The sequence below is a fragment of the Synchiropus splendidus genome, chromosome 10, assembly GCF_027744825.2.
Source record: "Synchiropus splendidus isolate RoL2022-P1 chromosome 10, RoL_Sspl_1.0, whole genome shotgun sequence".
NCBI classification, from domain to species: domain Eukaryota; kingdom Metazoa; phylum Chordata; class Actinopteri; order Syngnathiformes; family Callionymidae; genus Synchiropus; species Synchiropus splendidus.
The window spans coordinates 17,575,176-17,829,922 of record NC_071343.1 but is presented as its reverse complement, the minus strand read 5'-3'; the positions used below and the strand labels follow the sequence as shown (position 1 = coordinate 17,829,922).

Below are 254,747 nucleotides of genomic sequence, written 5' to 3'. Positions count from 1 at the left end.
CAACAGTAAAAACTGTTCATGAAAGCACCTGTTGAAGTTGTTTCAAGAATTTATTAGAAATTTTATGGTGATACTTTCATTTACATTTTACTTATATCTTCTTTGGCGTTTAAATAAAATATACTATTTTCATTTTATGATATTTAGACATGGTTTTATGATATTTATTTGATTCAGAACTGTATTCAGTGTTTCCAATTTTTTCAACAGTTGGCATCAAGTTTTTATTTTTTCTTCTTTTCTTCTGACTTGCACCTGGTTCTGCTGCTGGTTGGACTCTTCTATGACAAATATTTTTGCGATGCTCACATGGTTTCATGTCATTTCACAAGGTTTTGGTTGGTTTAAGTGTAAGTAGATTAAATATGGTTATTGATCACAAATGAAATCAAGAGTCATGTATCAGTTGTATTACTTGAATGGGCCCTGGGCCCATTTGTTCGGGATCAAACATATTGGATAACTATGGCGTTGGTGTTAGCAGCTTGCTAATGGTCATTATTTTGAATCCGGCCTTAGATGAAGCAGCTGTATCTTCCACGATGTACTGCAACAACAAACAAAGATGGCAGCCCACGTGCACATAGAAAGCTTGTGTGCTGTGTGAGCGTGTGGAAAGACACAGTGTCGACACGGGTTTCTCATGCACATTTTTTTTTAATAGAACAGTACCTAAAAATAAAAAGTTCAACAGCTGTTGCTGAATGGGTACTACTCCGTCTTCCACCATTAACATTACGAAGTCAAATGCAGTATTTTGGGAGAGAGCCAAGTCAGACGGGGTAGAGACGTCATAGCTTTCAAAAGGTTGTCAGTCAGCTGTCCACATGGAGACACGGATCCAGCGTTCTCAAATTCAACCCCTCTGGAACCCGGTTTCAAAAAGGGATATAGTGACTGAAAGATCCATGTGGATGGGTGTGAGAATAAAAAATGTGACTTGTGTAGAATAAAATGTTAGTGAGACACTTTCCGCTTACACTTGTCAAACGTAACCTTCCTTTGTCTGAATGTCTCTGACGTCTGTGACTCAATCTTTTTCATCCTCCACGTTACTTCTTCACCACTCTCCTCAGGCCGGTGCTGCTTGTTACACTGTTACTGTCTCCAACCTTTTCACTCAGGTTCACTCCGAACACACAAAAAAAAAATCCCCAATCGGCTTCCCTGAACTGTCCAGGGATCTAACGTCAAAGCTGTCTGCTCGCTTCTCCAGCCGCTTTGGGCGATGAAGTTTCAAAGTGAAAGTTATTTTGAACTCTTGTCCACCTCCAAAGATCACAGAGCCCAAATTGTAATTCGCAGCTGGACATGAAGTCAGAACACACACTGGTATTAGTCAGAACTCTTTGTTTCACTTCAATATTTAAGGCATCGAGGGTTCAGGAGTTCACCAAACTCATTGGTATGAGTGGCGTGATTCTGTGACAAGCATGAGGCAAGGTTTGAATCATTGTGATGACCCAACAATGTGTGGAGCGAGAATCAACTGTACATACAAACACGTTTTGTTCACTATTTTTGTGAAGACCTCTCACTGGCATCATGCTTTCCCCAGCCTCTCACCATTAACTTAGCCATCCAAAACAAGTGGCTAATCTTAACCAGGACTCGGATCCAAACTTACACCCAATTACAATGAACCACTTTTACTGAGGTTTTGACCCTCTAAACCTTGTGCGGACTGGCCAAAATGTCCTCACAAAACAAAATGTCCTCACAGGAAGGTGGCTTGTCAACCCACACAAACACATGTATGTTTTCATGTTAACCGTCCAAAACAAATGGCTAACCTTCACCAGGACCAGGACCTTTTCCAAACTTAAATTCAATTATAAAGACCCAGTTATTAAAAAAAAAAAAAAAAAAAGTTTTCAATCCTCACTTTGAGGCTTAAACTTGGCCCCCACAAAAACCAAAAGGTCCCCACAATGAGGTGTGTTTCCAAGAATTGGTGGCCACAAGTATATCTATACAAGGACACACACAAGATAAACAAATTTAAAATAAAAAATGTTGGTGTTTCCTAATATTGACAGATCACGAGGTGAGAACTTGTGAACCTGTTAACTAAAAGCTGTAATCCTGTTCCAAGTTGTTTGGTGCCAAATCTAAACTGCTGCTGAGCCATGTCCTCAGCTGGCAGTTGTGTGGGTTATTGAGATAGCTCACGCCAACTGGGGGAAATTTAAATGTCTCTCCCAAAGACGGACTGAGCTGTTAAAATGCACGTAAAAAGTCCAGTCCATGGTGGAGGTGGGCAATACTTTTTTTTCTTTCATCATCCGTGGTGTGTCAGAATCCTCTATTTCAAACTCAGATGACGTGTTTGGTGCACCCCATGGCCCTATCTTCAGACCACTTTGAATTCTTTGCATTACTGATGGTCAAGATGTCTTCCTTGTCTTTGGTCATTCCCCATCCGTGGTTGCTATTTGTGATGTGTCAATGAGGTTTCATGACACAGTGTCCTAGTTTTCAGAGGCCACAGTTGGCACTGTCTGCTGTATAATCCATGACTGTATAATCCATGACTATTTCAATGAAACCTCACATCACGTCTCAACCAAAAGCACCATCGAGTGGCCTCTGAAAATTTGGACCCTGTTTCATCAACCCTGCAATACTTTTTCCATCCTGCTTCATTTACCTAGTGGATGGGCTGGTGAGGCTTCATGAAACACTGCTGTCATTTTCAGAGTTCAGTAGGTGGAGCTGGCAGAGACTGCAATCCAGTGGACTCTACAACTAGACACTATTTCATGTCTCCTCCAGCTTTAACCCTTTGATCACTCATATCTTCCTTTATCACATCCTTGAACCTACACAGTTGTCTTACTCTTCATTTTTGTCATTACCAGTAACATCCGATTTACGACCGGGATCAGTTCCGACCAACCGGTCGTAAGTCAGATTGGACATAAGTTACCATTCAAAATAGCCGAGGCAAAGGTTGTAGGTGCTACTGTAGTGGTAGATCACTGTGTGAGAGTGAGATGCTGGGATACTGTGCTGCTGTAACTGTCGTACGAGATGCTGGGCTGCTACGTGCTGCGGTGCCAGACATTGGATAAAAAATAGAAATAAGCATCAGCATGCCGTGGTCGTAAGTACGGGTGGACGTAGGTCGAGCAGGTTGTAAAAGTCGGATGTAACTTGTATTTTAACTTCCAAAATCCTTGTCCACCTTGTTCCCTGTCTGTCCTCTCCACACATCCTCCATTTCGTCTCCCAGTTTCTCCACATGAGCTGCCTCCTGTATACTCATCCTAATCTGGTCCTACCCATTAACTCACTAGTGTCCACCTTTCACTCTAGCTTCTCAGTCACAGATCACCCCCGACAGATGTCTCCACCCATTCTAACCACCCATTCCATTTAAGCTGTCGTGAGGCGTCCCTCATTCAGATCAGGCGGCCACAATAGGCATTTGTGCCTGAATGGATCCCTTGGGATTTCAGAGGTTTGTGACCCAAGTTCACACTGAGCAGAGGAGGGGAAGAATGGCCACCTTTAGTGATCTGAGGTTGATAATATTAATGTTTAATACACCTATGTTTTTAGAGGTGTTTTCAACAGACAGAGATGAAAGCATCACGCACATTCTGGAGCGACGAGACAAGCTGCCGCAGTCATTAAGAAGCTGTGATGTTGGTCCAATACAAACAGTAAATAACAAACAAATCAGACTTAAAAAAAAAAAAAAACTCTGGGTGTAATAGCCTTTAATTACTGGCTCATTTGTTGCTGTAGAAACAGCCTGGCTCACATCCAAATATTGGAACAGCACTGATGTGCCATCCAGCAGTCGTTTACCACCATGATTTAAACAACATTCTTTCATTTTGTTTTCACTTCACACTCTGCAGCGTCGACTATAGACAGCTCTGCTGCTGTTATGTGGCTAAATGACGCCAGCTATTTGAATCCCACTGGATCAGCGTGCACTCATACAGTAAACCGTTCATAATAAACAGACCGTACGGCAGGATTTGTAGTGTAATGTAGGTGTGACCTGACTATAGCAGAGGGAGAACTGGCTGCAGAGTGGGAGGTTCTGTTTGGAACTCAATAGTACTTTCATTTAAGCCAATTGATCCCATCATGTCGTCTTTTATTTTGACTTTGCTCTGTCGTTTTTATACTGCTGTTTGATAGTTTATTATTGTTATTATAGTGTACATCTTGTGTTGCACACTTCTTTTTTATTGGATGCAGGGACACAAAGAATTTCACCATGTGTTGCAACGCATATAACTGTATGTGTGACAAATAAACCTCTTGAATCTTGACCTCCAGATTCAGACTTTCAACCGTGTGTGTGATGAAAATAGTTGTTTAAAGTCAGATATTACTGAGCAGATGTTACAATGTTGCTCTCATTCCAGCGGCGGAACACATCAATGCTGGGACTGGAGAGTCGGCAAAAGACCAAATAGAGTTCCCCGTCATTGTTTACCAACTGAGACACATAGCGGGGGTATAACAATCTAGGTGGCTGGGCAATTACAGTCACAACCACATGCACTGTAATAGTGCAACGATTCTACCCGTTTATTGGTCTCCCCGACTGTGGCGCCAGAGTTGCGTTATCGGACAAAATAAGTGTCCAATTTTCATGGTTTTCTTTTTCTTGCTTCCCCTTCTGCTTTACTTTACTCTACTCCACTTTTTAGATTTGTACTTTTCATTCACTGTGTAATTCACATAGTTGGTGAAGACATGACTGGATCTGGGGGCATGTTGGCGATTCACTGCAAATTACAATGTAATGTTAATGTTAATGTTCATGAAAAAAAAAAAAACAGACAACAATATGATTATTGTTGTCTGTTTTTATTTATTTATTTATTTCTATAATTGAATGTCTACAAAAACATTTTAGCAGAAGCAGCTTCCTATCCCAAATAGCAAAAAAAAAAAAAAAAAAAAAAAAAAAAAACTCATCAAAAGCTTGGGTCTAAAGAAGATGATAGAAAAGGAAAAGAGATATAAAAGGTAAAAATATATTTAGAATGCAATACAATTATAGAATAAATATATTTAAAATAGAGAAAAAAATATATTTAGAATATAATTGAATTATATATATATATATATATATATATATATATATATATATATATATATATATATATATATATATATATATATAGATTTGAGGAACCATGAGTAAGCAGCTGTGCATAGCTTTGAGGCAATGTTCACACGGCCAACCTCTCACCGGCGACAGGACCACTCGTCGCCTAACTATGGCTGGCTGTTGAGGGGCAGTGGATTTTTTTTAAGAAGTCAGCACAACGCTCCTCATATGCTCATATGAAAATAAACAACGACTGTGTCCTGCCTGGTCCCCTGTGGCAGCCGTCGTCTGAGCTCTCCCTCTGACTTATACATAACAAAAACAAGAAGCAATTCCTCCTTTATAGATGGAAGAAGCCAGAGTAGGAAATACCTCTTTGTTCGTTGGTGTCCTCACTGACAAGCCAATATATTGTAAACTAGTTTATGACTATATTTAAATAAGGTAGCGGCATTTAAATTGTCATTTTCACGTAGAAAACCAACATGTAATCCGCCAAAATAACACCGTCGAATCAACACAGAACAAATGTCGACTGAGTGGCTTGTGCGTGTGTGTCGTAACAGGCTGTTGAGGCTTCATGAAACAGTGTCCTCAGTTTCAGAGCGCAGCTGGTGGCTCAGTTAAAAAAAAGACACGCAGTTTCATTGCAATAGCTGTTGCAATTTTAGAGCAGAGAGTGCCATCTAGTGGGCTTTGAAAATGAGGACACTGTTTCACGAAGCCTCACCAGGCCAGCATTATAGCAAATGACAAGCGACCGACCAAACACACACATGCGCTGTGCAATTCAGTGACAGAACAAAGACCTTGATATTCCTGTTGGCTGCTTTGTATCTGAGTCGACAGGGACCATGCATGGAAGGAATAACTCAAAGCTGGTCCGACTCAGAGTGGCTCATTTAAGGCGACAAGCTTTTATTGTTGTTGTAGCTTTGTTAAGGACAGACTCTATTGTCGTTCACGCAGGACTTGCTCATTAAATCCCACACCATCCTCCACTGGATGAGAAGACAGTGGGCTGTAGATGGAGCTCTTTATAAGCAGCATCACAGGAGATAAAGAGTCAGTAGTTGTGGAGGAAGGAGCGGCTCCGGTGGCCCCGCTCCGGGTTTAAGAACTGACATTCAATCAAATCCGACGGTGAACTTTGAACGGCTTCCAGGATTAGACTCAATCCGATGGCATACAGTGTGTCTTTCCCCCCAACAGCATCTGGCTTGGAGAAGGTGGCAGTGACTGAGAGATGAAGCAGAGGGAGGCTCACTGATGCCGGGGTTCATTAATCAGTCAGAGGCAGCTGCTCGGCACCAGGGGGCCCCGGAGCCTCCGTCAGGAAAACACAACCACAGGAGAGATGTCACCGTAATCCTCAAGAATAATGCTTCAACACTTTAACACAACCGTCACATCCAATAGGGCCCGAGTTTAGTCACTGTTAAGGCGCAGCGCTGGAGTGACGGCGCTGCCTTGCAGGCTGCAGATGGCGCTGTTGCTTTCTGGAGAGGAAAGTGTCCAGCAGGGAGCTTGGCGGAGAAGCTGGAGGGGATCTTGTGATGTGGTAGGCAGGAAGGACCCCCGCTCGAGATGCCTTAGATATTACTGAGGTTTTGTTCTTCCGCATGTAAACACGCACGATAACAAGGGGAACACTAATGCAGCTGCCAATAAATCCATGCTCTGGAGGACGGTGGGATAAAAGAACAATTACACTTTCTCCCACTAAACATTGGGGGCAATGTCTTCTGTTGAAAACATAAATCATGTGAGCAGAATAACGTGTCACAACTTTGATCAGCATTTACAATGATTTTTTGAATATATATATATATATATATATATATATATATATATATATATATATATATATATATATATATATATATATATATATATATATAATTGCACATGTAATTACACACAAATTTACACCCACTAAACAAGCTGCTTTTATACGTGTGGGTGTCATTTAAATCCATGCGTTTCCCACCGCTTAGGCGAGGTCAGCCTGTGGGGGCAGCAGCTGAAGCAAAGCGGCTCTGTACGTATGTCCCTCTCCACAGAAACCTCCTCCAGCTCTTCTGGAGAAATACCGAGGGAGGCTGACAGAGAGATGGAGTGGTTCTGCCTCGGGAACCCCTTCCAGGTGGACATGACCGGATGATGTTCCCAGGGACAGTCAAGACAGTTGAACAGCTGTTTTAATGGAACCATTTGTTATTTTGATGCAGAGAGTGCCATCTATTGAGCGCTGACAAGACAATGCTTTGTGACGCTTCATGACAACAGGACATTAAAATACACTTGAAACTGAAATGAAGTCAAAACACCCACGTACATTTCAAGAAAGGTTGAAGCTATTTTTTTATGTTTCATTTTAGTTTTTTAAACACTTTTTTTGTTCCGGTTGACTTAAACCAGATGTGATGGCGACACAATGGGCGTCTGAATTGTGATAGGCTGGTGAGGTTTCGTGAAACTGTGCCCTCTTTTCCACAGCTAACTAGATGGCACTCTTCGAGTGCAACAAATATTAAAATATGTCACCTATACCTTCATTTGTACAAATGTCTGGATCGCTCAACCTTTTTTTGACATGTAATTTCAACTACCTTGAATTTGCTTCAGTCCATTCACACACTGGTATTTAAAAATGGCCCCTCTTTATGAGCATAAGGGTCACACTGCGGGTTCTGTCTCGGGTGGGTCTGAGTCCGATTCGCCCCCTGCTGTGCAGCCTCGCACCTCTGCGCCTGAGGAGATATCCCTTTTTTTCCTCCTCAGCTGGCGGCGCTCTGCACAAAATAGCTGGTTTGTGAGCCACGACGAAGCACGTCTCAAGGAAGTCGTCATCAGCCGCGCAAACTATTTACCACCGTCGGCTTGACCACCTTATTTCTCTATCAATTCTGTAACAGAATGTGGCGTTTCACAGCCAAAACAAACATGGAAGAGTGTTGACTTTTTTTTTTTTTTACGAGGAAATAGTGGACACAAGCTGCGTAATGCGTCTCACAACACGAGAGAGAGATGACTGACAATCGAGAAGATTTTAATCATTTAAGTACAGATCCAGACATCAGAAATGATCAATGAATTGTCTGGCGATCGTCAGTAGCTTGGGAAAAATCAGCTTCTTTCCTCTTAGCTGTCCTCATGCAGACAGCTGCGCTGCAGCGAGATCACAGCAGTGAAAACAGTTACTGTAGAGCTCAGCATTGTTCCTTTGAGCAAATCTGTCTTCTGTGTTCGGGGAGTTTGTTTTTTAACTGTGTTGTGTGGCCAGACAGCGATCAGACCATTTACTGCCCAGCATTTATCATGTTTGTGTGGAGTCGCACTGTACACAGTTTCGATCCAGCACCGAGTCGCCGGAGGCGAGAAGTTCACCACCCACTGAGAGCTTCCCGAGACAAGGTGTAGGTCTCCAGCCAGGATCAAGCCCGCGGCCAAAACCCAACTCGCTCGTGTTCGCATCTCGGACTTCTGAGCTGAAAGAGCTCTGTCTCGAAACAGAGCGCACAGTGTGAAACGTGCTCACCGACATCATTTTTTTAATTTTTTATTGGAAGTCAGTCAACATTATGTTGCACAAACAATGAAAAACAACAATGCAAAGAATCCACCCCACTGTGCAAGTTGTGCAGCAGCCTGGGACACGTGTACGATCTCTGGCACCGAGGACAAAGAGAAAAAGTAGATGACACCTGGACAGGCAGGTCTGGTCTCAAAGGAGTGTTGCGCCAGCGAGTGGGTTGCAATCTTAAAAGTCTGGATTTGAACAGCAGTGAGGGGCAGAGGGCTGTGTTGGAAGTGACTCTAAACTGAAGTAGAAGAATGATATAGGTAATGAAATAATATCATGATGGAATAAGACATTTGAACTTTCAAAATGCCTTTGTAGTGTACAACCTAAGCAACCCGCCTACACGCTTTGACAATTTGTAAATGTCATTTAATACAATATAAAACAGGATGTTTCCTGGGTGAGTAAAGCCAAGGAACCATCTGCTCTGTTCTCCTACGCAGTTGCTTGTCTCCACCACCAGCATATACTAAAGCACTCATGCACAGAGGTCTGTATTGTGGATTGATCTTGTTTACCCTGTTTATGATACAAGGCAGTGTTTTTCTAGCCGCGGCACACTTGGTTCATTGAAAAAGCCCAGGGGCTCACCACCAACGGCACCTCAGCCAAAGTGCAGTTGGGCTCAGTTGACAGTCCTGTAGCAAATCCCTTTTAATTTGTGAAAAATTGTAACTACTGACAGCGATTTTATTTAGTTTGGGGGATTTCCAGACAAATCTATCGTTCCTCAGTTTGCTTCATAACAACGATTCTTTCTCTCTTCACATTTTGGAGCGCGTTTATTTGGTTCTGCATTTAGCTCTTAGCTAACTTTTAAACCACAAAGCAAACTTAGAAGGGAGATGTCACATTAGCCGTTAGCTCTGTTAGCGTCAGCATAGATCTGCAGTGTATAGAAAGAACGTGACCGAATCCATGTCATCTCCTCACGTTGGTAGCTTGTCAAACAGGTTCCAATTGTTCATTCATCAATTTAATGTCATCATATCGTCCACCTCCATCTCCGGACAAATTGGGTGAAACTGGATCAATTCCCACGACCGGCTCACAGTCTCTCACGGCACAGCGGTTGAAAAACACTGATACAAGTCGCGCTTTCCTTTGAAATGTGATCCACCCAGTCAACCGAAGCAACTGCTTTATCGGCAGAGGGATGAAGGCCGGCAGTTTTAGATCGACTTACAGCAACCAGGGCGACAAGGGCTCCAACTTTGCTACTTTGAAAACAGCATGGCTATATGTTTCTACTTCTACCTCTCTCGACAAAGCGCCCTGCTGGGTGGCGGCCATTATAGTTTATAATAGCACATACAGCAGTAAAGCTAGAAACAAGAGGCAAATGAAACCAGTATTTTTTGGGTTTCAAAGATAAAAAGCAAACCTCAGGTAAAGTAGCGGGACGCCATAACAGTGATATAGTCCAGGTGTTGAACATCCGTCAGCTTTGTTAGGTTACCCTTCTGAGTCCTCCTCGTGGCATAACTCTGTCATTACTGCTGGTGCTGCAGGGTAGCCTCGAATGTGTCCCCTCCACTACGTCTTAGGGTGGTTTTTGCCTGTGCTACTGACGTGCCTGGTCTCCACTTCCGACACTCAAAAACAGCAAATAAAACAAAATAATGACACTGAATTAAAACCATTTTCACAATTCTGCCCGACACTTATCAATCGTTCTGATCGTACCGACAAGCACATGCATAAAGACCTGAGAAACAATGACTCACCAAGACAGAATAGAGCCAGGGGAGCCTCTGGAACTGGCCTTCAATGGGCCGGATCGAAATGTCGAACCAGCATACTTTCACTCAGGCCCTGCTGTGGAGAATGAAGTCATACATCATGGATATCTAACCCTTCAGATATGAATCATAGAATAAGAATTGGGAATTCTACACAAGAATGCGTGATGCATGGTGTGAATCATAATCTGAAACATTATTTGCAAGAAATCTTTGATGAGAGCTGAAGAACACACCAAAACAACAATAACAGCAACAAAATCCTAACATTTTACCCATCAAATGAAAAAGATCGGACTACAAACAAACAGGAAATTTAAGGTTAAATATCAACCAACGTGTCAAGAGCAAAAACCCAGAAAAAAACAACAACATAAGCCAACAACAAACTAACAAACAAACCGTGTCATCGACCATGTAGATTCACCACTGCTCCATCAGAGTGCGGCATTCCATCCGACATTGCAGGTAAAATGGCCAAAACTTTTCAACAATCTGAGAGTAGTAAAATCATGTAAAAGTATCACTGAGTAAACATTGCTATTAGTAACTGAGTACACATAGCTTGCACAGTGTAGCTAACTTTTGAGCTGACTTCATCTTTCTTGGGGCAGTTCATGCTTCCAAAATTCAGATGATACTGGCCATTGCACTTAAAATGTCACAGCGTCTACTCCATTAAACCTATCACTCAATATTCTGACCAGCATTTGACATCATCGGAGGTGAGTCAGTATCAGTTTGACCTACTGTTTCCATGAAACCCCCGTCTTTCTTTGTGTGAAATTTACTCAAACGCCAAAGTATGCACCAGAAAGTGCCAATGGAATCATTGGAACAAGAAACAAAACAACAAAAAAAACAGTGATATCAATGAAAGTGTAAGCACTGCACAAACCAGGAAGGACTGGACCTTTTTCAGTCTCTGCTTAGTGAGAAGTGCTACGCGAGATGGGCAGGAAACAGCAACTCAAAAGAGCTAAGTGTTGAAACATGAGGTGTCATACCTTCAACATCTTGGAGTGAAGTATCTGCTTGCAGGTGGATTGCTATTGAGTGGGTATGTCGAGTCTTGCTCTAATACAGCCAATACAGCCTGTGTCTTTGCTATTGTATAGGTAGACAGCAAATCTGGATGGTGGGAGACCGAGTTTTCACAGCGTCTTAGATGAGGTGTGTTCAGAGGCTGAGCATGGAAGCAAAAATACAACTTTGAGGAGAAGATCAAGGCTCTCGTCGGCAGGCACCGTTGTTGTTGTTGTTGTGATGAACCTGAAGCGTGCTCGGCAGGATACATCTCTAGTTGGCATGTGCAAGCCTATTGGACCCGGCGCCAGCGTTTACACAACAACGCTGGTTCCAAACCTTTCTGCCTCAGTTCCGATGGTGGTGCCATGTAAACAGGCACTGCATCCACAACAAAAAGTGCTGAGCTCCAGTTGGAGTCAGTGGCATGCTTTTCTTATGACTCTGCAGTAAGTCAGAGTATATAAGCATGACCTACTTGTGCCTCTACCATATATGCTGCCTGAAGTCTACGGCAACAAATGTGCTCATTCCAAATGCTATACAGTGAATTGGTGTTTGATATAGGACCACCAAGCGGCTGTTAACATCAGTGGTGGCTGTTCATGACACGACAATGTCACTCGCTTTTGCCTGAAGGTGATTCAGACTCATACCTGAATGAAGGTTGTAAATATATACATCTAGTGTTTTAAAGAAGGATGACACACACGCTAGTTCAAATGAGAGCGCCATCTATTGGACACTGAAAACAAAGTTTTCTGCTGCTTTAAATAGTGCATGGAACTGTCACATTTTTTCTTGCATTTCGGTCTTAATAATAGACTAATATACTATTTCTACTAAATCCCAATTTATATACCAATTTTTGAGTAAGCCCTGCCGTGGTTTAGGAACTTTACAGCATGATCGCGCCACCCACTCCAGCCCTGTGGTAACATTAGTCATTCTATGTGTCACGTTTCACGTGTTTGGAGGCTGCTTTGTCGAATGAAATCTGCCATCAATGTGTTATTTTGTTACTCACTGTCTTCTAAAAAGAAAGTGTGTTTTAGAAACGTCTCCATTTGTTTAGGTATAATTAAACCTGTTAAAATACATACAACTATTAAAATGAATAAATATACTAAAATAAAAAAGATTAGACCAAGCCAAGATGTAAATGGAGGATCGATTGAAGTTGGTAATAAATGTGACATGTTGCTAGCACTGAGTAGCTCATGGTTGGCCTTGGTTCTGTTGATAGTTTGTATGTCATGATCAGTGATGCCAATAACGCGTTACTCTTATATCACAACCTTTTTCAGTAACAAGTAATCGAACACGTTTCTATTTCAAACAAAGTAGTCACATTAAAGTTACTTATCTAAGTCACCGTGCGCTACTATCGTTGCCATTGTCGGGAAGCGAAACACTACCATTCGCTTTGTACCAATGCGTCTTTGGGCGTGACGGAGGCGTGAGGAGAGAGACGCATGTTTCTGGCTGAAAACGCAGCCATTACTTTGAGTTAGTGTCTGCTATAGACATAGGTATTAACCCTGCAGGGTCCACCAATGCGCAGAAGTCATTGGTTAAAGAGAGCAAAATAAAGTCGCCTCACATGTGTGGAAAGACTCAAAACTATGTTGCAGTTTTTTTCAACCCTCTTGATAGGTCCAGTTAAACGACACTTATGATATATTTTTAGACTTTTATAGATTATTGGTGCAGAAAGAAACGGTACTGATGTCATGTACTGATGTTGCATTTTCTCTTGAGTGTCAGAAATAAAATGATCCTCTGGCGTGACGGAGACTAGAGGCGAGAAACAGCAGCCACTTCAGAGCTGCAAGTACTGCCTCAGGTGGTCAACAGGAGACGTGACACACTGAGACTTAATAAACTTCTGCCTTGTAGTTAAAAAAAAAGCAAATAAGTAAAATGATAATAAAAAGAATAGGGCATTCCCTACATTTTATTATATAAATGACAATATATCACTTTGTTTTTCATTATTGTTACCTTTTGTGTGTGTGTTTTTCGCTCCAATGCGTCAGAGTGTGTCAAAGCAAAACATTTGTCTTGGGTCAAGATGTGGAGTGGGACCCAAGTGCAGTGGTGAAAGTCACAGGAGGCAGGAGCGAGTTAAATACAATAGTTTAATCTTTAACAACAATAAAACCACAACAGAAAGCGTCACCGAACCATCATGTTGAGGTCTTCCTTTCAGATTTGATTTTGCCACAGTCAAGTGTGAAGCAGATGAGATGATGATCCGCTCCTCCATGGTTCTTAGTTGGACAGGGTGAAACATGGTTGGAGTAGAGATCCTCCCGAGGAGTTCAAGCATCTTGTTCAATAAATCGTGAGGGAAGAAGGGAGTGTGCAGTATACAGAGAGACTGGTGCTGCCACATCTGTCTTTCTTGGTGACACATCTATTAAGTACTACTGATTCCTGATTCCTATCACCACTCTGTTGTGCTAGATTCCTCTCCAGAAGACCACAGTGGTTTCACATCCTCACACGGATTGTCTGACCATTGTGCAATTTTTTTTTTTGTTATACTGCACAGCCCTCTCTGAATTTTCAGTTTTCACCCACTGTCTACGGGACAGATTGTGTTTATATGCCTCGCACCAGCTGCTGAAGATCTCAGTGGTGTCCTGCATCACCAACCCACCTGAGTGGAAAAATAACACCTGGTCCAGTCCAGCATCTATTGTTTACACTCTGTAATACTCAGAGAGTACAGTCCAACTTTGAAGGTCAACATGGCACCTCTGCCGAGCTATGATCATATTGTTCCGTCCCTTCATGGAGCAATCCTTCATGATCTCAGGCAACACGTCTGTGTTTGCCGATATACTTTTCCTCCTCTTGCAGTGGAAGACGGTTGATTTCATGTCGTATTTGTTTCAAGTGCGGACAAAAAAAACATCATAGTGAAACAGGATTTAGCCGGGCGGTTGGTAGGCGGCAAGTGGCAGAACATCAGACACACGCAATCCATGTTGCATAATTGATTTAGGAACGCAGCTTTCCAAGTTTGCTGACACATGAGCGCCAAATGAACATGGGCTAAATGTTGAGAAAGAAGTGTGGAGGGGATTAAACATGTACAGGGCGGATTTACTGAGATCCCTGCTTGCGCATACTAATAGCACGAGAAATTTAGAAGTTTGTTCGCAGGGTGTAATAGTCTATACGTTATTTACAAAGACTGCGACTTGGTGACACGTCTATTTGAATCCCAGAATGTCTGTTTCCTGGTTTGCAGCAAGGTGAGTTTGGTGAAGACACAACAAGCACTTTCTCCCTGACTTACACCGGAAGTAGTCACAGCAGCTGTTGCACCTCACGGTGACTCACGCTTCTAGCGGATTTATGTGTGAAAGCGGGAGGCGGTGCGTCACCTGTTCACTGAAAAAAAGTGAGGTCGAAAAGGAATTCATGATGTATTTTGTACTCTGTGCACTTTTTAGAAGTTTACACATTTTCCACCTCTGTAAGTAAGTCAGCAAAAGAAAAAGTACTTTCGGCAATATTTCAAAACAAAGCACTTGCTTGGAGTCTTTTAAATCGAGTTTAACTTTGAAACATGAAACTCTGTGGCACTCGTGCCAATCCTTATCCCTGTGAAGAGAGTGTGGTGTCTCTTGTTTTGGTCTCTTTAAATGCGTTTTAAATCGCCAACATGTAGTTGCAAATCTCACTTGAACTGATGTCGCACACCGCCACTTGCTTCCACACATAAAACCGCTTCTTGTGTGAGTCACCGCATGGTGCGACGCCATGGTGAGCTGCCGCAAACTGCGACCATTTTTAGTCAGTCATCGGGGCTTAGGCCAGCACTAAAATGGTATTATTTAATGGTTGTTGAGTCAAATTCCACGCACAAAACCAGTGTATTTAAAAGCCCCTCAGATTCTAGACGTTGTACTCAAGACTTACATTATTTGACAGGGCAGGATTCAGGAAAAAATATATCCATTAAGATGATGGAACACTGAAGGTTATGAAACGTATAAAAGAAAACTGGCTTTCAGCTGCTTTAATTAATTATAAATGAACAAAATGCTCTTTATTCAATGGAAGCTGACAGTTTTTCTATTGAATATTTTGTCCTTGAATGATGCAGCAGCATCTCAGAACATTTCTGAACCACACAACTACAACAACACACAACGCTAATAATTTACCTTCAGAAAAGTACTCTCACAATTCACGCAGTAAACCAATAACAGCATGAAATCACTCCATCCATACACAGATCAAATCCGAGTTTATAAAACATATGGCGGTGATGTCATATTTCTCATAATGCGCACATTGTCACGGATATTTGGACTGACCTAAATAAGCATGTTCTCTCAGCTGTCTGTTTGAACTGTGTAGACGCTTGCGGAAAAGGAACATATTTTTATCTTCAGATGCATCCGGGGCAAACCCTCTCTCTTTTGATGCTATGCATGGTTTTGACATTTTCTCCATCTGTGCACATGGGACTCGCACTGAATGCTGAAAAAGACAGGTGCGAATGCAATATAAGGAATATCGAACCGAGCAACATGCGACACTGATGCACACATCTAACACTCAGCAAACACAGATTTTGTTCAATAGAGATTAACATGAAGACATTTTCAAGTTTGTCACACCTTGTGGGCTCTGCTTGACATAATGCTTTCCCCAGCTTCTCGCCCAAATCTAACCATCCAGAACAAATGAGTTAACTACTACTCTGAACCAAACGTAACGTTATGTTCCGTTTGTTTCTCATGCTTTTATTTTGTTGTTTCCGGTCTGGTTCCATGTTTCCTTTTGCTTCGTTTCCTCCAGTTTTCCGAGACACAAGGCTAGCAGTCATCAGATACTCAAGCTGTAATGGATTTCATCACCTCGTCGCCAGATGGTTCCTCCGTGTCCTCACAGTAAACTCCTTCAACTCTTGTTTCTTTTCGTTTTCTTTCGTGCTTCTGATTATCTAAATTCTGTGCAGGCTTAACGTCTCTTTTCAGCCGCCTCCTTAGTTACTGTTGCGTGTGTGAGTGTTTTTGTTAAGACTCATCTTATCTGTTTTCTCCGTGTTGTAGTTATTCCTCGTGTGTGTGTGAGTAGATCCACCACCGAGCGCTTTCTGTTACTTGGGCCTTGTGTTTTCCGTCGTCCCCCTTAGTCAGGCTTAATCTTATTCACCATATTTTTCTGTTTCAGGTTCTTCCCAGCCCCTGCTCGTGTTCCTCCCTCTGCGTTTTGGTGTTGACACCCTTGGTTCTACATTCCTGTTTGTCTTTTGTGTTTATATATTGTAAACAAATTGAGAAAACTACCCCCACTCTCCCGAGTCATCTGCAAACCTGCACCAATTCAGCTACTGGGTTCCATCTCCTTGACAAGCCATGAACCCCAGGAAGACACAGATATGCTTAAACACACACACACACACACGACTGAAATCATGCTCCTACAGTTAAGTGTCTAATTATTTATTTAACCATTGAGTTTTTGCATGCAAACACACTTTTGTATTCTGATACATTCATTATTAGGTTTTTCAGTAAAGTTGCATCAAATGTGCAAAAACACAACATTTATGCAAAAACTTGTCAGTATGATCTTTTACGTTTAAGAAAATAAAAGCATTATGTACTGAATCTTTTTTTTTTTTTTGAATATTCCAAAATACAGCAAAATTTCATAGATTCCAAATAAGTCAATGTGCTATGAAAAATATAGATTATGATATAATCATGAATCAAAAAATATTGAGACTGGACAGTCGCAAAAGCCAGAGCTGCAGAGTGATGACTGGGTATTGAGACAAAAACAAAGGACTGACAGCAAGAGCTGTTGGAAGGAGAAGGAAACAGTTGAGTCACTTGTGAGTCACCGTCATTATACCAAAAAACAAAACAAATAAATGCATAGTTAAATAAATAAACAACAGATGCAGATGTAAATATGGCGCATTGAGTGTTCAGTGGAGGAGTCAGTGATAACGGCAAAAACGGAAATCGTGTCAACCGAAATTCATCAGAGTTCTTCAGAAATGGAGGAAGAAATGCGAAAACAGAGAATATAGTGCTAAAGATGACGGCGCTGCCAAATCAACTTCAAAGCCAGCAAGTAGAAATAGCCAAGCTGGAAGATTCAGAGAAGAAACAAAGGTACGAAAGTGTCAAAATAAAAGTGCCTTTTCTGTGGAGATCACATCAGTGAAATACAAAGCAAAAGATGTGCAAAGGGAGAACATCCAACATTCTACACTTAAAGTGCTGGTGGCACCTTTCTGACATCTTTTACTACGATGATTTGCATAGCAAAAACCTACTCTCAATGATACATGTGACGTTTTTCAAGCAGGACTGAAAAATTATTGTTATTGATACACAGAAAACATACAAACAAAAAAAAAACCAGTGTGTCTGGAGTATCTGCGACGTAAATGACAGATGCTTTGCCGGTTTTGTCAACATGAATGCAGCATTTGTTCCGATTGTTTTCATATTTATTATTCATATTTATGTTTATTCCTTCACATTGTGTCACAAGTGTTTCTTTGACTAACGTTCCTAGTGGTGCACTTTACTAGCTACAATGCTAGCGGCGGTAGCAGCAGAGTTAGCGGCTGCAGCATTAGAGGGAGAAGTTTGGGAGAACAGAACTTTCTATAAGCTGCGCATTGGCGGTTGTTGGGATCTGCTCCACGCAAAATCACACTCCTACACATCTTTCAGGGAAAAATATACAGTGGTACATGGTTTTCGAACGTCCCGGACTTTGAACAAATCGGAGTTCGAACAAAAATGTAGAGATTTTTTTGCTTCGGATTTCCGACTGATCAGCTGACCCACGACGCGCTTTATTATTGTGTATAACACAGCCTCTGTATGCAGACGTGTCCCGTTAGCTACATTTACTGACTGTTGTTTCTTCATATTGAGGTGTAAAACCTTTCCTGTCTCTACACTGGACCGTGGTAGAGTGTCACAGGGGAGGTGCTCGCTCTCCACACCTCCGAGGCTGGAGCTCACACTCCAGGGTTTGATGTCCTGTTGTGGGCTGGAGCTGGGACAGGGATGAGGCGAGTCTGGGACAGAGCGTGACTTGGTTTATGACTTTGTCACAGCCAAACTGCACAGAAGCGCACATTCAGAGCTGGACACGCACCGGGCACCTCTTCACTTCTGGAGAGACGTCACTCACTCGGCAACCCCTCCCACATGCAGCGGCCACACACATAGAGGAACAGCGCACCTGCAGCAGACACTCTACATTCACTCCTACAAACGACTATTTTAAGGCTTGGAACGCATTATTTCTTTTTGCATTCATTGTAATGGGAAAAAACGACGGAACGAACGGATTGTGGTCGAGAACCGAGGTACCACTGTACTTGCAGTTGAGAAGTCTGTCCATGAAGTTCTTCACTAACATCATCTAGAGTTGCAAAAAGCAGTTGCGAACTAGTGTGGCACTGTCTGTAGTCGAAGGGGATTTGGAAAACAATGACTTCTCTTTAGAACTAACTTACTCATCATTCATTCCTTCTCCAATCTATGACGTTTGACGTTGCTCATACTGTAGCTGACCTTTATGGCTAATTGCATAATAGGTGCCTCACTCCGTCGTGATCATATTATCGGTCCTTTTCTTTGCGTAAGCGCTGCCCCAATAGAAGGAGGCTGAGCTAAAACCCCAGCGATGCTCTGTTCTCCCTCCACGGCGGTCATCATTGAATCCCTGCGTCGCTCTCTAATCCTCGAACCCCATTTCCTCCCAAAGTCACTGGCACTTGGAAGAGCATTGTTTTCAAAAGTTGTGTGGCTAAGAAGAGAGCAAATGTGATTAGCTGCGCCGCATGTATGTTTCTGACAAATGGCCACATGTCTCGCTCTGGCCTGCTAATCAATATGCGTGAAATAGACTCGCCGGGTACATTCGCGAACGGCAGCTGATAAGCACACGGAGCACAATGCCTACAGAAGCACTGGCCATTATCTGGGCCGTGATACAAATGGTCCTATAAGACACATAATCTCACTGCTAATTCCTTATCTTTTTTTTTCTTTTGGCGGGAGGACGAATGACATCACAAGATGAATGATAATGACTCCGGTGTTTCATCCAACAATTTTCTTTTTCGTTCTCTCTCCACGCACTTTTCAGTGACTGCGGTCAAATGGGATCAGAGTGCGACACGAGCGGCCGCTCCGGTTGCGTCAGCGGGGAGAACAAAGGGACTGAAGGGGTGAGCGCTGCTGTGATTGAAGGAGAGCGGCCTCTTTGTGGTGCTGTCAATCTCCCAGTTCGAAGTCCTGGAATTATCTTGCCAGACCTGCTGCTCTGTTGAACAATTACAAGAAGTCCAGTATTTGGATTCAGACATCAGAAGGACATGACTCTCTGGACTGCAGCCGGGAAAGTTGACTTCCCAGAAGTCCGGCTAAAGTGGAAATTTGTGAGCGCTTATGGCTCCATATGGCGACCTATTTTCAAAAGAGACCAGACAAGCAGATGGGACGAAACATCAGAGGCTTTTGATTTGATGTTGTTCGCAGGAAGCCACCAGAAGTCTGGCTTTTATTTTAAGACTTTGTCTAGAGCAGACCCAGCTTTGTACCGCACTATCACCAGCTCCAATACATATATAACCCATTCTTGCGTACAACATTTTACTCACTTGTGATTGTTTCTATTTTAATGTTAAATATTTTAGAATTTTATAAATCTGACCTGACTGCTGAACACATATATCCTCCACTGTTTCAAAGTCTCAAAACAAGTTCTGGTGGCTACCAGCACACATGGCCGCCGAACAAACACTTCCACTTCATATCGATGGCAGATCTTCAATACTGAAAAAGGCCTTCAGGGCTTTTTTTTTGAAGTGGTTATTGTTGGCGAAGAGTAGGAAGGAGAAGAGGAGAGTCTTGTGTTCGGAACATCAAAAGAAAAAGACTATTTTTTTCTCAGAAGCATCACAAGCTTTTCTACTGTATCACGTCCCTTGTTGAAACTCTTCGCATGACGTGAAGGCATTGAAACGTGAACCAGAACAAGTAGACATCAGTGGCTGGTGAGAATAAGTAAGAGATGGATGGTAGGTCATAATGCACAGTGTGCAGACGTCACCTTCACAAAGTAAACCTGGAGGGGCGGAAGGAAGGCAAGAAAGCGGAAGGTGAAACTGAAGCGTTGAGGTAGCGAAACCTTTTCAAAGCGTTAATGTAGCGTGACTAATTCAACTTTGATGGGGTGCAATTTATTGCATGTTTGTGAACAGCCCTGAACGCACCACTGTGATGTCAGCGCTATGTCTCTCTTAGTAAGTGAGCAATAGTGATGTGTAGGTCTTTAGATGGCGCTTTTGGTTCAGAAATGATGTGAGGTTTCATTGAAATAGTTCTTCAAATCCAAACATCGTACAGCAGACAGTGCCATCTGGTGGCCTCTGAAAATCAGGACACTGTTTCATGAAGCCTTAAACTCAACTCCCATCACTAGTGAACAACAACCAGTTCAACTGGTCAGATCCACAGCAAAGCACATTTATTAAAGATTTCTCAAAGAGCATCATCTAGCCCTTAAGCATCCTTAGCTAACGCAGTTGTCTGTCTGAGCCCCCAAATGTCAGGGTGCCGGAGACGCAGAGGTGACCCGGGGCACCTTCCCGCACCCCGAGGCAGGTGTCGTCGTCTCCAGCAGTAGAGGATTAGAAGCAAAGCTGCCATTGCTGCTATCCTCAACAGCTAAGCATCACAGCTGCACAGACTCCGCGGAGTAAACAATAGAATTAATTCCCCTTAGCTGTTTCACTGTCACGCTCTAGTGTCTGAGAAAACCGACGCAGTGTCAGCCTGCCATTGTTTGCTTGGATGGAGCACAGCCATTGTTGATGTTAGCACAAATGTTGAGGACGGCGCTTGGAACGCTCGCTCCTTGGGCGTCTGGACGGTGCTCTATAATAAGATCAAGCTTTGTGAGGGGCTAAGCCTTCCACCTGTTGGCTTTCATGCAAGCACACGTTCACACGATGAAGATCTGGTGGCTATAGTGAAACTGAAGCTTGGAAAAAGTGGTCCTCCATTTGCTCTATAAGTTATTAGTCAAGTCATATATGACAATGAATGATTTTGAAGCCCAAATCTGAGGAAAATCAGCCATGATCTCAAGCTGGCCAAGGAAAGCTTTTGTGAGGAACTAGACCTTTTCAGGTTCGGAGCAATGAAGGTGAACAATGGTGTGTACGACTCCCTTCAGAGAACACAAATACTGGGGGAGACGGAGGGTCTGGTGCACAGCTAGTACATACACAACTCAGTTTTCATTTTAAAGCGATGGTCTTCATTGGTGGTGGTGAAGTGTGAGCTGTGAACAAGAGGGACTGAAGCCTCCGGCTCCAATTTGCAAGGCCATACCCTCAGGACAGCAGCGATTCTCTTCCAACAAGCCAGATCACACCTCCTAACTATGCAGGACTCTTCAGGGAACAAGCTGTTGTTCTGGCTCATCCCTCCGGAGCTGTTGTGGGGGCATCTCCTATCAAGCCAATCCACCTGGTGCCACGGTCTTCTGGAAGTATGAGGCAAAGTTTCTGGAAATTCCGAAGCTGGAATCACTGTGGATGGAGAACTTATTGCTGTTACTTCAAGTAAAAATGATCGTTTCTAATCTCCTCAATGTCTTGACCATAACTTTCCTACATTTTGCAGCATATTAAAAAGCAGTATTTGATAGAAAGCATGACATATTAATCATATGATGTGCTCATAGTTCGCTGCTTGGTTGCAAATGTCTATGCGGAGGAATGGATTAAATAAATCACACATGAAGAATTAGTCGACTGCAAATGCACTTTATTGGATTTTTGTTTCTAAAAATGGCTGTGTATCTTCTGGGAAGTGAGTGAGTCAGCTCATCCATTACACGGTTTATATTTGATGCCCAATGTCCGTCCACACGGCCGCATGTTCATCCTCACCTTTCATCTGAAAAGGCTGCGCTGCTGTGTAGGCTCTCACAGCCCATTTCTGCTTTTAACCCACTCCAAGCCTCCACCGCAAATATTGATGATACTTGCTCAAAAAGATGTGAGGGACTCTTTAACCCCACTCTGTGTAGAGTTCCACTCACAAGGACTCTCATCTGTGATGAGATAAGAGTTACACAACTCTCGTACGGACGGCGAGTTTGAAGAGGTCGAAACAGACCTGTGCACAAAATACCTCTGATTCCTCATGTTCATCTGTTTGTAAGGCATGTAAGGAAATTTTAAAATTTTAACCTTGCGATGATGATTTTTTTTTTTTTTCAATCCAGGGCTGATGATGTAAACAAACAAACAAACATGGATTGGCCCAGATACAGGGAGATTTTTCAACCAGCTATTGGTGGGGAACACATTTGTCCTCATTACTGTGCAAATATTGGTTGTGTTGGTTCTGGAGATTCGGATCGATTGACGTCATCTGTGGCCTTTCAACATGCACTTCCTCCCATATACATGGCTCTATAGCAGTGCAGAATGCGAGGGGTTAAAAGCCTTCAGTTGCGATGAAAGGTTGATCCCTTTGATGCTTTGTTCGGAAAGACTGCCACAAGCTGAGTTTCCATTACCTTTCGAGCCACGCAACGTCTCGACAGCGCAATGAGAAGCTGCAAATGGAAACATCTGACGTCTGGAAAATTTCTCAAATATCACTAAAATGTATTTACACTTTCATAAGGAGATTTTTCCAGATGTGAAATCCGTTGTCGGCACATCATGTACCTTGTCACATTCCTCTCCCAAAATCCCTTGCTCCTTTCCCATACCTTGCTTCGGAACTATTGTACACCGTCTTTTGTTCAACATCTCAAGGGTGTCGAGCGTCCATCTTCCTGCAGGGGAGTCTTGTGGAATGAGATTACATGAGAGGCGTCTGCGCAAACATCTCGGTTTTCCTTAAACATGTACAAAAGAAGCTTATTTTAAGTGGTGCTCCATCAAACTTAGCCACAACACCAAACAAGAATACAGCCTTAATGTGATCCATTTTGCTTTGCCATCTTTTAAGAATTATCTACACTGTGAAAAGAAGTGTACAAGTTGTGCAGTATTTCAGTAGTGATTGTTGGGTGAGGTTCCATGACACAGTGTCCTGATTTTCTGAGTCCACCAGATGGCACCGTCTGCTATAAAATGTCATGAATTGAACAACTAATTCAATGAAGCCTCACATCATTTCTACACCAAGAGGGCCATAGAGTGGCCTCAGAAAAGTAGGACACTGTTTCATCAACCCTGCAGTACTGTTTCATGATGCCTCATCTACCCATCACTACTCTACAGTGATCAAATCTCACATCATAATGTAGTTTCACTTCAAAATACATGTTTACAATGAATGATGGCAAGGACTACAAAGAACTACAAAGATGGAGAATGAGTCGTAGCTGGGAGTCTCAAACATCAGTGACAGAAGCATTTAAAGCAGCTTATACTGCACATGTGTTGTTAAAAACAAAGCTGATTCACGTGTCATTTTGGGTAGAGGCGAGTTGCTGCATGTTGATGCCCAAGTTAGCATAAAATCCAAACAATGTGACGTCAGGCAAACTCCCAAATGGGGAACTGATTTGAGTTGTGCACTTATTACTGTTTATTACTGTTTATGTGTCAAGATTAGGGAGGCAACAAATGACTATTGACATGGTCGACGAGCCACTACCGTGACGCTTGGTTGACTAATCGGCATATGACACAAGTGGGCTGACAAACACGACTGTAGTGTTGTAAAGAGCAGTGTTGCCACAGTTACTTTGAAAAAGCACTCACTCAAAAAGTTCCCCTTTTACTCCCCTTAAAAGTAACTAAGTTAGATTACAAGTTACTTGTCAAGTTACATTTGGCAGCCGACTACAGCTCTGCCTAAACAATATCTTTGAGGTTGGAGTTCTTGGGGGTCTGGTGTTTTTCCATGTTTGGGGTCTTTTTTTTTGACACAATCTCAGTTATATGAATGTACAGTCAATATTTTACTTTGACACACTCTGACACATTGGAGTGAAAACCACACTCAAAAAGCAACAAGAATGAGAAACTAAACAAAGTAATATATTGTCATTTATATAATAAAATGGAGGGAAAGCCCCATTATTTTACGTTACTTTACTTAAGTGGCTGCTGTTTCTCGCCTCTACGCTTCGTCGCGGTGGAGGATCATTTTATTTCTGACTTTCGAGAGAAAATCGGCACTTTCTGTGCCGAAAAAACTATCTATAAAAGTCTAAAAATCTATCATAAGTGTTGTTTAACTTGACCTAGCAACAGGATTTAAAAAAACTGGTACATAGTTTTTGCATCTCTCTCCTCACTCGCAGCTTGACACGTGAGCTGCCCACATGTTGAGAATGTGACTGGCGTGTCCCGCACATGATGTCATGTCCAAAGACGCAGTTGTACAAAGCAATGGTAATATGTCACTTCACTAATGGCAATGATAGTAAGGCATGGTGACTTAGATAAGTCACTTTAATGTGACTACTTTGTTTGAAATAGAAACGCGTGACATTACTTGTTACTGGAAAAGGCTGTGATATAAGAGTAATGCGTTACTAAGTAACGCATTCCTGGCATCACTGGTAAAGAGTAAACCAAAAAGAAAAAAAAAAAGTGTGTGAATTGCTTTAAAAATCTGACTCAATGTTTTGAAATCTGGTGTCACACACTGTTTGTCAAATGTTCTGAACCTATGATGTGTTCATTGTTCCCATACGTTTGGGTACCGATGGTCAGAAAGCCACTTCTTCTCTCCGTGCAGATTGTGCTCAGCTGATAAGTGGCAGAAAAGAGAAACGGAGTCACAGCTAACTGACTCAGGGACCTGTAGGCGACTACCTTAATAGTCAATTATAGCTGCAGCAGGGTTAATGGAGATGTTTTCTTCCTCCCTCAGTCCACATGCTTGTCGACACGTTTACAGTTTTATCCAACCAAAATGACCTTAGTCCCTCAAAATCATGTCTTCAGTTTAGCGTCAGCAGCTCCACTGAAGACGGCGATAATTTAGATCAGTTAAATCCGCAACGGAGCCGCAGGCACTACAGCCATTTTTGTAGTCCTTTTGTAGTGTTCAGTGAGGTGACCTTTAACATTTTCAATTGATGTGAGGCAACTCTATGAGATATAAGATTCCGTTTCAGAAAACTCTTGTTTAGCGGTGACACACCAACACACTGCTTTTGGGCGTCTCAACCCCAGTTTTCATCTCCTGCTTCAACATTTCCCAGCCTCATCTAATTTCTGGTTTCCACCTTCCTCTGATGTTGCGTATTTGGGTCATACCCCGTCACAGCGGCGTAAGGAGCCGAGTCGCTCTCAAAGATCTGTTTAATCTTGACTTTCAAATGAATTCATTTGGCTGGGAAACCATATGCTTAATTCAGAGGGCGGAGACCATTAATGGATTTTACCACCACAGGGCATTGAGATGGCAGCGCTGAATTGGATCCATGCTCTTGATGTCCAATATATATTCAATCAATGGCCTGAAGGTGTTGGAGGATGTCAAGACCGTCCGCCGCTGCATTGACTGATTCCATATAACAAAGATGTTTACCAGTATTTGAATGGATAATGGCATAAATATCAATGAGCAGCAATGGAACGCCTGTCGGGAGACTGAAATACAAGTGTCATTCGGGACATGCAGCCATATTGACGATGTTTTTTTGTAAAGGAGCAAACTGCATGAGCAAAGGACCAACATCTCGCGATGGGTCCCGCAAAACCGATGCGCCGGTGTAGGTACCAAATGTGTCCTATCTGCTGCGGAGTGATGACGTCACATCCGGCATATACGATATCTTTTTGTTTTAATGTTTCAGTGAGCCAGAGGAAACTGAAATAAAGGATTTCAAGGCGCTTTCTACCACATGCGCAGCATTTATTTCCACAAAATACAATGTTTGTCATCTATACTGTCATCTTTACGAAGTTTATGTCCGTGCTTCTCCACAGTCTGCGGAACAACTCGTCGTGGTTGGCTGACATGTACGGAGCTTTGTTTTGCTTTGATGTTGCGCAAGGAATCACAATAGTCTCCACATATCCAGATACATTTTCATTCATTTACCAGGGAAAATATGCATCTATGAAGGAGTTTTCAGCCCTGCCAAATCGGTCCTACCACTTCCTCATTAGCTGAAAGACGCGTCGTGATTGGCCGACACATACGGGTTGTTGTTATTATTTTATATCTGACGAATAATCACAATAGACCACATAGTAGTTACTTATGTTACTTATGGGTGTATAAGTGACTACTATGGTGTCTATTGTGATTTTGTAATAATGAACTTAAATATATTGTACACAGTTGGTCAGCAAATCAGCGTCAGTTCAGTTTGTCAAGTAGTTTGCCTGCAGAGATTTTTAATGTCCAGCAGGTGTCAGTATTCAGTGACACAGTATCAGCACAGTGTGTCATTGTGTCCACGCGCTTTACGATGCTTCATTTACCCATCACTACCAACATCATCGTGACAAAACTGTAAGGGAATAACCAAGACCTGCACCCGTGCAAGTCCGGATCTTACTGAAGGATCCAAAAGAAAAATCCCTCCTCACTTGAAACCCGAACGACTCAAATTCCACTCACACGTCTGATCTCCTCACTCCATCTCTTAGAGAGTTGCTGTTGTCAAGCCTGAGGAAATCAATTTTGTCACTTTGTTTCGCAGACTTTTTTTTTTCCCCCAGACATGACCCAGATTCATGGCCAGAGATATGTGAAGTCACAGAAATAAACCAAGAGTGAGCTTTGCCTTCTGCAAATGAAGGGTGAGAGATGAATAGAATGCCATGCTATGAGCGGTGTTCGCAACGTCCCATTGTAACATCACTCGAAAGCCAGATTACTAGATGCTGGTGATGCAAAAATGGACATCTCCAAAGAACATCCGCCATCACCTCCAAATTCACCACACAGTTTCATAGTGCAGACCTTCTATGGAGATTCGGACTCCTGCTCCCTCTCGAGAAGAACCACACAGTGACAGCATTGCAGTTGTTACCCACTGCTTGTCTTTGCATCAAATGATCAGACAGTTTAGTCTGCAAACCCACTCAAGCAAATTATTGGGGCGCCAAGCTTATAGGAGCCTCTGCACAGCTCATTACCCCAAAACTTTTCAACACTCTTGAACTTTCCTTAAAGCTAAAAGCGACAGCTTTGCTCCCAGGAGGTGGCCTTCTGGTCACAATACCCTAGAATGAAGTTGAGTCAATACAACAGTATTATTATTATTTCATTCACCTCACACTGCTGTGTTTGGATTATGAGGTAGAAATTGCTTTGTGTGTGTCAGAAGATTTGAATATTTAAACACATGGAGAGCCATGAGTGCCATGTGGATCCATCTGGAGTGGTTTACAATAAGCACCATCTGTAGAGTTGTTGCCAGCATTGACTCATTATCTTTTCAGCGACTGACAGAGGCTCAGCGATCACAAGTTATACTGGCGCTGTATATTTCCTGCCCCATTTACTGAGATTGGTATGGATGATTATGCATAGTATCCTGTCTAAACACAGATGTTGGCACCTAATGCTGCCCCCCACATGTGCTCACAGAAGGGCTGACAAATGGTCCTGTGTCGTCTTCTGTCTGTATTCCTTCCATGGTGCTATCTTTCAGATGTAGGCCATCGTGATTCTTCTCTGCCACAGTGTCACAAAACAGAGAGCTGAAGGGACAAAGGACATTTTTTGCCCTCTGAGGAAGAGTCTGAGGGAGTGTGTATGCTCATGTTGGTCATATCTTGCCACCATCATGGATTGGGTAAGACCTCATTTCATTTTGCCGGAGCCACTTTAGAGAGCTGGAAAAGCGCCGTCATTTTCAGATACGGTGCAATATGGTAAATGGCTAACACTTTCTGTGCCACCCATTCAAGTCGCAGATTGAAAACACAGTCACACACCAATAGGCTCATCTCAACCATCCTCCATTATTGTCCCCTGAAGGCAAAGATATAAACAAGTCTGGCGGAAGTCTCTTGAGATCTGGGAGCAAACCGGCGACCTCTCAATCGCAGGCCAACCGCTGGTGATGGGTGGATGAGGTTTCATGAAACAGTGTGCTGATTTTTAGAGGCCGCCAGATGGCGCTGTCTGCTGTAAAATGTTCAGACTTGAACAACGAATTCAATAAAACCTCACATAATTTCGCCATCTAGTGTCCTCCGAAAACTAGGACATGGTTTCATCAACCCTGCAATACTGTTTCATGATACCTCATCTATCCGTCACTACAACCATCTGACTTGTGTTGTCCCAATAGCGGTATTGTTTTACAATAAGGTACCAAACATGCAGTATGCATCAGTGCATCCCTGTAGCTAGTGATGGACCAGTGAGGTTTCCTCAAACAAACACCAAAAACTCTCCTGGTTTCCCATTAAATTTCCCATCTTTGAATTTCTTTCCATTTTATTATGATTTTTTCATTTCTGGATCATTCCAGGTTAACTGTTGTATGCACTTATAATACCCTGCAAGAAAGGGAAATGGTTGGGCACTATAGTGTTTTTGTTGCCTATTTGTTGCGATCTAAATTCTTGTGGGCCACATGAAATGACTTGGACCAGATTTGGCCCCTGGGCCTTGTGTTTGCCACTTCAATAATATCATATCTGTTGACGTTTTTGCTCTTCTAATGTTGATGGGAAAAGACATTGACGTGATATTGGCGTCAGACCGACACCTCTTCTCACCCTGCGCCTGTTTGCCTGCCCGAGAGAGAATCCTGGTGAACAGACCCAAATGTGATCCTAACCTTTCATTGACAGCTTCAAAGTCATGGAGGCAAGATGATTTGTTCAGTGGCAGTCAGACACAACAAAGAAACCAGAGAACACCAGCTATAAATACAGGAATATCAAAGGGCCAGTTGGAGTCATTAGCCTGTAATAACCTTTTCTAAATGCAGAGTCAATGTTAATCTCTCAGATGTGGATCCCCATTTAGATGTCCTCAAATGTTCACAAATCCTCTTCGTGTCACTCTAGCATCTTTGGATCGGCTAACCGCCGACACAAAAGGAAGCGGATTCTCGGAATGTGATTTTACCCTCAAATATCAGTCAGATGTTCTTCTAAAAGGATCTTTGCTTCTCAGCTTGGGCCGTGACGCTCTGCGAAATGAAACACTCGTCTTAAGCCTGCGTGGTTTCTCCCACACCACTGAGCTCCACGCTGGAACAATAAAGGCATGGGAAAAATAGGTCTGGATGGAGAGGAATGGAGCTCGCTTTCATCAATATAAAGTATTAATGACATTTCTTCCATGCCGGTACCAGTACCTTCTCGTGAACTGACCTCGCCCGGCTGGAGGACTGAAGAGCATTCATCTGTGAAACAGTTGGTAGATATCCTGCAGCTCCGGTTTCAACCCGACATCAAGCTCCTCTCCCTATAGTGGTGTCATGTTGCCTCTGCTGTCTTCATTCGCGCTCTGGCTCTCTCCGGGGAGGACGCTGGTTCAAGTACGAAACGAAAAGGTTTCAAAATCACATTTCACACTCATGGAGGCCATTCTTCATGCAGGCTTGTCGATCATTACATATGATGTTAGGAAGTACTTTGGACAAACTCTGTTGGGCTTCCAAGTGATGTAGAACATTACACCTTTGGACACAACACCATTTCACTCTTGTCCATTAGAGCTGCAGGGATCATAGTCCAACCATCTATAGCCTAACAGTGTTTCACTCTCGCCTCTGGTAACTTAATAAAGTACGTTATTTGAAATCAGAGTGAAAGACAACTACATTTTTTGCTGAATGATCCCAGCATGAAGTGAGATTCAACCTGTCGTAATTTCTGGAGTATAAGCCCCTACTTTTTTCTCGCAGTCTCGCGGCTGATATATGGATTTTTACGGGCTAAAGAGTGTCATGCTGCTAAAATATTGAGCTTCGTCATATCAAACTGATGAAATCGCAGGCGTTTTGTTTACCTTAAAGCGCTGAAAATACCGCAGCTCCACCAACAGAGCCAATCTCCTGCCGGAGCGGGGATGATCACCAACTGTGGTGAGGTCTCGTGCTGGACCCCGTTTTTCAAAACTAGTTTAGAAGTGCATTCTTCTCACCTCACGCGTTTTTAAGCCGGGTGCACCACTGACCTTTCTATGGCGAACATTGAACAAGATCCATGTTCCTTCTTCATTTTAGTGGCTGCGGCTAATATTCCGCTGCGCTCTGCACTTGCATAGGTGTAAACAATAGTCATGGGCTTTTGAAGCTCCGCTGCTGATGCCCTCAGTCAGAAATTGAGGGTGAATTAGTTGCAGAAGTTTGCCAAAGATTTTATGGAAGAGAGCACCCTCTAAAAACGAAAACACAACGAGAAACTTCAATTGTACATTTCTATATTGCAGTTCAGAACCAAAGATGGTGGAAAAGTGCTTAAGACAGTCTTCTCACTTGCATCCCATAGATGCTCAGTAGAATTAGGATCTAGTTAATCCTTGAGTGAGCATGAAGTTTCATGCTCCCTGCACATTATACAGTATTGTAAGGTGGTTGACTTGGCAAGAAGAGCTGCCCTCATACGCCCTCTGAAATAAAATGGAAAAACAAAATGCGATCGTCATGTTACCAAGACAAAATCTTCGGCCCACCTTTTGCTAGCTGACGTGAAGCTAAAGAATTCCTGGACTACTCTGACACTGCTCACACCTGCTGGAACACGGAACCTGACACTGTCCTCTTTAAAATGGCCTGTATCATTGATTTATGAAGTAAAATAATTTCAGTTGTAATTGCTGTGATTTTGCAGAAATGTTGTGGGATTTTTTTGTCTTTGCTTGATCCAGAGGATAATTTGTCCTATTGACTTGCTCTCTTCAGGTGTGATCAGGAACATAATTCCCGGGAAACACAAATACAGTGGTACCTCGGTTTTCGAATGTCCCGGACTTCGAACAAATCAGTGTTCAGTGTGAAATTTTTTTTTGCTTCGGATTTCGAACGAAAATCCAGAACTCGAACGCCCCGGAAAAAACCTTTCCTGTCTCCACACTGGACCGTGGTAGAGTGTCACAGGGGAGGTGCTCGCTCTCCACACCTCCGAGGCTGGAGCTCACACTCCAGGGTTTGATGTCCTGTTGTGGGCTGGAGCTGGGACAGGGATGAGGCGAGTCTGGGACAGAGCGTGACTTGGTTTATGACTTTGTCACAGCCAAACTGCACAGAAGCGCACATTCAGAGCTGGACACGCACCGGGCACCTCTTCACTTCTGGAGAGACCTCACTCACTCGGCAACCCCTCCCACATGCAGCGGCCACACACATAGAGGAACAGCGCACCTGCAGCAGACACTCTACATTCACTCCTACAAAAGACTATTTTAAGGCTTGGAACGCATTGTTTCTTTTTTCATTCATTGTAATGGGAAAAAACGATTCAGATTTCGAACAAATCGTTTCTCGAACGGCCGTCTGGAATTTCTTCAATTCAACTTCTTATGTGACGGCCTAGATTTTGTGGAAAAAAAAAAAGGCTAACGTGACACTGAAAAACCCCAAAACATTTTATTCCATTTTATTTTGAGTGGATTTTAAAATGGTTGTTTTATGTTCTGTGGCATTTCCAGTCAGGGGTTGCCACTGAACAAAACATTGGAGTAAAATCTAGTCGATGATACAATAGATTGTTGAGACTCAACAAAGGTGGCAAATGGCCTTAAGCTGCACTTCGGACATCGGTCGGGCGGCTCTTTTGACTCAAGCATATGTGAAAAGGTTTGTTGTAACTTGTGACTGAAGGAATGTGGAATGCATTCTCAGAGGGAATAATGAGAAAGATTGAAGGTTGCAGTCATAGTCGCCATTCCACCAACTAGGATTCAGACCCTTCATCTGCCTCTCCATTTGCAACACAGGAAATGTAATAATTCAGGGTGAAGTCAAATAAATGTCCTGCAGACAGAAAACACGGCTCTGTTGGGCTGGGAGAAGACCACAGTCATCGCTCAATACTAAAATGCCAACAACCCTGACATTTAGAGCGTGATGAGGTGTCACTCTTGGAAATGAAATCTGCAAAAGCAAAACGGTTTCCAGCACGAGGAGAGAGAGGCTCCCCAGCCAGGCTATTAACAGAACAGTAGGTGAGAACCAGCGGGAGACCGAGATCACAAAAGGCCCACGCACAACACGTGCCACCAACATTACGGCTCTTTGTCTCCGCCCACTGCTGCCTTCTCTTCTTCTCTGTGACCCGACACAAATCATCTCATTTGGAGGCACATGTCTCTGAAGGATCCTTTGTAGCAGCCAAGAGCGCTAATGACCATGATCACAGATGAAAAGAAGCACTGAGTCAAACATTAGAACTTCAAGTCCTCACCATACATCTTCTCCACTCTGTCTGAAACCTAGTTGAATCATTATTATTATTGAATTATCGCTATTCATGGGACGACTAAATGGCAACAATTGGCATAAGAGAGCTCCTGATGAGGCGACTCATTTTGCTATAAAAATAGAAATGGTCAGCTGTGAGACACTGCAGAAGAGGGAAGCTGAATCTAAAGGTTTTTCTTATCGGTCCTTTCTCAAAATGTACGAGCAACAATGGGCTGAGCACGAGTCATAGGTAGATGGAGTATCATCAAACAGCAGTGATGTGTAGATGAGTCTTCATGACACAGTATCGCACGGTTGATAAAACAGCACCCTGATTTTAGAGGCCACTAGATGGCGCTTTTGGTTTAGAAATGACTTGAGCTTTCATCGAGTTAGTTCTTCCAAATCCAAACCTTATACTGTACAGCAGACAGTGCCATCTGGTGGCGTCTGAAAATCTGTTTCATAAAGCCTCTATCAACACACTGACGGCGCTAAGATCAAGGCTTCGCAATGCCTCATTAGCCCATCGGGAGTGCCATCATTAGCTGCAGTATTGCAATGAGCCGCTTTGTTGCTCTGGGAAAAGAGAAAGAAAACAATCTGAGCGGAAAATAAATAACATATTGTTCAGAATCAGAATCAACTTTATTGCCATGGACAGTGGGGATCCTTTGGAATGAAGTGCTGCCATGAATAAAATAAAATAAAATAAAATAAAATAAAATAAAAAGGCTGATCACGAATTCAACAATCTGATAACTGAGGGGAAGAAGCTGTTCCTGTGACGGGAGGTTCTGGTCTGGATGGACCGTAGCCTCCTGCCAGAGGGACGAGGAACAAACAGTCCATGTCCAGGGTGAGAAGGGTCGGCTCTGATCCGACCTGCACGTCTCTGGGTCATCTTCTCAGCAGAACGGCATGTCTTCTCAAGCCCTTATGGGACTTTATGTTATTTGTTTTTGTAAGATCGGATGAGAAGTTGGCTCCAGTCACACATTTTTAGAGCCTTTCTCAAACAACATTTCCATTGAGGTACTTTTCACTCGATTCCCTGTCTTTTATTTTGTTAAAATTCCATTCTGTTTTAACTATATCCCCGGCTGTTCTGTCCCCCTGCTGGAAAGCCTGTTCTGCCCTTGTAGCATCTGTGTGATGGCTAATATATACAGCACTAAAGAATGATAAAGTTAAAAAAGAAAGAGGGAGTGTGATCATGCTGCTCAATAATTGGCAGGAATACCAAATGTATTTCCATGGCAATGGTCACAGACAAGCGAAAGAGCAGAGCCGAGGAGCGCGGCGATAATGAAGACGGCTGAATAAATGAGACGGCGTGGTGGCAGCATCCTGGCAGAAGACCTCAGCTTCCTACTCAGCTCGCAGGAAAACAGCTGGAGGCCTTGCTCAACCAAATTACCGAGGAGTTGTTGAAACAGCTGCAGAAGAAGGGATAATGAAATTACGGCTGATTAAGAGGTGGAATCGCAGCGGAAGGAGGTAAAGAAGAACCTCGCTCTCCTGCGGTGGGCGGAGCACTTCTGCCTGAGAAAGTGGCTGGGGACGGGGGAACATTTGGGGAGCTGACAGGAAACACTGTCGCATGGAAATGACGAATGATGGATGTCCCGGTGTCTGCGGCGGAACAGGGGCGTCTGGCGGCTAATAGGAGGCGGTGATTGAAAGCGACCTGACTTAAAACACTGCCAGGCAGGTGATGAATTCCACCCCCTGAACAAAAAGCGTCCGGCTCAGGTAATATGGAGCACAACATGACCTGGAAGCATGAAAGCTGGCGTATATTTACCCAGCATCTGGCATTAAGAGAGAATTATATTTGCTCTATTACAAGCACTCAAGGGCTTCAAGGAAAGCAGCTGCTCAGCAGCATATTGAATATTTCTGGTGTCGTGGGTCTCAGATCCCGTCCAACATTAGAGATCACTGGGGGGCTGTTTTCTTTTCTTTTTTTTTCTTTTGAAGCAAGAGCCATCTCACGAGATGTTAGATGAAACTCAAGATTGTTTGCCTTCCTGGACGTTGAGGAAGATGCATAGCCACCCTGAGCTGTTAAACTGTCAATGCGACCCATCCATCCATCCCTCCATCCATCCATGACACACGGGGGGGCACCCGCCCCCTGGAATCCGATTGGCCACCCTGCGTGGCCCCACTATGGTCCTTGACTCGTTGGAAATGTCAGTCATGTCATGATCGCTCTGTGAGTCTGACCCAATTCCAGAATCGATGCCGGTAGACAGAAGACTCGAACAACGAGAGTATGAATTTAGAATTATTTTAGTACAATGATACACTAACAAGAAGGAGCAACAGAGGACGTCAACACCAGAAGCAGAGCGAGGAGGACAAACACGTAGGGAAGGGGTCAAAACCTGAAAACAGAAAGAGCAGGTGAATTAAGCTCAAACCTGAAATAACGGGAAAACTGAAACACACTCAGAAACTAAACTCACAAGACCAAATAACTCAAACCATTCGGTGGTGGTTCTACACACACACACACTCACACAAGGAAAAACTATGACACGGAGAAACAGAAAAGGCGAGTTGAATAAATAACACTCACACGCGATCGATACACTAAAAGGAGGCAAGCGAGAAGAATAACTAAACACCGCACGCGGAAAACAGGAATATCAACAGGAGTCACAAGACTTCGGAGGGTCGCGAGGGAGAGAATTACCGTCGGAACGTGAAGTGACCATCTGGCAGCACAGACTGGAACCCAGGTGTAGAAATCCTCGCAGAATGATCAGCGGATTTGGGATCCACCTGCACTGCCATTAGACATGATGGGATGAAAAAAGGAAACAACACACCAGAACACAGGAAATAACAAAATAAAAAACAAAACATGACAAGTCATTGTGTTCAGCTCTCTACATACAGCACACAGAGTCACTGTGCACCGTATGTAGAGAGCTGAAGACAGTGAACTACAGTCCAAACATTTCTGACATGGGTCGGACAGTCCGACAGTAATACAGCAATTTCAATCAGTCACTCATGTTCTGTCATCAGCAGAGCTTGCCACCGCGCAGTGAGTCGGGTGGGGCGCCAGGTATAAGTGAATGAGGGAGTAGGTTGCCAGAATTTCCACTGTGGTCTCACAGAGCTCGCGGCATACATCTCTCACACACTGTATGTGGTCACTCAGCAAGAATTGCATAGAAAGGCCAGAGGTGGCATGAGCCCTGACTGGCTCACATCAAGTGTCTGTCGCAAAAATGGTTTTCCCAACAGCTGTTAAATTTGCAAGGAAACTGCTCTCAAACAACACGACAGGTGTGTTCTGCTACATCTCTCCACTATTCCTGTAACATTAGCATCTGTGTTGTGTTAAGACTGAAGCTGCACAGAACACTTGCATGTGAATATTCATTTTGTTGTAGTGTTATAGGCATTATTTTATGTAGTAAGAATCTTTAAAATTGTGCTTTTTCCTGCGCAATTTTTGTTACTTTTTGACGCTCCCTTTTTGCCTCCCAAAAATTCCCTGGACCCGCACCTGCATCCACTCTTTCTAAAACTGTCTTTTGAACAATTCCTATCCATCCACTCCAGTCCAGAAAACCTTCATCCATCCATTCATAATCTTTACTTATCCATCCATGAATTCACACTCATTCAACTGTTTATCCACTGTCTTTTGTGAGGGCGGTGACAAGGACTGATCCTTCCATCCATCCATCCAGTCAGATTCTTCTGCTTAATAGATATGGACTCTTTCCATCCTCAGAACCAGAACCACAGTCTCAGAGCTGCATGTGGGTGGAGCTCTGGAGTGTGTGTGGAGGCAAAAGTAAAGACAACAGTGAAGCCTAATCTGGATAAGAACGTGTAAGAGAGCTAGCTAATAACACAGCTAACACATAACCATAACACATAACCATGGCAGATGAACCCTTACCTTTGTTTGGCTGAATATGACGTTGTGCTGTATGAGCTTCCAAGTAACCATAATTGTCAGCACTGCGTTACTCTATAAAATAAAAAGAAATTCATAAATGGACTTAGTGAAATTACTCAAAACATATTGGTCATATGTCTGTAGCTCCGCCCACTTCCAACTCAACGACTCAAAGTGCAGTGTGGCGTGTTGCTGAGGCTGAATGCAGCTGCCGTAGAGCAGTTTTATTGGTACTCTCTTGAGACGCCAAATTCACTTTCATTACTTATGCGTTGTCAGAAGTAATGTTTTTGTCTTCAGTTTTGATGTTTAATCAACACATAGAAACAAGGGTTCAACTAATTCAGTGATAAATGCGAAGGAAAATCTGTTTTCACAGCCCTGGACGACTGCATGCTCTGCTTCCTCCAGTGTTTAGGCCTTGTCCACATGAATTTTCATCTTTTTCTCTCCAATCTTTTCCCCTGCTGTTTTCTGAAAGAGTGCTCTATACTCATGAAACCACGAAAGAACAACGCTCAGAGAACTTGGAAAGCCAAATGACCACTACACCAGAGACATTGTTGCGGAGCAACGTTGAAGTGTTGTGAGTCACAATTGATGAGAAAGTGACAGCGTGAGGGTCCGAGTACTTTAGCGCAATACAATATGTGAGGTGGGGCAATGACATCATTGTTTTCAAAAACTTTTCAATAGTGGTGTGAAGAGTTTTGGGCAGTATAACACAAATGATAAAAAAAAATCCTTCCTTCAACTAGTGATGTGTAGCTGAAACTTCATGACCCACTATTGAAGGGTTTATGAGGCTTCATGAAACAGAGTCTGGATTTTTAGAGGCCACCAGATGGCACTCTGTAATGTTTTAATACAATGGAACCTCCTGTCATCTCTAAATCAAGAGTGCCATCTGGTGGCCTTTGAAAATTCTGGCACAGTTTCATCAACCTCGCAACCTTTCAACAGCATAGCCCGAGTACGTGAGAGAAATAAAATTTTTCTTTGTCGAACTACACTGTCTGTATAATGCAGTTCACAGCTCGATGAAGCGGCACGCCACCGTTTAACTAGACTATAGTCGGACTGGATGAGCCGCCGCAGAAGTGAACAACTCCTCAGGAAGAATGATAATATGATAAGAAGTTGTGTGCGTAACTAGACGGTTTCACTGAAACAGTTGTTCGAAGCCAAACATTTTGGGCAGAAAGTACCATATTGTGGACTCTGAAACCAATGACACTGAGCCACAAAACCTCACCAGCCCATCACGACTGCTTGCCAAACACAATAAGGATTTCAAAACAGAAGACACATGTTTTTGAAAAAAAAAAAAAGCAAGAAAACGGAAACAAAAAAAAACAAGGAAAGACAATACAGATAATGCGAACATGAGGCAGAAATTGTCTGCCAAAGACAGAGATTTGTTAAAAAATGCATAGTTAACAACAAGATTTTATTAAATAATTTAAAAAACATATGTATTCACAAATAGGACGATCAATATTTTGTGATGTTTAAAGTCAAAAATAATGATTGGATGTGTTTTTCCTACTATAATAATAAAAATGTAACCTGAACAAGCCATTAGCTTCTTGCCATAAACTAAAACTGTTTTTCGTGTTCTGCTCAGTGCAGATATAAAGAGACCGCTGACTTAAGGGTCTTTGGCCGCCTGTTCTTCGGTGAGTGAAAAATGCCAATAGCTCGCATACAGTTTGTGGAAGTCTCAACATTTTGGCCCATTAGTATTATAACAGAGGCATCAGGAAAAATGTGAAGAGCCAGCAGGAATCTTCAGTGGAATGACACAACATTGCCTGTTCCTGCTGTTCACCCTCAGATCTCTTGACGCGAACATCACACGTGTCGGATTATTGATCGGAAGGACCGCTGTGCTGCCGCAGGACGCAGCATTCAGACCATAAAAAGGGCTGTCGCTCAGATTTATTTAAATCGTTTCCACAGCTCATGTCCTCACAGTTCCTTTGACCATCCAGAAAGAAGCAGCAAATAAACAAATGGTCGATACTTGTACATTAAGGTTCATTCTCGGAACCAAAGCAGGAACATTTTTAATTCACAGTGGAAACTCTCTGCACTTGTTGCGAGGATGTAATGAATTTCAAGCACCACTTTGTAGATCCACTGATTCTCATTCAGCTCTGCCACCGTGTCAAAATGGGAACTTCACCAATCCCTCAGAAGCTTTGTAGCAGCTTAATGCTCCTATTTAGCAGCTGGGTAATGAGCCGTGGCTGATAATGTAGAGCACATCCTGACAAGGTGAGGTCAGACAAAAGGCCAAGTTGTTAGCTCATTTGAAACTGCTTAAGGCCAAATTTAGCATTTTTGCCCTACTTTTTTTCAAAGGATTCCGAAAGAGCAGAACCGTCTCAATTTATCATCCGTGTGTTGTTATGCGTCAAGAGGAACCCCGAAAAAAAAAAAAAATGCAGACGTGCTGTTTTGCAAATGAAGAAAAATGATGTGCTGAAGCCCAGAATAATGAAATTGTTGTTGCGGCCGTCTTACCTGCATCTCGAGTCGTCGACGTGGCGGATGGCGGTGGTTACGCTGCACCATGTGTGCACCCAATTTTAAGTCAAAATATCATTTTTTTAAATCAGTTTAAAATGAGAAGTCTGATGTTCCTCTTCTTCTGGCTCCAGATTCGAGTACCTGTCTTTGGTCCAGCTACTAAACCAAAAAACTGTTTTTCTGGCTCTCAACTCACATCTCGATCTATCTATGTCTCCTGTTCTGGTCTCCGATCCTTGGCTTTCTCATTTTAGTTCTTCTGCTTCACGATACTTGTCTCCATCAGTCTCTCACTCTTCCTGCTCCTACACCAACTTTCCACTTTCCCTCGTTCCTCTGGCTCCCGCTCCAACTCTCTCCAACTATTTGTCTTTTTTCTGTTCTACTCGCTTCTTGATCTCCATCCGTCTCTCGTTCTTCTGGCTCCCAATCTAAGTGTCTATCTGCCTCTCATTCCTCCAGCTTCCGATCCAAGTCTCTATCTCTCAAGTCCCACGTTCTTTTGGCTCACCATCCAAACCTCACTCTGTCTCTCTCCTTCTTTTGTTTCACTGGCTCTGGATCCAAGTCTCGATGGGTCTGTCTCTCATTAGTATTTAGCCATAGCTCGTAGACACTCGATAGGTATCTTATTGTGAACAAACCTTTAAGGAATGTTTGGCAATTTAAATCCGCTCCATGAATAATTGATGACGCAGCACCAGACACCAGACCAGAATTGAGAAGGCAAGCTTTACCATTCTCTGTCTCAAAGAACGCCATTACTTCTTTCACTTTTTTTTAACACGAGGAAATGGACACCGGTGTTTCTAGATATGTTTTATATACTGGAAAAATAATACACAAGGAGAACACAATTATAAAAGTTAAGTTACACTTTCATTTAGTCATTGGTTAAATCTTGTCTACAACTGGATGACTGCAGTCCAGAAGGTGCACAAGGTTTTACTCAAGGATAGGAGTCTGAGGGCTACCAACAGAGTTAACAAAAATATGCAAGCCTCCTGGAATAGATGGACATTCTCCGGTGTTCAGGTCCATTGTCCAAGAGTTCCGTAAAAACAAAAAGGTGAACATGGCGGAACGTTCTGCAAAAAGCCAGCAAAGTCTCTGTATCGTCTTTTGCGGAGAAGAATGACAGTAAGCTCTCGTCTATTGAAATCCCCGCGCCAGCTCTAAATAGTGAAATAAAACTCTTATTGAAATTAGGCACTCATACAGTGTAGGCAGTATTGGCCCCTTTCCTTCTACGACATTGACCATCATTGAAAAGAACAAAGACAGCAGCAGGTTTGTGCGCACCTTACAGACCTTGGCCTCCTTCGCATTCCGGGGTATATTGACATGTCAAACAAACTGTAGCATTCCAAATTCCGCTTGCGTCTTCCCTCGTCCTCTTAGTCACGACACAAACCTTAGCAGCTGAAATACAACCAACAGCAACAAACACTAACAGCTGTAAAAAGTCGGCCGCCTGTTTGCGCAGGAGCATTTAGAAAGTGGACCTTCAGGGTTATTCGTCGGATGTTCCTGGAGATGCTTTGTACGGAATCCTGCAGCAGCACCCGTGAGTCTGTAAGGGCAGAAGTTAGTTTGAGGCTTGAGCCCTCAGGCTGCACTTTGTCGTCAGATGTAGTACTCCTTCATGTTTTCTCTGATCGAGTTGTGGAGGTGCATCTCTGTCCTGTAGTCTGTGTACATGCTGTGAGTGTGCTCCTGTTTGATGCTGCTGCTGCTGTCTCTTTGAGCCTGCCGCCGCTGGTAGAGGAGGCGGGCCGTCACTGCCAGAGCGCACACGGCGATGAAGACCACTGCTGCGACCACTGCTGAGAAAACAGGGAGGGAGGCATGTCAGCAGGTGCCAGGCCGCGGCGAGTATTGTTTCCTATCACTTGGATGGTGCTGGAAATATCAAAGCTTATAAGTGATAAGTAGACCAGCGTTTTTCAACCGGGGTGCCGCGGCACACTAGTGTGCCATGTCAGGTCTTTCTTTCTATACACTATACTGTAGAGCTTCAGTGTGTTGATGCGCTGATCTGTCCGTCAGTCAAAGCAGCGCTGCCGAGGTGCGCGCCGCTCCTCTTCCCTCGCACTCACAGCGAAGGAGCCGCTCAAATACACAACTTCCAGATGTTTTTAAACCTGATGCGCCTCTAACTTGACCACACACCTTCACCACACAACCATGGAGGGAGGGATGCTTGTTGGAGCCGCGACGCCAAAGAGTGTCTGCACCACAGAGCTAACACAGCTAATGGCTAACGTGAAACTTTGTTGATACTCACTGACTGTCAAAGTTTGCTTTGTGGTTTAAAAGTTGGCGAAAAACTAAATGCACAACAAAATAAATGTGCTCCAAAATGTGAAGAATAATTGTTTTTATGAAGCAAGTTCAGGCAAAGAATGTTAAGGATTTGTCTGGAAACTCAAAAGTACAATAAAATCATGCAAAAGAGAAGTGATAAAATCGAAACAGTTATTTAATATAACTAAATAAATAAATCTTTTGAATAAATATTGCCCGCCACTTTCTGGACACATTTGAAACAAACATATTTTCCGCAATTTGTACAGTAATAGCACGGCAAAATAACAACCGAGTGTCAGTAGCTACAGTTTTTCACAAATGAATAGGGATGTTCTATAGGACTTTAAGGACAAGTGCACTTTGGCCGAGGTTCCTTTGGTGGTGTGTCCTGGGATTTTTTGAATGAACCAAGTGTGAACCTGTGGCTAGAAAAAGGTTGAAAAACACTAATGTAAGAGATGACCAGTCTCCTCTTCTACAATGTTGGATTGGAAAAAAAGTATACACTTACATCAGGGCTATTTTTCGAAGCCAATTCTGTTCCACTTTCCAACTAAAGGTTTGCTACTAGCTAGCACATGGAGCACAAACTCAAGGCTGACGGCGAAATCCGACCAGTCAGAACATTTAATGTGTCTTGGGAGATCTTAACACACCTACATAAAAGCAATTGCTAGCCTGAGAACAAACCAAAATAAGAACAATTACACCCAAAATATCCAAGTCGAGAATAATTGCAACACCAATCTTTGGCTTTAAACCAACAGCGCCACCCGCTGCATGCTAAAATGAAGACACAAAAACCTTTGTGTTGGTGTCGTAGGACCATTTACGGAGTGAAGCCAGAAAGAACAGCGATATATCACGCGGGGGCTAATAAGCAGTCAGATGTAGCATTCTGTTTACTGGCTTGTTAAAACACTGCCTGTTATAAATTGTTCAATTATGCTTTTGGACCGTATCTGAAACTGCTATTTTAATTTTGGACCATGTGCTGGTGATTTGTGGGACCCTTGTATGAAGTGTAAAAGGACTCATTTATCAGAGTGTTTTTGGACATCAGGAGTATGTGGGCGACATTAGGAAGTGGCATCAAAGCAAAGTGAACATCTAGCCTCGAGTATTCACTAAAAGGAAGGAGGACTGATCTTCAACTTTGTGGTAGTCCAGGACAGAAATGGATCATTTCCCCAGCCAGCCTGTTCCAGCAGTAACCACCCGCCTTGCTGCTCCCCTCTATCTGAGCGCCATCTCGACTTTGGAACTCCCTACTTGATCTTACACTAGAAACACACTGGAGTTCTGTCCCAAATGTGTCGCGCCCTTTTCCCATATTGTAGCGCAACACTTCCTTGCACGTAATCGCACCTTGAATTCACATGAAAATTGGTTGCAGTATGAATGTATCTTGAGGTAGCGATAGACCGCTGAAGCTTCAAGCTCAGCGCTCTCACTTGAAAACTTTCTTTGAAATAGTTGTTCAACTATTATAGAACAGACAACACTTTCACTTTTCACTTTCACTTTCAGCACTTTCACGCTGTGGGTTCTGTCTGGAGACAAAGCTCTTTCGGCTCAGAAGTCCGAGATGTGAACACAAGCGAGTCGGGTTTTGGCCGCTGACTTGATCCCAGCTGGAGACCTGCACTTTGTCTCGGGAAACGGCCAGCGGATGGTGAGCTTCTCGCCTCAGGCGACTCTACGGAAACTACGTGTACTGCGCGACTCCACACAAACATGGTAGACGCCGGGCAGTAAAGGGTCCGATCACTGTCTGGGCGCGTAACATCGTTCAAAAACAACCTGTCCAGATTAGATGACTGATACCATTAGACAACACATTATCATGAACTCTCTGTCAATATTTTTTTTTTGGGTTGATCTTCATCACCAGCTCCAAAATCGGCACAAACAATTAACACCAGAGAATGAATACGGGTCGTCCGCGGCCTTCGCTCATCATTCGTGATGGACTTCACTTTCATTTCTTCAGTCCATCAGAGGCGCGGCCCTTTGTTTAGCTGGCTGCTTGGATCTCACCCCGAAAGCTCACAAGACACAACAACCTCAAATTAGCACAAAGCTCAGATGTTTATTGCCAGACATGATTAAATCAGTGTCAACATTTGCTTACGTGAAAATGGTTCTGTCAGACAACAAGGCGCGGTGCATAACAAGCAGCTGTTTCCCCTCGGATGCTTACACAGCAGCGGAGTGGCGGCTCTTATTTGTTACCAGAGTGAGCGCTTTCTTGTTCAGTTGGTCGCGCTTTAATAAACACACTTTTATCTTTATTGGTTTGTAAGTGAATTTGTGTATATTAGAGGTCCTGATGGTGGAGTTTCTGGGAGAAATTTCGGAAGAACTAATAAAGGTAAGTGCTAGGAGACTTGGGGAGAGAACTTTCATTTAGCAAAAGTATATTGACTTCAGGAATAGTGTTTATAATGCATGAATGAAAACTCGCATCATAATAATCCCTGAGATGGAGTTTACACGACTGTGGGCAACCAATCTGTCTGGTGGCAAAATGACATTAACGTTATGAAGAGACTCCAAAGGATGTTGATAACGGGACAAGGCTGATTTAATGTTGGAGCTGTCCTGGATCCAAGAGGTCTTAAACACATTCATTGCGTGGGAACTGTAGAGACCAGCTGTCTCCTGGCTTCGAGAAGGTCTTTGAGTGCTTTCTAGAGTTTCTGCCACCATCTGTAGTCCACTGTAATTCATACTAACATCGGGTTATTCAAATGGATGAATCGAGGATGCCAACTTTTATTTTTTAATCTTAACCAAGCTCCAACTGGATTTTGGTTAAAACAAAAGACGTGTTGTTTTAGAGGATTTAAGATGAGACCAAAAACTATTGGGAAAACATAGAAAACGATTTGTTGGGTCGAATCTATTGAACATAACTGACCCTTTTTAGCTTCTAATGGACAGGTTTAAATGTCGAGCGTATAAACCCAAGCACTGCAGGAGGCTCTTCTCACAAAACCTTTATCGGTCACCAGAAAAGGAGCAATCAACACACAAGAAAAAACAACTTTGTTTAGCTGCTATTTTGGCAGAGCACACGTGCTTAACTGTCATTTTCGACGTATCATCTATTATTCAGTTTCACACTGTGATCCACTGCATGACCACCTCGTATGCACCTGGTTTCTCAGACGTCCTGCTGTTTTTAAACAAGGACCTTTCATTCTCTGAAAATAGGTTTCTATTTCGACTGCCTTCTTAAATGTGCACATGGCTGCCCACAAAACACAATAGTCCCTTGACACAAGTGGCCCCTTGAAATTCATCAAGTAAAATAAGCTGGAATCAGTTGGACAGTGGGCTTCACCCACCAATGTGGTGGTCTGGGTAAAGGAGACTTTTGTTGTTGTTGTGTTGCTGTGACTGAGGTCCTTCAGATAAAGATCAAGGAGCAAAACAATTAAGCACTTCAGATGCCAACAATATAATCTAAAAAAACTAACAAAAAATGGTCCTTTTCAGGAGAGATGGGTAGATGAGGTTTCAGAGCCCACAACCCTACAATACTGTGTCATGATACCTCATCTACCCATCACTACTTCCATCGCTACTTATCACCGCACGACTGTGAAGGTTTATTCTCTCATTCCTAATGTCAACTTTTTACGATTTTAAACACACATCAAGTGTGTAATAGTGATGCCTAGATGAGGTATCACGAAACAGTATTGCAGGGTTGAAGAAACACCTCATTTTCAGAGGCCACTAGATGGTGCTCTTGGTTTGGAAATGATGTAAGATTGTTTAAACATTCTACAACAGACAGTGCCACCTGGTGGCTACTGAAAATCAGGAGTCTGTTTCATGAAACCTCATCCACCCATCACCAGTGTATAACATTCAGTTGAGAAATGGATATTTCATTGAACTAAAACCTGGTTGTGGACTCAATTTAATTCAGAATTCCTTATAGATTTATTTGGCATTTGGTAGCTCTAGTTTCCCTAAAATCTCTCAGGTTGGAAACAGGCCTATGATTGTTAAGCGTTTGCTTCTAATGGAGTCTCATCATTGTCCTTTTTAAGGGCAGAAGGGAAAAAAACAGAAAGCTATAAATGGAGGGATGTGAGCCCGCAGCTGGACGCAAGGTTGGAGTGCTAACCTCCATCGCCCTTTCTAGGTGGAAGAATCACTGTGCACCCGGGACATTTTCTAGTAGCTCCAAAACAGCGCTAAGTAAAAAAAAGGGCACCACAAAACAAAAGTTATTTGAATATCAATAGCGAAGTTAAGAACAACAAAGATCAACGTGAACAACGGGATCAACAGTGTCTCTTAAGAAAAAGGGCAAACTGCAAAGCAGCCGCCCTGAGGAGATGTAAAGTCCAGAAACTGAAACTGGTTGGTGGAAGGGAACCGATGATGGTTGGACTGGTTCACCAGGAGAGTCGTGAGCACCAGGTGGGACGTGCACAAACAGGTCCAGGTGGTAAGAGGCTGCATCAAAAGGGCACCCACTGCTCTCTGGGACATCGCCAGTGTCTGCACTGCCAAGATTTGTGACGTAGCTTATACCTTCAGATATATCCTTGGAAGACCTTCTTAAGAGTACAAGTCAAGTTGACCGAACCTTTATTTACTCCAAATAACAGAGAACCTCTGAACTTGACCTCAGACCACACAGATTCCTTTTGCTGGTTATCCATACTGAGCCAGTGATTATCACAAAATCCTACATTCTTCTTTGGGTATTATTGATTCTCCTCCTTGTGTAACCAACTTCAACAGTCAACTTTCAGACTGAAACTTCTTTTAATGAGCTGGGTTCTTCTGGAGACATCGACAGAAGACGAGGAAGAAAAACCCATTGATCCACATCAACAAGGCAGAAGAGGTTTTTTTTTTGGTTTAAATCTGGTGGAATCCTTGTATAGCTTGCATGAAGATCTTCAGTCACGACTTTCGGTCCTCAAATAGATTTGCAGAAGTTTATAAATATTCCAACAACTTCGAACAAACCCTTTCAGATCCCTCGATTCATATCATCCAGGCAGCGATTTGTTTGCAGGTTCATGCCGTATAAATAACTGCATCATCCTCAATAGAAAAATCTACTTTTATTCCTGCTCCTGAATTAAATGGAAAGAAAATTTAAAAACAGCCTGTATACATGGAAACTGGTCTGTTTGTTCTGCTCTTGAGTACCTGAGAATCACTTTACAACACCCTCCCCTGCAAAAAAGTCCCACTGAAGGAAAGCACATTCCAGATTTGTACGGCAAAAGAAGCTGCTGTATGTTCATGCTGAGCCCTGATGACTCATTTTCAATTAGAAAAAAAAAAACTGGCAAAGCTAGGCGAGTGACATACCTGCTATTACAGCCAAATCTGCCTGTGCCTCATGGCCAAACTGCTTCTTCTCATTATCCGGTGTTACAGCTTGATCTGTAGAAAAAAAAAAGAATTAAAAAACTTGGGAACAATTCAAAAGTATGTCCAGCTTTATATTGTCAACACCCAGGGATTTCACAAAGCATTTGAAAAGTGGGTTTTATAAAATACAAGCCACTTGATGCTGCAGAGGGACAAATGAAATGCAACATACTGCAGGTATTCACATTTTTTTGTGTTGTTTTTCAACCTTTGTCAGAGTTTTTGCACATAGGAAAGCAGTGATGAAAAAAACATCTCATGTATCTCTGTCGATTTTGACATGTACCTTCTTTTTGGGGAACATTTGCATGTACAGTGAACAAAAATCTTAGTGTTCGTTCACACCAAGTGTGATTTAAGCAACAAAGACGACTGACACAGGGACATATAAAGTCAACGTCAGGCGATTTGTTGAACAATCTGAACTTGGGAGGCAAGTCGCAGCGTATCGATCAATGAGAGCCCAGATTTAGGTGTGACGTATACAAGGAGGGAAAATTCATCAACAAGATGAAGAAGCAAAACAGAAGAGGAGATGATGGTGGCAGCTCCTGGAATCCACAACTCCTGAACTTTGAAGGACCTGCTGGACTCACAGACGGCAGCATCCAACTCATTGCTCTTCATATTCTTCTAGAGTAGATAAAGGAATACAATTCTAACTCTATCAGCCATGTTGATATTCTACTAACTTTAGACTCGCCCACAAGAAGATTGACCTATATATGTTTAACTTGACTTGAGTGGCGAAGGAAGTCGCTTTGGTGGCTGGATACCAGCGACTACTTGGCACGACAAGTGCTTCCCAGGGTTCAGTGTGGCCATACAGTGATACAGACAAACCTTCAACAGCCCATTTTTTGTGAGAATTTGGTCGTTCTTGCTTGCTGACAATATAGTGAGAGTAAAGATGAGTAGGAGGAGAAGCTGTAGAGAAGGAAATTGCAGATCCGAAAAGTGTGTACAAGAACAGGATCAGTCATTCAGAGTAATGGACAGGAAAGTGAAAGTGAATGGGTGAAGATGACGTTCATGAGTTCAACAGTGTAGGTTGGAGGAGGCTAACCTGCTGTGGACACTTCTGAGAGGCAGTGAGGTCCAATGTACTCTGTGGTTACTCATCGAAATGACAAATGCATGATACGGCCATATAGACAGTCGACAGCATCAGACCAACGGTAAAGTATACGCAGTATATATTAAGAAAAAACACTCAAGAGAAATAATTTGATTTAAAGAAGGCACTTTTCAGTTCAAAACTATGATGGAATGGAAAAACTTCCGACAAGCCTTGCTCAGAAATGTGTCCCACATGCTGACAGTTTTTATTCACTGTAGTTTTTCTTTTCAGAACAGATGGGTCTAAAAACATGGATATTATAGTTTGGACTGTTGGAAGCAGTGACGTATTGTTTCTGTTCCAGTCAAGTGAGTCAACCATGGTTGCTTTTTACACCACCGAGATCATTTCTGCTGTCATTTGTTTATAAAACTGACATTGTTTGGAGCAATAAAATCTCTTCCATGAGGTGCTCGATAATAATTTGCAATTACATGAATTACATCCGACAACTGTACAGCTAGCGAACTCTGTTGACTGAAGGTTCAGTAAACAGTCATTATGATGGTAAAATGAGCTGTATATTTTAACTGTTGTTGTGACCCACGTTGGAATTTCTTCATTTGTGATGCAGAGTCCCACCTCCTTTGTTACAGGTGTGTGTTTGGTTGAATCACACAGTAGATTTATTTCACTTTACATGAGGTTCCGAAACTAATTTTTAGACCCATTTCTCTAAATGCCACAGAGACTGAAGGGAAATGTCAAAATGCCTCATGTTACCTTGTAGGGTGTGTGATGAAGAGTCTGGCAGGGAACCACAGTTGGACTGCACTAAAGGTCCTCGAATGGTGACCAGTGAGCTCCCTCGATTGGTCAACGCCGCCTTCAGCAGAGCCACGTTGTTGAACTGCACGAGGGAGAGACATCCCACGAAACCTTTGGAGGCCGCTTGCACGACTTCCTCGCTGAAACTCTCCCCTCCTTCAAAGGATGAGAACATATATTCAAAACGAATTCAGAGAAAACCAAACGTGATTTGACACGGAAAAGTCAGAGCACGTGAGAGATGAAAGGACTTACGGACGACTTTGCCCAATGTCACAGTTCGGATAAGGATCAGCTCTCCGTCGGATGATAGCGTGTATTTTTTGTTGATGTCCTGATCAATCTGCGTGGAAGATGAGATCACAGGGTGAGGTGGTTCAAAGGAACCAGGTTTTTGGCATGGCCTGGTTCACAACCAATTAAATGAAAAGTAGTTTATTAGTATTGGACCGGTGGTTGTTCAGCCTTAAATGCGGCGTTTGGATCGAACTTTTGGGTGAATGTGGGAGAACGACCCTTTATACATTTGGAGCTCGGAAGGTGGCGCTCTCGGTTTAATAATGATGTGCGGTTTCATTGGGGAACGTGTTTGAAGCGAAAGGTGTGACAGTGACACCTACTGGGTGCTGAAAATTGGGACACTGTTTCATGAAGCCTCATCGGCAAATATGGCTGGGTAGATGAGGTATCGTGAAGTATCACGAAACAGTGTTGCAGGGTTGATGAAGCAGTGTCCTAATTTTCAGACGCCAATAGATGGCGCTCATAGTTAAGAAACAATGTGAGGTTTCATTGAGTACATCCATACATTCGTCACGAGTTAACCAGCGCTTATTCCTGTCCAGGGTTGCGGACAATGCTGGAGCCTATCCCAGTGGTCATTGCGTGAGAGGCAGCAATACACCCTGGACAGATCCATCGGAGGGCAGCGACACTATTCACACACACACACACCTGGGGTTAACCTGGAGTTAGTTGGTCAAATCCAAACAATAAGCAGAAAACAGTGCCATGTAGTGGCAACAAAAAATTACGACACTGTTTCATGAAACCTCATTTACTCATCACTACCGGCAACCCTAACCCTAAGCAACTGTCGAGGTCCAAAGTCACTCCTTCTTAGAGTATTTTATTTAGAATATAGCAGAATAGATTAGAATGTAAGCCTTCATTCTCGCCACAATGGGGGTTCGATAGAATGAGAGGCAAATAAGTCAAAATGTACACTCAACAACAATTATATAGACAAAGCTAGATAGTTACAAACGCGGCAAATAAAAAATACAAAGTTCCAATGGAGCACAATTCCCATAATGCACAGCGGCAATTTAAGGTCGTATTACAATATATTTTACAGGATGACAAATTTAAATGAAATGAATCCGGATCCAATAGTGTCTTGTTTCAGATCCTACAAGTCCAGTTTGGCCCAAAAACTAAGGCCATAGTTCAGCTCCATCTGGGAGTGTAATTCAGTGATTATTATGTGCATTTCTTTGCGTTGGAATAACTCTAAACAGAAAATGGAAAATTATAATGGCGTTATAATGGAGAGCAAACCTCCTCATTTTCAGCCCATCTCCATTATCTCTGATGATCATCCATTTGGACTCGTGAGAGGGTCTTCTCGCTTATTATCAATTTACACTGTTAGGAGTGAGCTCAATATCCACTGGTCTTATGGGTTAAAAAAAAGCCCAGAGTTGTCACCGTTCACTTCAAACAAATGTCTTTCGAACTTCCGAACTTCTCTCCCTTCTTATTTTAAACTTTTAACAAGAGCTTGGACATGAAAAGATGAATTTCGATCCATTCACTAGAGCAGTGCTTAACATTAAAGAAATGAAAAAAAGAAAGTAAATAGATCAACTTACAATGAAGAATAACTTCATTTCATTCAATGCCAGAATTAAATGATAAAGAAGGGATTGGAAATATAGAGATTTACTGGAAACAAAGTGGAACTATATTTCGAAATACGTAACGTTTGACATAAGTCATCTATTATGCTATAAGGACATGAATACACACAGCAATAGGAATGTTGATAAAGAAATGCATATATCAGATTTTTTTTTTGCATTGCCAACAAATGAATGACTACTCTTTTTCTTCCTCACATATTTCCAACAAGCCGATTTCCACCTCCTTTTTTTCCTCCTGTCAGTTATGGAATGCCAGGAGTGCCAGAGTTATATATCTATTTTTGTATAGATGACTATATTTATGTCATTTTTTACATATTAGGAAATATATTTCACCTTTGTTTCCAGTTAATGTCTCTATTTCCAATCCCTTCTTTATCATTAAATTCTGGCACTCATGGCATTCCAGATTTATTAACATTATTTTTGTCTGTCACAGAAAAAAGTGAATCAACATGCCTGAATTAAAAAACAGATCATGAGTCACTTTATTCTAGTATGACAAAAAAGTATGTTCTGGCCATACAGTCCATGGACAGGATATGATGCGTCGCACATTACGCAAAGCAGTTACAAAACAGCAGCAACATTTGCCAGAAATGTGTTAAAATATAATAATAACAATCATCATGTACAGTATATGGCAGAGTTTCCTCTACTGTAATTGGTGCCAGAGACTCTAACACCCACAGAATTCCATTCAAAACTGGCAGCAGGGGCCCACAAGCCAGTAGAGCAACACTCCTCAGAATCCAGATGGAAACAAAGGGAGGCTGCACTGCAAACAAGATTGGCCCTCAGACAACACAAACTCCTGAATAACACAAACACTTCCCTTCCGAGTGGCTCATGGGTACGTATGATATTAGGTTGTACCCCCTTTTGTGCAATCTCAATCCGAAAAGAAGCATTCATTTGGGAAATTGTGTCATTAAAGATTGAGTTTGGAGCAAATATTTGGAAAACAATCCGATGAAAAACTGTCTGTTTTCCCGGCACGTCCCGCATTTGTTTAGTCTCTTTCTGCTTCAACCCTTGGATTGTAATAGCGAGTGTGGAGATCATATCTTTGACTATATTACCCTAGATACAATCACCAATAATACAGCCAGAAAAATGGGACATCTGCGTAGCTCATACACTTTTTATCGCTCGGGTTTTCAAACAATCTTCAAAAAAAAGAAAAAAAACCCAAGCTTTTTCCTCTGTTCATTTCTGTCTGTCGTGGAGCGGAAAGACTTCTTCTCTATTTTCTTGGTTACCAGGGTGAATATTTCCGGCCCATATAACACAGCGCTATGATTAGTCGCCTGAAAAGGCGGTGACGACACCACAGGCTCTGAAAAGATCAAAGATTTTCAATGTGAGCAATTGAAGCAGCCAAACAATACGGCCAGAGTGTTCGGTAAAAGACTCGGCTGGAAGGTTTCCTTTCAGTACGTGCTGCCGACTTCCCACTTTCCACAGAGATATTCTCAAAACGCCTGCAGGTTACTGAGCCTCCAATTGCGATAAATTGTTTATAATGATGTTTTTTCCCTCCTGCAGGAACATTTTATTACGTAAACAGTGGCTTCGTTCAACATGAACATGTTGAATAAATATGGAGGTGTGTAGCCCAGATTCTAATCTCGGATGAAGGAATAAGACATGATATGGCAAGGAAAGTGAAACAAAACTTGCCCTCTAGAAAAGTAAATAAATAAAAACACAATATATATATAAGTAAAAAAGTAGTAGTGAAGACATCAATGATGCAGAAATATATAAATACATTTAAAACTACACCACACTTCACAAGTTACATCATAATGATATGCTCAGTTGCCAGACAATAAGTAGCCATAATGTAGCCATGTTTTTGTTGTCCCTTTAAACAAGTGGATGCACTATTCTTTTACCTGTTTTAAGTGGGATCTATAACAAGCTGATGTCATCTTAATATATACTGAAGTATAATTTACTTTTTCATTTAGCAAATATGGTGCCCACATGAAACAGTGCTTTATTGCAGTTTCCTTTTGCCCACAGATCTGAAACGGAAGTAGAACAGATACACAAAACCTCTTGCATGTAACCCGTAAAGGACACAGGGATCGATGACGCAGCGCACTATACTTTTAACTCTACTGTAGAAAACAATGGCCTTGACAGATGACGAAGTGTGTTTGTGGCCGCGCAGGACAGGAACATGCATCTGCCTCTATTGAACGCTGGCAGAGGCTCAGTGGATGAAGTTTTGAAAACAGCAGCAGCCTCAAGGAGCAAGATCCAAGACTCGCCCTTGACATCTCGACATACAGACACAGCGCTTAAATCGACGTCTTAGTCGGAAATGTGGCATCACACGCCACATCTTACAAGATGACACAATTTTGTACAGGCTTGTTTCAGCTGATTTAAATGCTTTGGTAACTGACATTTGTGTTGGAACAGAAACAGAGGTGAAGGTGCAGTGTGTTTGACCATTTTTTTGTCAATTTCAATGCAAAGAAGCGTTTCGAGTGAACATCTCAATTTTTATTTTGATGCAGATCTTTCTGTTACTGTAGATATTAGATCACCCCGGTAAGTCCCTGAAAATTTCAATGAAATATGTAGAAAGCCTTTTGAGTTACATAACTAGAAGATAGAACGACAGAAACGTAAACAGCGGATGGAATGTGAAAGAAAAGTGTGTAAAATAGAAACAAAACAATGGAGAACAAAAGAAGAAAATGCAGGTAATAAAGATCTTTTGCGTAACAATAGGTTGTTTCTGTTGTACCATCTCAAACCCACACTTTATTTTCCAGGTGTTTCAAGCCAACAGGACAGTAAGATCCTCCAGGCAGAGCTGAAGTGACTGGGCCTCTAACTATTGAATCCATGAGGAATTAAAGAGACACTACTGTTGTGTGACCTCTATTCAGTAATGCTGCATTCTCTTCCTAAAAGTCAGACAGTAGTATAGACTTCAATCTGACATTCAAATCACTTTGTATTTGAATTAAAATACACGAGATGTAGTTGAGACTTGCAGGGAAAAACAACAACAGTATCCCACCTCCATTCAATATGCAGCACTAGCAGACAACCATGTCCATAAATGTGTTTTGCCATGTTTAGCCTGCAGCAGTATTCCTGTAAATAACTACAAAAAAGTTCATCCTGGTGGATTTTCCACTTCCTGACAACCCAAAGTTATTCTGAATAACAAGATCGGGCAAATGTATGCAGAGCATTTCAGAACCAGTGGCAGCTCAAGAAGGAAATAGAACAGAAGGAAATAACTGAGTCAACAATCAAAAGCCGGCAACATGAAGGGATGAAACAATCGAGATCAAGAACTAATAGGATGAAACAAGCAAAGGTAGCTCAGCATGACATTAAAATTAGTCACAACGGAGAACGCCATCCGTCACAGCGTGCGACACCCAGATACCTGAGACGGACACAAGAACACGGCAGCATGCTCGCTACTGCATAACCATTGGAGAAACCAATAACTCACCTGCACATAAAGCTTTTTTCCCACTCGGTGGATGTGTACTTTGTGGAGTCGACGGTCTGCAAGGCTCCTGTCAGTGGGGGTGAACACGTCTGGCTTTCTGTCAGTGTGAAGGTGATACCAGATCTGCAAACTCCCTGGAGACAAATCATAAAAAGACATTCGCCCTTCCTTATTCTACTGTGAAACTCTTCAACCAGCACTCCAGAAGCATCGACTTAAGGATACATTGACATACTGAAAATACTGAAAAATGAAGTTCCAACGTGTGATTTTAGTCCACTCCGTCAATAGTGATTCTAGAGTTGTGCAACACTACACACTCTTTACCCTCACGAGGAAAGTTAATTGAGCTTGCAAGTGTTTTGTGGACTTGAAGACACGTTCAAGCTTTTGCTCTGCAGAACTAGTCGAACTATTCTGCCCAGATATTTCAGGTGTTGCAGTCTGGTCTCCATCAACAATAAAGAGGAACTGTGGACCCTGTCTGGAGTTCGACAGTTTTAAGGAGGCTACCACTGTGGAGAGAGTTTTGGGTTTAACGCCCACAGAATCTTATAATTCAGCCATCTGGGGTCGCTACTGCAAGTCAGCTTCCTCCAACTCAGCCAATCTTGATCATACTTTCCCGACGTTGCTGTGGGGTGGCACCTCTTTTCGCTCGGTGAAACAGATTTGGTCTCTTGGTATATATAGCACTGCATGTGGCCCTACTGACGGTTTCTGCCCACCTGCCTGCCATGTGCCATTGCGTTGGTCACACCAATCCTCTTCATATACTGCAACCAGGGGCCTCATTGGTGGTCTTCCTCTTCTCCCTTCCCCTAGTATCTGCATTTGTAACACTGTTTGTCTGAAGTGTTAACTGACTCTGCTCCTTAAGTGGCCAAACCAGTTGAGCCTGGCCTCCAAAACGAAGTCAAACTTTTCTACGTGAGGTGTCCCTCTGAGAGCGTTGTCTCCAGAATCACGTGAGTTTTGTTGGCTCTTTATCAGGACCTGTTTGCATCCGAGTTGCTTTGCACTCTTCTAAGTCCAAACCCAGGGACCTCATTTGCAATAAAGAAGTAATGCGATTCAAAAATTGGAGGATTACTATTCGGATTCACCGCCGAGTCAGGATTTTCATGCAAGCACTAGTCATATGGGATTAGGTTTACTTGGGGACATTGAGTAGAGTAAAAATGACAAGCGTTTTTATTCAGAAGTCCAAAAAAATGTACTGTAACCAGGACTTTGTGAAGACTTTTCTCTTCAGTAAAAGGGTTAGAGAAAATTATCCCAGGTGAAACCAATCCAGTGTGAACAGTACAGCAGACATATTTGTACCTTGTCATATCACAGCATTAGTCTACTTGTACTTTTTAGCTCTCCAAGTTTAAGTGTTATTTTTAGATCAAGCCTTTTAGCGTTTACTAAGTTCTACCTGCCTGCTAAGAAATGGGACAATAAGATGAAGTTGAAGGAGTTGAGTAAACATGGGCAAGTTTTACAAATTTCTAGACAGTTTTTGGTCCAAATCATGGGACTGTACTGAACATTTCCTCTGGTCCAATGGACTCTACACATGGAGGCAAATGACGGCAGCTGCATTCTGTCGTATTGTGTCGCATTGCACAGCATTGGCAAAGTGCAATTGTTTTGAAGCTTGTAGACGTTCCCCATAGACCACAAAATGTGGAGAATATTTGTGGTTAAAATCTCAAGAGACAACTGGGTCGCCAGTCTACATGAACAGAGCAGTCCTGCTACTACTACTCTTCCTGCCCGACTTGATCCCTCATACTCTGGGTTGTGAGGTTTCTTTGAAATAGCTGTTTGATGCCAAAGATTTTAGAGGCGATGGTGCCATCTAGTGGACTCTGAAATTTAGGACAGTGCTTCACGAACCACACCAGCCCATCACTAGCTACCATCTTCTGTCAAATGCGACACAATGTTTTGAACGGATTGAAGACCACCCACTCGTAGTCAATTTCCTCGAGGTAAAACATAATCCCATCTGAAGAGTGCAACACAAGCTCAGGGTAGAAGAGCTTCTCGGCATTAAGAGAAGCCAGATAAACATTTAGTCGGGAAGCCTCCTGAGGATAGTGCATCTGAAAGTGCTGGAGGAGGTTTCTCGGGAGGGGGAAGTCTGGGCTGCTTGGCTCGACTGCAGATAATATTTTCTGTGGTCAGCGCATGAACATATTACAGCATCAGTTAATGAAAACCTTTGCACCATAAGAAAAGCAGTGATATAATAAGAAAAACGCTGGTAGTCCTGAAGCAAGGCAGTCTATGATATATATGGGCATTTTCCTCTGCATTGTTATGCAATGGAAAAGGAGAGAATCATTCTACATTTTTTAAATAATACATCCCAAAACAACTGTGAATTCATGGACATATGTGTCTATTTAGCAGCAGCATCCTTAATAACCCTGCAGCTACTTAGAGACACGTACACTGAAATAAAATTGCTACCGCACACCGGTGTTATACTGCTTGATGTGCTGCATCCTTTGCAGCGCTCATTCTCGGTAAAGCACCTCACTATATTGATATGAAATATCAATAGAGTATGTGGAGAAGATCCCCACCTTTGCAGACACAATGGACTATTTGAGTAAGGCAAAATAAAGCAAGATGGATTCTGCCAGCGCCACACATGTCTGCGTTAGTAGGATATGAGGCACGGAAATGATTTTCAGAAGATGTGGACCCGAACTAGAACCAAGTTAAGGAGACTCTAAACAGCTAAATGATGTTCCTTAGATGTAAACAAAATCATGTCTTCACGCAGATTTCGTGGAGCATGAGAACGTATTTCAGTAACTGGCTTCATGTTAAATGCATAGAGGGGCACAACAACATTCTGAGGTTCAAGTGCGGTCAGGTGAACATACCATTCCTCGCCAGGATGACGGCGATGTACTGCTGACTAAAGGTGTTGACGATCAGCAGCATGGAGGGGCTCTGGGAGGTGATGAAGCTGAAGGAAATGTCCTCTCTTGCTCTGCTGCTGCTGCTGCTCTCCACCGACACACTGGAGGCCTGCGAGCTTCTGTTCAGCATCACTGAGAAGGGCTCCTGAAAGGTGTAGGTCACCGAGGAATCTCTGTCGAAGGACACCGACACCTCTGCACATGCAAGGGCACAGAACAAAGAGCTCAGAAGAAGGGAAGGCGAAGGACAATTCAGCGCTCAGAAAGCCTTACACGCTTGACTTGCTCCTCTTAATATGAGGCTGACGGACGGAGAAAACCTCCCGGTGTTAAAAGATAACACGCTCAAGAGCCAAAGGTTTAATTTAGAGGTGAATCGGGCTGTGACTAAAACAGCAGGCGGGTTGTGAATTTCCTTGAACATGACACGTGAATCAATGACATCACATGTTGTTGATTTCTCACCGTCAGATAATTAAATCCATACACCTTATCGTCGTCTTTTCTGGGTCGAATCCATTAATATGTAAATATTTCATATTGATGCATGTGCCATGTGGATGTCATTCACCGGGAGAAAAAAAAAACTCTGACAAATATTGAATCACTGCCAGGTCACTTGTCACACAAATTTCCATTCAGCAACTCATTGTGTTTAGAAAAGCATGTGTTCATACAGGTAAGAATCAACCATTTTCATCTTACCCTCCTTGGCATTTTCTCTTGTTCCTAAAGCACTTTGTGAACAGCGTTCTGAAAGGTGCTCCATAATAAAGCTTCATTATTATTACATTACATCTTATATTATTGCTATAGAATGAAGCAAACACTTTTTATTGTAGCTTTTTTTTCTAAACAACCAATGCAGTGGTTGACCATGGTTTGCTTTAGTTGAAATGGTCACACTTTAGATGAGGGAACATTTATTGCTCCAAATAAACTACTCATTCATCTGTGTATTTGCAGAATATTAGCCAGTAGCACCATAAACACCAAGCATTAAACATGAAAAATTACTTTAGTATATGTGTTCCCTGAAGTGTCATTGTTGAAATGTTCTTTTTTACAGATAACGCTAGAGCAAGCAGCACAGCATTATTCTGTCCCATATTGCAACCGGTATGATACAACCGTTTCTTTCTTAGTTCGCATGACAAGAAAAAAAAACAACAACAAAAATAGCACCACTTTACACTCAAAGGAATTGCAGCTCAGGTGCTGTTAGAACGGTTATTTCTGTGCTGACCTTTATTTTGTTCCATCTGAACAGGAAGAAGAACAGTTGCACTTTAACATAATGACAGCTCCAAAAATCCAACCCTTTGAATAGCAGTCCATTTTGTCTCATGGAGATTTGAAACACCAAGAAAACCCACTTAAACAGGCAACGCTTGCTCAATGTAGCGTCGTAAGACAGCAGCATGCGAAACCTTGCAAGAAACGCAGCGATCTAAAAAACTGTCTACGGAGCTCCGAGTGCACAACAACGAAATGAATCCTCATTTTTAGGTGCATCGAGTGTGAAGTGCTGGGATGCAAGGACGCTGGCGAAGACCATCATTCTCAGTGAGCGCATTGTCGGTGTCACATCCTCTCTCTTTGGAGCTAATGAAACCTTTATTGACTGCAATTTAGCTCGGCGGTTGCAGAATGAGATGGAGCCTATTGACACCCTTCTTGATGCTAAAGATTTAAATGGACAGCCGGTCGCTGGAGGAACACACCAATCTGTTCTTTTATCACTCTGGATGGCTTCGCACCAACAAGACAGCTGGCAATTTCACCTCTGTCGCTTCACGCCAACTAATCTGCCGACTCAGCTTTTTAAAGCGGGCTTTTTTAAAGTTCTCACCGTGCTCAAATAACAACTGTGTTTCTTTCCTCTCGCTCTGTCTTTCCCTCAAATCGACTTGATTGAAAATGGCAACAGCATTGGGCTAATGAATGAGCACTTATACTGGGTAGGCCAAATACATCCGGCGCCAAAAAAAGGCTGGCACCGGGAAAATTCTCTCAAAGGACACTTGGTATTTCTCAGTATTTCGGCAGATTCTTGTCAATCCCTGACTGTCGCTTCTCTGCACCGGCGGCTTGGTTAACCCACTGTGGAGGTTGTGCTCTTCTTGTGCTCAAAATAAACCATTCGCCACGTCTGGTGCCCTTTGTCCTTTTGTTACATCAATTTGTCACCTGCCTTCCTCTGTCCACTGGTAAAACTGCTGCCGTCACCCCTATTGACAGTTTTCTTCCCCTCCGCAGCAGCAGCAGCAGCAGGGCTCTTTTGTTCCCTCTCTATCTTCCTCCAGAGTTGGAAATGCTGATTCCTTATTGGGACTCGCATCTGCCCTTCATGGACTGATGCTAGATAGCGTGGGATTTGGACTTCAGATAGACATTGTGCACTTGAAATGCTTTTTCATCAGGTTTCACTTGCAGTTGTGAAGCTGACTTTGAGCAGAGCCACCCATCTAAAAACCCACTTTTAAGGCCTAATATACCGAAAAGCAACTGAAGCCAATGATGAGTGATCCACAGAAAAGGCTGGCTATTCTACATGCTGTTTGTCTGACTGTTTACTTCCGCTTTCAACAGACTACGAGTTGTTTCCTCAAAAACATAATCAGCATCCCTCAGAAACAAAACTCTACCCTCATTCTAATTATCACAGCCTATTTTAATCACCCCATAAATAACCTTCTTCAAGTGATGGGCAAATAAGGCTTCATAAAAAAAGCAGCGTACTCACTTACAGCAGTGAAGAAATGTTTATTCTCTGTTTACTCGCCAAATGACCTTGAATGAAACACTTATCCGAAGCCGAAGATGAAAGAACAGCAAGCAACAAGCAACTCTTGAGCTTGGAAAGCTACTGCTTCATTGGTTCACCTCACAGCGCCTCACAGCTGAGACAACACCGCATCATTCAGAGCCATACACTACTGACATCCACACCATCGGTCACTGGTAACTTAGACCAAGTTTACATGGCGACAGCACAAGCGAAACCGTGGTGTTGGTGAACAGTAGAGCTACAGCGAGGTACCACCAACATGGGCTTTATGGAGGCTTGCTTAGGCTTCCTGTGTTGTATTTATAAAAAAAAATAAATGAATAAATAGGTATTGTTCTCTCATTATTCTACAGTAAGTTATGGTACCAGCTAGTAAGGTTCCACGTAAACCTAGAATGGAAGAAAGTGAGCACTTTCCCATGGAGGTGGATCGGACCTGACACCGATCCAGGCCGATACTGAGCCCAATAATCTTTAAGCGACTGGATGGAAGACTATTATTCTCACAAAGTCGAGTTTACTCAATTGGTGCCGCCATCCAGGCGCCAGTTGTCAACCTCCTCTGTGCACCTTTAAGGTGCTAACTGAACCTCATGTATCTTGTTAAGGCTTGACTTCCAGGCTTTTCCAACTCTACCAATTAAGAGGACGCAGATGCAAAAGTTGTCAGGAGAGAAAGCCAGACCAGCAGTACAGCTTTATTAAAAAGCGGCGAAGGATGTTTCACACAAAAAGTGACTCATACATGATCATGTGAGGGCAGAATAACACAGCTGTCGGGGACTGCTCTTTGCATTAGGCTACACTGAAAGCACACGGCACGCGTCCTTCTCTTCTTCATCTTCTAATTCTTGTTGACTGAGTATTTTATACGCCTCTGTGGCAACTAGTTTCCAGTGATCCTCGGTATTCTGTCGTCCTCATGGAAGTCTGACACATGCTTTTATTTCTCTCCACTGGTTTACAGTGTAAAATTAAGGAGGGATAAAAGTCAGGACATCCTTTAATCCCCTGAAGTGATATCAACCGCTGTGCTTCACACCAAGAACAGGTCCTGCATGTCACAAGATCCCTCTCATATGCCTTTAAAATTGTAGCCCTGGGAGCAGTGGCCTTGAAAAGCGTTTCATTTCTGAAGGTACCGTCTCCTATACAGTCTGATCATTAATTTTGATAAGGCAATACAATAGGAGGGTGAAAATTGGCAGTTTATATACATGACAAAGGAGCAGAGAAGTGCCTCTTCAGTCTGTCAAACTCCTGGCCAGGCTAACAGCAAACATTTGGGAAATGTTCATATACTTATATATGGCGATTTTCAAGAACGCAAAAATACACATTTGCAAAATAAACATGTAGTAAGTCTTGTGCACTGCCTATAAGAAGGTCAAGATTGTCACATGTTGCCATCGATTCAGAATCATTTTGGTCACCGATCATTTTGACCACCATTGATTTGTTGTTAGTACATAGAAGTCCTAAAAAGCCTACCATTGAAGGGAAGATAAGGTTTCATGAAACAGTGTCCTGATTTTCAGAGGCCACCAGATGGCACTGTCTGCTGTGTCAATGAAACTTCACATCATACCTAAACTTCGAGCGCCATCTAGTGGCCTCTGAAAATGAGTACACTGTTTCATCAAACCTGCAATACTGTTTCGCGATACCTCAGCGACCATCATGGAGTAGACTGAATGATGAACAACTGATCATATGTAGAAAACGCATTGCTTTCATTTACTCCTAAAGGTGCACACACAATTCAGCACAACCGAAGATTGGCATGCTAATGCTAGGAATCTACGAGTGAAAATTATCTTAGCTACAGACTTGGACTCCATTAAATGTACAGTAATGGATGGGCTATGAAACACTCAGCTATAATACACTTCCTCGCTATTTTATTTTGGTGGCAAGAGAGACAAATATAAGAAGAGAATAAAAGAGTAGTCCATGTTTCTCTTTGCAACTGCGAAGGTCCAGATGTTAGTTTTAACCCACAAATGTATGGGTAACATTCTCAACCAGATTTTGCTACTTCCTGACCAAGAATGGCAGATTGTTGGTGGGTTATTTAACTCTTACAAGGTGACAGCACAAGATAATTCTGAGGTCTGTGCTGTCTCCTTAAAGATGAATCTCCCCGAAAAGCGGCTTTGAAACAATATTATGATCTAAAATCTTCATGCGTGATGAGAACGCACCCGACTTTAAACCGTTAACCAGCAAAGTGGATGAGAATAAAATGATATTTTTTAATCTTGAGAAGTTAAGCAGCTGCGGAGGTGTTCCTGTCAGTCAGTTATGATGAGGCTTTTTTAATGCTGCATGATGTGTTTTCCACCTGGTGTGAACTTTCCACTTTCTGGCTTTGAGGCGGAGTTTCTGAGAGCTTGAACAGAACCTTTAGGAGTATTCAATCTAAATGCATGTATTTTATTTCACCCAAGATATTAATTTATTCATCACGTCCAGTTATTCTCATCAGTTTACTTTTGTTTTTCCCAGTGTAAATGTAATAAATACGATCAACATATTGCCTCATGTTTCTCACACATTACTTTTCCCCATCCTATTAGCTTTTTTTAACTACGACTGTGAAGCCAAACATTATGATGCTAAGATGTTTCATCTTGATTTTTTTTTTGTCAGTGATCAGTGCAGCTGTATCTAGGCCACCGTCACCTTCATAGATTAAGAGCGTAAACATAACTGTGCTTATCAGCCCTCACAGCATTTCCAAGTTTTAATCTCATTACTTCAGAACACGGCTTCAAACTCTCGCCCACGTCTATATATGGATTCTCTCTCCCTTGGTCCTTCTGCTCCTCCATCTGCACGGGGTTTCTGCTGTTCAGGTGTGTCCGCCCTCTCTCCTCTCAAACAGTGCTGAAGATAGCGGCTTCTCGCTGTCAGAAGCAGAGCTTGCGTATAGAATAGAGCTGTTGGTATACATTTTGGAGTGCAATGTGTCACTTCACATGACTTTTGCAAAGCAATGAAAACTGACTTTTTATTGATGAAACTGGCCGGGTGAGTGCTGGAATGGAAAATAAAATCATAGAAGTATTGATTTGGCGTCCTGTTCTTCTCGTCTATCTCAAGGTGGACACACACACACACGTGGATCAAGGTACTAATATCCATCGCACTTTTTATCATCATGTCCAGAACGTCCAGGTCGGAAGAGAAACTATCCCTCTGCTCATGCATGGATAGGAATATATCACAACAGGTTTTGACTGAGACAAATTTCAACTGACTTTATTGTGAATTATTATAGATTTAAATCAAAACTATCACAACATGAAATGTTTGATGGAGCTGTAGCAGTCCATCTTCACCAGAGTGACAATGACAACCAGATGTCTACATTGCAGGCTGCAAAGGATGGCTTTAACTTACTTTTTCATTGCAGTTTTCTTTAGTACTGAATTGCTTTTTTCAGGTTTTCCATGTCACCAAATATTCCAGGACGAAACATAAAAGCTCCTTTTATTTCCATAACTACCTGCCAAGGCAACAAAAGTAGCCCCCAGAAACTTGCCCTCGTAATTTTTAATTTTTAGAGCTTCACTTTGTTGTCTGGTCATGGCCTTCCTGCACGTGAGAGTAAATGTCTTCAAAACAATGCAAGAAGACGACGCCAAAAATATCTAAAAAGAAATCAAAAAATGGCTTTTAGTTTTTCAGCCACTGATACAAGATATTGGCGAAGGCCACACAGCTAACTCGATCAGGTCCAGTAATTCCCACAGCAAAACTGGGGCCAAATCCGAGTGCAAAACTATGGCATGAAAAGAATATTCTGAGCTAAATGTGAAAAATAAAAAATACACAGTGCGTGTCAGACACACAAAAACAAATGGTTGTGTAAAATTTGTAGCTAAAGGTTGAAACCAAAGTGGAGTTACACATTTATGATCCACTGTGTACCAGGATTCAGAAGAATAGGAAGCGACAGAAATGAACTGGGCACAAGGATCCGCACGGTCCTGTCCGACCTTCGTGGCCAATTTCAAAAAAGTGCCCTGTAAAAGTCAGGAGAGGCCAGAGTGTCCCAGAGTATCGGGGAGGTTAGCCTTGTTGACACTTTAGGCTTTCAACTGCGTCTTATTCTGGCTCTGCTCAACACCGATGCGTCAACACACAAGGCGGATGGCTTCTTCGCCATCGACAAAGGATGCAAAATTCCATTTGCAAATAGTGGCAATCCGATGCCTCGGGAGTGAGAATGAGTCGGTCTTAAATGAGCGTTGTCCCTGACCACAGCTGTAATTGGATCAGGAGTTTCACAGATCCAAGTTCAACAGAATGATCGGGTTGAAGTAACCAGAGGTTTTAATGGCACACTTAAAAAGCAATTTGGGATCATTCCAGAAGAAAAAGAAATCAATGGCAGAGGCGGAGAAGGTTTCCTGCTATTGACGTGACCCAAGGTGACCCTGGCCAGTTTCTGAATGTCAAATCATTTCTCTTCTTCATCTTTGACCTTCGGTGCTCCATAGTTATCAATGCAAATCACAGAGTGCAACTTCCAAAAACAAAGCAGAGGAATTACAATGCTAAGAGTCAGAGTTCACCACATTTATTCTGGCTTCAAACTGGTTTTGTAGAAGTGATATCGCGTGGTCAACTACATTGTGGTGCTTGCTTTTGAAGACGCTACTCTTTCATCATTTAACTAACCTTATTGCCACGCGACGGTGAGTGCGTTTTATCACTTCCCTTTTCTCCCTAACGTGAACATATTACACTTGTCATGCGCCTCTTAGTCTGGAGATCAAAGTGACGGACAGATGCTGGAGGTGGTGAGCTCGCAGAGTGAGTCAACCTCGATTGTGTGCATGTGTCTCCAGATGTCAGCACTGGAATGCAAGACATACGGTAATAGACAAGTGCAGGAGCCCAGAGGAGGACAGAATCGTCTGCAGGAAAACAAGGCTGATGGTCAGGATTGCTTCTACTGTCTGGTGCATTCAGCACTGACGTAACCACCAGGCGAGAGTCTTTGGTGAAGGTGTCTGGGACGCCATATTTGTAGAAGATCAAAACTGTACTGCCACGAACACAAGAGAGGGCTGAACACCTCCTTTAATAGTGAACGGCATATAAAATGATGCGTCTTAATTTAAGTCATATGTTGGTGACAAGGAAAAGAAAACCTAGAATGATAGTTCAAACGCTGTATGTTTTCAAATAAAAGGAGCGAAGTGATGGCGCAAGTGAGATGCCAAGTCTTGGCAAGTTCAATCACAGACAAGAAAGCACCTAATTCCTCTGGCGTTATCATCATTGTAAGAGTTCAGAAGCTGCACATGGAGTGAAAATTACAAAGTCTAAAAAAAGACGAGGTGCGTAAGTGGCAACTGTCGGACTCCTGTCTGAGCAGATACGGTGAGACACTCAATAGCATGTGTCGGGGACGACAATTCAGGATTTCATTTTTTCCTAAGCATCTCCTTGGTTTGTTGCTTCGAAGTCCCAGTCTTTTTTCTTCAGGACTTGCAAAAGAAAACGGTCGTCAGATCTGACATATGCTGACAGCACAAAAACGCTATTGAGACATCCGCAGTGTGATTCCCAGCTACAGGAAGAGTAAACAGCCACTTTCACATCTCATTTCTGCTTTCAATCCAGCGCTGCTCTGGATGCAGTTTCTGGAAAAATGCCATCTTTTGACACATTTCAGAGAAACATTTTGCGAATTTTTTTTTTTAAATGTGTCCTGAAAAAAAAAGCGTGTTTATTATTCAAGCGATAAGCATAACAGCTAGACCAAGTCGAGTCAGATAAAGAAGTCAAAATTCAAATCTTGTTTCTCCCAAATGTCTCCTAAATTAAGCAGGTTTTCATTCATTCATGATCCCATCATGAGGCAGCTCAGCACCACAACCTTCTCTCCAGTTGCCCCCCCTCACCTTGGTCACAGGAGGCTCCTCCATAGGCCGACTGGGAGCAGTCGCAGGCATAGCCGTTGCTCTTCTCCACACACCTCCCTCTGTTGTGGCAGAGGCTGCTGGAGCCGCTGCAGTAACCAGGGCAGCCAGCGCTCACCCCCGGCGTCACCTTCACCCGCTCCTCCAGATCGAAAGTCACACCGTTGACCAGCAAGCTGCGGATGCAGCCCAAGAAGCCCCTCTTGAGAGACGCCGTGCCTCCTGAGGAAACAGGCATCATTAGTCACGGCCTGCGCGCGCTCACGTCGCACGGACTGCCGTTACGTCTTTATAATCTCGCTTCCCTTTAAGTCTGATGAGAATGTGCTTTAATTCCTCGCTCCGTCTTTGACTTCATTCTGCAGCCATTCAAGCATGTGAGATCTCATTTAGATTAATAGATGGGCTTACAAATTGTTTTCAGTAATTAATTATAGAAAGAAGGAACATCAGACTGCACACTCCCAGTTACGCCGCCTGCTGATAAAGTGGCCGTCCTCAACAGCTTCACACTAAGGCCCATTGTTCCACGACACCACGGGACAAAACTGCGCTTTACGAAAGCCCGTGTTGTGCAATATTGCAGGAGATATGGACAAACCTTTTGTTAAAAACAGGAAAGATCATTGGTAACGTGGGGAAAATATGTGTATAAATGCATGATGGTTACGTTTGGTTGAATAGAATGCAGAACACATCTAAACTCGCTTTCTCGCTACATCAATACTCCTACTGCTATGACCAATAATAATAATAATAATAATAAGTTAAAAATAGGGATGAACTCAGACTTTTAACAAGCATGAATTGTAGTGGTGGTTAATAACAACATTTTTACGATGAAATAATTACAACAAAAAAAATCTATTTAATTTAATATTATAAAATTGAAATTTTTATACAAATATTTTCAAGACACTAAAAGAGCTTTAGTTTAAATATGTTTAAATAATAAAAACTTGAATATAGCCACCATGGTGATTTATTGTGCTGTTGTCAAACTGATGCAAAATAAGGAATATTTTGTTGTTTAAGTGTGTATATGGGTCCATCATTTGATTCAGCAATGTACCAAATTCATTTAAATTGAAAAATGTGGCTTCTTGTGGCAAATATTCTGATGCGATTAAACTGCGATTAATTGAAATTAATTCATCACAAATTATCAAATTAACTAGATAGATTGTTTAATTGAATCCCACCTCTACTTAATTGACAAATGGCTCAAAATACAAATATAAAAAAGTGAATGCAATGCTGTCAATAGAACTGTCAGTCAAACGTACCAGAGGTATGTGATGGCCTGAGTGATGAGACTTTAAAGTGATCGGGAATAAAAAAAAAGTTTAGGCTGTCAATAGATTCAAATTTTCAATCGCAATAAATAACACTAAATCTGAGTTAACTCGCTCAAATCTGTCAGGCATTATATATCTGTTCTAAATGTAACTTCAAGGAAGATTTCATCAACAGAAGAGTGGCCATAAATGCTTACAATGTTGTGCCTGTAGCATGACTCGCAGCCTTTTCAGTCCCTCAGAGGTTATTCTCTGAGGTTGTTGACTTGATCTGTTATGTTGGGTCGATGGAGTAAACAGATGTTTGCATGCATGCATCAATGGCCACTCTTGTGTGGGTAAAATCTTCCTTCAAGTTACATTTAGAACAGGAACATTAACTCAGCTTCAGTGTGACTAACTGAGATTAAAATGTTAATATACTGACAGCACTAAAAAAAAGAAAAGGAAAACAAAGATTTAGATATTCATATGAAAAAACGATGATATGCACCATTAATAAAAAATATACAACTATTAATTTTATTAGGGTTAAAGTTTTTATACATAGATAATATAAAATAAAACTGAACAAAAGACAGAAAAATAAATATATTTTTGTTTATATTATTGCTTGATAAAAATAATAATTATAATGACAATTTCTTATTCTACTGACTTTTTTAAAAATTTATATTGGATATGATTGTAGTATATGATATGATCTACACTTCCTCATTGAGTTTTGTTTTTGCCTGGGTTTGTCGGTCTAACCGCTTTTAAGAACAGACTGCAATGAATGTGTTTCAGAGGTGTGTTTATATTGTCACAAGGAAAAGCCAAAGGTATCCTGAGGCGTGGCTGCTTGGTAATTTGGATGTTCTCACGCCACTTGATCGCAGTTCCAGGAGTACAGGAGTACTGTAACTACCAAGCTATGAGAATGAAATACAGAACAAAAACACTGTTGGGAATCACACAGTCTGTGGAAATGGGCAGCCTGTAGAGGGGTGTTCTCCCTGAGTACTTTTCCAGTCAGGACTGCTTTGTTTCCATATTTATTGAAGTTATTGTTCCGCTGTAGAAGCGTCGGTGAAACAGCAGGTCGAGAGGTCTCCCCATAAATAAGCAAACTATCAATAATTATCTTCACAAAGGCAGAGGAGAGCCGCTCACGGATCGGCGCTTTCCTGCACCCTAATGTGAAAACAATTAAATCCTCTAATGGCAGTGTTTCTCAATGACCCGCGGAGGCTTATTACATTCATTTGTCTTTTCCATCCAATAATTTTTCCCTAAAACTAAATGATCCATTAAGAACACGAGCTGTGCTTCAAGCTCAAAAACAAAACAGGCCGAGGATGAAAGGAAACCAATGCAGATTTGCCTCTGAGTGAGATTAAGTGTTTGCTGGGAACAAAAAAAAATAGAAACTAGGTTTTTACAGCCAACTGATATCAAGTCAGGCCTTAAGTCCTACTGAGAAATCTGCAATATTCTGCTACTGATGCTGTCTCCGTGTTTTCTGATCATCAAAATATCACAATATTCCTAGGCCTCTTAGGAAAAACAAACCAATATTTGCAGGAGTGACCAGACAGGGACGGTCTGTGCAAAGAAGTTTGGAGGCGTTGTGGAGGCCAGACTCAGATAGTCCATCATGAGGCGGGACAATAGACAATGACTGATGGAGAAAACTGGGAATCAAACCTCTTTTTTTTTTGTCCTGTTACACATCTAGATACTTCATATAGCTTACAACAAGCAGCCAGTTGGAGAGTGGCAGCTTGTTTTCAAAGCCTTCACCTAAAAAAAACCAAAACAAAATATCTCTGAAAAAAGGTGCGGCAACCATCCCTTTTTATGGTTTGGTTTTTTTATGCTTTAGCTACAGTATGTGCCCAATTTTGCAATTAATAAGTTGATAGATGTATTGAAGTTTGATCTCCGCCGTGATTATGACCGCTTTATTGATCATGAAGGATCTCAAATGCGCTGTTCTTCTGCCATCCGCCACTGCTGATCGACTATGGAGCGAGGTCAGTCAGATAATCTGCGCATGTGTTAGCCATCATTTTTCAGTCTCACTTTAGGATCCATTCTCAAATCTTGGTAAAAAGCAATGATGTGAAATGCCCTCACATATTTTGAACACAGTAATACGGAAAGCCCCGGCCTTTCCCATTGGGTATGTGGTACAAACCTGTGCATCACGTAGACATCAGTGCCAGTAGTAGTGCTTTATTTTCAAAATTCTCTGGTTGCTGTTTTTATGCTTTTATCGACTGACTTCCTGCTTTTATTTGACCAGCACCACCTCATGAGAAAACAGGACTCTTCTTTAGTGGTACAGTCTGGAAGCTCAGGTTGGGGAAATGTATGACCCAAGTCTGTGCTGCAGAACAGAATCAACCCAAGGCAAAAATAATGCAACTGGATGTGATGCACCTCTGAGGGAGTACAATAATAGGTTGGAAACTCTTGTTGTGATGGTCTGGTCCAGGAGCAGTCGATCCAACAGTGAATCCCAGTAATGGGATAGTGAGGCTTCATGAAACGGTGTCCTCATTTCCAGAGCTCACTCTCTGCTCTAAAATCCTTGGCTTCAAACAACTATTTCAATGACATCTCACATCAGTTATAAGCATGAGTTTCATCAGCCCATTACTACCAGTAACTGATGAGACAACTTTTAAAGTCGTAGTTATGAACCACAGTCCCTCAGATTTAGAAGAACAAAAGATATAGAATAGAGCAGAAGATTTCATTCATAGTCATAAAAATGTCCTGGGAACTGAAAGATATAGTTTCGAGTTGCTGCCGCGTGAACATGCACTGACATGGTTTAGTTCCTCAAAAGATTTTGTGTACTTAAATAGTGCTTTGAGTCAGTATACAGGACCAATAGACTGGCAGGACTGGTGAGGCTTCATGAAACAAGGTCCTCAATTTCACAGTCCACTAAACTCTTCGGATTCCAAAAACTATTTAAATTTAAGCTCACATCACTTTCAAACCAAGAGCGCCACCTTCTGAGCTCTGAAATTCAAGAATGCGCCGGCGAAAGAGCCCATGGAACTCAGGAAGTGACAGACTGTGACCCAGCAGTGGCCAATCCTTTGAAGATGACTGCATTAAAGAATTAGATAAATCAAATGCAAATAAACAGCAGGCTGAGGCGGCGACGTGCCTGTGAGGGTCGTCACCCCGGAGACTTTAACACTGGTAACCTCACGAGCACAAACATGTTTGACACAATATCCTACCAGACGCAGCGGTGCGGACAATAGGGGGGATGTTCCGATGTATATGTATGTGTACGTACAAAAAACGGTTACACATCAGAGGAATGCAAATTCATGTCTTGACTTTGTTCTGTGTTGTGTTGAATTGATGTGTTCAATTTCTCTGCGATATGCAAAAATATAGACTAATGACTGTGAAAATTAAACATTTCCATTTCCATTTATAACACGAGTCTATTTACATTTAGGGTACATTTTAATATTCATCGCAGTAGATCAGGACGCTCTCTATATCAGACTCTGCGTCCCTCTGGATCTGACCCCAAATTTTCTCATCTGCTCCCCACAACTGTTTTATATTCTGGAACAATGACAGCGTTCCTTCTCTGGAGTGCCGTCCTTCTTCTCTTGAGTAATAGCTGAAATTCCATCGCTTTTTGATTGTTCGTCTGCTTGAGAAGTTCTTTTATTAGAAATTCCCTTTAATGCTCAAAGAGGAAGCGCACTGCTTCTTACCTTGATGCGCTGAAAGGGAAAGAAAAACACACCAGGTCTTGTAAACGTAAGTCTCGGAATATGATATCTGCTTCTGAATATCTTTTTTTCTGGAATTAAATTAAGTGTTTTTGACAACATGATAAACAGCGGTGACACAAAGGGGATTTATATACCGACTACTTGCTGTTTAAGTGAATATGCTTGGATGCTCTTAACCACCCACCTACGAACAGCTGGCTTCCGAGCTGAATGGGCAGATGTCTGTCAGCTGGAGTCTCCAAGAAACGTACAGGTAGCTGGTCGACCTGCAGCAGAGCTTCCTTCACGTTGCGTTCCATCCTCACGTAGTGCCACTGCCTGTCGTTCAACGGGAGGTGGGACTTTACAGACAGGACTGTCGGAGTGTTGCCCACTTGGAAGGAGAAAGACACCACGGAGGGGGCTGAGGAGGCAAAGATGTGCAGCCCAGTCAGTGGTTTAAACATCGTTCAATAACTCAGTACAACAGTCACTCTTGAACGGCCGACTGGATAAAGGCTTTTTGAGTCATAAAAGCCGTCTTGTGGACCAGAAAAATCTGAAAATGTGCACTTTTCATTGCAACGTTTTTGCAAGCATTGCTCTTGTATTCTGAAGTCCAACTTGCTTGTTCATTCTGCCCATGTGCGTGTTATTTCCTACTTCCATAATCCATCACCATTTAATGGGCGTAAAGAGCTTAAAGAAGATTCCCCCACAGTCGACTAATTCACAGTTTACATGTCCATTTCACTGCATTTCTGAGCCCGTTTCAGATTTTGGGCTCTGGTTAGGGGTCACTCAACTGACCGGACAGAAACATAGATCAACCAAAGGACCCAAAACATGTTGAGGAATACTCATAACTTGTGATACATGCCTGCTGCTGACTTGTGTATGTAGCTTGGTGAATGTGTTTTTCCTGCTCATGCAGCAACCCATTCACACACTGGCAACAGTCGGATACTATGCGGCATCACAGCGGCTATGAGCAAACCAAGGCTTAAGTGTCCTGGCCAGGGAAACAACGACACAAACACATCAGGAGCTAGGATCGAACCGACAACCACTCAGTCACAGGCTGACTCCTCGTGTTGTTTCCACAACACAAGTGACTAAGCCAACTGGAAACCTTCATACATTTTAGAATGAATTTGTATTTCACTAAATATATTTGCTGATACTGTGATGCAGAAAACCAAACAAATCTGCCCAACTGAAGCTGCAGATTGCATTCAGAAATGTAGGTGTATTTCACATCTTACATCCATACTGAGGCACCAGTTACCATTGCAAGGAAATATGCTGCATCACAGAAGACTACACTACTCATGTCTGTCTTTAAAGACAAGTGCACAAGTTCAAAACTCAGTGGATTGACGGGGAGGGCAAGAAACGCATCGTTGTCTGTTCAACGTATTTCATGCGTCAAATGACTGCACACAAAAAGGGACACAACCGATCATGTAGTAAAGTTAAATTTCTTTACGGACAATCATTGTCACCTAAATTTTGGATGGGGAAGCTGTTTTTCCGACTCCGAAGCAGGAGAGTAAAAGCAGCGCAAAAACGTGTCCATAAAAATTCAGCACAGGTAGATTGTTCCCCTTCTAGAAAAGCATAAAATTGCTAATGGCAGCGTCGCCTTCGTGTGCTGCTGCGAATTGTCGGCCATTTACTTACAGCTGAGCTCCACTCTGATGAAATCCTTGACGCCCAAGTTTTCCAGGAACACCCCCGAGGGAGCACTGGTTTTGAAGTAGAAGGAAATATCAGATGTGGGTTCCGTATGCGAGGTGGGGAAGAAGATGTAAGAAGACTCCTGGTAGAAATTGGCCGCATTCCACACCGATTCTGACAGAAGAAAAGAGGAAAATAAAGAACTGAAAAAGTGCTGTTTTGCAATAAAATAATTTAACTTTGCCAGTTAGTGGGCCCACTGGCTTTCAAAATTTAGACACAAGTTGTCAATCCTGTTCCAATGGATGGCATGTACACGCCTGCCTACGCCTGAAAACAATGCAGGGAACTCAGCACAAAAACTTAACTGAGGCCAAAAAAACAAAGAAAAAGTTAGAAAATTGGATGAGACACTTTTCAGCATACATCAATTAGAAGCCCTCGTTTGTTTGTAAAGTTTCCAGAACCATTTTACACGTTCTTTTACACAAGCTGAACTCACTCTGACCCCCCAAAAGAATTACGAGAGAAAAATCAAAACACAATAAAGTCACAATAATTGAATCACTAACGTAAAACTCTCAATCCCTTAGGTGACAACTGGGACGCATCAGATTACTTTCTTTTCTCCCCCCCAACCCCAAGTGAAGAGATTCATTATTTGCATTTGCAAGAGGATTAAAAATAACATGTTGCATATTTAAGCCATTGTGCCTTTTTTGGGCCTTTGATGTCTTTGATGGCATCTTTTTCTGATAGCTTCTCCGGCGGGATCCTTGGAAGAAAACGCATTGATCGGCGCTCGAAGCATTAAGGCCCTAAAAGATAAAAATGTCTCACTTCAAACAAATGCGTCATTGGAGAGAAATTGAAATATGAAAACTAATGTGGAAGACTCCTGTCACATGCTCGGGGTGTGTTTGCTGAGGTAAGCTAAACCACTAGCCACATACTGGTAAGTAGTGGTGGAAGTGGGACGGAAACCCTGACGCTCAGCAAAAAGAATGGAAGCTCAGTCAGCTGATATTACAACTACCTGTACTTTTCTGCAGATGTTGGACCACTGATCAAATCCCATGAATCGCTTCCGTTGGTCCAACCAGTCAAATCCCCACAACCTCTATCTTAAGACTAAACCAAAGCACCAAAATAAGGCAGTGACAATTTGTTCAAAGTGAATCATGTGAATAAACAGGGCATCTTCATACATTTGAGGAGGAGGGGGGAGTGACCGGTGTCTTCGGTTTATCCAACATTATTTCCAGGACATGTAAATCCCTCATCCTGCGCAACCTGGTGCCAATTTTTTATGCTCTCAAAATGTGCTACTCCGCCTCCTCAAAAATAAAAATAAAAAAAATAAAGCTTTTCTTCTCTTTGAATCCCAGTCTTGACTTCACAGCTAAATGTAAGAGCTGAACATTTGTTCATCAAGTCCACCATCTGCGACAGATTATGGCTCATGGCTTTCAGCAGTGAGGCGGTCACCTACTGTCTCCAAAGCAACGAAGAGGTCCGACGTGGTAAACAGCCTGGGAGCCTGCTCTGGTGACGTCCCCGATCACAAGCTGGCTGACGGGCAGGTGGTCCTTATAAGACAGGATCCCGGTGTCATTCGCCCTGTAAATTGCACAATGAGGTTAAGGTGCGTATAATCTGGCCTCCTGAATGACACCACCCTGGATTCCCTCAGGAGGCAGTGTTTCACAGGTCGAAGCCATTTGATTTAATGGTCTGTGGTCTCCAGTGCATTTTGTTCATGTTGTACTTTCTGATGAATTGTTTTTTTCTCCATAATATCTGATGGTGATCATGCATGATCATCTTGGCATCATTTTATTTTACCCAGTCGCATTCATTTCGGGGACTATCATCATGTCTCTGGTGGCTATTGGTTCCACCTAGTCTGCCTCTGAAGAACCATCTTGTCCCAAGTCATTCACTCTCATTTCTGGTTCTGTCAAAACATGTTTTCATCCCACCACCGTCAACTGTTGATTCTTGATATTGTGAAGTACTGTTTTTTCACTTTCAGCTCCTTGTGCCGCGCTCTGAGTTGAACTGTATTTGTGGATTCAAATTGATGGCTTCCCGTTGTGTCTGAATAGGTACCGGCCTTGTATTGAGCTGTCGTGACATCTCTAGTCAGTGAAAGGTTTCAGATCCTGTCCTGTTGCCACAGCTTCATTCACAACACTGTCACACTTCCAGCTCACAGTCTTGCTGTAACTTGTGTTTGCTGTTGTGTGCTGCGTGCATTTTTCAAATCTGAACCACAATAGCTGTTCATCACATTGTGATATTCATACATCAAACCTTCAGAGATGTAGTCAATCTGTACATTGGTATCTTATTACTGGCATCTCTATTTGCACCGACAACATAATTTTATTTATTATTACGTTTTTATATGATTTATTTATTTGTAATAACTGTCTAAAGCCGATAACTACTTTTCATTGGTGCAGCCTGGAACATAGGTGGTAGTGACCTGAAATATCTATTATTACTGTAAAGTCATACCAGTTTGGCTTTAATATTATTATTATAATATTTTTTGGTCCACTCCTGCAATACTTTCACGATATGTACCTGAATAATGTAAAAACTAATACACCCTAAATATTAATCTTGACAGTCCAAGATTAAATTTAAATTCAATACACATACACTTCATTCCTAACAAGGTTCAAGAAACAAACAAAGAAAAACGGTCCATTATCCATGCATTGTCCTCACTGGTTTGCAGCGCTTCTGCCTCTACTGTTGGCTTCTTCTCACAAAGTCTTGCCTCTGCCTGACACCTATACCGTCTTGTTCAGTTGTGAACTGTTTTAACAAGTGCGCCTGACTCAGTAACACTCTGGTCCGATTGTGCAAACACTTCTCTTTGTGTCGCAAAGTATTTTTGTCTATCACTCATAGCTGAGGGACCGAATGTGTCATCTCAGTTGCCTTGACAGTTTGTGGTTCAGCTGGGACGTCGAGCTGTCTTGTACTGTTGGCACCAAGTCTTTCCACACTACCGACTTGTCTTACACGGCGGCCCCATGCCAAGTATGATGCAGTACCTGCTGGGATGTCTATCCTCCAAAGCTCCCAGGACTTGTAAAATATATGCTTTCCTCTTATTGCACGACACTTAGATGACATGTTGAGTCAACTATTTACGATTTTCTCAGAGCTAACACCCAGGACTTCTCCAGTCTTGACTGACTAAAAGGTGTTTTGCTACTAGCTCCATCACCTGTCGCTGCTACTCTTTTCAAGTTGAACTCTCCTGTAAACACCTGTCTGAATCAATGGGAGTGGAGCTGATATCTTCTCCCGCTACCAAACTCCATAACCAAAGGAGCTACTAGTCCTGCAACAATATATCCGCCACACAAAGAGTCAGTCCTTTCCGGACATCACTTGGTCTGGTTGAAGTTTCCGGTCCACTTCTTTGTCCTGCACTGATAGATCGATGGATGTTTTCCAGCCTTTTACAGGTGGTTTTGCAGCTTCCATTCCTGTTGCGAGAGCGCTGGGATTTCACATCTTGAGATAACATCTGGTGCTTATCTTACAGTAAAGTAGGGCGATTCTGGTGCTGCTGTTATAACATATGGTGCTCCTGGGTCAAACTCGAGCCTCCACAATGCTGAATAACAATTCACTTCACTTTCTAGGACACTCGACGATCATCTTGAAGGAAAAATCCTGCCTGCTTTTTTTCACCTTTTCAACGTCGATTTTATATGACATTTCCTACCATGTGTCCCTGTCAGCGTCGCAGTTGCAGAAGTAGTTCATGTCGATGCAGTTTTCTTCTAGACTGCAGGAGCACTGTTGCACTCCAGGTAGGAATCCACCCCAGTAGCTCCTTCTCTCTCCTTCTCGGTCCAGCCACCAGGACAGTGGGCTGCCATCTGCAAAGAGACAGATGGTCCATTTTTCATTTTTCAATCAGCCAAAAAGAGGTGTGGCTGACGGGAGTCACAGTTCCACCGAAAGACTTTGAAAAACATGAGAAACAACTTAGCCATGAGACAGCAGCTAGTCAGGCATAAACAAGTTTTCTGCACGGAAATCATTTTCAGGCGAAGAAACTGGAAGGTTCAATATCGGGAAACACGTTTCCACGGAAACTAATCATGCAGAATTACGCTAAAAAGTTGTTAATGCTGTCCTCACTGGACCTTCAGGGACACGCTTCGCTTCATACTCACTCAACTGAAATGGCCATAAATCATCCTTGAATCTGAAAGATAGGCCTCGTTCTACTGAGACCCAACAGAGTGTAATCCGTCCATGCTGCGTACTTATATGTAGTGCTGACGCCAATATTTCTTTACGAAATGAACATTTTGCCTGTTGTGAGAGTAAAATGTAAAAAGATATTCTAGTTTGACATCAGTGGTATTGCACCATCTCAGCCCATCGGGTACTTACACAAAAATTTGGTCTTATATTTGAGGCATGAGGCGCGTTCAGAACTGTCCCGATGCTGGACTCAAACTTTTCAAAGTGATGTTACAGGACCCCATAAGCCAGTAAACAGACATCTCTGTAGACTGCTCCCCTGCATCTGTGGCATATAGAACAGTGCAGACTTTGTGTGTGCAAAACCGGCTCTAGTTCGAAAATCTTATCTTCACTTGTCCACAAATAGCCAACAAGCTAAGCAGCTGGTTTGCTCACTGAAAAGAGTGAGTTCTACTTTGCAAACAAACACAACACAGGCAGCTGTAATGACTCATGTAGGCTTAAAAACACCAATGCTAAGGGTTATAGTCTCCATTTCATGACACTTCTGCCCCTCTGCAGCACATTTTGCAAAGCTGATATGCTGTGATTTATGCTGATGCTCTTTTACCACCGCATCATTCATCACACTTTCCTGAGGGGAAGCAAACTGAATCACAGCAAGATGCCATTAGTAAGCTTTGATGTGCTGCCGGACATCCATCGCTACAGATTTCTATCTTACCGTAAATGTGCTCTTTACCACCGATGACCGGATGAATCGATAAGCATGTCTGCAAAGGGCAACAGTACTACCACAAAAAACGTTCATAAAACATATGATCATAAAACAACGCATTATCTCATTTACAACCCTTCATATTGTTTCATACTTATTATTTTATACTCATATTATTTTATATTTATACTCTATACAACACTGTCAACAGTTTACATGCCGATCTTAACACTACATTACAGTACTACATTAGACATTTACTGTAAATCTAAAACTAAACATACAAAATATCAACAATAATCAGTTGAGCTCAGTGTCTAAGGAGTTGCTACATAAATTATGTGAAAAAAGTCAGTAAATAAGGTCTTTCAAGGTAACAAAAATGAGAAATATAAATCCCTATTTCTTCATGAGACTAGAAAAGGTTAGTGAAACTTATTTCAACCCAAGTAATACGGTTCAATTAATTGTAAAAAAAAAAAAAAAAGGCTTCATGAGTTGCAAAATAATGTTTTTCCATTGTGCACCCATTTTTATCATCCAAGTATGGCAACATCAAACCCAGCATCTGTCACTGTCACTTGGGTCTGTCGGGTCGCTGGTGGCTATAACTCGGTGACAAACTGTCAGCATTGACTCACAATTCGGTCCCATACTGTCAACCGTTCATTGAAAGCCGTTGACTGGACGTTTCTGGAAGCAAAATCAATCCATTTGTGGACCAAGTATTCTTTCATCATTTCGCAAAAGAAAAGAAAAAAAAAACATTTTGGCATTGCTGTGAATATTTTTTGAAATTGAAAATGATAAATGAAATGTAGTAAATGAAGGCCATGCTTTTGCTGACATTGGTTCTTTCCTATGAGCATATTTCTGAGAAATTTGACATGGAGAACAACAGGAGTCGAGGAACAGATGACCACAATTTGATGGTGCTCCAAAATACCATGTGTCTCCAGACTTCTGATACATTCGTCACAGTTCAAAGTTCATGAGCAGTAAAATCTGTTGCTCACTCGACATCAGAACAGCAGCCTGTGAAGAATGACTTTTAAATGTAGGACAAAACTACTGGAAGAAAATCATCCAGTGGGAGGAAATGAGTTTCTTGACTGAGGTCTGCACTCTTGCAGTGCTTCTCTAGTTATATAGATATACAGTATTTTGTCAACATAGTGCTGTGTATTCTTTGCAATAACAAAGCTCACGCTGCTCAGAACAACAGTCTGTTTTCAGGACAGACTGAGACTTCTGGCCATCACTACAGTGGAAGAGCTTTTGTTCAATACCTCACAGGATATTTCCATGGATCTGCTCGCTTCAATATATCTGTACTCTCACCTCAGTTATCCTGCAGTGTCTTCACACAGTAACGCATGTTGAGTCGCACATCATTCATGTTGACTGACGGCGGATGATTTGTTTACCAAACTTTGGTGCTCAAAAGGAACTTAAAAAACGGAAAGCTGATCTTTCGGAATTCTGCAGCACAGTAATGGTGCTTTGTTTTACAGGATCGTCTTTTTTTTTGTTTCGGGTTAACACAAGTGCATCGCTGTGGAAGCTTCAAGAGTTCAACGTGGTCATGTTCTATCCGCTTCTTCTGAGCTCATAATTAGATTTTCTCTTTTGAAAGTTGGTAGTTAACAATGACATGTATATCAGAAGGTGAATTTGTGGTGACTAGATGACTTTTAAAAAAGTTGTCCATCCGACATGACAGAAGCCTCGATGTGTATTTGAAGTGTGTTCAGTTCATGAGTGGGCCACTAAACCAGAACAATAGAAAGAAAAACAGAAGAAAAACTGTGTTAAAGTTAAATTAAATAATGTGGCTGAAAAATAGGGAGACATTAATTTGCATTGTATACTAAAATATGCTAAAATATTCTCAATATAAATCCAACATTATCAGCCAATCTTGGCAACAGAACTTTGGATAAAGCACGTATTTTGAGGGACAAGAAATACTGTTAAAATGACGATTACACACACACACACACACACACACACACACACACACACATATATATATATATATATATATATATATATATATATATATATATCAGTTTTTAATTTCAACACGACAATCGATGGGAAAAGAAAATCAACAATTACAAAATATGAGTTAGAACTCAAATTTATAAGGCAGACAATGCCGAAAAAAAGTGTCATCCTCATAAAGGCCGTACAAATACAGGCAAGGGGCTGCTTTTGGCCTGTATAAGTCACAATTTGGATTCTGAATGTGCAATGCTAGTATGAGTATTTCGTGACCACAGATGATAAAATGATTGGTATGAGCGACTAAAGATGCACAAACACAATGACTCAATACCTTGTATTTATACTTGTTTGTGAGTCTAGTCAGTAAGTTTTACACTGAAACTGCGGGAATAAATAATATATTATATAAAGATATATTTTAACAAGCCTTGTGATATGGAAACCATTCTTATCTCCACATTTCTTCTTTAATTTAAATACTGCCTGGGTCTCATTTTTCGCTGCATTAATGAACAGCATTGTAATCCTCTGAATGGTATTTGTTTTACATTTATAATCATTTCATCCCTTCCGCCGCTCTCATTAAGGCATGCATTTGAATATTTTACACAAGTCAAAGCAACTTTCTTTGTAAGTACGTTGTATTTTAATAACAACATCTGCATGGCAGTATCTCTGAAGAGAGGTGGACGTGTCATTACACTGAGGAATGAAGTCGCACATGAGTTACAATGGCGACTCTAAAAAAATTGTCAGAGATGATTCACTGAAGTCGATCACGTTGACTCATTATTAAAGCAAGAAACACTGACTCACTGAATGCGTCACAGGCTGTACAACGCAAACAGCGGTTTGCAGTGTAGTTTTACGCTGGAATAGGAATCCGTTTGTGCAAGATTTCTTCATATTTCCCGGCCCAGTCATGAATTTTCGCCATAAAAGTCATAACAAAACAAGTCTCATATTTCCCAGCACTGAGTGCTGAAATGAGGAATGTTATGAACTGTGCAAAAAAATAATATTAACAGAGTTTTCGCACGCTGATCCACAAAACCTGTGATATGAGAACTTTGCTGGAGGACATAACCTTCCGCAACACTCATTTAAAATAGATAACACAGAGTAATAACAAAGGCAATAGGAAAGAGGACATTTGGTGAAGGGAAAAAACCCCCCACAAAAAACACACACACACACACACACACACACACACACACACACACACACACACACACACACACACACATATATATATATATATATATATATATATATATATATATATATATATATATATTTATGCTTTAGGTCTAAAGGGAGTCAAGCCGTAATGGCACGACTCATTGCCTCCACTATGGGGTTAAGTGGTTGAGCTTCAATCATCTGTCACAGTCATAACCCAACACTGGAAATGAAGCCGTGGTGCAGGGAAAAGCCCATTACGCTCCACGTCACCACACATAATCAAGTGTCACATGCTACAATGCTCCCTCCCCAGCTGCGTACATTGAGGAGCATTAGGGGGAGTTTTTTTTTATGTGTGGAAACAAATGTCTTATTAGAGGAGAAGGCGAAGACTCATCACTCATCTAAAACAGGTGTGATGACCCACAATCCTCGCTCAAGAACTTATTTCCTACAAGATTAGAAGGAAAAACATAAAATAAAATATGGTATGGAAACATTGCTGATGGGAGCAACACGTGAGGCGGCTCATCATTTGCATTACAAAGGTTGAAAATATATTCTTGTCTTCGCCCCTTATCTCTGTCCTTGACTGGTTCCATCCCGATACTGTTTCGGGGCTTAAAAATCGCAATCCTGTTCCAAATTGAAAACCGGTGACGATCAATACTTCCCTTCGGCGAGGTCACCGTAACCTCTGACTCACGTCAAAACAATGTACACAAGTGGCTCGCTGTTCTCCGTAATGGACACTTTTACTGAAAACTTGATGGAATTTTAAGATTTATTCCCGAAAGATATGTTGCTGCTGACCAGACGTTAAGGAGACCACGACGGCGTGAATCTCCTCCAACACGACACATTACTCATGTGTCGTATTGGCCAGTGTTTGTAAAGACAGTAGCGTAAAAGAACTGAATGGAACGTTGATAAAATCTGGTGGTTCATCGGTGTCCAGTTGACAGCAAAGCAGCAAACGCTTTCAGAATATCGGTGCGACCTGTCACTTAGGAGACACCTGCTGTCACATGCGTCTGCGTCTTCATAATATCAATGGTGCTAGAGTGCAATACGAGGTGTCTAATTACACTGCTTAAACAAATGTAGTGGCAGAAGTGACACTCTTATTAACACCACCTCATGGGGCCCTATTGTGTGCTTCCATGTTGTCTACACCAGGAGCAAGATGAACTGTCACCTTGACATATAGTGAATTGTGAAAGAATGTTCATCCATTTCAGAGGAATTCATTGATGAAAACCACAAATATGGCATCTCCACAGAACATTCACAGATTCCTTTTGCCGACAGACCTGAATATGTAATTGAAACTGACATAACGAAAGCATCACGCAACCCTCAAAGCATTATGGGTTTGACGACTGCTTGATAAACAGTGCCACAGGCGACCTGCATGCATTTTCAACCGTGCCTAACTATTGTCTAGAAAGAGGAAGTGAGTGCCTGTGAGGTAGAGGTACATGTGTTTCCTTCAGTCATGACACATGCTGTACTGGAGGTATCTTAGGAAAAAGTCAGGTTTGAAAAAGGACCACATCAGTGTTTCATTTTCTGGTAATGTGTCAAGGTGTGCAAGGTCATGAAGATGAGTTTTAAAAGTGATGCTATATGTTGTGCTTGGGGCTGCAGCTAACACTTATTGGATAGTCCACCAGTCGCTGGCTGTCTTCCCAAGTCAACCAAGACAACTAGCCGGCATACGAGCACGGCATGTGTGATTGTAGTCTCGGAAGCTAAATAAATACAAATAAAACAAAAATGTTGTTAACTGTTTTGCTTTGAAACATGATATTTGGATATTAATTGCTCAAAATAGTCGACTAAGTTAAGTAGTTGTGTTGTGTTGGTCTTTTCTTGAGGTTTTATTTCGTCATATCCTGTTTTGTGTGTTTCTGTTTCGTGTTTTTCTTCCAGCTTCCGGGCAACACGGCTGGCCCAGATCAGCTGATGAAGCATTGTAGGATATCTACACCTCAGTGTCAGTTCGTGTGGCCAGATGGTTACTTCGCGTTCCTATGGTAAACTCTCCCTTTGTGACTCCGCTCTCCCGTGCTTTCATTATTCTCCTTTCTGTGCGTGCTTGACTTTCCTTCAGCCGCTTCCTTAGTTGTACTCCTGGCTTTGTTTTCTGTTTCTCACGTCTCTTGATAGTATTGTTTCTGTAACCCACCTTTTGTTTTCTCCCTTTAGATACATTCCTTGTGTGTGTTTAATTCCACCACAGAGCGCTTTTTGTTATGTTGCTTGTGAGTTTATTCCGAGTGTGTTTTTGTTGTCCCGCTTAGTCAGGCTTGAGTTTTGATTCACCTGTTTTCTGTTTTCACATTTTAACCCTTTCTGTTCGTGTTACACGTTTGGTGTCCGCTCTTTTGGTTCATCGCTCCTGTTAGTTTTTTGTTGATCATGTAATTGTAATAAACCACTGTTAAACCTACTCTTGCTGTCCCGAGTCAAGTCGTTGCAGCCCTAGTTGTTTTTCAACTCTGACAGAGAAGGCTCTGTTGCCCTGAGATTTAAGTCTCGACTTTGGGGCGACCAGCAAGCACCCACCTGAGGCTCTCCATGCTGTGGAGCAGTAGCTGTGGTCAGCACTCTGACAACAAATTCAGGGTGTAACCAATATTGCAGTTATTTGAACCAAGGTTTCTCAGATTAGATTCAGACCCAGTCTAGACTGTCCCACTGGGACTTACATTATATAAAGCACAAAGAATTTGAAAGAGGAACCCGGACTTATTTTTTCTTTCTCTGTAAATATCACATATAAAACTGTACTGAAGGGATGATCAGCCAGTGACAACGGGGCTGTGTGTTATGTACTACAACATTACAACAGGATGCCATGAAGTAAAATATCACTCAAGTCTGAAGTGAACGAGTCACGAACGCTGCGTGACTAATAAACAATTGTGGGCGGCCTTGATATCGAATATTGGTGTGCGTTTTAAAGTCAAGACATTTTCATTGTTCAGTGAAAGACATTTAAAGAAGGAACCATTTTGAACGGCCTGAAGTATATAAAACAGAAGGTTCATAAAGGCTGCCGGTAAAATTTCCTGATCAACAAAGAGCTGATCTGAATCCAGACCTTGTTTTGACAACACTGTTGATTGCTGACACACTGCGTTTATTGTTTTGTTGGGCCTTTATTAATCCAGTAATTCAAAGATTATTGAACAGAGAGCGCCTTCTATTGCACTTTGCAAATAAAGGAAGAGTATTTTGTAGATTCATTGGCTCATCACTACTGTAAAGGGATTTTCAAAACACCCACCACATATATCCGCCGTCTCTGTATCCTCACTCCAAGGATGTACTACTCCCAAAGAAAGTAATACATCAGGAAATTGTTGTACAAAACATTCAAGGATGTTATTCAGTTTGTTTTTAATTTTCCAAACAACTCCCCAAACCACAGGGTGCACAAGGGAGAGTCTTTGAAAGCAGTTTTTTTTTCTTCTTCAAACAGGAAATTTGAAGAAAACACACAAAAGGAAGCCTCGCGTTCCTGTTCAACTTGTTGAAGAGGTCATTCTTAGACGAATTCTCTCCCAGAGAAACCTGGGGGCTTTTTTGCAGCACAGCAGGCTTCTCGTAATAACAAGCCCCAGTTCCTTTTTAATTTATGTGCCAATTTCATTACGACTGCTTGTTTTTCTTTCCTTCACTCATATAGAAAAGGAAGCTGAAGAACATGTGCAGAACTGATATTTTAGGAATATAATGATCTCCTACAGAGTCTTCGGTGTTTGCGTCTCAAAGCTTGCTCGCACGTAGGATTCCTTCAAGTCTTACACATTAATGGATTCAGAGTTTCACTGTCACGCTTTCCGACAAAAGTTTCAAATTCTCCTGCTGCGACGATTGAAAGTCGACAAATACTTTCTGTCTTTATAGCGACACCTTGTTTACAAAACCTTATTCTACGATGCACATTCGATTGAGTTGGTGGTAGTTCTTAAAAATGGTTAAAAGAAATTGAGGGAAAACTCATATTTTGAGAATACAATGACCTCTATTAAGGACTGCTCCATTTGTCAGCGTCACTATTTCTTCAACAGTGAGATGTGTGTTTAAAAAGTTTTCATTTCATGCTGTTTTCTGACTTGCTCCAAAATCGGCAAGCGCTGACCATAATGGCAAGAGTGGACGAGCAAAACACAACAATGCATTTTGTTATTCTAACTGTGTAGTACGAGTAGTACTGTGCATTTTACGGTGTTCATATTCATTTTCTGCTTCATATCCCAGTTATGTTGTTGCAACCTGGTGGTCGTGATTTGTTCCGTTTCTTTTCTTTGCATTGTATTTTCCTTCCTCTTGATGTTGTACTTTCTGTGTGTTCAGAGTGGGTGGTTCCTGGAGGCAGGTGTGGCTGTGTAAAGCACTTAGTTCTGACAATCTGTTTAGTTCATTGTGAATATTACGCATTTTACTGGTATCGTGGATTAGCTGAGAAACGTGATTCACCCTTAAAAAGCGGCTTTTTCTTTAGCCTGTTTGTTATATCTTTCTTAGCATTCATTCATGCAGCTGTAGCAAAAAAATCCCTTTTTCTAGGTAGGGTATTTCCTGTAAGTTATATTATTTTTCATCATCACAGATGACTGCAAAATATTTTAAGTGGATCTCGAGTATCAGCCGCTCACCCTGTTCCTCAGCTACAGGTGCATTCGCCAGCTACTTGGATGCACCTCTCCTTCCTGACTGACAGAGGTCACTGTGTACTGAAACTGACTGATAATGTCGAAGACTGAAAACGCCAAAATAGAGCGGGTGTATATTCATCCGTTGTAGCAAGTATCAAGTGAGTGAGCTCTCATCGACAACAATTTAACTACTCTGTTAATCTAGTTGTTAGTCTCCTTTTTTAGTACTGAGCTAACCGGTTCCAGCATGTGTGCTGCTACTGTTGGACTTTTTTTTTTTTTAAACAACTGTAGCTGCTATATTTTCATTAAAGATTCTTCAAAAACTGAGATTTAAAAGACAAAATTTAAGCGAAAAAAAACTAAGGTCCAGCCCTCAGTAGAGAGCACTTGTCCAGATCTTTCCTAACTTTTTGAGTTATTTTATATACTGACAAATGCCAACAAAAGTGTAACGGCAGCAGAGGTAAATGTCATTGTAAAGCCCTTCTGATTAAATAAAACCATTCTTCATTGGAACCACCACAAGGCTGCTCCCAATTTAAACAATGAGGCGCTACTGTTTGGACCAGAAAGGCTTTTGGATGCGTCCATGTCTTCGACAGCAAACCACTTTCTGGCTTTTGTGGTGCTGGGTCCAGACGGTTGTGGCCATGGTCTGCCTCTCACCACTCTGTGTAGGCTGTGTCCTGAGAGACGCCACTGTGTCTAGGTTGCAATGCCTCAAGTAACTTTTGTGCCGCAGCATGGCAAAACAACTTTCCGAAGCAGGTCATGACTCCTTTCACACTTCTTTGGAGATGCTCATCGACAGCAAGGTTTTGTCGAAGAAAACAGAATAAAATAAAGAAAAAAAAACCCTGTGAAGCACGACCTCGCCAAATCCACCGAGGCTCAGCTTGTTGCTTGTTGTGCTATTAGTCTGATTCACCTTGTTTCTTTCAATCCTCTCACGTCTGCCACCTGACCTTCACTTTTCTGCCATTTCATTACCACATGACTCCTGATTGATGCATCTACAATCTAAGGGTACATCTGCCTCCATCTATGTAGGCGCTAACAATTCAACAATCCACTACGGCAGCAGCCAGTGGGCCGTCTGGACCTTTGAGCACAATTACAGGAAGTAGCCATCATTTTTCCACATCCCGCGCAGCTACACCGATGATGACCGACAACTTCAGCTGATGCAATCCTCATGTCTTTCCATCAGCAGCTGAATAAGGTCCACCTGAGTAACTATTTGTCTCCTTCTACCAAAACAGCAGGTGTTGTGCAGTCTGTGCGATCTAATTATATATGCGGCAAGTGAAGGGTCGACCCTCCTCAAAGTTGTGCGCTCACTCCAGACTGCAGCTGAACAAGTGACAATGACGGAGAGAGAAAAAACAAGTTGTTCAAATACACCACCTTCATCTGGATCCGACTGTCATTTTTGACAACTCTATTGACAGTTGTATGGAAATAGTCATCTGTAAGACAACTGAAAACTTTAGGGTTTACGTAAACTAAAGTCAAGGTTACGGACAAAAATGTCTCCACAGGAAACACAAATTTCATGAAGGCACATTTAACCAAACTTTCATTCTTTACGTTCTTTCACAGCTCCCTACACGGTCCCAAGCTGCTCTCACCCACTTGGTAACATCCTGTCTGCGGATCATGTCCTGCTTAGATTCAGGGAGCGAATGTCACACCCCAATTCCCTCACTGTTTTCTGCATCTTGGATTGCTGCTCCATCACTGACAGGGTCCTCTGGTAAGTTGACTCGCACGGCTATATTTTCCCCTCAACAGTGGACGGAGGTCCCTGCTGGCATGAGAGCTGCAGAAAATCTAGACATCCCATGCTGCAGGATGAAGTCTTTTCTTTTGACTGCAGCTTGCTTAGAGAAAAACAACAGGGAGGGACAGAAAAATCAAACTAGAGTGCTATTGTCTAATAATGTGGGTTTATATTGTGATATATACTGTATATTGTGCATATTAGATCGACCTTTAATTCACCAATTTAAAAAAAAATCTTTGAACAGAAAGGTAGAAAAAGGACATTTGGCATGACAAACAGCATTTAGCCTCATTTAAAGGCAAATATAAGGAGAAAGATTGATTCACTCTCCATTCACGAAGGACAGTAGCCTGGTGTTCTCATGCAGCCTGGTTAAGACACATGGTATATGTCAAGATTAACACGCAACTTTCAATATTGTTTAAGCGAATAAACGGTTCACATCAAAACAGAAATATAAAGGGTTTGAGACACAAATCCTGTTTCCATTTATTAATACAGAACTCTATTTGTGTCATTTTGTTGCTATAAACCACCATAAATTACATTGTGATGGGGATGAGTTTGATGCTGGGTCGAACCATTTTATGACGGAAACAGAGGAGCCCACAAACAAACCCGACTGAGTGCGCAGCAGTGGAGAGAGTTGAGAAGGACATTGTTTTGCTTATCTGTTGTGTAGAGTACGACTTAACTGGTGAGGCCTCATGAAACATTACCTCCATTTCATCATAGTCTGCAATATGGCATTACATTTTTCCAAACAAGAGCGCCACCTTCTGACCTCTGATAACAAAGGCACTATTTCATGAAGCCCATTAGTAGTCTACACACACCTCGATCACAGCCTCAGTATAAACCGAGAGGCGACGCTGTTGCTTCTCTCCGACACTTTCAAATGTTGACATTATATTTAGTTGTTTGTTTTCGTTTGGAAACTGTGGCTGCACAGTACCGGAGACAACATTGGTTGCAACTGCTATCTGTATTGAAAGTCCATACTTTTGGGATTTACACTTTCACTTAGACAATGAGCACATCTGGCCGCCACACTTTTACACTTCTCCATTGATATTGAAGCTGAAGAGCTTGTTTATACTGACACCACACAGATCAGCCGACAGGATGTTCCTCTTGTGACATCATCGAGGTGCCTCTCAGGATCTTGCTTAGTGCAGCATTGTGATAAAGTCACTAGTAAGTCGTAGAACTTTGTCGACAACACTGTATGTGATGCAAGGGGATATTGAAGGGTATTTTGAGCCATACACCAAAGAGGTATTTGGATTTGTCCTGCTTCATTTTTCAAAATAGCACAAACTCCAAATGCTTTTCCACCTTGTGTGCCAGTCAGTAAAACTCTTGGTCATTAGACTGAACCTCCAGAGCAGCTGTCAACCAGCCATCATCCTCTTTTTTCAGCCTGGGAAAGAGGTCGAAATCACTGGGGGCAATGTCTGGAGAGAGGAGCCTCACTCATGCACAGCTTTCATCACACCTTGGCTGGTGCGGACCACTGTGTTGTTGTGGAATGTCTCTTCTACAAAGCGCTGCTTCTGCAGCCACCAGCATGACCCTACATGGAATCAGGAGCTAAAACACTGATGACCATCATGTCATTGTACTGTCAGAAAAAAATGTGTGAGGCTCAAAACTTTTTATAATTTCTGCATACTGTACTTGTGTTCCATTGTTCTATTTCAATGACTGACTGCCATACATTTTTCTTTTGCAAACAATGTACCTTATTTTGACAAAAATCAACTCCTTCACACATATGTACGTTAAGTATTTGGCAGCAAGTATTGACAGCAGTGGATGAAGATCAAAGAAGGTGAAGAGAACAGTGTAGGGAACAGTTATCAAGGGTGACCTGCGACACAAGCGTCAGGGGTAGACAGAAAGAAAAGGTTTATATCAGAGTGGCCATGATGTAAAAGGCAGAGTTGCAAGTGGCAGAGCTGAGGATGCTATTCATTGGGAGTGACTAGGAAGGACAACAGCAAAAACAAAGGAAAGGTTGGGGAGTCTCAGACAGTTTGGAGGAAGAGGAGAAATAGCGTGGATGGTGAATGTTAGAAATGGACGTTAAAGGATTCTATATATTATAACATGAAGAGGATTGGACTGACTTAAGAGGATGCACAGCACAGGTTAAGATGGAAGTGGTGAATAGGAAATGCTGATCACATCACGTTCCAAAAGGCCACTCTCTTGGTCGTGCTACCGAAGTGCCCTTGAGCACAGCACTGGCAAAGTGAGCAGACATTTTGGTCAACCAAATTATTTAAACATGTTGTAGAGTCCGAGTCAACTGGTCTGACGCAACACATAGGGAACACGTTTGTGTCTCTAACCACACAAGAAGTGAACGTAGCTACTAGGTTGCCTTAAAAATCACATCTGAAGTTGTGTGATGGTGGATCTACCACGCTTAAATACTTGTGACAAGCGTGGCTAATGGCAAAGTTTTAGAGCAGTTGGAGAGTGACAGGATTGTTCTGGCACCGGCCATGTGACTGGAGTGCAAGAAGGAGCACTTAAGGAACACAGCAGGAAAAAGACACACTAGTTTAGAGACCATCCAAATTGTTTTGAAGTCTCTCCTCGGCTGAGATGGTATAGATGGAGCAGTAAAGGCTTGTCGCTGCTCTGCTCTCATTTCTCCGAGCGCCACTTTAAGAAAACCACACAGATGGTCCTTCAAATCTCCCATGCACACGTCCGCATTTCCACAACACAAATGCAGCACGCAACACCAGACAATATCCCGGTTGTTTTCATCAGAATTAAGAGGAGAGTGTGAGTGAAGTAGAAGCATGGCAAGAACACACATTTGCTCCCTTTTATGAGTCTAGATGCAGAAATAATAAAAGATGGCAATTATCGGAGAACAAGAGGGATTTCAACTTTATGTTCTGCCAAAAGTAGAGTGGCAAATATAAGCCTGAGAAGCCCGAGTATGTGCTGTTGCCTAGCAACGGCCACAGTTCCTTCCAGATTAGTGTCTGTAGCTGATTCTACCGAAAGTGTGAATGACATCAGCGTTACAGCTAAATATCCGTAAATCAAATATGTTTGACAGAACCGAGGTCTCCGCCGGTTTATGAATGGACGGAACCCATTTAATGCCAAACATCAATAGCACCGCTACCTTTGTTGAGAGTTGATTTAATATTTTCAGAAGCGTTTGTTGACCTACTACAGCTGCTTTGCATTGAGCAGCAGAGATAGTTTCAAGGGCTCACTGCAACTGGACTCTGGTCCCCAGGCTAGAAACTCTGCTTGTCTGACTGACATCTCAAAATATGTCCGCACACAACCTGCAAGACAAAACTGGGCTGCTTCTGCCTGCGAGGTCAGGTACTCCTGTCAAACAACAATATTGAGAATTCTGCTAGCTATGACCCAGATTGCAAAGAACCAGGCGTCACACTGTGTTTAAGCCAACATCCCTGTAACAACCATGCTCCACAGCGTCATGACAACACTTCCTTCCATCAAATGAAGGGCACGTTGAAGCATTTCTTACTCACAGCTTCTCAGCTTAGCAAGGTTTATGAACACTATCAAGCCCAGACTCTTTTTTATTGCTGCCCACATCTGTCTAAATGGTTGGTTATTGGCTGTTAAAAACATCTCATACAGAAGCATTTTCTCCGCAAAACGCTACCCAAAGAGAAAGTGATTCATTTGGACAGTTTTGGAAGTGTGTACGACTGAAATCATGAAATGAATAAAATATGTGTCAATAAAAGGGCACTTCATATTTAGTGGATGAGGAATGTAAAGAAGATGATTCTCTACATTTTGTTCATTGGGCTGGAGCCTATTCCTACACACAGGAAGATAGGTGGGAGGCAGGTTTCCTGACTATCGCACGGCACACGCAACCACTCACTCTCACGCATTAGTAACCCGGTGTGGATAACCAGGCTTCCCCTGCGTTCAGACTCATTACGAGTCAATGAGCCATTTTTAAAAACTATCATGCTGTCATTTGAGGTGCCTGTATTTTGCGTCGGAATTTTATTGGTCAAAATGCAGATTGTTATTTATGAAACAATAAGCATTTTTTTTTTTTTTACTTTTAACTTTTTGGGAAAATGCACCTGCTTTTTTATGCCTTTGAACAAAGCTAAGATGAGTCAGAACTAAGAATGGGAATTGACCAGATATTTACAATTAGAAACAGAACATCTGTTGTTTATCAATTCTCAATGAAGAAAGAAGGAGGAAGACAAGCATCAACCTTGTTTTTGCATTAACCTTTTTGCATTAAAACAAAGTCAGCAGTGCGTTCTCATGAAGTACACACAGTCCGGGCACTTTTGAATTTGCTTTGAAAATAAATACATATTAAAAAAAAAATGTTGAAGAAATAAAAAAAAAGTACGACTACCATTACCACTACTAATAGCATTTGAGACAATGACACATGTGAAGCACTTGCGATAGAAATGAAAATTCTCCTTTTTTTCAGGGATATATGAGCTGGAGTGTTTCTCAGTGTCACACCTGACACATTTAGTTGAGCTGTTTCTCCATAGCCTCCAGACTATCTCCCACACACATTCTTTGGACTTGGAGTTGTAAATCTTACAAGAATTTTGAAATTGCTGTATCATTGAATTGTGGCCCTCTATTGTCAACATGCTTCAACCATATTTCCAAGCATACTTTTTCAGTTTTACAGTTTTTTTTTTATTAATTCCATCACATCATTTTAAAAATAAAAGCAGATTAAGCCCTTGGTTTGGTGGTCTGTTTTTATTTAATGCCCACCCCAAGCTTACGAGAAGAGCCAAGCTAGGTGGCAGAACATTTCTTTTTTGTTTTCATTTTTTCACACTTGTATATTCCACTAATGTACTGTCAGCACCGTCATCTATACAATGCTCAGGCTGAGAACCTGCTGGATCCTGCTGCACTTTTATCCCACTCTAAATGTCACCACGTTCCATTAAAGCACACCTGGATCATTGGAGAACACTGGTTCTTCATGCAAAGGTATTTCATGATGAATGCGTGACATTAAAATAGGGAAAAAGATATTTCTAATAGAGAGTCCCTGAGACCTGTCTGTGATCAGCAGGCATCTACTTGCTATTCTCCACTCAAGGTGACCTGATAGTGATTGAAAAGCCATTTGCTCATTCCTTAGCCGTCTATTGTGCGTATCATTTACGAATATCCGTCAATGATTTTGTGAGCATCTGCCCTTTGTTTTCTCACCTGCCTCATTTTAAAATTACATTTCTCATGCAAGGCCTGGCATTTCAGAAACAGATGAAGACTTGATCGGTGACATTTGAAAAAAAAAAAAAAAGAAATGACACCCAACACAAAGCCGGCGCCATTTCCAGCTACCACGCGAAAATGATAATACAAAACCACAATCGAGAGCTCTTTTGTCAAAAATAGTCAACAAACCAACAGAAAAATATCAGAAATAATATTAATCCACTGACAAAGCCCTTCATTCAATTTCATATTTATATCCATATTGACAACAACTGAACCTCCTAAAGCTAATCTCACATCCTTAATTTAGAATGTAGCGTAGGACAAAGTCATCGGTCGCCTTTCTATTCTCTCGTTCAAGTGATCTGTAAAACGTTTTATACATAGTCACAATTCGTCTCACAGGGTAAGTTATCCATGTTACTTGTGTACATTTTATTCAGAGTTCAATGCTGAGTCATGGCAATGGCAGACATTGACGTTTGGATCTAGGAAGAATCGTTGGAGTAGCTCTTGAGCCGAACCAGGTCATACTTGTGAAACTGGTCACCGTGAAATGTTTCCTGCATATTAGGACTTCTGTACTCCACTTATCGACTGCCTCAAACTCAAACTCAATCCACTGAACCCTCAACTGGGTCTTTAGAAAAGTTTAGGTTTATTAGACAAAAAAAAAAACAACTTTTTATTTTTACAAAATCCATTGTATGAAGTGGTAACTCCAAAAAGGTTCACTGGTAAAGTCATATGTAATCATTGCTCCCGACTTGAACTGTGAGACTTTTCAAAAGTGAGCCAACTGAGAAACATCACTCATCTGCAGCTGGTCTCATTGGGTCTGTCTCTTCCGGTGTCCAGACAAACTCTTGGGAGCAGTGGTTTTGATATTATGATGTTTCTCTCTGTATTCTTTTTCCATTTTAAGACAGAAAAAACGAGTTGTGTTTTTCTATTGTTGTGACACTTAAGTGTGATCACACAAGATTTCTGACATGGAAACCACTGGAGGCGCATCACAGACGTAAAGACTGTAACCTTCACTCCATGTTCAGTGTGAAATCATGTTTCAAAAAATGTGACGCTATGTATTTCTACACAGTGGTACCTCGGTTCTCGACCACAATTTGGTCCAGACGCTGTTCGAGAAGCGGTTTGTTCGAAATCTGAATCGATTTTACCCATTACAATGAATGGAAAAAGAAACAATGCGTTCCAAGCCTTAAAACAGGCTTTTGTAGGAGTGAATGTAGAGTGTCTGCTGCAGGTGCGCTGTTCCTCTATGTGTGTGGCCGCTGCATGTGGGAGGGGTTGCTGAGTGAGTGACGTCTCTCCAGAAGTGAAGAGGTGCCCGGTGCGTGTCCAGCTCTGAATGTGCGCTTCTGTGCAGTTTGGCTGTGACAAAGTCATAAACCAAGTAACGCTCTGTCCCAGACTCGCCTCATCCCTGTCCCAGCTCCAGCCCACAACAGGACATCAAACCCTGGAGTGTGTGCTCCAGCCTCGGAGGTGTGGAGAGCGAGCACCTCCCCTGTGACACTCTACCACGGTCCAGTGCGGAGACAGGAAAGGTTTTACACCTCAATATGAAGAAAAAAACAGACAGTAAATGTAGCTAATGTCTGCATACAGAGGCTGCGTTATACACAATAACAAAGCGCGTCGTGGGTCAGCTGATCGATCCGCGCGCATTCGAGTTCTGGAAGCAAAAAAATCTCAAATCTGGGACGTTCGGAAAAACCAAGATACCACTGTATATGCAAGTCACACCTCAGTATAAGTCACAGGACAAGTGGAACCTCAGAAACAAAAAAAAAAAAAAAAGCTTATGAAGTACCTTGACCAGGTGTGTTAGTGGTGCTATGACGTTTGTTATAATTACATAATGAGATCCGTAGAAAAAGAGAACATTTTGTGCAGTTGGAAGATGTTTTTGCAGTTATACGACATATACTGTGGCAACCCCCGTTGAGACCCATTGAAAGAACTTATGTCATGTCAGTGTGCTGTTGTAGCAACCAAAACTTCCCCACTGCGGCTAGAATAAAGGCAGTCTAGTCTAATGTCATTCACAGACAAATACTGCAAACGTTTCTTTATTACTGTTTCACACTTCTCTGACCAGTCTCTGTCTTTGTGCTCTCTATCTTGAACGCATCGGTTGGGGTCCCACCTTGCACACATGAGTTTACGATGTAGTACACTTTTGCCTGCCTTCTGTCCGTGACATGGGATATACTGTATACAACTATGCTAAGATGTTTGATCTATATGTAAGCGCCCAAAACAATGGCCCAGGTAATGATTGATGTGGGAGTATAGCTGAGAAGCATCAGTGTTAAAGTAGTTTTTACTCCATGTATGCATTTTTGGCTTCCATGCTTCCCTCCCCTGACGTCAGTTGAAACCTTTTCCAAGACTATGGTTTACAAGTTGGCTTCTGGACCTGTGTGGCTAAAGGCTTGTCATGGTGTACGGAGATAATAGAGTGCCACAATAAGAGACTTTTCGCTCTTAATGGTGTATTCCAAGGACCAATTGTTTCGGAACAGCTTGGCTGCAGGAACTGAGTGAGGTGAACATCCAACAACCTCAGGGGCGCTAATCCTTCTTTGAATTCGGCTTTTTATAGCTTGCCGAGGGAATGGTAATCTAAGAGGCACAAGGTGTTTTTCCAGTCTTTCAGCACTCTCGGTGTTAACAGTAACCTTCTGGCCCAAGTTCTTGCTCAAAGTGAGAAGAGGAAAAGGACGCCACACGTCTATGTTTAGGCGTATGTGTATTTCTTCCATCTGCTTTCCTTCCCTCTTTTCGCATACACACCATTTTGTCGAATAACAAAAATGTTGTGAAATGTGTTAGCTGTAAAGAACGACATTGTTAGCACGAGTCTCGCCTGAGCCCCAGAGAGAGAGAGAGAGAGAGAGAGAGAAACGTTTGGAAAAACGCCAAATGTTCCCGGCATCAAAGTTAACCATCACATAACGGAGCCAGTTAGTGAGCTGCAACTCCATAATCACCTGCTCTTGTCTCCCTCTGATGTCTCTTGTCATAATTACCTTGTTTATTTGTACACATCGCACATAAAACCGGAGGAATCCAGGATGCATGAATATTTAATACCTCTTATTCATTCTTCTCCATCAGCGGCAAACTGCGCTTACACTCACTGTCAACTCGTGGTTGAACTCAGTGCAAACAGTTCTTTGCTACACCTCACTGTGTGTAATTGATAAGGACAGTGAAGCTGATGCTTACCTTTGGTGTTAAAGAGTCGGGACCTTTTGCAGTTGTAAACCACTTCCTGTTGACAGTGCTCAGACCTGGACACGATGGCCTGAAGTTGTTCGGACGACGCGCTGTAGTTGAAAGTCATGATGTGAGGTCTGTGCTGGGAGGAGCTCTGGAGTCTGACTGGAGCTGTGATGTTGTGAGCCAAGACCGTCCAAACTTTGTCATCTACGGGACAACAGCAAAGACATAAAAGTTATGATGTTGTGAGCCAAGACCGTCCAAACTTTGTCATCTACAGGACAACAGCAAAGACATAAAAGTTATGATGTTGTGAGCCAAGACCGTCCAAACTTTGTCATCTAGGAGACAACAGCAAAAACATAAAAGTTATGAGGTTGTGAGCCAGGACCGTCCAAACTTTGTCATCTACGAGACAACAGCAAAGACATAAAAGTTATGATGTTGTGAGCCAGGACCGTCCAAACTTTGTCATCCAGGAGACAACAGCAAAGACATAAAAGTTATGATGTTGTGAGCCAAGACCGTCCAAACTTTGTCATCTACGAGACAACAGCAAAAACATAAAAGTTATGATGTTGTGAGCCAAGACCGTCCAAACTTTGTCATCTAGGAGACAACAGCAAAGACATAAAAGTTATGATGTTGTGAGCCAAGACCGTCCAAACTTTGTCATCTAGGAGACAACAGCAAAGACATAAAAGTTATGATGTTGTGAGCCAAGATATAGATTTGTGTCTTGTTAAGCATTACCACATTTTGCTTTCACTCTATACAAAATATATGTTATATATATAACATATGTTCTTCAAGTTAAAGCGTGAGAGGATTTATGTATGTCCCGAATGTTTCTAACACTATTGTGCCGCCAGTCACATGACCAGTTAAAGCAACAGAGTTACTGTGGTTAAAACATCCATTTGGGTACTGGGCCGTGGTAAAAGTTATGGACAGAAGCTCAAACAGAAATCAGGTCGCTTGGCGTCACTCAAGAGGCAAAAAAAAATGACCCAGGATTGTGTAACCAGAACCAGCTAAGACTTGAGGAAACGACATTATATAACTTTATAAATTTCGATAGTCAGCAGATGAAGGGTGGAACATTGTTACTAAAAGTCTGTATTGCTTTGCAGCTGCATGAAACACACTCAAAGGTGTAACACCGAATATCACCACTGAACCTTGCATTCAAGAGGACCATCGCAGGTTCTGTCCTGGCCGTGAAACCTAGAGGTCTCAATAATACCCAGTACATTGACTTTTCCCACAGACTAATATTGATACAGTGGTACCTCGGTTCTTGACCACAATCCGTTCCAGACGGCCGTTCGAGAAGCGATTTGTTCAAAATCTGAATCGATTTTTCCCATTACAATGAATGGAAAAAGAAATAATGCGTTCCAAGCCTTAAAACAGGCTTTTGTAGGAGTGAATGTAGAGTGTCTGCTGCAGGTGCGCTGTTCCTCTATGTGTGTGGCCGCTGCATGTGGGAGGGGTTGCCGAGTGAGTGACGTCTCTCCAGAAGTGAAGAGGTGCCCGGTGCGTGTCCAGCTCTGAATGTGCGCTTCTGTGCAGTTTGGCTGTGACAAAGTCATAAACCAAGTAACGCTCTGTCCCAGACTCGCCTCATCCCTGTCCCAGCTCCAGCCCACAACAGGACATCAAACCCTGGAGTGTGAGCTCCAGCCTCGGAGGTGCGAGCACCTCCCCTGTGACACTCTACCACGGTCCAGTGTGGAGACAGGAAAGGTTTTACACCTCAATATGAAGAAAAAACAGTCAGTAAATGTAGCTAACGGGACACGTCTGCATACAGAGGCTGCGTTATACACAATAACAAAGCGCGTCGTGGGTCAGCTGATCGGGCCGCGCACGTTATGGTTTTTGTGTTGTTGTGTTTTTCGAGTTCTGGCTTTTTGTTCGAAATCTGATTTATTCGAATTCCGGAACGTTCGAAAAGGTACCACTGTATCAATAATAATAAAAACAACAATAACAATTTATTTCCATCAACACTCATAAAAAGGGTAGCATAAGGTCACAAATGAGGAGAAGTATTGGCTCAGTACTATTAACTGTCTCTGTTGAAACGGATCATTTACCTCTGGCTCAGGTCCTCTTCCACCTCGGACATTGGGGGAAGAGCATAATCTACATACATTTGTGCTCTCATGACTTTGCAAAATCCTGAAGGTATGGCCAAATGAAATGACAGATAGAATCTACTGGGCAATTTTAGGAATGACAGGGGTGGGACTCGTTCAACCTTCAATTAGTCCAAAAATGAAAACCCACGTTTGCTGTAATTACGTCGAATGCGGAGCCTTTGAGAGACTGAGATTATGCACCCGCACCGCTATTACGATATTCAAATGGAAAGTCCACATAATGAAAAGTCCCTGGTGAAACCGGCCGGACAATTGGCCGGCTAATTTCAATATTTGACTCATTTTGCAAGGGAATGAGAACCCGATATCGCAGACAGGCAGCAAACCTGTGCAAACATTCCAATGTTTCATTGCACGTATTCAAGAAAGTTTCAACTCTGAGCAGGGAGATTAGCTACAAGAGGGCTTGGTGTTTAACAACCAATTCAAAGCTGTTGATGTGAGAAATTGATGCATGTAATTATCTGAGTAGAAACCTGTAAAAAAAAAAAAAAAAAAATGTGAATTTCTAAAAAAATGGGTCATCTGGTCAACCCAACATAAGTGGAACTAAGACCAAACTTACAAATAAAAAACACAATGCAGAGCATGTTTACACGAGGGCAAAGAAAACTGAAGTATTGAGTCCAGCTAAGTTGCATGTAAACAGCTTCGTCAGACTATGGACAGAAATTCTTCTACTTTCTCTTCGCCTAGCATGTAGCCGTGTAGCTGGACAAGGCAGCGGAAGCAAACAAACTCCTCGACGAATCACGGTCTAATGATGTCTAATAACGTTACATATAACTGAGACGTCCGGTGCGTTCCAATTCCTTCCTTAGTCCTCAACTTCAATAGTTTGCAATCGGGCTTTTAGCCAGGATTTTGAAACAGGGCCTTTTGAAAAGCCCCGCCCCCCCGGCCATAAGGCCGGCCCCAGTCCATTCCCTCCCCGACACATCTATTTGAGCAAAAATAACTTTTCATAAAAAACAGACATCTGAGTCAAATAATCAATATGCAAGACTAACTCAGTAGCTGCTGCCACAAGAACACTCTCAGATGCAGGAGTCTCCTGGGCAGTTTGACTTGACTGAGCCTGAAAAAAATATTAAAATAAATACATTACTTTCCCTTAACTCAAGCCAAATGTCAACATTTATGCTCATCGTCTTTTATATGTTCATGCAAGATAAACATACAGTTGTTTCTAAACTCTCACCCTTTTAAACATTCCTTCATTCAAATGTATATATAAACAGATGAGCCGGTTTTGTAAATTATTGTTATCTGCATTTCCTCCTGTTATCAGCGCCAGACATCCCATCAATCACACGGCGCGTCCATGCCACGAGTGTGGCGACTCAGGAGATGTGGATAACCGCGAGATTATGTCGTAAAGCAATGTGGCGATGGCGGAGCTACGGCAGCGTCCTCAGGATGCCCAGATGCCCCCCCCCTTGCAAAAAGCCTGTTTGCAATGAACTTCAAAAATGGCTGCATCAGGAGGCTGGTCTATGGAAGAGAGATCATTCGTTGTTTCAGGTTGGCTGGAATTTACGAGCCTTTGAACTGCAATGCAGAGGCCCATGGTTTTATCACATGCCCGTTGGAGCACTGTCTCCCTGCAGGAGTTAGCCAGGCGTCCCTGTCTCATCTGCAGCTGGTTCAGAATGGTGCAGCCAGGTTTCGAACGGGATCACTCAAAAGAGAGCACATGCCTCCTGTTTCAGCTTCTCTCCACTGGCTGCCAGTGACTTTTAGAATTGATTTTAAAATTCTTCTGTTCATTTTTGAAGCATTAAATGGTCATTAAATAGCATTAAACGTTCTGTTTCTCCGTGGTCCTCAAGGTCAGTTGAACAGCTGCTCTTGGTGGTGCCAAAAACAAAGTGGCAGATGAGACTCTTTCTCAGTCGGTGGGTCCCAGCTATGGAATACCCTCCCTCCTCATGTTGGACACACACACATCTTAAAACACACATTTACTGTTTTATCCAGATTTTACTGTTTGTACAGCAATATTATGTTGTTGTTTTTTTAACCGCATTATGAGTAAATATGGTGGTTGGAGATACTAAATGATCTATACGAAGAAGAAGAGTGGATTAATTTCACCAGTCTGTCTGTCACAGGACAAAACTGCTGGTTAAGGCCAGTGGGGCAACTCAACTGAAAGGCGCCGTACGCTTCATGCCTGCTGTTCAGTTTCAATTCACTGTGTGTTGGATGGTACGACAAAGGATATTACCATCAACTGCAGTTCACACGGTCACTCCAGATCAGAGCAAAACACTATACTAGTTCCTACTGCTGAGGAACTTCTAGGGCAGAAATATTAAACACAGCGCTTGTATTCTGATTTTGTGAGTTAGTGAAACCAGGGATTTGTTAAAAGCCCTTAAAATCCTTGACTTTACGACGGGACACTGGCTTTCTTGTCACAAGGAGTGACCCAAGTGGATCTCTTATGACATACTGCGGTTTATGACGACTAACTATTTCTATCCTTCAGGTTCTGATTCACAATGCTTTCATTATTAATATGAACATCACGCCTCAGGAGAAATATGTGGACATGACAGCAACCCAAACTGCAGCCACACAACATCTTGTAATATGACTAATTCAATGTATAAATGTAGATATTAATCTGCACCAAAAAGACATAAATTCTGATTGAAAACTGCAAGAATAAAAAACATTTTTTTATATTTTTTATAGGCCGCTGGAATAAGCCCAAGACACTGCATTATTATGGATTACATTTCAAACAAATTGACACACTTCTTTAGCAAACATTTCTTTTCCAGAGTTTATAAATGTATTTCCAAGCTTGCAAATGCATTTTCAGAGTTTGTAAATATGTTTTCAGTGTTTGCAAATGTGTTTCCAATGTAAGCAAATTTGGCACAGAATCGTACGGAAAGGCAGAGGGCCAAATTACGGTTGGTAAGTTGGTCATTTTTTTTTTTTTAATGCTGAAAATGTGTTTCGCTATTTGTAAATTTATTTTAATTTTTTTTGCATGTCTCAGCCACCGTACATTATGCTTTGGTTTCACCCAAAGCGCCTGTGTCGGGTTATCAGTACAGAGCCGAGCATCTCCACAGTGGATGGATTCTCCAGTTCATTTTGTCACCAGAGAATTGTAACATCACATGTCATGATGTACGAGGGGCATTTAAAGAGAACAATAGACCAGCAAAATGTTACTCCTCCAATCTGACCCACGTCTCATGTGCCCTCTCTTCTCTATATCCTTCCCAAATTTACTACAATTTCATGCTCAGTGTCGTTTTTGAGGTCATGATGTGCTGTAATAGACATCCGACCCTCAAGATCAACATTGAGCCGTCCGCAGCGTATCCAAAGAGATCGTCTTTCACCCAACAACAAATGTGAAAGGCGATAAGTGTCTGCGCTAAAATGCAATGAAAAGTCTTGAGTCCTTTTCTGCAATTTCCTTTTCTAAATAGCAACAAGTGCAAACAATGTCTTCCTCAATGACACTTTGGCCAAGCATTTCAATGCTAATATAGCGCTTCTTCCGTTCGGCCTCCATGAAGCGCCACACTCCAGACTGATCCCAGGTTTGATGTGAGCCATCCAGAGTCCCCCTCTACCTTGCCTGCGTTTCCTGGAGTAGCTGCAGGCTATTTCAGGCTAGACTGGGATTACGCAGCATCAGCATGTTTTGGATGTAGCCCTGGGCATTCCGTCTAACAGTCCCTTTGTTAACTTTACCTGCGCTGCAATAAGCCTAAGGTTATTGATATTTCAACAGATGCCTTAAATAAAGAAATGGAGCGATGTACATTGCGCTTGAGACCTCCGGACCATTTGTCTTCTTTAGCCACTCTCTACTACTGACCTGGATGAGGGAGAGTCGAGTTGAAGATCCTTCCTGTTATCAGCTATTCCCATTGCATGGAGAGGTCTGTGTGTTTATTAAAATACAAATACCGCAATTTCCAGACGACAGAGAGCACTGGAATATTAGCTGCACCCACTAAATTTAAGAAGGAAAATAGATCTTGTTCATACACAAGACCTTGTTCAGTGGTGCTGTCTGCACAGTAGACAGGTCAGTGGTGCACTGAGTTCAAAACTAGTTTTGAAAACGGGGTCCAGCATCAAGAGTGAGGAAATAGCGCAAACAAGCTGCGTAATACGGAGCGTCATGATTGATCCACTCAGCTCTCACAATACACAGGGTGCAGCTCTCCGGCCGGGATCAAGTCAGCGGGCAAAACCTGACTCGCTTGTGCTTTTGAGCAGAACACACTCTGTCTCAACAGGCAGTGTCTCACATATTTTATTCACATTAAAGGCCTCAAAATGTGCTGTTTTCATCCGCGTGCCCAAAGTTCCGACACCACTGCCGGTCTCAGCGGCTGCTTCTCGATTCCAGACCTCTAGGAAATCGAGTCTGTTGACGGAACTGTGGACATGTGGGCGAAAACAGCAGATTTTGAGTGCTTTAAGGGTAAAACCTCTGATTTCATCGATTTCATCGCCCCGATTTAATCTGATTTCAGCCTGTAAAAATCCATATATTCGCATATATTAGCCGCACTGTTGTATAAGATGTAACTTCTCAAAAGTAATTTTACAAGGTTAAAAGTGACTTGTATTTTTTCTAGTTACAGAGACGAGCTTTTCTAAGCAATTCACCACTGTATCTTCCGTTTGGACACTCAAAAAAAAGATTAAATAACTTCTCTATTTATCGCATTTGACAGGAATTTGAAGACATAAATCTAAATGTTTAAAGAGTGAATCTGATAGCTACTAATATGATCGCAAATAGCACCATTAAATCTGATTAAATCAGTCTCAGTCCACACAGATGAGGATAATATCACCGGCCATCTTGGTCTCATGCAGTCTGTTAGGGAGGTTAATGTACATTCAGATTCGGGGTCACATTGTGACAGCTAGATGATTGGGCCAGAGTCGTGTCAAAGCCAATCACAAAGGGGAGCCAAAGGAAAACACTGTCTTCATCAGAATTGAAATATAGTTGAGAGTTTTCTGCCCATTTTTAATCTGAGATTGATGGAAACTTTGGGCTCTCTGTTAACTTTTTTCCACAGTCACAGTGCAGTCTGCTTGTGGTTACATAATGCAGTTGTTGGGCCTTTGTTTGACATGTCTGATCATGGGATAGTTTGTTTCTCCATACATGGTGGACACAGAGAGGGGAATAGATTGAAAGCTTAAACATTGATGCGCAAAAATATAAGTCATATATAACCTCTTTGTGCTCATCACCTTATGGACGAATAATTCACAGATCTAAAACCATGCAATGCCAATGTGTTGTGAGACCCCTGTGACAAGTAAGTTGGCGATTGAGTCAGAACTAGAGACTAACTTTGCTTATTTTGCATAGGGACAACTTTTCCATTTCATGTGTTCTGCTCTCTAGAGACGGAAGGTTGACAACACAAAAGTACTCGACAGCAGTAGAAGGCAGTGCCCGCCTCTGTATGTCAGCGGAATATTAACCTTGCAAAGGACAAAGTATTTTAGGAAAGGGTGACAGCCACAAGTGATGAATGCTGTCACCGCTGTGACAAAAACGGAAGTGAGGGCCTTTTGTCCTCCACGTCAATAAGATCCGGTGATGTCACTGTCAAATGTCACATCACAGGTGACGTGGATCACATTGTGCCGTTGAAATAACATTGGCGCCTTTCGAAAGCAGAGAAGGTTGAATAAGAGCAAAGGTGACAATATGTGGACTCCAGTGATCTCACCTGTCATGTTGCAGTACACCTGTGCGGGCCCCAGGGGACCACTCCCATCTGGATCAATGGAGAAGAAACCCGAGGAGCTGCCAATCAGCTTGTAGGCCTCGCAGGACGACTCGTATATGGCTGGAAGGAGAACCGAGACCTTTTGTTAGGACGGCTTCAGATGCAGAAATAAAACATATCTTCTGGATCATGCTGCGTGACGTTTTTCGTTGGACTCTAAGTACAATTGGACTCATCAGCCCGAGTGCCATCTAAAATTCCGACATTGATTTCATGCAACCTGAGTCCGCGCCAGAATGAGCCCACCTTCACTAAGTGTTCCAGCAAGGTACTTACTCTCTCATTTTGCTGCACTATATAAAAGTGAAGCGTCTGTCCACACAGTCCTTTGAGTTGCACCAGTGTTTTAAATACAGACGCAGAAGTAAAGCCTCAATAAACGCGCGTAGATCAGGAGCAACGCCCCTAGAGACGGACCCTTAAAATATGTTAATAACCAGGAGAAAAACATAGTCATGCTCAAATGAAGAAGTGAGAATGCATAATTAGAGCGGCGAGTAGGAAAGATGTGTTTCTCATCTATTCAAGGCTCTTCACTTGTTATTGCCTGATTTCCATTCAGGACATTCTTCACTGTGTCATGATCCCTCCTACATGGAAAAAAAACAATGTTTGTCTGCATCAAAAAAATAAAAAAAAAATCAGTATTCGGGGCAAAGGATACAGCTGCCACCATATGAGAAAAAAAAAGAGTCAAAGATGCAGAAAAAAAAAGGCACCTAAAGAGAGAGATCTGAAACAAGCAGTGAGGACGGTGGTGTTATTTAAGGACAGAACACAAAAAGACAAAAAGCTGAAAGAGAGACTCGCAGTAATTATTGTCGCCAGGTCAAGAGGAGTCACAGCACACAGCCGCACGCGTGTGTGTGTGCTGGGTGAAATGACAGATCCCGGGAGACTGAGACATATGAGAAGGTGCAGAGAGTGTAAAAGCAGGTGAAAGACAAGGTGAAGAAGTGAAAATGAAACAAAGTGCTCACAGTTGTGACAGGTCGCTCCGGAGTATCCGGTTCCCGAACAGTCGCAGTAAAAGGACGTCCAAGACTGGGTGCACCGCCCGCCGTGCTCGCAGAGGTTCGGGAGGCACCTGGGAAAATAGCAGTTTTCAAGTGTCGGAGGATGAAATGAACCTGATCGTTTTTGCACCCCGGTCTTGATTGATGTCAGCGACTCGCACATTCATGACATATCTACAGCAGAGGCTTGACACATTTGCATACACACTATAAATATACATGTCAGACATAAGCCACTCTCATAGCAAGCGATCAGGTGCTCTTCATACTGGCAGATGTTTGTGGGCGTGTGAAGAAATTCACAGCATCATGTTTTCATTTTCCTCCGTGATGCTTTTTCTTTTTTTTTTTTCCTGTTTAAAGACTTTCTTTAACATCAGCCCAACAGGCCTCTCAGTCCTCTGCCCTAAAAGGATCATTTGCAACAGGAAAATAATGTGAAATTATTGTCATACATTTAGTCCACTACTGAATTGCAATAATAATAATATAATAATATTGATCAGCCAAAAGCCCTCGAGATGCACTTTAGATGACGGATGCTTATGAACATTACTTTTAAGAGTTGAGAGGAGTTTGTGTAACAGCTGGTCCAGAAGCGTTGTTGATGTTGATAATGTATGGACTCTTGGTTCTCCCATTAATAAAAAAAATCATTTATTATTATTGAAAATGACAATTAATATTAACATACATCTTCATAGATAATAAAATAATAGACAGGACAATGGACGTTGGTTCCATCGCATGAAGGATCACGGTTGGCTAGCCACTTGCCAAATACGTGCTTGGTTTTCATTTTAGGTTCTATTTTTCAGCGGTTTTTGGGATCTCTCTGCAGTCACAGATGGGTTTCTTTGGGCTTTGAAACGAGAGTTTCCATGCCACAAAACATAATACCTAGGAACATAAAAACGTATAATATAAGCAAGTAGTAGAAGTCGCCAAGGTGGGAGATGACACAATGATCTGAAGAAGAGCTTTTTCACTTTAAAAATGCAGCGGCCAATGCATTTCAATGGACGAAGAGACCGTGTAAATACATGAAGCCTGCTGCTATTTCAGTCGGATATAAGACAGCACATCTTAAAATCGTAAAGCTTCCGAGGTCCAAGGAAGGGAAACCGGTAAGGGGCTTTTGAGGCTTCATGAAACAGTGTCGTCAACATACACTAGATGGCACTCCCCGCACTCTGATGGTTGAACAACCATTTCCATGAAACATCATATCATCTTCAATTCAAGGGCGCCACCTTGGTTTCTTGGAACCCCACCAGTCCATCCCCAGCAAGTATCTATGTGAAAATATAAAAAGGAACCGAACTCCTCACCATAACAGAGGACGTACTTCAGATATATTATGCATGGGACATTCCGATGTATGCTCATGGGACCCTGACAGGGCTTGTCAGAGGGCCACATGTGGTCCCCAGGCCGCACTTAAAAAGCTCTGGGTCATATCTCTGAAGTCATGCTGTGACAAGAGAGCGATCGATGCCCCGGACAACAAATCTATACCACACTTTAGTGACTTACTGAATAATTGATTTGCTAAGTTCATCAAATGAAAAATGAAAGAAGAAAATCTGTCCGTCGTTTTCCAACTCAAGTTAACATTACCAGTCTTTTCACAGACATCAGCATCAGCCACCCACACAATGACTTCAGAGATCATGTTGACTGGCAGCTGCCTTGCTTGCGTGTCCTTGCCTCGATAGGAAAAGACTTCTGAATCTGAGAAGGTGGCGTCTCGGCAGAGAAGGGAAAAAAGCATTTTCATCACCTTCAGCCTTGGTTTCCAAGCGTTTATTGGATTTTACTAGCGTAAGTGATTTCGCAGCCCTTCCGACCCACTCTCCTCTGATTGATAGTCAATTCCTCAAGCCTTCTTTGGTTTCTCATAATTGCAGAGCTCGGCAGCATGCATCTATAATTTCAAACACTTTCATCTGTTACCTATTAATGGCAGCGTGCTAGGCTAGCCACAACAGGGATACCATTGCAGCGCTCCAGTCTAATGGCGTGCTATTTTCGGCCGTCTTCATCACGGGTGCTCATCGTGGATGGCGTCATATCCGACGTGAATGTGTGTCGATTGTAAAGCAAGACATATGGTTAGGTTACACCCGCGCAGGTCACACGACTCAACTTGGGAAGTGTTTGCAATTTCACCCTTGCCGACACACTGCGGTAATTGTGCTTTTAGTCGCCATCTGTTACCACTTCAACCATCAGAATAAAAAATAAAAACCAATTACACCTCGTGTTTAAAAGCTTCTGCCTGCCGAGAGTTTTTGCCCGACATTCTAATGTTCATGGAAAAGCCCCCAAAAAAAAGAAAAATTCAGATCCCACCAGAGCAACGTTGTCTTTTCAGTCGTGACCGACAGAACTGGTCTAAGCTTGAACGAGAAGTGACAGGCTAGATAAACAGGAGAAGGAGCTCACTGTTTAATTTACTTCATTTTCTCTTCTGCTGACCAAGCTGCACTCGAGGCTTCAGCTAATTATCACTCACCCAATGGGGAGAGGTGATGGTGAGTCATCAGTTATCTCAGCCGTCGTGCTGCTTACGCTGTATATCCTCCATGACAATCTAAGGAAAAGTGAGCGGCTCCCACCTTTTCAAAGGTGGTTCAAGCAAAACAATGTTGTGGACTGGCACCGGAGAAGCATTGATGCATGTCGGGGGCTGAAGCCCATCTGTTCCGATCCAACGGTCAAAGTTGCTCCATTGTTGAAAAGGTTGGTGCAAGTCTTTTTAGAAAGGTGTCTGAACACATGCTGGTTCACACTTTGCTTCTCAGCTTTAACACCCCCATCATGCACGAAAGAAGGTTGGTCGCATGTGAAACCATTACCGGTTTCCCTTCCTTGGACTTCGGAAGCTTTATGATTTTAAGATGTGTTGTCTTATATCCGACTGAAATAGCAGCAGGCTCTATGTATTTATGCACAGCTCTGACATTTCACTGCAGACCGCACTGACACTTGATAGTCGGTGGTCACGGCCGAACTTCACATCCTTTGTCCTGTATCATGAGATGATGCAGAATGGATGATCTTTTTTTTCTGTCTCTCAAGGGATGTTCCGTTCTTATAAAGGAATCTTGTCTGAAGTTTTGACTCAGTGACATCGGATTAATAAAATTTAAAAAATAAAAAATAAAAACAAAATACACAAAACATCTTTGTGTATCTTTTTTTTATCATTCATAATCATTACACATTCTTATCTTTCACCTATTGAGGCACATTCGTCTGCCGGTGAGTTAAACTACACAGTGATGGCTAAAACAGAAAGAAATTCATTTTTTATCTGAACCAGAAAGGCACAGGGAAAGCACACACCTCCGCCAAGCCACTCATTTCACTCTAAAGGTTTTGAAATTATTGCCCTACATGTAGTTGATGTACATACTTAGTGTAAAATACATTCCAAATGCAATATGTTTAATCGTACAGCAGATAGCGGAAGCATTGAGGGGCTCTGAAAACACAAGTACAACCATATCTTCAGAAGGTTTGAATGCTTTTTACATTCTGATCACTGTTTCTCCACAACAGTCATTAGTAGCTCATACAGTACATATGCAACACACCAACCAATAGTGGCTAAACTGGCTGCTGTAGTATCTTTTGTTTGGGGAATGCAACTATAGGGGGGAACAGTCAACGATGCTGCTATCACACATTTGAAAATGCATCCAGGTAAGTTAGACACGAAACGGAGTGCAGCATTAGCATTAGCACCAGTGACCAGTCAGCTAACTTGGTTCCTGTCACCTGCACTGATCCATCGTTTTCAGTCACTGCATCCGATAGCGGACCATTGACACGGTCGGTACTTGATACGATGACATCACTTTCCCGTCTGTCTCTCCCAGAAAGTCTCAACAATAACATCAGACTAAATAGTGGTGCTAGTTTGGCTAAAGCTGTTCCTTATTGTACATCTCAACACAAAATCTTAAGCTGCGCTTCCACTTTACGGAGCAGCAAACGGTCGTCAGCACAGACATGAAAACCAATGCATTTCAAACAAAACAGGACGCTTGTTAAAATAACAATAAAGTATAATGTTCAAAACGCTCAGTTTGGCTCCTGATGATGATGTTATAGTTCATGCTTTGATTTATGTAGATATCACATTGCAGTGGTCTAAGCAGGCTACATATTGGGTGCAAGTAGGACTTGAGATTGACTTGGATACGCGACCACAGACTTGGAAAATAGTGACATTTATGGGACTTCATGTGCGAACTAAAAAAGGATGTCACATTTTGAATCGCATTCACAGCACCAAAATAAAATACGTTGAATTTATTTGTATACATTTAGCCACATTTATACAGCAGCAATAGTAGCGCTAGTTATATAAATAATAAACAAGAATAATACATAACAAAATGACAAAATAGTAAGGGGAATTTTCGCTTTTTCTTGCCTTTAGCAATGAATTCAACTTCATCAGCACAAGAGCTAATTAACCACTAATAAACAGCAAGCACGCCAGTGAAACACAAACCAGGGTTGAGCCTTTTGAAAAGTTCATCACAGTCTGAGCGGTACCTAATACTTCAGCATTGATTATTTGCAATCTGAGTCAGTGAGAGTTCCTACTTTCAAGCCAAAATGTGCCCACTCTCCTGCTCCACAGTGTGCCCTCGTGCTGCTTCCTGTTTCATTCCGTTGCATTAATAGGAAAGTTAAGTGGGTGAGGAAACTTTACACGGCTGTCTTCCAGTTTACAGGGGAAAGACACAGCACGCGTGCGAAAAAAAAAAAACAGTTGCAGAATGGACGGTAAAAGGCAGAATTTAAAAGCATGAGCTGCGTGAGTGTTTCGCAGCGGAAAAAAGAACGGTTTTGTAGTATCGGTAATTATGCTTTTAGGGATGTTACAGGATTTGCGCATTCACCCAAACTTTTCTTTTGACTACCCAGCTTCTTCCTCCTGCAATCTTAACAGGTGAATATGTAAATATATGGACTTAACAGCAGGAGAAATGTGGTGTTGAGAACAGTTCCCAAGACCCCCGACACGGCAGAGAGCCAGTGCTGTTGTTTTTCCTCGACAGTGAAGGGCCTGAGAGAGTGGATTGGACCAAAGCGTTTCACCTCAGAGGGGGGAAACAAGGCACGAACAGCAGTTTGCATATCCGTCTCGTGGCTATAAATGTTGGGAGCCACACACAGCATCCGTGGAGGTTGTAGATCTGCCAAAACGTGTTGTGAAGAAGCACAGCTGTGCAGGGTAATGAGGGATAGCACGGCACCCAGGACTGGAGAAAGCAGCTTGTTAGCATAGTCCTCTGCCAGAGAGGGTGTCACTGGGTTTTTGTCGGAAATTAATTGGATGAACCCGTCACAGTGTTTGTCTCGATACGACAAGATGTCAGCGACTCCCGGACTGACACTCTGCAACACCCATAAATCTGCAGTTTGGGGCCCGACTTGGCAAGTTGAATATTTTTTTTTTTCTCCGGCACGTTAAATGAACGACGAAGAGGGAAAAAAAAAAAGTTTTAAAATAGCGGTAAAAATATATGTCTTACCTGTCACTTATCGAGCATGTGTCAAATTGGACCTTGTTAGAGTCTCCCAGCAATCCTTGCTGCACCAGGCTGAGATTGACCGGCTGGCCGCCAATGAAGATGAGCTGCATGCATCCCTGGAAGCCGGGAGATTGATCCTGACAGTCAGGGCTTGGACAGCCTGAAAGGAAACGACACTTGCTTCAATCTCCACTTCACAGAAAAGAAGCACATCGGCATATGAAAGACACACAAACCTCCAAAATAAAAGTGGCTTCGCTGCTCCAGGGGTTCCCTCAGATCCATGGTGGTGGATGAGTTGCCGTCAACAGTCAGAGTGACGAGTAAATTCCGGGTGTCCAGACTGACTGAATGCCAGAGTCCGTCGCTGACTTGGTAATCTGCAGTGAAACACACCAACATTAGGCCGCGCCGACAAAATGTCGCATCATTTATAATGGGCACCAGCATGCCAGCGCGGGTCTGAGGGCAAAGAGACGCGAGGAAATTCTGCTTCATCACAGGCTGATGGTGTTTTCACGGCCGCCACCTGTGATATCAGGGCAGCAGGCAGACACAGCCACGGGATGCTTTACTACTGCTTCCACCTGTGTTTGGGATTAGTTAAAGATACAGTTCATGGTTTTTGTTATAGCTGCCAGCACTGGCACCAAATCCACAAAGCTGCTTTCCACAGTTCACGCTGCAATGCTGAAAAACATCCTCAGAGATTCCTCACTGAGTCACTGCCAGCCGAACGTCACCAACCTCCTGAGTTGCGCTTGCTTATCGAAAAGTGACACTTCATCAACGGGATCGCAAATGAGCTGGACGTCCTGACATCACTGTGCTGCGGGGAAAAACCACGTTTGTTATCTTCACGGCTGTTTTTTTCCAAATGGAATCTCTCAAAAGCAAACACCTACATTTGCGCTAAAATGATCAAAGGTGAATATTGATTGTAATATTTCATTTAAATTGTCATACATGGAATTCTGTTCACTAAAGGAGTCCTCCTTTAGATCCTAAAGCAGAGGTCATGAATTACCCATGGGTCAAAATATACATAGGAAACTACCACACAATACAGTAATGTTTCAAGAGTAGGAGAGAGAGATATGAAAGTAAAAAAAGAAATATATATTTGTAAAATAAATATTTTAATTCTACATACTAACAAATATTTATGTTGTGTACTTTTTGTAAAAAAAAAAAAAACGATTAAGATAACAAAACAAAAAAGTAGATACGATAAAGGCAAAACGTATAAATGTAATTTCAAGAGAAAAAAAAAAAATCATAATACTCGAGTCGAAAGGCCACATTTTGCCCCAAGCGACAAATGCAGCTCAGCAATGATAGGGTGGTGAAACATCGTCCTCATTTTCCAAGAACAGAAGGTGTCTTTTTAGAAACAAAATACTTAAGAGCAGAGAGTGGGCTCTGGAAATGAGGACGCTGCTTCATGAAGCCTCAACAGCAGTGACGGGCAGATGAGGTTTCATGAAACAATGTCCTGACTTCCAGACTCCACCAGATGTCACTGTCTGCTGTGACATGTTTGGACTTGAACAACTAACTCAATGAAACCTCACATCACGGCCTCTGAAAATCAAGAAACTGTTTCATGAAACCTCATCAACCCATCACTACTCCACTGACTACCAGTACAGCTCAGGTCTGGTCTGAGGGCTATCCAAAAAAAAAAAAAAAAAAAAAGGAATAGAATAAATCGATGGAGCAGTTAGTAATGTCTTAAGTTGACCGTCATTCAGAAAAATAAATAAATAAATAAATAAATACAACCACGAATAACTAAGAAGTATTATTTTACCACAACATAAAGCATAAAAACTTCACTTTTTTGTTGTTTTTTTTTTGGTTCTTTTTTGTTTTTTTTGCCGCAGTCTTTGACACTAGCGGTTTCTGGATTTCCACATAATTCCACCATGACTATTTCTTCCAGCCATTTCATCACTGATGACTCCAGCAATAAACCACCTTGCTTGGAACTTTTTCAATAATCTGTCCTCTATTTCTGAGGTATATAAAGAGGTTTTCTAGCCCACGGTCAGGGCTTATTGATCGGTACGCTCATTATATTAAGCAGAGCACTGTCTCTGTCTTTGTCATAGTGGGGTCGATATTTTACCAGCTGACACATCAGTGACGCCGCATGCTGGGAGCTCCCTAGGAAACATGCTTTTGCCTATTAGAGGTCCATTTGTCTGTTGCTTCAGGAAATCAAAGGACTCATGAAAAACACATCATAATTTTTACTGATGCCGTAGTAAAGCTGTCGGTCCAAGTGAAGGAGTTTCAGAATTTCATTGAGAATTCACAATACAGATGAGGACTACAGGGTCGACATGTTTACAAAAACAATTGTGATTCCGTTTTTGGAATTGTTTTTGTTTCTGCACTTTTCTATTGCGATTGTCTTTTGCCCTTCTGGGGCACCACACGGCTTCTCTCAGGCATCTCTATATTCAGTTTGCAGTAACCGAGCCCATGTGCACGGGGATCTTCTCCAATCCCCCAGTTCTAGCACCTACATGGCTCAGTTTCACACGTCCCCACCTGGCGGTGCAAACCAAGCAAAATGAATAAGCTGATATGTTGACACTTATCAGGCCTCGAAATAAAGATGAGGGAGTTTTTCTTCTCATTCCAAATGTGTGTACATCTCCCCGTTTTCTAATGAGTTCTCCACTACGTTTCAATCAGATAGCACTTTGTGTGGCACTTAAACTACATGTTCTTTACAAATGAAAGTTAATTGTCTGATTTAATGGCAACTTATTCTCTGAAAACCAGAGCAAAGTAGGTAAGTGACTTTCAATGGCTTTTTAAAAGAGCCTATATATTGTGCTGCTGCTCTTCTGCTGATTCAGGACACTAAAAAGACCACTCGTCTTCACTGAAGCAATGTCACTCTGGCAGCTCGGAATGGAAACTAATGGGCCACAACTACGTTTAGTCTCCACTGGTCTCTCCCCCAAATTCAATTAGCGTCCGGCCTGAACTGCGCAGCGGTTTGGCAGCTTAGAGCGGACAAGACAATCACGCCACATTTAGGCTCAGAGTGTCTTTTTTTTTTATCTGGTGGCCAAATATTAGATCTGTCTCCGGCTCTTGGGAAAACTTCAGAATTTCATCTGAGGTCTAATGATGTCTGTCACGGACAGTGGAAACATTTATCCCTGAAGACTGAGTGCCGTGGGCGCTTTCTCTCCACTCCATTGACTAATTCATGTGAGCGTTGCTGCAAGACGGAGTGGACAAGTATCAGCAGGAGGTGACTGACTGTTATCTCATTGAGGACCGCCGTCCAAAGTCGGATCCATGTAGCGCCGCTTCATAACAGGTTTATCGGCGGTCGTTGTTGAACAGATTAGCGATCGCGGTGTTGTTTTGTCAAACACATCCGTTCCCCTCCGCTGTCTGCAGGATATTTAGTTTCATGTAGCAGCTGCATCCATGTTAGCGGCTGGCAGGAGACGGAGATTGAACGCCTTGATGGCTTGTATATCTCCTACATTGACAACACTATCGGTGTGGATATTAGACTGATACTGTCAGCACGCAGAATTCTGGTCAGAGCAGAGGAAGAGCCAAATCAATAGTCTTTCCACATTAGTGCTCGTGCAGCGTGCTTGGCTCATATACAACGCTTTATCAAACCAGCTCATCTCTTCTCAAGACAGTCTATTATCTCCCTCTCACACAGAGAGAGAAAAAAACAAAAAAAAACATTGAAGCCCTGCGGTGATGGTGAGAATAAAACTGGGAGGTGAGCAGACCAACAGGTTAAATGTGGGAAATTCATTTCAGCAGTTTCACCGTCATGCGCTCAGGCACCTCAGGCGCACTGTGCTGGCAGTACTCAGGGCTAAATTAAATGTAGCGTTCTTTTCATACACCTGTGGCACAGTAAACTGTAATAATGATAAGCGCGAATTAACCTGCAGGCATCCGTTAAATATATTTCACTTTTGAGTGCTTTATGACTTGAGAGATATCTTTGTTTTCCATTTAGCAAGGAGCCAATAAGTTACTGACTAACATTACTAACATTTTGGCTTTAAAGAGTCATAGTTCTTGTACCTCAGCTGATCTATTGCACAATGCGTTTTCCCCCCAATTTAAATAATACCACATAATTCTCAATTCTTTGGCCTTTTAAATGTTGTTATGCTGTCCAGGGAAAGGTCTGAGGGACTGTTTTGACTCTATCCTGGACGACCCTATTCTATTCATTTCTGATAGGCCATAATGTTTTACTTTGATGTGCTTTAACTCCGTAATGATTAAACATTTCAGTCATCTCTGTTGGGATGTTCGCTAACGACTTGTGATGGATTGGTGAAGCTTCATGAAACACTATTCTACATTTCCACTGGATGGTGCTACCAGCACTAAAATACAAGGCTTCGAACAAGTCTTTCAATGAGCCCTTACATAATTTCAAAAACAGGACCGCCATCTTCTGAGCTTTGTAAATTAGGACAGTGTTTCACGAAGCTTCACCAGCCCGATGACATAATGAATCAAGCCAAAGGAGTGTGACAGGTTGAGGTGAAGGGGTGGCATTGGATTTATGTTCTTCTCTCCAGCGTTATTGACCTGCGTTGCTCAAAAAAAAAAAAAAAAAATCATAAAAACTTTATAAAACGAATCCGCAATGGTCTAAATAGGAAAACAGCGAAATTGATTCTGCTGGTCACAAATCAATGTTCCATATATAACCTTTTTAAACAGCATATTCAATTGATAGCAGAAATAGTTCCATCCCTCTGGAGACATTATTATTCAGTTTCCTCTCAATTTCCAAGGCTTAAATCCCTTGTTGGAGGTTTACTGCGGTAATGTTCCATTCTCTCTCCTGACAATGCCCCTATTAAAAGTGTTTAAGTGGTTGAACATGCTGCAGCAAGAATTCCAACAAAATGTGACACATTATGCCTGTTCTCGCTTCCGTGGCTTTATTGGCGCTGACTGGAAAGTTTAAATAGTAAGTAAATAAATCAATATGTTGGAAAAACATTTGACGACTAACTCAAAACAATGGATCATCTCGACATAGTTGTCTACATGAGGACAATGGAAACAAGCTTTCTGTGGCTCCCAGGACTCAATGCACCACTAGCTGCTTCCAGGTCACAAAGACAACTGGGCAAATTGACTGGGCTTTGTCGTGAGACATTTTCTTTTAATGATTTATAAAATAAAATGTCTCACGACAAAGCTTACTTCAGTTTTGCGCAAGTAAACACAGACATATTGACGACACTGAGCTCAGTCAATAATTCTGAAGGATTGACAATGCTTCTGATTCTGTTTGTTCAAAGACAAAAGATACCTGGAGCATCACAGGCTCTGAGCAGAAGGAAAGTTTGTGTTATCAGAAAAACCTTATTAATCCCAAGGGAAATTATGTTCGTAACATGCTCTGTACTCAACATATCACAATAAAATGAAAAAGAAATAATATTATAAAGTGCAAAAAGCAATACAGAAGAGCTTAGAAACAATGTGCAAGAAAATGCAGATTCAAGGACAGAGTCAACAGAAAAACGTGCCTTCATTGTAATTTTTTCAGGGATGAAAGACCGCTCTGTGGATGACGTCACAAGCTGCTGTCTAAACTGCTGCTTATAGGAGTAAAGAAAAAAATCAAGTAAAGAAAAATATCAAGTCTTTAACATACAAACGGTCAGTGGTCAGTAAGTCACTGAACTTAAGTGTTGTAATATGTAGTGATGGACGGGGCAGACCTCATGAGACAGTGGCCTCATTTGCAGGACCCACCACATGGACGCAACTGCCCTAAAACCACCAGCTTCAAACTACTAGTTTCAGCGCCACATTCTGAGCTCGAAAACTCAGGACACTGTTTCATGAAGCTTCACCAGGCCCACCACCAGTGATGTGGAGACTGTCTTGATAAAACCTTTGATGCGGATGATGCCTTTTTATTATTATTTTTTTCTTTCAAAGCTGATCTTTCTCATTTGTTTACTCATTATTCAGAATGTTATTTATTTATTTTTTTATTGCAGCACTTACCTGAGAAGAGATTATTCAAGTTGCAATCTGAAAGAGCTTGTATCACTGTTTTCTTTTGTTTATTTTAATCCATGTATCATTTCATTCATTTCATGAATTATTTATTTAATCATTCATCCAAATGTGCTTAAGTTTAAAAACAGTCAGTATGACTTTTGACATAAATAAATCAATAAATCCAATTTAATAATTAAAATCAGTTAATACATGTTTGAATGGTTTTATTTTTCTGACTTTAGTTTGAATTACAGTGTCTAAATAAGACAAACAATTGATAAAAAAGCTTCCTGCAGTCGCACTTACACTGCTGACCTCAGTGGAGCGACCAACACTCCAACATATAGAGAAGAGGAAGAAAAAAAAACTGTGCTTATAGTGACATAGCTGTTTTCAGCTTCCCAAATATACAACAATAAAAGCTGCACACGATGCTGAAACCTACCGGGAAGTTCTATGCAGAGACTGATGAGACTCGCCTATCTGTTCCAGGAAGGTGACTCTGACCCTGCACTATGGGATTGTGTTTACTCATCTAGAAGGCTGTAATGCACTGAAGGTTATAAGATTCTTTTTTTTTTTTAATTACGAAGCATTTGTCCCTCTGAAGAAATGCTCACGGTGATGAATCGGCACTTCAGTAATGGACAATAATGAAGCTCCACAGTCCCACTGGATGCTTCATAGTAACACCTCTCACCTAGTAACTAAGCACCAAGACGCTGTCGGCGAGTCGTACATTCCAGACATGAACTTGAACGGTGGAAATATCACCGTTAAACTGTATAACTCAGCTGATTATGCAGTGTTGTTTGATGCAGAGAAACAACCGAGTGCCGTTTAAATCTCCGTTTTACACTCGAGTCAGTGGAAGTCAGTGGAAGTGGAATCCAGCTGGCACGACATTGATATTCTGACACCGCACTGCACAGCTACTGTGTTAATGTTAGCATACTCAGTCAAAATAGATGTCAATGCAGAATAGTTTAGGAGCTCATAAGGAAGCACATTCTTTGTTTGGTTCTGGAAGAGCACAACCCATCCGGTATTAACACTCATCTCCAGGGACCAGATACTGATGTGGTTGCAATCTGCCCCTGTTCCTGCATTGTCAACAAATGACTCCACATCCTTCTCTATATCGCTGCAGGATGGATATGGAACACTGTTTTCACAGACGTGGTGTCTCAGAAATACACTGTTTACACAAAGAATGATTTATATTTCGATAGATGAACGATGGGATGTAGGGACTGAACTGCTATTCCAGAGAAAGACGTGCCCTAACCTCTCACCCTGACCCGCAGCTGCTAGTGTCAATCTTCAGGGCTTTGATTTTAATGGATTTTTTTTTCCCCAACGCCAAATGTAAAATGACGGTTCACAAGAAGCACACCAGACCACATGCAAAGACTTGCTCTACTTATACAGCTGTTGATACCGAAAACTGAATGTGTTTGGATTGTACAGTATTTGCTTTTTTTTTTTTTTCCAGGGAATACACCTACACAAATATATAAACCAGAACAATCATAAAAAGACAGAAAAAATATTCTTTTCCATCCACACTTTTTTTTTTATGTACCTAATATGAGGCCATGGTTCTCGACCGGAATAAGGTGGTTTGCTCTCTCCAGGTCGGTGGAGAGTTCTTGCCCCAAGTGGTGGAGTTTAAGTATCTCGGGGTCTTGTTCTCGAGTGAGGGAAAAGGGGAGCGTGAGATTGATAGACGGGTTGGTGCAGCTGCAGCAGTGATGCTGTTGCTGTATCGGACCGTCGTGGTGAAGAGGGAGCAGAGTCACAAGACGAAGCTCTCGATTTACCGATCGATCTACGTTCCCACCCTCAGCTATGGTCACGAGCTTTGGGTCATGACCGAAAGGATGAGATCGCGGATACAAGCGGTTGAGATGAGTTTCCTCCGCAGGGTGGCTGGGCGCACCCTTAGAGATAGGGTGAGGAGTTCGGTCATCCGGGAGGAGCTCGGGGTGGAGCCGCTGCTCCTCCACATCGAGAGGAGCCAGCTGAGGTGGCTCGGGCATCTGATCCGGATGCCCCCTGGACGCCTCCCTGGGGAGGTGTTCCGGGCATGTCCTACTGGGAGGAGACCCCGGGGAAGACCCAGGACTCGCTGGAGAGACTATGTCTCCGGTCTGGCCTGGGAACGCCTCGGAATCCCCCGGGAGGAGCTGGAGGAGGTTTGTGCGGATCGGGAAGTTTGGGCCTCCTTGCTCTGAATGCTGCCCCCGCGACCCGACCCCGGATAAGCGGCAATATTGTTGCGCCACATAAATGTAAATGATATAATCCAATACCTTCTTTTTAGAATTTGAAATATTGTTGATATTAATGGGCTATAAGGGACAGCAGATGGCAGCAGAGTCATAGAGAGTGATGAACATCCATACGATTTGTAGATAAGTACATAAATGAAAATGTCTCACCAGGATTCAAGTCAGACACTGTGGGAGCTAGAGTTCTGATCCCTAACCAATAGATGACCAGTGAGTTGTTAAAAAAATGTTGAATGACCTTTTTTTCACAACAATTGATACATTATTTACTTTTGTGATTTGATTGTATTGAGTTTTATTAAGTCAAGTTTTCATGTATATGTCTTGGTAGTTCTGAGCTGGTTGCTGTCACTTCACAATTCCATCAAAGAAAAAACAAATAACGTCGGTAAAACTTGTGAAAATACATTAAAGGTATTAATGTAAACAGGAAATGATCTTGACTATGCCACTTTTTTTTTCAATGATTCCAGGGGGGATGCCATGTACAGTAAGCATCAGCGAGAAAAAAACAAGTAGAGAAGCACAATCCTAGTGGTGTGGAACCACAAACACAACACAATCTCACTCTATATGAGATAACATATTGACAATGGTCAAGTCTCTGCTTTGTAGACACAGAAGTCAGGGTTGATGCCAAACAATATTGTGGTTATAATCGCAACCATCCTGTTTGAATGTCAGGAATTTCCGTAGAACGGGAACCATTTGATTCAATTGACTGCCGAATGCATCAGGATTCAAAGCCGACTTCTGTGTTCATGTTGGACAATTGTCAACATGTGGCAGCTCGGGAGGCAGCACATCCCACGGCAGAACTAACCACAACCTCTGTCTTTTTTATGTCATAAGCTTCAACTGAAAACCTAGTGGATTAACATGCAGCGCAAATGTGACACAAAAATCAACTTTCCCAAGGTCAATATATCCCTCCATGGGAGTGAGGATGTGCTCTAGGTGGTGACCCTAACAGGCCAGGCAGGGAATTCACGGAAATCTATAGAGAGAGAACACAACTATTAAATGACTCAAATAAATGTAGAACTAAACAGTGATTGTTTAAAGCAAAACTCCTCAACGTGATAGTGTGCATTTCTTCAGATGGACGCTGAAGCATCAGGCCACTTCCCAGAACTTTGCAAAAGACTGACTTCTGTGAGGATCCTTCCAAAGCAACTACACTGAATTTCCAGACAGCCATTCTCCAGGGACTTTCAAAGTTACTGGCACCGCCGTCACCCATCAATCTTATTCCATAAGCAAAGTTATGTTTACAAAGAAGTGGGCATGGAATTGTGCTCCAAGGTCACGGAAAGCTCTCTGTTCTGCTCTGCGTAAAAGCACTTCAAGCTTTCACTTCACTGTCTCAGACTGCTAGCTGCAGGCTGTTGTTCTATACAATAAACACAAGAACACATGGTTGGATTCAATCAGATTCACTTTCACTTTATATCGACTCACCTGTCAGCGTCTGTTCAGATGCTAGGTTTACCACTGCATGGTTACACAGTCACATCCACATGATAATCTCAATGACCTGGAATCATGCGTCGTATTCAGAGTTCATAGTTCAAGATAAAACTCTTGCAGAATGAAAAGTGAAAAATAATGGCAATGTTTGATGTTTAAACCTGAACTGTAGCCCTTTAAACTCTCACTCCACATTCTCGCCTACACAGTCCATGCTGGTGGTGAACCCTGAACACAGAGATCCAGCACAATGAACATGAGCTTCTCGACACACATTGATTATGTATCAAAGCTTCAAGAGATAGAGAGTGTTTCCAAAGTATCCAGAGCATCCAATGAAATCAGGTGGCTAACTTACATGTTCCAGGCTCAGTGTTGGTCATGGCACAAACGTCAATGGGGCATTTGAACAACTACACCATCATGACGTTAGCTTGACAGTATTCCCAAGTTGTGGAAATGCAGCCGGCCGCTACTGGAAAAGCGATGACGGTGCAGACCGACGCTCAGTGTCAATACAATGAGGGTATTTACAAGCCAAGAGAGGCCTCCTGCACTTGTCTGTGTCTGATGTTCATAAAACGCACACAAGTCTTACCAGGTGAAACGGAAGGTTCAGATGCCGACAGTGATGACAGAAACCAATTTAGTGGAGCTGACTGTCGATTATCGTAGGTTTATTCCCACAAACATGTCTCTCGGATCCTGATTCATTTCAAAGTAAGTGCTTAACAAATAAACACAGAGAAGTCCAGGACTGTGTTGATCATTTAAACCAGAGTTACAAACACAGACTGATGTTGAGAAAGCAACAGAAAACACACGCTCAGTCAACTGTGTCTTACAATGTTTATGTCGCAGGGACACTTTTCTCTCATGAATCAAACTTCTTTAACTTTGGCGAACAAAACTGTTGATAGACTTCAGAGCCAAGGTGTTGCTATCCACTGTCTTACCCAGAATGCCCTGGGAGCCAGATGGAAGGCAGGCGGGAAGAGTGGGTCAGAAGCACCTGCAAGGTGTCCGGCTTCCCCGCCTTCCTCTTGGGGCACTCTTGAAGTTGCAGATCTGCACCCACCTGTGCAAAGGCGGTGCCCTCTCCCATGTCGAAACACAACTTCTCATGCACCAGAACTGGACAATTTAGCGTCACTGAATTTGGTATTGGACAGCGGGAGGAGAGCAGATGAACTCACCACATATCCTGACACGTTTAATACATCGGAAACGGCAAGCATTTCGACCAACCCCACCCTTTCTACGTCCCTGGAATGAAATGAAGTGAAACTTGGAGGTGTGCTTTGTTGTTGCCAAAGCACAGAGATGAATTTATTCTATTCACTTGTGGAGTGCTCAACATCTTCATGCACGATTTGACTCAATTTCCATTTAAGAGAGCTCCAGGGGTAGAAAGCAACATCCACAGTGAGCTTTGTATTCATGTCGCTTCATTCATCCAAACTTGAAACAGACACTTTGGCACTCCGGGAGAAAAAAAACTGCTGAATAATGAACAGATATAAACTTGCTGGACTCACCATCTAATTATTATTTTTTTGGTGAAATGTTTCCAGAACAAAGCCAGCTTGAAACTTTGCAAGCTTTTGCATGCAAGAGTCAAGAATGGAACAAGATGATTTAACCCAGCCTCAGCAGACGGAGACATCTAAATACATATAAAAAAAAAAGAAAGTTGGTGACAAGGCTTTTAATCTTTAATTGCAAAAACACTTTGAAAGTCACAAAACAAACCTTTACATCTCACTTGCCCTCGCAGTCCTTGCGTCAGCTAAAGTGCAATAAAGCACAACAAAGACTGCAGACGTCTCCTCCCACCTCCATCACCCCCCAGGCTCGGTCCCAGGGTCTACATTCAGCTGATGTAACTGCTGGCTGCACAGCCACAGACTATAAATGTTGTCAACTTTTTCTGTGGAAAGGTGATGTGGGGTTTTCCTGCAGGCATCGTTTCCGATGACAAATGAGCTATACTCTTGTGCTGGTTGTGGGAAATGACCTCGACCCTGCGGTGTATTACATCCTTAAATGTGACGCGTTCTTGCCACTTCAGGCTTTCTATTCATGGCAGCCTCTCTGGCATCGTTTCCTGCTGCCACCTTGCTTCTCTCGAATTTTGGTTTCTCATTTAAAGAGAGCCAACGGGTCTCACTGATAAATAAAGTAGATTGTTTTCCTCTTGCAGGATGGACAGGCGAGATTAATAAAGCCAGCTCTCTGATCGACAAAGTCAGACAATAAAGCATTGACGCAGCATTTAGCTTGATCTATAAGTGACCCAAAAGCCCAATTCAGGTCATTTCTCTGTTTGTTTCTCCTGTTTGTGATGCTTTACAGCCGGAGTTTAGCAAATGCATGTCTTTAAATGACACATTTCCGCACTGACAACTTTTACTAGTCAACATTCTAACACTCCAAATATGACCTCAAATCTCACTGAATATTTGTCATGTGTTAAAAGCCAGTTTGCTTTGTTCACACGTTAGGAAATTGGCCATACATGTTGAGAGTTGAAACTTTATATACTGAGAAACAAAGAAAAAAAAGACCAACATCGAGCAGTAGAATGGCGTTAGCGAATGAACAATGGGTTATGATCAACAGAAGAAACTGGACACAAATCGACATATTTTGGTGACACAAGTGACGTTGGTTTGATCATGAATAAACATAAAATAGTGAGAACTCTATGTAAAATATATCAAGATGAAATGTACATCTTCTTTTCATTTTGCAATTTTATTTTTTATTTAACTACAAGTTCAGCTTTCTGCAGTTCTGCTTGTTGTTTCAGTACAGGGACATGACATTTTTGATTCTTCATTAAAAAAGCCAAATCTTCAAACAAAGAAAATGTATAATAATACAGTATCTGCCCACAGTTGTTGACTGACCTTTCATGGCAGCCAAGAAAAACAAATTATTGCCTCTAGAGTTAGTCCAAAAATAGGAGAGAAATACCGATTTCTCACCAACCTGTTAATCCCGTTACTAGTTTACTTGCATGTAACTGTGTGCTTGACGAAACAACCAAATCAAAGATGCATTGGTCAGAAAGGTGTGATGGGTCGATGAGCTATCATGACACAGTATGGTAGAGTTGATGAGGTTTCATGAAACAGTGTCCTGGATTTCACCAGTTGGCACTGTCTGATGTAAAATGTTTGGACTTCAACAATGAATTCAATGAAACCTCAAATCATTTCTAAACCAAGAGCGCCATCTGGTGGCCTCTGAAAATTGTGGCACTGTTTCATCAACCCTGCAATACTGTTTCATGATACCTCATCTACCCATCACCATCTGAAGGTCATTCTGCTTATCTGGGCTGATGAAACATCTGTCCACAGCAAGGTTGTGGTTTATCTGCAGACGGGTAGATTTCGGATCGAACTGCCTTCGCACCATCTACTTTTGAGTGTGGTGGTATGTTGGTTTATGAAGATCACACTTCAGGTCCTGTGCTATGATGAGGAAGTGGGGCTATGCAGTGATATAGTACTGAACAGAGCAGCAACAAACTCATGTTGCGGAGGGCTCTGTCCCCAGAGGCGGGCCAAATGACCAATCACAGCAGAGTGGACGTGGTTGGAGAGAACAAGATTTCAGTTCGCAGGAAGAGAAGCCTTTTTGATGGGCGGAGTTTATGCAGATTTTCTAATACAGTGGTGCCTCGAACGTCTTGGAATTCGAACAAATCAGAATTCGAACAAAAATTTCTAGATTTTTTTTGCTTCAGATTTCAAATGAAAATCCAGAAATCAAACTGAAGACTGAAACATACGCTTTGTTATTGTGTATTATGCAGCCTCTGTATGCAGACGTGTCCTGTTAGCTACATTTACTGACTGTTTTTTCTTCATATTGAGGTGTAAAACCTTTCCTGTCTCCACACTGGACCGTGGTAGAGTGTCACAGGGGAGGTGCTCGCTCTCCACATCTCCCAGGGTGGAGCAGATTTCGAACAATTCGCTTCTGGAACGGATTGTGGTCGAGAACAGAGGTACCACTGTACAAATATTTCAAATCAGAGCGATGTGTTGAATAGCGGTTCAATACTGTTATAAAAGATGTGCAAATCAGTATTTGAGTCGCTCTTTAACACAGCGTTTGCTCTGCTGCCAACACAACACTGATATCTATATCTGAGTTGTGGGGATAGTTTACAATGACGCTCGGAACTTCACTCCCGAAACTTTGGCACCTACTGTTTGACGGCCTCTTGGTATTAGCCCATATTAAATCATGAAGTCACAAGGTAAAGGCGGAAATCTCGTCCCTAAGTTACTAACTTTTATTCCAAAACAGCAAAATCGTCCAAGAGTGTATTCACTAGGATGGAAACAACTCGGTGCATATTTATACGATCATCGTGGGAATTATAAATGACCATCAACGTTCACTGAGTACCGAGTCGAACAGCTATCTCAGTCCTCTCTGCGTGTTTGCTATTAGCACGCGCTTGCTACTGACTGACAGCTTGAGCCAGGCTCATATTGCAGCCCATTACTCAATAACTTGTTTCACTCGACGCTGCATCTATATTGGGGCAGTGGGCCTCACGGGGCGAGTTGACCAAGTACCCTGGTCCGACTATTTAATTGCATGGAAACCTAGTTATTTGGGTAGGGACCTGTTCAGCTCGAGGTTGCAGTTTCAATCTTTTCAGGACTGTTTTTCAAAATCTGAGTGGGGATTTCAGTTTTTATGTTCAACACAGCGATACAGTTGAACCACTACCAGCTATTGAAACCACCTGCTGCGCTTTTAAGCCCCATTGATTTCCAGCACAACTTTATCTCAAGCCCAGTGACTGGTGTGCTTCACTTTAGTTTATCAGCACTGACTTCACCAAATCAGTAATGATGAAATCTACTGTATCTAGTATGGTAAAATTCCCCAGCTAGTTGGGAAGCTACATGCAGCAGTGTCTGGATGATCCCCGAAACACCATGCAGTGAGCATCTTTTTTCATTTTCCTTTCCCCTCTCAACAATCAGAGTGCCAGTTGGGTCCATCAAATAAAGTCCTCCATCGTTCCTCTTTGACGTGAGCTTGCAGATCCACAGCAAAACTTCAAAACCGGACTCTTTTTCACCTGTTAACACCATTTGCAATGGCAATACAAAGTGCATTTGACAGCACGACGTCACGTTTCTCTCACTGAGGAAGGTCTCATTAGAGCGCGAAACAAGTCAGGTTTAGCTCATAAATATCAAATTTCCCATCCATCTAGTTAACCTTCACCATCTGTTCTTATGCGAACGGTAATTAGGTTGTGACGGTTGTTGAAAGCTCGTAACCTAACATCAAATATTAATTATGTTGATCCATGATTCAATAATAAGTGGCATAATGGGATTCAGTGGCCAGGCGGCACCCGAGGACCCATCACCACCAGGACGGGAATCTGCTTCTATATTTTGCGCTTCACGAAAGTGGAATATTTATTGTCTAAATGTCAAAGCTGGTAAAGACTCCTGCAAGCGTCCTGCCAGAAGACAAGGACCCACTGCTCCCCAGCCACTACCACTGAAGAGAGAAGCTGACACCTGACTATATTTATTGAGCAATGTCCACCTCTGTGTGAGCAAACATCACCCCACTATTTGTATCAGGAGTCAGTCAAAAAACAAAAAGTGCTGGGTCCTGCTGTCTGTTGAGCTTATGCTGTGCTGTGGATCGATGTCAACCCAGTGAAAACTCTGCAGGGAGCTAGCCGGATGCCACAAACAGCATTAATAATAATAATACAATGTCTTAAGGTGGCATTGTACGACAGTGATTCAGTAAAGACAACACTTTGTACATTCATTTCTGACACTCTTGATGCATATATAGACCAGGAATTCATTTAGAATACAGGGATGGTTCATTGCCTCACTACACAGCAAAGTCCCTTCGATTGGTCCATGCTCTTGATACTCTCCTATGCATGAAAATGGTTTAACTAATTGTACTCTCAGGCCATTTGTTAGTCCCCAGGGTGAGATCCAGAGAGGACAGGTGACAGAGGACAGGTGAATTGGCCAGTCTCAGTTAGGGTGAAGTCCAGTCTTGACCTTCAATATCAAAAATGGGTGTTGCTTCAAAGTGTAAGTGCTGTTCCAATACTCAGAACATTAAGTTGTGTGGCAAGTTTGAGGGACGTGTGTGTGTGTTTAAGCATATCAATAATAGTGAGGTCCAATTTTGAGAAAAACACCACCTTGTGAGCCCGTATGTCTTTATGGCCCTTTTTCCAAAGGACATAAGGTTAAGCCTCAAAAGACTTCAAAATAACTGGGCCATTACAATTGAGTTCAAGTTTGGTTCAGAGTCATGGCTAAGGTTAGCCATACGTCTTGGATGGCTAGGTTTAGGGTAAGGGGCTGGGGAAAGCATGGAAGTCAATGAAATGTCCCGACAAAACATAAAAAAACCCTATGAATATACGCGTGCGTTTGAAAACCACAATGTGTTTTTTTAACTGACCACAAGAAAAATGTACATATAACCATATATATATGTATATATATGTATGTATATATACCTCGGTTCTCGACCACAATCCGTTCCAGACGGCCGTTCAAGAAGCGAACTGTTCGAAATCTGAATCGCTTTTTCCCATTACAATGAATGGAAAAAGAAATAATGCGTTCCAAGCCTTAAAATAGTCTTTTGTAGGAGTGAATGTAGAGTGTCTGCTGCAGGTGCGCTGTTCCTCTATGTGTGTGGCCGCTGCATGTGGGAGGGGTTGCCGAGTGAGTGACGTCTCTCCAGAAGTGAAGAGGTGCCCGGTGCGTGTCCAGCTCTGAATGTGCGCTTCTGTGCAGTTTGGCTGTGACAAAGTCATAAACCAAGTAGCACTCTGTCCCAGACTCGCCTCATCCCTGTCCCAGCTCCAGCCCACAACAGGACATCAAACCCTGGAGTGAGCGCTCCAGCAGCTCCGCTGTGACACTCTACCACGGTCCAGTGGGGAGACAGGAAAGGTTTTACACCTCAATATGAAGAAAAAACAGTCAGTAAATGTAGCTAACGGGACACGTCTGCATACAGACGCTGCGTTATACACCATAACAAAGCGCGTCGTGGGTCAGCTGATCGGTCCGCGCACGTTATGTTTTTTTCCAGCTTTTTTCGTGGGCCTTCAAGTTCAGGATTTTTGTTTGAAATCCAAAGCAAAAAAATCTCAAAATTTATGTTTAAACTCTGATTTGTTCAAAATAAATAAAAAAATAAACAAATAAATAAATAATAATAATAATAATGTGTACACGGTATCTCAAGCCACTCTTCTCTAACATTGTTGAACCTTCTGATCTCAGGGGATTCATCAAGGATGCGTTTTATTCTGTGACTACATCACAATAGAACGCACCATTGAAAACCGGTTCCTATTCTGAACCGGTTTTCAGAATAGGAAAACCGGTTCAGAATAGGAAAATTGCCAGATTCTCTGGAATCCTTAAGAAAGGTTAATCCTGCTTAATGCAATAATGTGAATTTCCTGCATCATCCCCGTCATCATCATTTTGATCAATAGACATTGGAACTGCAAGCAGAAGTGCTGAGAAAAGTGCGAAGCACAGTCATCCTGGACCGTGGAGCTGTTGAGCCGAACACAACAGCACAAAGGAATTCTGATGACTTGAGTGAATCAGACGCAGAACTGCATTCTCACAAGGTTGTGTCCTTTGCTAAAAGCTTTTCTAAACTGCTTGCCCCACCTCCTCATTCAAGCTGGTCCTACTGAATGAAGCCCCTTCACTCTCCATTAACCTCCCAGTGATTTTCCACAACAGTTTAACTGTGTTAATTTTACAGCTAATGATACTGATTCCTGGACTCCCTGCTGTTTAAGTCGCTCACATCGGAACAACAAATTGCCATCTTTATCTTTTTACTGCAGAGACTGCGCGTGAATAAGAATGAGCATCTTCAGCGATTGATGCTTGAATATAAGACATAAACTTCATCTGAGGATTTTCAGTGAAGAACATCAAGGATCATCTTTTTAGATCTGCTCTCATCTTTTCCTTTCATCTGCCATTCTGGTCCCAAATTTGCCTTTCATTGTCATTTTTTTTTTAACTCAATCTTCACTTCTAACAAGAATCGTAAGATCCTAAGCTTTGCATTCTTCTTGGAAGACTGCATGGTCTTTTTAATCGATGAACTTTGAACTCATCCAATGGGCTCTTTAATGTCCTTTGATCTTTCACTTCAAACGCACAAGTCCTGCCTGCTTGAGAGGATTTTAATTAATTTTCTTTCCACAGAAACACTGCAACTCTCCGGACAGGTCAAGAATGTTTGCATGCGACGTAGCTGTCGTCCTTCACAGCACTCACTCCCAGTCACCAGTTACTTTCATGTCCACAGGCCGGGTACAAGACTCAGTATCAAGACAGCCTCAGAGAGTCATGAGAAGTGCCTGCGCAAGCACATTTCACCCTTCCTCCTCGAATTGTCACTCAACACTTTTTTTTTTTTGCAACACTACCTTTTTCCAGGACAAACTGCCCTGGAAGGTAGAGTCGAAATACACAATAGATTCATGCTCACAAAGAATTGGTTCATCTTTGGGAGTTGTGGCTTGTCAACAAAACAGCAACAATGGCTGGGCTCTGAATTGAAACTTACATTGGTGGCCAAGGAACTCACACATAGTCATATAGCCTTCGCCAGAGGGATACTCCCTACATGCCGAGCCAGAAACAAAGACAAACTTCATGGTGAAGGTGAGTCGATCACAGAAGTAGAGTTAGAACCCTGCACGCTCAGCATCTTCTTCACAAAGAATCCAAACTTTTTGGATCATCAAATTAAAGAGTCAAGGACCTATTTATTGTCAATAAATCGCAATGGCACCAAGGGATCTCCCAAAAATGAACCACTTTACACATTGCCATTATGTGTAGCCAGAGTAAACTGGCAGAACAGCTGTATTGCTAACTCAATACAAATGTATAAGTACATGCAAGCATCTGCTCCATGGTTTTGGACTTTATGATCAAATAGTGCAACTTCCTCATTATTTGGGAAAAAACACACACACACACTGTGTGCATATCTAGTAGCCATTTCAATCTATGGTGGAAAGCTCTTTTTAAATATCCCAGCACCATTCAATCATTTTTTTGGCAGGCTGAACCGAAACTTCCGCTTCCCCGGCAACATCGCCGTAATCTCAATGACTTTTTCGGCCCAATGTTAAGATATATTTATTACACCTACACTCTGTCTTCTATGCCAACAACAAGCACAGACTCAATAAGAGGGCAACCATGTGTGAATGTGAATTTGTTCACTTTCCAGACAAGTATTCCCCTTGGCCACTTGAGAACTTTGGTTGTAGAGAAGCATCACATTAAAGATGAAAATGAAGAAAAGGCAGAATAAAGAATAGGGGAATAGTGAGGGGTAGGTGAGGTTTCATGAAACAGTGTCCAGATTTTCTGAGGCCACCAGATGGCACTGTCTGCTCATCCACCCATCACTCATATAAGAGAATTGGAGAAAAGAAGAATCATTGAAACTTCTTGCAACCAAAAGAAACTTTGTGCCACAACCACGCACAGCAATATGAATATCAATGTAAAAGTCAAAATAGTTGCAATATTATCACAAAAATGTCCCCTTTTGAACAAAGCATGGTGCAGGATCAGACACAAACGCAGTCCTTTCATTCTTGTTAGCATTTTCTCTGAGTTATTCTGACAGCGAAATAAACACTTTTCATTCACCACAGACCTTGAGCTTCATCCACCCCAGAAGTAGTTATTTTAGCACAAGACTTTAACAGCTGTGTGAACTAAGGAGACTGAAGTTGGACTCCAGCCTGCGAGAATATATTAAAGTAGGTGATCCAGGTGAACTCTAAAATGGTGTTCACACAGAGCCTGTGTTGGTGACTTGTGCGCTCACCTGAGATGACCTCCGCCTTCTGTCTCCCCGAGCCGTGAAGGGTCAAATGCAGCCGACTGTTGCTGATGTGTAGCGCGAGTCTGTGTGGCTCCGGGTCCAGACGCAGCGACAGCAGCAGTCCCTTACTGTTCCAAGTCCTGAACTGGAAGCGGACAGAGAAGCCCCCTGTGGCCGACGCTGCTGACGGAAGTGTCAGGAAGCTGCTGTTGGAGCTCAGGAAGGTGCAGGCCGCCAGCTGGGGCTGCGAGCACGAGAAGGTCACGTTGCCCTACAAAGGACAGCGACGGCTCAGATTTATGACAATCTTTGGAAAGACTCATCTCGAGGGAGTTGGACTGTTATTTAAATGGAAATCACGTGCATATGCCTACGGATGACAAGCAGTAGCTTGGAAAAACTGCAAAGCATGTAAACACAGCCTCTTCAAAAATGAACTCCTCCACATAAAATGTACGTAAAAATAAGTCACTAATATTGTCATTACTGCTATTATTATTCACACATCATTGTCAATATCATGAGAATACATACAAAAATCAATCGTAATAAACTACAGTTGGAGTGTAATTTAAGCGAGCATTTCACAAATTTCACAAACAAACTCTAGAAATTACAGAGAATGTGTGAGAAGTTGGTGGTGATAGTAACTAAATAACAGCATAATTTATTCACCGCAGCATTTTTTTTTCTCACATTCTTTCCTTGTCGCAACATTCTGAAATTTAAAATAGCCAAGTTAATGATTCCTGCCTCACAAGTGCCGAGGCACAAGCTTTTTCTGTGAAAGACACGACTGCACTCGTAATATTCCACTGGCTCCTTCACCAGCTCATACTTGAGAACACTCTCCAAGTGTTGGCTGGACGTTTATTAAAATGGTGATGATGTTATTGTTCTGAATTCCTCCATTACTGGCAAATCAGTTCATAATGGTCGCAACACAAGAGATCAAAAATTATGACAAGCAAACAGATCATTGGAAGATGTTGCACAATAATGTGATCAGAAACAAGATGACATCGAAGGAATGTTCCAGGCTTCATCCAACCCCCTTCACACACATGTACACAATAAAAAATAGTAGTCTCCTTCTCTACAGGTGCCACAGTTAAAGCATGATGAGTAAAATCCTCATTGGACATTTTGGTTGAAAAAATGTTTTTTTGTGCAAAGAGAGAGGATTTGTCACATTGTGTTGGCTGGGTAGGCTGGAGCTGTTTTGCTAGCTGAGAGGAATGGCAGGGAATGCAGGAGTGTTAACAAAAGTAAATAATCCCCTTGTGCCTCAGCACCTGAAATCAGGACAGTGGAATTCAATGGCAGCGTTCTTGCAAAATATCATCAAAGAAAACGTGTGAATTCCTGTCACCGTCCTTTACGCACAGATAAAGTGAGCACGTTCAGAATTAATTTCACAACGTCGAGAGGTTGAGAAGTCTTGCAAATAGACATGGGACTTGGTCCAATTGCTAAATATTTTTCTCTTTTTAACTTTTTTCAATCCATTTCCTTCTAGTTGTTCAAGATTGGGTCACGGGGGCAGCAGCCAAAGTAAAGAGTCTCTGAATCTCTTTGTTCCACCCAGATGAGCGTCTCAACCTTGACTCTGATGCCTATATCTGAAAACTCAGCCGAAAAATCAGCACCTTCTTCGCCACGGCTGACCGATACAACATCCTCATTCTATAAGAAGGAACCCATGAAACGCTCGGAAAGAAAATGTGACATATCTTCATAGTCAAGAAGTGTACTCCTGCACAACCTAAATCTGTTTTGTAAACACAGGATTGAGATTGTTAGTTATTTTACAATATCGTTGTATAATGTACTACAAGGCAAAACTTAAATGAATGTATTAAGTTGTTACTAAGAAGTGACTTAAGTTAAAGTTAAAGAAAACTTGAGAATATTACTAGAATCAGAATCAGAATCAAATTTATTGGCGTGGGGATCTCACCAACTTGGAAAGTGCTCCGGAATAAAGTGCTGTCAACAAAATATAATAAAATAAAATAAAACAACAAAGGCTGTTCACAAATTCAACAGTCTGACGGCCGAGGGGAAGAAGCTGTTCCTGTGACGGGAGGTTCTGGTCTGGATGGACCGTAGCCTCCTGCCAGAGGGAAGAGGAACAAACAGTCCATGTCCATAGAGACCATGGTGTTTAATTGTGAACTTCCAGACATTTACTGCACTTGAGTATCAGCAGTAATTGTGTGGTCTAAAATGCACTGTAACAAAGTACTTAGATTAAGTAAACTTAATAGTAGTAGTAACAGCAGTGGCACCTCTGTAATGCAAACTGACAGGAGAATATGTGGCTGACTCTGACTCTTGACTATATTTTTACAGGTTTTGTGTTTATTCAATATTGATGGTTTTCTAAAACTTAGCCACATATAGTAAGACTGTGCTAGCTCATTTAACATCACGATTTTAGAAGGCATAGCAGGTATTCATATGAGCCTTTGAGTGTCAAAGTCGCAAAATGGCAACCAGCAGCATTGCAGACAAATATGCAGCCTGATGTAGTTACTGCTTTACACAAGCAGAAAGCAGAGATCTGCAACTTGAAACTGAGTCACATCCTGGGCGTGTCTATGTGAAAGAGTAAATAAAGGAAATAAACTTTGAAAACCGCCCCTTGGTCAAGGAGACGAGGATGGCAGTAGTTTGGTAGAAGGAACCTAACAGAGACCTGGAGAGTGAATTTGACTGACTCAGATTCTGAGGAAGACTACTGACACTCTGATGAAGACCGAGCATGCGCGTGACATGCAGATGCAGCACTGCACAGTCGCCACATGTTGAGTCTGCTAGCACACATGGTCCACAAGCTCCGATACTGGTGCAAGCCATCATCATTGTAGCTTGAGAGATAAGGAAGAGTATCTGCTGTGGATCAGATAAACAACTGTAAAAGTTAAGAAATTCACTATGGCCACCGCCTGGTGACTTCATCAAAATTACATGAGACTATTCTTCTTGTCTGCAGTTTGCCTTCTCCAACAGTTTCACACCAGAAACAAATAAATGAAAGAGTGAAATAGTTAACCCCAACATCGAAAAACATCCCCTTCAAATAAGCCGTGAGTGGCATTGTCAACTTTGTCACGATTATAATTTCATACAGGAATATGAATTTGTGATACCTTTTATCACAAATAATGTGACAGGTGTATACAGTTATTTGTTAGGTTACAACACTAAAATAAAGTGGGGCTAGAAATACAAGTCAAAATCGATGAAGAGAGCTCACTATTTAGCAACAGTGACGTTATCCAGCACATGTTGAATTCTCAAAGTAGCATCTTTGGACCCTCAGGTCTCAAAGATGGAGGTTGGGGGGCCAGTGTTTTTGGAAATAATTCACCACGTTCTGACATATGATCCACCTTGTCAGTAAAACAAAGACTGGCTTCATAGTTTCAGGCTCTGTGATACACCGACTACTTCTGCGGCCATGGGTAAATATGTCAGCCCATCAAGATCTGTCAAGACTGCATTTGAAAAGAGTCTGAAACTGTGAAGTGGGAGACAGGCAGAACTTTCTAATTTAGTGCTGTACAAATGGGAGTGATGGATTCATTCATTGGTGTGTGAGACGGCGTTGACAACACCAACTGCCTTGGCTTAATTAACACTCTGACACTGCTCACTTTACTGACAGTTATGTTAACAAGATGCAGTTCTACTGCTAATATTATTGTCTTAAAGCTTGTTCTGAGAAGAGGCGGACCTGGACTCTTGGTGAAAAAATTTAAATAGCAATAACACTTCAATTATTGAACACACATGGCTGGGTTTTCATTGAAGTCAGGATCATAAAGAGGTCCTTGTAACAGTCACAAAACGCTTACAAGACTTCCGCACTCTCAAAAGAAATGATATTCAATCGCAGGATTCGTGTTAACTATTCATTTAGGCCAAAAACAACAGGCTTCCAACTCAATTGACAGTTGTTTTACGGTGAAATGATCACCCATATTCAAAATATATAGCGTGATCTGATGTGGCGAAGCTCGGTAGCACAGGTAAGTAAATGTCACCAGAGGTTGCCGTTCTCTCCTCCTGGTGAGGAAATAACCCGCCCTGAAGTTTGATTTTATGCAGTGCAGAATTGTGTCAGAGGGGCCAGCGTGTGCTGAGGTCACAGTCTTATCAGCGCCTGCAGGGCAGCATAGAGCAATCACTGCTCTCCAGCTCTCAATGTGATTCCTTTCCATCAACCTCAGGGAGATTGTCCCATTGAAATTCCATTACAGCTTTCCATCTTGGCAGCTGGTCTCTCTCCACCTCCCCACTTTAATGTCGGTAAAGGACTTTTAATGCAGCCATCAGACGTTAAAGGCAGGGGTTAGCTCAGATGAGATGTAGCTTACGGCTCATTGGGTCACCGTCTGATTTGTGGGCCGGCGTCACTCGGCAAATGAATCCATTACATTTGGTCTAATGATTGTTTTCGTGTTCTCCCCGGTCCAATTTGGGACCAGAATCCCTTAAATCTGACTATTCAAACATCATCACAGATCAGCTGAGGGTTTAAGAAAATGTGATGCTTCGCTGCTGATGGAAAAGCCCGAAACCACTTTCAAGATGCAATCGCTTTGGCTTAGGAGTTTGCCGGCATCGGACAAACAACAAATTTGGACTTGGCATCGCTTCTTGAACTGTTAATGGCCCTCGGGTGATGATTAATCGGGGGGTAGCGAGACAAAATGAGTTTCTTTTACTACCAACTGATAGCTTTTATCGTCATCTTAATCTGAACTTTCACCAGCAATCGTTTGCAGCGGCAATATATTACTTTCCTCAGGGTGTTATGTGATGCCACTCAGTGTAGACTTGCAAAGTCGATGCTTTCGATAAGACTTTTCTTTGCTCTTACTGGCAAAACAGTCCAAGCTGAAGAAGCTCTACTCTGCCTTCAAAACTTCCTCCCGACTGAAGGGGTCATGGGACAATCTCACAAATAAGAAAAAAAGATCTGAAAACATCCTTTCATTTAAGTCTTCCTTCCATGAGTCCTGGATCAGCACCTGGGCTCTACATACAAATAACATGATGGATAGGATTCCACTTCAATTGCTGCTCTGACATTTGAAAAAATTAAACCGCTACCTGCTTCTAAGTGGGGTTAAAATCCGTTATCAAACTCTATCAACCAAGGTTTGGCCAGAAGTGACATGTTTGGTTTATTTCAACAGGCAACTGTGTCTTTATGTGGCTAAGCCAGACAGATTCAAGGTCAATTTTGGAAGTGTCTTGGTGCAATGTGAGATCAACAGACAGATTGGTGCATTGTCCTCACTTATGAGAACTGAGCCAAAACAGAAACTTTGGGTGGTGACCAAGATTCAATCAAATTTTAAGTTAACACACAGAGTTTCTGAACTACATTTTAGATACTGTTGGATATAGAGCTCATCATTCCAACACAGACTCACATCCAAGGTGCCAATGTTGGCTATTTTTGCATCCAAATGTGACATGGAATCAGGCGTCTGCGTTACATGTTGACGCATCGGTTGAACAACTGACGCATGTTTGGAGGAGCTGGAGGCGAGCCACAGAGAAGAAAGGTTGAGGACAGGGTTAAGCCATGGGGCGGCACTTCTATTCCTCTGGATATTCAATGTCTTGGTATGTAAAGCCGATCCACAATCCCTCGGTTGAACGTCACCTGGGTGGGGAAACGTTTGACTCCACTGAAAGACCTACGCATCAATGCGAAAGGTTGACCTCTAGTGATGGATAGGTGAGGTTTCATGACACAGTGTTTTATGAAACAGTGTCCTGATTCTCAGAGGCCGCTAGATGGCGCTGTCTGCTGTAAAACCTTTGGACTTGAACAACTAATTCAATGAAACCTCACAATATTTCAAATCCAAGAGCGCCATCAGGCGGTCTCTGAAAACTGGGGCACTGTTTCATCTACCTCCATATGTAACGCCTTAGAAGTGACTATGTGCTGTTCATTCGGGACAGCATGCCTCCCTGTGGAAAGATGTACCAGGTATGTCCAACTGGATGGAGACCCCGGGCATGCATCCAGTAAACACTGTCACTCAGTTGGCCTGGAACGCCTCTGTATTTCTCCAAAAGAGCTGCAGGAAGTTTCTGGGAAGAATAAATTCTGGACCTTTTTGCTCCAACTGTAGCCCTGTGCTACCCAACCTTGGGCCAGTGGTGAAAGATGGATAGATGAATGACTTCCTTCTGCCAACCACCATTGAAACAACTTCTCTCAACAATCATGAAAAGCAAGAAGGTAAATCTTTTTTCAGATAACTTTTTATTTAACTGATATCAATATATAATTCAATCTAAATGGTAAATCTAATGGTTCGCACTTGTTGTTTTGGATATCAGAAGTGGCAGGTTGCGTTTCCAGCTGCCGCTGCTTTGAGTTAAAAGGCAAACTCATGTGTGTCTTTGCAGACAAACTATTTATTCTATGTTCTGGTTTGTTGGTCTGAGAGTGCAGTGATCACACTCGTGTGCCCTAAAACAACACTCTGCTCTCCTGATGGTTAATTATTCAAAGGGCCTTTTCACAGCTCACAACGGTAGCTGCAGCCATGTTCACGCTTTACTTGACTTCCTGTGGCAAAAATAAAAGGAAAAGAGTTCCATTGTCATCAGACCACAGACGCAGCACAGTATAAGCAATTGTTATCTAGATGCTTGTGTTATTTCTGGAAAAATGTGGCCGGCGCTGTGGTGCACATTTGGTGACGTCAGAACACGACTTGGACGTCCATCTCACTCAGGCTGCTATATTGTCAACCCTTTCATTCAGTCAGTCGTGTTTCAATAATCCACACAGGAGGAAGTAAAAGGCTGCGTGGATGCAGACTCGCTGTGCTTCATCTGAAGAGAGGTAGCCATGGAGAAGTGACTTCTAACATCAACAAAATTACAGGTTCTATTTTTATTGACGCATTTCACTCTGATCATTTATTTAGTCAATTTTAAAACTCCATAGGTTCTGAATAAAGGATAAAGGCTTGTTGAGTTGGTGGCTCTGACAGAAAAATAATGGAAAAAAAAAGCCAGCAAAGTCTTCAAACGGCAGCGGAGGACTGTGCACTTTAATAGAGCGTTATTGCTTTCGAATGCGCTGTTTGCTGTTTCTAGTTTATTAATAATTCAAATTTCTCTTATTTGAAAAGGTAAAAGGTTTTATTTTGATAAAGTGCACCCGGGTTTTTAGCTCCTATATGTGGCCACATCCTTTCATCCGTCCATTTCATTCCATTTCTGCCTCTAGGGGAGTGAGGGGACAGAGCTACATGGGGTTGAGGGGCAGGCGAAGACTGCAAACGGGTTACATGCTCCAGGTTTATGATCAAAATCTAGCTGTAGCTGTGGCAGATATGGACAGTTGTGTGAGTGTTTTTTTTCTCCACAGGTTTTAAGTAAAGGGTGTGGCTAACCCTGGTGCCAGAGAAACACACCAGAAGTCAATTGCAAAACCACGAATCTCCTCTGTTTCTTCTGAATATTGCTTTCTTGACAGAGTTTGGGCTGCTCACTTGATTCTGGGCCGTGCCTTGCCGTCTCAGCCTTTTCGTGACCTTCAGTTGGGATGCCTGCCATCCTCCTCGGCTCTCTGGGATGACAGATTTGAATTTTATTTTTTTTTCTGGAATTGTATTTTTGTTTGTTTTGGACTGACCAAGTCTTCCATGTCAGCAGCCTTCTCTTATTATTTGCTCCAGGCTCTGTTTACAGTCACAGGTCATGTGAGAACTAATATTGACCAAAACAGGTGATATAGATGCCTTTTTTAGTCAACACTTTCTGCACCAATTCTTGTATGGATTTCAGAATAACTGCGTTCCTTCTTGTACACAAATACCCCTTTGCTATCGACGTTGTCTGCTGGCGTCAAGCAACATTTCCCCATTGAGGGAAGAATAATGGTCTATATATTTTAATGAAATGTAATGTATATTACTAATTTTGACAGCTGCTGACACACATTACTATTGCAAGACACTCAGAACTAGTGTTGAATTCGAGACCACCTATCCCAAGACTCAGTCAAGACCACGACCGGAGCAAGCCATGGCATGAAAATGACCAAGACTTATAGGCGATGAGGCCAGGTCAAGTCCAAAACATATGATGCATAATGTATGCCGTATTTGCCAAATGAACCAGCAGGAGACCACCGAACTCATATCCTGTGGAACATAGCCCATCTCCAACAAGCTCAGAAGTTTTCATTAAAAATATTTGACCGTTTACTACTTTACTACTCTGCTAATAAATGGAGACCACGAACACACAACAGTGGAAATTATTGAGGACAAAAATGCTGTATTCAGAGCAGGCTCAACCCTCATATTTAGCGCTCTTTTATCCTCCTCATCATTGACCTAAATAAAGTTACTTACGGTAATGGCCAGTAAGGTGGTATTCCTGGGTCCAGCGAGCGAAAACATAGACGAGACCGAGGCAAAGTTGATTCTGAAACAAAACCTGGCAAGTACAAATCTCGAATCCAGTCTAGATTCAGCTTAGTTTACTCTGCACTACATTGTTATGTTTGAAAAACACTTCAAAACCAATCCAAAACAAAAGCTACATAAGCACTTAACACTTTTTTTGTCCTAGGGTTTCCACATGTTTGCATTGCTTTCATTGTGTCTGAGTTTGTGTTATGTACCAAATCTGAGCTCCATGGTTCGCGAGTCCCCCAAAGTCAAGTTTTAATTGATACCACATGGTTTGTATAAACACCAATTACTTTGAGTTTGTGTTACATTCAAACGTAGCCGGATGCTTTTATTATGTTGCTGCTCTTCATCCTCACCCGCTCAAGCTGAATTTTGCTCTGGCGCCAAAAGAGAAACCTTGTGTGTCCACCGCAGAGGGCTATAGCTCTCTGCAGCTGAGACACATGTCACATAAACGGTGCAAACATACATTGAGTGGAATGGTCGCGTTTCAGCTCCAGTGCCATTACACACTCAGAGGGATCTAGTAGAGATGGAAGGTTTCTTTGTGGATTGAAGTGCCACTCGTAAACAGTCCAACCCCTCAGTAGTAGTTTTCAATTTGCTTGCAGGCATTCTCACCCCCAATGACGCAAGATATTGACATTGGATTGGATTTTGAAGTCCTCAGGGAGCCTTCAGTGCTGCATGTTGACACATTAGGCTTTGGATTGAAGCACATGTCCCACCATCCGCGGCATATCCTGACGCCATGGGCTGCTTTTGATCAATATATGATCTATATATATATATATATATATATATATATATATATATATATATATATATATATATATATATATATATATATATATATATATATACAAGTAATAGCGGACTTACGACCGACTCAGTTTCAAACAACTGGTTGTAAGTTGGATTGGACGTAAGTTAATTTATAGGTACTACTGTAGTGGTAGATCGCTGTGTGAGAGTGAGATGCCAGACATTGAAAAAAAAAAAAGCATCTGCTAGCCGTGGGCGTAAGTACGGTACTGACAGGTGGACGTAATTCGAGTAGGTTGTTTATATATATATATTCAGTCACAGTGACCTCTTGCTTCGCCCTCACCTGCCACCACACCCTTGATGCGCGTTCCCACCTCTCTGTTTTTACTCCATTGAAACACCTATGCGTCAACATGCGGAAAGCTGACTTTGGCGTCAACATAGGACTCACAAGTCCAAAGGCGTAAATATAACAGGCCATGGGAGTGAGGAGGGGCAGGTTCTTTTATGCTTGCCTGACTTGTGTACATCGTTTCTGCTGAATCGATGGCAGGAAATCTGTGTTTTCATGTGGACGAGGCATAAATACACATCTCAACACTCTCCACAGTCTACTCACATAGTTCCATCGAAGAAAGCCCATTCCTTCTATTTCTGGTTTATCCTCCTTGATAATCTCAGACTATAGTAAGGAGCTTAAAAGATGAAGAGAACTCTAATGACGGATTATTGTTATTTATCACCCGGTTAAGTCTGTTAATCATGACAAAAATCAAATATTAAAGCAATTAATTGCCGCAGCCTCTGAGAGCGTTCTATTTAAGTGTGACATCAGATATTTCATGCTTCAGTTGTGTTCCCATGACAACCGTATTTACACACAAGTGGTCCAGTAAGAGCGTCACTTATCTTTTTTTTTTTTTTTTTTTCTGGAGTTTGAGCATCGCGGTGAAGATGCCAGTGTCCATGCCTTTTATGGATGAGCCTAATAGTGGTGATGTCCCATCTGTCATGCTCAATCTGACGCCCCCCCGAGCAAAGAGAATGTGACACATTCCATTGGAGACAATAACATGGCAAAAATGGTCAATTTGTCCGAGAGCTGTTTGATGAAGCCTGTTTCCAGAACTGTTTCAGACTAACACGGCGATCCATCAGACCAACAGAGCTATTGTCTGCACATCATTCTTCTTGCAAAGAAACCACGGAAAAGTGGAAAAAGTTCAAACGTCTTCGGCGAGGGGAACTTCTGCAGGCTGCAGAGATAAGTTAAGAGTGCTCCGAAAAGCCACTAACACACATTCAAGATCAGCATTTTTTTTAACTAGCTGTCTGCCGCTCCGTCCTAATTGGAAATAATTGAGAGTGCACAGTGGTAGAAGAAAAACTGCATGTGGACACAAGCTCATTACAGTGTTTGCTAAAATGTTTTCTGTGAAGATAAATCGTACCATTAAGGGCTACACTTTTCCCATGTTTGTGCTGAACTCTGCCAGACGTAAGCAGTGGCAGCCCCTGCTCAGCCCTTAGGAACAGGGAACTTTCAGGCTCTTGTACTGTATAACACGAAAAAAACATTACATTTATAGTCGAATGATGTGGTCTGTGTCACGATACCTTTGTGCAGAACAGTTGCATACACATGAAACATTTACATTTCAAGGATGACAAGATCAAACACTGACATACTGTCGATATTGTCATCTGCAGATTCTGGCTGCTGCAACATCATGAGTGCGGTTTCTAGTGACCGAAAAAGCAGCTCAGGTTTCCTCCCACTCATCTCTCTATCCCACCCGACATCTCATCCCCACTCTTGACCTCACAGATTCGGTGAATTAGGGCACACTTGAGGCGACCCAGAGAAGGAGGCGCAAATAGTGTATGCTTGATTCTTGTCTGAATTATGAAGGAAAAAAGAAACAGGTGGTTGTTTACAAATGAATGTGTGAGATAAACGCATACACTTGCAAATCCCATACAAAACACTGCCAGGATTTCGACCCCTATAATCCAAAGAGTACGACAATGACACAGTTCAGGTTTGAATTTCTAGCAGGAGGCTTGCACTCAAAAACATGCAGGGAAGAATGAGGCCCTAAGTGTGACTGTTTCACACTGATCCAGTGGCACCATCCAGGTACGTTTGTCAGGTGTGTCTGCAGCTGCTCCACATGCCTGTTTCTCATTCCCTCATTATCCCTCCAGCATTAAGACTGATGGCACAGGGCTGCTCTCCATTTCAGTTTACGCTGTGCGACTGTGCAGCTCTCACAGTCCCGAACCGCATCACACCTCCAGCTGTGAAATGAACAGTCGAGAGAATACCGCCATTATGGACTCACCGCGCTGTGCATCTGCCGCTTGCGTCTCTTCGCCAGGTCTATAATATTGATTCCGTTGTAGAAGAGGTTCTCCATGCAGCCGTGGAAGTTTTTGCCAAGGAATGTGCCGGGTTTACCAGGCAGAGGGATTCCACCGAAGCTCAGCTGTGAAGTACAAATAAAACAAAATGAACGTATTACAGTGGACCACATCGACTGGCTTCAAATACAACAGGATTCCAGTCACTTTCAAACTTTAATAACAGTTGTAAACTCTTAGGGACAGACCATTCTGAGGCATCGAACTAGCATGAATGGTGCATTTCAGCCCTGGTTGTAACTTCATCCAGACGGAAATCACCCAAACCGAAAACACCCTTGTGAAAGACATCTGGAGGGCTCTCTTTAATTACTTATCGATCGGTTAATTACCCATCCCCTCCCGCCGTGATTTGCTAATATCGCTCCGTTCCAAAGAGACGCTGTACTTGAAACACAAAACCGCCATCCAGAGAGCTTATAAAAAAAACAGAGACAAGACAGCAGGAGGAAAAGTAAAAGCTGCAGCTCGAAGTTTGTCTGTTAACACTGAAACTGAGTCGACAAGAGGCTCTGAATCTCTTAAGCACACACACTGATATGTATTAGAGACAAAGATGACTGAAATGTAATCCTTTTTTTACTTTACCTTTTTTGAATTTACTTTTCACTGGCACACAAATGTGCATCAAGTTATGTAAGATCCAAAAATGTAAATTTAATGAGGGCTCTGCCGCGTGTGTGTTTGCAGATGTGAACCGCTCTCTTTGTTTTTCTGCTCCATCTGACGCACACACACCTGCACACACCCAAATAGGAACAGATAATGTGCACAGCGCAGCAGAAGTCATTTTTGGAAGGCTAATTTTATGAATCAGATCACTCGAGTTACTCCACTAATCGTTTCAGTCTCAAGCCAAATGAATGATACCATTGGTCCTGCCCCATAGAGTCACAAAAAAAGGAGTGAGAGGAAGATGTTTCTGATTTATAATCGCTGTACAAGCTTCTTGTTTCGTTTGGAACAAATCGTCCACGATGCTTACACGCAATGAACTCATGAAGGTGTCCTTGAATCGAGACAATTCAGATCAGTCAAAACAACACGCACGTGCCTCATAACGCTTGCACCAAGTGTTAGCCAACAAAACAAGTGGCCACTGCTCAAAATAAGAAGCGATGTCATGCAAAGATGCAGAACTATAACCAACAAGTGAGTGTCAAGTCATGTGACAAACACAATGGCTTAAATTTCTCTATGATCAAATCTCGCATACCACTTTAATAGCTTTGTGTCAAATAACAAATTTTAATGTCTCCTTTGTCAAAGTTGTATCAAGTTGAATATTACAAAGCACGCTCACAGCGCTCTGTATATCATCGAGTCCTCAGAGCGTCTCAACATTCTGTACGTCCCCTGACAAACAATGAAGATGCTTACACTGCTGTCCGTGTCACAGCCAAGATAAAAGTGGCGTAGGCGGGTGATGAGTGGGAAGTGTTTGTATGTGTGCTGCTCAATGCATTTTCAGTATGTTTAATGAAGTGCAAAATCCATTTCATAATCCGCAGTCCAAACAATCCAATAAATCAAACACCTCTCGGCACTGAATCAATACCTGAAGTCCACAAACCAAGGTCTCTGTTCGGAATTGAAAAGAATCTCAAGTTTCATCAATGGAATCTACAGTTCCAATTCACATTCACTGAACTTTGGCAGAGGAGCAGTTTTGTTGAGCCACCTGCTAACTGGGTGTCGTTAGCCCCACTGTCATGCACAGCAGTTCAAACACCACGAGGAGAAACATTGTGTGACATTCTATTCTATCCATTGAAATTCTACAGTTATGCCCAAACCTAACATCAGAAAGGCGGACAGCACCAAGGTTAAACTACATTCTTGCCGAAACAAGCATGTCATTATGGGACAAGGGTTGATGTTTTCAATATATTTCACAAAAACCAAATTACTACCCATAACTGAGTAAAAGATGGAAAGCTAGTGATGGGTGGGTGCGGTATCATGACACACGGTCCTGGTTTTCAGAGGCCACCAGATGGCACAGTGTGCTGTAAAATGTTTGCAGTTGAACAACTAGTTCAATGTAGCCTCACATGGTTTCAAGAGCGCCATCTAGTAGCCTGTGAAAATTATGACACTGGTTCACCAACCCTGCTGCGCTCCTTTACTGTATCTATGAATCTCAATGGTTGTCTCCCTCTTTTTCTTTTGTTTTACTTTGTCATAGTACTTCCTATGCTAGTATTCTTCCAGTTTGCTGCCTCTACTCTTTATGTGTCCAAACCACCTCAAATAATAAATTTAGGTTGTTATTATGAATAATAATTTTGAATTAACTACATATTTTTAACTGCCAAGAAGCTGTAGCTGAGTAGTTTATTTTTCATCATTAGTTTTTTTTTGTTATGGTGTTTTCATGTTGTCACAGAAGCCCCGCCCCTCATACTGCTCCGCCCCTAACTATTTCTGCCCCAGAATATACTCAGTGAGACTTAACTATTTCTTTTTTAAGTAAAAGCAAAATCTATTGAAATGTTCAGGTATATGACATTTAGTCACTTGCTTTATGTGTTGCGCTGTAATGTCTTGCTGATGAGACTTCATGAAACAGATTTAACTTCAGCGCTCTCGGTATAAAAATGACGTGAGGTTTCAAGGAAATATTTGTGTGAAACCAAAGATTTTAGAGAAAACAGTGCCCTCTGAAATGAGGACACTGTTTCATGAAAGTACAGCTGGTCAACACTAACTCATTGTACATGGACTTTGACATCCTACATAGACAGTGACCCTTCTCTGTTGCATGTTGGGACATGGGTGTTTCAACGCAATGTTTACCCCCCACATAACGTTCATCACAACACCAATCTAGAGGTCACTTTGGTATATATTTGGCTTTCCACCATACTCATGTTGCCCCAGAAGGCAATGTGACTAAGGTGCATGATCAATTCATTACAATTTATTACATTTATTGTGGAAACATTCTTAGTAGAAAGCTCAATAGGTCAAGATGCAACGCGGAAGACTGCCTTCTGCATCACTCTGCAACACTGAAGTCCAATAGAAAATAGGTAGAAGGAGCTATTCACACCTCTCACAACAAAGGAGGCAGGGCAAGAAGAGTGGAAAGTACTCTGAAGGGAAGACAGTGAAAAACCTCCCATTTCCAACGTACATAAGTTAAGATTCATAGAGTGGTTTCTTAGAAGAAACTTACCATGGTGCTACCACCGGGATTTAATGATTACGCCCCCCTGAAATGAGCAGAATATGGGACCCATAAGGTTAAAATTGTTTTCATACTAATGGTGCCAACTGACTCAGACTGACACCTCAGACAAAATGTGGGAGTGCAACAACTTCCTTAATTGAATTTGCATCAGAAACTGAAACACGTTATTCAGAGCAATAACTATCTGTATGTTCCAAGCAGGAGCCAAACAAAGACTTCCAATAGATAAACTGAAATGAAATGATCGTTTGTGCCGCAGCTTGGGCGGTGTTGCTCTCTGTATTAAAAATAGCTCTGTTTAGTTCAAGAGTCTCAATTAGCCATGGCTGTGTGGCGGCGAGCCAGCGTGAAACCCAGACCTTCAAACCAAAGAAGCTTAATGAATTTCATTAAATGTATTATTTTTCGCCGACGCCGTCCCCCACCAGCACTTGTCAAAGTGTTCCGAGAAAACAGCCAATTAAGGGAAGTTCCTCATGCCGAATCCCTCAGGGATGGAACCCTTCCATTGCAACACGCCTCTTCTTCCAAACTGAAAAGCATAAACGCTGGGTGTAAGCAAGACGGCCTGGACCAACTGAACTGGGACCCTCATCAAATGCCATCCGGACCAACTGAAGCTCCCGCTGCCTCCCACTCCTAAAACTTACTGATGCACTTGTGAGTAATCCTATTCAAATTCTTGCTGCTTGTGTTGGGGAGGGAGGCCCTCAGGGACCAGTGGAGAATATATTTCCACAGATCAGTCGCATGCAAATACAATCTACCAGCTAATATTGGGGCAAAATTCAGAGGCATTCATTTGTATTTCTGCAACAATTTTCCAAAAGGTCCAACTGTATTCTCATATGGGAAATACCTGTCACCTTTCTGTGCAGTTACATGTGGAGTGCTCTTTACCTTGTCAGCGGGGGAGGATTTATCTTAGCAACGGTGGGTCTTTCCACTCTGGAGGAAAAGGTACTCACCAACGCGCGGTGTGTATGTGCTTTATAATTAGGTCCGTTGATCCTAGTCAGCCAATAGCAAGGCAGCATTCGCAAGGCCATGACCTTCTGGGCTCAAATTGAAGATCAGAAATTGAAACAAATAGGATTCAAGTCATATTGATGAATAGCATAGCTGTGTTCCGAGACAATGTTCAGACACTACTTTGAGGGTGGTTATCAGGTGGCTTCCCCCCTGATGGTCACTTGGTTTCACCGCATTGTTTTTGGTTTGTTTTCTTTTTTTCTGTGCCAATTATAAAAGGTTGGAGTCTTGCTCTGCCAGCACCGATCAGCGTTAGCTTTGTGCTTGCAGCCCTTCAGAAACCCAGACTTGTGTGGACCTGGTAGGCTGACATTTTGATCTTTCGCTGGCCAGGAGTTGGACATGATTCTCTTGGATCTGACTGAAGTTTTCATTCTGGGCTCCGGCTAATAAGCAATTCTAATAGTGGTGCACACATAGCAACCCTGGAGGATCTGGCTTCAGTCACCATGCTAGGTTATCACTTTAAAAGAACTACAGAACAGATATGGATTCAAGAAGAAGAAAAACAACATGGTACGGACCAAATCTCCTAGGTACCACCACATGCTGATCCAAGTAAAAGCAGGGCAACATTATTGGGACTCTGAGGGAGTGAATGTGATGACATCCGCCGCTGGTTGTCCATTTCAAACTTTGCAGATATTGAGCAGCACCAGGGGTAAAACTTGTTTTATGAACATGTCCACTGCATGGGATTAGTTCACTCCAGGGATACGCAGTATGTACGGTACGTGTGAGTTGAGATGCGCGGGCGAGGCTTCATGAAACAGTGTCTTCATCCGCAGAACCCACTAGATGGCACTGTAGTGTAAAATCTTCTGCTTCAATAGAAAATACTGAAACCTCATATCAATTTTAAACCACCTACTGACCTCTTAAAATGGGGACATGTTTCCTCACCAGCCCATCACTACGTCAGAGTCAGTTAGAGGTCAATGTACGAGTAAATTAAGTTTTCACACGGAGCGGTTTCATCGCCTTTTTGTTTCTCAATCCATCGAGTCAAAGGTCTACCATTAAAAAAAAAAAAAAAAGCTCATTTTAAAACATGATCTGGAGCCACAGATAGCAGCAGGAGTGTGCAAGCCCTTCACCAAAAGTACTCATCCAAAAGATTGTTTTCTATGGACTATGGTGAACTACCCTCATGCATCAGGACAAATGGCCTGAGTCGACATAATGCAAGCTCATTGCGGAGCGGAAGCTGTGTACGCTTTTACCATTTATTTAAAAGACTCTGCTGCTTTAATGCAGCGGGTGAATTCACCAGGGTGAAGCTCAGCCGGTGCTCACCGAGCTGTGCTGAGCCTTCTGAAATCCCCATGTGTTGGAATATGGACTGCATCGGCGTGGCACTGGCTCAGTCTATAAGGGTGTTGTTCAGGAAACCAGTGGTTTCTCGCGATCAATTCCACTCTGTGCTTGTGTGTTCACTGCAGTGAAAATGTGTCTCTCTGTCCAGGGATTTAAAAAGGAAATATATTTTTCATGAAGGAATACACGTAACCTCTATCTCTTTTTGTTATATCATCGAAGTTTATAAACCATGTGCCTGTCAAATCATCACCGAATCCTGAGCTATATGACAGGATCATCATTGATGCCAAAACCTTATAACTATTATAATAATAATGGCTGTTATAATAATAATTTCATCTTATGAATATGTGCCCCTGTCAAAATAAAATGTTAAATATCTAGCAGTTACATAATTGTGAGTAATTCATTGTGCTATAATATATATATATATATATATATATATATATATATATATATATATATATATATATATATATCAATTGGCCCGAAAAAGTCAATAAAAATGTCCAAAACTGCAATTTTGCAAAATTGCAGTTTTGGTTTTGGTTTTGAGTAAGAATGGACAGTGTCCTCAATTTCAGTGGCCATTAGTATATGGTACTATCTGCTCGAAAACTAATGAAAACCTTCAATGAAACCTTGCTCTGAAAATGGGGACAATGTTTCATGAAGCTTCACCTGCCCATCACTTTTTTCAAGGACGAGTTATAAGGACACATTTACCGCAGCACCCACGCTTGTTATTAGTTTAGGAGAATGTGATTTCTCTGTTATGTTGCTATCTCTAGCTCCCTTTTAGCGAAATTTACCTCATAGCTTGGTGTGTAGTAGTGATGGGTAGATGAGGTTTCATGACATAGTATTGAAGAAATGACAAGGTTTCATTTATAGCGGCCACCAGATGTCACTGTCTGCTGTAAAATGGTTGGACTTGAACACCAATTTCAACGAAACCTCACATCATTTAAAAACCAAGAGCGCCATCTAGTGGCCTCTGATCATGAAGGCAGTGTTTCAAACAGCACGCAAGGCTGTTTTATGATACCTCACCTACCCATCACTAGTCTGTAGCAATCATCATCACTATTTTCCATATACATATCCGTAGAAAGATCATATTTTCTGCTCCTAGCACTGATCCGTTGTTGTAGTGCGAATAGAACACAACTGACTGATTTGATTATTAAATAAAAAAAAGAAATAAATTGTATCAGTGAGCACATTGATTTCACGCCTGACAGGATTTATATTAAAGTGATAAGTTATTCTACAAGCTTTATTTGGTGTTTCAAGCCGTTGAAGCGAGTCATAAATGATAAACAAGGTCACAGAGCATCAGCTGTCCAGGTCAAGAAGAGCTAGAATTGGAATCATATCTCTACAATAACCAGTGTGATGAGACAGAGGAGCGGTGTGGAGTTGAATACCGTGGGAGCTCTGCAGTCTTTCATTCCTTTGTGAGTAGAAATAATGTGTCTCATCTACTTTCCCCTCATTTTTTCCCCATTTCGATGCCAGGTCAAGGTAGCTCAGGAGGAATACGTTCTCATCACAGTGTGTTCCTCCTTATGAGATCAATTAATCGACTTCATACCTCAAGATATATAATCGCATCTTCTCAAGGACTGACCTCATAATCCACTTCCAATGAATGCCCTTCCCCGTTGGTTTGGAAGTGCTGCGTGTGGGAGTCCACTGTGAGGTTAACGTGCCGGTTGAAGCGCTCCACATGGACCGAGTGCCAGTGCTGGTCGTCCAGCAGGCTACCCACGGTGACGGCTGCACGTGTCCTGCTGAAGCGCAGCCTGCTATCGTCTGCAGGAAAAACAGTGGGAACGGCGTGAGAGGCTGAACATCCTCCACAGGAAGCTCTGTTAAGTGTGTGAAGCAGCGCAGCAACCGGGCACCACTAAAACACTCCCCAAAGCATGAATTTCAATTATCACTCAATGTGTGCGCAACTGAAAATAGGGCACACATATGCATATAAATATAAATAAAGAGTGAAAGTTTGTGTCAGTTCAATTGTCCTGGATATTTTTTTTAAAGGCACTGATTTTTGCTTTATGCTTTTGAATGTACTTTTAATGTTTTATTTTGGAGAACTCGTACCTTCAAAATGTGTTCTGTTCAATTTTTTTTTTTTTTTTTTTGCCAGATTTCATCAATGGATTTTATTGGGTAACAATGACTGGTCAACCACATTCCCATTCTGCGGCACCTCTAGCTGGTTACTACTGTAATACATACATCTGATGCCAGAATAGAGATCGTGCCAAATGTCCTGGGTTGCTGTCAGAGTAATGTCCTATCTGGATGTGACAGTTCTAAACAAATCTTACCAGGCCTATTGGTCATTTTCTGAGCCGCAAATACTCCTGATCACTTATATTGAGTTTGGGAAACCATTTTTTTGTGAGTAAATGTATAAGCTGCGTGCTAGTCTCAAAGCACACACTAGTGATGCTGGTAGATGAAGTTTCATCAAACAGTGTTCTAGTTTCCAGAGGCCACCAGATGGTTCTGTCTGTGGTATAATGTTTGATTTCACATATTAATGACACCTCACATCCTTTTAAAGCTAAAGCGCCCAATACAAGTTCCAAGTACAAGTGGTTGTGATACAATTCACTCCTACTGCCATACTTTATTTATGTATTTATTTATTTTATTTTTCAATTTTAGACCTGTATTAATTCACCTTATACTTTACTCCCCCCCCCTTGTTTAGATGGAACATTGGTTACACTTTATATTAGGGAACGTTTATTACCATGAATAAACTACTTATTCATTTTGTCTATTAAAAAAAAAAAAAGCTTATATACGTTCCCCAATCTGAACTGCACACATGTCAATAAATAAAAGACAAAACATTGGTGTTCTGAAACAAGAATACATACATTTTGAAAAAAAAAACAGTTGTAATGTTTAGTCTGAATTATATAGCAACACTGTCTTCATTCCCAAATATTTTTTATGCGTAATTCCAATTCAAGTTGAAGGATTCCAGTTAAAAGCGACCATTGAAGTGAAACTATTCAAACGCTTGATTCAGTCCATACAACGCCGTCTAATGAGGCTGAGAAAAAGTACTGCAGCCAAATCCCTCCGGTGTGATCATCTACGCCTGGATGAAATCACAACAGCCTGTTTGAGAAACCCACGTGACTTTGATGTAAACACCCCTGTGAACAACAGACAGTGATAATTCAGATAAGCAGAGGTCACCTAAGTTGAGGTAGAAGTCCAGTTTCCCTCGATGCAGCTCCAGGCTGATGTAGTCTCCCCGCTGACCCTCTCCATGCAGTAAAACGCCATCGGCCTGATGGCTCTTGAACCGAAGTGAGATCACGTCTTTCACTGTTGACATGGATTTCTGGTTGAATCGATACAACAAGGCGCTTCGCCCATCAAAGTCTGCCACAAAGGATTCTGAAAGAGAAGCGCCAAATACCACATTTATCTCACATCAACTGTCCAGAATACACATCAGTATTTATTCACAGAGAAAATGCATTTGATAGCTTCTAATAAAAACAATGAAATGGGAGGCTTCTTAAAAATGTTGAATATGACTGGTGAAAATGAATAAGTAAATACATGTGTTGACATTAAATGTTTTCTGTTTTTGATTCATGTAGATAATTTAAAAAAAAACTTTTTTTCCACTTCAGTCAATAAAGAAATGATTCATCTCTTGAATGCATTTCAGCTTTTGGTTAAATTTGCTCACAAACATATGGGATTCTTACAATATGTTTTGTGGAATGAAACGTTATATTAAGTCACAATTGAGTAGTTACTGGGTTTCATTATTAAATTATGTCATTTGGTGTGATTTACTTTTACTTATATTAATAAAAATTGGGGCGTGACAATACCAGATTGTACCATTATCTAAACATGACCACGGGGGCATTGACACACAATTGTCATGCCTGTACAGAGAAAAGAAAGTTTTGTTTTTACTGCCAAAATGATGCAAAAAGGTTTTGAAATTGTTTTTGCTGTTGCTAAATGCATAAGGGCAATTATGAATGGTGTTATTTATATTGACATGCAGACTGAAATTGAAATAGAAATATTAAACTTGTCAAAAGAAGAACATATGTGGATGGAATTTATAACAATTTTCTCAATTCTCCAGCATAGTTTTTTTGAAAGAAATGAATCTGTTTGTATGGCAGTCATCTTATAAATGTTGATATCGATGAATGGAAAATATTTTGGTTTGATCCAGGAACCAACATACTATATATATATATATATATATATATATATATATATATATATATATATGTGTGTGGGTGATGGGTGATGGGTGATCAGTTATGAAGACAATATTTTTATTATATACAAAACTATTATTATTTTGAACTTTATCACTTTCTTTCCATAGATATTCTGCTCCCATAAAGAAGCTTTGTAGGAAACACATCATCTATTATTCAGTAAAATCGAGCATATGGACTAAAAGAGGAAGACACAGATTAGGAAAGTGAAATGTGCAGAGATTGTCTCAGCGTTTAATAATTTTAGATTTTAATGTTCTTGTTATAGGTCACAGAGAGCCGTAACAAAAGCATCTTCTTTTTGGCTGAGCTCTTTTTTTATTTTCCTGTCAGCACGGGAAGTCGGGATTGTAGTGGCTGCCTCAGCTGTGAAGACCGATCAGTGCACTCTTTCAAGATAAATGAAAAAGCTGAATAGCTATTCATCCGAATCACACAATGATTCAGAACTTGAGTTGAAGATGTTATTTAAATAGATCTTGAAATGTGCATAATGGCTTTCCGGGGGAGTCCTACTTACAGTTTAGAAGATCTAAAATGGTTTGATAGCTGTGTGACAGCTGCACAACTGTTTTTCGACAGCTCTGTTGACTATCATTAAATACAGTTTGTGCAGCAGAGCTGGGAGCCAAGCTGTTCGACAATAATCTTAATGAGAAGGGAAGAGTCGTGCACACTGTGATGTTTCCCGTTACAAATGTTCCGGCCTCCACTCACGGCACACCAAGCAGCTCCCACCCCATCCGACCATTATAATCCCTGCCCTCAAACCCCCACCCGCTCCTGATTTAAATACATGCGCTTCCTGGAAGTCCTGACGCGTATAGCTGAGCTCAGTTAATAGAAGGAGGCACTCTCAGTTTCACCTCCATATAATCCTGGCTTGGAGAGACTCTTCAGCACAGATTCCAGACTGTAAAGCAGCAGGCTGAGCTGAATAGCAATTTCCCCGTGTGCGTTTCAGGCGCACTGGCCACAGCACACACCTAAATCATGCCGGATCCACAATGTAGTTTGTGTAGTGTTTCAGATTTATATTCAAAGACACGGCGTTGAATGTGGAAATTGGTCAACTGAGAAACAAGCAGCCGTCGAGAGCGCCTTTATGTTTTGCTCACCCGACATCCCGCGGCTGTGGGGTGGTGGGGCGTCGTAAAATTGCTCACGGCGGGATATCCTATCTCTCACAGTGCATTAATTCACTGCCTCATCTAGTTAGTACTGCTTCACGACGCGAGGAAAAGGTTTGTCAATGAATCCTCTTTACATGCATTTTATTGAAGGCGCTGTTGCAGAATATAAATTATATTATCTGATTTGCATTTTCCTTTCGAAGCCACGGCCTCTTGTTTTAATATTGTCTGAGATCCAGATTCCAGATTTGACTCTTTTCATTTTTTGAAAATCAGTCAAAAAAAATAAAAAATAGATTGATTGAATTATCATGTTGAATCATCATTTTATTTCAGATGAATCTGTGCACTTAAGATTGAACAGGGTGGAAGTGCTCTGCACAAAACTATTAAAACTATAATTGTGAAGTGCACAGAACAACAACAGCAAAATTGTTTTAATATTGTTTAGTACATTATGGATATTTTGGTCATGATGTGACATTGTTGAATCACGAATTGGAGCACTTTTAAAAATGATAATTTTTAGTTATATTATTATTACTACGACAACTATTATTATTATTATTATTATTATTAATAATAATAATAATAATAATAATAATAATAATAATAATAATAATAATAATAATAATAATAATAATAATAATAATAATAATTTTAGTTTTGCTTCTCATTGCATTTTGGATGTGTCATGGATCATGCTAAAGTGTTGTGATCATTACCTGTGTTCACAAATAAACCCCCCAAAAACTGCAACCTGGCAGGTGGTTTTATCAACGTCCACTGGGGTTCCATCAGAGCAAATATTTTTAGCTTATTTTCAAAACAAACAAAATGCAACCTACTGTTGAAAGTATATAATGGTGTTTAAGTGAACAAAGCAGCTGTGTTTTCCAGCTCCACTCCTCATAATGGTGCTCCACCATCTACCCCTGTCGGTCCTTCAAAACACATCAGGTACGCATCTCATGGTCTCATATTACTACCCCACTTCTGACGCAATAAAAACTCCACACCAAAAATGCGGCATGTGCAGGAGAATAAGCTCTTTTTGAAACCGCAGCATTAGTGAAGCGGAAATAGTACAGTGTCTGGGATTTCCAGTAAGAAAACACTGTATATTACAAAGGCAAGGGTTGAGATATGTCAGGTTTGTCGCATGGTTCTCACTGCCTTTCAAATATTTCAAACAATAATTATAATAAAAAAGAAATGGGAAAATGCTTATTACTCCGTCAATGTAACTGTTGCAGTACTTATCAAAGTAAGGAATATAAGCATCAATTTTTAACTGGACTCAATCCTTCTTGTTTATTTATTTATTATTATTATTATTATTTAATAGATAAATAATACATTTGTGAAGAGACTTTTTGGACGATGTGATATATCAGAAACATTAAATGCAACTGTAGCATCCACAGTTATTATGATATTAATAATAAACGGTAAAAGATGAGACGACTTGAAGCAGATGTCTTAAAATGTGTTACTGAATGCAGGTTTGAAAGGTGCCCGATGTTAATTCACACCTGCACCTGAGAATTTCAGTATTTTATGACACTGACAGACCGGACCGGCTCGCTCAAGCGACCGCTCTGTGACTACTTCTTCTGTCTGGTGCGTGCCAAATGATGTGTGCAAATAGATGCAATGCAGCACAGCATCGCGCAGAGCCGCTGCATGTGTCGCGTGGGCGAACTTTTTGTCCTTTCCCTGTCACTTCTCATTGCTGGTAAAGCTGTGACCAAGTGATAATTTACGTCGGGTAAAATGCGAAGCACACATGTTTGGACGAGATAAGTCGTGTTGATGAAAACGCTTTCCATTCAACCGCGTGCTGTAAGCCTGTTGTATGGTGATCCGCCGTCGGATTCGAGCCTTCAACATGCTTAGCAAACATATGAATATGACATTAGCGCTGAGACTCAAATTAGCATGTGCTTTGCCATTGTAATGATCTCAATTGCGCACACATTGGTGTCGTGGACATTTATTCAACAGCATTTAAAAAAAATGAATCACAGTTAATTGGTCATGTACTGTCTCATTACAGTTCATCTGACTTTCATTGTGAAGCTAATATAAAATATATATTTTACTATTTTACAAACCTTTCTCTGCTGTTATATATATATATATATATATATATATATATATATATATATATATATATATATATATATATATATATATAAAAAGCCGGAAAAAACATGACGTGCGCGGACCGATCAGCTGACCCATGACGCACTTTGTTATTGTGTATAACGCAGCCTCTGTATGCAGACGTGTCCCGTTAGCTACATTTACTGACTGTTTTTTCTTCATATTGAGGTGTGAAACCTTTCCTGTCTCCGCACTGGAGCGTAGTAGAGTGTCACAGGGGAGGTGCTCGCTCTCCACACCTCCGAGGCTGGAGCTCACTCCAGGGTTTGATGTCCTGTTGTGGGCTGGAGCTGGGACAGGGATGAGGCGAGTCTGGGACAGAGCGTGACTTGGTTTATGACTTTGTCACAGCCAAACTGCACAGAAGCGCACATTCAGAGCTGGACACGCACCAGGCACCTCTTCACTTCTGGAGAGACCTCACTCACTCGGCAACCCCTCCCACATGCAGCGGCCACACACATAGAGGAACAGCGCACCTGCAGCAGACACTCTACATTCACTCCTACAAAAGACTGTTTTAAGGCTTGGAACGCATTATTTCTTTTTCCATTCATTGTAATGGGAAAAAACGATTCAGATTTCGAACAATCTCAAATGAGAGAAAAACACTAACTGGTGTATTTAGCTTATTTAAAAGGGGCCTGTTATGCTTTTCAATTACTGTGTCTACAGCAGTCAACGTGGGCACATATTGAGGTGAGAAAGAACGTAAATGTAAATCATTACGACTAATTTACTTGAATGAAATGAATGAAATGCTTAGTTTAGCAGATTCCTTTTGCTTACAATCTCATTATGAGATGAGACCAGACTTCACAGAAGCTCATTCATGTAAACAGCAAAGGGTAATGGGATCGATGACGCAGTATGCGGAGTAAACAGTACCACCCGCGGACTTTGCAGATTTTTTTTTCGTACAATATATATTGCAATATTAACACAAACTAACAAGTATTTCCACCAGTTAATTTAAGTGGTGAGATTTGCAAAGGATTTGGTGAATTTTTGCAAGTAGATCTCAAACATGTAGATAAATGGGCAACATAGATAAAAACGCCAAAAATATGGGAAGTTCATACGAACAAATATAAATGACTGGAATTCCCGAGTTTCCTTTATGCAAGCCTGGACTTCCAATAAACTGTTAGAATCATTCTTATACTCGTACTAGTCTGTAGTAGTTTTGAACAGCTAGATCTCATGTTCATGTGACAGATCAAGTGCAGATTAGTCAGGTTATTTATGAGATTCATGAGTGATTAAACCTACAGCGATGACAGATGTACTATGTGACCAAAACAACTGCTGTTTCGAAGGAGAGGGATTTGCCTTTCCTAAAGACCTGATACACAGTCTTAAGTTCAAGATCCAAGATGGCAGCTGCAGGTTTGTTTTTGAGGCCTTTCATAACATGACATTTTGTGCAAGGTGGCATTTCTGTGAATTTGAACCAGACAAAAACATTCATTGTTTTATTTTGATGAAGCTACGCCATAGGTATTTCAGGTATACTGAAAAATAAAGAAGGCAATTGAAGAAAAAAAAGCACAGCAGGACACCTTTAATTCTTAACATGGAGATCGATTCATGTGGTTAGCTCAGTACTCGACTGACTGGTGTCATATTAAACTCTTTGCAGAATATGACACAGTTTTTAGACTTACAATTTTACTGCATAGTCTGAGCGAACAGATATGTGGCGAAAGACTTAAAGCAAGTCCAGAGAGGATTGAAAAACAACTCGATTATTATTTACTTAGAAATATTTACTGATATACACAAATCCCTTTTATTATGACTGAAATGAAAATATTACAATAAATCTAAAAGAAAAGTATGTCACTAGACCAAAAAAATAACCATAAATAAATACATTTTAAAAAGCAACTACATTGAAATGCATCCACTCGAACAGAGTTTGACAAGAATATTATTTTACAGACTTACTTGTGCTCGGCTGTCTACATTTGAGCTTGGGGTACTTATTCCTGTTATTTTCTATACTACAAAATATTCCTATCTGAGAGCAGGCATGTAGTGTATGTAACAGAATGATGCTTGTGTCTTTTTTCATCTTAGAAACACAACATCTAAAGGAATTAATTGATAGAAATATCTTTGATCAATAATTGTATTATAATATTAAACGGTATTATACATAAAGTGATCTGTCAAATAAAAGACCCCTGCCATGTTCAGATCAGACCCCACCCTATCTGGATGAGAACTGCACTTTTACCCTGACACGTCATCTCAATAAGTCTCTCAACAATGCACTATGACTACATCCGGCAGTAGCAGCATTAGTTAAAAGATGCGCTCTGCAGCTTAAGTGTCATAAGTGTGGAGCTTAGCTTCAATTACTTCTCTTTTGCAGCAACCTCACGTGTTTGAAGTGCAGATGAGTTTGTTCAAAGAACAGCATTAAGTGGTTTAACTCACTGTAGGAGCAGCCGTACACCTCCACTCGCAGGCCGATCCACCCGCTGGGGTTCCAGTCGAGAGGGATGAAACGGAGGAATCGGGTTCTCAACGAGTGGGACAGCTTGTTCTGGACAACAGCCTCCGAATTCACGTTCCCGTCGAACCTCTGCTGGGATGAGAAATGAAATGATAAGAATAACTAAATAATAACTGACCTCATTTTAGATATATTTAACAGCATACGTATACATTGGAATGAAAACTAAAACTGTTCAAGTTCAAACAAAACCATTTCATGAGGACATTTGAAGATCTGCCAGCAGTTCCGATGCTATCGGAACACCCCAGAACAAAATGTCAGAGCACAAAAATTATGACTCCAGTGTTATATCTGTAAAACAATGTCAATGATTCAATGAGGAAAAAAAACATTAACATCCATTGAGGGTAGCATTGTGCACCCAGAGGATCCAGACTTGGCATTTACTGGCTCATGGTTTAATGCTTACACACAGTCACATTCCCAGCCACCTTAGCTGGCTGTTTTTGGCTCAGCTTTTGTCCAGGTCTCTGGTGCATGACTAAATACTTCACCCCGTGTCAAACGGTCACCTCAGGAAACTTGTTTCTGGCACCTCTAACCAACTTTTAATCTGGACCCATGATTCAAGAGTTCCCTCCTCAAGGCGGACTAGATTCATAGAGGTGTGCTGAGGTGGAACTAGGATTGAATTAGCCCGGCTCACGTCTGTCCGGAATGAAGTGCCAGTTAAAAACAGGTGTTGCCCGCTAACCTAATGGAAAGGGGCGTGCATACCCAAAAGCGGAAGGCGGTGAGCCAGCTAATTCTTTGTCAGTGTATCCCTGTGCATGTAGTGGGGTAAAAAGAGTTTCTAATTCTTGCCTCAATTCCTTTGATTTACCAATCCAAGGTCACACACATGAACAAAACTGCAAACATTTGTTCAAAAGCCTTCGCAGGACGGTGATGGCTGCATATGCTTATGCCTTTTTTAGGGAACCATCATGCCATATTCTTTTGCTCATGTCGAGGCTCAGCTGGAAACTGGGTTTGCATCAAAATAAATTCTTCAGACTCAGAAGGAAACCACATTGTTCTCCTCAGATTACAGGTATCCACACTGCTGAGCTGGTGAGGCTTCATGAAACAGTGACCTTGTTCTCGCTGGATGACACTCTGCTCTAAAATATTCTGTCTTGTTCGATCAATTGGAATTTAGATCAACAAGTGTTTTAGTGGAACCTCACATCATTATAAAGGTAAGAGCACCAGCATCTGAGCTCTGAAAATGAAGACACTGTTCCATGAAACCTCACTGTACCCACACTAGCGGCTAACACTCGTGTTAGCTATCCTTGTTTCCTCCACTCTCCCTCTCTCTTTGAGCTGCAGATTAGTGAGTTTACCTCAAATGAGCTAATCAATTTTCTCATTTCCTTCGACTGGTCAGCTAGAGTCTGATTCAAGATGTAAATCAGAAAACAGTTCATTAAAGGAAAGGAAATGTCCATCATGAACACATCTCTTATACATCAATAATCTGGTCAGAACATAACTTGTCTAATGGTACAACACAAGCCAAAAGAATGTCCCATTTTTTCGTATTTATATCTGAGGTGTTTTCAAACATGGTGGAATGTGGTGCAAAAACACCTAGAACCACCTCCCTATTGTACAACTGGCACCTGAACACGACGGCAGGTCGGCATGGAAGTGTGGTCAAGCACCGATCACTGCGAAAATAAAAGCTGCAGCTTGACACGATGGCCCCGTATTCTGATCCCTCTCCCTTCTGCCTTCCGGTACCAGCAACTGGAATATCGTCTTCCCCTAAGTCTGACAATGACCCTTTATCAACCCACAGCAGAGTCTGCTCCAATTTCTGCTCTTAACAGTGACATGCCAGGTCGACACATGATGTCGGAGAAGGTCCCTAATACACTCAGATAATAAACAGAATATATATACGGCGACTCAGACTTGGGGGCTTTAATCTTCACACCTGCCGCATGTTGCCCAGCCAGCTGAATATTCCCGACTAATTAGCCATATCCAAACCAGCATCGCTTATATCAGCGTTTGAAGCTCCATGTCCTCAGTGGGATTGGAACCTCCAGCTTCTTGCCGCAAGGTCATCTACAGTATGTTATATACTGGGCAAAACCAGGAGCTTATCAAAACCTGAAGTCACGAAAAACCGTGAACCCAATGACCGCACCGAGGGGGAACAGGAACAGGAAGAGGTTTATTTCGTCGTACAGGAAGATTTGAGTCCAGGGTATTGGCTGGCAAAAAAAGAAATGCAGGTTCAGATATTTATCTCAAGGAATCAATGGGTACTTTGGTGGTATTGATCAATACTGGGCCACTAATGTAGAAAAAGATAAGAATCATGCGGTATAGAAAGATGAGAGGAGCCTGCCTCCTTTCCAGCAGTCAGAGAGGCAAAATAAGAGCTCCTTCCCTGTGTTTTCTCTCTGTAGAGCTTAACACAAAAACCCCTGAGTGCACTTGTGTGGTGTCATTTGTCTTTTTCATTTCCAGCCCTCCTCAACCTTCAGCCCGCGCCAAACAAAGCCAGCGGATATAAACCGTGAAACAGGGCGAGAGTGAGAGATGGGGACAGACTGAGAGACAAACAATCTGCCCGACTCACATGACTAATTACAAGCTCCTTCATGACTGATTTAAGCCAGGTGACACGTCCAATCAATAGCGACTGGTTCTACACTATGGAAACACAGGCAGCGAACTGCCACAGGCTTTCCTGAAGAGCTCAAACAATAGACACCGTCCAGCGCTGTGCTGTGAGCTGCGGCAGGAACAGAAAAAACTGCCACAATAATAGGATACAAGGTGACTATACTAACATTTTCCCGTGGGATGCATTATTCTCTAATGTGGTGCCGGAAAAAAAGGAAAAAAGATTATCGGGCCCCTCATATAAAGTAGTATAAGATACAATTCAAACATTTGTCGGAGAGACAAGTGACAACATCAAAGGTAAAAAATATAAGAAATAAAATAGTGAAACTTCCACTTCTGGTAGAAAAACAAACCTCAGCAATGTCAAGCAGCAAACATTAACTTAAATTAAATAAAATAAAATAACAAACTGTATCAATGATAAAGTAATGGCTAGAGTAACTGAAAATATAAAGATAAATGCACTTTATGATGACAGCCTTGTTGACCAGAAAACATACTGACATAAACACAACCATTCAGGGTGCCAGGGCGAAGCTCGGTGTAGATCACAGGTATTTATCGCCCTCCTCGTGTCCTGTCTCTGGGGTCCTGTTTTTCTCGCAGGCGCTGTTAGATAAGGCCTGTGCAGCAACTACTGCGGTCGGTTTTGCTTCGGCTTTGACCATGGTACTGTGGAGTCATCCCTTGGTTAACTGTTTTCTGTGGGGCTTGCAGGCTACAGCCTCCTGTGCGTCAGGTTGTTCCTCATTTGGACCTCCAGGTCGTCCTCCAGGGGATAGATGACAGTCTTTGGAACTTGGAACAGGCATCATTGGAGTTACTGACATTGAAGAGTTTGTGTCTGCGAAGAAAGTCAGCAACCTATGTGCCCTTTCCATTGACCCCGCCTGCCTTTCTTTTGGTAGAAGGGACGAGTCGGTCAGGATGAGTCCTATTCCTTCAGCTGCCTCACCATGATGACGAGACGAGGTGGTGTCATACGGTTGGCCCGGTGCGGGCCCTTGCTTGCTACATCAGACGTGCAGCCGGTCGTCAGAAGACCAGTCGGTTGTTTGTCCGTTATGGGGGTAAAACTGCTGGTTGGGGTGTGCCATTCCAGCGTTTCACCCATTGGATTCACAGTGCTATTCGCAAATAGTATGAGGCGGTGGGTCACCCCTCCTCTGAGGGGTTGAGGGCACAGTTGGAGATGTCAAACACAGGACATCTGTCAGGCTGTGTGACATTTGTCGACTGCTACAACAGTACAATTGTATTCGTGTGACACGACGTCGCATGAGGTCTTGGATACAGAAAAGTACTAATCGATAGATGAGGTATCATGAAAAAGAAATGCAAGGTTCCTGAAACAGTGTCCTAATTTTCAGAGGCCACTAGATGGTCGCTCTTGGTTTAGAAATTATATGTGCGGCTTCATCGAATTGAATTGTTCAAGGCCAAACATTTTACAGCAGACAGTGCCATCTGGTGGCCTCTGAAAATCAGGACACTGTTTCACGATACCTCATAAACCCATCATTAAGGAAATGGAATCGAAGCAAATAAATCCCCAACTAAAGATTCTCAACAACCCAATTAAAAAACAGTCCAAATTAAATTCCAATTATGTACATAAAAAAAAAAAACTTATGTGCAAAGGACTTGGGCAGAAATAGTCACATTTCAAATATATACTGGAGGATTTATTTATTCACACGTATATAAAAAATAAAAAATAAAAAAGCAAATTCAAAGAATAAACAGAAATAACTACATGTGGAGCACAAATCTTTTTGTATATTTGGAAAAAGGAGGACACATTAGAAATAATACAAAATTGATCTATAGACTGATTCAGAGTTTGTAAACCAAGACGATGTACGTGTATGAATAGGTGTGCTTGCATTTTAGCGACAAAAATAGAGCACAGTGCAGTTATTTGTCAAGTCCCAGGGAGAATACTGGTTCTGACAAACAACCATCCAACAACCGGACACATTTTTCAATCAGTATACTCGCTATGCCCGTGTTTAATTTACAGTTTTTTTGGCAATATTTGTGGACTGAAATCTGTCAAAGAGATTGTGAGTCAGAAACCCAGCGAGTCAGAGACAGAAACAGAAGAAACATTTAAACATATGGTAAAATATGAGGCTCCACGGGAGGGCTTAACTAACATCACTGACATTTATCCTCCTCACACAAGTGATTAAGGGAAATAACCTACAAACAGCTTGTGCAAAACACATTTGGCAAAAGTATTTATCACGGGTCGCCAGTAATGAGAGCAGAGCAGCCAAATTTCCACCCATGGGAGGGCAAAGAACAATTCTGATTTATTTGCTAAATGAAAGAAGACTCCACCGAGGTCTTCCAGACCTTCCACTGCAATAACGCGCAAGTTATTTAAAAGTCGAGAACAAATTATTTAGTTGCAGTAGAATTTTATCAGGGGCCATTACATCCGTCAAAGTGTGTTGGACACAAAACCTGCCTTATATATGTGAAGTCAGGGATAAAAGCAAGTGTGTCTTTTTATTGAGATTCATGACGCTATATTAAACTCAAAGGGGCACTGTCCAGAATTTCTCTTGGCTACTTCAGTTTAAAATAATGAGGCATCTTTTTGAGCTGTGCATTTGCTTCTCATGCCACTTTGAAGTGTCAGGTCTGAACGTCCAATTTCAGACATCAGAACGTCCACGTATGGGCTGAATGACAATCCCGCTCATCGGGCATTACACACTTTTCAGCTATATACAAGGTCAATTCTCAAAAACAAAGAAGTATACAGCATGTTTCACTTTTATTGATAGAATGGCCACATGTACACACGTGCGTTGGAACTAACCAACTAGTCTGCATGGCTATCTTGGTGTATGCTGCGTCACATACACGTACCACATACCCCAAGCAACAGACGTTGATGTGTGGCGGTGTACCTCATAGGTCTCTTCTTGCCCTGTTTAATGCGTGACTCCTTGCTGAACTCTTGAAGTTTCCGATATATGGAGGCAACAGTTTGGATGGGTCCAATTCCACCAATATTGACGGGCTGGTGAGGCTTCATGAAACAGTGTCCTCAGAGCTCAGACGGTGGCACTCTCGATTTAAAAATTATAAATCCACATTGGCCTCCATCATATTGGTCCCTGCCAGTATTAGCCAAATTGCACCCTAAGAGTGTAGCTTATTTCTCATCTTTGCCTTTGGCAACATGCAGGTGAAATCTTCTGCCCTTTTTAATGTTTTTGTTCATTAATGTTTGCATTACCGATAGAGTCATTTCCACTTTTCTTCCTTAATCTGTTTTCTAGGCAACTGAATGCATGACATGTTGTTCATGATGGTTACCAAACTGTTCTTTTTTGTTCATAAGTAATAGAATAAGAAGTTGAACCTTTTTGTATAAGAAAGAATACTGTCTATTTTTTCTCATGGAATTTACAAACAAATTCAACTAGTTAGACAGATTAATTTCTCAATACCAAAGCCAAATCTGTCAGACAAGTATATCGGCCTAATATCAATTTCGCTTTCCTTAGTCACCAGATATCGGTATCGGCCCTAAAAAGAAGAACATTGGTCGACCCCTGCGCCATTCCTTTACATTTGCTCCAGCTATTATGCGGCAGTGATATGGATATAAATGTAAACTTTTATTTATTCACAAGCTACTTTAGTGTTTCACTGATGTCTGTCAGGACACTTTTGATCTCTTACAGATAAGAGATCAAATAGGCAACAGGCCTGCCAGCTTGTTGATGCAAGTGTGCCACAGCTACCGCCTCGTACAATGTACAATAAACTTACAAACAAAAGGAAATAAACTGCCTTGGTCACCTCACCACTCAGGCGGGATTCCTTGTCACGTTACTTTGAATATTCATTAGATTTCAACATCCAACAATATGGATTTCATGCTGCGTTTCATCGAGTGTATTATTTGCTTTATCCCTTTTCTCCTCTACTCTGAAACTGCCAATACTCACAGACAAACATGCCAATAGACTAAACTGTTCCAATACGGCTATATTGGTCGTGAAATATATTACTTGGACTGTGTCCAGGAAATTCCAATTGCAACCTACAACAAGGGAGTGACGACTCCACTTTTTTTGTTCCTCATTTTCGCCGGCAACAGTCACAAAAAGGTCTAGACAAACTGATAGACCTGCCAACCGAGGCAAAGTGGCAATGAAAATAGTTTATAGTCTGTGACCTTGCATGGTGTAACAAAAGCTGCCCAAGGTCGGGGACTATAAACTACATGGAGGAGCAGATTTGAGATTTGAAATGGACAGAGAATCTCAGGGGCAGGGAGTGACACTGAAGTCCGGAAGCATCCGATGGTCAGATGGAAAATGGCAGAACAGGCAAGAGGTAAGAGTGGGAAGCAGGTTGTGTCGACGACGGCCTTGAGAACAATACATGCATATTTATAACAGCCCTTCTGAAGCTCTCAACATAAGAAAAACGTCTCCGGCATTGCTGTTGTTTTGAAACGAAAGGATGGGAGACATGTTCACGTCAACCAGGCGACAGCGTGACCTTGTTTTTTTTTTGTTTTTTTTTTGTGGTGTACAAGAGAGGGTTCTTTAAAATCCTATTTATTTAAGCAATAAACCAAATTAAATGATTTGTGTCAAATGCTGGATTCCATGTCTGATCCCACAGCCTTGCTTTTCCATTCTTCTCCCAACAGACAAATCTAGAAAATCTTATGACGCACGAGAGTGGCTTATTTTTCCAGCTGGGAGATGAGACGGGCTCTGAAGGGGAAGGGCCTGAGGGTGCGAGAGATTTTCCAGGGGACCAGAGCACCGAGGTCTGGCCTTGTGCACATAAACAATCCTCACCCCCACAGTTGCTTCATTATTTCTATTTGTGCTTCTGTCACTGTGGAACAGCTTCCCCCCTCATTCATTAAGTCTCTTTACTTTTTTTTTTTTTTTCTCTCTCCAGTGATGAGATCCCCCGTGTCCGTTTTCCACATACATTCATTTTAATAAATTCAGAAGGGAACAAATCCGACTGCAGGCAATAAATGAGGAGATGGTATGTTCGAAATCGGTCGGTTAAGAAGCCGGAGGGAACAGTGGAATTGCCATTTCCTCCTGACCAGAACCGCAGAGTCTTTACTGTCGATATAGTTCCAAGGAATTGGCCAGAAGACTGTTTCTATTTTTATACTTTGAGCTACAACTTTCTTTGGAGCGTCATTTTTCTGTCTGACGAAGACACCTTTCTTGTAAGACAGATGACGCAACGGTTGACAGCGACTCCATTTGTTCTAACAACCGGAGCCAAGATTAAAGATTCTAAGTCGCACCGTGCAACAGAGATACAGCCAATACCTTCCTGTTCCTCCAGATTCTACAGGATCTCACGGGAAATCAACAAATAATGCATTTGTGTAGCGCACAGCGGCCTCATGGCGAATAGGAACCTGAATCGGGGTTCACCCCACTAGAGTTGGAGATCCTTTTTGAGTGCAAGTGTGGGTTTCATACTTTGCTCTGGGTTGCCCAGATTCCTAGATCGACCCAAAACTGTTAAATATTTATTGATGAATCTTAAGTGAGTCCCCTGCAACTTACTCCCAGTAGTAAGTGGGGAAAAAAACCTTACAAAAATGTTTAAATATTCACAATATAATAACAATATGCATAAGATATGTATAGTAAGATCAGAACTGAATTCTGAGAAACATGTTGGTAATCTTGGAAAATATTAACAACAGTCCAGGCAACACAATTCTTAGCAATTTTTTATTGATTTATTTTCATTATCAGACTCAGCAACCAGAAATAGAGAAAATATTGTCAGCAAACTTACAACTGCAGTAAGGTTGAAGTCAATACGATTGTAATTCACCTTCTTTGTTTTGCGAATGCGACTGCATTACATTTTTTTTTTGGTTGTTAGTTTGACGATTAGTTTTGAAGGTTTGGCTTACCTCTATATAGGAACAGTATTTGCATCTCAACAAAAGACTTCTAAAGCATGAGACCAGGTGAAGTCATACTTGTTCTTTAACACAATATAATTGTCTATGAAGAGAACTATTTATGCAAGAAGACTGTAGAATTGATACTTAAAGCAAGCACTATTTAGACATCAAATTCATCTCTGTTTTTTTTAATATATTGATGACTGGTTTTCCAGTGTACGGAGTACGGTTTTCCAGCTATAATTCGAACGATCCTCCAGTGGAGACAATGTAATTCGCTGGGTGCTAGACAGGCCTGGAGCATGCTGGGAGCGACCTCACGGGTATCTATGTGCTCACCGAACTCATTCATGCTCACGTTTCGTCATGGCAGCAGTGAACGTCCCTACTGAAGAGTTTGGGGAGAGGAAACGGGAAACCGACCGACAAGCTCACGGAACAGAGTGAACTTAGGTGTGAACAACATTCACTCCCAGGCAAAAACCACTCAAAGGCCTAGAAGCTGGCATGGCCATGATTCCAATGGGCTTGAAAGTCAAGTGCACTGCAGTTCCACGGTGTGTTATCAAATGTGTGACATGCTCTCCATTATATTTACAAAGTGTAGCACAGATTTATTGAAATGTACAGCCAGTTTAATGCCATTACAGTGTTGATGCGCTGTCTAATCGGCACAAAGTAAGATCGTCCATCACAACTGTCGCTCTGCAGTTCCTGCAGACGCACCACTAACATATGAAGCAACATCTTTGACTTCACTACCCTCTTCCTCTGAGGTCTGTATCACCTGTGAACTGAAAATAAAATGTTTTGGTGGTCACTCTTTGATGACAATTTACATACTCATGATTAGAAATAAAGGCTGGGTGTGTAGAATATTAACTTTAAATAATTTGTTAATGAAATAAAGAGGGGAAAACAGGAAAATAAAGGCATGTTTAGAGTAAAATACGACAACAGCAAGCCGGCATGATATTGAAGCAAAATGAGATACAAGTCAAAGAAAAAAAAAATGAGAAAAAAATTAGAATGAAAAAAAACATGCATGTCATCCCCTAAAAACCTAAATAGATTTCTCCGTTTAGTGTTCAACAATCATTTCTCAGTAGGGACGTTGACAAACCTAAAGTATAGGAGCAATGTATGAAAATGTCTTGCTGCTGTGAGTGTACGACGGAATTCTCATCACTTCCTGTGCAAAACCTGGCAGAGCCATGAATCACAGTGATTGTTAATGCAAAATAAATGTCACTTGGGTAATGCTATTCAGAAAGAATATTTTATATCAATGACCTCCAGTGTAACGTGACAACATTTTACTTGAAGTATTCAATGACCCACACGTGGCTCTATACATACAGTACAGTACATGTACATTTTGGCATGTTTACTAGCTGTATCTCTAAATACAGTGAAGTGAACACATGAAATGTGATTGTCTTTTTATGATGTATTAAAGCAAATTAACATTTCAAGCTGATTAAGTGCTAAGAGTCAAGAGGTCAATCGGGTTATCGAGGGTCACCGCATGCAGCTCCATTAATGCAAAACAGCTCAGCCAGGAAGTGGTTTTCAGTGACGATGAAAATGTCAACTTCAAATGTAGAAATGTCACAGGGCCTCGTGTCATTCAGGTGACAGACACACAACACAAATGCATAAACGCTGAAATAATGTCAATATATTGGAGTCAAACTGAACATGAGACATTAGTTCCAGATCATTTACCTGTACACATTTTTGTGCAAATTATCTGAGAAGGTTTACATGAACTCAAAACTTTATTCAGACCACAACAAGGCTTAAACTAACATCAAAGAGTTACAACAAATGAGTCCTTCTTGAGGAATTGGGAAAATGACTAAAACGATGAATTGACATAAGAAAGTAACGTTCATGTTTTTGTCCCAGCAACCCTGATCCGGACTAAGCGGTGGTTAACTGAAGATGTACAGTACGTATCCTTTATCTTATGCATGACGCATATCTTGTGACCGCAGAAACACAGGGACATCGGTTCAGTTCTCCCTTCCCCCTGCCAGGACAATACCTTAGTCATCGTTACAAACACGGTCACTCGATACCACCTTCTGAGGTTGTGACGGCGTATCTATCCGGACCCAGTAGACTGTTACTAGGCCCAAACTGCCTCAGTCAGTGGGAGGAAAAGTGGGAGGAGATTAAAATAAAAACAAAATAAAAGTTAATGAACGTTGAGATTCCAAGATCATATTTAATTTAAGGTAGGGCCGACATTTTGTGCGGTGAGTTTTGAAACCTGAAAAAAAGGGCACCGTCAAAAAAATTTGGACTTCAGAAAATGCAATCGAATCGTTGTCCGTTGTGACCAAAATATGTCAATTTCTATTAAACATCACTTATAAAAACGTCAGCGCATATATTTCCCAAAGTACTCTGGGGTAGTAGTCGTAGCTGATGAGCTTGAGGTTGTAAATATTTTAAATTAAACACATTTTCCGGTGTCAAACTAAATTACCATGGCTGAAGGGGAATGCGTATACTTCAATGCACCTGGAGGTCAAGCAGCTGTTTGACTGCCTATCTGTGCGGCGTGGGTGGTGCCTTGCCAGGTCTGAAGCAAATTCTCAGAAGAACTGAAAGAATTGCCCCGTCAGATGCCAAAATACAAAACAGCTGAATATATGAGGCCTGTCTGTCTCATTTCTGCCCTGGAAATCCATCAAAAATACAATAACAGTGGAGTGCACAGTAGAGCTGATTCAGCAGCAGGTATTCAGCTCATTGTAAATATTAACAAAACGGTCAACTATGCTTTCATTGTAATGAGCTGTTCACTCAGACGTTGAGAGGCACACGGTCTCCAGAGAAGCCAGTCCAACACACGTGTTTCTCTTTAACCAAAATGAAACACGATCTGGAATCTAAATGCATTCCATGCAGTTGACACGCTGTTTGATGTTGACGGTGTACGTAACACTAATATATGAGTCAGTCCCTCCTGTTCCTCAGCAAACTCAGCATTCCTGCCTCAAGAACATCCTGAAAAAAAAGAAATAGTTGAAACATTCTCTACGCTCCAGGAAAATATCAGTCTCTCCATCTTATGGGTTATGTGTTAAATCCTCTCAGGAAACGAAATGTAAGCATACTGTACATGTCACCACCCACTATGAACTTAAATAAACGTTTGAGAGCACCAGGTCTCTATATAACACCCTCACCTCACTCTAAGTCAAAAGATACTTGGGCCAGGATCTCAGGTCCAACCTGGACAGGGCATGTCAAGCCTATTCTGACTGAGAAATATGGTGTCAAAATGTACGACGCAGAAAGATATATATCTCAAACCATCCATGTGCTGAACTCAGAACCTGGGATAGCAATTCAAACACAGCACAAAAACTAAATGTGAGGAAAAATTATCCTTTCCTATTTCAATAAAACCTGACATCATTTTGAAATCTGAGAGCGCCACCTTCTGAGGACTGTCCTTTGTTAACACAATATCATTGTCTATGACAGTCAGTCATTGCACAGGTGGGCTTGAGTGAGAAGCTGAGGTGGGCTCACGCCTATCTCCTCATCTGTGGAACCAGTATGGTTAGCATAACCTCACCCATGCATCCACAGCGTGATGTCTTCATAAGTGCTATACCTCATGATGCACCTGACTCCATCCTAAAGAGCCGAAGGTTTTTTAATTGTCCCCTCAGGATGACTCATAAACATGATGAATCTCTGACCTTTCGTCAAGCACCTTCATCATTTCCACCAGGAGACGTGTGGCTTGTGCGCTTCTTCCTGTGTCATTATTTATGTTCCTAAGAGGACAAACTGAGATTTTAATGACCTTGTGGCCTTTTCTCTGGACCAACTTAATGTTATCTTCTGACATCCTAACTGACATTAAAGATTTTCAGGACACAAACATGACTGGAGGAGCTTACATTTTCAAATTATGAGTTCAACGCCGTGCCAGGAAAGCTCGCGTCCTCAAGGGCACGCCGGCGGGATTGTCAACCTTTTTTTTTTTTTTTCCACCAGTGGAGCTAATTTGGCTGGGCGTCAGCAGAGAATGGCTGAGAGATAACCTTCATATCAGCAGCTGCTCTCTCATTAGTCCCCTTCAGTTTAGTAGCTGGCAGTGAGCTGTTACCTTTGAGCACGGCTGTTAAAATGCCAGGCCAACGTGAGTTAGTGGAAGCCAAAGGTCTTCTTGGAAGCAACGGATCAGCTCGCCTGTACGGTTTAATTAGAATCCCCCCGAAAAAAGTTCAGGAATTGTACTAAAATCCGACATAGAAATATGACCAGCCCTTCAAAATGTCAGCTTTTCCCTTTTTTATGGATCAAAAAAGTCCATCTCAGTAAGTCTGAATATAGTATAATGTGTCGTAGCTTACACCTTTATTACCCGTCTGTGTCATGTTTTTGCTTTAAGCTTCTCCGCTAGCTCAATCTATTACAATGAAAAGAGACTGCCAGATTTTCCGAGAACAGAGTCCAGAGTTGGCGATGAGGTTTAGCTAAATCTTAGCCTCCACAGGAGTGTAGAATGTCCAATGTTGTGTACCTCGGCCAGAGATCTCCGTTCCAGGCCGACTGATTTCTCGCATCAATGTTGGTCACACGCTGGTAAAAGGATTTCACTTTAACGCATTTCATACTGCCTATTCCAGGCAAACATCATGTTGCAACTGTTTAAATATCATTCTTTGGCATTCATCTGCTGATGACATGAGGATGAATTATTGTTGAAGTCGAGCAAAGATAAGAAAGTGGACACACACACACACACTATTTGTCCATTCCACGCTGTTTGCATTGGCAGAGCAATTTTTTGTGTAGCGGCAGAAGCATGTTTGCTGCAATTTTGACTGGTTGAATAAACTGGAAATGCACCCAATGTTATTGTTTGTGTGTTTTCAAAATAATTCTATTATTTTCTTCTAATCTGAAATACAATTGGTGTCATTAATCTTTAAATCAAGGGTGTCCAAAACGGCCCTCAAGGGCCACAGTGGTTGCAGTTTTTGTTCCATCTAGCAGACACACCTTCACCAGTCAGGTGCTGCCAGTTTCAGCTGACAGCTCATTGGTTAAACAGTGTGCGCTTGATGGGTTGGGACAAAAACCTGTGCCCCTTTCTGGAAGAGTTTGGACACCCCTGCTTTAAGTTAAAAGGCACTGAATATGACAGCAGGTGGCAGTAGTGTAACAACCCAGTAGAAGCAAGACGTAGTAGTTCGCAGTGGTACGGGATTTTCAGGGCAATGTGGAAAACAAACTTGTAATGGACACATCGTGAAAAAATTCATGGAAATATGCTCATAAACCTTTGACATATTTCCTATATATCCTTTCGATATAGTTCTTTTCATATTCCAGTCCAAACCTAGCACACAAAGGTCCCTTTCCCGGGATGTCTGAAAAGGATATTCAAGTCATTTTATCAGTAGCGTAGCTTCAAATGACGTCCTGACCTTGTCCATAGAAAAATAGTCATGAACACACGCAGGCCACGGCTAAATATATTGCTCTTTCATTATCCAAACTTGATACGCTCCGGTTTGTCCTCTTCTTTTGTCTCTTATTGACCTAAAATCCAATTACTTCTTTGGCTCAGAAATCATTTAGCACAGACACTAATGGTTGATCATTGACCAAAGACGTATTACAGGCAGGGAAAAAAAAAGGTTTTCAACTTAATCGCTTAATTGGATCTGAGGTCATTTGTTTAGAAACACTGTCCTTTGGTGTCTGGCACACAGTCAGATACAAAAGTAATGATTTGGCAGTGTCATTTTTAAAGTGACCTGCAACATTGTAATCTTTAACATCTTTTTTTTTTTTTTTCTTCTCAGGGTTAATTAAGCTGAATTGTTATCCAACGCTACCTTGGACCTCAACGCTAAAGAGTGGAGAATTCAAACTCCGACAAGAGGTGTGAAGCAGCATTGCGCTGCACACTAACCCTGCACTTATAGCTGTTATAAGAGGGTCAATGGCTGGAGTTCATTATAGGACTTGTAGTACTAGATGCTGGAGGACAGAACCCAGTAGACCTTCATATTATACATTAAGATGTTTCAATAAAACCACGCAGCTGATCTAGTCCCAGTAGTTTCGCAGTCGGGAACACCTAACCTGAGACTGAATCAAGACCGAGAAACTGTCCATGCCTGAGACCGCAGTGAATACAAACACATTAACCTATTGCTAAAGTTTTATTGAAATATGTTTGTTCATTTTAGAATTATTTTGTGACCTCCACGATTGGCAGAGAGAAGTATTGAATTAAGTGCCCTGTTGACACTTAGAGTCAGACGTTCCTAGCGATGGCCGGTGAGGCTTCACAAAACAGTGTCTTCATTTTTAGAAACATTTGGCTTCAATCTCACTGCCGCATATAATCATAAATCCCAGCAGCTCTGTCTTCATTGTTCTTGCCTAAAAATAAAAATGACAGCCCAAGTACAGCATGGCTGAGAACTGCGAGGATGTACTAGTGAGTCCTCATGGTGCAGTGACTCCCACTAGATGGCACTCTCTGCACTAAAATGGTTTGTTTCTAACCATAGCTTCGCATCACTTTTTAAACCGAGTGCACCAGCCATCTGCTGAGCTCAAAAAACAGTCACTGTTTCATGAAGCCTCACCAGCCCATCACCAGTTGAAACATAGACCCCTGTCAAATGAAGCATACATTGCTTGCTGCGTAGTTGCACCCTGAAATCTGGGCAACTGCTCGATCAAGTTTCTTAAAACTGCTAACCTTTGACTTAACCAACAATTTTTGGTACGTCCAAGCTTGACTGAGTCGGTGAAATAAATAAATAAACAAGCGCAGTTTCTAATAAAAGAATGAAATATTCATACTTTCATGTCTCTGTGTCACAGAACTCACTTAAAGAAGAAAGCAGGTCATGACAAAGAGTGAATAATTAACAGTATATTCACATGAAATTGCACTTAGCCTGTGCTGATCCATTAATAAAAAAACAGATCAGTACCAAATAACACTGCTTGGGTTACAAGGCTGAACTGCCGCAGACATATTAAAGGGAAGCTCCAGATATTCATTAAAAACCCCATCAGAATAAGGAAAACAGAGGCATTGTTACAGGGCTGACAGACAAACCTTTTGACTACCGCCACAAATAAATTATCGGGGTTGTCTTGGCCCAGTAAATGCTTTCGGATAAAAGACATTGCAAATCTTAAGACAAGCAATTATTTGGGATTTAAAAAAAAAAAAAAATGAAAAGAAATGTTCTCTTTAATGTCTCTTTACGCCATTGGGCAATAAGACACTCCAGTAATTAGACCGACATAATAGGAAAATTCTGTGAAAAACAATTTAACACCAGTTTAACAACAGCCACGCTAGTCGCTGCTGACAGAATTGGGGCAAACATTATAAAGAATTAATGGCATATGCCAACATGGGGCTATTTTCTGAGTCTGTCAGTGCATGTATTGGCTGTTGTAGCACACTATGAAATGACATGGTGGATAAATAGTGTGCAATAATTGCCACAGCTCACACACCATGAACTGTGTGAGACAGAGATAATGCTACCTGATCCTGGCTGGGACTCTTATCGCCACAATGAAGGTGCATTTCTGTCACTGGAGACTGCACATTGTGTGGGAGAGAAAATGGAGTGTGAGGTGCGTCGTTTCACATTTGAATTTGTGATAGATGTAATTCAGTCACTCGGGTGGAGGCCCGATAGACCAACAAATATACTGTACATCCTGTCATTGAGGCAGGATGAAAACACAGGCTCGGATCTTTGAATTTCGTTCAGCTGCAGACGCGTCCAAAGTCAATAAACCTAAAGCGCATTTTCAGTAAACAACAGAGTTTTGCTGCTCATGGGAGCAAATAAAGTTATGAAAATTGCTTTCACTTGTCGCCTATGAGACGTAGCACAATCATAACTCAATGTTAGCAAAATCAGGAGTTTGACTGACTTTTCCGACTCTGTGAATGTATGAAAAAATAAATAAATAAATTATAATAATTAATAATTACATAATTAATAAATAAATTAATAGATAAGCACAGGAAGTCAGAGCCAAAACCATGATAAACACATTTTTAGGCACTGTGTGTATTGTTTTGCACCAACGTTTTACCACAATATTGACTGTATCTTGGGGTTTGGAAGGAAACACACTTTAAACTGACCATTTTCAGCCATTTCCACAGCATATGCTGCCCCATATGTGGCTTAGTTGGACCAACAATATTCTTAAAAAATACTACATTAACTTGTCCAAGGTTTTACTGTTTTGTTGTTGGGTTTTTTTTCTATATTTTAGCAAAAACAATCCCAGAATTTCGATTACATTTTTCTCAATGTTGATAGTAAGATATTTTAGTGTTCTAAATTTGGATTTAAAAAAATTAAAAAAGACAGAAAATGTAAATATTTTAATATATATAGCATGTGTTTTGAACCTTTATATTTAAATTTTAATAGCTCAAAAATGTGTTGTGAAAGGGATGTGTCCTTTAATGTGTCCTTTGTGTGTGAAACGTTCTCATACCCTGAATGTTTTGGGTCAAGATAAACCCGTAGCCTCAGACATTTCACCTCTTACTGCAGTTTGTGCTGAGACAGCAATGATGATGACACGACTAGTCAACTCATGAACCCGCCTGTGACTAATTTAATGGTCAACTATGTTGACTAATAAGTGCAGCCTTAGTGCAGTGCTGCTTTTTGTCAAGAGGTAGCTGCAGTGCTGTGCAGTGCAACACATTCTTATTCCCAGGGTACCAAATAAGCACTTTTTGCATGTGGATTTACCAAAAGAAAGGTGTTGTTTAGCGTTAGGGTTAAGGCTTGCTGTGGCTGTCCTCTTGCTTGTTTCGTCAATGGAGTCACATGGTGTATATAGCACCTCAAATGATCATGCGCTTCAGCCACATAAGGTGCTATAAATACCAAGTGACATCAAATTCAAAGTCCAATTGAGCCCAATGCCTCATTTTGAAATGTTATGCAGCAGAAGAAGCGTACACCTACATGTCAATAAGCAGCGAGGAAGGCTGATTTCATCATCAGCACTGGCCGCAAAAGTCCAGTGGAAAAAAAGTTGCCAATTGACGCCTTGGATATGAGAACATGTTGCTCAGTGGTCAAGACACCTTTAAAAACAAACGCACAACATATAACAACTATCAAAATGTGTAGTCAATTGAACTTTTTTTTGAGTTGCAAAAGATTAGATAAGAAAGAATGATTAGCAAATACTCCAAACCAGCAGCGGAGATGAGCTGTTTGACAGTGGTCTGCTCTCTCCAAGTGATATTCTAGTTGTGTTGGCTTTTGATGTTTGTCATAGCATAACATAGGCTAAGCAATGCAAGCTCAGTTTTGCGCATGTAAACAGGATTCTAGGGTTTGCCACTCCAGGGCTAATCTCACAGCCTGTGGAAGGCTGAAATAGTGCTTTTCCCTCAGCCACGTCGTATATGTAAACACTTCTACTAAATCAATTTGCGTTTTTACATTCTGATTTTGATCGCTTGTGATGAATGCCTTGTCACTTTCCCTGTTATCACTGTCAGTTTTACTTGTTTATTCCCCGCTCTAATAGCAGAGGAGCCTTCTGAGGCAAGAGCAAATTTAACAACTAAAAAATGAATAACTTAAATGCAAATGTATCTCAGCAAGATCCAAAAACAATAAAAGATAGAAACAAAAAAAAAACAAAACAGGTTTATGTTGAATTGGTGACAGGGTATTGTTCACCTATTGGACAAATTGAATTTGTCTCATTTTTTTTCGTGCTCTCCTCAGTCAGTCCGATGCCACAGCAACAACCTCACCGCAGAAGACTGAACTCTAAATGTTTGATGCTTTGTGTCACCCTGACAACACACTGTGCACTGCAGTGAAACTTAGGAACTTTGAATGAATGTCATATTGCATGTGTTATAAATGAAAATAACGTTGTTTGTTATACTGAGACCAAGATCTGACTGACTGACACTTCATCGAAGGTGACCCAAGCAAAGTCAAAAAAATAAATTAATTAAAAAAATAAAAAATGTAATGCCTCGATAGTCAGGGTAGCATTCCGTTGATGGTCATTTACCACCCATCCACCCTCATCCGCACCAAATGCGGGCAACATCCACCAGCTCCGACCTGGGGGATCCCGAGGCGAGGAGATATAATCCTTCCAGCTGGCCTTGCCTGAAACACCTCCAATGGGAGGTGCCAAGGGAGCATCCCCAAGACATGCCGAACCTAAACTGACTCCTCTCAAAGCTGAGAAGAAGCAGCTCTACTCCGAGTCTCGCCCAAGTGAGGGAGCTCCTCACTTGGGCGAGACTACTACTTGAGCAGTGCGCAAAAGACAACATTGGTCAACATTGGAACAGATGGCTGGGTCAGGAGTGAGTCTTCCCCGCTCCCAAATTTTGTTGTTGTGGAGTGTGTAAATTGTCACAAATGTGTGTGTGTCTTTCTTTAAGAAGCCACTGTCAGGCTGACAGCACTGTCATGGTAACATCTACCTGGACATGAGTACACATATGCAAGATCATTGCTGGGTACAGAAGGAATTTCCCAGAATTAAGTCAACTTTTTTGAACTCCTTTCAAACACTTCCTGACTTGACTATATTCCAGTCACAGAGACTGACTGGAAAATACTGTAAATTTCATGGAGAAATGTAGAATCACGTGCTTCCATTACCGCAGTATTATCGTCAGGGCATTTATATCGATGACTTTACCTAACCTAATAATTGCCTTCCAAGCCTGGTGTAAAAAGACCAACATGCTTTTGAGCGGTTGTATCAAAGATACCCCGGCATTTCTGAACCCACTCCGAGCAACCGCCTCCACATTGCATTGTCAGAGGAGCACACTCAAAGGAGCTCTTGACTCCAGGTGTATCCATTTGTCACCAGCACACAACAATGCATCCGCAGTGACCTCGGAAACAAAAGCAGAGCAGATGGACTGAAGTGTCCTTGTGTTGACTCACCCCTGCACCATCTTCGTATTTGTACTGCCTCCAGTCACGGCCCGTGTCGCTGTAGAGCAGCATATAGCTGCTGACCCAGTCCCAGCTATCGAAACAACCTTGTGTGGCCACCGCCGTCACCTCCATTTGCTCCCGGAGGTCCACCTGGAGCCACGGCTCCTGGTCAGTCACCAGGGGAGACCACCCGCCTGCTCCTAAAGAAAGTAAAGAGGAAATCATACACAGGAGGGATCCATTAGATATTGATGCGGTCGATTGTTGCGGTTCACGCATCTTCACCCCTGCACTGCGATGTAAAAATAAACCTGTAAACACAGATGCCTTTCATGTTAGCGCACGACACAGCCCTAATTAATTACTGGAAGATATGTGACGCAGGCTATAATTAGCACGAACAAGAAACCCAGCGCCACATGCGACGCCTCATCTTCAATAGATATACACCATAGAATTGGACTTGGGAGAAGCCTATCTTTCACATCACTCAAAGAGCCGTGTAAAAACACGAACTTCAAAGGCCACGGCAAGTTATTAATTCGGGTGCCTTCGTCAAAATATGAAGTCAAATAATACGTCTGGGTACTGAACCTTGTGTGAAGCCGTTGAGTGAGACAATGAAGATCACAACAAACAGGTATTTTTCCTCTTAAATCTTAATTAGGTGCCACTTTTATTCACATCCAGTGGCAGCAATGACAGTATATTGTATTTTGCAAAGACAGATTCAGTCAAGTTAATACACTGAATGGTTGTAGCCATTGAAATGTGTCAAGGCTTCATGAAATTGAGAACGTGCAGCCTGTTTATGAAGCATCTCAAGAGAAAGAACCTCACATGTAGAGGAGGAATCAAACAAGAGACACAAAAGCAATCACCGGACAACATAAAGGTAAACAAAAAGGTTCTTTTTTTCTCATTACTTTGAGTTTGACTAGTGAGTTTCATTCCCTGCTCCTCTGGAAACTGTTACCATCATAGCGATTGTATTTTCATACAAAGCAGTAAACAGGGTGCTTGTTTTTGGCGCATCACAGTGCGCATGATCATGGTAAACATCATTTACAACACATATTGTTCTCCATTGTTACATGCAGTATTCAGTGCACTTTCACTTCTGGTGGACTGTTTCAACCGAATTAACGGTCCAAACCGTGAGTGGAACTGACACAGCCCAGGGGAATTTTGTTTTTGCAGATGGGGAGTAAAGGCACAACCAGCCATCAACAGGTGCTATTTGAAGGATTACAGTCAGGATACAGAAGCCTCTAATATGGCATGACTTTCTTTTGCTTTGTTAAATCAAATTGTGTGCACCATTCCTGTCAGCACCCGATACAGCCCAAAATTCCATGAAAAGAAAAAAAAAAAAAGAGTAGAATTTGGATCAAAGAGCAGCAGAGTTCTCTGTCAATTTATGGCTGTTTTCATTCTGCAGTACATTTTGCATATTTGCCAAGTCCTATGTTAACAATTTCTTCAGCTTTCAAATCTTTTCAAGTGTTTAATACATGCATATTTCACCTGCCACCTCACCAGGCATGGCAAGAATCCCTGTTTCAATGGAAATCAAATAGAAGAAAATAGTATCTCCTTCATCCAAATTAAGTGACAAAAGGAAACGTTTGAAGTTTGTGCGTGCATGTGCTCCATTATGTTAGATCAAATTAATATCTAACTGATGTCTATAATGGACTAAATTAGATGCTGCCACTCCCTATACGATACTATGGACCGGTCATAATTCTGCACCAACTTTCTGACTTGGCCTTATTTTACATGTCTCCCGTAACAAACATAAATGTAGGGCTGAAGACACTGATGTGACTGCAGAGAAAAGCTGATGTTATGTCTTTTAAAGACAGGGTCAGTGATTTTATAGTTAGCTGTTTTTAAAATTCCCATTTACGTTTACAGTTCCACTAGTCCTCAAAAGAGCAAGCGGTCTCCCATACCTTGCTGAACTGAAGCCTAACCAGCCCATCACGATTTTTGACTGAGGTTTTGCAGTGCATTAGAGCGCAAGTTACCACCTAATGCAACAACAGACCCAGGCAAAGTACAGCCTAAGGGCCACATGCATCCCTTTGCCTGTATTTGTGTGGCCCTCATGAAGTCAGCTTGAAACTATATAACAGATCTTAATTCCTACTCTTCCTCTCACTTTCATTTGCTTTATTTTCTGTACCATTTCTCGAATGATATGACCAGTAGTTTATTTGATCATTTTGTCTAAATCTAAATCCTATTTTTATATTTTCACCCTTCACTCATAAATATTTCGTCCTGGTGTTTGTACGCTCAAGAGGTAATATTCAGATCTTTATTAATTTACAATGAAAACCTTTAAATAAAGCAGAAATAAAGTTAAGCAACAACCCATTTTACAACCTGTGATCAAACATTTTGAAATCTGGGTTATGTTTTTATATACTTGGCCTTCTCTTCTTCGCTTCACCGGTCTTTTTAACGGCCCCTAACAACGGTCCCTGTATATAATGTGGCCCCATCGGAAAGAGTTGAGCAGAGGAAACTCACCAACCGATAATTTGTATATCTTTTAAATAATGAGCAACTAAGAATTTGCCATTTCCATTCACAAGTCATGTCATTAATGACAAGATAAATGACAGTGAGTATAGCAAGGACTTTCCAAATGAGCTTCTTTTTTTCGCTCGCTCTCCTTCGAGCTAAAATAAAAGCGAGCGGCTGAGGATGTTTACAAAACACCTCGCCTCTTGATTGAAGTCACCTCCTGATGAATTACTGAGCAGAAAACCTGTTTTTTAGACACTTCATAATAGTGGTTTCCACTCGTGAGAAGTGAAAAAAATGGATGGATGGATGGACAAATAGAAAGACAGACAGATTCATGTCAGTATGAAATTGAATAGTGTCTTCTTGTATGGCCCCGGTGACAGGTTGCAGGGCTCAACTTTGTTCCATCCAAGTACATGCCAACAACACATCACTTGTCAGGAAAATGCAAATGCTCCATGGTTTGCAAGAGAAGGGAAATGTAAAAGAGAGAGACAAAATGACAGGAGACAGGTACAAGGTCACTCCATGGCAACGAGTGCGACTCCCCTTGAGAATCCATTTCCATCTTTAATCATCTGAAGTGACTGAAAAAAACAACAGCGCTGGTAGCAGCTGGTCACTGCCATCGAGTGGTCTGGATCAGGAGCGTCCAAGCTGTGGCGCTTTCTGCGACACTCACCGTCTCGTTTGTTGAGCCTGGCATAGTGAGCGGCCGAGCCGACGGAGGACTGAGTGGAACTCTGAAAGGACGACTGGGGTAACGGGGACGCCAGAGGACTGTTGCAATTGTCTGTTGGAGAAAACAAACAAGAGGAAACACGGATCAGAAGCCCGCTCATGCATTTCAGAACAACTCACAGGATGTATCTGAATACAGAAGTATAGATTTTTACACCAGATATTCACTCATGTACTCAGCAATTAAGGCAGAGAATTTAAGAAAATGCTGCGTCAGAGTTCTTGTTATACGTGTAATTACAGTGAGATAGGAATAATTCGCGTCCGTGTAAACCAAAGCACGACGATCAATAACTCATTATTTTTAAAGATGTTCACCGTGCACTGACATATTGAATCTCCAGGTTGCTACAAATAAGAAATCCTGAAAAGTAGCACAGTCCAATTTGAAGGAATAACATCTGTTAATTGAAAGCCACGGAGTGAAAAATTGTAATTTTCTGTTGGTCATGTCATGTCAAGTGTGACAAGCAATGATTCATACGCTTTAATACGACTTCATCAGCATGACAAGTCATCATCTCATCGGTAGAACCATGTGGCACCATTGGATTAGCCATATCCAAGATCTGAAAACGTCATGTTGCCCTTGCTTTTAGAGATATTTCAGGCCGACATTGCAATTCATTACAAAGTCAAATGATCAGGTTTTATGTATATATGATGCAATGAATCTGAATCTAATGTCTTGGTCCTTCCATCTAAGTGAGGGACCCACTTTATTAAATTTGTCAACCAGATCTCCAGATATTAAGTATCATAAATGTCGTCAACATTGTAATTACTAAGATGGTACACCGCAGGATTGCATTCAGCAGATGCCAGCCACGACATTCATTGTGCGTACAACATGGCTGCAACAACGGACGTCAAGGAAAAAGCTCTTGGCTATGCTATGCTAATCTCACAATTTCATATAAACAAAGAGCTTTGCGACGCCGAACTGAACCTTCCGTGATGCTTGTTGACATGTAGGCGATTCAAAGGTGTCGATACAAATATACACACTTTTCTTTTTACATGACATGGTGCCCCTGTGACAGGATATGCCGTGGAGTGCGACCCGAGTTTAACTGGAAACCCTAATGTGTCGCGGATGCACAGTCCACTTGAAAACAGTCATTGCTTTACACGTTAGGAGTGAGAATATGTCAATTTTGCATAATGTGTATGTGAATGTGTGTCCGTGTTTTACCTCCACTAAACATTGCGTGATTGTCATCTCATTATATGTCTTTAGAAAAATGAATAACTTTCAATGCAATTTTGACGAAATAACTGGACAAGAAATTGATTTGGGTTATAAAAAGGCACTACTTTCCATGCTTTGAGTTAAGTCCTTGGAAGGTGAAGTCCTTCTCGATAGACTATAAATTGCTTCATGTAGCCAAAATGGAGGGATTGCCGTCGGAATTTCATGTTTTTCGGCTTTCGCTAGCACTAATTTTGCAGTGATAGGCAGTTGAGGCATCATGAAACACTGTCTTTATTTTCAGAGCCCACTAGATGGCACTCTTTGCTGTAAAGCATTTGTCTTCAAGCAACAATTTCAATGAAACCATACATTATTTAACTGAGTTCCACTTTTTTAGCTTTGAAAATGAGGACACTGTTTCATGAAGCCTCGCAAGCCCATCACTAGAAATCCGAAAGACATGACTTAAAATCTCATGACAAAAACAAACTAGATGCATCCTCATTCCAATCATGTTTAAAATCGGAAACTTGTGCCCTTTAAGTGAGGCCAAAAGGCCTCAAAAATAATCGTTGATGATAATCGAAAATGAGGGATTCTAGCTGAAGAGTCAGTATGGCGGACGTGTGTGTACCTGGAATAGAGATGTTCTGCGAGAGAACAATCACAGCCCTATTTTACAAATTCAAAGAGCAATGAACAGGCAGCGATATGGATACAACTGCAAACAACTTGATCTGCCCTCAAAGACGCACAACTCTCACCCGACCACTAATTCTTGTCGGTCACACTGTTATTAATGTGCAACGAATTTGCTTCCATGAACCACCAGAGAAGTCCGCTTAGCCTTTAATTGTACTGTTTAAGTTCGGAAGCCCGGATTAAACAGTATTGACCTGTCACTTTTAAAACCTGAATCGGGTCAAAAAGCACAGGTTCCACTCTTACCCAACACTCAGACACTTCACACAGTTGATTAACCCGAGCGGTGACCCTTTTCCGTGAGAAAGAAACAGTTCTTTATGTGTGGACGTGTGTGTGTTTAATCCGGCGCCTCAGACATGACATTACATGGAGCCATGCAACAGGCAGCGGGAGATTTAGAGTCCAACCATCTAAACCTGCCAATCTCCCTCTGATCCGCCATCTCTGCCAAAAAATGCCCGGTATTTCCAGCAGCAGCAGCAGCAGCAGCAGCCAGTGAGCTATTTAGCTTCGCTGGCTGCTGCTGCATTCAGGCCTGAATGTGAGAATATAATGAAAACTGGCAGCAGCCTGATTACAATTATTCGCCTCCATCACCGAGCAGTTCACTCCTCTAAGTGTTAGATGACTTTTGCTCAAGGATGTGAAAAGACTTATTCTTCTTCAAGTACAGACGCATTCCAAGCACATCTGGAGTGGTAATTGGCCATCCGTCTGGCCAACAAACAGCACAACAGCGCTGACAGCATGTGCTGCCGACTCGCCTCCGCCTTCCCACTGAATTACAGCTGACCTGCTTCGATTGCTCTCAGATCACTTGCCAAGAGATTTTCCTAATCCCGATTTCAAGTGTGACGAAAGTGGATCACGCTGTCTTGTCCGAGACTCAAATTGTTAGCTGAGCCGTACTGTGGTTGCAGATGTTCATCAGGGAAATGAGAGCACTGGCATGCCAACGTCGCACAACTGGGGTTATTATGCAAGCATGGGGTTCTTAATCTGTCAAAGTATCCCAAATCCCACTTTTGATCCCAAATGAATAAATCTGACTCTTCTTATTTCTCCTCATACTTCCATCCCTCCCTACAAGATCCCTGCAGTTCAAGAGTGTACTGAGCTAAAGTTGATGAAGAAAAGTGGAGAGTTCTTAAAGTCCCACGAAAGACTACTTTGCTTTATTTTACATAAGATGCTTTCCAAAGAAAAAGAAAAAAACAGCCTCGAGTTTTCGCAAGATCAGCAATATGTTCACCGCTATGAAGAGAAACCTCCTGATACAAGACAATGTTTGTGTCTTCCAGCGTCTTGGACTTTATTCTAGCCTTCAGGAAGTGCAGCTACGCTTTGTATTTTATCACACTCCGCCATTGCCCAAGGAACAACTGTTTGCTAAGTCAAGTTTGTAAAAAGCCAATTGGGTGTCAAAAGTTACAAAAATACGTGAATAGATGGGGAAGTGAACCACTACTGAAAGAGCTTAAGACAGTGCTTGGTACAGTATAACAAAAGATATAATAGAGGTTGGCGTATTCATATACTAAAGACAAAATGAAAAAAAAGAAAAGCTATATATATAATAATAAAATCCCAGTTGCATTTGCTTGCGGTTCACGTCCTACGAACGCAGTTGCCAGATGGGGTCGAGCACGTCCTCCAGTAGAATTCACCAGTAACATCTCCAAAGATCACTGTATATTATTAAGCAATAGCATGCAGCGCAATAGGCTTATTACCTTGTCGGACACAAAATGCCACTATAGCCACAAGCAAGCTTCTTTACTAAACACAATACGTCCAAATCTGTTGATGTAAAAATATTAAAAGCACTTTATCAGGACAGGACGCATGAGCGTCGGTCAGAAGATTGTAATTTTGTTGCAATGAATTTGCAATTTAGTGTGTTGGTGTGTGTAACATAGTGTTTTCTGGGAGCTGAAAATGAATACATTTACCTCCCACTATTTGACTAAGCGACATTTTGCACACGTAGCAATAGCTCTTTTTTGTGAAAAAATGTTCCAAAATCAAGCGCTATTGAGCACACTGTTACGCCACTATATACATAGAATTCAGTTCTTAAAAAAAAATTGCTTTATTTTACATGAAATGCTTTCCAAAGGAAAAAAAAAAACAGCCTTGTGTTTTCGGAAGATGAGCAATATATTTACCACTATGAAGAGTAACCTCCTGATACATCACAATATTTGTGTCTTCCAGCGTGTTGGACTTTATTCTAGCCATCAGGAAGTGCAGCTACGCTTTGTACTTTATTACACTCCGAGGAACAACTGTTTGCTAAGTCAAAGTATTTTGATAAACCAATTGGGTGCCAAAGTTACAAAAATGCGACGGACATCATCATGGTATTCATACATATGCCAGATGCAAATATGGAGCCTGATATAGTTACTGCTGAGTTTTGACTAAGCGACATTTTGCATATGTAGAAATAGCTCTTTTTTTGTGAAAAATGTTTCAAAATCATGCGCAATTGAGCACACTGTGACGCCACTGTATACATAGAATTCAGTTGTTTAAAAAATAAATATATATATATAAAAATGTACATCATATATGAACATGATGTACATTTTCATCCCCCAATATTATTTTGGGGTAGTTAGTGGTCCAGCATTGTGGGTTCATGAGCTTGTGTCACTCCAAACACGCCTCTCATCTTTTGCCACAATCTCTGAGCTACACTTTAACACGTACAACCAAACGTGGACACAGACAATAATTTCATCCTCCGTGCAAAACTTCAAACAGCGACCGCTAATGAATCCAAGTAAACAGGGATCGGATCGGAGTCTCCCCCTGTTGTGTAAATGTCAGGATTCAGAGCAGAGGCTGTCAGTCGCTCCTTCAAGACTGGATGATTATGCTGCCTCCCCTTCCACAGCAGACCCCAGGAAACAAACATCCCACGGTTTTGTTTTACATACACTCTCATATTTACTGGGGAGCCATAAATCTCAGACTGGGACTGTAAATGCACAGGAAGTTGAGTGATGCTCTTGTTGTTTACAGCTCCGCAGATGTGGTGTTCTGCCAAATGGCTGCTTGTCAGTCACGGAGACTCAGGGAGACTTATGGATGAAGCTTGATTTATCTGCAAATCTGCTCCTTGGCCTGCAGGGATAAATGAAAAATCCTCTGATGTTGACTCTTGATGCGCTCATCCGCATAAACCTTGCATCTAAATTAACCCACATGCACTTTCAGACAATTGAGACGACTGTGTGGTCAAATCATGACAAGGATAAGTTACATCACAAGTGCCACAATTTATATTTAAATTGGAAAAAGTATGTATTTTAAATATCCTGTAATGTATATGTATATATATATATATATATATACACAAAAAGCAAATATTGAGGTCAACAAAAAGGACAGCTCTTAAAATGAAATAGAGTTTCAAAACACTATTATGCATAAGCTTGCATTGACCCAGTCCATCATACAAATATTGGCATTATCGTGCCATCCCAAGGTATTTCAGACACCATAACACTGAAGTCCATGCTCCATAAATCCAGATTAAGAGTGAATTCCCATATTTTGTGACTGATTTATTAGTGTCTTCTCCAAGGGTTAACCACTTAATCCAGATTAGTTCAAATAATCCACCGTTTAATCTGCCCAGACTCTTTATCTCCAGATAGTACCTTAATCACTATAATATCATAATGGTATACTCATATTTTCTCCTAACAATATGTCAAACATCCTTCACTGTTTTTTTTTATATATATACATGTCTGACCAAATAGGCAGATGAATTGAACAAATTGGAATTGAATTGCAACAGAAAAAGAAGTGTTTTTGTGACGTATTATTGTCATAATGGAGTTAAAAATGAGGTCTTCCACATCACATTTAAATTGCAACTTTGTGGATGGATTTAGCGATCTTCCATCCCGTCCTCAGAAGTATCAAATCTTTTAATAGTATGTGCATTAAAGACAGGAATCGCTGGCCTGCGTACACTGCGGCGACTGAGTTAAAGTGGAATTCAGAAGGTCAGTTTAATTCGGTTATCTTATTTGACTATTTGTCGATCATTGTGACGCACTGTATTTTATTTTTCACACAGTGAACCCTCATGTCAGATCTCCATAGCAACCCGTCAAATAACCAACTGCTGTTTAGCTGTGACTTTGCTTCAGTCTTCACATGAATGCTGTAAACATTGCATTGACAGAACCCAATTATTTGGCCTTAGAATGCGGTTGGTTTTGCTCGATTTGAATGAATATGAATGCTGTAGACAAGATGTACACTCACATTAGTTGGTGTTACAAGTGTTTCATTTCCAAATTACATCATTATTCTGAGTGTCGTTTGGATTTTTCAGGGAACAAAGAAAAAAAAGAAATGACATCATGCTGAACCGAATTAGACTCAGCCTCGCAGCCTTTGGAACAAAGCAAAAACTGTAATCTCTGCCACAACACACTCCTCTTTTTACTTTCACTTCATAGATCGTGTAATAAAATTAAGTAAAGCGGAAAAGACAGACACAGAAAGCCTTGCTCGTGCGTTTGGCGAAGCGCGCCTTCTTAAGCGGAATAAAAATAAAAGCCAAATCCCACGAAAACACACACCAGTCTTGATAAATCCTTCTATTTAATCGAATCGCAGGACATGCGCAAACACTTGGGTTTGACAAATCGCCAGAGAGATTTCCTAAAAATAGAAGCGGCAATAGGGATCAGGTAGTAGGTTTCTCATCTTGGCCTCATCATCTTCAGCAAGTGGATAACGCTCGGGTGTTTAATGTTACAGCAGCGCAGCCGGAGTGAAATGAATACACACCGCTTCAAGCCAAGCTGCAGATCTGTGCGTCATTGAATTCTGTCGCAAATGAAAGATCAGCAATATCGCAGCCCAACTTCTTGAACTGTATTTTAACTATTCAAACACCAGTTTTAGTGTGTGAGAACAGCGCAGATTTAAATAATACAAAAGACGCCACATTTATTTAAGCGATATTTTTAATCATTAGAGATTATTATTTTAATGAAGGCGCAGCCTTTTGAAAATATTCAGCGATGAATTATATGTAAATGAATCATTTGAATAACTTTTATGTTATCTGCGCTTGTGTTCTTGCACATTAATTGCTTTTCAGCCAGAGTGGTTGTTTGTTTCTGTGGCACTTCAGGGCAGAAGCTCGAGCCGCGAAGTCGAAGATAGACTCTCACATGAAATATACATGATAAAGTAGCTTAAATTATACTTTAAATGTTTCACATTAATCTCAGGTTCGTCGTTTTTTTTCTGTCCCACATTCCTGCAAAGACTCTTTCGTTGTTTTTCAGTTCTTCATCATGAAGATTTAATAAGTCTTTTCTTCATCTAAATTTGGTTTGCAATCACATACTTCAGTGGACTGTTTTTCCACTGGTAACACACAATACACACTGCTTACACATGACTTCATCTCAACTTGAATTTCACTATAGCAAATACATCAAGAGGTACAGAAAAAAAGTGTAGTTTTCTCCCCATGTAGCTTCATATTGTGGTCATTGTTTTGGCTCGCAATGTTAAAAATGCATGCCCAGCAACCCTCAAACCATCTGAGAAGTGGCGTCTTCCAAAATGGCATGACAAGCAAATATAGTATTTGTTCCTGAAGGACTCATATCCCACACTTCTCCAAGGCAACCCTCGGTGGGTCAAAGCCCATTCATAGCTTCCAAAAGAATATATTTGAGACAAGTGAATCGATAGTCCGATATGGCTTTATGAACTTAAACAGAATCACCATGTGCTCAAGGATAGCCATGGTCGATGAGGCATCATGAAACAGTGCCCTCATTTTCAGAGCTCAGTAAGTGGCACTCTTGATGCCAAATCACTTGGGGCAAATGATGCAAGGTTTCACTGAAATAGTTGCTAAATGTCCACATTTTCAAAGCCGACTTGATGGCTCTGAAAGTGAGCGCACTGTTTCACGAAGCCTCATCCTAACCACAGAACCATAGAATAGTAAACTAAGTTTACAGGAAATATAGTGACAAATATCTTCATGACTTCTGTAGTCTTATTTTTAACCAGCCATGGGCTGGTGAGGCTTCATGAAACAGTGCCCTTGTTTTTGGAGTTTAAAAATATTGCAAGGTTTCATTGAAATGGTTATTGAAAACCATGTATTTAATTCCAGAGAGTGCCATCTGGTGGGCAGGGTCTCATGAAGCTTCACCAGCACATCACTATTTTTAACTGTCTCATATTTTAAAATATGAAGAGCAGATAATTCTTCAGTTTAGCCTGGACAAAACCAAGGTTTTAATCATCGGCTCAGTAGCTTTGAGAGAGAAGCTCAAATCACCGCCATTCAACCTCAGCAAACAAGTGAGAATTCTTGGAATAATATTCAGCTCTGATTTGGCTTTGAGCGGTGCAGCATACACATAACCGAAACGGCTTTTATCCATCAGAGGAACGCTTCATGCAGAGCGCATGCCGAGTCACAGGCATTTCTCTATTGAGCGAAACGCAGAGACATTTGTTCGCACTTTTATCTCTTCTAGAAGGGATGATTGCAACAGTCTTCACTGTTGACTGTATCGTGGCAATTTTAAAGCCTCTGCATGGTGTCATGTGTGTTTCAGACTCAGTTTTAAGGTCCAATAATATTCTTTGTGTTCATTATTTTGCTGACTTACACTCGAGCAGCAACCCTGGATCAACGGGCCATTGTTAATACAGCCCAGTGTCACTGTGAAAATATACAAAGGAGATTATTTTAGGATTGAGATTATTGTGTGTGCCTGGTACACAGGCACAAAACTCTGTTCTGCTATGTTCTTTAAATTGTATTATTTTAGCTCACTTTCATAAATCAAATAAATATGAAAACTTGTGTTTTTCTTCCACACATTAGGATTATTTTATTCCGCCTATCCCCCTCTCATGGGAGTGTGTGCATTTTTTTTCTCCTTCTCAAACAAACACAAAATCCATCAACTTTTTCCATTTTCAAAAACTAATTGTTATGTATGAAGATGTCAAATTTACATAGCTCAAGGCAGAGTCTAAAATTACTCAAAGTATCAGAGGCACATTTAAAAAAAAATGTAATTCGTTGAAACACTGGCTGTTTTACTTGACTGGAGCCACAAATGACTAATATCTACGATTATGAGAACACTTGGAGGCAAAGGGAGATGTCTTGGATGACTACAGAATATAAAGCAGCTATCCAACACACCGCAACCGATACTAAAGATGTTCTCACACTCTCAGTCCACAAGTACGTGAGGTAAGCAGAGAGCCTTTGGTCTGCAGATACATGGATTTACGCCCAACTAAAAAGCACTTAGCATCACTCAATATCATGTCACACAAGACAGGCACATTACAGCAACAAATCCATATCTATATATAAACTGATCATAACAGAAAAAAATAACAATAGCGACACTGATGGTCCATTCACATGCCCATCTCAGGGATGTCAGATATATTCATTTATTTTCTCCAATAAAACTGGCCCTTTACAAATATATTCTTCCATCATGGCTGCAGGTTAGTCGACCAACAGACTTCCACGTTTATTTTATTTTATTTTTTTTCAACTACTTTAACTGTTTTTGTATGCTTAACCAAGACCAGGTTGCAGGGGCAGCAGCTGAGGCAAAGAGACCATGGCTTTCCTCTCCACTGAAACGATACTAAGGTCATCAGGGGATGGTAAGGAAGAGACATGCCTTGAGTTTTGCACATCAAAGTAATAGGACATGCCAGAAGTGTCTTTCCGAGGAGATGTTCATAAAATAAATCGCCATAAGCAGGTGGAGACACTGAGAAGTAGCAGTTCCACCACAGTGTTCTCTCCAGCACGGAGGCAGAGCCAAAAATCCTTTGAGGATCCTTTCCAAGATATCCAAATGACTAGACTAGGGGTAGGAACTAGTGATGGGCTGGTGAGGCTTCACGAAACAGTGTCTTAGTTCTCAGGGGCCAGATGGTGGTGAAAAATGACAGCACAGTTTCATGAAGCTTCACCAGCCCATCACTGGTAAGTAGTGATGGGCGACATGGACAAAAAAAAGTTTTTCGCGATAAATGTTGTCATTTCGACAACTATCACGATAAATACATTTTCATTCTATTCGATGTGTTGGACATGACAGTCTCTCTTGAAACTGTTGAATGTTTCACGTCTCTGGTAGAACCCGCTGGTGTCTGACAGACTGCTCTGCCAGCTTTATTTAGGGGTTAAATTGAGCTGTCTGTCTGGTATATCTCATGTCTCTGAACAGTTGACTTGAACTATGGACACGTCTGGACACATTTCCAAGATGCTATTGATGAAATATTAGAAATAATGTGAATAAATGGTCATTTACTCAAATTCTATTCTTGAAACTATTATACAAACTGTAAGACAAACCGTTTTTTATCTTGTGTGATGTAAAACCCTTTCACAATTCTCTCTCCTTTTGGCCACTTTAGAATTTGCTGATGATCCCTAACTGATGCCAGATCGTAACATTAGCGCTGTTTGTCAGAGTGTGTCAGTGTGAGATCAGTGAACCCGAATGGGGTCGCAGAAGAGGACGCCGCCACCGCTGCCAATACCAGAGCGGATGTCCATCTATCCAACTATTTTCACCAAGGTGTTTGTCCGAGGCACCAGTGGAGCCGGAGACCTTCATGTGTTGATATGAACCAAGGCAGACAACCGCGTCAGAGAATCTATGAGGTCCACCCTATCTAACAAAATAAACACGTCGTCGGCCAATGTCATTATCAAAGTTTCCCTGTATTAAAAATACGTTTCAAACTACGATCGTGAACCCAAGTCCACCCCACTCTCCACAACTGTCACACGCCGGTGTCGGCTATCAAACGCTGCAGAGCTGGAGAGCGTGGCGCATAGTCACGGTCTCGTCATGTTCACGTATGCAGGTCCAGTGATCCAGCGAGTGCCGCGTGTTTATAGAATTTATGGTGATATGCAGAATTGTCATTGTGGTGATTGTGTTTGGCGGTGTATTGTGTACAATAAGTTATCGCCCATCCCTACTGGTAAAAACCTCACCTATCTGTCCCGCCCTTACACTCAACCACGACTGAGTACGATGGTCATTGACTAAGATCTGATCCCCCACACAATAAATCTCCTCAAGATGGGTTGAGCTTAACTTGCAGAATTCACGAGTATAAGTTAGATTTTGACAGGAAATTTAGATTAATTTCATTCGAGATATTTGCACTACAAACGCAGTTCTGTTGTCACCATTTGAAGTAGTTGTGCATCCATACACATCGAATGTCAAAGGCGGCTCTACCAAATCTGGGACTGCACATCAGTGGTCTCCCACTCTGAGGGGCATGTTCTGTGGTTTAATGGTGTTAATCCCAGTAGAGATCAGGCTCGAGGGATTAGTCCTGTAGGGCAACAGACAATTGCTGAAATCAACTCTTGTGGCCGTTTAAGGTTTCCATGCTTGCTTTTTGAAGGTGGAAGTAAAGGTCACTGGTAGCACTGCACCTGAAGCCTCAGCACTTGCTGCAAATCTTAAGCCTCCAAAAAAAAAAAAAAAAAAAAAAAAAACTGCCTTGGATGGTTCAAGTGGAAGGAAGGAAGTATATAACAAAAGAAAAAGGAAAGAAAAAAAGTACACAAGTAGTAGCTTCTCACATGGTGACATTAACAATTCATTTTATGGGCTGTGTTCAGGTTTTACACAGCATTATCGTCATGATGTCTTCAGCCTCTGCATGCACGTGCAACATTCCCTAAAGTCACAGTTTCAGTGAGTCTTAAAATTAAACCCAGAGTCCTCCACGTTAGAGTCAAGGAGAGTGGGCAATAAAAAATTAACTACCAGATAAAGCTGTCCCATCTTTTTTTTTTTTTTTTGGTCACAGTCCAATTGAAAGCAAAAGAAATGCCTTCAGAAGCATTCAAGCCTTAACTCACTGTTTACTATACTTCTATTAGTGCTCTTAGGTCACGACTCCCTAACAAGAGGAAGCATGTATCGTGGGTTTGGAAGCGGAAACATGTTTTCTTCATATGAGTGTTCTGTAGCTTCCACTGAACATCGTTGCATGTTTGTACTGTAGAGCTCAAATGCGCTAAAGGCGGGATCAAAATAGCCTGATGATCGGCAGCAACATCAGAGATAATGTAAATGCATTTTCAAACACGGTTCAGCACACTTTAATGCTCTTATCGTTTGATGCAATACAATACATCAGTTCAAAATAATGCTAAGTGCAGTCAATAAAAGGATATGGCGGGAATGATACCACAAGATATGAAGTGACAGACTTGCCGAAAATTGAATAGTTCAATGATGATGATGCAAATTGCTGGCCACTTGTTTTACAAAACGGGTGCAGTCATTCGACATCTGTTTACAGAAGCATTTTACTCAAAGCTTAGTGTGTTTATTAAAGTCCAGGCATCTGACTGACTTTAAGGGGCTCTATTGTGTATTCTTTTATTCCAACAGTGGAACCGAACACACTCACACAGTCGTTTTGCATCACAATTATAAGTTCAATATTTGTATTTTAAAACATATACACAAAAATATATGAAACATATAAGTTTGCATGATGGCTGTTTCGCTCAAAAAATGGTTCACAAAAGTGGTTGATGTGCCAGTGGAGATGTATGCTAAGCACGTGCCCAGTTGATCACATCTAGCTAGATAACACACACGGAGTAGGTGGCATGCGCAACCATTTGTGGCAGTTGTTGGTAGTGAATATATCTGATTTCCATGTGTCTAAGGCTCTTGATGACGTTACAATATTCGGTTTCTCATTGGGATTTTTAGCATTTTCGTTGTTAAACCACGCATAAAAATGACATCGAAAATACAACATCACGCAATGCCAGGTCACAGTCCTCAAAACAATACAAAGCGGTCATTGCTGATGGTGGACTAGTGAGGCATTTTAAAAGCTCATTAAATGGCGCTCTCTGCTCTTAAATCTTTGGTTTCAGTTGACGGTTTCACGCAGATATACACTGCCTGGCCAAAAAAAAAGTCGCCACCAAAAAAAAAAAAGGGTCATACACTCTAATATTTCGTTCGACCGGCTTTAGCATTTGCTGTGGCATTGTTTCGAGAAGCTTCTGCAATGTCACAAGATTTATTTCCATCCAGTGTTGCATTAATTCCTCACCAAGACCTTGCATTGATGATGGTAGAGTCTGACCACTGCGTAAAGCCTTCTCCAGCACATCCCAAAGATTCTCAATGGGGTGAAGGTCTGGACTCTGTGGTGGCCACTCCATGTGTGGAAATGATGTCTCATGCTCCCTGAACCAGTCTTTCACAATTTGAGCCCGATGAAACCTGGCATTGTCATCTTGGAATATGACCGTGCCATCAGGGAAGGAAAAATCCATCGATGGAATAACCAGTATATTCAGGTAGTCAGCCGAGCTCTTTGAGCACGTAATGTTGCTGGAGCTAGACCTGAGCAACTGCAGCAACCCCAGATCCAGGATCCAGGTGGTGACTTTTTTTTTTTGGCCAGGCAGTGTATAATGAGCCTTACTCTTGTGCTTGGTTCCCAATAACCTTGGTGCATAACCCGCATGGTACGCATGAAATGCAAACATGTTTCTAAACACATTGGCAGTGTTGCTGTCTGGTGTTGCCTGTCGTAGCTTCCTTGTAATGAACAGTTCTGACTGTAATTGAATCAATTCATGCCTTCAGATCGCTGCACAACGAGGCTGAATGAGTCTGATTTTCTTGACCGCAACCTGAGGTTAGCCATTTATCTCCACAGTCATCAACTACCTAGTAATTACAGCACCGCCGAACGGCCCAGAGCCGATTATTAAAAGATAAGAAACACAAGGTTATTGGCCACTCATAAACATACAAAACCCTCCGCCTTTCCTTCCAACCATCGTCGGTAATTGACATTGTTATGTGCCTATTATGAGAACACCGTGGGGCGATGCGAAACCTGCGATCCATACAACCTTTATCAGAGATAAAACCAGTGTGTTGGAGGCTGCAGTTGAGTCCGACCGCAGCATCAATAATATCAAAGGCTACCGTGATAGTATCAGGTAGCAGAGTGGCCTCAGACCTCTGCGTTGTATTGATAAAGTCTCGTATGATTTCTTACTCTGGCTAACAGGCTGGGAGGCTCCATGACCTCTGCTTGGCCCGCCACGACTGGATCTGAGGTATCAGTTGACAATTAGTCCCAAACACTGGCTGGATTCAAGGAAGCACACATCGATACATGTGATTGGGAAACACGCTCCTGTAGCACTTCATTTCTCTGAACACGACAAGAATCCCAACCTAGAGGGAGCACGGAGCGCTTACAGGAAGGCTCCCGGATCCTTGACTGAGCTATCGACAGCTTTAGCGACAACGCACATCTCATCTACCGAACATAAATTATTCACCAAAGTCTCCCATGGATTTGTGTTTTTTGATGAATTGCAGGAATTTGAGGAGCAATGCAATTAAACAGTCTCATGGAAACAATGCGCTGAGAGAGAAGCGATGTGTTAATTGGCGAAAGATGCCGCGGACAATATCATTACGAAGCAGAAATATGAAAGCGTGTTATTCTCTTAATTAGCAAAACAGCATTTTAATTTGAAACCGCCCATAGAAACCATTTATGCAGCGCTTTAAATTCTTCTTTGATGTCTACATTCAGAGTACAAGACTTAGTAAAGAGCCAATTACTTGCAACTCAATTCATCTTACCCCGATTCTATAGTCGCCATTTTACATTTGTTTAAAAATGCCCTGCATCGCTGCGCTGATGTATATCTCAAACAGCAACACAATGTAGCCGATTCTAACAGATGTACCATGAGACTGTCTCAGGAACTGGACCACACAGTTTATAGTCTCAGATTTAAACCCCCTATTTCAACCACTCTTTAGTTCGATCAGAACAATCGTCCCCCACTGAGTATGCGTTCGCACCAACAAAAGAGAGGTGTCAACGCTGCACAACAAGAGGGATGAGCCAGACACAACAAACTTATTATAGTGAGTGAGGAGGCAGCAGTGTGTAAGATCTATGCACTGCTGCAAAGTGTCTCCAAAATCCTGAAGAACCATTTTGTGTTGAAATACTGCCAAAAAAAAAAAAAAAAAGTTTGGTTGAAGGTCACAGCCATACGTACAAGTAACATCTGACTTACGACCGGGATTGGTTCCGACCAACCGGTCGTAAGTGAGAATGACGTAAGTCGAATGCCATTCCAAATAGCCGACGCAAGGGTTATAGGTGCTACTGTAGTGGTAGATCACTGTGTGAGAGTGAGATGCTGGGATACTGTGCTGCCGTAACTGTTGTATGTAATGCTGGGCTGCTACGTGCTGCGGTGCCAGACATTGAATGACAGAAAAATAAGCACCTGCCAGCCGTGGTCATAAGTACATGTGGACGGCCATAATGGTTGTTTGCAACACATAGTAGAAACGTAATGACATGTATTTTAGCAACAAATACTGAAACCAGCAGATTTTATCGTGCATGATTTCAATGTAGTTTAGTAATCAGTACGGTCTTCTTGGCCGAGCACCTCAGGTCTTGTCTGTATCCTGATGCTGTGCTGTAAAAACTTTCCAGATCATTATAGCAGCACTTAAATCGACAGACTTCACGATTACCCGCAAGTCGTTTTACGATCCCTCTTGTGTCGCTCTCATCAGGACATCGATTGCCATCTACTTATGAGTCACGGCTCGGAGTTTATGCCCGGACTGTGCCCAATTGTTGAAAAGTCCGGCACAGTCAGAGAGAGGAGAGGATTAAGCTGGAATCTGCTGCATTAGAGATGGATTTTTTAAAAGCCCCCAAAATAGCTTACTTATTGGTTTTATTCTGCTGTTTTCTGGATAAATGGAGATGTTTTTTTTTTGTCATCCTCCACCAACATCCCTACTCGCTTTGGATATAATTCTGTTGATGCCATTTTTGGCTCAACATAGCAGGGAAACGAAAAGTTCTGTTTGACTGTCTGAAGCAGGAACGGATCACCACCAGCCACCAAGTGAATTCATTGTGGAGACATGCACATATCAACTGAATTGTTCAAGTCACAAGAGTACAGCAACTAGCCATTCTAATAGAAGCAGCATATTGTATTGGAAATGATGGAATGATTTTTGTGTTTATTCATTCTACAGTCAGTGGGCGTCAGTGCTTGTTTACATTGCTTCCTTTACATAAATGATCACTATCCAACAGAAGCGTGTGCCCTTCACCACAGGTCCGACCTTCTGAGTTGAATAGCGTTCACTACACTGGTTTTCTGTTTGTCGTCTTTCCCACTGACGCAGCTGCACAAAGAGTGGTGTCCGTTTCTTTGGACGACGTGCTGGTGACTCCAAATCCATAGCTTTTGTCAGCAGGAAATATATATATTTTTAGTACATCTGCAGTGGTAGTTAAACAGAAATGTATTGTTCAACATAAAGCAAGAATGCAACACGTACTCCTTAACCTCTTTTGTCCACATATGCAGAGATTACACAGGACACTCAACATTACAGCCATTTCATTGAGAAAAAAAAACATATTATATTCCTTTTATTTATTTAGTCTGGTTGTTTTTCACGGCAATGAGAGTTGTGGTATGAACATGACAAGGCAATAGAATGTGTATCATCCTTCACAATTGACAGTGAGAAATGTTGTGAAGCGTTTAAACATGAGCACAATGAAAGTGAGCGTTCTGGTACATGTTATTCAGCAAAACGTTTTTATCCAAGGAGACTTGTATTGTGTCAGCAATTGGGCGAAGGAAAATGCCACACAAGCACCCGCAACAATAGAAGTTGTTGCAACCCCATCCCTCTGGATGGAGCTTCACAAGTGCCCGTGGACAACAATACGAACCAGAAATTGAGGTTTATTTATTTATTTTGATGGACAAATGGACATAGACCAAACATGTTTTGAGGCAGATTTGTGAGTACTATCATATAACGTACGAGCTTAAAGCAGTTGTCAGTTTTCCAGTGGGACTGTGTTAGGTTCATGCATGAAAGTACAGGTCAGGGCAAGCTTCCCTGACACACCAGTGCTATAGCTCTTAGGCCTGCTGTCTCACTGCTTGCAAACAAACAAACGCATAACGCTGACCCAAGGGGATTTTTTTCAACGATCTGCATTTCAACGGTTGACAAAGAGACAATTACAAACCGCAACAAGCTCAGAGCAGGCATAAAAATGTGATGCAGTGTTGCTTTGAATGTCTAAACTTCAGTCAAGATGTGAATTTCTGCAGTGAATCGAGCAAAGAAATTCTGCCTGCTGCCTTACAGATGTGTTATTTTCGTCCTTTTAATGCAACACTTATTATGCATTCGCTGATAACTGCAGCTGCTGCGTTCTGTCACCGCCACGCTCAGCATGAACTGTGACTCGCACAATCAACCCTAAATTATTAATGAGTCAATCAATAATTTATCATTGTTGAATGCGCTAAGCACGCCGCACAATCTGAGTGCTCGCAAGCGTCTAAAAGCAAAGTTTTGTTCGGAGTTTCCATTTCAATTTCATGCATTGCTTTTTGCTCTGTGATAACGGTGCAAGTGAACCACGAGCAAAAGTTTATTCTACAGCAGGAGATTAAACACAAAGAAGAAAAAAAAAACATGGAAACACAACAAACATTTTGGTGTGACAGGACACGCTTCTGGAGCTTGACTGTTTTTTTGTGGCTTGACTTCAGCAGCACCGCAGATAACTGCAGCCACTTTAATTATACAGACACTTGTTCGCGGATGTGTCTAATCCTCTCAAGCCGACTACAAGTAACAGTGACAAGCATGGAAGGATTCATATATTAAGTCGTTATCACATTATAATGAGTTATTTTGGTGCCGGATCACTCCGACAGGCCTCGGCATGGATTTGAAGGATTAAAGTTTGTGCTTCGGAATTTCTCTCCAACTGCATAATAGTGCCAAGAACTTGATTGTACAGGGAGGTGGTACGATAAATAATGACAAACAAACTTTGAACATGCCAAAGAAGTATTTTGATGATGAAATGGAAAATGGTTCAGTTTCACCCCTCGTTTAAATGAAAGTGGCAACAAACCAGGAGACAAAATGACTGACACTGGCAATGGTTATTTTACTGTAGGTTTACAGGTGTTTGCTCCCTTTCAGGTTTGGGGTTTGTTGAGTCTGGGCCACAGACACCAGAGATGGATCAGTTGCTGTCTTATTCTTGACAGCTGAAATAATGTACAGATAAGAGTAAACGTGGTGCAGCGTCTGACTTGTTTTCAGCAGCTTTCCCAACACGCACAGCACTCTGTAAATTGTCAGCCGACAAGGCCAGTTGCACAGGCAATGATGTGGCCAGTTGTATTGGACCAGAAAGCAATTGAGGAACAGAGCATGGTCTGATAAATCACATGAACATAGTTGGTGTTTCTAACCAAGGTAAAATTTCAACCATTTAAATTGTCTGCAGTCAAAGTGTAAACCCGCGGTCGACATTGATCAACACAGGAATCACGACCTCATCCTTCACCAAGTGCTTTCGTTTCAGCAGAACCGTGGTAGTGCTAAGTGTAATGACTTTGTAGAATGGTGTAGTCGGGTACTTACACATTTAAAATCTTTAAAAACATGTTCAGAACAGAAGTGTACTTCGTCAGCAGCGAATGTATGAATGGAAAGTGGTCACCCAGACAGAAATGTAGTTTTACCTCTGGGTGTTTGCAGTGACTCGCAATGGTCCACCGAAGCTTCATGAAACATTGTCCTTATTTTCCAAGTTCAGAGTTTGGCGGTTCAAAACTATTTGAGATGTCATTGAAATGGCTGGTGGGAGGGAGATAGAACAGACACTATTTCATGAAGCGGACCACACAACGGCCTCGTGGTTAGAAACCATGAACCCTGGTTAACTGAAGATGATTGTATGGTTTCACGATGCCTCACCATACCATCAGTAAAGAGCACTTACGTTTTTAAGACTAGAGAGACTGTCACTCACTACACAAACAGGGTGCATCATTTGCATAGTTAAATACAGTAAATATTTGCAATAATACACAAAAAACCCTTTCACTTTCAAGCAGAATTTCAACTTCTATTCCACTTTTTGTAATGTTTTTGTTTAATTTCCTCCACTGTTTCATCAATAGATGTTTAAACTACTCAGTAGCTATGCAGCTCAAGAAACAAATCCATCAATAAATATAGATTTACCTGAACATGTCAGTGAGTGAAGACAATCATTTTAGAGAAAAAACAAAACACAATACAAATACTGCACAGGATAGAATGAGTCAGCATCGTGATGAAGCTTTTCTTCCTTACAGCCAAAGACTTCAGAGGAGGAAATCAGACCCAACAACTGATTTGACTGAGATGAAATCAAACCTATAAATGTCTCAGGATATCAAATGTCTGCAGAGCTGCAGGAATCATGCCACTGGTAAGTACTCAATTAAATCACGAAAATCACATGCCTGAACAAGTGCCCTTTCATTCATCTCCAGTGGAGAAAAATCACTTCACTGGTAAATGGAAATGTTTTTTTTTTTCTTTGAGTTTCACACTCTGTAAAGTAGGCCATTTATACAGCAAAAAAATGAAGAGCAAAACACAAAACATTCCAGTAGTAATAATCTATGTCATGGGTGGCGCTTGAAAAATGACCCAACTTTAACCCTATATTTTAATTTATGTACATGATACATGAGATAAGGGTTGCAAGAATTAGTCAACGTGATATGGATAACACTGATGACAAAACATTGTTGACGTCAAAAAACGTATGTCAACGTGTGTTTGTGTAATCACACATGGACCTGCCACCGAGAATCGGTTCCTAATAAGAAAAAAAGAGTCTGAATCTCTGGAATCGTGACAATATGTTCAACGCGTTCAACAGTGTGGCTTTGTTTTGTTTGCAAAGGTGATGCACTTTATGAATGGTATAATGATGAAAGAGTGTTCCGTGTTTGATCTGTGACGCCGGGACACCCTCCAGCTAAAATAAACTAAAAATGTTAGTTAGTTAGAGTTGACTGTCAGAACAGATGTTTTCGTTTTTAATGATGCCACACACATCATATATTTTAAACATCAAATAAGACATTTTAAGCATGAAGAGCAGATACATTTATGATATTTAAATTTGCACAACTAGAACTGGAGCTCTCTGTCAGCTGTTGAATCATTCAGGCTTCTCAAGGTCGATACATGTTTCTGTTTAGACCTGGAGGTTTGACTTCTGATGTAATCTCAGGAATCAAGCACGACACAACCTTGTTTCACTGATGCTACAGTACATCCACTCTGAGCTTTTTGATCTCGACATGACGGTTTTGCAGGTTACCTTGTCATTTGTGGAGGAAACCAGAAGAAGATAAAAAGTTTTCTTTATAGTAGCATACAACCTGATTTGACGCTTTAAAAAATACCCACATCTACTGTCTGATGCTAGTTGACTAGTTTCTGTTTATTTTTTTAGATATGGTTATAGATAAAAAATAATAGCAAAGCAGTATCGAAAATGTATTTGAGAATTGTTAAAATCTTGTTAATTCTCATTTCTTTTAGAAAAATATAAATACAAAATACAGTGGTACCTCGGTTCTCGACCACAATCCGTTCCAGACGCTGTTCGAGAAGTGATTTGTTTGAAATCGGAATCGTTTTTTCCCATTACAGTGAGTGGAAAAAGAAACAATGCGTTCCAAGCCTTAAAATAGTCTTTTGTAGGAGTGAATGTAGAGTGTCTGCTGCAGGTGCGCTGTTCCTCTATGTGTGTGGCCGCTGCATGTGGGAGGGGTTGCTGAGTGAGTGAGGTCTCTCCAGAAGTGAAGAGGTGCCCGGTGCGTGTCCAGCTCTGAATGTGCGCTTCTGTGCAGTTTGGCTGTGACAAAGTCATAAACCAAGTAACGCTCTGTCCCAGACTCGCCTCATCCCTGTCCCAGCTCCAGCCCACAACAGGACATCAAACCCTGGAGTGAGCGCTCCAGCCTCGGAGGTGTGGAGAGCGAGCACCTCCCCTGTGACACTCTACCACGGTCCGGTGCGGAGACAGGAAAGGTTTTACACCTCAATATGAAGATAAAACAGTCAGTAAATGTAGCGGAACACGTCTGCATACAGAGGCTGTGTTATACACAATAACAAAGCGCGTCGTGGGTCCGCTGATCGGTCCGCCCACGTCATGTTTTTTTCCGGCTTTTTTTGGGGGCATTCGAGTTCTGGTTTTCGTTCGAAATCCGAAGCAAAAATATCTTGAAATATTGGAATTTGTTCGAAGTCCGAGACGTTTGAAAACCGAGGTACCACTGTATAGAAAAGATATATTTGTTGAAAAATGTATGCTGTTATAGAGTACAGCAGCGTTACTTTCACAGGTAAGATGAATAAAGCCACTTCAGGTTTAACAGATATGAAAAAAAGTGGTAACAAAGGTAATTGTGATAGTGGACAGCCCTAACACAGATAATTACAGATGCAAACTATTCCCGTAGTAACAATCTATTCAATAGTTGGTGCGTGAAAAATGGCCTAACCCTAACTCTGTGTTTCAGACTATTTGCATGATAAACTAGATGCTCGCACAAACAGCCACTTGCAAAATAAAATGGAAAATACATTGAATGAAATAAACCACAGAAATAGCGGTAAATTATGGCGCACTTGTAACAGCTGTGGAATTGAACTGGGGTGACTGTGAAAGGGAGGCTCAATCAAAAGCCGTATTCTATTTGATTAACACCATGTGCTGATAAGTCGACCAGGGGAGCCAGTGAATGAACGTCTTTCTCTATCAAGTCTGAGCAGTTGGAGAATCTCCTGTAGCCATCTCTAAGAGGGGAATGTTTATCTTCCACTTCATTAAAGGGAGTCAGCGGTCGAGAAGCGCTCTCTTCCGTGAGTCCTTTACAGGAGTCTCAGATGCCACCAGAAGTTGCAGTTGACTAGTGGGGAAGGAGTATTTAGTATGGAACGAAATGTCTTCTGGAGTCAAGTATTTGTCAGAAAATATCGATACACTCATATTTCGTATCAATATTTTTTTCTGAAATATCATAGTACTTCATTGTGTGGTATTGTCTTGATATTTCAAGTGAGATACATCAATATGTAATACAAATATACTTGGGTACGTTGCTGCATTTGTGACGTGTTTAATACTGACAATTTCTTATTGTACACTGGAGTTATTTGCTGATGAAGGGGGCGATTCATTTTTCAGTGTGAAATTTCACTGAAAATATAACTGGACTAACATCACAACAATAAACATAAACGTTTTCATGCACATAATATTGTACTGCAATATCTTATTTCCCCAGCTTACAATGGTGGTTCGCATATTGTAAGATACCAGCCTAAACATGTTCATTTTGGTGTGTAACAACCTTGTTTTTGGGAAGAGAAACATGTTGAGAATTTATCCTCACAAAAAAGTCCGACAAGATTTCTCCGTGGCAATCAGCAAAATTCTAATTCAGATGAAAGCAGCAGGGTTCAGTGGTGAGCGAGAAACTGCTTACAACAGGACTGAAAATGATGTGTTTAAGAAACTCTGTGATGGAAGTGGAATGTTAATGTTTTTATACAAAACAAAAATGTCAACGTATTAGTATGCCAAAACTAAATATTAACTGCAGCCACACAACTGAAGTTGTGTAATGATGTTTTCCAAAGCGCTGAAAAAAATAAACAATTGAAAAGCAAAGGATCTTTTGAGTAAGCTTTCGCAAGCAACGGCTTGTGGCTTTGTTTCATGTACAGTTAATTTGAAAAATGTCTGCTTCCTCACTGGGAAGGCATCAAAAAGTAACAACATTAAACAATAATAAAATATGATTTATGATTTTCAATAATATATCATACTTGAGGTACAAAATACATCATAAAAGTGAAGCGGTATTTACTCTTTATGAGTAATGGTAGAGAGCACATCATGTGCAACACCTTTTAAGGTACAATTGTGTGATCGACTCATAGCGCTCTGCAGCGTCACTTACCGAGGAGCGTTGGAATCCGTTTCCCTCCGTCCGCTTCAAACACTCATGCACAGCGGACGTACTGCCATGGTAGTAATGGTATGTTTGCAAATAGAGTTGGTGATGCAACGCAAGTAACTGACATATACATGGACATGTTACGGCTGTTAAGCTACTGGTGGAAGCTGATGATAATGGAGGGGTGCTGCCTGTGTAGCTGCCTGTTCCAGTGAATAGGCGAGGCCCTTAACGTCGCACACCTGTAGCCATATTTAAAGGAAGTGTTTTCATAGCATGGAGTGAAAGACTCCAAGTGCTTGCTATATCCACCAAGGATAATGAAAAGATTGGCGTGCCAAAATAGCCCTTCCAAGAAGGTAGGGACAACTCCTTTGATTCTTATTCCATATTAAATGTCAAGACTTGAACAAGCGCACCATTAGGCGTTTCTTGATTTTCATACCTTGATTCACTCATGATGAGAAATCCATAGGTGTTAATTTTACGCCCACACATACAGACACGACGCCTTTATGGCCATGAGGCAGGCGAAAAACAAAGTCTGTTCAGTGACTCAACTTGCAGCAGGGAATTTGGTGCAAAAGTCTGTCTGTGGTTCTGCTATATTTCCACCTGAAGGGAAAGAATATCTGAGGCCCGGTAGTGGAGCTACGCCCACAGGCTTTTGTAGTGAGACGCGTCTCATCTCTGTATGAAAATATTCACTTTCTCACAGAAATTAAAGAAAGGAACTAATGCACGTTTAAAGCTAAGGTAGTTACATCTGCTCACTGACAGGTGTACTGGCATCTTGGGACTAGCAATGATAAAATCATTAATAATCTGTGTGTTTATAGAGCATTACTTAATCTCACAAACATACACATAATGTTCATCTTTTTGCCCTCAAATGATTTGTCTCTATTGAGAGAGACAGCAGCAGTGATGAGTTGCCTTCAGGACAATTCTCAAGAAGAAACAAAGAACATGGCTTTATTTTATATAAAATAAAACGCAAAAGCGTACAATAAATCACGAAAACTTTAGGTTTTGGGTTGCTAAAGGAGATAGATCGATGTAGTCCAATTCCTGAATTCAGATGTTCAGACTCCACCTGAATGCGACAGGGCTCCTGACATGCTGAAACTAACATTGGAGAGCAAAACCATATCAATGAATCAACTGTGGATGGAAATGAGCAGTTTGGTGGAGGTTAAGGTTCTTAAAAATATCGATACTGAAACAAAACGTGACTCACACGTGTTTTATTCTATTAAGGATGCAATCTGGAGAATAGAGAAGTCAACTAAACCAACAAAAAATGTTACAACCAACACCACTGTTGTTTAGTAGACAATGAAAATATGATCCCAAGTCTTCAGCAGCTCTGAAAATAAACCAGGCTGCTGCAGAGATCATACACCTGACAGGATCACTTACCTATGACTTCTATTTGGGTTGTTTATTTTGCAATTATTAGCTCCAAATTGTCTTGTTTTATTGGTTTGTTTTTTCTCATCATTTCATTTATTGTATTTATTGAATGGATCTGTGGTTCTGTTTTTCATGTCAGTAAAAGTATAAAAGTATGACATTGTTTTCACAAAGTATAATAGTATAAAAGTATACAACCAGCTGCTAGCACGTACCGCAAGTCTTAATAAATATAAAAATACATACTTACACACATACATGACTGTGATGTCGACTGTCTGTTGTTCCTTTGGTTTGCTCAGTTTACATGCAAATGAGAAACCTGACCTGGCTGGAGCATCGTTTCTAGAGGTGAATTCAAAACAAAGGGTGCAAAAAAAAAACAAAGACAAACAGAATCTTTAACACTGAAAGAAGTTGTCTGCAATAGTGATAAACTTAAACCCAAAATGATTATGCCACATTGTGGAGGAGCAGAAATACTGTTGAATGTGAGTGTTTGTGAGCGTGTCCTCTACTGTCAAATGGCACTATATTTATCCATATTTTGCTTGTCATTTTCAGCAAGACTTGTAAAACATTGGATGAAACCTCTGAATTCAGCTCCAGCTTTGACAAGAGAAGTCTGTTGTCAGAAAGGTTGAAAAGTATAGATATTTTAAACCCGAGTGAGCTCAGATACGTGAATATTCACCGTTACTTGGTTGACTCCATGTCTAACTGCTTATGTGGGCAACTCTGTGATCTACACAGATGATGTGTAGGAGTGGCCTTGGGAAAAGACAGACATATATATAACTGGGCCTGAATGCAGTGAATTGCAATGACTCTGACAATGTCTGTTTTTCACTATCGCAACATAATAATCTGACTTTCAGAGTTGTTAAGAGCCTTTCTCAGCTACCTGTCAATATTAATTAAACACGGCATTAATATTTGAAGACACTCGCTGGAAGCCCCAAATGCTTGTTCAATAAAACACACCAGACACAAAAACTATAAATAAAATGAAATATAGAGTACAGCTATAGAGTACAGGTTGGTATAGACGGATCAAGCGATTATAATCTTCCATTCAATGCGGCATCCAAAACTACATATTTGTTCTCCACAGTGGAGTTGCAGCCAAAAAAAAGCATTTTTTTCAGTGTAGTGGATGGATTTCTCATACAATTTATCATCATTTTGCTTCATGACTCGTAACACATAGAGCCAGAATTTGCCTGTAGCTGTTGCTGTCTAATCTAAGGTTTTGAAATAAAATATTATTATTGTCATTGTTATTATTTCTTTTGAATAATTTAATGCCAGTGGTATCAAAAATGTATCAATACCACCCGCCACCTCGCAGGCTCAAAATGATGGCATTATTTTTCTGCCCTTTGATTTGAGGGTTGTTCTGCACACAGCTTGTAAGCAACTTCGATTGTGAGAATACGCCTGCAGATATCAGCAGACATTGATCCGTTTGGCCAGACAGACTCACAAGTCCGCTTTCAAGGTGGACTTTAGTGAAACAGCAAGATATCATGAGAAGTCGGCCAACTGCGGCGCAAGCAAGCATTGTCTCTTGCTGTCTCGGTCCCCATGGCTGTAGGGTGGATTGAAGCGAAAAACTGATAGCACCTCTGTGACTGAGTCGATGAAGTCTTCCTGCACCAAGACAGGAGGATGGATTTTGTCTGGGGATCGTTGGAATCTTAGGTTAGTGGAATGTGCACATTAATGTTATGGGACATGAAAATATTTCTTGTGAGCTTTGAAGCATCCTATGAAAACGGACATTTAAAAGCAACCTAATTTCATTGTTTTTTGTTTTTTTTTTCTTCAAAATTTCTGCGGTCACTAGACGGTGATCTTGGTTTAGAAATGATGTGACGTTTGGACGAATTAGTTGCTCAAATGAAAACATTTTACAGCAGACAGTGCCATCTAGTGGCCTCTGAAAATCAGGACACTGTTTCAAGAAACCTCATCAACCTTTCAGTACAGTGTCTCATCTACCCATCACTGAAGACCCAGGTACCGATGGCCCCGCATGCCTGAGACATGTACTGAATACACTATAAGAACATCTCCACAAAACTCAAATGAGCTCCCAGCATGCTTTGTTATCTTGGCCCCAAATAGCCTATTAACCCTTCTACAACTGTCCTTTTTTTCTTCAACATGAATGCATTTTTAACCAATATTGTGATCACACACTCCACCTTTTTGTCCTGGTTTACAGTCAAAATTCCTCCGAAGTATATTCAAATTACCAGTTGTTAATCTCTCATATTTGCTCCTCTATGATTCTATCAGTTCTTGAGAAATGCCACAGCACTCCTAGTCACAAAAACTCGAGATGTGCTCCGCACATATAGAGGTTTAAATCACACTGTGCAAGAACTCAGGTCATTACAAGTCAGCAGTCGATTCTGCTCGACGATAAAACTACGTCTTCCCAGCTGCAGCTCTGCAGACTTGATAAATAAATGTCAAGTTCAACAGTTAACAACGGACTTGGCGCTTATTCATTTCACATTCATTTTAATCCCAATTTGTGACACTTTCAAGACAATTTACTTTCATAGGCTTCTCTGGAGTTTCTTTTTTTGCGCTTATCAATATTAAATATGCATGTATGTACACCTGCATATGTATGTCCAAAGAATGACACTGAAACAAAATCTCAATCATTGAAGTCAAACAGAAGTGCCAGAAAGGTCGAGCATTTTATTGTGGGCTGCTATAATCCCTGAATTTTTTAGGGCTTTAAAAAACAGCACCATAAATAAAACAGTATTTTGTTATTCTTTTGACGCAGAGTCTTAAATCCCCAGGCTGTAAGAGGGTTTTTCTCAAAGGTTACAATCGTTAGACACGTTTATTTGAAATGGATTTGTGTAAATATCACAGTCTCTTTCAGATAGCATGCAGGCGAACCACATGGCGACTTTGCTGTTACTTACGGAGCACTCCTCAGTTCTACTGAGGTTGACTTGATGACTTGTGTTTTTTTTATGAGGCACTTCAGGTTAAAGTGCAGATATTACACTAAGAAACTCATCATTTGAGTGCAGATCCAGGAAGGTAGGCTGTAGAGATTGCAGGGACTGGCAGTTGTATTGTACTCCCAAAAGGTGTTGGAGGAGGACTCAAGACATATAGTTTCTGTTTTTGGAAACCGGAGGCCTCAGACCGAAATTTGCCAAAAGTTGCCATAATACAGTGATATGTTTTTGTGCAATGACAATAAAGAAAGTCTAAGTCTCTAAGGAAGGAGGAAAGGACAAGACTCTGTGCTCCAGATGTTCCTCCCACGATGGATGGATGGATGGATGGACGGATGGAAGGCTGGATGGACGTACAGATACAGCCAAAGTGGGTGAGCAGCCACTTTAAAAGTCTTCTAGAAGCAGCTCACAGTAGAGCACTTCAACAAAGTGTGTCGAGATGTGGTTTCGCATTTCAATCTATGCTGGAGATCCCACAACAAGACCTGGAGGTCCATTGTTACCTAGCAACACACTGGTCGTCAACTTCTGTTTCCCACTGGACGATCTCTCTCTCTAATAATTTACACATCAACATCCATGTCTAAAACATTGCACATGATTTTTTTTAACTTGGAAATGATGACAGGAATATTTGAAAACAATATGTCCTCTGCTGCTCACAAAAAAAACTGTCTTCTTCATTTTAAAACAATTTGCATATTAATAAAGTTGTTGCACTTAGCAGAGTAAAAATCGGGTCCTTGTAACTTCTAACTCAAAATAAATAGCAGCAATTTTACTACAAATCATTCATTTGGACATGCCTGAGGCAAAAGAGTATGCTTTCTGAAAATCATTTTTCATAACAGTCAGAAAAACAGACTTGCCTTTCACAGTCTGTCAAGTATCAAGGTTACAAAATTTGTTTGAGTCAAATGAAAAGCGTGATCAATAACGCCCCAATTTTCACAGTAATAAATCCAAATAAATTGTTTCAAAGACGCAAACACTTTATCGTCCTTTTGTCATCTGACCTGCAAGGACAGTGTGCCGGGACATGTTTCATTCCTGTCATCCCAATGCACTCTTCCACTGTCCGTCCGAAACGTCCCAACAATTTATTTTGAAGTGCTCCAATAATGGATCACTCTGTCTCTCACATTATGGTGGCAGCGGTTACCAGGCTGAGGAGCTCAGGCGTTTCTGCTGCAGTGTTTTTCTCATTGTGGGAGTCACTTCATCTACTTCACTTGCAATGTCCGCTCTCCCTTTTCAAGGTTGTTTGAAAATTCCAGCAACTAATAACGCTCACTTGTTCAGGCTTCATTCTCAACTTTGACATATTCCAAAGGTACTTGAGAAATCCATTAAAACCAGAGTTGGGGCAAATGGTTGTGGGCACTTTCACCACACTAAAAAATACAGCCGGCTTCCAGCAGCTATTAAATGCTGGTCACACTTTATTTGTAAGCACTTAAAGTATTTCAGCACTTTAGTTTCACTAGCAAAGTCCAACTGAGCAAAGTCCAACTCAAACTTGAAACACCAGCACCACTTCTATATTCTTCTATATTATTCCACTTGATCGATCTTCAGCACCATATAAAGAATGGCCACATTATGAGGTGGATGAGTCAAAGGTTTCCCTTATTTTAATTTACATGCCACTCAAAAATCCCATGACAGTTCAGATAATGGAATCTTGGCAAAACTTTCATGAGATTGGCAACTAAAGGAAGTGCTCGAATTTTGATGAATCGTCACATCATGTAAGTCATTTTAGACTTCACATAGTTCTGATTTAAATAGAAAGTGAGTGTTGAGTGTTGCACTGGTGAGGCTTCGCGAAATTCACGAACAGTGACAATATTCTTTTTTTTTTTTTATATTACAATAGTTTAACGTGATTTCATTTAGGGCTTCTTAGCTCTTCCACATGGACGACAGCAACTCCCTTCCCAACGCTGCCATGGAAAAGCCTCCAACAACGATATATTGTTATCACATCTATATGCCATATGAAAATTTAAGAACATTCACGCTATTAACATTAAAAAACTACGATGTTCAATCCAGGATTGAAAGGCTGACTGGAGAGCAAACGGTGCTGCAGCAATTCTAAGAGAAAAAAATGAACTCAAATAAATTAAACGTGTTAAATCTGCTTTTGTTTGTCGACATCTTATCATCTTGTAACTTATCTTGGCAGGCCTGTATAGTCTCAATGTGGAGATATCTGGAGTGCAATATGAGAAAAATAGACAGATATTTTGTTCAGCCTTGCCTCCAACTGGTCCAAAATTCATCAGCATTAAGTTGTTTTAAACACCAACATCTTAGAGACAAACAGGATTAACACTTCATAAATGTTCTCAAGTTGGATATGTTTGATCAGGAACACAAAGTTCATCTAAATGAAAGAAAGATAAAAAAAAACTAAAATCGATTGAAGGATGAAGTTGGAATGGCAGTGCCACAAAGTGCACGAACAAGACAGAACGGGATGATCCTGTCGAGCAAAGTAGAAATGTCATCCATCCACACTTTTCAGACTGACCCTTTGTAACACCAAGTCGTAATCCCTCGACTCCCTCTTCCTCTCCCGTATGACAGTATGTGTCCGGGCTGCCACCCTTTGGTGACATTGGTCAGTATTTTTATGTTGTTTTGTTTATTACGTTTTCATGATCAAATGATTAAAATGTTCCAGGACTGGGCCTTTGTTGAGTCGTCTGACCGTGGAGAACAAGGAACGGACAAGAACTACGAAATGGACACCTGTTCCTGCAAAGGCCTAGCATTTGCACTATCACAATAATTTATCATGGAAACTTTCAGGTCAGTCTCAAGTATCACCAGTTTCTCTGGCTGGTAAGACACACCACTCCTCCGTACCCACTATTGGGTGCCATGTTCTGAATCTGACTGATGTTGATGAAGACTAGAAAATTCAAAATGTTGTGTGAATATTGTCGCAGGAGTAAGCTGTTTTAGAGAGTTTGATATTAAAAACAAATAAATATCTTCAGAATTTACACTGAGCATCGCAGATTCCGTTTGTAGCATTTGTCCCCAAGCTTTTTGAGTAGCGAATATTGTTCTATTGTTCTCATTACGTCCCTTTTGGTGGGCACTCGGGAGGTGTGGCCTCTCACCCAGAGGTATGATGGGTAGGGACCTGACCGAGGGGATATATATAGAGGCTGTGTGGGGAAACGTGTTGGAAGTTTTGTGGCCCGAAAGAGAATAAACATCACGTTCCTAACCAGAGACTCCTGACCGTTTTGTCCTGCCACACCCCATTTTGATTTAAAATCATTTTGCTTGGTTTGTTTGAGGTCAATAAACTCTCCAGTCTCCATAATAAAACATAGAGATTTTAAAGTCAATATACATTGTTATATAAATAAAACAATGAAAACAAAAAATAACAATTGAGATGGAGAATTGTTACTTGATTTTTTGCCTTCCTGCATGAGGTTTGCATGTTCTGCCAGTGTGTGCGTGGGTTTTCGCCGGCTTCCTCCCACAGACCAAAAACATGCTCATGTGAGGTTCTGGTTAATTGAGCACTCTAAATAGGCCCCAGGTGTGAATGTGTGAATGAATGGCTGTCTGTGATGTGCGTTGCCCTGTGATGAACTGGCGTCCCCAATACCCCGTTGAAGGTATTTATTTAGAAGATATTTGTGAAAGATAAATAAATAGAAGATATTTATTTCAGCCACATCGCCCAGTCCTAGTTAAAGTAAATGCCAGCTCGGTGAAAACTGCTCACACAATATTGCGATGACCTTGAGAAGTCTTAAAAGTATTATAACTTAAAAGCGGTGAACTGGTGCAGTGCATTGTGGGATGTGTACTGCAGCGTGTTAAATGCCTGTGTTCATATTTTGAAGCGCACTCTTGCCAGATACAAACATGATAACTCCCTTTCCAAACATTTAGCACTTTAATATTAAAAAGGCAGCCCTATTAACACATCTGCTGCAAGGTGTTAGCACCGCAATTACACAGGCGCTCGAACAATTATTTCACTCAGGCATCGTGAACAATCTAGCAAACCAGAACCTCGGTTTGCCCTCCAGCAACATCCTCACTTCGGCTGTATTCCCCTGTCATGACTACTTTTGCGTTTGCATGCTAGTTAAAACTTAATCTCAGTCATAAAAGAGCCGTAAAAAAAAGAGATGAATGTGTCATAATGGATTTCAGATTCTCATCCCAACTGTAAAAGAACAGTGTAATGAGTCATCGATCACAAAGGAAGAAAGCCTTTCAAGCGATCGCGCCTTATTGATCGCGACAAATCTGTATCTCATGTTATGATCTGTAATCAAACCCAATTCCGATCTCAGCCTCCGATCTCAGCCCAATCTGCGTTGTACAACCTTTATGAATAGCTCTGCACTGCTCAGTCAAACGTCAATTACACCAGAGGTCGCGCTGATCCGGGATCAGATTCCTACTCCTCCATCACACCGTGATGTATCAATGACACACTGGTCATGAGCAGAAGTAGCACTTAGAGGATGTGACACATCGCTGCTCCCCTCCTGTTGTTTCTGCGTGGTAAATATGAGAGCGCTCCGTTGGCCTCTGAGGAGCAGCGCAACCATTCATCTCAGCTCGGCGTGTCAGACCTGATCACTGCACGCATTAGAAAACCACACCACTGTCATACATGAGTAATATCGTGGTCACCTCAGATGCATTCCACATTTTAAATTACACTTCATAAACCAAAACACAGGCTCGGTATCACATTCCTCTACGCATAGAAGAACATATTAGATGTTGCCTGGTATTCATTTATTCATATTTTGGGAGCCTCAACATCGGTAATATGACATGGAAGGTCACACCCCCCCACCACCCCCGAGGATGCCGCTTCATTTCACCATTTCAACACATTGATTCCTGTGGGAGCACAGCAGAACGTCCGCAGCCGCGAACTGTACCCCAACATGAGATCATAGATTACACGCAGCTGGCCGGGTACGTTCACTTTTCACAAATAAAAAAACGGCCCAAATTGGCATTGCTTACCCTCCGAAGAACTGCTGACATAATTGTGTGTCTTTTGAAATGGAAATTTGTGCGGCTGTAAATGACCTGATACTCCGGACACCAAATGCAGGGTAGAGGGAAAATAATCAATTCGACACCAGGGCTCTAAACAGGATCGTTATTTTTCCAGCAGTAGCCAGATACCCAAGGAGGGAAGCCAAAGTTCATTAGTTTCCTCATTAATAATCAGATTCTTGCATAAAAATTGATGACTTGTTTGAAAATTAGCCGTTCCCTCAAGGATAGAGAGAGAGTGTCGGATATCTTTACTTTGAAAAGGCACTCCATTTACACCACTATTGTCATTGCAGTTAGCTCTGCAGCCTGCAAGCAAGGGAAGGCAGTTAACTGCATGCTAGCGTGGGCTTCCTCCTGGCACTCCTGTTTCCTCCCACGGTCCAAAAGGATGCTAATTGATGTTTTTTAAAATTAGCTGTGAGCGGTTGTCTGCCTATACAGTCCAGTATGTACCTTATCTACTGTGTCTCCAACCCCTTGTTTCCTGCTGCATAAGAGAAATGTATCAAATATATACTCTGTAAAAGAAATACTGTAGATCTGTTTGACCACATTTCTGCACGTCATGCAAAAATATATACCTTGCCTCAGCTAAGGAAAGCTATAGCAGTTAGAGTTGATTTACTCAGACTGGGGCAGAGCGCTTGACCGAGGGACGCTCAATACAAGTCAGGCTTCACAACACATTGACAAAAACAGCAGAAAACTCCCTGGAAAGTCTCAATGTAATAAGAGGGAGAGCTGAACTAATATCATTTCTATGTTTGTTGGTCTTTTTTCCTCATTTCCATTATACAATAGAATGGCATTACTGCACTGACACAGGTAACACTTTCAGAACAAAATCTTGCATCAATTCCTGCTTAAACATTTTATTTTATTTTATTTTATTTTATTTTATTTTATTTTATTTTATTTTATCGGTCCCAATAAAATACAGTTTTCATATCATAAGTATTTCAGATTCATGGTTGATTTTAGATTTCTATGGGCCAACAAATGTCTCGATTTAGACATGTCTATTTGAAACTGTTATGACAATGTTATGAGCTTTGTGCTGTTTCTTAGCAGAGCTGAGCAAGCTTTACAGTTTACGGCATCTCTTTTTTTCCTCTGGACTTACTGTTGGTGGACTGATGCATTATTCATACATTCATCTTTTACTATTTATCCTCCACTGGTCAGGGTCGCAGAAGATAAAGTTGATCCCAGATGACACTGGGCTGGAAAGATGGGGGGTTTACAGGCAGAACTGAATGTTAAATGTCGGCCACTGAATGAGAGCTTGATGAAGTGAGGTCGCAGAAGACAATACGATGATGGTTTACCGCACACAGAAGATGTCTGACAACGATCCTCCTGAATTATATTATATATATTTTTTCTTTGAGTTGAGTTGCTTGAAGTTGAGGTAAGTCATGATGACAGGGCAGAATCAGCTGCTGCATTCCAACAACACCAGTAACAGCAACGTAAGGAATCGTGCACGCGATAACACGGCTTGCACATGAGCTCCGAGCAGCAAATCCATTGCAATTCCACTCACTTTCACGCTTTTTCGCACACTTTGGAACAGCAATTAAATTTTAATGTCCATGCCTCTTGTCTGACACACGAACGCTGAACTTTCCAAGGAGACGAAAGCTCGAGTCACTAAATCACTGCAGGATGCTCTTGGGAAGGTTACATGCGACGCAGAGATGATGATTAAGTGTCAAAGTTTACGGCAGGACTATTCAAATGAACGCAGCCCAAAGCAACCTTTCAGTGGCTCGGGCATAATAATGAACATAAAATTGGAACTTCTGTCGGGCCCCTGTTTTTGTTGACGTGGAAAGATGAACAAGTGAGGAGGGGTACGGTTTTCAATTCCATCTTGCTTATTTGACACTTTAATTCACTACATTTTCATTTTATTGCCTTCAATTTATCGTTATAAAACACATTATTTAGAAGTGAATACATCAATCTCAGCCCATTCAAGGCCCCAATTAAACAGTTCACGTTTAACATTATTTTAAGTGAGGATTAAGTCACATTTATGAGGTTTAAATTCACCATAAAGCCGAGGAATTGACAATAAAAATCAAAATGCATGGCTAATTGTTTTATAATGTAACAGAATCATGTCTTTCTGAAATGCAATTCACATAAATGGTTCATTGCCTGGAGATATCACACAGGAAATGTCTGGAATAGAGGAAGCTAGTTTCTCTTGCCGTGACCATTCACTGGCCAAACGTCCACTTATTATTTTCCGAAAAGGATTTATGCTCTTGAAATTTACAGTCACATCTGGTAGCTGCTCATCGCAATAAATTACATGTGTAGCCATGTTTGGGAGGACACTTCAAGACTCGGACTCATAACCGTGATCGTTACGGTTCAATGCAACGTGGCTGGCCATATCTCTGAAAACCGCCTGTGCTATATTCTCCCAATAAAACCATGACAACAACTGACCAACCAACCTTCAACGTTTTACAACACAGGTGAGATGCATCCGTCACTTAGCTTCACACCGCTCCTTTTCAACGGTAGGCCTAATAAGAACTAGAAGGAGTGGGACAGTATTGTGGGGGATATGTTGTATACCTATATCTGAATTTCAATCTGCTTCATAGTGTATTAAGAAAATATATGCCAGTATAGTCTACAATCACTTCCAGTTCTGTGCTTGTAATCTTGTAATCTGATGTTATGTTCTAGGGTTCAGTTCAGCGCTTATTTACTGTCTGAAACCAAAGTCCAAAACCGACAAATAATAAATCTTCCAAATCTAAAAAATAAATCTTCCAGTGGTAAATGGAAAAACGTAAAATTATTTGATTTTGGTGGTTTTCTATAGACTTTATTGGACTTCTGTACAAAGTTAAATGTTTTTTCAATAGACCAGGAACATGTGTCCAGCACTAGTAAATGAAACTAATTTTATTGAGATTGAAACGAACAAACGCTGAACTTAAACATGTGTGCTACGATGGTGAGTAACTATCAGTTGCAGAGATAGCTGACAAAAACACAACAGGACTGTGAGACAGTTGACAGCGCATTGGATGTTCTGGATTCATAAAACCCAGTGTGTGTCCTTAAATTGCAATGTTGGACTTTAGACGTCTGTCTTTCGTCACTTGCTGTCGGAAAATGGATTTATTTATGCTCCAATGTCGTGTATCCATTCACCTTATACATATGTCTGACATGGATTTGATAAATATCAAATGCCAATGTGAAGCCTTCAGAGTTGCAAATTTGTTTTCAGGTTAATGTTTTTATTGTTCTCAGAATTCCATGTTTTCTTCCTTCAGTGGTCTTACACTGACCTCTCGCCTTTTCTAATTAATGTACCACAGAAATGGTGAAAAAAACAGCAAACTGAGATCTGGTATCAGATAGAAGGAATAGTGGTATCGCCAGATATTCAAATTCAAGCATGGGGATAGGATCGGAGGTCCAAAAATGTGGGTTGCGCATCCCTAGTGAGAGCTACACACCAAAAGTTAAACTGCTCCTCAGACATGAAGACGGTCTAATAACATTCGAATACACAATATACAATCGAGAAGTGTAACTGTGAGGGTGAATTGATGAAGTGTCCCTCTGTCTTTGTCGATGTCTGCAGTGAACACATACCAAACATACGGATATGTCTTCAACCACCTTCACTCTTTTGATCATTTGTTCCCACAGCAAAATTGGATGTGTTGTTTGAAGCCAAGCCGGAAGGAAGTCGGGCTTACATACACATTGATGATCGAAAGTGCGACCCTGTGTCAACCGTCACTCCAAAGCGCTGACTCATAAGTTAAACTAGTTCATCAGTCAGGACGATCGCTTTGTACAGAGCACAATATAACAGTTGGAAACGGCTCCTCGCTACCTGTCAGTTTTGGATGTTCTTCCTCTATTGACAATTGAACTGGAAGGACTAAAGAGCGCCACCTCCCTTTCACAGTGGTGGCATTAATCCGTTCCACAATATATATACCGGGAGAATAATCAAAATATTGCCTTAGTCAGGCTACTCTCCGCATGTAACCATGGTCAGTGAGGACAATCCCCATCACTAGCAGATGTGTGTCTTCCACCCACAACGCTCTGCCTCTTGTTTTGCTGTGACAATTGAATATTGCTTTGGTTATTGGACCTTGATCACTTAATATTAACTAAAAATACTCTGACCTTAACTGGACCAAAGTCCTTTACCCCCCTGAAAGTGGGATTCTCATCCAACCAGCAAACCAGAAAAAGCCCTTTCCTAGGTGAGACCAACGGTTCTTCTTGCTCGTCACAACAAAAGGTTACTTGTGTTATTTATTCTGAATAATTCCCCCGACTGCGTGTCAATATGAAAATCAACTGACCTTTCTCTCCTATGTCTTTTATTCTGTGTATGACAGTACACAGAAATGAAATAAAGCCTCGGGTTATTTCACCAAGAAAAATATTGAACCTGCACACAGAGCTTTTAGTCTTTTACATTTTTCATACATATGCTGGCCACTAGGTTAATGTGACACACTTATTCAACCAAAGTTTTTGTCGTGTTTACCAAGTACATGTAGCACCTAATACACATGATCCTATTTTGTCAGGGTGTAAGATAATATATGATCCACACACTCAAATATTAATATATCAGATGGTGCTATAGCACGTGGATATTTGGAGCAAGCTGCATGTCAACATGCTTTGATACATTTGTGTTCTAGAGTCCTACTAAAGCATGAGTTAGTACTAGTTTGTCGTAAAACTTTCCCGTTCAACATTCACGAGTGCCGCAATCGCTAGCCACTAGCTATCCACTATGATGGTAGAATCTGGAGAAATAGGACCATCACGTGTAGCATTAAAAAACAGGGTTGTAAAAAATACACTCCAAAAAAGTATCAATACTAAAATACTGTATGAACTGCAACTAAACCTCAAGTTACCGCCAACGGCAAACTGGGTCTCCTCAAGCCTTGAAAGTAAACAAAGCTGTGGCTGCGTACATCTGGTCTGTCTGTCTGTCTGTCTGTCTGCCTATCTATCTATCTATCTATATATGTATGTATAGATAGATAGATAGATAGATAGATAGATAGATAGATAGATAGATAGATAGATATACAGGGGTTGGATAATGGAAACACCTTAAAACTTTTTTAGCTTTATACATACAATTAAAAACTTGTGATACTATATAAAGTCTTTAAAATAAACAATGTGTTTTTTCCTTGACATTATGGCTCTTGTTACAAATATTACAATACATTCCCACACTTATCTCAATACGTGGTGGTACATAACATATCATACCACCTCTTTTATCGTGCCGTACCCCGAGATGCCAAAGCTCAACCCAACTATTTTGCAGCAGAGATAATGGAAATTGTTTTTTCTTGTTGCTGGCATTCTACTTAAGACCGCACGCTGTCGAAGCTATTTCTAACAGTGACATCACTGATCCCTGTATTGTGTTTGTTTGTTTAATAAATGTGTTTTCCCTTTTCTTTCCAACACCGTCTGCCAGTCAATAAACATACTGGCTGTTTAAAAGCTCGCCTCAGATGTAGCTGGACTGTTATTTGAATAAAAGAAGCCCTTTAAATAAAATGACTCCCCTCCGGGAGCAAACGGTCCATTAGAACGAGTGTGAGAGATGTTTTCCTCGCGCTTTATACTGAACAGCAGCGCTGCCTTCCTGCCCTTTAAGGAGTGTGTATTTTTGACACACCACAATCCCCCAAAAATACGTGGATTTCGCATAATTAAAGTTGGAGCTCAGATAGAAGAACAACTGACAACCAGATTTTACAGAGGAACTGAGCAGGAGCTCGTAATTGGTTTCATCTCTGGAGGGCACTTTCAGATCACCTTATCCCTGCCCCTCTTCGATGAGTTTAATGCGCTTATGTCTCACATCTACTGTAAAATCTATAGTTCAGCTGTTCAAGCCGACTGCTGTGCTGCAGTGTAGAAAATGTCAAAGTATTTTTTAGTCAACTGTCTTATTGATTCCTTTCTTTTGGGTAGTTTCACTGGCGATGCTATTGAACGGCATTCAATTATCGCTGGAAGTGTTACCAATAATAAAAGAAAATCCATCACATGAGCACCATCGGGAGTTGTTCGACTATTACGGAAAGACTATTAGAATGGAAATAGAGCCAGGAAATTCTTTTGTATTGGTGTTAGGCTTCAGTGTGTGCAGTTTTCCGCTGCGATATCTAAGCCGGGGACGCAGATAAACAAGAAAAGCTACTGTACTGCAAAGAAAAACTAATCACGTTTTATAGATCCACCTCTGGAAAGGCATCTGTTTTGAGCAAATAACGGCGCAACACAGCACCGCTTGGATCCAATAGTCAAAAAATAGAATAACCGACAGCGGTTGAATAAGCTTGGATCAGTTACAGTACAGCTGCAGCCAGTCAGCACTTTCTGCTCTCTAACACACATCAACAAAACAAAGCCTGAGTCCCGCAAACACCACATGGAGGTCTTTTTTGGAGCCAGAAAAAGCCCGATGTGGCCACAACAGCTTGCCATCCGGAGCTGCAGCATCTCCTCAGGTGGTGACTGAAACTGACAGCCTCTTCATCTGGGCACCAGCGGATATGTTCACTCACTCACAAACACGAACACACAATGATCCCCGCGCACGCCAATAATCCGTCTGAAACTTCTTTTTAAGTGCGTTCCAAAATGGCCAGCGGACCTTGAACGCAGCAGCTGGACAGCTCCCGCTCCGGTGGCACAGTGACAGGGAAAGAAAAGAAGAAGAAGAAAAGACCCGCAAACATGTTTCTCTCTGGCAGCTGCACACCGTCCACCTGCCGAGGAACTAACAGGTGAACATCCATGGAGTGGAATACTCACAGTGAGCCGCGGCGGAGGCTCCGCGCAGGACGAACAGGGGGAACACACGCAGCAACACATCCATGCTTCCCTCCGGTGATATCCGTGTCAGTGTCCGCGAGCTCAGCGATCAATGTCGGCTACACACCCGGAGGAGAGCCGCCTCCTCCTGCTCTTCTCTATCCACAGGGAGATGAAGTCTGGTGTGGAGGAGCAAACCGCTCCCACGACGATACACCCTGACTGTGAGCTACATCCTCTCGCGCACTCCTTTTCTCTCTCGCACTCTCCCTCTCTCTCGCTCTCTCTCTCCAGCTCTACCTCACCCTCCCTCCTCCGCCCCCCTCCTCACTGGAGAGACGGACACAGCCAACGCTCCTTGTGATATTATAGCTCACAGATGTTCACTTATATGTTTGGAATGAAGTTTCTCCAGATTTCACCTTTCCTCAGCTGCGGCCTCAGGCTGTCTTCATTCTTAAATTCACACCTTCTATAAGTTTAATTCACGAATATAAAATGCTTCCATATGCTTTAAAGAACACATCAATGCCTCTCTTGAAGTATATTGTTATTTTTTTATGTATTTGATATCATACAAACAAGTGGACAGATGACCCCCAATATTCATTCACTGTCATTAGAAATTTGTCTTTTTTATTTTATAGTTTTGTCCATTTATTTAATGATGAATGTAACCTGATTCACCATTGTTCTACATGATGTGAAGGTGCCACCTCATGTTTGTTTTTTTACATTAATATAATGGAAAGGATGTGAACCAGTGGGTGTGAGAACCTCCACAGAGTTTCACAAGATCAATCTAGTGAGTGAAGTCACAACTTCTCAGCAGCAAAGTACATGTGAGACTTCTGTACCTTTTAAATACTTTATATTAATAATAAATTTAATTTAACACTCTGTAAATATGTTTACTTATCACCACCTGCTGTGAGTGGTTGGTGGTGATGGATCGATGAGGCTTCATGAAGCAGTGCCCTCATTTTCAGAGCTCAGGATGTGGCGCTCTTGCTTTAAAAACAATGTGCGGTTTCATTGAAACAATTGTTTGGAGAAAAAAATTGGAGTACCACCTAGTGGTTTCTGAAAATGAGGACACAGTTTCGTGAAGCCTCACCAGCCCATCATTCGTCATCGATGATCTGGATTCTATTAGTGATTAGTGAAACAGGGAAGACTGAATTAATGATGATTTAAAATGTGTCATTCCTATTCTGCTGCTGTTTTGATCGCTGAAATTCTTACATCCCACGTTGATGTAAATTTAACAGCGACAATGGTTTTGTGGTTACACGCTGCAACATCAAAACATGATGTTGAGTTCAAGACTCGAGCACAGCTTGAGGCTACCTTGGGTTTGGGGAGACCCTGGGTCATTGTGTGTTTAGTTTGTGATGTTTTCTCAGTGCTTCCTTGCATGCACTCTGGTTTCCTCCCACCGGCCAAAAGCATACATGGTTAATGCCGGTATGTTGTGCACCTAAAAGTTTTCATTAATATTTCATATTTGAACCCGTTTTCACCTCAACTTCTTTTTGTATTATTTTATTTTTATGCTAGTTTGTTTGAACCGCAAATGAATTTTTTTTTTTTGGTGGGTTTGCTTTAGGCAGAAAGTCAACGCTGAACAGTACACTCCCAGAGCTGACTAGAACAAATTGAATGAAGGATTGATCGAGGAATATACTGGTAGTCAGACCTCCCCAGAGGATAACAAGGCAACCTTGTTAATAATGGCAACACTAATAAAGTCTAGTCAGGTGAAAAAGAAGAGCGGCTCTTATAAACAAGAAATTCCATCAAGGCTGTCGGAAGACTTGATGACATGACGGTGTGGTGGAGCATGACGCGCTGGAAACTAGAATCCCATTAGTGCATTTATAGAGAGTGACTAAGTGAATGGACTTGTTCCATAATTAACACCTGAATTCAATCGTTGTTGTGACCCCGGCGGCCGCTGTGGGAGAACAGGTATTTCCTGCAAAAGTCAGCCTGTGGGTGAAATTTCTTCCCAGACAGACTGGCTGAGGCTGTGACACTACTTATCCTCACCCTCTTTGGTGAGTTTGGAAGTTGAGAGAGACGGCAATAAAGACGGCTTCATGTCGACGTGTCCGGGGAGCAGCCATAAAAGCCTGTTCAGATCTCCATTTAAAAGAAGCCTTCTATTTGAGGTGACATCCTTGATGCCTCGATCGCAGCCATTTTTAGATTTCTTCATCTCTAGAAATTAAAAATGTTCGTCTTAGATGGAGGTTGAATGGAGGATGAAGTTGCACCAGTGGAGCCTTTCCCACCTAACTGTCCTCCCTGAGTGACAACCTATTTTACATGTGTTAAGAAATCCCATCACGGTCGCTTCGTGTCAACACCCGGTGAAGATGTTGAAAACAATCATCACCCGGTGCAATCTTCATGACAGACCAATCGTGAGACAAGCTGCTAACATGCAACGGTCGCAGTGAGACACCACTTCCGATCTCCGTGACGACCGCAAGGTTCTTGTGAAGACAACAGATGTGACACGCCTGGGAGTTTCATTAAACAGTGACAAGCGGCCGTGTTTGAAGATCCATGAAATTTCAAAGGAAGCCATGATGGAAGTTCCTATAATTTAAGTTATTTCAGGTAGTAATCTCATTTGAAGATACGTTATGTCCTGAGACACCTTCTGTGACAACACATTCTGTGATGTGCAACAACAAAGCTGAGGGTCAACATGACGCTAACTTGCTTGCAGGGCTAGAATCCTGAATTTGCTCTACAAATATTATTATCTTCTGAGCAAGCTAGCAAGTCTGTTAACCTTAAAGCAGTGGAACACTTAATAATATACTAAGAATAGCAATACAAAGCTTTCTTTATTTATGGCACTTTTCTGGGTACTGTTCACAAAGTGCTTAGAGTAGTTATAGGTAGATGAGGTTTCATGAAACAGTGGCCTGATTTTCAGAGGCCACCAGATGGCACTATCTGCTGTCTACTTAAAATAATTCAATGAAACTTCACATAATTTCTAAACCAAGAGTGTCATCAAGTGGCCTCGTAAAAACATTACACTGTTTCATGAAACGTCACATACCCATCACTAGCTGGGAGACTTGGTGTCTTGATTTGAGCCCCTCACTAGACTGAAAGATTATTAGATTCAATTTCTGATTTGCACTGAAATATGTTGTGCAGTTAGTGAGCCAACTGGCTTGGTAGGCAACCAGCGTTTACTATGTCACACCACTGTCAGTGAGCACTGATAACATAACTGATAATTTAGACTAGATTTATTATGAGCTATACACTTCTTTAAAATATATATAATTGACATTATTGGGTTTTTTCTATGCAAAAAAAAATCTCATGAAGAGATTTCTGGATATCTGGCAAGTGGTACCTCGGTGTTTGAACGTCCTGGAATTCAAAGAAATCGGAGTTCAAACTCAATTTTGAGATTTTTTTTCTTCGGATTTCGAACGAAAATCCAGAGCTCGAACGCGCCCGAAAAAGTGGAAAAAAACATAACGTGCGCGGACCGATCAGCTGACCCACGACACGCTTTGTTATTGTGTATAACGCAGCCTCTGTATGCAGACGTGTCCCGTTAGCTACATTTACTGACTGTTTTTTCTTCATATTGAGGTGTAAAACCGTTTCTGTCTCCACACTGCACCGTGGTAGAGTGTCACAGTGAAGGTGCTCGCTCTCCACACCTCCGGTGCTGGAGCTCACACTCCAGGGTTTGATGTCCTGTTGTGGGCTGGAGCTGGGACAGGGATGAGGCGAGTCTGGGACAGAGCGTGACTTGGTTTATGACTTTGTCACAGCCAAACTGCACAGAAGCGCACATTCAGAGCTGGACACGCACCGGGCACCTCTTCACTTCTGGAGAGACGTCACTCACTCAGCAACCCCTCCCACATGCAGCGGCCACACACATAGAGGAACAGCGCACCTGCAGCAGACACTCTACATTCACTCCTACAAAAGACTATTTTAAGGCTTGGAACGCATTATTTCTTTTTCCATTCATTGTAATGCGAAAAATTGATTCAGATTTCGAACAAATCGCTTCTCGAACGGCCGTCTGGAACGGATTGTGGTCGAGAACCGAAGTACCACTGTATAATGCAACGAGATCTGTTCAAATTGTTGGCCACTGGCTTCCAAACCTTTTTGTGTGTATGTGTTGCTTAGGCAACATTAGTTGAGATTGCTGCATGTGTGTTTTGGGAAACATCATTCAGTGGGAAACTGAATGAAACTGGGAATGCAGAACCAGATGTGTGTCTGCTTGGGAATTATAGATTTTATTTGGAGCTGTTTTCTTATCCATGAGATCCTCAAGAGGGAAAGCAACTGAATGATGTGCAAAAAAGCTAGATTGGACAGATTTTGGATACATTTATTTCCCTCAGAGTTCCTCTGGACGTTGAGCGGTTGGCAACCAGACCTACAGGGACGTGGCACAGCTGGCGATGACATGGCGTCCTTGGAAAGCAGCCTTGGAAGTGTGTCTCTTGAGAAGCTCTCATCTGAAGATGCCTCATGCTGTTGTCATAAACAAATGAATCAATTGTGCAAAAGAAGTTTTCCAGCGAGAACAGCCTGTTTGAACGTCTTTTAGCCAAAATAAAAGCCATTGTACACAATCTAGATTGGGTCACAGAATGCAGAATACAGAACTACATGAGGAAAAATCAAAAACAATATAGAGAAGATGAGATCATTTTCTTCTGGAGAAGACATGAAGCTGTGGTGCACGTTGCTGGGGTGAATGATCTTAGAAAGCTTCAAAGCCCACTGGAGAAACCAGAGAAGAGCAGAGCACATGAGGTGGAGAAACAAAATAAAAATAAAATAAAAGCATGTCACGCAGGAAGTGTGTTCAACCACTCCCCCTGCATGAGAAAAGTCAACTTTTTTTCCATCTTTGTTAAACCTTAAACAAAAAAGTGACTCTTCTTTCTCTCTAATTTCACCCAAACATATTTTGTAGTCGAAAATGCATCAGGGATTTGAATTCATTCATCAAGTTTTGTTAGGTCAAGTGTTGCATCTTGTTCTCAGACGAACCCCGGCCACCCACAACAATAACAATAACAATGACAAGCCAATATTAATTCTGCTGCTAGTGAAAATAAGATTTTTATGTATTATTTTTGCAACTGGTGCTCTTGTCATCTGGCTTGAGCACCTTCCCCAAAGAATGCATGTGCACATGCCCCATGTTAGAAGTAAAAAATTAGTATAACATTTTTTTTAATTTTTAATTTTTAATAATACTCTTCCATTAATAGCTTTTTTTTTCAATATTAATGGGTGCAGTAACAGTTTATTCTGTCATCTCAGTACAAAATCTGAACTACAAAACAAGGTGTTATATCCATATATATATATATATATATATATATATATATATATATATATATATATATATATGTTATATCCATATATATATATATATATATATATATATATATATATATATATATATATATATATATATATATATATATATATATATATATATATATATATATATAAAGAAGTGTGTTGCACTGTGTTTTCCCTGGGCAGAAAAGAATCCTCTTGTCTGTAACTGATGTAAATGCAGAACTTAACTTAGGATGATAAACAGAGGGATGGATAAATGATGCGAAGCTGCTATTCATCTTACTTCAGTTTGATACATTTAGACAGATTTCTAGTGCGAGGGAGTTTAAAAAGATCCTTCTGTTATCCGTCTAGATTGATCCAAAAAGTTAAGCAGAGCTTATAGATGTTTTGCTCAGAGAGGAGCGTATTGACTTGACTTCACCTTTTAAATGAAACAAAGGTTGCTGACAGCTCCCTGTGAATGTAGTTTAGCTATGGTGTTTTCCGTTTGTTGTCAACATGGAGACTGAATGTAACCAGACACATATGATGCATGTCTTCAAGATAAGAAAACACTATCGTTTTTATTTATTTATTTTTATTTTTATAAGTGGCTGTACAAATTTCATTTGGATGATGGGACCTGTCTGGCAGAGGATTTAAGACTCAACTTTGGCAAACCCAAAAGAACCCACTGCAGGATTTCAGCTCTGATGGTCTGGCAAGTTTTAAAAAGAAAAATTTGATCCATAAAATCCACAAATTAAGAGGGCACTACTCTTTCCCAGACCTTAGGTAAGAACAGATTGGGCATCTTTAAGAGAGCTAGAATCAAAGCATGTTTGAAAGCTATTGAAAATATTCCTTCAAAGAGTGATTGTTTAACGTTTGCTAAAAAAAACTGGGCTCAGCAACATCTAAAATCTCTGAAGGTCTGCATGAGGGTGACTGGATGAGGGAAGTGAAATAGTTTCAAAAGTCATTCAGTAGGTGCATATGACGTTGCTTGTTGAGGATAGGTGTTCTAGGGGGTAATTTTCTCGTGAATCCTAGTTACCTTATTGAAATTTTTCTCATAGTTTTGCAGCCACAATTTGAAAACTGAAGTGGTTTACTCCAGGTACAATTCTCCACTCTCTTGTGTGTTCCACTGAACAAGGTGATGAATCTGAAACAGAAAGCGTTATAAAAATAGTGGAATCAATAAAAAGATTGTGCGCTTCAAAGTAAATCAACACAGAGAAACCACAGAACAGGTGTGCTGCCATCATAAAACGGATCAAATGCCACTGCTTGGCAACACACTGTAAAAGGTACAACTTTTGCATGATTGAAATCGTTTCAGCACCACGGACAGCTCCCACTCCCACCCACAGGCGTCTGTTATGGCCTCTAATGCGGCTTGTATATCCATAATAAATTCAATAAATTCCCACAGCTGACTGTGTACCTGTGTTCCACTTCTTTAACACTTCATTTTATGGGTTCAATTGCCTATAATTTTCCAGAGCGAGGAGATGCGCCGGGGAAGCCGAGGCATGGGGTGTGCGACTGCTGCAGTTCCAGTCATTATTCAGAGCACAGCTGTTTGGCAGCTCAGCACAAGAGCATGTGTGTTTCTTTCTTCAACACAACCTACAGTGTTCTGAGGCATTTATAATTAATTGATAGAATGAATAACTCATGGCGGTACATATTTACTTTGGCTTTTAATTATTAACATGCTGGGAATGTACATCTGTCGAAGGTTGCTTGATTGTTGTAAGTAATCTGATTCATGTCAAATTTCTTTAAGTTAAACTATAATATCAGAACACCTTTTGTTACACGCATTTCACAAAGGATTTGCTTTTCTCTTTTTGGTAAAAGTAAAGACAAGATTGGACTCATCATGTTGACTAAAAAACTTTTACAATTTGCTGGTATTTTGGTTATTTTTCTTGTTTGCACGGATTTTTCCAGGGACTGTAAAAGGAATGTTGAGAAAAATACATTGAGCCCGCAACTTGTCCAACAATTTAGGTCCAGCAACCAGGCGCTACTGTCGCATACACTACAGGAGTAAGACTTTTTTAGAGTACTTCAGCCAGAGTGGTTCCACTGAACATCACGACACAGGTCTAAAATCTTCTGTCGGGATGAAAATGTTTCTCCTATACAAATGCGATGAAACACCGATAATCTATTGAATTTGCCTTTGTAGATATGAAGCAAATGGACAAGGAAAAGAGAGACATGCTGCAAGTGATGGGCTGATAAGCTTTCATGACGCAACATTCAAGGGTTGATGAGGTTTCATGAAACAGTGTCTTGATTTTCAGATGCCACCAGGTGGCACTGTCTGCTGTAAAACGTTTTGACCTAATTCAATGAAACCTCATATCAAAGAGCACCATCTAGTGGCCTCTAAATACTAGGGCACTTTGTCATCAACAATGCAACACTGTTTCATGACACCTCATCCGTTATGATCGACGAACGAAGCAGGACCCAAGTGCGGTGATGAGGAACTCACAGGTGGCTAGATGCGGAGTGAGTACACTCTTTAATGAAACTACAATAAATCCAGGACAGAAAGCGTCACTGAACCGGGTGAAAATAGAGCAAAGTCAAAATGTTCAAAACTGGAGCGTCATATGGGGAGAAGTCCGTAAGCGGAAAAAATGAAAAAGAGCCACAGAACCGCGAGAATCAAACGCAAACGTAAATATGTAAACAGGGAGACAAAACCCTATGAACAGCAAAAACAACTCACAGAGCAAAGCAGGAAACAGTGGAAGGAACAAAGCACTAACTCAGGCACCAGGGATAATCAGGAAGGAAATAAAACAATGAACTGAGCGGGCGAAAAGCAAGAGCCAATTAACCACAAGGAACAAGAGGAGTCGATCTGGCACACGTTGCTGGAGTGCAGGTGCTTATGAGCTGTTGATGCAGATGAGATCAGTAACTCCAGCTGTGCGCCATTAACCTGGAAACAGAGAAGACAAACGGAAGTTACAATAACCAACATAAAGGCGAATCATGACATCATCTACCCATAACTCTTTATTCTTACTTTATTCTTACTCTTTTGTCTTTATTTTCCCAACCCGCTAGATGGCGCTCTGTGCTCTAAAGAAACTGAAACATCATATCATCTTTAAACTGAGAGCGCCACCTTTTGAGCTCTGTAAATAAGGACACTGTTTAATGATGCCTCGCTAACGCATCACCATGGAGCGCTCCCAGTAGAGCTGTTGATGGTATCCAAAAATTCAGCTCATCCAGGATAGCACCTCAGTGCATCACTCAAAAATGACATCCCCCAGGACATTGTCATGCTTATGAACTAGACAGCAGCAAGTGGACAGTAACCCAGCAGTAGGACCTGCTCCAAGCTCATTTTGATCATAAATGTGCCTCTACCTGATCAAAAGTCAAGAAACTTACTCCAGCGGCATCGGCACCAGAACTGACAGATGACACGTGATGGACATGGGAGAACATTTGGCGTCCCTGTGGCGGCAAATCTTTGGTCAACAGGACTGTTTTCCAAACTTGCACCACTTCTTTATGCTTCTACTCATAATCCTGTAATCAAAAAAAGTATCAAAAATAGAATGGTACTAGTTCAGTTCAAGGACGGTACAAATCTTTTGGTAAGAAAATAATCACAAACTGTACGCTGGGTTTGCGTTCGCATCAGAAATTCACAATTTAGCAGTCAAAACATATATTCATGTGTTTTTTTATCCAGAAGAATGAACCATCTGAAGTGGGTCCATTGAGGATTAAACACGTCAAGTTATTAAGTTTCTGTTGCTGTTGCTGGATAAGTGAATGCTCACCAGTTATCCAGCTGAAGGTCTAGCAGGAGCAGCTGCCAGTTTGTGCTTCAATCCTGCCAAATTTCAGAGGTTTTAAAAGCAACTTTACTGTTCTGTGAGACGTCTTCAAATGACTGGCCTTTGAATTACCTTTCAGCGAACAGGGAAGCACCGTTCACCACTATGAAGAAGCGTTTTAATTTACTTCCTCCTTTGGCATTTCCCATCAGGCTTTGCCACAGCAATTAAACCTGCTCCACTTGAGCTTCTAACCATCTTGATCATCGTTCCCAGCAACACCTATCCTCTGCATGTCTTCATTCCTCTGATCCAGCAACAGCATTCCACGCTGCCTTCTGTAACCTACAGCTGCATTTCATTACATTCTTTGTCGGACAAAGCATTTTCATGCTTTATCTAAAGCAACTCTGCTTACGGCATCTTTCAAGAAGGATTTGGACAATGCTGGTTTATAAGATATAAGTTAGCTCACAAATGCAATATATGCTAGAAGAGTGGACCATCCTTATGACAAGCAGAGTGTTCCAAAGCTGAGGGTAAGTGATACGCACAGATGTGCTGGTGAGGTTTCATAAAATAGTGCCCACATTTCAGACGGTAGCGTTGGTTTAAAATTTGTGGTTTCATTGAAATTGTTGTTCGAAGTTAAAGAGTTTTAAAGCAAAGAGTGCCTTACAGTGGACACTGAAAATAAAGGCACGGTTTCATTCTGCCTAACCAACAATGTATTGATGCTGTGGGGAGATTAGGTTTTATGAAACAGTGTCCCGATACTTGGTGGCACTGTGTTTAGGAAAACAATAAATTCTAAAATGAAAACAGAATGTTAATTGTGTGAAATCTGGAGAACAACATCAGTTCACCATTTACAACAAGATACGGTAGCGGTGTCAAAACAATACTGATACTGAAGAGGTGAAGGCTAGACAAAAACAAAAAAAAAGTCACCTGGACGTGCTATTAATGGGTGACAGTTGGGGTGCAACTATATGCGCCTGAGGTCAATCTGAATGTACTGTTTCCTTCCATGATGACTCATTCCAAAATGGCAAGACCAGAATTCACCAGGCCTCAACTGTCCACGAATGGAGCATACAGCATTGTTTTCTCACAACAGAATCCAGCACCCCACTGAGAATTTCGAGCATAATCCGAAGCCCACTGAAGAACTTGGGGATGATGGGGGGATTTGCCTCCCTCTGTTTTGCAATGACAGTGTGGTCGATGCGTTGATCAAAAATGGCTGAAATGAAGCCAAAAACTCCACTGAATTGCTTTGGTTCACACACTCACATGCCTGAGGTCAGCAGGTCCTAACTTCTCGTGCTCTGTAAGGTCGAAAATATTGCTCACCAACTCCTTGGAACGCTCACTGAAATCCTCTATCGCAGAAGGAATTCAGGCTAAATGAATGGATTTTGTTGTTTTAAAAAATATATATTTCTTTTTAATATTCCTACTGAGAAAAACAGCGAGAACAATGTAACTCAGCATAAGTTTTCATAAGTTTTACTTCAGTGAAGTTAAAATAACATTTTTGTTGTGATATAGTCGATTTTTTTGTGCTGTTGAATGCTCCTCCTGGTATAGCAGAATGGTTCAAACCAAGACAGAATGATCGCTCTCATATCCTTTAATAAAGAAATGTAAAATAAAAATGTAGCTCCAGTTTGTTTAGCGCTGGAGCTCATCTCAGCTGTCGTCAGTCCTTCATCTGAATGAAAGTGCCGTTAACCACAGACTGATAAGTACATTTCCAGACTTCTAGATGGAAATATTAAAAGGTCACTCCAGCTGAATTAATATTCAAAACAGAAATGAGTCCTTTCATTGAGACAATTTGTCGCTGGCCCTCTGGGAACCAGCCCACCCCACTTCTTGGCCATCAAAGCATCGCCGCAGTCATGGCTGAGGTGTTTCGCATCACTGTCATGATCACTTATTCCGCGATCGCCGGTGGAAGAGGACGTGTCTTCGAATAGCAAGTGAACCGGTAATGCAAGAAAGCTTGGCCTTCTCACAGCTTCCTGCCTGCTGCATTATTATTCATTAAGTGACATGTTATATTCATGCCCATCTGTCTCACGTGCATCTGGAAGCGTGAACTATAACTTACTGGTGTTGTGCAACAACAGGACGGTAGCATTAAGAGGTGTTATCAACTGGAGATTTCTGTGGTTCAGCCATCCCTGACAAACAAGGCCATTAGAGACATTTAACTGTACCAGAGCATGGACTCAGGATGTGTTGAGATGCGCTCCTGGGAGGCATTCTGTAACCAGGGGAGAGAAAGGATGGCTTGTAAAATGCTGAGCGTAGTACAATGCCTACGACAGCAACAGTTCAACTGCTTTTGCATAATTGTTGGAAATGCTATGAACTGTCAATTACAAGTAAAGAATCACATGCATAAATATACTATGCGCATGAACTATTCATTTGGATTTTATAATATGAATAAAAATAATGTCGAATTTACATAGCAATACACAGGAGTTGTACAAACTACTGTAATTCCCATTAAATAGTTATATTTGCTTCAAATAATGCTCAATATTAAGACTCAAATCTTGAAGTCTGGGGCCAAAATATGAGATGGAAAAAAAAACATCCTTTGACCAGAAGCTGAAATACAAAGAGAGGGGCAGATTATAGTAATTGGTGGAGTTGCATTCTGTTGGTTTATATAAAAACATGGAAATGAACTCTCCACAGTCACTCTCTGATAGATGTGATTAAGGTGCATGGAGAAAACATGTAAAATAAATGATGTTACACTATATATGAGAAGTTGCAAATACAAATCTCAATTCCATGACAAACAATGGCACCTTCCAGTTCTACCTGGACCTGGGGAGTTTCCAGTTATGCTCCCTTGATGATGTCACTTGATGTTGGATTTCGCAGGAATTTGCATCCCAGTCCCTCGGTACGCAATCCAAGATGGCTTCCTCAAATGTAAACCGGAAGTAGAAGTTTGAATCAATGATACAAGAAACAAAAGAGCCAAATAAATTTGTGTTTTCTCTTCATCCTGTGGTTTTTCTGGTTGCAAACTGAGCTTGTATTTATCTAGATGTTGCTTAACAGGGCACGTGTAAGGACAAGTTTTGTGGATGTCACTCTCTTCTTTTCAGACTTGGATAACTGGATGGCAGTGAACTCAACTGTCACGTCTTTAAAAGTGCATGTAGATGTTACAGGAACTGCTGCAAACTAAGTTTCATCTTCTATTAAGTTTTAAATGTGAGATATATGTATGAGCTTTATAGAGGTCTCCTAGATTCTAACAGTGATGGAATGATGCTGATGATGCTGTTCACTCTTGATTCTGGAAGCAGTGGATTTCTGGCTGAAGCTCCATCTGTCTCTATAGTGCTTGCAATGAGAGGTTGCTGATTGTAATGTCACTACTGTCACTACCCCAGCACAGTGTCCTGTATCTTTTCTACAACCTCCACCAATGTATGCAAATGTGTGCTGGCGATTTAAGACTGATCTCATGTTGAGGGACGTCAACCTGCGTACGAAGAACAGGTATAGCTTGGTCTCATGATGAGTAGTTCTCAGGCACCAGCTGCTGTGTCTCTTCACGTCTTCACGGTTTGTTTCCTCTCCAACTTTGTCGCGGGTGACGGGCCATCAAAATACTTTATGTCATGATACGTTCCAGAGTGGTCAGTCAGGTGATGCGCCACCGCGACGACCTTCAGCTTCTCTGCAGCAGGCAGCGTTGAAAAACACAAGGCATATATGCAGTCAGCATTTTCATTTTGAGGAATTTGTGCATGTGTAATTGCACAAAAGAATTCATTGTTTTTAGTGCTGTTGCAGTTGTGACAAGCAATTTCCCCACTTTGGGACAAACCTATCTATCTATGTTGATCACTCTACGACAACTGTCAAGTGGACCTTTGGGTCCCATATAACGCTGAAGTCAGGCTTCCATGTTGCATGCTGACTCAGTTCATGTGTACTACTGCGTTCCGTGAGAAAAAAAATCATGTATTAGGATGTGGATGTGCTGGACTTATCATTGTAAGCTGTCATTGTTAGGTATGCAGTACGCGTCAAACCTGTGAGGTTCTATACGTGTATACCAAGTACTCTGCCTCGTGGCTTAACCCATGCCCAACCACTTTTTTGGTGAAGTGACCCAATGCCTGTGGCGTCTGGAAATGCTGTGGATGGGGCAATATTTGCCATTAATTGAAAGGCAATGAGTCGCTGAGGGAAGCCAAAAAAAAGAGCAATATATTTTACTGTGCCATTGGCAGAAGCGTTTGACTTTTGGTGTGGTTCTGTTCAGATTTACGCATGAACATTTCAGTGGTTGTCTTTTTTTTTCTCCTCTTTTTTTTAAAGCAACTGTTTTGAAAACAATTTATTTGCGAGAATATTAACGGTATATTTTCCAAGCATACCAGACAGAACATCAGTTTGCACTGAAGTTTGAAGCTGAAATGAACATCAATATTTTGATATTTACAAATCCATCCCCAACTACTCTGTCATATTCCATAAAACCTGATCTATTGCTTGCAGTTCTATCCAATTCAAAAGTGTGAACCATCAAACAAAAAAAAAAAAAAAGGCTTGAATCCTTTGCATCTGAAAACTCCTGCTCATCCATCATCTGTGGGAATGAAACTGCCTGTTTCTCAAATTAAATCCTCCACAGTGGCTGCATGCGAGGACGACCCGCTCAGTAGTTTTGTTCCAGATAGCGCGTCCAGACAAAAGCTGCAATCAGAGGGGGTGTCACAGATTAACGTGATCGGTGCAACTCCCGCCACCCCAAAATGGGAAGCCTTTAGAAAATCTCGGGGGAATTGTTTCGCTTCCATCAGAGGGATAAAAGCCGTGCTATTTCAATATTGGCCTGGCAATTAAACTCTGCTTGAATAAACCTAATGTGAGCTCAAGGGTCTGCACAATCCAAACATACAGTCGTCACTGGAATGAATGTTGCTGTCTTCTGCTTCGGAGTGAGACACACAGTGTTGTGAAAGGCTCAAAGGGAACGACTGACTTTGTTTGCCACTTTATTTTAATTGTATGGATTATAGAACTTAGTTGAAGCGCTAATGCCTCGTGTTTCATTGCTCTCCTCTATTCCTCCTTGTGGGTTTATATGTCTGAGAACTAAGAAGTGTTTTCCTGCTTCCCATATTGCACTTCTGTATGCACTGGTTCTATTGTCGACCAAAAGATTTTCTCCTTGTGATACAATGGTGACAGTGGGCATCCAAAGGAGCTGCATGGGTGCTATGATATTTCAGGATAGAGGCAGATGCACTTACAGTTGGCAATGACCATGGCACCTCAATGAAGAGAAGCTCCTCATTCTCAAATGATAAGTCCACCCAAAGCTCATAACCATCTGCATAAGGTAGGCTCATATATGAACTAATACAACAGCAGCTTTGCCATTTGACTAGGCTCCTCCCTATGCTAGAAATATCCATCTCCGACAAGGTCACAGCCCAGAGTCACCTTTTCCCTTTGAAATGATAAGCTGGACTAAGTGGACGTATGGGACTAATAATGGGCAGATGGAGCATCACGAGACAGCAGGGCTCATGAAACAGTGTCTGAATTTGCAGAGGCCACTAGATGGCGCTCTTGGTTTATAAATGATGTGATGTTTGAATCCTAGTTGTTCAAGTCCAAACAGTTTACAGCAGACAGTGCCATATGGTGGCCTCGAAAAATCAGGATACTGTTTCATGAAGCCTCATCGACCCATCACTAGATGGCAGTGTTGGGGAGGGTACTGAAGTGTAGTTAAGTGTGGCAGTTGCATGAACAAAGTACATTGCTCTTCCTCAATGGTCAGCTAACAAGTCGCTTCAGCTAGTCAATACACTGATTTAACGGCTTTAAATAATTTAATGTATGGTGTAAATAAAACATGCGCACCACAACAGCCACCTTAAATGTTCACAGGTAGTTGGGAGAACTGCCACTGAACTGCAAAGTACAATTCATCACATCATTATTGGAAGTGTAACTTTGTACTCATTGGAAACTTCTATAAACATGATTTAACGGATGTGTTTCACGACAGGAGTTGTCGTATTGTAACAAGCTTTTTGGGGCATTTCACACAGCGCGCTGTGTCTCTCGACAAAGTACGTGCTACTCAAAAGTCCGACATGTGAACAGAAGTGAGTCGGGTTTTGGTCGCGGAATTAATCCGTCCAGAAGAGCCGCACCTTGCCTCAGGAAACTCTTCGCGATGAGCTTCTTGCCTGAGGTGACTCGCCACATAAACTACGTGTGCAGCGTGACTCCACACAGACATGATAAATGCTGCGAAGTAAAGGGTCTGATCGCTGTCTGAACATCCAACAACAACTTCGCAAACTCCCTGAACACTGATTGTATTTGATAACGCACGTGTTTTCACCTTTATTAGGCTGATAAAGATCTGATTGTATTGACAGATAGATTTACTTAAATGCATAATATTGGGGTCTAACTGTTGCTCTTACAACTGCTGTCATCTACGGAACTGAGAAGACTTTTTTTCCGCTATTTTATTTTTTTCATTTTTTTTTTTTTTTTGTAAAATAAACATGATAACACTCTTTCATGTTTAGTTTAGGCTGTGAAACGTCACATTCTGTTACAGTCGTGGCAGAGGTCCGACATCAGTTCATATCTGAGGTGACTATAACTTGTGTCTTGTTAAGAAGTGACAGAGAACTAAGGTCAAGCCAACGGTTGTAGCATAGGTAGATTGTCTGATGGCAACTTCCTTGAGACCTGCTTTGTTGTGGGTCACAAACCAGCTATTTTGCGCCACCAGCTGAGGAGAAAAAAAAAGGACATCGCCAGAGGCTCAGAGGTGCCAGGCTGCACAGCAGGGGGGGCTGTTTATTTATTTCTGACCCAAATGACCCAAAAAATTGTTGATGCAGCACAAAATATGTTCATAATAATGTTCCTTAAATAGCATCTAGTGACTGCAAATTGTAGTTGAAATGTGTAGTTTAACTATACATTGTGTAAAGGGCCACCAACATCAATTCAACCATAACTCATTCTGTACTTACTAAAACTTCATTTCCATATACTTCTGTTTAAAGACATGGTGAGTGCAACGCTCGATCATGAGACTGGAAGAAACACTGATGCCATCTTGTGATATATCCGGAGGAACCAACACTATAAAGAAGCACGGACGGTTACTCGGCAGCGGAGGATGTCGCAAGCAATATCCTACTAGATTTGAACAATTTGTACATGGTTTTCAGGGAGAAGAGCCATATTTTTCTGGAAGTGCTGACAAACACTGAGACAGAGGCAGAGGATGGTGTGAAGGTGTGACGCTGCCGAGTCAGAGTCGGACATTGATCGGCTCTATAACAGTGACTGGTCATATAAAATAAAAAAAACAAACAAACCCCGCCCCCCAAAAACTGTTCTAAATATATAATGTATGTGGGTGAACAAAGGGACTTCTCTGTTTTCCTGGCGTGATTTGATGCTGTTGCGTCTCTCCAGCGCTTTGATCATATGTTGTTTCAAAACCGTGGGTATTGCAGTCGGTTTCACAAGCCGTTTGAGGCAAACTTTCAGGCCAGAAGGTTCCTGCACAGCAGCAAAATGACAGTAGTGGAAAATAGACAACGCAGATGGTTGCCACTTACCCCCGTTCTTCAGTCTTGCTTCACTCATTTCTTATGAAATGGTATTGAATGTGTCAACAGGGGTTTTATCAAGGAACAACATTGATGGGGCATTTCCAGTTCTTGTTAGTACAAGAATATGAATTCAGTTTTACACTTATTTAGCATTGTAATTCATTGAGCGGTAATGTGTGTTCTTCATAAACATTCATGCAAACCTTGAGAGAAATCCAGTGTGATCGATGAACACCTGTTTTTGAGCCATATGGACAGAGAGGTTGACAAAACAAAAGCTGTTTTTGCAGGCTAATATCTCAGTAAACAAATCAATGGCTGATACACTGATTCAGAACACATGGGATTCCACCAACTATTCTGTGAAGCATCAGAGGATGATATCTCTCTTTCAGTGAGCCAGCAGCGCTACAGTAAGATTATCCTGACGTTGGAGGATTGTTATTTCCCACATGGACAGATATAAAACAAATAGGAAAAAAAAAATAATTGCTGCTACCCGAGCATAATACTACAGTCATGAAGTTGGCGCTTTTCAATTCATTTGTTTGTGTTGCTGCCTTATTTAAGCAGGACCAACCTCCCTGCTTTTGTATTTCGGCGGCGACAATATAAATTATCACACCAGGGACAGCAGAGCGGATGAAACGGAAGCAGTAATGAAAGCCAGAAAAGCAAAACAAAGGACGCAACGCAGGAGCAACATGAAAGCAAGCCCGCACCTCTCGGAAGGAAGCGTTTCATTTTCTTCTGTCTCCAGTCAGATTGAATCACACGTGGCTGCCAGCCGTAGGTAGGTGAGCCTAACTCAATTCTCACCACGCTGTCACCGTTTCTGCACAAGCCCTGGTCGACGTGTTGCATTCACGACTCCCATTGTTCTGGCACCGCATCGACCCCGTCTTCATCTCTTCTTGTTTGACCTCCACTATTATCACACCCTTGACTCGCTGAACTTCATTCAACTCTGCCTGAACCCGTCAGTCATTTCAAATCTATTGCGTTCAGCGCAAATGTCACGCTCTTTGTTTGTGAAGCGTTAGATCAATCTTTCCACTCCGTTCGACATCTGACGCTTCTCGGCAAACAGAGTCAAACTATGGCTCTGTGGACGTCGAGCTCTAATATCTTCTCTCCTGTGTTGAATAATACATTGCAGATGAACTTGTAAGATCATATGAATTATTTCAAGTATTTTGCAGAAGTGCTGGTGCAGGAAAAGCTGGCAATAAATCCCATTATATATTAATGTAAACCTGGATTCTGATCCTTCACATGTTGCCTGTCAAAACAACGCACTTTGGTGAAAATAGGACAATGTTGGCGTCAAAAGTGCAGTTTGTTTATTTAACATGTTGCAAGTGGCACCATTTCAAGTTTTCTTTTCCCACAATTTTTATACAAGTTTCATACAGTACAAGCATTGTAAGAGGTTAATTCCTACTTTCGGTGTGTCATACATTTTCGTCTTTTAATTTCATGAATATTTCAACTTATTTTCTTTGTTTTAACCTTTAAATCTCATTGAATCCTTTTAACATACAGTGGAGTCTCCTGCTTTCGTGTGGGGGCGTCCCTGCAGTGACAGCAGGTCGGGAAGAGACGAGCTGCAAGTGAAACGTGGACAGATCGCAGGTGACAGCGTGAACTCAGCTGCAAACAGAGTTGGAGCTCTGCACTGTAAATATTTGAAAGCTTAATGACTGCTGAACTTCATGATGGTTGATGTGGCGCAGGTCATATCCTGTTAGGTTATTTTGATTCTTAGGGTATACACAGCAGATTCTGCTTTCAGGTCACACTGATGTTTAAACAGAAATAAAAATAATTCCGCTATTAGACAGAAGAAGCAAAATATCATTGTAATGGTGTCATTGAGTAGTGATATCTTACTGTGGTTAAAGTGTAATCTCCAAAATGGAGGGCGCATTAATACTTGGACTATTGTGAGGGTATATCAAACAGTTATATTTCAACTTTATTTGTAATTTTTTAATGTTCTGTATTATTTTTGGCAATGTGTTTTTAATGCGTGCGGCAATGTCGCAATGGTTAGCACTGCTGCTTCTCAGCAAGAAGGTTCAAGATCCATCCTGCTCTTGAACTTTCTGGGTTGAGTTTACTCTCCTGTGTGCGCATGGGTTTTCTCCGCTTTCCTCCCACAGCCCACTGCCCTGCGATGGACTAGCAACCTGTCCACGGTGTACTCCTGCATCACGCCCAATGACTGCTGGAATAGGCTCCAGCACTCACCGCAACCCTGACCAGGACTATGAGCTGGTTAACTGACGATGAATGTGTTTCACATGCAAAAAGAAAGAAGAAAGAAGAAAAGAAAACAAATTTAATATATTGTCCCTAAGGTGGGAAAAGAAATCCTAAACACATGTTTTCATTATACCACTACGTATTAATAGAATCCCCAAAAATATGTAATACTTGCATAACATTAAAAATGTGTTTAATTTGAGTATATATTTCTGATGGGATTAATATTTGGAAAGGAGTACACGGTGAAAGTTTGGGGAGAGCATCAGGAGAGATCTCTGTGAGTTGGGTCAAACTGAATTTGAACCTTAAACTTTCTTGTGAGGATTCAGCACTAAAGGTCTTGGTCCGACATATGAGGAGGACGAACATTTGACCCTTGAGCACTCTTCACGCACCATCTTCAACACTGCAGCAAGACAGCTACATTTTCATTTGAACTCTGAAGGTTTATATGTGGTGGAACATTGGTGAGAAACAGACGGCTTTCTGATTCACAGAAAGTACCAGCAACAAATCCCAACCCCCTGAATCATGGCGACGTACACTTGAAAATACAGAGGCACTGGTTCTGACTAGTGGCAAGGGAAGGAAGAAAGCCAAGAAGAATTAAGATTTATTTGTGGTTAAATTTCAAATTTTGCTAATAATTCATAATAGTAAAACATGGTGTACAGTTATCCACTTGGTTCCAAATTTATTGAAATGAGTTTCTAAAACCATACAACTGTATTTCTAGAGACCTGAGGAGATGGTGTTGAATTGTTGTTGAACACCCCAAACCATTGCAACACAAGGACTGTGGCATTCTCAGTATTTTCTCCATGACAGACAGAAACCATTTTGTGCTGTTTAAATGAATTGTTTCTCACTTTGCACCTGTTTTAGTACATGCAAACCATGAATGACTTTGCTTGGGCAACAGTCAAGCTTCAGGTTGTAGTTGTTCTGCATGGTAACATGAGTAGTACAGATCCAGATATCCAGCAGAACTAGTGAGGCATTTGAGGCTGTGTTTATGTTGACTGTCTTGGTCTATCTTGCTTAAAAGAGGATGAAACGTGGAAGCACCTCGTCCTAATCCCAACAGATCTCTCGCTGGAGCAGGAAATGCATGTCAGGAAACTCAGAGCTTAATCCTAGCCAATACGAACTCTCAGTTAACCTGACAAGTCACACAGGGTGCCAGCCAAGGCTTAATTGCTTTCAGAGTAGTTTCCTGTTTTTCTTCCCTATAATTTTCCTCTGCTTTTTTTTCTTTTACTGTGACAGTCCAATAACAATCCACTTCTCATCTGTAAAAAATGATTCATCCACTTTATTTTGATCGCTGTATGCTAAAGGATTTATTCACTCCAAGGTTTTTGTCCACATGTCCCCGTATTTTCAATGAAACTATCATTTCTCAAAAACGCAACTAGCACTGAGCTTTTTTTTTTTTTCCTCTGTAAACACTTTCATTTATGTGACACTCGTTCGTGGCGCCTTTATTCACGTAATCTCTGAATCTCTTCCCTCTTATTCGCCGGCCCTTCTCTCCAAAGAACGCCGCTCTTGTACTAGGTTGTAAGAGATGGAGCAAGAGATAAAGGACGCCCATAGAGAATGCAGCAAATGATATTTCTCCTCGCCTGCCAGTCCTCTTTCATCCCGTCAGATTTACCTGGCAGCCAGTTGAAGGTGGAGGTGAGGCTGCAATAATAAGAGCAGCGTGCATTAATATCCGCTCACGCTGAGCCATGTCCTTCTATTGTCGAGCGCTCACGGATAAAATGGACAAATGTTCAACATAAAGACCACAGAGCCTCATGCATTTCCACATTTCATTCTGCTATTTAAAAGATGCCATTTAACGTCCACAATAGCAGAAGAGACACTGACATTCCAGATTATAATCTTCACCGGCAGCTGCAGAACAAAGATTGTTTTAATTACCTGAGCTCTCAACCTCACAGCGGTGTCTTAATAATTCCTGACAGAGAGTGGATGGATGTTCGCTTTACTTTCACAGTTTCAGAATATGTCTAATCTCATTGTCCTGCTGGTCTCACATTTCCTTTGTATCACTGTGGCACAATGTGCCTGAACCACAGAGAGTCAATTAAAAATCCAACATATTCATATTCACACATTTATTTTCATCTCTTTAGCAACTATCACTTAAAACATACAAAAATCAATTTGCCAAAAGCATACGATTTTGTGTCAAGTAAATGTTGAGGCACGATGACCAAGTCACTGCTTCTGTGCGCTATAAGTGATGTTTCAGACGCAATTTGTCACATCGAACTTTAATCCAAAAGCCAGCGACAAGTCGTGGCACATATATTATCATATATTATCCTGACATATGTAGAGAGGAAAAGCCATCAACAAGCTGACCATGGTGCTTGCTGGCATGCACCCACTCACTGAACTGAATGATCTGATGATCTGATCAGAAATGGCGGTGTCCATTTTTTTACGTACTGACACACTGCATAGGACCCATCTCATTGACCTACTTTTCTAGGGCGACTTGAAAGACCAGGGGACGTCAGTGCAAAGTTAGGTTTGAGGGCAAACCTTAACACTAGTCATGAGTTGGTGAAGCTTCCTGAAACAATGGTGGAATTTTTGGAGTCCACTCGATGGCTCTTAAACTTTGAACAACTATTTCAATGAAACCTAACATCATTTTCATAGCGACAACTTTGACAATTACAACACTGTTCCATGTAGTAGTAATACTGCAAGTCAAATACTGATGCGCTGAAGTTCCATTATCTTTAAGTATGCCACAATGCTCACAAAAGTTAAAGACAGACCAAACAAAAATCATATTTATTGAATGGTCTGTGGACTAGAAGAAGTAGTTACAGATGTCACTGTCCATTTTACTCACTCAAGTGTGAGGAACAGTCGGGAGACCCACATGCAGCAGACAGGGCCTGGAGATTGAGTTCAGCAGTTTAACTGAGCTCACTTCTAATACTAATTCTCAGTATAGAAAGACTCAAAAATACAAACACTCTACTACAAAGGAGGTAGCAGAAACAAAGGTAATTCTAAAACAAGGATGGCGACAGAGTCCGAAAACCACAAACAGAAACAGTTGAATGGATTAACAAGCGTCTGTGAGCGCGTAGCAAGTCCAGCAAAGAGAGACGGGATTTGTGGGAAGAGGAACCAGGATCACAGACACACTAGGAAACAGAGGAGATCAGTCAGTAAAACTCACAAAAGCAAAGCACATGGCAAAAATGTCCATGGTCCAGAGATGAATAATTCCGGATGTCGGGACCAACATGGAAGGTCATAACAGGGGGAACACATGTGGCGAACTGAAGCCCATTGTCTTCTGACCGGCGTTTAAATGTTGAAAGGGGACGATTGCAGGATCAGACTCAGGTGTATGGGTGTGTCTGTGGTGGGAAAAAGACCCCAATCCTGGAAGAGAGGCGGGGAAAAAGGGCGGGAGCAGGAAGCAGTCCAAACCAAATTGAACAGCCGGTGGGGGGTTTGTGACATGAAGGTTATTTAGCATACAAGGCTTCAATATTCATAAATTGTCCTCCTTCACCACTGGATTACAAGTCAATTCAACTACTTTCATGTTCACTTTGCTCGTATCTGCAACAATTTTGAAAATTTTTCCAGATTAAATACTTTCATCGTCTCTGTTTGCCAGCCTCTGAAAATTCAATACTAGAATACTTTTGATGATCTTCACAATAGTTTTGAAATTGATTTCAACTGTGTGCAGCATCATATTATATGGCCCATATGCATCAATGTCTAAACTATTTTAAATTGGATGACATTGTTCATAAACATGAGAACAAGTCAATTCTACTATATGCATGTTTTGTGATATAATTCTGCAGTGACTTGCTGTCAGTCCAATTCCACATACCTGAGCTCACTATTTCAGATGTTACACACTCTACATCAGGGCTCTCAAACACAACTGAGCCGGGGGCTACTGAAGTCTGGGCGAGGCTGGACTGCAGACCAGAGGCAGTGAGGGGAGCTGGTGTTGTTTTTTTGGTCATTCATCATTTATTGGTCACTCTGTTCCACCCTTAGCATGTAACTAATGCCATTTAGGCAATTTACACTGAGGTACATATTTGTTTGCCTTTTTTTTAGCCAAGTATTAAATGCACTTGAAGAACAATACACCACAAAAAGTCAAAATCAGGTTTGTCAAGCCTTATTTTTAGTCGAAATATCTCATCCCACTTAATTATTTCGCGGTACTTTTACCTTGAAATAAGATTTAAAAAAGTACCAATAGAACAAGTCAAATAATATATTTAAGAATGCACTGTCTTAAAACAACTCTTGCTCTTAAGCGGGATGCAATATTTAGGCTGAAAATAAGGCTTAACAAACTTGGTCAGATTTGGGGTTTTTACAGTGTAGGAGGCTCCACAAATATTATACTGTCATATCATTGGGGTATCTGCACCTTTAGTTCGGGGATTCTCATGTTTTCATTCAGATTTACTTAAACATTGTCTACAAACAGTCTTGGTTTGGACAAAGGAGTGTCATGTTGGGAGCACACCCATGCCAAACTGCACCTTGCGGGCCATAAATGTCCTGCAGCCACGAGCTTGAGACCACTGCTTTAAAAAAAAAAAAGAAGAAATCTTTTTTGCACATGGTGAAAGCCACATTTTTAGGATCGGTTTTGTGTGCTAATCTTCACAATCTTGTTGTTGTCTCCACTTCAGCACGAAATAATAGAAGTGAAGTGTTTTTCTCACATTGTCATTCAGGTCCAGTATGCAGCGACTGTGGACACAAGGTCTCACTCTTCAGTCCCACACAAACACACGCACACACACAGGCGCCTACACGCACGCCGACGCACGCGCTTGTAGCCGACTCTCTCAGCAGCTAATTAATGGAACCCACTCCACTTTCACTTTGATGCTGCAGAAATTCTTCAGCGCTGTGATAATGATGTTTCTATTTTGCCCCAAAGTGTGAGACAATATATCCCTCCAACACGACGCAATGACACTTACTCGCAACCTTCAAATCACCTGCTTTCATGGTGTTTTCTGCTGATGGAAAATGGTGTGTGGCCAGTTAAATACAAAAAAAACTTTTTCTTTTTTTTTTCAGAAACATATGCTGCTTATCCGCCACACGCCATTAATGTGCTCTTTCTGGGGGCGAGATAAGTTCTGTTATTCTGAGAAGGAAGCCTGAATAAATTCTGCCACACCTCCATGAACACATGATGAAAGGGAGGTCATTGAGGACAAATCCTGAAACACGCTGCAGTGTAGGGTTTAAACGCTTTTATTTTCGTCATAGGACTCATTTGCATATAAAGCGAGAAAACTAGAGCACTGAACAGTTCTTATTGAATCTCAACGTTACGGAAAAGGATTCTAAAAGATATACACGAAATCTAAAATAAGACTCTGCTACCGACACATACTAAAATTTTCTTTTCATATTTTATTGTCACAAATATTGACTGTTAAAATCACAAGCTTTACATATGTCCTACCTTCTCCAACCAACTACCAAGTGCTGAGATGTTTGGCAGCGGCACTGGACGATAAGCTGGTCACCATCAAAACCATGACTATTGGGAAGAATCAGTCGGCCAAACCAAAAGCTCCAGACTCGTGCCTGTTGAATGGAGCCAGGACTGGGAAATCCAAGTGGATTTCAGTCAGAGAACTTGCGTCCAGAAATGTCTGCAGCCAATCTGTTTCCAAACCCAGCTCCACCAAGTCTTCAGGGAGCTGACATTCCCTTGGGAAGAAGCTGCTGATGAAGCATTTGAAAGGCAAATGCTGAGCTATGGAGACCTAGGAGTGGGGCTGGAAAGTGTTAGTAGCGTGTCTGAGCCTGCTCTTCTACAAGGCTACTCATGGAAATGGAAAGAAGATTGCATCTACTTCAGTTGAGGATGTATTATACTAAAAGGTCAAAACTCCATTTGACCCTGGGCGGCAGAACTCTTGATGTACAAGTAGCCATAGCACCACCCATGACCATCACACCCAATGTACATGTACAATGTTACACAGCATTGAAGTTTGGATTTTCACTCGTCATAATTTTGACTCTCCATCTTTTCAATTTGTCACGTCATTTCTACCTCTAGTGTCCCATTTAGCTGTTTCTCATCTTCCCTGTTTTAACCTTTAACCATCATTTCTAAAATGGCAGTGCCACCGACTGGCCTCTCCAATGAAGGCACTGTTCAATGACGCCTCCGCAGTCCATCATCGCTTTGTCTGTACTAAGCCAATATGCGTATTTTGGACTTGGAGAACCACTTGAACAAACTCTCTGGGTATTATTTGGGGCTTGTTTGGTCCCTGTTTGACTGCTGCAGGAGTCAGTTCCATGTTGTTTGAAAGAACAGTCCGACTCAGACAAGATCAAGAGGGTTGCAGTCACTCTGGAAATCAATAGACAAGGGTGAAATGGCTAACACCATAGTTCTCAAATGGAAAGTCCAGGATGGACATTAGATCATAGTAAATAACAGAGTAATATGAGCTCTTGTTCAATTATGAGGCAAGGATGAAGCCTCTTCAGGTAGAGCTGAGCCAAAGGAATACCAGCCTTCAACTATGGCCATAAGATTTGGGTATTTAAAACCAATTTTTCAAGAGTGATTTGGCAAAGGTTTCTGACGTCTGGTTCTCTGCTTAGACTGTAGCTGCTGAGACCTCAACAGCCTTCATGTTGAGCCATTTAAACATATAAATGGAGCACACAACTGAAACTATGGTAAGATCCATTTGCTCAGCTTTTTAGTTGTGATTTTTTAATATTATTTATTTCTGTCTATAAAACCCAACTAATCCGCGTGTTCAATCTTTGTGCTCAGTTCCATCTTTTTTTTTTTTTTTTGTATCATGGTAGAAATGAATTTCACTGTCTGGCTTATATGGCTATACTTTGTTTTTGTCAGATCTGAAGATATAGGTGATTCCAGACATGCGGGACACAGGCAGGCGTCAAGGATAATACATCTGGTTCGAAATAAAAAGAAGATCTGACACATTTTCTGCATCTCCTTCCATGACGCTGATGGGAATATAAGCAGTTGTTTTCCCCAGATAAGCAGCAGCACGACTGCAGAGAAGCTTTGTCTCAATCTTATAGTTCTGGCTCTGACTGTGATTTTTTTTTCTCTCTTTTCAACAAACTAAGGAAATCACATTTGTTCCAGAAGATCTAGAAACTCAACACTGTTTCCCATCTTAAATGCCACATAAGTTTACTTCTTGTCCTCATACATTCACCAAACTGCTCTGGTTACTTTGCCTTGCATCACTCTCCAGTCTTCCTTCGGTAGAAGAAAAAAGTTTATTTCTCTAAAAACAGAATCAATGAGTTTTCATATACAAGGATGTAAATTAGAGTTGGTGGGTGGTTTAGAAAACCCACTTTGCTTCTTACATCACGGTCCAAGAATCAATACAATAGTTTCAAAGCCTCCCGAAAAACCCACATCAATACAGAAGGCGAAGGAGAAAACATGGATTTACTGATAAGAACATGAGGGATTGCTGGGGAGATGAAGCAACAGGAGAAATATCACGGCGTTCTTAGAAGAAGTAAACAAGAGTAAAAAAAAGTTGTTTGTGGAGTTGTCTTTACAATATAGACCCAATGTGCAGAAACATTTTATCCGACCCAAATTGGTCAATGTCCCTGAAGTGTCACAGCTATTGAAAAATCGTACCCTATAAACAAAATATCTGCTGTTGATGGGCGAAAGTTTGAGGCCTCGAAAGTGACATTCATGGAACTGGGGTGTAGCTTTCTTGATCTGTAGCGTAACAAGACAAGAAAGGGTATGTTCACACCAAGTGTTGACAATGCCAAATGTGGGAGGAGGGTATGGGTCATGTTAGCGGCACAAGGGTTGCAGCTTGTATGCATTTCCAACGAATGGGCACATAACACTATTGCGAAGGTGTTTGGGTCTGCACAAACAAGAGCACCCATTTCTGGCCGCAGCTGGATGATATTGTTCAACGCAAGCACATTTTGCCTTTTGCTGTGTTCCCTGACGCAGTATGCTGCACGTCATATAAAAGAAAGACAGTGGCTAGGTTTACAAGGCGGAGCTCCTTCCACTCTAAACATTCTGTTGTGTCACTTGGTATATAAAGCACCTCAAATAACTATGTGCTCACTCAGGAACACAAGGTGTTATTGATACCAAGTAACATCTACCTCTAAGTGGTGATGATATCAGGTGGGAGAGGAAATATTTGACTCCATTAAAACACCTATGTGTCAACATGCAGCATGGATGTCAGCGATGGACACAAAAATGCACTTCAAAACAGTTACTATTTGATTGGGTTGGCAATATGTATTGAGCACTGAGATGTTTGGTATTCAAACGTCTCCCACACTGGCCTTAGATCAGTAAATTTCTGGCTTATGTTCAGCGTAATTCACTTGTCACGGTTTGTATGTAAGGTTTCTTGGCGATTACATTACTAGGTGCATATAGAAAAAGTCTTGAATAATTTCCCACTTGTTACCTACTGTAGGACCCAGCATCTGTTCATTTACACTATTGCAGATTGGATTCCCAGACCATAACACTCAAACAAGAGATCACCAAGAAAGAAACAACAGTGAGCTTCGTGCAGTGATAAGACTGTGCAAAGTTGGACTGGGAGTTATTTAATTCGTAAACTAGGCTGATGTGGAGACATGAGGAGACTACATAAAGAGTCTCTGTTTCCCAGAAATAGTGTTTCTGTGAAAGAACAGAAGAGCAACAAGTGGGGGACAAGAAGACAGTGCCTTTGTTGACAAGGTGATCAAAGGAGAGGCTGACAAAAAAAAGGCCATAGTGAGCATGTGGATGAAAATGAAGTGACTGGTGAAGAGTTTACTCCTAACTCTCCGCTAAAAGAGAATATATGTAAGGAGTCACAGAGGAAGCAATGGTGCCACACTGACTGAACAGATTCACTGAGCCCAGGGTCACAACCAGAAGACCAATCTGTGAGGAAAAGAGGATAAAGAAAGTTCTCAAAATCAGACAACAGGTTTGTTGATAGCAGAATAACAGCTGAAAGGAGGAGACAGCATCCAAGCGGGGTTGAGGCAGAAGACAGAGTCAAGAAATTGAGTCAAGGCAAAGGTATGTTGCATAACTAAGCAGGATTTCAACTCGAAAACCTGTTGAGGAACAATTCAGTGATGCAAAAATTGGTCCATGTGTGGTTACAGGGTTAAAGGGTGCGGGTGAGGAACGCGTGAAAAGGTTCAGCATGTTTGTTTATGGAAGAATCCCGTAAGAAACATCGCAATGACTGAAGGCCGTTGCTCGCTGAACTCAAATAGTCCACTCCAGCTGGACATGTGACAGAGACGGAGCCGTGATGACAGATGCATCTAAAAGACAGATTTATTTCTCATAACTGAAAGATTTACATTACATTTTCTGCTGTTTCGCCGTGGTGTTTCCTCATAAACAAATAAACATTGGATCTAGGGCAGGACCCAGCTCCTCGACAGCTTGCGATCACACTTTTACCTGCAAACCAATATTCTTAAACGAAACATAGCGGCTTGAAGCGAAGAGCGCCACCATCTGACCTCTGAAAAGTAAGAAACTGCTTCATGATTTTGCATTGCATTGTGGGCCGTGGTCACCATTCCACAGGTTAGGTCTGCTTTCATGAGACAGATGGAAAAATGGATCAACCAAAACGCTGACGGTGAAAAGAAAGTCACCATGACTGAAACGCACACTTGCTTGAGGAGCTGTAAACAGCAATTGACACGCTGTTACATGGAGAACGACAGGAGTGCCGTTCCATGCCTTATCTAACACCAAACTCTGTGTTATTTTGATGTGATGGGCTGCCCACGGCATCAGGAGCATGTGCTTCAATTAAAAGCCCAACACGTCAACAAAGCCGACGGCTGCCTTTGGTGTCACATAACTCCTCTTTCCCAGCGTCAACATATTATTATTGGGAGTGAGGATGTGTTGACCAAAAGGACAAGTCAATCGTCTGCACTGAGGGCTCGTGCAAAGGCTTGGCACCTCAAAAAATGGAGGAAATCAGAGGACTTGAGCAGAACGAAAAAAACAAAAAAAACAAAACACTTAATCCTAAACAATAGTACTTTACTGTTCAATATATTTATATTTTAGTGAAATGCAATACAATATATATATATATATATATATATATATATATATATATATATATATATATATATATATATATATATATATATATATATATTTTTTTTTTTTTTTTTAAAGTCTACACGCAGGAAGTAACTCTGAAACTTAGGGAAAAAAAAACATGTTACTGAATTAATTTTAGTGAAACCACAAACCACCAGGAATCCTATTCTGTTCCTTTGAGGGGAAAAAGTGAAGGAACAAATGCAGTCGACCACCAGCCGTCTTCTCCCCGTGGAGACACTGCGGAGTTGCTTTCTTTCAGTTTTATTTCATAGAACAGACTGTTTCTTCCTCAGTCTTTTCAAAAATGGTCTGTAATGATGATGCAGTGCTGATGTGCCAAAAATGAGTTTTGACTTGAAAAGCAGAACCTCACAAGACACCCCACATTTTCTTTCTTCAACATTTGTTTCAGGTTGTCACAGAGACTATTCCATGCCATTAGGTAGTGCAGGTATGAAAACCTTTTTCGCTTCACTAAAGATTTCCCCTCTTTGCTGACAACTATAAAATAAGCAACCCAAGCAATGCATTCCATAATTAGTAAGTAAAAATACTTGTAAATGACTTTTTACAGTTATTAAATTGTCACACCGTGTGTGGTGAACTTTCACACAAGGGCCAGTGTATCATGAATAATGACAGTGGGACGACTTCATATCTGTTTTGCAGCTGTTTTCACACTTTGTTGCTTGTTTGTTTTCTCTATTCAGAATATTCAATTCAAAAGTTATTTTTTTTATTAACTGCTACTCCATCTGTTTGACAGACAGTATGTCCCTTCACTATTAAAGGAGGAAGAGTTATGTATTATTAATACGGATCTTTTCAAACCAATGAAATATTCAGCAAGTATTATATAAAGGCATCCATTTTCAGAATCACGAGACTCTGCATCCATAGGCAGATTAACTGGGAACTATGAATGAATAAAAAATAATTTCAAGATTGCATAGACAATGTGTGTCATTGTCTGTTTTCCAAGCGTGAGTTAAACTCTCAACTGTCCTCTCCATCATGCTACCTGCAAATTTCTGTTATTGATCTGAAGCCCCCAATGACTGGCTTCATTTTGACCGATTCTTCACCAGACATAGGTTTGAATAGAAAACACAACACTTTTATTGGTGGCCAGTTGCCTCTCCCCGTTGTTGTGCAGCAATATTTCCGTTTTCAAGCATTCAAAATAAATCCTCTGTTTGTATATTCATGAGAAACTGTTACTTTCTTCAGCAGATACTGGCATAAGCAGGTGTACAGAGCCGATGGAATCATTTTTGCCCAAAAGCCTTCGATCCAGCACAGTAATATATTGCGAGCACAGTCTCATTTTGGAGGAGATTTGTCATAATACTAAAGCGGCCAGATGCGTTTCCCCAGTTGTAAGAGATGTTCCTCGCCCACTGGGTGACCCTGTCAAACACTGAGAAATATACTGTTTGTCATACTCTGGCTCCCACAATCTTACACTCAGGGGGACACCAGGACCTTGAATGGGAGTCACAAAGCTGAACCAATCAGATTTGCAGATTTACAGTCAGCATGTGTGTGTGTTCTTGTTTTGATGTGCCGCATTTAAGTGTGATGCCTGTGTGAGAGATTACAACTCCAATGTAGCTTGGGAAAGTCTTACAATCCCTCAGTCTTAGCTCGCTTTAATGGGGCCTGAATGGTGGATCATCATTTGGGATCTCCTTGGGTGAAGGTCAGCAGCATTTGTTGTTTGTTTGACACCTCTTTTATCTTGCACGTCCTCGTGAAAGCCTTCGGACCGGCGCGCTGGCGATGCTGACTTGCCACTGTCCTCTAAAACAACTCTTGACTGGTGCAGATGCCTGCAAGCCTGCGGTGCTGTCACCTAGATTATAAACTGCTCAATAGCCGCCCCTGATTTTACGCATGCAAAAACAGACAGATCAATTCAGAGCACTGGAGGCAGCAATTACAAGTTAGAAGAGTCATTCAGGCCCAGAGATGCGCGTCACTATTGTGGTAATTATTTTCAGGTTCTCTGCATCCTGCCCTGATGGTTATGAGCCACAACGTCATACATATGTGTTCAAACTTGCTGGTGTTTCATAGAAAGCATCTTCATTCGCATCAGGGTGAGAAAATCATCGTCTGAGGGGGGCGTGTTATCCAAGTCTGAGGGGGGCGTGTTATCCAAGTCTGAGGCGGGCGTGTTATCCAAGTATGAGGGGGGCGTGTTATCCAAGTATGAGGCGGGCGTGTTATCCAAGTCTGAGGCGGGCGTGTTATCCAAGTATGAGGGGGGCGTGTTATCCAAGTATGAGGGGGGCGTGTTATCCAAGTATGAGGGGGGCGTGTTATCCAAGTCTGAGGGGGGCGTGTTATCCAAGTCTGAGGCGGGCGTGTTGTCCAAGTCTGAGGGGGGCGTGTTATCCAAGTCTGAGGGGCGTGTGTTATCCAAGTCTGAGGGGGGCATGTTATCCAAGTCTGAGGCGGGCGTGTTGTCCAAGTTTGAGGGGGGCGTGTTATCCAAGTCTGAGGGGGGCGTGTTATCCAAGTCTGAGGGGGGCGTGTTGTCCAAGTCTGAGGGGGGCGTGTTATCCAAGTCTGAGGCGGGCGTGTTATCCAAGTCTGAGGCGGGCGTGTTGTCCAAGTCTGAGGCGGGCGTGTTATCCAAGTCTGAGGGGGACGTTTTATCCAAGTCTGAGGGGCGTGTGTTATCCAAGTCTGAGGGGGACGTTTTATCCAAGTCTGAGGGGCGTGTGTTATCCAAGTCTGAGGGGCGTGTTATCCAAGTCTGAGGGGGACGTTTTATCCAAGTCTGAGGGGGGCGTGTTATCCAAGTCTGAGGGGCGTGTGTTATCCAAGTATGAGGGGGGCGTGTTATCCAAGTCTGAGGGGGGCGTGTTATCCAAGTCTGAGGCGGGCGTGTTGTCCAAGTCTGAGGGGGGCGTGTTATCCAAGTCTGAGGGGCGTGTGTTATCCAAGTCTGAGGGGGGCATGTTATCCAAGTCTGAGGCGGGCGTGTTGTCCAAGTTTGAGGGGGGCGTGTTATCCAAGTCTGAGGGGGGCGTGTTATCCAAGTCTGAGGCGGGCGTGTTGTCCAAGTCTGAGGGGGACGTGTTATCCAAGTCTGAGGGGCGTGTTGTCCAAGTCTGAGGGGGGCGTGTTATCCAAGTCTGAGGGGCGTGTGTTATCCAAGTCTGAGGGGGGCATGTTATCCAAGTCTGAGGCGGGCGTGTTGTCCAAGTTTGAGGGGGGCGTGTTATCCAAGTCTGAGGGGGGCGTGTTATCCAAGTCTGAGGGGGGCGTGTTGTCCAAGTCTGAGGGGGGCGTGTTATCCAAGTCTGAGGCGGGCGTGTTATCCAAGTCTGAGGCGGGCGTGTTGTCCAAGTCTGAGGGGGGCGTGTTATCCAAGTCTGAGGGGGGCGTGTTATCCAAGTCTGAGGGGGGCGTGTTATCCAAGTCTGAGGCGGGCGTGTTATCCAAGTCTGAGGCGGGCGTGTTGTCCAAGTCTGAGGGGGGCGTGTTATCCAAGTGGACTAATGTGAAGTGACATCAAGCAACTGTCATTCAGGACATAGGGGAAGCACCTACTCACCAGAGTTGGTCTGGTGAGGCTTCATGAAACAGTGTCTTCATTTTCAGAGCCCTCTGGCTACTGTAGCACTCTCTGCTCTAAAATATCAGGCTTTGAGCTAGTGATGGGTAGATGAGGCATCATTGTATCATGAAACATTGTCCTAATTTTCGGAGGCCACCAGCTGATGCTGTTGGTTTTAAAATGATGTGAGGTTTCATAGAAATAGTTGTTCAGATCCAAATATTAAACAGCAGACAGTGCCACCTGAACACTGTTTCACCTACCCATCACTGCTTTGAACAACTATTTCAAGACTACATTTAACCAAGAAAGCCACCGACTGAGCTCTGAAAACACCAGGACAGTGTTTCATGAAGCCTCCCCTTAGTATTGAGGAACAAAAATTGAACTCTTAAAACACACTATATCTCTGGAAATAAGTCTCATCCTGCAACTCAGTCGGATGCTAAGCTTTGTGACGCTGCACCACAGGTAAGATATCATGGATGATCCTTGGTCCTCGGCATCTGCATGAAACGGGTTCACTACCACACATTTGCAAGTAAATCTGAACAAACTAAATTTGACATAAACAGTGCTTAAATGCCGCCCTCGACTGTGACTGTGTTAACTTTCGATCTATAATGAAATGAAAAGAAAAGATTTTAATTGTTTCATTTTTTTTTCTACCTCGGAGGTAAATCTGAGAAACAAAATGTTGATGTTGAACATTTGCAGACACTGATGTGAAGTACAGTGAAAAAGTGACAAGGAAGATACTTTTAAAATATGCAACAAATAAGTGAAAACATCAATCAATAAAAACATTTTAGATCTATAAACGGGAACGGTTCAACACTCAAGTCCGAAAAGCATCCGCTGTCGGACGAGCTGACTCCTGAAGACTTTTTCCTTCAAGCTGTGAGAGCCCTCAACTATGCTGCACTTTTGCTAACTGATGTGTCTGATTCTGGCTTTAACTCTTTCTATTTGTTTTGTTTTATTTTTTACCCTCTATTAATATGAATCTTTAATTCATTTTTACGTCACATCTGCTTTTAACACTATTTTGTTTCAATATATTTGTGCTTGAACTTCAACAGAAACAGAAACTAGAAACTGTCAAGAAGCATTTCAACATTGTCAGTTTTAACTTCATCGGATAAATACAGGGGAGCGACTGAATGTGGCCCTTGGTCGGCACTTTTCCCACATTAATCTTTTCCTTTTTTGCTTGTCTCCAACAGTTTCCTTTCCCCTTTCACTGTGGCTCCTCCGCAGAGTGAAATCTCTGTTCCTCCTCTTCTTACTTCCACTCACCTCACCGTAGCACTGACATGACCTTATTTGCCCATGGATGAGGTGTCACAGTAGGGGGTGACCAGACCTCTGTTCTGCTACACTCAACGCCGGCTTGCATTGGCAAACTGAAAGTAGTTTGAGGTTATGTACCTACTTAAGGGCAGGACTGACAGCTTGAGCTGTAAAAGATGTAAATTCTGATCGTTGAATTTTGCTGAACTTACTTTCAACAAGACAAAACAGACAGTAGCGCTTACATTTTTTTTTTTTCATTATTTTGTGCTTTTGCAACTGTTAAATTTATGCCCCACACTTTCAAAACTACCATAATTTTGCAGATACTAACCTATGTAAGATACAACACAAAATAATTACTTTAAAGAAACATATTTGCAGGAATACATTTTTTATAACTGAAAGTTAAAGTGATAGTGGTCTAGTTTTGACTCAAATTTAAATATGCTGCCATATATTTATTTAAAGTTTTGAGATTCATTACTGGAAGTCATGTTATTACGAGATGAATATAAAAAAATGAGATGAATAATGTGAGGTATATTGTTGAATCGTGTTGACACGAGACAAATTTGCAGCGCATCGGTTGGATTCCAGACATAAAAAGTGAAATTTCAATGATTCTGCTCCTTTGCAGCCGGCGGAATAGATGGTAGTTGCAACTTGAATACAAAGGATTCTCTATCTGGGGCAGCTCTGGGGATCAACCCAACACATTAGCATTTCGATATTGTGCGAGAATGCCACCCTGCTAGCTCAAAGCTAAATCTGCATGCAAACACCAGCATTCCAATCTGCTTCACGAGCGATCTTTATGTCTAACAACTTCACTTTAGAGCCAGCTAAGACAAGAGCACTTCTGGGTTTTGTAGGAACAGATGAACCACAACATCACGTGGAGCAGTAGCTTGTAGTTGCGGAAAGGAAACCAGCAATGAGTGTTTATTTGGAGTGAAAACTATTCATTGTGGGATCTGAATCAACATTTTGGAGTAAACTAATGGAATCATTTGCAATATGCTAATAAAAAGTTATTACTAGGGATCT

The 254,747-nt window shown here is 41.6% G+C and overlaps 1 protein-coding gene across 3 annotated transcripts; it reads right to left on the bottom strand.

Moving 5' to 3' along the window:
- Nucleotides 1-40,121: 40,121 nt before the first annotated feature.
- LOC128765587 (contactin-associated protein-like 5) lies at nt 40,122-219,794 on the bottom strand. 3 transcript variants are annotated; one of them, XM_053876360.1, is made up of 24 exons: nt 219,510-219,794; nt 180,204-180,314; nt 176,987-177,180; nt 157,345-157,495; nt 150,534-150,737; nt 148,933-149,117; nt 141,673-141,816; nt 130,092-130,359; nt 110,589-110,732; nt 110,353-110,512; nt 104,759-104,865; nt 103,719-103,838; nt 95,813-96,013; nt 76,448-76,604; nt 74,186-74,313; nt 72,697-72,867; nt 71,219-71,437; nt 65,958-66,197; nt 57,207-57,440; nt 54,319-54,452; nt 49,156-49,243; nt 48,856-49,056; nt 46,950-47,024; nt 40,122-41,110 (listed from the first exon to the last, which is right to left on the bottom strand). In XM_053876360.1, exons 1-24 carry the CDS (start codon nt 219,571-219,573, stop codon nt 40,914-40,916), a joined length of 3,897 nt encoding a protein of 1,298 aa, XP_053732335.1. In that variant the 5' UTR covers nt 219,574-219,794; the 3' UTR covers nt 40,122-40,913. The 3 variants fall into 3 exon arrangements, with proteins under 3 accessions (XP_053732335.1, XP_053732333.1, XP_053732334.1); XM_053876358.1 differs by having other exon boundaries at nt 40,122-41,113; nt 219,510-219,793; XM_053876359.1 differs by having other exon boundaries at nt 40,122-41,113; nt 157,345-157,492; nt 219,510-219,792.
- Nucleotides 219,795-254,747: the final 34,953 nt, after the last annotated feature.

What these genes read in the sequence shown, in the direction of transcription:
- LOC128765587 (XM_053876358.1), bottom strand. Translation starts at nt 219,573, where the DNA reads ATGGATGTGTTGCTGCGTGTGTTCCCCCTGTTCGTCCTGCGCGGAGCC. An exon ending in CCGACTCTTTAACACCAAAG is followed by an intron (nt 76,605 to 95,812) that starts GTAAGCATCAGC and finishes GTCTCTTTGCAG; the next exon opens with ATGGCAGCCCACTGTCCTGG. An exon ending in AGGAGCCTCCTGTGACCAAG is followed by an intron (nt 57,441 to 65,957) that starts GTGAGGGGGGGC and finishes TTGCATGTGCAG; the next exon opens with AGGTGTCGGTGTCCTTCGAC.